We start from the raw sequence: 284656 nt of genomic DNA, 5'->3' as shown, positions 1-284656 counted from the left end.
CTTTTGTTCGTGTAGCACCTTTGAGTTAGAGTTACCATTTTTTAATAATAATTCTCTCCTGATGATGGAGCTACACCAGCAATACCTACTTTTTCTGGCATTTGTTAACCTAAGAAATTAAGTTGCATTAGCAAGATCATGTAGTCACAGCACAGCTGAAAGATTGGAAGGGACATCTGAAGGTTGTGTAGTACAATGGCCCTGCCCAGAGCAGGATCAATTCTAGCAGGTCACTCAGGATCTAATCCAATTGAGTGTTGAGTAACTCCAGGGGTAGAGACCCCACAACTTCTCTGGACAGTGTGTTCCAGTGGCAATGCTTCTCCTAATGCAGCCCATGCTGACCTTCTTTGCTGCGAAGGTGCACAGGTGCTTTATGTTCAACTTGTCCACCAGGACTTCCTCTAGAAGGTTTTTTCCATCTGGTCAGCCACCAACAGGCACTGGTGCCTGGAGTTATTCCTCCCTAGGTGCAGTGGAGGAATACAACAATTTCCTTTTGTTGAATTTAATGAGTCCTCTCTGCCCTGTTCTTCAGCCTGCCCAGGTCCCTCTGAAAAGCAACACAACCATATTGTGCATTAAACCCCTCTTGCCAGTTTTGTATCATCTGTGTACTTGCTGAGGGTGCACTCTGTTCCTAGCACTGAGGTCAATAAACACCATGTTAAATAGTATTGGCGCCCGTATCTGCCCCTGGGGTACAGCACAGCTGGATTGCGTGCTGCTGATCATCCGCCTCACTGCCCAGTTGTCTAGTCCATACTTCTTCAGCTTGTCCATGAGGATGTTATGGGAGACAGTGTTGAAAGCCTTGCTAAAGTCAAGGCAAAAAACAAGTCACTGCTTTTCCATCTTTCACTAAGCCGGTCATCTTATTTTAGAAGGCTATCATGCTTGTCAGGCATGGAATCATAGAATCAGTTTAGTTCTAAGAGACCTTTAAGATCATTGAGTCCAACCATAACCTGACTCTGGCACTAAACCATGTTCCTAAGAGGCTCACGTATACATCTTTTAGACACTTCCAGGGATAATAACTCCACCACTGCCCTGGGCAGCCTGTTCCAATGCTTTACAACCCTTTCTGTGAAGAAATTTTTTGTCATACATAATACAATCTGAACCTTCCCTGGTGCAACTTGAGGCCATTTCCTCTCATCCTATCACTTGCTACTTGGGAGGAGAGACCAACGCCCCCTGGCTCCAAGCTCCTTTCAGGCAGTTCAGAGATCAGAAGGTCTCCCCTCAGCTCCTGTTCTCCAGCTGAACCGCCCAGGTCCCTCAGCCGCTCCCATCACACTTGTGCTCCAGCCCCTCACCAGCCTCTTCGCCTCCTCTGAACTCACTCCAGCACCTCAATGTCTTTCCTACAGCGAGGGGCCCAAAACTGAACACAGTATTCAAGGTCGCGCCCCACCAGCACCGAGTAAAATGGGATGATCACTTCCCTAAATCTGCTGGCCACACCATTCCTGATACAAGCCAGGATGCTGGTGGCCTCTTGGCCACCTGGGCACACACTGGCTCATGTTCAGCCGCTGTCACCAACACCCCCAGGTCCTTTTCCACCGGGCACTTTCCAGCTGCTCTTCCCCAGCCTGCAGCATTCATGGGGTTGTTGTGACCCAAGTGCAGGACCCGGCACTTGACCTTGTTGAACCTCAGGCAATTGACCTCAGCCCAGCGATCCAGCTGGTCCACCTCCCTCTGTATGGCCTTCCCACCCTCCAGCAGATCAACACTCCCACCCAACTTGGTGTCCTCTCCAAACTTACTGAGGGTGCACTCGCTCCCCTCATCCAGATCATTGATAAAGAGGCTAAACAGAACTGGCCTCAGTACTGAGCCCTGGGAACAAAACGTGTGACTGGCCCCCAACTGGACTGGACTCCATTCACCACAACTCTTTGGGCCTGGTCATCCCTGCATGGTTTCTACTTTGCAAATACACGCTGACTGCTTCCAGTCACCTTCTTATCTGTAGTATGGCTGAAGGTGGCTTCTTAGATGTTTTTCCATCAGTTTCCCATAGGCTGAGGTGAGGCTGACCAGCTTGTAGTTCCCTGGCTCTTCCTTCCATTTTGCCAGAAACACAAAGTTCTTCAGATACCTCCCCTGCTTGCCATGACCATTCAGAGGTAACCAGAGTGGCCTGCACTGGCACTGACAGGTCCTTGGCATCCCAGCAGGTCCCAGTCATTTAAAAAAGGAGTTGGCTTATGTGACTAGACTGATAAAATTTGTTATGACAAGGAGTGAGGTGAATGTTTGCATGATGGGGATTGAGATGGTTTTGTCAATTTGTGTTTTAGTACTTTCTTCTTAAGTAGTAAACAGGATAACTTAACAGCTATTTATCAACACTACTTAGTTACAGAATGCCCAGTCACAGTGTAGGCAAGATTTACTTTCTCAAATATCACTTTTGGTTTATGTATTGATCTGGTGGCCCTATATTCATAGACCTTAAGTGAATGATGTGAATGAGCTTGACTCAAGGCAGCCCCTTTGTGCCTGAAAACTACTGCTTCTCTGCTACTCCCTACACTGTGTTATTTGGCCCAGTAAAAGTTATTAACATCTGTCTCTCAAATTTGTCTTCCCTAGACTTCTCCAGTGGTTTTAGTGGTTTTACTAAACTGTGCATTGCAAAAGCAGTCTAGCAGATGAGACCTGAATGTAGAGAACAAAGTAGAAAAAGGGTGGCTGGGTTTTTTTGTGGGGCTGAACAAGTCTTGCTCATGATTGAGATCCAGACCAATGCATGACCAGGCAGGTTTGTTTTCTCTTAAGTTGTCCTTAAACCATGTTGCAAAGTGCACATCATCTCACTTTGATTCCTCAGCCTCAAGCCAGAGAAGCCAACGTGACAGGTGGTGTCACTTTGCAGCTGAAAAATGAAGCAGGACCACCACGAGAGTACTTTTCCTCCTATAGTGGTCCTGTCCCTGAAGAAGGTGGAAGGAGCGCATTGCACATTGCTTGTGAAAGAGAGGACAACAGTGAGGTAAGATCACAGCACCTGAGGCTCTGCTCATAGCCAGGAGTTCTAAGCTAATCTCAAATGACATAACTTGGCAGTGAAGACATTTCATCGCTGTGTATGGAGCTGGTTGAATACCAGAAATAGAATTATTTTCTACTGAATTATTAGCATTGTATTGCTTAATGAGCTGTTAGAACTTTAGGAAAAATGATTTCTTAAATCTTTGGAGTTCTGCTTGGTAAGAGAAACTCCTTTAGTCAAGATTCCGTTGGTTAATTGGCTCTTAATCATTCACAAGGCCAATTTGAAGTTGTACAGACTCAGCATGCACTGACCTCTGTGCATTTGATTTTGTACCATAGTAAGATTCTTCTAGCTTTGGTATGAATACAGTTGAAGAAGGGTATTTGAGAGAAGAGACCTAACCGTTCCCTCTGGTGGCAGGATTAGTGAGATTTGATAACCTGGTTGCAAAGAGGTTTCGTGTATAACACCGCTGTGCTTGGCGTTCTCAGTCATGAGAAAGTGGGTGTATATTTTTACTCTAACGTCATAGTTTAGGTGAAAGGTTTGAATGTGGTTTATGGGGCTCATTGTATTGATTAAAATATTATAATTACATTTAATATTAAAAAGTTAACTTTATTATTATCTAATTCTACCTTTTTCCATCGCACTTCCCTACGAAGCATGCCAGAGACGTCATCCGCCTCCTTTTAATGCATCAGGCAAATCCAAACACCTTGTGGAGTGGCCATTCACCACTTTCCTTAGCAATTGCCAGTGGGAATGACTTGGTGAGCATCTTTAAGTACTTTCATGTTTTCAGGTGTACTTATCCGCTCAGGTCTGCTTCTCTGATGACAGCCAAACTGCATAATGAGTAGTGCTTGCAATCTTACATTTTCAGTGAAAATAATAAAGTTCTTTTCTTTCAAACCTATGGATGTTTCATAAGCTGGACTAGAGGAATCCTAAAGGACTATAGTATGAGGTAACCAGAAATATGTGGGTAGAACTCAGGATGGACTAGCACTTGGAGAACTGTGTTCATTTTATGAATCACAAGAATATTCTTACAGGCTGCCTCCCTGCCCAGAGCAAACCAACCAAACACTAAAACACTTGCTTCTGGGCATAAGACAAAAGTGTAGCCATTGATGGTAAGAAGTATGTTGCTCTATGAAAAGCTTAATGATCAGTCTTAGGAAGGATTTGGTTGTAATGAGGTTCAGCGCTCCATAGATGCAGTTCATGCAGTAGAATTTGGTGTGTGAAGCTGGCGTCTGTCTCCCCGAGCAGGGAAGGGACAGGATGCCCTGCTGCCCACACTGGGCCCATACAGGCAGGTCCACAGCAGCCAGTGTGGGGCAGGAGCAGATACACAGCCAAAGTGGGTGCTGAAGCACACGTGTGCTCTGCGCAGAGCTCCGTGTGTCCCGGCTCCTCTCACCTTCTTTGTGGAAAGCAGAGCAGCAGAACGCTGGGGGGAGTGGCCCCTGGCTCCCGCGGGGCTCAGCTCAGCAGCCAGCGCTCAGGGCCACGGCAAAAACACCTGTAAGGGGGCAAGCGGGACCGGCTGTAGTTCAGCTGAAAGGGGCAGGGTAGGGTGTGATTTCTGCTTCCCTGTTGACTTTTCTCTAGCACAAAAGCACACATATAATCCAGAGAAGCATTCTGCTGGAAACACAGCCATGAGCAAGGCTAGGGTGAAACCTTTTTCAGTATTTTTGATGAAATCGACATTCTACCTTTTGGTCTGCCACTACAAAATTTATACTTTGCATAGGATAAATGGTAGAACATAACAGAAAATATGTATGATGTGGTTGTGATTATTTTAATTATATTCCTTTCACTGGAAGGGTATCAAATACCTATAAAAATAAAACTGGATGCAATATAATATGGAGCTAGAGTGGGGACTATGGAAGGGGTTATAATACTCCTATTTGTCAAAAAATAAGACAGGGTCTTATATTAATTTTTTGCTCCAAAAGATGCATTAGGGCTTATTTTCAGGGGATGTCTTGTTTTCCATCAACAACAATCTACGTTTATTCTTGAACAAATAATCAAAATTTATTCAAATATAGTCATGTCATCACATTCTGGAACTCTCCAAACCCTGAATTCCATCGTGAATTTCTTGTGACTCTGTTTCCTTTAGAACCATTGGCCCAAATCTCTCACGTCTGTCAACAGTGGTTTCCTTAAACACACACCTCTTTTCCATGTCACCTGCTCATAGCACATTGAAAACACAACTGTCGTGATTTTATCCCATGACCTTCACCCCGGTCACCACCTCTCGCAGTCCGGGCTTCACAAAGTTATTTCTGATTATTTCCCTCCATTCTATTTTCAGTGTAGTCATTAATTTCCATGTGCAATTGCTCCTTGAAGAGCTTGTTTATTGCAGTATCAAGAGTCTGGAGATGGGCGGTCATTCCCGCGGGAATCTTTATTTGGTTGTTTTTCTCTCTTTGAGAAGGTCTTTGTGTCCTCAGCCGGTGTGTGCTGGCTGGATCCCAGACTAGCAGAGCTCTTTGGACACCTTGCAAAACAAGCAGCAGCATTAAGTCAGCCCGGTTCCTTATAACTGCTTGGGTGCACCTTTTTCAGTTTCAAGAATATAAATGCCTGAAACACTTTCAATCTTGTCCTTCTTGCCCTCAGTAATGATGAGAGGTGGGGCTTTATTTCCATCCAGATGAATTGCCAAAATACAAGTAACACGTGCACTTTCATAACCAGTGGAGGGAACGTAGACTGAGGAGGCACCCGGGTGGTTGGCTGTCGTGCAAGATCCTTGGCCCATAAACTCTGCACTTTCATCCACAGCAATCCTGGTGGAAGGTTGGTATTTAGAAAAGCCGATGCCATCAACAAAGCACTTGAATGCAAGTGCACGTTTAGTAACTTCAGCATCTTCCGGCTTAGACAGTGTTGTTGATCGACTTAGGGCCAGTTCCCATTGCTGGAGGGACCGTCCAGCCAGTGCTGCGATGCTTTGAATTCTTCTGGGGATATTTCTAACTGTGGTGCCATTGCAAAGGCAAATTCTTTCCCATCAGCCCTGCACACAACCAAAGCCTTCGCTGATCTGTGTGTTGGCACTCGCCAGCCTGTATTGTTTTGGTTCTTGTGGCATCTTGTGAGTGCGATTCTCTTGGGGGTGTCTGTTTTTCTTGGTGAAGGTCTGTCTGTCCTGCTGCATTCTATTGCCAATTAATTTTACTTTTTTACATGTGTAGCTACCTGGACACTATCTAAATTGACTTTTTTATGAAGTGTAACCATGGCTTATTTTTTGAGTAGGGCTTGTGTTTTGAGCATCCTCAACAATCCTGAAAAATCACGCCAGGGCTTCTTTTCGGTGTAGGTCTTATTTTCACGGAAAAAGGGTAGACATGGCTACAACTGTATACAACATAAAATAGATTCTGTACCAAGTGTTTGAACCCAAACCTTTTTCCTTACACTGTCTTCATAATTTTTAAGACAGTTTTGGTCTTTTTCTGGGCAAAAGTGTTTCAATGTCATGTTTTTGAATGAAATCAAAAGCCCCACGTCCAACTACTTCTCCTCCTTCACCGACCTTCTCAGAGGCTGATGTCTGATGAAGTAATGATCTAATAAACTCTAAGTGATCAACCTATCTGTCGAGGGTTTAGATTGCAGGGTGACAATCAAACCCTGGCAGATGTGTTGTCAACCTCCTCTCCCTCCCACTTCCCCCTTTTTGCCCCTCCCTCTCCCTCCTTCCCACTCAGCACAGGCAATTGGGAGGGAAAGAAGCACAGAGGGGAGAGAGTTGGAAAAGTTCAAGATGTTTTACTGATGCTACTGATAAGAATAGAGAAAATAATACAAAATATACAAAACCAATCTTGTAAGTCTCAGCAACTGCAGAGCCAGCACCCAAAGTCCTGGATCAGACTCTGCAGCAACCGGAGCTGGATTCAGTCTGTCACTGGCCTCAGTTTGCAGGGACAACCAGCAAGGTCCTCTCCTGATGTCGGCCATGAGCAGAAGGGAAAAAAGAAAAAGGGACGAGATCCTCGTGATCTCCCACTTTTATATGAAGCATTCACGTGAATGGAATGTTATACACAGTTGGTCAGTCTCTTGGTCACTTACTTATCAATAAGTTTGCATTCCATTGCTAGGTTTACCAAAACATGTGTCTGGTTCTCCAGGAAAATGCAGCTAATATGAAGGCTTTAGCTGACAGGCAAAATTCACTAAAAGAGAAACTTATTTTTTTAACAAAACCACGACACTATCTAATCATTATCTTTATGCAAAAGCATTTTTAAAATACACTTTATGAATCAGACGAGGTGATTTTCATACTTCTCTCTCATGTCTTTGACGCTGCTCACACTGAACGAAGTGAAAGCTGCTGTTTGGTAGTTTAAGCTTATGTGTGCTGCTGAACTGCGACAAACACCAGCAGATACCCACGTGTGCTGTGCGAAAACTGTGAAGCTTTTGGTTCTTGGCTGATCCGGAACAGGGTCTCACTTTCATGCTGTAGAACTATCAATAGCGATGTCTCCGGTCAGTAATGAGTCACATTGCGTGTGCACATTTGCAGGCGGTGGTCGAGCTCCTGGAACACGGGGCTGACCCCAACCTGCCGTTGAGCAGCGCGGTGGGAAGTGCCCTGTGCGCGGCCGTGAGCACAGCGTATGAGCAGCAGAGAACAGCAGCGCAGAGGATTGTGTTGGTGAGACAACATCTGGAGCTTGCTGGGGTTTTTTAAGCTTCAGGAAATCAGAGATTTTTGTCAGTGCACTGAATCCCAGTTCTCTTTAATGAGTAAGCTTATTGTTTTCCCAGAGCAATTAATTTGTGTCTGTTCCTGATGCTGTTTGTTTCTGTCCTGAGGAGCAGAGGTTTTGTGTGGAAATTCATTTTCATGTTTGAGTAAAGAGGATGATAACCTCCTTTTCTAGAAGAAGAAAAACTACATTAAAGTCAGATGGAATGTTTGTAATGCCCACAACACCGTCAAATCTGACTGTTGCTTTGTTTAAAAACTCAATTAGCGTCCACGTGAAGAGAAACACGCTGTGTTTGGTTGTTGCTGTGGAGTGGTCAATGACAATGCACTTTCTCATCTCCGGTGAGGCCAGTGGCCGCGTTTGGCCTCTGCAAATCTGGGTTCTGTCCTCAGCCCAGGCTGATCTCGGGCGTCAGGACGCGGCAGCTGAGGCTCCGGGGTGGAGCCGGTTCCCCCGCTGGGTTCTGTTCTCCCCCTTCCTCACTACTTGTCCCAGCTTCATTTGTCGCTGCAGGATTGGGAGATACCTAGAAACAAATAGCAACTGCCTGCAAGAAGGTTTTACCTAAAAAAGAGATATGACAATTTGTCATCAGCTCTAAAGGGACAAAGAAACGTGTGGTTCAGTGCACAGAACAGTCTCACAAATAGAGATGAGTCTCTGATGCCCGGTCCTGTCTCTTTAGCTGTGGGAAGGTTTTCTTTTTACTTGGATGTACAACAATTTGCTTTCTTCAGGTTGATAAACTGCTTGAAGCTGGCGCCGATATCCTTGCACCGGTTCCTCTTCGGGAAGGACAGATCAGAGCTGTGGGAACAGCTGTTGACTATGCCTATTTTAAATATTATCAGGTATGACTTCCCCAAGTACTGTGCATTCCCATCCATTCAAATACATGGCCTGTTGTGTCCTTATTAATTGTCTAAAGCCTTCTGCAGAGGCTTTCATGAAAATTGGCTTTTTCCCTTCATTTGTTGTGAGACTTGGTTCAGCACCAAGAGCAGCATTAATCACTTAAGTTTGAACACCTCTAACAGTTTTGCCTGTGAAGACAATCCTTCCTGTCACACATTATAGAAAGATTCCATCCATAACTGGACTGGAAAGAGATAACCGTAGTCTCAAACCCAGGCATTAAAACCAAAAGTCACATGTGTTTCTGTGAGGCTGCAGTCAAATCAGGTGAAGTTGTTATGGCTTGTATGGTATGTTGTAAGCTCTGACAGGACATTATTGATCAAACTTGAAAATAATGGATTTTCTAAATAAAATATATATTTAAATAAACGTATATAAAAATATTAATTATATGATATATGCTATACATTGTACATAAAATAACTAATATATATATTTAATAAATAAATAAATGGACTTACTAAAGTTGTCCTTAATCACTTGTTAATGCCTTATAAAAAGAATCTTACTATGAAGTATAACTAATAGATTTCTAACTTTTTTTCTAGATATATTAGTTTAAAAAACGTTTTAAAGGCCTGGGATTGTGTGACACTTCTAATCAGAACTGATATAAGATTTATTTTTATAGCTGGCTTATTAACAAGAAAGCTCAGATGGTAAGCACATCGCTTACCTCTGGAGTAGGAACAGTTGTTCCTAGAAGGACAAAAGTAACGGTGCACCCTGTTCGTGGAGCAGCCTGGCGAGCGCTGAGAGCTAAGGGGGGTTTGCATCTCACACCGATCTTCTGCGTAGACATTAAATTGCGATTTCTTTGCTTGCAACCACAACTGATCGTCAAACAGGAAAATAAACTAAGCTCTTTATAGCTGCAATCACAGCTCAAACTTGATCACCATACTTACCTTCCTGCCTTGCTCCCAGACTCTTGCCTGTGCTCTCCTTCCTGGCACTTGCTACAGGGAAGCGGCTTGGGCATTGAGGGCCATAGCCTGCGCAATCCGTGCCCTCTGGCTGCTCGTTCCAATACATTCTGTGGTTCTTCCCGAGGTGCTGGGGAGGAGCTCTGCAAAACGAGGGCAGCATCCCCAGGGGACGTTCAAGGCCAGGCTGGACAGGGCTCTGAGCAACCCGATCTAGTTGAGATGCCCCTGCTCATTGCAGGGGTTGGACTAGATGACCTTTAAAGGTCTTTTCCAACCCAAACAGTTCTATGGTTCCCCCTTGAACAAACGCTTGAAAATTGTTTAGTTGTTGACCACTCAACAAACTGATAAATGGAACAACTTGAATGTCTGACCTGGACACGTCCTGTGCCCAGTGTCACTGACTGAGCTCCAAGCCAGGACCCAGCAGGGATGATGCTTTTGGAACAGCTCGGCTTTAACTCAGAAGCACTTGTGTCTTAGTGTTCCCATGCACCGGGGGATTAACTCCTGGCATGTTGCAGGATACGAGAATTGCTCACACACCATACCACGCACTGTCAGCATCTGAGCAGGAGGTTCTTCAAACACGCCGATCGCTGCTGGAACACATTACAGTGAAACTCCGTGAGTGTGTCATCCTGAAAGAGAAAGAGTGGGATCAAGAAAAGTTGAGAAGATCCAAGAAATGTGAGTTCAAGTTTCAGAATAGCTTGAGATTAAGTGTACCATCACCTGCTATGAAGGGGAATCTATTGTTATCATTCCAGTGTTACAATCTGAAGAGGTTACTCCTAATAAAATCTGCTCCCACATATGTGGTAGGGGATGCAGAGGTTCTGTAAACATTAACAAGGACAAGACATTGTGAAGAAAATCTAAGTTCAGTGTCTGTCAGCTGCTTCCTGGTAAATCCCTGCGCAGGATTCATTACCATGTGTTAAACAGCGATTGAGGAGCTCGCTCCTCTTTCTATACATCTTCGTATTTGGTGTGGGTAGCAGGACATCTATCAGGACTGTGGCCATCTACTGTATTTTAATTCCTTATGGCAACTTGCTGCCATTGTATAATATCAATGCTCTTCTGCTATTAGAGTAGCAACAATGAATACACAAATTAAGATGATTTGAGTTACATTCTCAGTAGTGTTCAAACATCTGATGGAATCAGGCTTAGTCCAAGTGTCCGAGTACCAGACTTTGGGGCAGAAGGTGTTTCACTTGGGAAGTGAACCCTGAATATAAGATCGTTACCTTTGCAGTTCAACATCACCAGTGACTCTGTGGCTTGTAAGGAGCAGGAAGTAAATTATCTGTATGGTTCCTTTCTCTTGGCTGTGATGTAGCAACTTGTCTCCTTTTTCCTTGGCTTCTGAAGCTTGTTGGTGGAAGATGTGTTTTGTTATGTATCTTCAAATGTTACATGGTGGACAGAGCCAAGCAGACTTTTAGTGAAGGTGGAGAATACTGATTTTTGTTTTCCCTCTGCCCTCTCGTGTTGGTGTAGTGGATTCAGCCGTTCACACACGTGTTTCAAAGAAGAAAGGAGGCAGCCTTTGTGTGGAAGAAGTGAGGTAGGGCAAAGATACTGCACCATGCGTTGTCTGTTCTTAGTCACCGATACTACGCCTTGTTGTTTTTTTGTTTTTTTTTTTTTCCTCATTGTAACTATTGTCACTGTGCCCTTTGTCTCCTTTCTCATTTTCCTCTCTCGTCTGGGCAGACTCACTAACTGCTTCTTTCTCTGCTCTGATCACATCGCTCCTTTCCAGCTTCACACTTTGCCGTGGGAGTCCGCACAATATTCTGTCTTCCCGTGGGACGCAGTGTGTCCTCGTGCTTTAAACCAATTAATGACATCAGTAGCTTTGAGTAGCCTGCAAATGATAAGAAATAGACCCACACAAATTTTGTGGCTTGCAATTCTCCAGAAATTGCAGGAACAACTTGTACAATTTGGGTGCTATTCTTGGAACTGTGTATTAACAAAAGTTCCAATAATAATGGAATACTTGTCTCAAGGATACTGAGCTCTGTATCAGTTTCTCCTCCTGTGGGATGCTCACAGGCTTCTGAACTTGGTCTCAGTGTTTGACTGCAGAGAAACTAACACAGGTGTTGGGAACTGGGGCACGTTTGAAGATGGTAATTTTGAGGTAGCATTTTTGCTGAACTGAGATGGATCAATAATAGCATAAGATGCAGAAATAGCCAGAAGAACAGAACTAAACAGAACTAAAGTAAAAACTGGAAGGTTGAAGTTGCACACAAAGATTTTACAAATAGATCTCAGGGATGATGCACAGAGACTGATGAAACCTCGGTGAAACTTGCCAGCTACTGGGAAAGCATTTGTAAATGCTTTTTAAAAGGCTGTAAATGCACAGCCCAGCTTGCACTTCACTCTGACACTGAGTTTCCCAGACCCACTGAACACGTCAGCCCAAGCGCTGGGTTTGATGTTCCAGCTTTGGAATAACTGTTGCAGTGCAGCGATCTGTGAGTGTCCCTGTTTGTCTCTGCAGGATTCCAGGGGGTTCTGTGAGGGCTTTTTTAGGTTCACCATCAGGGCTTTGTTGTCTCTGGCTGTATGTAGTCTGGTCTGCCTCTCAGTTTGAAAGGGCCACCTCCAGACCCAGTGTCAGGAGTGCACTGAAGCACGGCAAGCGTTGCTGCTCTGTGGCAGTGAGGGGCTGTTGGCTTGGCCATGTTCTCCACTAGGACACTTGGCTTTTCCGGGGCTGTTTCTGGGGCTGGTTTTGCAGCGGGTGTGCAGCCTGTTCCTCACAGACTCCTGTGCTAAACTACAGCGTACTGTTTCTTTATTGTTGAATATTATTTCTATATTGTAACCATTTTGATTTAGTTTTACCGTGATCTGCAAACATGCTTGAGAAAAACCCTAAACAAACAGTAATGTGCTTTCATTTTACAACCACCTTTGCTCTAGACTACCGTTCTTCAAGTACTGCTACCAGTGTGGCCGCTCGGTCGGTGTTCAGCTGTTGCCGTGCACACGTTGTCACGAAGTCTTCACCTGCAGTGAGACCTGCAGAAGGAACGCCTGGAGCCAGCGGCACAGGCAGGAGTGCTCGGGGTCGCTGGGTAAGTCTCGTGTGGTTCCTGTGTGGGTGCAGCGGTCTGTGTGTGTGCACTGACCTGATGTCTCTTCTGTGTAACGGACCAGTAAAAGGTGTTTTATGGAGGAGCATAAATAAAAAGGTTGAGTTCATTCACTCGAATAGCTGTGTTTTTTGTAAACCCACCAGCTTTAGGAGAGATGCTACTGTGTCGTTACTCTCAGTTTCAAGAGAGAAGAATCTTTGAGGTGAGTACAGGTCAAAGGAAACACTGAGTTACCATCGACATCAATAGACAACATTGCAGGGCGAAGGATCACAAGAGATCGCAGAAGCTAGGCAGAGTGGAGTTTTCTGTACCAACTCCTTAATCATCTCTGTGTGTATATTAGAAGATAAATCAATGAGATTTCTGGTTTTTATGCATTAAATTGTTGATAACACATTACTGTGATTCTTGGAAACCACACTTGTGCTGTTAAAAATGAAGCCACATTACACACATCACACACTACATAGCAGAAGACTAGCATGATAGAAATTATACTATTTTAATTATATAATTATATAATAGATTGAATGAGAAATCTGTCACATGTGGAGAGGGATGCAGAATGGCTGAAAAGCACTGACTGCCTGGTATGGAGCTTTTGAATTGGAATACATGTAAAACCTTGTGTGTTGGGGACAGTGAGGTCTGTCCCACTGGAGACAAGTTATATCAAGCATACATGCTGACCAGTAGGGGCACTGAATAGAATCACACTGTAGAATAGAATAGAATAGAATAGAATAGAATAGAATAGAATAGAATAGAATAGAATAGAATAGAATAGAATAGAATAGAATAGAAATAAAACTACAAGGACAAATGGTAATATGGCAGCTGTACACTGGAAAACTTAAACATACAAAAATTACATTCATTCAGAATGCAGCATTTTACTACCTTGTCTTTAAAAAGACAGGGTAGGGTTACAGCTGGGTTATACTAGGATGTTAATTAGTAATTACTTAAGTCACTGCTTATTTTGGTAGTAATCCCTTTCCTGTATGGCAAATGCCAAATTTCATTCAATTCAAATTCAGTGAATTAAATTCAGAACAAGTGTGAATGTCTTTCTGTAGACACATTTTTTGTCAGCAATGAAGACATTTCTTTTAAAGTAGTGTCTTCTTTTCCAGTTAATTTTGAGGTAGAAAGGTGCTTTGGTCGTTTTGTTGTTGTTTGGTTGGTGCGTTTTGTTTTTTCTCTGCCATGTTTATCGTTAATTTAAAATGACCCGAAAACCCCTGACTCAGACCAGCTGGAGCAACTCGGTCTGTTGCTCTGGGAGCCTCTGGTGCCCTCTGCCCTGTTTCCTCATTCCTGTGCTTTTCACTCTACGGAAATGTGATTAACATTTATTTCATACCTTATGAGCAAAACTCTCCATGTTTGAGCCCTGGTGGGATTAATAAATTCTCAGGCATGTTTACTAGAAGAAACAAGTGTCATTTGCAATTCCATGTTGAGCCACAGCTGCCTGAGAGTTGTGTCTGGTGAGGCTGTATTTGATAAACTGTCCCAAAATGGGAATTTTCTCAAGTCTTGTCCCGGCTTCCAGTTTATTATTCCAGAGAAACCAAAGGTTACCCACAGAAACATGGGCGGGCTTGTTGTTGCTTTTATTTTATTTGTTTTCCAGAGAAGAATACAAGTCAAGTAGCTCTGGACACGAGCAGGGCAGGATTGAAAAAGAATGTCACTGGCAAAAAGGGGGAAAAGGGAAGAGAAGGAAAAGATGACAGAAGAGGTGGAAGAAAGGGTAAAGCTGGGACTGGAGGAAGAGAGCGGCACAGGAAGAACAACTGACTTGTTTCGCATTGCTCCTGCTGTTGTGAGGACAGGTTTTAATACCACTGCACTTTGTGTGTTGTACTCCACTTTTATTAAAGTGAAGTGATCTAATGTGATGTGTTCTGAGAAACTACACCCAAAGCATCTCACTAAGATACCGTGTGCGCTCAAGGACGATAATGCCATCAAAATGCAGTGTGTGTTACATATTTAAATAAATGTCTTCAATTAGAAATATAGTGAACCTCAGATTGATTTTAATTGTATAATGCTACATATATGTTTTAAAAAACAATATTGCCCATTATTAAACTTCATTACGACTATTCCCTCCTGTGGGAAACACAGGGCCTGTTTGGCAACTGGACTTGCTCTCTAGGGAGTTATTTTGCTTCATGGGGGGGCTCAGATCTGGGATCCTGGGGAGAGTCTGCTGAGGACTGTTCAACCCTTAGACTGTTACCCCTTGATTTACTCCACATGGGCACTGACAGTCCTGCCAGGAAAGTCTCCGAGCATATAAAATGTGACCATGTGGCTCTGAGGGTGGGAGTCAAGGCCAAGGGGGCCCAGATGGTTTTCTCCTTGATCCCAGTGGAAAGGCTTAGGGAGGAGTGGATGGGTCTTGAAGTTCAGCACCTTGTTGTGCAGCTGTGTCACTGACTGTGGTTTGACTTTAAAACCACAGGACCCTACAGCGGGTCAAGGACCGGTGGGGAGGGGTGGAATCCATCTGACAAAGTCACCAGCTGGCCAGCTTGAGAAGACTAAGAATAATAGGAGGGAGATGATGACCCACATTCACATGAGAAAGTGGTGGACTGGTCTGGCAAGCAAAGGTGTAGATTGATGTGGTTGAGAGTCTTCCAGGTGAACAGAGCGGGTGGAATGGGGCCCACCCGCAGAGACGTGCTGAGAGGACACCGGGAGTAGCTCATCTTGTCTTGAGAAACCAGCGCGACTGTTGCACCCCGTGGAGCCCCAGCCCACAGCGAAAGCCACACGCTCGCCCAGTGGGACGAGGCAGGATTGGGAAGCTAAAGGCAACCAGGGTTGAGGTAAGAACAGTTCAATGGAACAGTGGAAAAAGAAACAAAGCAAAGCAAACCAAACCCACCAAACAAAAAACCCCACCACAGTAACAACAATGATGAAAGAATATACAAAGCAATAGATACACAGCACAACCTCTTGAAGACAAGCTGCCAAATTCATGTATACTGTGATTAAAAGATGTACCCATCATGAACCAATCGATACGAGATCAACGCTTTCTGACCACCTGCAAAATGAGGGGATATTTTTCAGGTTTTAGATCCTTCTGCATGACAAGAGGGAGACGGAAGATTAAGTGACACATTGTTTAGAAGCAGAGTGCTTAGTTTGTATTTAGCTAATAATTAATAGATGTATTGTAAGAAAAAACCTAAACTAACATACTAACATCATCAATTATTTCTTAGTATAGGTGTATGTCAAAATTTTCAAAAATTGCAATGCATATGTAATAATTATGTGAATATAAGCAATGCAAGAGCATCCAGGCGTTGGAGCACTTATGGAGGATGATCCCCAGAGCTCCCCAGTGCTGATAAAATAAAGAATGCCGTTTCACAGTGTAACTGACTCTGCTGTTCAGTCTATTTCTTCATTTCGCTCTCCCCACGTGGCGATTCTGCCGCTGCCTCCTCCAGAGCTGCAGGTGGATTCCTGACTGTGGCCTGTGCTGGAACCAGCACCAAACCACACGGGCCAGAGAGAAGCGAGAGCGTCCGCCCCCCCTGCTCTGAGAGAGCCCCCAGGCAGCCCCAGCACTGGGCACAACCCACGACCCACTCAGGTACCGAATGGCCCTCGGCTGGTTCTGGGGCTGCTGTTGCGGCTGCGTCACCCCCAAGCTGCTTGTGGAAATGAACCCTCTCGGGCAACCCAGCAGAATTCTGAACAGCCAGATCCTCGTTTTTGAGTCACAACCGTCATGTTTAGGGCACAACGCCTCTAAATTTTTATTGTCCTCTAAATTTTTAGCGTTGCATGCACCGTATTTTACCTGTATGTTCGCCACATTTTTAGCAGTGCACGTCCCATTTTTACCTGTATATTCACCACATTTTTAGCAGTGCACGTACTGTATTTTACCTGTATAGTCACCACATTTTCAGCAGTGCATATACCATATTTTACCTGTATATTCACCACATTTTTAGCAGTGCATGTACCGTATTTCACTTCTATAGTCACCACATTTTTCGCGGAGGAGCTATTGTATTTTACCTGTATATTCTTAAAGGCACAAAACCCTATTTAAGGGTCCCAAAGCCTCAATTTTGAGCCTAAATCATCATTTTCAGAGTCCAAAGCCTCATTTTAGTGTCCAAAGCCTCATTTTTGAGATACAACTCCACCTTTTTAAAGCCCACTCATTTTCAAGATGCAAACCTCAATTTTAGGGCCCAAACATGACATTTGAAGGCCCAAAGCATCCTTTTAGGGGCCCAAATAGTGATTTTTAAGGTCTGAACTCTCATTTTAAGATACAAACACTCATTTATAAGTTCCAAACCCCACTTCAAAGGTTCAAAGACTCATTTTAAGGGCCCAAAGTGTCACTTTTAATGCCAAAGTTTGATTTTTATTGTCTAAGGACTCCATTTTAGAGTCCAAAGCCTCATGTTTAGGGCCCAAATCTTCATTTTGGGGTCTGGGCGCAATCAAATAGAAATTCTCACAACTAGATCCACTAATGGTGAGGTATATTAAAGCAACAGGTGCAAGTTCTGATACCGAAAAGTTGGCAAAAAGACTCTAACACAGTTTTGAAAGGGTTAAAAAACAGCATGTTAATTACAGCATGCTGGACGCTCAGAGAATTGCTCCTCTAATGGAGCGTGCATCTGATTCGCACTCGTCCTGGTTTTGTTAAAAACAAGTTTCTCTTTTAGTGAATTTTGCCTGTCAGCTAAAGCTTCATATGAGCTGCATTTTCCTGGAGAACCAGACACGTTTTGGTGAACACAGCAATGGAATGGAAACTTATTGATAAGCACGGATGGACATCTCACGAGAGGGGCAACGAGAAACCAGTGACCAAGAGACTGACCAACTGTGTATAACATTCCATTCACGTGAATGCTTCATATAAAAGTGGGAGATCACGAGGATCTCGTCCCTTTTTCTTTTTTCCCTTCTGCTTACGGCCGACATTAGGAGAGGACCTTGCTGGTTGTCCCTGCAAACTGAGGCCAGTGAGAGACTGAATCCAGCTCCGGTTGGCTGCAGAGTCTGATCCAGGACTTTGGGTGCTGGCTCTGCAGTTGCTGAGACTTACAAGAATGATTTTGTATATTTTGTATTATTTTCTCTATTCTTATTCATAGCATTAGTAAAATATCTTGAACTTTTCCAACTCTCTTCTCTCTGTCCTTCTTTCCCTCTTGATCGCCTGCCCTGAGTGGGAAGGGGGGAGAGGGAGGGGCAAAAGGGGGAAGTGGGGGGGAGAGGAGGTTAACAATACATCTGCCAGGGTTTGATTGTCACCCCGCAATCTTAACCCTCGACAGCACTTCTTGGTATTTAGTACATACATCTATTGCATACTCATTTGTTTCTACTGCTTAGTTAATGCAATAAATTCTTTATATAACCCCTCCCTCCGGCGAATTCCATCTCTGCTATTCCAGAATCTCCATCGGGGTCTCTGGTATCACACAGTATCACAGTATGTTTGGGATTGGAAGGGACCTCAAAAGATCATCCAGTCCAATCCCTCTGCCGGAGCAGGATCCCCTAGGTGAGGTCGCACAGGAATGTATTCAAGCGGGCTTTGAAAGTCTCCAGGGAAGGAGACTCCACAGCCTCCCTGGGCAGCCTGGGCCAGACTCTGCCACCCTCACTGAGAAGAAGTTTCTTCTCAAATATAAGTGGAACCTCTTGTATTCCAGCTTGATCCCCTTACTCCTTGTCCTATCATTGTTTGCCACTGAGAAGAGCCTGGCTCCATTCTCATGGTACTCACCCTTTATATATTTATAAACATTAATAAGGTCACCCCTCAGTCTCCTCTTCTCCAAACTAAAGAGCCCCAGCTCCCTCAGCCTTTCTTCATAAGGGAGGTGCTCCACTCCCTTAATCATCTTTGTTGCCCTACGCTGGACCCTCTCCAGCAGTTCCCTGTCCTTCTGGAACTGAGGGGCCCAGAACTGGACACAATATTCCAGATGGGGTCTCACCAGGGCAGAGTAGAGGGGAAGGAGAACCTCTCTGACCTACTGACCACCCCCCTTGTAATACACCCGAGGATGCCATTGGCCTTCCTGGCCACAAGGACACAGTACTGGCTCATGGTCATCCTGTTGTCCACCAGGACCCTCAAGTCCCTTTCCCCTACACTACTCTCTAATATGTAATTTCCCAACCTATACTGGAACCTGGGGTTGTTCCTGCCCAGATGCAGGACTCCACACTTTCCCTTGTTAAATTTCATCAGGTTATTCCCCACCCAGCTCTCCAGCCTGTCCAGGTCCCGCTGGATGGCGGCACAGCCTTCTGGCGTGTCAGCCACTCCTCCCAGCTTAGTGTCATCAGCAAACTTGCTGATAGTACACTCAATTCCCTCGTCTAAATCGTTAATGAATATATTGAATAATATTGGCCCCAGCACTGACCCCTGAGGCACTCCACTAGATACTGGCCTCCAACTGGACTCCGCACCATTGACCACCACTCTCTGGCTTCTCTCTTTAAGCCAGTTTGCAACCCACCCCACTACTCTATTGTCTAGACCACACCTCCTCAATTTAGCTGTGAGGATGCTGTGAGGGACTGTGTCAAAGGCTTTACTGAAGTCAAGGTAGACCACATCCACCACTCTGCCATCATCCATCCACCTTGTTACATTCTCATAAAAGGCTATGAGGTTGGTCAAGCATGACTTACCCTTGGTGAAGCCATGCTGACTGCCCCTAATGACCCTCTTATCCCTGATGTGCCTTGAGATGGCACCAAGGATAAGCTGTTTCATTACTTTCCCAGGAATAGAGGTGAGGCTGACTGGTCTATAATTACCCGGGTCCTCCCTCTTGCCCTTTTTGAAGACTGCAGTGACATTTGCTTTCCTCCAATCCTCGGGCACCTCTCCCGTTTCCCAAGACTTGGCAAAGATGATGGAGAGCAGTCTAGCAATGACTTCAGCCAGCTCCCTCAGCACCCGCAGATGCATCCCATCTGGACCCATGGATTTATGCATGTCCAGACTATTTAATTGCTCCCTAACCCAGTCCTCATCAACTAAAGCAAACCGCTCCATTGACCTGGCTTCATCCGGGGTCTCAGGGGTACAGGGTTCCCCAGGACAGCCTCCAGCGGAGTAGACAGAGACAAAGAAGGCATTCAGCAATTCTGCCTTCTCTGTGTCTTCCACCACCAGGGCACCCACCTCATTCATCAGTGGGCCTACATTGCCTCTGGTATTAGTTTTATCTGCTATGTATTTGAAAAAGTTCTTCTTGCTGTCCTTGACCCCTCTCGCCAGCTGTAATTCTAAGGAGGCCTTCGCTATCCTAGCTGCCTTCCTACATCCTCTAACAGCAGCCTTATATTCCTCCCAAGTGGCCAGCCCCTGCTTTCATGACCTGTAAACTCTCCTCTTCTGCTTGAGCATACCCAACAGATCCCTATTCAACCACACAGGCCTCCTGGTTCCCTTCCTCGACTTCCTACATGTGGGGATGCTCTGATCCTGAGCATGGAAGAAGCAATCTCTGAATGCAATCCAGCTCTCTTGGGCCCCTTTTCCTTCAAGCAGTCTTGGCCATGGGATTTCCCCCAGCAATTGCTTGAAAAGGCCGAAATTAGCCCTGCCAAACTCCAGGGTTGCAATTCTACTTGCTATTCTGTTCCTGCCACACGAGATGCTGAACTCCACCATCTCGTGGTCACTGCAACCCAGGCAGCCCTCGACCTTTACTGCTTCGACCAGACCCTCTTTGTTAGTGAGGATGAGATCCAGCAGTGCACCTCTCCTGGTCGGCTCCTCCACCATCTGCATGAGGAAGTTATCATCAATGCGCTGGAGGAACCTCCTGGACTGTGGCTGGCTGGCTGAATGGTCCTTCCAGCAAACATCAGGGAAGTTAAAATCACCCACAACAACCAGGGCCTGTGACTGTGAGGCCACTCTCAGCTGCGCATAGAAGGCCTCATCAACTTCCTCAGTCTGATCTGGTGGCCTGTAATAGACACCTACAACCGTATCACCCTTGCCAGCCTGTCCCTTGATCCTGACCCATACACTCTCAACTCGTTCCTCATCTGCTCCTGGGCAGAATTTAGTACATTGCAGTTGCTCTCTCACATAGAGAGCAGCTCCACCACCACGCCTGGCTGGCCTGTCTTTCCTGAAAAGGGCGTAGCCATCCATGACCACATTCCAGTCATGTGAACTGTCCCACCACGTTTCTGTAATTGCCACCAGATCATAATCTCCCGACCGAACATAGGATTCTAACTCCTCCTGCTTATTCCCCATGCTGCGCGCATTGGTGCACAGGCATTTCAGGGAGCGAGCAGAGCACACCAATTTCTCCCTAGGGGCACAGGAGGCCACCCGGTCCTCATCTGTTTTAGAATGCTGCCCCACTGGGGCAAGCCCAACTACAACCCCATCCCCCTTCGAGCCTAGTTTAAAGCTCTCCAAATGAGCCCAGCTAATTCCTGCCCCAGCATCCTTTTGCCCCTGCGAGATAAGCCTTTCCCGCATAACACTGTCTGGACTGGAGTCTTATAAAACCAGCCATTATCAAAAAAACCAAAGCCCTGCCTGTAGCACCAGTCTTGGAGCCAACCATTTAGAGATTGAATTTTCCCATTCCACCCCACATCGTCACTTGAAGAGGGAAGGAGTGAAGAGAAGATCACTTGAGCCCCTGAATCTTTCACCATCCTTCCCAAGACCTTGAAGTCATTCTTCATTCCCCTCAGACTACGGGAAGCAACTTCCTCCCCATCTGTCTGGAAGACCAGCAGCGGGTAGTAGTCAGTCGGGTGCACCAGTCTGGGGAGCTCTCTAGCAATGTCCTTGATCCGGGCTCCAGGTAGACTACAGACTTCCCTAAGATGAGGGTCAACCCTGCATATTGGGCCCTCTGTTCCTTTCAGAACGGAATTTCCTATTACAATCACCCTTCTTTCTTTCTTATCAGAGGTAGTCTTCAGTTGTGTAGTCAACCGCCTCTTCCTATGTGATCTTGTAGGCAGGCTTGGCACCACCTCCTCACCTACCTCTTCTTCAAGATCCAGGGCCTCAAACCTATTACGGAGGGGCACCTGGGGAGGCAAATCAGGCAGGGAGGGGGGCTGCCCGTGATGCCGAACTGGAATAAGCTTCCAACCCTCATCTTCTTTTAGGTCATTTACCTCTGCCCGACAGCGACAAGGGTGGGGCTGTCTCAGGACCTCCGCCTCTGTCCGGGAGGGCAGGAGGTCCATCTCCTTTTCGGGGGTACCTCCCTGGGGCCTTTTCGACCGGCACGTCAGGGTGTTACTCCACCAGTTGAACTCCCTTTCGCACTCCCTGATGGACCTCAGCGTCTCAACCTCCTCCTTAAGCTTCACCACAATGTCGAGCAGATCTTGCACCTGCTCACACCTCACACAAGTAGAGTGCTGGCCTCCCTCCTCCGGCAGCAGCAGGCTCTGGCACTCCTTGCAGCCGGAGACCTGAACAGCCACCGTTTGGGACAGAACCTCAGTCTGCGTTGCCACAGTCTTTTTGAGACATGCTCTCCTTCTGGAGGCGACCATGGTCATCAGCGGTCTGGGACGCTGGCAATAAGTCGGTGGGAATGACAAACAATAAGTGCTCTCCGCACCCCGCTGCGCTAGCTGCCACACCCGCTGCGCTAGCTGCCACACCCGCTGCGCTAGCTAGTTGCTCCTCTCTGCACCTGGTGGGCAGCGGCTAGCCGCTGCCCTCCCAAAGGTTTTTTCAAGGCAAGGGGAGGAGGTGTGGTCGCCGTCACCGTGGGAACGCCCCCCGCCACGTCAGCCGCTCTCTCGCAATGGCTACCGGGGCTTTGGGGGGATCAGGACCGCCGGGAGTCGCGCTGTCCCTGTACGTTTCCCTCTGGGCTTTCTAATCTCGGCTAAACCTCGTAGTCGACTGAACCTCGCCAGCTCTGGCTCTCGCTGCGCTGGCTCCGATCAGCTGACTCAAGATGATCCTGTTTAATCTCAGAAAGTTTTGGCATATTTATAGCACAGCGTGTCTAATCCCATATAAAATCCACTGTCGATACTGATTCAGCCTGTCCCTCGATACATGGATTTTAGGATTCCACCCTGGATTGGCCGAGGGACGATTTTGATCTAATATTCCCTGTATATTCCCTGCCAATATCTGTTCTTCAACAAACCTTTTACCAGTTTTCACAATCACCTCTCTCTCAGTACTATCGAACAGCATCTCTAACATCATGTTATTATCTTTCCAGTCTGGATCCTGAGTCTTTATCATCATCTCAAATGCCCTTTTCCTGCCACCAGACTGAAACCTTCTGCTCCCTGACACGTTCTCTGTACCTTCTCTGCTGCGCATTCTGTGTCTGGGCACAATCAATAAGAAATTCTCATGACTAGATCCACAAATAGAGGGGTTTATTATAGCAACAGGTGCAAGTTCTTTGAGATGCTGTTGATAAATACATTATCTGCAAGAACACACTTTATTTGAAATAAGATGCTAGTTGCAAGAAATAAGTATTAGTACCATATTTTATATATATATAAATTTTAAGATGACTACATAGTGCTGTTAATGTCATTCCAAAATACAAGCTTGAAGTCTAAACTTGGTAAAACTAAGTGCACAAAACTTACCCAAGAGTGTCCTCCTGAGGGCAGGGAAGGTGGGCTCAGCCTATGTGATCCCAGGCTCAGCCTCTCGACTGGTCCCACAAGTCCTTTATGCTGTTCCCTTGACTTCTCAGTGATGGTGTCTTGCCTCACCGTTCCTCTATTGTTAGGCTATTTTATAGTATTTTCTATGTTTAGGTGGAGCTTGAGTGACTCCAGTCATACATACCTTTGTTATGGATTGGTTTAAAAATCCTTGCTTCAGTTTTTACGTCAAAAATCTCACTATGTGTGTGTGCTTGAAGGTAGACTGGAGGCGGAGATGCAGCTGTGTTTTGGTATTACAATGAGATTGTAATGAGCAGTGCTCATCCATCAGACAAATTTCCGGCTTAGTAACCAGCATTTTGGATGGAAATGAACATTTATTCTTTTCAATTGACAGCAGCTCTACCTTATCTTCAAACCTGACAGCAGCTTCACCAGCTGGTTATAGCACCTGCGCCTTGTTACAACAGGCCCAGCCATGACGCCTTCATATCACTCTGCCCCCCATATCTTTTAATTGATACCACACTGAGCTTCCTTAGGCACCACCAATTAAGAATGAAGGACAGGGGTGTGGGGTGAAATCATAGAGAGCAGATTTCTTCCCCTGTGCTGGGCACTGGGGAGGCCAAACCTTGAATCTTGGGCTCAGCTCTGGGCCCCTCATGCCAAGAAAGGCCTTGAGGTGCTGGAGTGAGTGGAGAGAAGGGACTGGAGCTGGTGAGGGGCTGGAGCACAACTGTGATGGAGCAGCTGAGGGACCTGGGGGGGTTCAGCTGGAGAACAGGAGCTAAGGGGAGACCTTCTGATCTCTGAACTACCTGAAAGGAGCTTGGAGCCAGGGGATGTTGGTCTTTTAGGTCACCCCTCAGTCTCCCAGCTTGGTGTCATCAGAAAACTTGCTGACAGTCACTCTATTCCCTCATCTAAATCATCGATGAATATATTGAATAATATAGGCCCCAGTACCGACCCCTGAGGCACTGCACTAGATACAGGCCTCCAAATGGACTCTGTCCCATTTACCACGGCTCTCTGGATGCTCTCCTTCAGCCAGTTCACAGTGCACCTCACTATTTCTTATGGTTTCTGCCACGGGCTTTGCAATGGATGGAGACAGCGAGCTCTGCAGTGTTCCTCAAGAAGTCTTTGCCTTGGTCTTGCCTCTGCTGTCCAGCTGAAAAGGGTTTCCACCCATGAGATGAGCCTTGCAGCAGAGAGCTGCAGCAGCCTGATCCAGCCTCTGCCCTCAGTCCCTCAGCCCCGCCAAGTGACGCCACCGGCTCCTCCAGGGCTTCTCTGGGATGTCTTGGGGCTACCCCAGGCCAGCTCTGGCCATGGGCATGGGAGGATGCTGCTGTTTCTCCTGCCCTGGTCCCTTGTGAGTGCTGCGATGCCAGGTGGTGGCCCTGGGACATGGGGGTGACAGGACCTCCATGGGCAGGCCCCCACATCCCCTCTCCCCAGCACCCTTTGGAGGAGCCCTTGGGCTGCTGTCCCCGGGGGTTCCTGTGCCGAGAAGACCCAGGGGACTGTCCCTGCCCTTGGTGGCTGGGCGCTTGGCACAGCTGTTGCGTCCCTGATGCCTCCTTTGCCATTCGCATTGTTTGTAGGTTCTTTGTAGGTTGTTTCGGGTTTGTTGGTTTAGTTTGGTTGGTTCACGTTGGCTCTTTCAGTTGGTTGGTTCTGGCTGCTTTGGTTTCGGTCAGTCGAGGTTTTTTGTTTGAGGGTGGTTTAGGACATTTGGTTTATGTTGCTTGAGGCTGGTTTTATGAGGTTCGTTGTTTACATTTGGTTGTTTTCAGGTGTTTTTTTAATGCTTTTTTAGGTTCTTTGTGAGTTGTTTGTTTTTAGCTTCTTTGAATCATAGAATCATAGAATGTCCTGAGCTGGAAGGACCCACAGAGACCATGGAGTCCAACTGCTGTCCCTGCACGGGACACCCCACAGGTCACACCGTGTGTCTGAGGACGGTGTCCAGTCTCCTGTTGAACACTGTCAGGTTGGGCCGTGACACCTCCCTGGGAGCCTGTTCAGTGTCCAGCACCTCTGGGGGAAGAACCTTTTCCTCATGTCCCACTGACCCTCCCTGGCTCATCTGCTGCCGTTCCCTGGGCTCTGTCACTGTCACAGAGGGAAGAGCTCAGCCCTGCCCTGCTGAGGAAGCTGTAACTGTGATGAGATCTCCTCTTAGTCTCCTTCAGGCTGAACAGAAACTTCTTTGTTTCTCCCTTGTTTGTTAGAATGTTGGTTTTTGCAGGTTGTTTCAACTCGCTTTACAAAAGCGTACAAACAGTTTATATTAGTAAAGAAACAGTGGCCTTTGACAGCGTTTCCCACAGAGAAATGTTCTCCTGGAGAAACTGGCTGCTCAAGGCCTGGACGGGTGTATCTGCATTGGGTAAAGAACTGGCTAGATGGCCAGGCCCAAAGAGTTGTGGTGAATGGAGTCCAGTCCAGTTGGGGGCCAGTCACACATTTTGTTCCCCAGCGCTCAGTACTGGGGCCAGTTCTGTTTAGCCTCTTTCTCAATGATCTGGATGAGGGGATCGAGTGCACCCTCAGTAGGTTTGCAGATGACACGAAGTTGGGTGGGAGTGTTGATCTGCTGGAGGGTGGGAAGGCCATACAGAGGGGTCTGGACCAACTGGATCACTGGGCTGAGGCCAGTTGTCTGAGGTTCAACAAGGCCAAGTGCTGGGTCCTGCACTTGGGTCACAACAACCCCATGAATGCTGCAGGCTGGGGAAGAGTGGCTGGAAAGCACCTGGTGGAAAAGGACCTGGGGGTGTTGGTGACAGCGGCTGAACATGAGCCAGTGTGTGCCCAGGTGGCCAAAAGGGATGAGAGCATCATGGCTTGTTTCAGGAACGGTGTGGCCAGCAGGACCAGGGCAGTAACCGGCCCCTGTCAGCAGATCAAACATTCACCCCCAATTTGGTGTCATCTGCAAATTTACTAAGGGTGCACTCAATCTCTTCATCCAGATCATTGATACAGAGATTAAACAGGACTACCCTTGACGCATCCAGCAGCAGGTAGAGCAACTGATGCCATCACCAGCTGAGGTACCATCACAGGTGGAGGAACCATGGCACATGAAGCTATTGACACAAATACAGCTGAAGAGAAGGTTTCAGAGAGCAGCTCAGATGCCGATACAGGTGTTGTTACACCTACAGGCCCACCTTGCAGTGGATGCGTTTCGCCTCTGTGTAGACGAGACACTGTCAGAGCCCCAGCAACAGCTCAGCAGCTCTTGAGGATCTCTGTTCTGCTGGCCGGCAGCATGAGACACCTGAGGCGGTGGCTGCCCCGTGTCCCTGCCCTGGGCGCTGAACCCCCTTCAGACTCTGATGCCTCTTCCCATAAGGAGCTGGGAACGGCTGAGAGCCGGGCCAAGAGGAGGGAGGGTGCCAGGTGTCCTCCCCTGGGCTGTGGTGCCATCTCCCAGCCTCTGCTTCTCTGCAGGCCTCTACGGACACCCTGCTGGCCTGTGCGGAGTTCCTGGGCTGGAGGAAGCTCAGCACCCTGGTCCAGACGCATCAGACACATCGCATTGGAGAGTGTTTGGTGAGAACACCCCCCCAGCCCCAGCGCCGGGCTGGACGAGGGCCGCCCCAGGTGCCCGTGGGGAGGGCTGTGCAGCTGAGCCTCACCTGCCCTGTTCCAGCCCGGAGCCCGCAGCCTGGAGCCACATCTTCCTTCCCTGCCTTCAAGCACAGACCCCCCAAGGGCTCTTTGCCAGGCCCCTCTCCCCTCCCTGCTCCCAGGCGCTAAACAAGACCCTGGCACACATTGGCCCTGGCAGTGGGACAGAGGGGTCTCAGCACTGCCAGGCCCCCTGTGCCCTCTGCTCTCTCTGAACCTCAGCCCCACGGGGCTCCCGTCTGGGAGGGAAGACGCCACTGGTAGGAGGGACTGGTCCCGCTGGCTGGGCAGTGTCTGTATCAGACCCATGCCCTTGTGCTCTCGCCAGCTCCAGCAGGACAGGGACGGGCCGGAACTACAGCTGTGTCAGAGCCTGCTGTACTTGAAGGACGCTCAGGCCACCGTGCGACTGGAGGCCGTCAGGTTCATCGGTGAGCCACCGCCCCCGGGGACCCTCTGCTGGCAGGCTGGCCCCCGTCCCCCACTGCACGGGCAGCAGGGGCGGCCCTGGGGCTGCCATAGCCCCAGCTGCCTCCAGGAGAGCCCAGCACGCAGGGGGCTCATTCACTGGGAGCCTTGCTCAGCCCCAGCGGCCTCGGGTCTCGTCCTGCCCTGGGCCAGCCCTGCCTGGGTGTGCAGCCGAGGTGGCAGGGCCGGGGCCGTGCTGCCGGGAGCGTGCTGGGGAGCAGAGGCCTGACAGGAGCTCTGTGCACAGGGCTTGGCGCACGGTACCTGAGGAACAATAGCTATAGGGAGAAGAAGCTGGACGACATCCGCAGAAGTGAGTGGGGGCCATGCTGTGCTGGTGGGCAGGGGACAGGGCCTGGGCAGGGCGCTGCCATGCCTGGTCCACCTCCAGGAAAACGGTTCAGGGGCAGAGGACATGTCAGGGGCACCTGGCGCGTCCCGGAGCAGCAGCTTCCAGCTGGTCTGTTGTTCTCATCTGCTCCTCCTGGCCAGGGGAAGAGACGCGTGGGGCTGGCATGGTCCAGAGGGGACTCCTGGGGGTCTCTGCAGGCAGTGGGGGTTCATCTCTGCTCTGCGTCCCTCTCTTGCAGAGCTACTGCCCTTGAGAGAAGACCCTGATCCCTGCGTCAAGTGCCTGGCAACTCAGACGCTCTACAACCTGCTAGTAGAGTTTCGAAGACCAGAACGGAGCAGGTGGTGGCTGGGCTGCTGGATCTGTGGGAGCCAAAGAGAATAAATTCTCCCTCAAAAATGGCCTAATACGAATATCTTTTGTTTTACTAAAGCTGGAAGACAAAGCCCAGTCCCATGGTGTCCTTCCCACGGGGACCACCCTGCGCGGGCCGAGCAGTGTCACTCCCGGCCTCTGCCGCTGCCGCAGAACAGCACAGCTGGACCCAGGGTGTCCTGGCAACAAAGCCCCAGTGACCTGCTGGTCCACATACTTCTGTATAACCTGTCCAAGGCCCTTTAGCTGGAGCCACACGTCCTGCCGTTCCCACATCCCAGAGCTCCAGCCTTGGGGATGCATGAAGGTACTGAAAGAAAAGAGACAGGCAGTGTGTCTGGGGAGCAGGGCAGGGGATTGGAGAGGCCAGGGAATGGGAAAAGCTTTGCCTGGAGCTAAGTCCTAACTCGCAAGTGTGCCTCCCTCCCATGGCAGTGCCTCATAAACAAAGGGGTCGGATGTCCAACGGCAGCTCCATCACCCAGTTCCTCCACCTGACATTCACAGACACACGGGAGCTGCAGCTCTTGCACTTGTGGCTCTTCTTGGGCATCTGCCTGGCTGCCCTCCTGGGCAACGGGCTCGTCAACAGCACCGTAGCCTGTGACCAGCACCTGCACAGCCCCACGTACTTCTTCTTCCTCAGCCTCTCCCTCCTAGATGTCGGCTTCATCTCCACCACTGTTCCCAACGCAATGGCCAATTCCCTCACGGACCCCAGGGACAGCTCCTACTTGGCTTGCTATGCACAGATATTTCTGCTTCCCTTCTTGATCGTAACAGAGTGTTTTCTCCTCATTGTCGTGTCCTGTGATCGCTACGTTGCCATCTGCAAACCCCTGCACTACGAGACCCTCCTGGGTGTGGGAGATTTGAGGGATTTTCTTGAAGTTAATGGACATTTGCCTCCTTTGCCACCGTCTACACCGCCTACGCCTGAACCTCCGATTCATCCTGGGTTTTCTGGTAAGCCAGGAGCTTATTCAGAAACTGGAAGCTTTGGAGAGACAACAACAGATACAACAAGCTTATTTAGAAGATCAAATGAACAGAGGAGACATGATAATTGTACATAGACTGGAACAGAACATTTCTGATAAGCATTCTGGGGGGGCGGTGGGAGGTACGGGAGGTACGGGAGCTGCGGGAGGTGCTGTGGGTGCTGTGGGTGGCAATCCCACCATGAGGTGGCAGGGTGTTATAAAAAATGCATTGCTTGAGGGGGAAGTTTTACCCTCTTCGTATCCAGTAATACTGGGGGGTACAGGGAACGACGGGAAACGGAAACCTCATTACCGGGCTTCTCTTCCCTGGGAAATAGTTAAGGAGGCGAGGAAATCGGTAAAAGAACATGGGTTACAGTCACCTTATACTGAAGCATTTATTGACAATATTTTTAAGTACTCATCTTCTGACTCCTTCAGATTCGCGTACGTTGATGCAAATGATACTAACACCAACTCAGCAGCTACTCTGGCCAACACGCTGCTATGATTTGATACAGCAAGCAGCAATACAAAATCTAGAAAGGGGGGACGCAGATCCATTAAAAACAGCGACAGCTGATGTGCTCTTAGGTCAGGGAGACTTTGCTGATGTGCAAAGACAAGCTAGATTGCTCGCGCCAATATTACATCAGTCAACGAACTTAGCTAGGAAAGCATTGAAAACACGGCCTGAAGACGGAAAAGTTATACCTCGGTATACTACTGTTAAACAAGGTCAAAATGAGTCTTACATGGCATTTTTAGAGCGTTTGCGTCAAGTGTGGGAGCGGTCACAGTTAACCGATCTGGTAGGAGGTATCGCTGTTTTTACAGACGCAGGAGGTCGTTACAGAAAGCTGCAATAACATGGCAGGAAAAGGGAGAATGGAAGGATCTTGTGCTAACTGATCTAGAGGGTTCAGTTCGACTCTTAGAACTGCAAGCAGTAATTCAAGTCTTTAAGATGTGGGACAACCAACCTGTAAATGTAGTATGCGATTCCCTGGATGTTGTAGGGGTTGTATTGCGGTTAGAAAGAGCAGTTTGGGAGAATGGTGACACTTTACTACAGTGCAGACTATTTAAAATTTTATGGGACTTACTGAATCAGCGAACACATTGTTACTTTATCACTCATATCAGAAGTCATACAGGAATTGGTGTTGCTCAGCTGAAGGTAATCGGCGCGCAGATCAATTAGTTGCACCTGCTTGGACGGCTCCTTCTACAGACAGGTTTGCTCAAGCTCGTTGCTCACATGATTTTTTCCATCAGTCAGCTAGCGTTCTACAGAAACAATTTCGTATCCCTGAGAGTGATGGACGAAACATTGTTTTGTCCTGTACTGATTGCCAAAATTGCTCTGGTGGGCTTTCGGGACTTGGTAACATGGGGACGGGGTTAAACAATAACATAGAGGGGGAAAATCAAGACTGACTAGTTCCACACTATTGGGATAATGTAACTGCTTTATTATTATTCATACAGAGTTCAGTGATGTTACGGATTTTGCAAAGCGTGGTAGGCATTACTCTAATAGTACTAAACATAAGCAATGCGTTTTGGCTTCCTTCTCGGCCAATTATTCAGGGAAAAAACCCATCTCTCTTGTGCAAGTGGTGAACGCTTCATCATCTGTATATCGCAGCCAGAGTTTTTGGTGTAATTATACCAGTCCAAATGTATCTAGGGCTACCAACATTGCTTTGAAACTGGCCCCAGGAATTTTTCTAGCTTGTGGAGATAGAGCTTGGCAAGGAATCCCTTCCTACATAAAAGGGGGACCATGTTCCTTAGGGAGATTGACCCTATTGACTCCTAATACATCAACCATTTAAATGCATAAGAGAGGAAAAAGAAGCATCCATGCCTATAACAAGGATTGTAAGGGTAATAGACAATTTTGGGGAAGAGGTGAAACTCTAGCATCTTCTGGTTTTGCACTTGGAGTTGCAGTAGCACAGGCTTTGACTACGCTTAACAAATTAGGATGCTGGTTAGCAAAACAGACTAACGCTACTTCTTTAGCATTGTCTGGACTTTTAGCAGACACAGATTCAATTAGGCACGCTACGCTTCAAATTGTGCTGCCAGAGAATTTTGTTGTTAGCGCAAGGACATGGTTGTGAAGACTTTGATGGAATGTGTTGCATGAATTTGTCTGATCATTCTGAATCAATTCACAAAGCAATCAGAAGGTTAGATGACGTGACCAAGAAGTTAACCGATGAAGACTGGGCTTTAGACAAGTGGTTGAATGGCTGGGGTATTACAGGATGGATTAAGGATCTATTGAAAAATGGTCTAATTATATTGATGGTTTTTTTAGTAACGTTAATGCTTATTTCTTTTATCTTACAATGTGTACAACGTACAGTAGAAAAATCCATGAAAAGTCTTATGGTTGGTTCAAAAACCAAAAGGGGAAATTGTGGGAGATTTGAGGGATTTTCTTGAAGTTAATGGACATCGTATGGAACTGAACTGAACAGGCCTCTGAGGCCTCTGTGTCCAGCAAGAGAGCAAGAGTCGGGCAGCCTGCGTGTCTTACGTGGCTTTGTACAACCTGGACTAAAGCGAAAGAAAGACTGTCTCGTGAAGAAAAGAGTCAGCAAGCCAGCTATAATATAGACACATGTTGCTTAACATTAGAGCTTGTGCAGAAATATATGATCCAATCACCTATTAGTTTGCGGTGCGTGAACAGTAGCTACTGACACTAACACCCCCCTTTCCTCCCAGCTGCAGCTCCGCGTCCCCCAGCCAGCGCACGGAGAACAGCAGAGGAGCCGCTGGCGGGTCCTGCTGCGGAGGGAGGGGACACTGATCCCGCATGTCTGTGCTCGGTGTCCCCTGCCCTCCCCTCCTGAGAGCTGCTGTCCCTGCAGGCCCTGGGACCCTCCAGCTGAGGAGGAACCAGCTGTGGGCTGAGGGGCCGCCGCTCCCCTGCCCTGTCCGGGCTCCTCGCCAGCTCCTCTGTGCCTCTGCCTGGGGCTGCTGGAGCAGCCCCTCAAGCCCCAGCCTGGAGCTCAAGGCTCGGGGGGCTCCCGGAAAGTGCCTGCGGACCGTCCCTGCTGCCGCTGCTTCCTGTGCCCGCCCCGGCCCCGCGCTGGGAGCGCCGGAGCCATCTCCGTCCCGGCCGGGGCCGCTCAGCCCCTCCTGCCGCTGCCCGGCCAGGACTGACCGCCCGCCCTGCGCCAGGCGCAGCGGAGCCGTTTGACCCCCGGGCCCCACGCTGGGTCCCTGCGGGGCCCGGGCGCTGCCGCCGGGACACCGGGCAAGAAACTGCAGCGTTCCCTCGGTAACCGGCTGGGCTGGCGGGACAGCGGGAGCGGCCAGAGCAACCACAGGGAGGATCCGAGGCTGGAACAGCTCTGCTGGGAGGAACGGCTGGGAGAGAGTCCTCAGCACTTGGACAACTCACGGGAGAGCTTTCAGTCAGATACTTCATGGTGAAGATTGCCAAAAAGAAAGGAGGGTTTTTTCTCTCCAGGTCGTTTTCTGTCCTTTTTCAGTGTATACAAGAAGCGATAGCAGCATTCTACAAGGGATATTGATCCAGGGGTCTCCTGGAGACATCTGGACAGGCAGCAGAACAGTCCCGTCAGGCTGGACATTGTATGGACGACTTTGCCCCTCACCCCTCACTCCCGCCTGCTCCCTCACCGCCCACGCGGGACTGAAAATAACCCAGCCTGAGAACCAGTACCTAAAGCAACCTGCCTGACAAACAACTCAACCAAACGGCCTCAACCAATGTCAGCAGAACCTGAAGCCAACCTAAACACTGCAAATGAAACCTGCCTAAGCCAAGCTACCTAAAAACACATACATGCACCATCCTACCTGAACCACCTACTGAAAAGAACCGACCTAAAATAAACAGCTTAAAACAGCCAACCTTAAAATAACCTAAACAGCCTGAACGTCATGACCTAAAGCAACCTAAACCAAACAGCCTATACCAAATGTTCTAAAACTACCCAACAGTCCTTAAACAATCAGACTAAAAAGGAAAAAGAAAATCAATCTAAAGCAAGGGTTATTATGTGCAATTTTACGCACGATCCTCCTAAGGCCTTCCAAGAGCGTTTAGTGCCTTGGGGCATTGCAAAGGAAATTCATGAATCTGTGTGACAGAGATATAGATATAGATATAGATATATAGATATAGATATAGATATAGATGTAGATATAGATATAGATATAGATATAGGCCACTAGTGCTACGCATCACTTGCAGGCTGTAAATCATCGAAACTTTTTTGTTAGTAACGGAAATGTTGAAATCAGATAGAATGAATGTAGCGTTAAAGAAAACCAAGAGACACATAGATAAGCTGAATTCTTGCATCACTGCAATTCTTTCCCTTTTAACCCAATGAAGAGCAGAAAAAAGATGACAACACATTTTACTCAGGTTATTAAAGCCTGTATCTGCCCCAGCACGTTCTGGATCACTTCAGCTTTATACAGACAGACTAAATGCACAGCCTGGCACATAATCAGATCAGTTCACCTGTGACAACACAGCTCAGTCTTGGCTTTGCAGCTTAAAACGATGTTCCTTGCTTTCCTGTGCTCCGTCATGTTCACAGCTGCAATTTCTAACAGTCTCTCTGCACCAGCAGAGCTCCTGAGAGAACTGGTAGCAACTCTTGTGCAGCAACATGTCAATGCCCCAGCTGTTAGTGCTGGGTTCAGGAGATCTGGACTCTGGTTCAATTCTTACCTCTTTCATTGGCTTGTACGGTAATTTGTGCACTCAGCTGCTCTCTGCTTTCGTTCTAAGCCCAAAACCACCCCAGGTAACTCCAGGTAGCTAAAAAGAGTCACCTTAAGTGAGTGTTTTTCAGGTGGTTTGAGATCCTCGTGTTGGCATGCTGGTGTCTGCAGCTGGTGCTTGTGCAGGGACCCTGTTCCTTTCTCTCTGGCTCTTCTTTCTCTGCCCTTGTCCTGGCAGAGCACAGGTCAGGATGGGGGTGAAGCAGCAGCAGCAGGAGCTGTTTACCGTGTCACCCTGAGAAGAGTGCAGATCCCGCAAGCTGCCAACAAAGGAGCAAGACGGCTCGCGGTCACTAAAGCTGGCGCGTTGGCATTTCACGTGGCTGCTCATGGACTCGGCAGCCTGTTCCAGGGAGCTGAATTCCACACGGATCTTTGGCACATGGACTTTTATCACTGACCGCTCTCCCTGTTTACAAAAACCAGCCAACCAACCAACCACTGAAGTTGTGTGGCTGGGTCATCTGCAATAATCTCTCCTTGTGTTGACTCCTCTTCTTTTCTTGATGTGTAAAAAAGATGTGACCAGTAGTGGCCGTGGGTCAGATGGTACTCAGTGCAGAGATAAGGGTTTAGCTTATGGCCTGAGAAGCTGAACATTTGACAGTTATTTCAGACCAGGCTGTGGCTCATTTCTGCTGTTAGGAACCTGTCTCAGGTCTCCCAAACAAATAGTTGTGGTGTTTTGACTACCAAAGGTCTCTGAAAAGTCAGCAGAAACTTCTACAAAACTTCAGTGAATAGAGGTTTGGGTCTTATTTTCATATTGCTTTCTCAGCCAGATGAGAAATCAATTGGCTGCATTTCTGCAACAATTACAGCTCTGTTCTGTTTTCCAAAGGTATTTCAAAGCACAAAGGCTTGAGTGGTCAGTGAAATGAGGTGAAATGCACAGGCACCTTTGCCAGGCCAAGCCCTCAGCTGATTCAGATGTCCTGACTTCACTGCAATCAGTGCAGCTGTGGCAGTGTAAGCCAGTTCTGCAGGAGGTGGTTAGAACTTCCACATTGTGTTAGGATGTTTATACATTTCCTTTGGGATCAAAGGCAATAACATAAGAACTTGCTGTGGTGTAGTGGCCAGACTGGTATTTTGAAGACTTTGAGAAGCACGTTTCCTATCTCTGCCTCCTGTTTTTACCAGGAAAAACATTCGGAAGTATTTTTGAGTATATTGAGTATTTTTGGTTGGTTTGTACCAATCTCCTTCAAAAATATCATGGCGTAAAAATTTTTCCCCTTGGTTACACAAGTGATACAAAGGTGTCTCTTATTTTGCCGGGCCTGTTCAGCTGACAGTTCTTTTAGGGCATCAAGCCTGAAGAGTTATGCCAAAGTGTGTATATTAAAGTAAGAGAAAACAAATCTTTCCCTTTAAATACCATCTTAGACTTAGATCCAAGTTGTACTGTAAACATGCATTTCTTCCTGTGGGCAATAGAGATCCAGGCTGACTTGGACACCCGTTTCCCTCTAGACGCTCTTCAGGAAAGTTGTGCCCCACCACTACCTGGGCTGCGTCTGGTCCCGAAGGGATGAGAAGGAGAACAAGCACCTGGCAGGGAGCATCAAAGCCACCATCTCCCAGTTCAACGCCGTCACCAGCTGCGTGGCCAGCACCATCCTGGAGAGCAAAGAGCTCAAAACGCAGCAAAGAGCCAAGATCTTGGAGAAGTGGATTCGTATTGCACGTGCAAAGCATTTATTCGCGACTGTTTAATGCTCCTTGTGCGGGTGCCGTGGAGCTGGGAGGGCAGAGGGGCGTTGTACGCGTTGGGCCCAGGCCAGGGCGCAGCTGAGCTCTTGTTCTTTCTGGTTTGGACCGACTGTCTCTGTCACAGCAGATGCGGTGTTGCCCTTCCTCTCTTCGCAGCTGCGGTTCAGATACATTCTCATCTCCACGCAGCAATCAAATTGGCATGAGCTTTGTGCACCTAAATTTGCGTGTACACACCCCTGTTTGTGAGAGTTTGTTTGGTTCACGAGCCACCAGCAGATGTCCAGGAGATCCTTGAAGAGTCACAGGCCAGACTTCCCCCAGCTCCCCTGGCTTTATTTTTAATTGACACTTAGATGGCCCAGGGTTGACATTTTAAATACCACATAGAAAGAGGCAAGTGGACGCCCTGCCCCTCCCGGCCTGGGTGGTGGGTCACATGAGGCCCTTTGTGACCCGCTCTGTGACATCACACGGTGCCATATACAGCCGGCGTGACCGCGGCCCTGCACTGTCTGACAAGACAGCGACGGGACAGGACAGGAGCGCGGAGCTGGCGAGGAGACCCCGAGCACAGCCCACGACTTTCGCTGCCAGCCCCGGCACTTCAAAGCACAGAGGCCTTTCCCCGAACTTCCCCCTTGCCCCACAGCACAGAGGCCTTTCCCTTGAGTTCCTGTCCTTCCCCCTCACTTCCCTCCATTTCAAGTTTCACACGATGGCAGAGAGAAGCCCCCCCAACACCCCCAGGGTGGCCTGGGAAGAGGTGGAGGCTTCCCAGGAGAGCAGCTCTCTGCTGGATCCCTGCGAGGCCACCATGGTCCAGCGGATGCAGTCCGGTGAGTGCGGAGCCGCCTCGGGGCTGGGCAAGGGTCCGGGCCAGTGAGTGCGACCAGCTCGATGCCGGGATCACGTTTCCTCGGCACAGCGCAGCCCTGCAGGTGGGGGACACGGCGCTGCTTGAACACCAGGGCTGCCCAGGAGCAGCTGGGAGCCGGCCCCAGCACAGCCGCCCTCCTCAGCCGTGCTGAGCTTCAAGCTCTTTTCATGCTTGGGGAAGCTTGTTGGCAAAGATGCCGTGTCCGACTGACTCTTCTGCGTTTCCCCTCTGTGTAGACGAGACACTGTCAGAGGAGGAACCAGAGCTCCAATTCGAATGGGATTCTGTCAGCACCCGGTCGATTTCCTCACTGGACAGCAGCGACGTGGACAGGGTAACGAGCTCCCCGCCTTTAGGGACTCTTGTCTGTGTCATGGTCAGGAGACTTGTGCGAGCAAAGGGACCCAGAATCAGTGTGGCTGGCATGGCCTCACCGTCCCTGGTGAGAGGGTTCCTGCCCTCCCCAAGCAGGGAGTGTCCGAGGGTGGCACTGCAGTGTCCCAGCAGCCGCTCCAGCCGTCCTGGACACCAGGGAGCCCTGGTTCCCTGCAGGGCAAACGCATGACGCCCATACTCCCAACCCTCCTCCCTCAACCTGGGGACCCTCTGCTCTAATCCTGCCCCTGCAGTGACGGCAGACCCTGTTTCCAGCTTCCCTGCAGGCACTGCTGACAGCACTGCTGGGCATCTCTGGCCAGAGCTGCTCGTGCTGCTCAGCCAAGCAGCACCAGCAGGGTGTTCAGCACGACGTGTCTTCCCTCCCTTCCTTCCCCCTGTAGGTGCTTGGAGAAAACCGCCACCCTGCTCAGATGACAGACATCCTCATGGTGGCCATTGAGGCCTTGACAGCACAGGACATCTGTGACAGGGAGATGGGCAGCAAGGTCCTGGACAGGGCCATGGCAGACCCGGCCTCCTGGCTGACGGATGTAAGTGCCCTGTAGCTGGCTTGCCCTGCCCGTGAGCCCTGTCAGGCCTTGTCCTTCCCTCCTTCCCTAAAGCAGCTCTCTCAGGCACCTGAAGCCATTTCAAGGCAGCAAAGAAGGATGGGGAGGGCAGCAGTTTCAGTGGCAGCTTGGGGAATGGCTGCAGCAGCACCAGGGGCTGCAGCATCCTCACCCATGTCGCATCCAGGTGCCAAAGCTCATGAGGTACATCCACAAAAACATGGAGTGTGTCTCCTCGGAGCCAGCCCGGCACAGCCTGGCCTCCCTCCTCCTCCTGCTGACGGAGCAGCGCCCCGGGGAAGTGGTGAGGAGCCTGCTGGAGATCTCTCCAACATGTGACAGGTACTGGCCCTGACAGCCTTGGGGGCTTGTTCCCTGTGCGGAGGAGGGCCCAGGGATTCTCTGGCTGCCAGACCCACGGGAAAGTGCAGGACATCCCCGAGGAGCAGGGCCTCCATCCCATCGCGCGTCCCAGCCCCAGTGGGTCAGCCAGGCTCGCAGCAGCCAAAGCCCGCCAACCTGGAGCCCAGAGCCAGCACGCTCCTCCCTGCCCGAAGGGGAACACCACCTCAGGCCCCCTCCTGCCTGCCCGGGCAGGGCCCTCGGGCTCCTCGAGCAAAAATGGTGGGCAGGGCCAGGGCTGCAGCACCGCCTGGCTCTGGAGGACCTGGCTTGGACATGCTGCCGTGGCCGAGGCAGCCCCGCTGACAGGCGCTCTGGGTCTGCAGCGCTGCCGTGGCCATGTGGGAGGTGATGATCTCCACGCCTGGGACTTTGTGGAGCGTCTTGACGGAGCTGCACAGCGTCCTCCAGGACCTGCGTCTGCACAAGGTGTTCACCTGTGCCACGGAGGACGCCTGCATCTGTCTCTTGGCTGTGAGTGTCCAGCTCATCTTCAGGGCTGTGCCTGCCTCCGCGGGGAACCAGGCACAGCCCCCTCCCCGTCTGTCGGCCTCAGAATGACCAGCTCCCCCAGGACATACGGTCACGGCCTCTCAGGGTCAGCAGGGACCTGCCCAGCACCACCAGACCCTGTGCCAGACGCTTGGGGCTGCCCCGTGCGGTTTCAGCCCTGGCGAAAACACAGCAAGTCTGCCCCTGCCCAGGCAGCACTGTGCTCACCCCCGTCTGCATTGCCCTGCCCGGCTGTGCCCCCTGGAAACCTGGGCCAGGGGCTGAGAAAGGGGCAGAAGCCAGAGACAGGCCAGTTGCTGGGCCTGGGGCAGAGGCATGGTCTCTGCACGGGCTGAGGGCCTTCAGCTCTGGGGAGAGGAAACACTTGCCACCGCCCTTGCCGTGCCCACTTCGCGCCAACGCAGTGGAGGGAGCCCCGCCGGCTCTGCTGGTCTCTCACTGCTGCCTTCACTTTAGCTGCTGCTCCGGACTGACTTTGCAACCGAGAAGTTTGCTGCCCTGTACAAAGGCCAGAGTGTCCTGAGCCAGCCGATGCGGGCGATGCTCTCGCTGGTGCTCGAGAGCCTCATCACGCTTTCAGAGGCACCTGCGACGGTGAGTGAGGCACAGTCAGCTGGAGCCACGTTGGCAGCCGGGGGCTGGAGCAGCGGATAATGCGTTGGCTTGGCCTTGGTGGGAGTCCCAATGTGGAGTAATGGCTCCAATCCCCCGCCCTGCTATGGAGGGGGCTGGTGGGTGCCTGGGGAGCCCTCCAGGCACAGAGCGTTTCCCATCCTTCTGCCCCTTCAGGCTTGTCAGAAAAGGGGGGCGCTGAGCAGGGGACACTGCTCTCCTGCACCCCCTTCCCTGCTCCATGCTCTCCCCACATCCCCATCAGTGGCCGCAGCCTGTCAGGAGGCTGCTGCAGCGACTCCTGTGCCACCTGCTGGGAAGCCGGACGGGAGGCTGGGCCTCAGTGGCCAGCGCATTTTTGCCAGGGTGGTCTTTCAGCGCTTCACAAGGAGGAAACTGTGTTTCTTACAGGCCAGTAAAATACTGGTCCTGCTGCCAGACATGATGGACGCCGTGCAGTATGCCAGCAGTGACGTCAAGAGGAAGGCCCTGGTAGTCTGCAGGAACATGATGGGTCACCTGGACAGGGAGGAGGCGAGCCCCATCACTCTGCAGCTGGCGGAGAACCTCCTGCGCCTCTTTGATGAGGTAAGGCTGCCGTGGGAGCCCCCGCCCGAGCCCTACAGATGGGCACTCGGCAAAGACAGCTGCCCCTCAGCCCAGCCCTGTGGGCAGCCCTCGGGCAGGGCTCCCCTCGTGCTCCTCTTGCGTGGCCTTTCAGGGCTCTGGGGCCATTCAGCCTCGGCTGCGGCTCTGGCCCACGGCTCCTGTGGTGGGGATCCGACCCCTCACATCAGCCACGCTGACGCCCTTGCTCACCGTGGGCTGGGAGTGCCTGTTGCTGAAGTTCCCCATCCTCCTCCCTACCAGGAGTCCAGCCTGGTGCGGGAGCTCTCCATCAGCCTCGTCAAAGATGTCTTGGAGACTGTGGTGGGGAGAAACAAGAAGATGATGAGGAGGACAGTGAAGATGGTCCTGCTCCCACTGTTCCTCCGTATGCACGACCAGACCAAGAGCGTGGCCAAGGTGCAGTGACCAGACTTGTTGGGAAGGCTGTGCTGCAGCTGCAGCCCATGGCCAGCCCACACGAGTCCCTACAGGCTTCCCAGCTGCCCCTGCAAGTGTGGGAGGCCAGGGCTGTGAGTCCCTGTTGTTGTCCCCCAGGTCTTTGAGCCCCCATCACTGTCCCCCAGGTCTTTGAGCCCCCATCACTGTCCCCCAGGGCCGTTCCCAAGAGACGCCCAGGAGTTTGTGCCAGAGACAGCCCCAGCCCCTGAGGGCAGGACGGCCTCAGGAACAAAGTCCTGCTCACCCAGTTGCCCCTGCATTGGGCCAGCTCACCCGGTCTGTGCAGGGGGGGTGCAGCACTTACAAGGGCTGCGGAGCCAGCTTGTTCCCCAGGAAACAGGCCCAGGGAGAGCGGTGGGATGGGAGATGCAGCAGGAAGAGGCCTGGCCCTGCGTGTGGGGATCAAAGCTCTGCCCACCAGGAGCCTGGACGTGAAGCCCCGGGGCAGCCCTGGCTGGGGCGTCCGGCGTCCTGCTGGGGGACGCCCGTGGGAGGTGCTGCTGGCTCTGTCCTGCTCCGGGGTCTCCGGGACTCCAGCCCTCGCTGCCCGCAGCTGTGGGCCCTCAGCTCCTCTGCCCTTCAGGCTGCCCCCAGCCCCAGCAACAGCTCAGCAGCTCTTGAGGATCTCTGTTCTGCTGGCCGGCAGCATGAGACACCTGAGGCGGTGGCTGCCCCGTGTCCCTGCCCTGGGCGCTGAACCCCCTTCAGACTCTGATGCCTCTTCCCATAAGGAGCTGGGAACGGCTGAGAGCCGGGCCAAGAGGAGGGAGGGTGCCAGGTGTCCTCCCCTGGGCTGTGGTGCCATCTCCCAGCCTCTGCTTCTCTGCAGGCCTCTACGGACACCCTGCTGGCCTGTGCGGAGTTCCTGGGCTGGAGGAAGCTCAGCACCCTGGTCCAGACGCATCAGACACATCGCATTGGAGAGTGTTTGGTGAGAACACCCCCCAGCCCCAGCGCCGGGCTGGACGAGGGCCGCCCCAGGTGCCCGTGGGGAGGGCTGTGCAGCTGAGCCTCACCTGCCCTGTTCCAGCCCGGAGCCCGCAGCCTGGAGCCACATCTTCCTTCCCTGCCTTCAAGCACAGACCCCCCAAGGGCTCTTTGCCAGGCCCCTCTCCCCTCCCTGCTCCCAGGCGCTAAACAAGACCCTGGCACACATTGGCCCTGGCAGTGGGACAGAGGGGTCTCAGCACTGCCAGGCCCCCTGTGCCCTCTGCTCTCTCTGAACCTCAGCCCCACGGGGCTCCCGTCTGGGAGGGAAGACGCCACTGGTAGGAGGGACTGGTCCCGCTGGCTGGGCAGTGTCTGTATCAGACCCATGCCCTTGTGCTCTCGCCAGCTCCAGCAGGACAGGGACGGGCCGGAACTACAGCTGTGTCAGAGCCTGCTGTACTTGAAGGACGCTCAGGCCACCGTGCGACTGGAGGCCGTCAGGTTCATCGGTGAGCCACCGCCCCCGGGGACCCTCTGCTGGCAGGCTGGCCCCCGTCCCCCACTGCACGGGCAGCAGGGGCGGCCCTGGGGCTGCCATAGCCCCAGCTGCCTCCAGGAGAGCCCAGCACGCAGGGGGCTCATTCACTGGGAGCCTTGCTCAGCCCCAGCGGCCTCGGGTCTCGTCCTGCCCTGGGCCAGCCCTGCCTGGGTGTGCAGCCGAGGTGGCAGGGCCGGGGCCGTGCTGCCGGGAGCGTGCTGGGGAGCAGAGGCCTGACAGGAGCTCTGTGCACAGGGCTTGGCGCACGGTACCTGAGGAACAATAGCTATAGGGAGAAGAAGCTGGACGACATCCGCAGAAGTGAGTGGGGGCCATGCTGTGCTGGTGGGCAGGGGACAGGGCCTGGGCAGGGCGCTGCCATGCCTGGTCCACCTCCAGGAAAACGGTTCAGGGGCAGAGGACATGTCAGGGGCACCTGGCGCGTCCCGGAGCAGCAGCTTCCAGCTGGTCTGTTGTTCTCATCTGCTCCTCCTGGCCAGGGGAAGAGACGCGTGGGGCTGGCATGGTCCAGAGGGGACTCCTGGGGGTCTCTGCAGGCAGTGGGGGTTCATCTCTGCTCTGCGTCCCTCTCTTGCAGAGCTACTGCCCTTGAGAGAAGACCCTGATCCCTGCGTCAAGTGCCTGGCAACTCAGACGCTCTACAACCTGCTAGTAGAGTTTCGAAGACCAGAACGGAGCAGGTGGTGGCTGGGCTGCTGGATCTGTGGGAGCCAAAGAGAATAAATTCTCCCTCAAAAATGGCCAAATACGAATATCTTTTGTTTTACTAAAGCTGGAAGACAAAGCCCAGTCCCATGGTGTCCTTCCCACGGGGACCACCCTGCGCGGGCCGAGCAGTGTCACTCCCGGCCTCTGCCGCTGCCGCAGAACAGCACAGCTGGACCCAGGGTGTCCTGGCAACAAAGCCCCAGTGACCTGCTGGTCCACATACTTCTGTATAACCTGTCCAAGGCCCTTTAGCTGGAGCCACACGTCCTGCCGTTCCCACATCCCAGAGCTCCAGCCTTGGGGATGCATGAAGGTACTGAAAGAAAAGAGACAGGCAGTGTGTCTGGGGAGCAGGGCAGGGGATTGGAGAGGCCAGGGAATGGGAAAAGCTTTGCCTGGAGCTAAGTCCTAACTTGCAAGTGTGCCTCCCTCCCATGGCAGTGCCTCATAAACAAAGGGGTCGGATGTCCAACAGCAGCTCCATCACCCAGTTCTTCCACCTGACATTCACAGACACACGGGAGCTGCAGCTCTTGCACTTGTGGCTCTTCTTGGGCATCTGCCTGGCTGCCCTCCTGGGCAACGGGCTCGTCAACAGCACCGTAGCCTGTGACCAGCACCTGCACAGCCCCACGTACTTCTTCTTCCTCAGCCTCTCCCTCCTAGATGTCGGCTTCATCTCCACCACTGTTCCCAACGCAATGGCCAATTCCCTCACGGACCCCAGGGACAGCTCCTACTTGGCTTGCTATGCACAGATATTTCTGCTTCCCTTCTTGATCGTAACAGAGTGTTTTCTCCTCATTGTCGTGTCCTGTCATCGCTACGTTGCCATCTGCAAACCCCTGCACTACGAGACCCTCCTGGGTGTGGGAGATTTGAGGGATTTTCTTGAAGTTAATGGACATTTGCCTCCTTTGCCACCGTCTACACCGCCTACGCCTGAACCTCCGATTCATCCTGGGTTTTCTGGTAAGCCAGGAGCTTATTCAGAAACTGGAAGCTTTGGAGAGACAACAACAGATACAACAAGCTTATTTAGAAGATCAAATGAACAGAGGAGACATGATAATTGTACATAGACTGGAACAGAACATTTCTGATAAGCATTCTGGGGGGGCGGTGGGAGGTACGGGAGGTACGGGAGCTGCGGGAGGTGCTGTGGGTGCTGTGGGTGGCAATCCCACCATGAGGTGGCAGGGTGTTATAAAAAATGCATTGCTTGAGGGGGAAGTTTTACCCTCTTCGTATCCAGTAATACTGGGGGGTGCAGGGAACGACGGGAAACGGAAACCTCATTACCGGGCTTCTCTTCCCTGGGAAATAGTTAAGGAGGCGAGGAAATCGGTAAAAGAACATGGGTTACAGTCACCTTATACTGAAGCATTTATTGACAATATTTTTAAGTACTCATCTTCTGACTCCTTCAGATTCGCGTACGTTGATGCAAATGATACTAACACCAACTCAGCAGCTACTCTGGCCAACACGCTGCTATGATTTGATACAGCAAGCAGCAATACAAAATCTAGAAAGGGGGGACGCAGATCCATTAAAAACAGCGACAGCTGATGTGCTCTTAGGTCAGGGAGACTTTGCTGATGTGCAAAGACAAGCTAGATTGCTCGCGCCAATATTACATCAGTCAACGAACTTAGCTAGGAAAGCATTGAAAACACGGCCTGAAGACGGAAAAGTTATACCTCGGTATACTACTGTTAAACAAGGTCAAAATGAGTCTTACATGGCATTTTTAGAGCGTTTGCGTCAAGTGTGGGAGCGGTCACAGTTAACCGATCTGGTAGGAGGTATCGCTGTTTTTACAGACGCAGGAGGTCGTTACAGAAAGCTGCAATAACATGGCAGGAAAAGGGAGAATGGAAGGATCTTGTGCTAACTGATCTAGAGGGTTCAGTTCGACTCTTAGAACTGCAAGCAGTAATTCAAGTCTTTAAGATGTGGGACAACCAACCTGTAAATGTAGTATGCGATTCCCTGGATGTTGTAGGGGTTGTATTGCGGTTAGAAAGAGCAGTTTGGGAGAATGGTGACACTTTACTACAGTGCAGACTATTTAAAATTTTATGGGACTTACTGAATCAGCGAACACATCGTTACTTTATCACTCATATCAGAAGTCATACAGGAATTGGTGTTGCTCAGCTGAAGGTAATCGGCGCGCAGATCAATTAGTTGCACCTGCTTGGACGGCTCCTTCTACAGACAGGTTTGCTCAAGCTCGTCGCTCACATGATTTTTTCCATCAGTCAGCTAGCGTTCTACAGAAACAATTTCATATCCCTGAGAGTGATGGACGAAACATTGTTTTGTCCTGTACTGATTGCCAAAATTGCTCTGGTGGGCTTTTGGGACTTGGTAACATGGGGACGGGGTTAAACAATAACATAGAGGGGGAAAATCAAGACTGACTAGTTCCACACTATTGGGATAATGTAGCTGCTTTATTATTATTCATACAGAGTTCAGTGATGTTACAGATTTTGCAAAGCGTGGTAGGCATTACTCTAATAGTACTAAACATAAGCAATGCGTTTTGGCCTCCTTCTCGGCCAATTATTCAGGAAAAAAACCCATCTCTCTTGTGCAAGTGGTGAACGCTTCATCATCTGTATATCGCAACCAGAGTTTTTGGTGTAATGATACCAGTCCAAATGTATCTAGGGCTACCAACATTGCTTTGAAACTGGCCCCAGGAATTTTTCTAGTTTGTGGAGATAGAGCTTGGCAAGGAATCCCTTCCTACATAAAAGGGGGACCATGTTCTTTAGGGAGATTGACCCTATTGACTCCTAATACATCAACCATTTAAATGCATAAGAGAGGAAAAAGAAGCATCCATGCCTATAACAAGGATTGTAAGGATAATAGACAATTTTGGGGAAGAGGTGAAACTCTAGCATCTTCTGGTTTTGCACTTGGAGTTGCAGTAGCACAGGCTTTGACTACGCTTAACAAATTAGGATGCTGGTTAGCAAAACAGACTAACGCTACTTCTTTAGCATTGTCTGGACTTTTAGCAGACACAGATTCAATTAGGCACGCTACGCTTCAAATTGTGCTGCCAGAGAATTTTGTTGTTAGCGCAAGGACATGGTTGTGAAGACTTTGATGGAATGTGTTGCATGAATTTGTCTGATCATTCTGAATCAATTCACAAAGCAATCAGAAGGTTAGATGACGTGACCAAGAAGTTAACCGATGAAGACTGGGCTTTAGACAAGTGGTTGAATGGCTGGGGTATTACAGGATGGATTAAGGATCTATTGAAAAATGGTCTAATTATATTGATGGTTTTTTTAGTAACGTTAATGCTTATTTCTTTTATCTTACAATGTGTACAACGTACAGTAGAAAAATCCATGAAAAGTCTTATGGTTGGTTCAAAAACCAAAAGGGGAAATTGTGGGAGATTTGAGGGATTTTCTTGAAGTTAATGGACATCGTATGGAACTGAACTGAACAGGCCTCTGAGGCCTCTGTGTCCAGCAAGAGAGCAAGAGTCGGGCAGCCTGCGTGTCTTACGTGGCTTTGTACAACCTGGACTAAAGCGAAAGAAAGACTGTCTCGTGAAGAAAAGAGTCAGCAAGCCAGCTATAATATAGACACATGTTGCTTAACATTAGAGCTTGTGCAGAAATATATGATCCAATCACCTATTAGTTTGCGGTGCGTGAACAGTAGCTACTGACACTAACACCCCCCTTTCCTCCCAGCTGCAGCTCCGCGTCCCCCAGCCAGCGCACGGAGAACAGCAGAGGAGCCGCTGGCGGTCCTGCTGCGGAGGGAGGGGACACTGATCCCGCATGTCTGTGCTCGGTGTCCCCTGCCCTCCCCTCCTGAGAGCTGCTGTCCCTGCAGGCCCTGGGACCCTCCAGCTGAGGAGGAACCAGCTGTGGGCTGAGGGGCCGCCGCTCCCCTGCCCTGTCCGGGCTCCTCGCCAGCTCCTCTGTGCCTCTGCCTGGGGCTGCTGGAGCAGCCCCTCAAGCCCCAGCCTGGAGCTCAAGGCTCGGGGGGCTCCCGGAAAGTGCCTGCGGACCGTCCCTGCTGCCGCTGCTTCCTGTGCCCGCCCCGGCCCCGCGCTGGGAGCGCCGGAGCCATCTCCGTCCCGGCCGGGGCCGCTCAGCCCCTCCTGCCGCTGCCCGGCCAGGACTGACCGCCCGCCCTGCGCCAGGCGCAGCGGAGCCGTTTGACCCCCGGGCCCCACGCTGGGTCCCTGCGGGGCCCGGGCGCTGCCGCCGGGACACCGGGCAAGAAACTGCAGCGTTCCCTCGGTAACCGGCTGGGCTGGCGGGACAGCGGGAGCGGCCAGAGCAACCACAGGGAGGATCCGAGGCTGGAACAGCTCTGCTGGGAGGAACGGCTGGGAGAGAGTCCTCAGCACTTGGACAACTCACGGGAGAGCTTTCAGTCAGATACTTCATGGTGAAGATTGCCAAAAAGAAAGGAGGGTTTTTTCTCTCCAGGTCGTTTTCTGTCCTTTTTCAGTGTATACAAGAAGCGATAGCAGCATTCTACAAGGGATATTGATCCAGGGGTCTCCTGGAGACATCTGGACAGGCAGCAGAACAGTCCCGTCAGGCTGGACATTGTATGGACGACTTTGCCCCTCACCCCTCACTCCCGCCTGCTCCCTCACCGCCCACGCGGGACTGAAAATAACCCAGCCTGAGAACCAGTACCTAAAGCAACCTGCCTGACAAACAACTCAACCAAACGGCCTCAACCAATGTCAGCAGAACCTGAAGCCAACCTAAACACTGCAAATGAAACCTGCCTAAGCCAAGCTACCTAAAAACACATACATGCACCATCCTACCTGAACCACCTACTGAAAAGAACCGACCTAAAATAAACAGCTTAAAACAGCCAACCTTAAAATAACCTAAACAGCCTGAACGTCATGACCTAAAGCAACCTAAACCAAACAGCCTATACCAAATGTTCTAAAACTACCCAACAGTCCTTAAACAATCAGACTAAAAAGGAAAAAGAAAATCAATCTAAAGCAAGGGTTATTATGTGCAATTTTACGCACGATCCTCCTAAGGCCTTCCAAGAGCGTTTAGTGCCTTGGGGCATTGCAAAGGAAATTCATGAATCTGTGTGACAGAGATATAGATATAGATATAGATATATAGATATAGATATAGATATAGATGTAGATATAGATATAGATATAGATATAGGCCACTAGTGCTACGCATCACTTGCAGGCTGTAAATCATCGAAACTTTTTTGTTAGTAACGGAAATGTTGAAATCAGATAGAATGAATGTAGCGTTAAAGAAAACCAAGAGACACATAGATAAGCTGAATTCTTGCATCACTGCAATTCTTTCCCTTTTAACCCAATGAAGAGCAGAAAAAAGATGACAACACATTTTACTCAGGTTATTAAAGCCTGTATCTGCCCCAGCACGTTCTGGATCACTTCAGCTTTATACAGACAGACTAAATGCACAGCCTGGCACATAATCAGATCAGTTCACCTGTGACAACACAGCTCAGTCTTGGCTTTGCAGCTTAAAACGATGTTCCTTGCTTTCCTGTGCTCCGTCATGTTCACAGCTGCAATTTCTAACAGTCTCTCTGCACCAGCAGAGCTCCTGAGAGAACTGGTAGCAACTCTTGTGCAGCAACATGTCAATGCCCCAGCTGTTAGTGCTGGGTTCAGGAGATCTGGACTCTGGTTCAATTCTTACCTCTTTCATTGGCTTGTACGGTAATTTGTGCACTCAGCTGCTCTCTGCTTTCGTTCTAAGCCCAAAACCACCCCAGGTAACTCCAGGTAGCTAAAAAGAGTCACCTTAAGTGAGTGTTTTTCAGGTGGTTTGAGATCCTCGTGTTGGCATGCTGGTGTCTGCAGCTGGTGCTTGTGCAGGGACCCTGTTCCTTTCTCTCTGGCTCTTCTTTCTCTGCCCTTGTCCTGGCAGAGCACAGGTCAGGATGGGGGTGAAGCAGCAGCAGCAGGAGCTGTTTACCGTGTCACCCTGAGAAGAGTGCAGATCCCGCAAGCTGCCAACAAAGGAGCAAGACGGCTCGCGGTCACTAAAGCTGGCGCGTTGGCATTTCACGTGGCTGCTCATGGACTCGGCAGCCTGTTCCAGGGAGCTGAATTCCACACGGATCTTTGGCACATGGACTTTTATCACTGACCGCTCTCCCTGTTTACAAAAACCAGCCAACCAACCAACCACTGAAGTTGTGTGGCTGGGTCATCTGCAATAATCTCTCCTTGTGTTGACTCCTCTTCTTTTCTTGATGTGTAAAAAAGATGTGACCAGTAGTGGCCGTGGGTCAGATGGTACTCAGTGCAGAGATAAGGGTTTAGCTTATGGCCTGAGAAGCTGAACATTTGACAGTTATTTCAGACCAGGCTGTGGCTCATTTCTGCTGTTAGGAACCTGTCTCAGGTCTCCCAAACAAATAGTTGTGGTGTTTTGACTACCAAAGGTCTCTGAAAAGTCAGCAGAAACTTCTACAAAACTTCAGTGAATAGAGGTTTGGGTCTTATTTTCATATTGCTTTCTCAGCCAGATGAGAAATCAATTGGCTGCATTTCTGCAACAATTACAGCTCTGTTCTGTTTTCCAAAGGTATTTCAAAGCACAAAGGCTTGAGTGGTCAGTGAAATGAGGTGAAATGCACAGGCACCTTTGCCAGGCCAAGCCCTCAGCTGATTCAGATGTCCTGACTTCACTGCAATCAGTGCAGCTGTGGCAGTGTAAGCCAGTTCTGCAGGAGGTGGTTAGAACTTCCACATTGTGTTAGGATGTTTATACATTTCCTTTGGGATCAAAGGCAATAACATAAGAACTTGCTGTGGTGTAGTGGCCAGACTGGTATTTTGAAGACTTTGAGAAGCACGTTTCCTATCTCTGCCTCCTGTTTTTACCAGGAAAAACATTCGGAAGTATTTTTGAGTATATTGAGTATTTTTGGTTGGTTTGTACCAATCTCCTTCAAAAATATCATGGCGTAAAAATTTTTCCCCTTGGTTACACAAGTGATACAAAGGTGTCTCTTATTTTGCCGGGCCTGTTCAGCTGACAGTTCTTTTAGGGCATCAAGCCTGAAGAGTTATGCCAAAGTGTGTATATTAAAGTAAGAGAAAACAAATCTTTCCCTTTAAATACCATCTTAGACTTAGATCCAAGTTGTACTGTAAACATGCATTTCTTCCTGTGGGCAATAGAGATCCAGGCTGACTTGGACACCCGTTTCCCTCTAGACGCTCTTCAGGAAAGTTGTGCCCCACCACTGCCTGGGCTGCGTCTGGTCCCGAAGGGATGAGAAGGAGAACAAGCACCTGGCAGGGAGCATCAAAGCCACCATCTCCCAGTTCAACGCCGTCACCAGCTGCGTGGCCAGCACCGTCCTGGAGAGCAAAGAGCTCAAAACGCAGCAAAGAGCCAAGATCTTGGAGAAGTGGATTCGTATTGCACGTGCAAAGCATTTATTCGCGACTGTTTAATGCTCCTTGTGCGGGTGCCGTGGAGCTGGGAGGGCAGAGGGGCGTTGTACGCGTTGGGCCCAGGCCAGGGCGCAGCTGAGCTCTTGTTCTTTCTGGTTTGGACCGACTGTCTCTGTCACAGCAGATGCGGTGTTGCCCTTCCTCTCTTCGCAGTTGCGGTTCAGATACATTCTCATCTCCACGCAGCAATCAAATTGGCATGAGCTTTGTGCACCTAAATTTGCGTGTACACACCCCTGTTTGTGAGAGTTTGTTTGGTTCACGAGCCACCAGCAGATGTCCAGGAGATCCTTGAAGAGTCACAGGCCAGACTTCCCCCAGCTCCCCTGGCTTTATTTTTAATTGACACTTAGATGGCCCAGGGTTGACATTTTAAATACCACATAGAAAGAGGCAAGTGGACGCCCTGCCCCTCCCGGCCTGGGTGGTGGGTCACATGAGGCCCTTTGTGACCCGCTCTGTGACATCACACGGTGCCATATACAGCCGGCGTGACCGCGGCCCTGCACTGTCTGACAAGACAGCGACGGGACAGGACAGGAGCGCGGAGCTGGCGAGGAGACCCCGAGCACAGCCCACGACTTTCGCTGCCAGCCCCGGCACTTCAAAGCACAGAGGCCTTTCCCCGAACTTCCCCCTTGCCCCACAGCACAGAGGCCTTTCCCTTGAGTTCCTGTCCTTCCCCCTCACTTCCCTCCATTTCAAGTTTCACACGATGGCAGAGAGAAGCCCCCCCAACACCCCCAGGGTGGCCTGGGAAGAGGTGGAGGCTTCCCAGGAGAGCAGCTCTCTGCTGGATCCCTGCGAGGCCACCATGGTCCAGCGGATGCAGTCCGGTGAGTGCGGAGCCGCCTCGGGGCTGGGCAAGGGTCCGGGCCAGTGAGTGCGACCAGCTCGATGCCGGGATCACGTTTCCTCGGCACAGCGCAGCCCTGCAGGTGGGGGACACGGCGCTGCTTGAACACCAGGGCTGCCCAGGAGCAGCTGGGAGCCGGCCCCAGCACAGCCGCCCTCCTCAGCCGTGCTGAGCTTCAAGCTCTTTTCATGCTTGGGGAAGCTTGTTGGCAAAGATGCCGTGTCCGACTGACTCTTCTGCGTTTCCCCTCTGTGTAGACGAGACACTGTCAGAGGAGGAACCAGAGCTCCAATTCGAATGGGATTCTGTCAGCACCCGGTCGATTTCCTCACTGGACAGCAGCGACGTGGACAGGGTAACGAGCTCCCCGCCTTTAGGGACTCTTGTCTGTGTCATGGTCAGGAGACTTGTGCGAGCAAAGGGACCCAGAATCAGTGTGGCTGGCATGGCCTCACCGTCCCTGGTGAGAGGGTTCCTGCCCTCCCCAAGCAGGGAGTGTCCGAGGGTGGCACTGCAGTGTCCCAGCAGCCGCTCCAGCCGTCCTGGACACCAGGGAGCCCTGGTTCCCTGCAGGGCAAACGCATGACGCCCATACTCCCAACCCTCCTCCCTCAACCTGGGGACCCTCTGCTCTAATCCTGCCCCTGCAGTGACGGCAGACCCTGTTTCCAGCTTCCCTGCAGGCACTGCTGACAGCACTGCCGGGCATCTCTGGCCAGAGCTGCTCGTGCTGCTCAGCCAAGCAGCACCAGCAGGGTGTTCAGCACGACGTGTCTTCCCTCCCTTCCTTCCCCCTGTAGGTGCTTGGAGAAAACCGCCACCCTGCTCAGATGACAGACATCCTCATGGTGGCCATTGAGGCCTTGACAGCACAGGACATCTGTGACAGGGAGATGGGCAGCAAGGTCCTGGACAGGGCCATGGCAGACCCGGCCTCCTGGCTGACGGATGTAAGTGCCCTGTAGCTGGCTTGCCCTGCCCGTGAGCCCTGTCAGGCCTTGTCCTTCCCTCCTTCCCTAAAGCAGCTCTCTCAGGCACCTGAAGCCATTTCAAGGCAGCAAAGAAGGATGGGGAGGGCAGCAGTTTCAGTGGCAGCTTGGGGAATGGCTGCAGCAGCACCAGGGGCTGCAGCATCCTCACCCATGTCGCATCCAGGTGCCAAAGCTCATGAGGTACATCCACAAAAACATGGAGTGTGTCTCCTCGGAGCCAGCCCGGCACAGCCTGGCCTCCCTCCTCCTCCTGCTGACGGAGCAGCGCCCCGGGGAAGTGGTGAGGAGCCTGCTGGAGATCTCTCCAACATGTGACAGGTACTGGCCCTGACAGCCTTGGGGGCTTGTTCCCTGTGCGGAGGAGGGCCCAGGGATTCTCTGGCTGCCAGACCCACGGGAAAGTGCAGGACATCCCCGAGGAGCAGGGCCTCCATCCCATCGCGCGTCCCAGCCCCAGTGGGTCAGCCAGGCTCGCAGCAGCCAAAGCCCGCCAACCTGGAGCCCAGAGCCAGCACGCTCCTCCCTGCCCGAAGGGGAACACCACCTCAGGCCCCCTCCTGCCTGCCCGGGCAGGGCCCTCGGGCTCCTCGAGCAAAAATGGTGGGCAGGGCCAGGGCTGCAGCACCGCCTGGCTCTGGAGGACCTGGCTTGGACATGCTGCCGTGGCCGAGGCAGCCCCGCTGACAGGCGCTCTGGGTCTGCAGCGCTGCCGTGGCCATGTGGGAGGTGATGATCTCCACGCCTGGGACTTTGTGGAGCGTCTTGACGGAGCTGCACAGCGTCCTCCAGGACCTGCGTCTGCACAAGGTGTTCACCTGTGCCACGGAGGACGCCTGCATCTGTCTCTTGGCTGTGAGTGTCCAGCTCATCTTCAGGGCTGTGCCTGCCTCCGCGGGGAACCAGGCACAGCCCCCTCCCCGTCTGTCGGCCTCAGAATGACCAGCTCCCCCAGGACATACGGTCACGGCCTCTCAGGGTCAGCAGGGACCTGCCCAGCACCACCAGACCCTGTGCCAGACGCTTGGGGCTGCCCCGTGCGGTTTCAGCCCTGGCGAAAACACAGCAAGTCTGCCCCTGCCCAGGCAGCACTGTGCTCACCCCCGTCTGCATTGCCCTGCCCGGCTGTGCCCCCTGGAAACCTGGGCCAGGGGCTGAGAAAGGGGCAGAAGCCAGAGACAGGCCAGTTGCTGGGCCTGGGGCAGAGGCATGGTCTCTGCACGGGCTGAGGGCCTTCAGCTCTGGGGAGAGGAAACACTTGCCACCGCCCTTGCCGTGCCCACTTCGCGCCAACGCAGTGGAGGGAGCCCCGCCGGCTCTGCTGGTCTCTCACTGCTGCCTTCACTTTAGCTGCTGCTCCGGACTGACTTTGCAACCGAGAAGTTTGCTGCCCTGTACAAAGGCCAGAGTGTCCTGAGCCAGCCGATGCGGGCGATGCTCTCGCTGGTGCTCGAGAGCCTCATCACGCTTTCAGAGGCACCTGCGACGGTGAGTGAGGCACAGTCAGCTGGAGCCACGTTGGCAGCCGGGGGCTGGAGCAGCGGATAATGCGTTGGCTTGGCCTTGGTGGGAGTCCCAATGTGGAGTAATGGCTCCAATCCCCCGCCCTGCTATGGAGGGGGCTGGTGGGTGCCTGGGGAGCCCTCCAGGCACAGAGCGTTTCCCATCCTTCTGCCCCTTCAGGCTTGTCAGAAAAGGGGGGCGCTGAGCAGGGGACACTGCTCTCCTGCACCCCCTTCCCTGCTCCATGCTCTCCCCACATCCCCATCAGTGGCCGCAGCCTGTCAGGAGGCTGCTGCAGCGACTCCTGTGCCACCTGCTGGGAAGCCGGACGGGAGGCTGGGCCTCAGTGGCCAGCGCATTTTTGCCAGGGTGGTCTTTCAGCGCTTCACAAGGAGGAAACTGTGTTTCTTACAGGCCAGTAAAATACTGGTCCTGCTGCCAGACATGATGGACGCCGTGCAGTATGCCAGCAGTGACGTCAAGAGGAAGGCCCTGGTAGTCTGCAGGAACATGATGGGTCACCTGGACAGGGAGGAGGCGAGCCCCATCACTCTGCAGCTGGCGGAGAACCTCCTGCGCCTCTTTGATGAGGTAAGGCTGCCGTGGGAGCCCCCGCCCGAGCCCTACAGATGGGCACTCGGCAAAGACAGCTGCCCCTCAGCCCAGCCCTGTGGGCAGCCCTCGGGCAGGGCTCCCCTCGTGCTCCTCTTGCGTGGCCTTTCAGGGCTCTGGGGCCATTCAGCCTCGGCTGCGGCTCTGGCCCACGGCTCCTGTGGTGGGGATCCGACCCCTCACATCAGCCACGCTGACGCCCTTGCTCACCGTGGGCTGGGAGTGCCTGTTGCTGAAGTTCCCCATCCTCCTCCCTACCAGGAGTCCAGCCTGGTGCGGGAGCTCTCCATCAGCCTCGTCAAAGATGTCTTGGAGACTGTGGTGGGGAGAAACAAGAAGATGATGAGGAGGACAGTGAAGATGGTCCTGCTCCCACTGTTCCTCCGTATGCACGACCAGACCAAGAGCGTGGCCAAGGTGCAGTGACCAGACTTGTTGGGAAGGCTGTGCTGCAGCTGCAGCCCATGGCCAGCCCACACGAGTCCCTACAGGCTTCCCAGCTGCCCCTGCAAGTGTGGGAGGCCAGGGCTGTGAGTCCCTGTTGTTGTCCCCCAGGTCTTTGAGCCCCCATCACTGTCCCCCAGGTCTTTGAGCCCCCATCACTGTCCCCCAGGGCCGTTCCCAAGAGACGCCCAGGAGTTTGTGCCAGAGACAGCCCCAGCCCCTGAGGGCAGGACGGCCTCAGGAACAAAGTCCTGCTCACCCAGTTGCCCCTGCATTGGGCCAGCTCACCCGGTCTGTGCAGGGGGGGTGCAGCACTTACAAGGGCTGCGGAGCCAGCTTGTTCCCCAGGAAACAGGCCCAGGGAGAGCGGTGGGATGGGAGATGCAGCAGGAAGAGGCCTGGCCCTGCGTGTGGGGATCAAAGCTCTGCCCACCAGGAGCCTGGACGTGAAGCCCCGGGGCAGCCCTGGCTGGGGCGTCCGGCGTCCTGCTGGGGGACGCCCGTGGGAGGTGCTGCTGGCTCTGTCCTGCTCCGGGGTCTCCGGGACTCCAGCCCTCGCTGCCCGCAGCTGTGGGCCCTCAGCTCCTCTGCCCTTCAGGCTGCCCCCAGCCCCAGCAACAGCTCAGCAGCTCTTGAGGATCTCTGTTCTGCTGGCCGGCAGCATGAGACACCTGAGGCGGTGGCTGCCCCGTGTCCCTGCCCTGGGCGCTGAACCCCCTTCAGACTCTGATGCCTCTTCCCATAAGGAGCTGGGAACGGCTGAGAGCCGGGCCAAGAGGAGGGAGGGTGCCAGGTGTCCTCCCCTGGGCTGTGGTGCCATCTCCCAGCCTCTGCTTCTCTGCAGGCCTCTACGGACACCCTGCTGGCCTGTGCGGAGTTCCTGGGCTGGAGGAAGCTCAGCACCCTGGTCCAGACGCATCAGACACATCGCATTGGAGAGTGTTTGGTGAGAACACCCCCCCAGCCCCAGCGCCGGGCTGGACGAGGGCCGCCCCAGGTGCCCGTGGGGAGGGCTGTGCAGCTGAGCCTCACCTGCCCTGTTCCAGCCCGGAGCCCGCAGCCTGGAGCCACATCTTCCTTCCCTGCCTTCAAGCACAGACCCCCCAAGGGCTCTTTGCCAGGCCCCTCTCCCCTCCCTGCTCCCAGGCGCTAAACAAGACCCTGGCACACATTGGCCCTGGCAGTGGGACAGAGGGGTCTCAGCACTGCCAGGCCCCCTGTGCCCTCTGCTCTCTCTGAACCTCAGCCCCACGGGGCTCCCGTCTGGGAGGGAAGATGCCACTGGTAGGAGGGACTGGTCCCGCTGGCTGGGCAGTGTCTGTATCAGACCCATGCCCTTGTGCTCTCGCCAGCTCCAGCAGGACAGGGACGGGCCGGAACTACAGCTGTGTCAGAGCCTGCTGTACTTGAAGGACGCTCAGGCCACCGTGCGACTGGAGGCCGTCAGGTTCATCGGTGAGCCACCGCCCCCGGGGACCCTCTGCTGGCAGGCTGGCCCCCGTCCCCCACTGCACGGGCAGCAGGGGCGGCCCTGGGGCTGCCATAGCCCCAGCTGCCTCCAGGAGGGCCCAGCACGCAGGGGGCTCATTCACTGGGAGCCTTGCTCAGCCCCAGCGGCCTCGGGTCTCGTCCTGCCCTGGGCCAGCCCTGCCTGGGTGTGCAGCCGAGGTGGCAGGGCCGGGGCCGTGCTGCCGGGAGCGTGCTGGGGAGCAGAGGCCTGACAGGAGCTCTGTGCACAGGGCTTGGCGCACGGTACCTGAGGAACAATAGCTATAGGGAGAAGAAGCTGGACGACATCCGCAGAAGTGAGTGGGGGCCATGCTGTGCTGGTGGGCAGGGGACAGGGCCTGGGCAGGGCGCTGCCATGCCTGGTCCACCTCCAGGAAAACGGTTCAGGGGCAGAGGACATGTCAGGGGCACCTGGCGCGTCCTGGAGCAGCAGCTTCCAGCTGGTCTGTTGTTCTCATCTGCTCCTCCTAGCCAGGGGAAGAGACGCGTGGGGCTGGCATGGTCCAGAGGGGACTCCTGGGGCTCTCTGCAGGCAGTGGGGGTTCATCTCTGCTCTGCGTCCCTCTCTTGCAGAGCTACTGCCCTTGAGAGAAGACCCTGATCCCTGCGTCAAGTGCCTGGCAACTCAGACGCTCTACAACCTGCTAGTAGAGTTTCGAAGACCAGAACGGAGCAGGTGGTGGCTGGGCTGCTGGATCTGTGGGAGCCAAAGAGAATAAATTCTCCCTCAAAAATGGCCTAATACGAATATCTTTTGTTTTACTAAAGCTGGAAGACAAAGCCCAGTCCCATGGTGTCCTTCCCACGGGGACCACCCTGCGCGGGCCGAGCAGTGTCACTCCCGGCCTCTGCCGCTGCCGCAGAACAGCACAGCTGGACCCAGGGTGTCCTGGCAACAAAGCCCCAGTGACCTGCTGGTCCACATACTTCTGTATAACCTGTCCAAGGCCCTTTAGCTGGAGCCACACGTCCTGCCGTTCCCACATCCCAGAGCTCCAGCCTTGGGGATGCATGAAGGTACTGAAAGAAAAGAGACAGGCAGTGTGTCTGGGGAGCAGGGCAGGGGATTGGAGAGGCCAGGGAATGGGAAAAGCTTTGCCTGGAGCTAAGTCCTAACTCGCAAGTGTGCCTCCCTCCCATGGCAGTGCCTCATAAACAAAGGGGTCGGATGACAGACACACGGGAGCTGCAGCTCTGGCACTTGTGGCTCTTCTTGGGCATCTGCCTGGCTGCCCTCCTGGGCAACGGGCTCGTCAACAGCACCGTAGCCTGTGACCAGCACCTGCACAGCCCCACGTACTTCTTCTTCCTCAGCCTCTCCCTCCTAGATGTCGGCTTCATCTCCACCACTGTTCCCAACGCAATGGCCAATTCCCTCACGGACCCCAGGGACAGCTCCTACTTGGCTTGCTATGCACAGATATTTCTGCTTCCCTTCTTGATCGTAACAGAGTGTTTTCTCCTCATTGTCGTGTCCTGTCATCGCTACGTTGCCATCTGCAAACCCCTGCACTACGAGACCCTCCTGGGTGTGGGAGATTTGAGGGATTTTCTTGAAGTTAATGGACATTTGCCTCCTTTGCCACCGTCTACACCGCCTACGCCTGAACCTCCGATTCATCCTGGGTTTTCTGGTAAGCCAGGAGCTTATTCAGAAACTGGAAGCTTTGGAGAGACAACAACAGATACAACAAGCTTATTTAGAAGATCAAATGAACAGAGGAGACATGATAATTGTACATAGACTGGAACAGAACATTTCTGATAAGCATTCTGGGGGGGCGGTGGGAGGTACGGGAGGTACGGGAGCTGCGGGAGGTGCTGTGGGTGCTGTGGGTGGCAATCCCACCATGAGGTGGCAGGGTGTTATAAAAAATGCATTGCTTGAGGGGGAAGTTTTACCCTCTTCGTATCCAGTAATACTGGGGGGTGCAGGGAACGACGGGAAACGGAAACCTCATTACCGGGCTTCTCTTCCCTGGGAAATAGTTAAGGAGGCGAGGAAATCGGTAAAAGAACATGGGTTACAGTCACCTTATACTGAAGCATTTATTGACAATATTTTTAAGTACTCATCTTCTGACTCCTTCAGATTCGCGTACGTTGATGCAAATGATACTAACACCAACTCAGCAGCTACTCTGGCCAACACGCTGCTATGATTTGATACAGCAAGCAGCAATACAAAATCTAGAAAGGGGGGACGCAGATCCATTAAAAACAGCGACAGCTGATGTGCTCTTAGGTCAGGGAGACTTTGCTGATGTGCAAAGACAAGCTAGATTGCTCGCGCCAATATTACATCAGTCAACGAACTTAGCTAGGAAAGCATTGAAAACACGGCCTGAAGACGGAAAAGTTATACCTCGGTATACTACTGTTAAACAAGGTCAAAATGAGTCTTACATGGCATTTTTAGAGCGTTTGCGTCAAGTGTGGGAGCGGTCACAGTTAACCGATCTGGTAGGAGGTATCGCTGTTTTTACAGACGCAGGAGGTCGTTACAGAAAGCTGCAATAACATGGCAGGAAAAGGGAGAATGGAAGGATCTTGTGCTAACTGATCTAGAGGGTTCAGTTCGACTCTTAAAACTGCAAGCAGTAATTCAAGTCTTTAAGATGTGGGACAACCAACCTGTAAATGTAGTATGCGATTCCCTGGATGTTGTAGGGGTTGTATTGCGGTTAGAAAGAGCAGTTTGGGAGAATGGTGACACTTTACTACAGTGCAGACTATTTAAAATTTTATGGGACTTACTGAATCAGCGAACACATCGTTACTTTATCACTCATATCAGAAGTCATACAGGAATTGGTGTTGCTCAGCTGAAGGTAATCGGCGCGCAGATCAATTAGTTGCACCTGCTTGGACGGCTCCTTCTACAGACAGGTTTGCTCAAGCTCGTCGCTCACATGATTTTTTCCATCAGTCAGCTAGCGTTCTACAGAAACAATTGCATATCCCTGAGAGTGATGGACGAAACATTGTTTTGTCCTGTACTGATTGCCAAAATTGCTCTGGCGGGCTTTCGGGACTTGGTAACATGGGGACGGGGTTAAACAATAACATAGAGGGGGAAAATCAAGACTGACTAGTTCCACACTATTGGGATAATGTAACTGCTTTATTATTATTCATACAGAGTTCAGTGATGTTACGGATTTTGCAAAGCGTGGTAGGCATTACTCTAATAGTACTAAACATAAGCAATGCGTTTTGGCTTCCTTCTCGGCCAATTATTCAGGAAAAAAACCCATCTCTCTTGTGCAAGTGGTGAACGCTTCATCATCTGTATATCGCAACCAGAGTTTTTGGTGTAATTATACCAGTCCAAATGTATCTAGGGCTACCAACATTGCTTTGAAACTGGCCCCAGGAATTTTTCTAGTTTGTGGAGATAGAGCTTGGCAAGGAATCCCTTCCTACATAAAAGGGGGACCATGTTCTTTAGGGAGATTGACCCTATTGACTCCTAATACATCAACCATTTAAATGCATAAGAGAGGAAAAAGAAGCATCCATGCCTATAACAAGGATTGTAAGGATAATAGACAATTTTGGGGAAGAGGTGAAACTCTAGCATCTTCTGGTTTTGCACTTGGAGTTGCAGTAGCACAGGCTTTGACTACGCTTAACAAATTAGGATGCTGGTTAGCAAAACAGACTAACGCTACTTCTTTAGCATTGTCTGGACTTTTAGCAGACACAGATTCAATTAGGCACGCTACGCTTCAAATTGTGCTGCCAGAGAATTTTGTTGTTAGCGCAAGGACATGGTTGTGAAGACTTTGATGGAATGTGTTGCATGAATTTGTCTGATCATTCTGAATCAATTCACAAAGCAATCAGAAGGTTAGATGACGTGACCAAGAAGTTAACCGATGAAGACTGGGCTTTAGACAAGTGGTTGAATGGCTGGGGTATTACAGGATGGATTAAGGATCTATTGAAAAATGGTCTAATTATATTGATGGTTTTTTTAGTAACGTTAATGCTTATTTCTTTTATCTTACAATGTGTACAACGTACAGTAGAAAAATCCATGAAAAGTCTTACGGTTGGTTCAAAAACCAAAAGGGGAAATTGTGGGAGATTTGAAGGATATTCTTGAAGTTAATGGACATCGTATGGAACTGAACTGAACAGGCCTCTGAGGCCTCTGTGTCCAGCAAGAGAGCAAGAGTCGGGCAGCCTGCGTGTCTTACGTGGCTTTGTACAACCTGGCCTAAAGCGAAAGAAAGACTGTCTCGTGAAGAAAAGAGTCAGCAAGTCAGCTATAATATAGACACATTTTGCTTAACATTAGAGCTTGTGCAGAAATATATAATCCAATCACCTATTAGTTTGCGGTGCGTGAACAGTAGCTACTGACACTAACACCCCCCTTTCCTCCCAGCTGCAGCTCCGCGTCCCCCAGCCAGCGCACGGAGAACAGCAGAGGAGCCGCTGGCGGGTCCTGCTGCGGAGGGAGGGGACACTGATCCCGCATGTCTGTGCTCGGTGTCCCCTGCCCTCCCCTCCTGAGAGCTGCTGTCCCTGCAGGCCCTGGGACCCTCCAGCTGAGGAGGAACCAGCTGTGGGCTGAGGGGCCGCCGCTCCCCTGCCCTGTCCGGGCTCCTCGCCAGCTCCTCTGTGCCTCTGCCTGGGGCTGCTGGAGCAGCCCCTCAAGCCCCAGCCTGGAGCTCAAGGCTCGGGGGGCTCCCGGAAAGTGCCTGCGGACCGTCCCTGCTGCCGCTGCTTCCTGTGCCCGCCCCGGCCCCGCGCTGGGAGCGCCGGAGCCATCTCCGTCCCGGCCGGGGCCGCTCAGCCCCTCCTGCCGCTGCCCGGCCAGGACTGACCGCCCGCCCTGCGCCAGGCGCAGCGGAGCCGTTTGACCCCCGGGCCCCACGCTGGGTCCCTGCGGGGCCCGGGCGCTGCCGCCGGGACACCGGGCAAGAAACTGCAGCGTTCCCTCGGTAACCGGCTGGGCTGGCGGGACAGCGGGAGCGGCCAGAGCAACCACAGGGAGGATCCGAGGCTGGAACAGCTCTGCTGGGAGGAACGGCTGGGAGAGAGTCCTCAGCACTTGGACAACTCACGGGAGAGCTTTCAGTCAGATACTTCATGGTGAAGATTGCCAAAAAGAAAGGAGGGTTTTTTCTCTCCAGGTCGTTTTCTGTCCTTTTTCAGTGTATACAAGAAGCGATAGCAGCATTCTACAAGGGATATTGATCCAGGGGTCTCCTGGAGACATCTGGACAGGCAGCAGAACAGTCCCGTCAGGCTGGACATTGTATGGACGACTTTGCCCCTCACCCCTCACTCCCGCCTGCTCCCTCACCGCCCACGCGGGACTGAAAATAACCCAGCCTGAGAACCAGTACCTAAAGCAACCTGCCTGACAAACAACTCAACCAAACGGCCTCAACCAATGTCAGCAGAACCTGAAGCCAACCTAAACACTGCAAATGAAACCTGCCTAAGCCAAGCTACCTAAAAACACATACATGCACCATCCTACCTGAACCACCTACTGAAAAGAACCGACCTAAAATAAACAGCTTAAAACAGCCAACCTTAAAATAACCTAAACAGCCTGAACGTCATGACCTAAAGCAACCTAAACCAAACAGCCTATACCAAATGTTCTAAAACTACCCAACAGTCCTTAAACAATCAGACTAAAAAGGAAAAAGAAAATCAATCTAAAGCAAGGGTTATTATGTGCAATTTTACGCACGATCCTCCTAAGGCCTTCCAAGAGCGTTTAGTGCCTTGGGGCATTGCAAAGGAAATTCATGAATCTGTGTGACAGAGATATAGATATAGATATAGATATAGATTAGATATAGATATAGATATAGATATAGATATAGATATAGATATAGATATAGATATAGATATAGATGTTCAACCTCATGGCTAACGGTGGAAGGAACCTTCCTGGGCTCTTCCAGGCAAACAGAACTTCCATCAGTGCAGTTCCCGTCAGAATGTTTCTGATATCCAGTTTTATCCAGGATAAAACCACATTTTCCGCTTGGAAAAGTCCATCTAGAAGATGCGTGTTAGGAGCAAAATCCCCTGAAGTCAAAAACTGGTGACTACTGGAAAACTCTGAAAGACATTCCCTTTAGAAACCCGTTATTACAGCTTCCTCAGGCCCCAGAGAAGGTGGTTTTGTTTGGTTTGTTTTTTTTCTCTTGATTCTGCAAGTATTGCGTTAAAAACCATCCCCAACACATCTGTCTCCCTCCACGTGCCGCTCTGAATCACAGCGAAAGCCAAAACCGCTGCATTTGCTCGCCCCCAGCTAGAAACAAGTAAACGCCTGGATTTCCGTCTCTGTCCCAAAGAGCTGATGATAAAAGTTGCATTCACACCTCCTAGGGCGGGAAAAATGGAAAGAGGAATAGGAAGAGCATTCCAGACAATGGAAGAAAAAAAAAGGGAAAACATCCTATGGAGCCACAGGGGGTTGGTCTGTCCTGCCAGGCAGCAAGTGTACAGGGGAGGGGCCGATTAAAGTCTGGCTGGAGACACTGGTCAGAAATTGTTAAAAATACTCCCCAGCCTCCAGCCTACATAAAACCTTTCATAATTCCCTTCACCCCAGCAAACTGTCATAAAAAACCCCAAACAAACCCAACCAAAAATCTAAAAAACCAGTCAAACACCCCCCCAACAAACAAACAAACAAAACCAGACAGAGACAAAAACACTCTCTTGGAAAAAAAAATAAATCCAGAAATTGCAGAAGCTGGATCTTTTGAGGTGCTCCATGTGTGCACGTGCACACGCTATTGTGTAGTGCACTGTGAACGTATTTCTGTGACGGAATAGAGCAATAGCAGTGGGGCACATGGGGCAGTGCCGGGATGGGGAACGGTTGGACTCCATCATCTTGTTAGTAACAGAATCAGTTTTACAAGATGTTCCTGAAAGGATGAATCAGTTTTGTAAACTGTCCCTGAAAGGACGTTCAAGCATATCGTGTTTTACCTAGAAAGGGATACGAGTACACTCTGATCAACCTAGCTTTTATCTTAGCCCAAATATGCCTAGAATGTGAAGTAGTATATACAGTATCTCTAGAAATTGAACAAGTCAGCAGTTATGCAACTATAGCGTAGTGCGCATGTGCAGTACCCAAAGGTGAAAAGGACAGAAGCGATGAAGACTACTTACTTCATCCTGAAGACCCCCTGAAAGACCACCAGGGGACACTGCGCATGATCAAAGTAGTTCCAAGATGTTGCAATCGATGTTGCAATCGATGTTGAGTAACTGTTACGTATCTTAATGAAGATATGAATATGTATGTGAATGGACTGTATAAATACTGCGTAACTTAAACGGGCCGGCGAAGCCAGCTTTGGGTGCGAACCCCTGGTTTCCCAGCCGTGAAATAAAGCACCGCATATAACTACGCCCATGGTTATGTGTCTCGATTGCTAACAATCTTAAAGGTGTTTTCAACTACAAAGATTCTATTGCACAGTCTCTTTGTGCATTGTAATAGTGCCCAACGGTCATAGCCAGGGTTTCTATTGTCTTGTCCTGGTATTTTTGCAAACGGGCAGAAGTCTGTCTCAAAGAATGTAACGAAAGGAAAGTAAAAGAAGATGGGGAGAGCGAACAATGGGAAGGAGGGAGGGCCAAGTATGAAGGTGAATCCCACCGAGAGCGAGCAATGATAGGCCACTAGTGCTGCGCATCACTTGCAGGCTGCAAATCATCGAAACTTTTTTGTTAGTAACGGAAATGTTGAAATCAGATAGAATGAATGTAGCGTTAAAGAAAACCAAGAGACACATAGATAAGCTGAATTCTTGCATCACTGCAATTCTTTCCCTTTTAACCCAATGATATAGATATAGATATAGATATAGATATAGATATAGATATAGATATAGATATAGATATAGATATAGATATAGATATAGATATAGATATAGATATAGATATAGATATAGATATAGATGTTCAACCTCATGGCTAAAGGTGGAAGGAACTTTCCTGGACTCTCCCAGGCAAACAGAGCTTCCATCAGTGCAGTTCCAGACAAATCTGGGCAGGAACAACCCCAGGTTCCAGTATAAGTTGGGGAACGACCTATTAGAGAGCAGTGTAGGGGAAAGGGACCTGGGGGTCCTGGGGACATCAGGGTGACCATGAGCCAGCACTGGGCCCTTGTGGCCAGGAAGCCAATGGGACCTGGGGTGGGTTAGAAGGGGGTGGTCAGTAGGTCAGAGAGGTTCTCCTGCCCCTCTGCTCTGCCCTGGGGAGACCACACCTGGAATATTGTGTCCAGTTGTGGCCCCTCAGCTCCAGAAGGACAGGGAACTGCTGGAGAGAGTCCAGCGCAGCCACCAAGATGCTGAAGGGAGTGGAGCATCTCCCGTGTGAGGAAAGGCTGAGGGAGCTGGGGCTCTGGAGCTGGAGGAAACTGAGGGGGGACTCATTCATGCGGATCAATATGGAAAGGGGGAGTGTCAGGAGGATGGAGCCAGGCTCTTCTCGGTGACAACCAATGGTAGGACAAGGGGTAATGGGTACAAACTGGAACACAAGAGGTTCCACTGAAATTTGAGAAGAAACTTCTTCATGGTGAGGGTGGCAGAGCCTGGCCCAGGCTGCCCAGGGAGGCTGTGGAGTCTCCTTCTGTGCAGACATTCAAACCCGCCTGGACACCTTCCTGTGGAACCTCAGCTGGGTGTTCCTGCTCCATGGGGGAATTGCACTGGATGAGCTTTCCAGGTCCCTTCCAACCCCTGACATTCTGGGATTCTGTGATTCTGAGCAGGGGGCTTCTGTGAGAAGGGGGGAAAAGGGAAAGGAGTTTGTAGCTGATTTTACCACAGGTGTGTTCAACACACTACTCTGATCCTTGTTTTACCTGTTGTTCCTTGGACTGAGTACTTGGGTCCAGGGCTGGTGAACTGGGCCATGATGGGGCCCCATGGGCCATGAGGTCCCCAAGTCCCCACCTAGGCTCCGTCCATGCTGAGAGATGCTGATAAAGCCTGACAAAAGAGCAGAAGAGTGTCTTGGTACTTTGATTTCTGCCGTAAGAGTTTTCAATCACTATTCATATTATTATGTTGTACAGTAATAGAGTGAACTTGCTATCAAACTTTGTTAAGTTGCGCTTTTACAACATCATATTAAAACCACTTTTGCCAATATCTTTGACAGTGGTTCTCTAAGGGATCTCAATCACCCATTGGTGACATCCTCGTCTTGTACTATGCAAATCCTGCCTCACTTGAGAATACCAAAGCTCTTGATAAAAGAACATTGTTTTTTAATGAGGGTGGTGAGACCCTGGAGCAGGTTGCCCACACCAGCTGTGGATTCCCCACCACTGGATTCGTCCAAGGCCTGGGGATGCAAATCCCAACGTGCACAATGGAGCTCATGGCTGATGCTGAACTATGGCAGGGAAGGAGGAGTCTCAGGACTTCACCTGTCTCAGCTGCAGCCGTCGAATGGGAAGAGACGACAATGTCTGTGTCTGCTTCACCTCTGCAGCGCAGAGTGTGGCGAGCAGCGAGGGCAGCCAGAGATGTGGCAAGAGAGGTTGTGGTGTCAGCGACCAGGAGACCCTGGGACAGCCTGAGACCCATCCTGGAATCACACTATGACACTGGGAGGCTGCGCTATTGCATCACCTGGCTGATCCAGGGCTGGAGACGTCCAGCCCACAGGGCCAGACCTTCCTGAGATCTGCTTGTCCTGCTGCAATGTGTATTTTCAGGGTACACGTGAGACAGACATTGAATGTCAGCAGAGACCAGGGAAGCTTTCCAAAGCACCTAGTATTTGCACTGTCCTTGCACTCAGTGACAGAGGTGACACGTGACACAGTAGTCACGCAGCACTGCTGGGCAGCAGAGGCTTTGCCTGCTGAGGCAAACCAACACTTCCAGATTCACTAGTCTAAGACTGTCAGAGGGCAATTTGGGCTTCAATAGCAGAACAAAAGCATTTCCATTACAGAACCCCAGCAACCACCTCTGTGATTGTCTTGTCAGGCACCCACAAACACCATGTTGCAAAACATGTGATGGCTACAAAAAGTGTCCTGTCCTCCCCAAATCATTGTTTCCCTCATTACCTCAGATTACTGCAGTAATAATTATATAGCGATATGAAGAAAATTAAGTCACTTTCAGCCAAACCAGATGTGGAGAGGCTGGAGAGGGTCCAGAGAAGGGCCACAAAGATGATCAAAGGACTGGGAAGCTGCCATACGAGCAAAGGCTGAGAGAACCGGACTTGTTCAGCCTGGAGAAAAGGCGGCTCAGGGACCTCAGCACCATGTTCCAGTGTTCACAGGGTGACTACAAAGATGGACACACTCTTCGTACAGGGAGTCCCAGGGAAAAGATGAGGGGCAATGGGTACAAGTTACTCCCTGGGAGATCCTGACTGGACACAAGAAGGAAATTTTTCACCGTGAGAACAATCAGCCATTGGAATAATCTCCCCAGGGAAGTGGTGAATTCCCTAAAATTGGACAATTTTAAGATTCAGCTGGACAGGGCACTGGGTCAGCTTGTCTAGACTGGGCTTGTGCCAGGAAAGGTTGGACCAGGTGATCCTTGTCCCTTCCAGCCTGGGATTCTATGATTCTATGAGAAAGTCTGCACAGGGGTGTGTGTGTGCGCACATGCGTGTGTGTATATGTGTGCACACACGTGACTGTGGGCGCAATTAGGTCCCAGGAGCTGGTCTGTCATGGGGCATCCCACTGACCAGCATCTGCATCTGGGACGGACACATCTGGGGGTTACAGGCTTCTCCAAAACTGGATTTCTCATTGACCCAGACTATGTCAGTGACTCATTGACCTGAACAGAAGAGATCTGGAAGAGAGAAAATGCGGGGTTCAGCCCCTTTCAAAGCACAACACATCCACTCTGACATGATGTCTCCAGCCAGATCTCTGTGTCCACCTACAAAGCAAAGCCTCATTCCAAGAGCCGCTCAGCAGCCCACAACCCAGCCCTTCTGGACTCTGATTTTCTCCTTTAAACACCTCCCCAAACCATTCCCTGGTTCCTTTGTCCAGACCTGGGGTACCGGCCCCACGCATGTGCCGCTCGTGCCACGCCACCTCTGCAGCTCCTGCACCCGCTGCAGCTGGTGCTGCTGCTCCAGCGCACTCAGGCGCTGCTGGTGCTCCGCCCGCAGCTCTGCCCGCTCCTGCTCTGCGTCCTGGTGCTGCCACAGCAGCCGAGGCTCCGCTGCTCCTTCTCCCACTGCAGCATCTCCTCCTGCTGCCCGCGGGCCGCCTGCATCTTTCCCGAGGATCTGCCCGGAGGGACCCGTGGAGGGCCAGGGCACAGCGCTGTCGCTCACATCACAACCCCCCACGCTCCCCAAAGCGCACGGAGGGTTTGGAACAGGACGCGGAGCTCGGGGCTCTGCAGCCACACCCTGACACCTCTGCTGCCGCCCAGCGCTGCCCGGCTGGGGACGTGCTGGCACCGGGACCGGCCCCTCGTCCCGCTTCCCCGGGACAGTGTTGGTGCAGCGGACCCGCCCCGGCTCCCCGGGGACTCCTCTGCCCCACCAGTCCCAGCCCGAGGAGCTCCGCCCGGCCCGGGGCTGGATGCGGGAAGCGCCTCAGAGCTCCCAGCCCAGCTCCTCCCTGGCCCGCCCCGACAGCCGCGCTCGGGGAATCCAGGAGCCGAGAGCTTCCCCCCCTGCACCTCCAGCGGCTCTCACTGCCCACCCGGGGAACCGGCACGTCACCCACCGGCCGTGTCGAACTTCCGCCCGGCGCTCAGCCAGACCGCCCGCATAGAGCGCGCCGCCTTCGGTGCAGGACCCGTTACCATAGCGACAGGGGCTGCGCCGCGCGGGGCCGGCCTTGGAAAGCCCCCGCTTCCATAGCAACGGGGTTGTCTGCTGCACGGCCTGACTAGAAATGTCCCCAGAGCTCCTGCCAGTCTCACCCTCGCTCCTCTGTCCCCAGGCCACACGGTGAAGGGACCAGAGCGGCCCCGCTGTCCCCCGGGCTGGAGCAGCCTTGCAGCACCTTTTCCTACATCCACTTAGAGCTGAACAAAGTTCAGCCCAGTCTGCTCAAAGGGGCGTCTCTCATTAGTGTCTCTTTCTGTCTAATTGGATTCAGACCAAGAGGCTCCATCTGGTTCCCGCTGAGTCTGAGTTTGGAGCAAAAGCTGAGGAAAACATGAAGAGCTTGAGTCCTATGTGCTGCTTGGCATGAAAAAAGCACCGGCCCCAGGTCCTGAGGTTATCTAGAGCACTGAGGAGCCGCATTGTGCATGAGCCCTGGTGTCCATGGAGCTCTTGCTGTCCAGGGGCTGAGGGACTGAAACGACGGGAACATGTGTAGAGATCAATGACATGGAAAACACTCCAAGGAGCCAAGACTGAGTGTGATTTTCCTTTAACCTTCAGATCTAATGTGGTTAATTAGAGAAAATTCAGACAGGTAGTCAAAGTGAAAAATGTCAAAGCAGAAAGGCAAAGTGAATAAAATGTTTGATTTTTAAAGGTCCATTCTGCACTGATCCTGGTTTGTTTGCTCACGGGGACATCCTTGAGAAGAGTCTGCAGCTCTGGCCCCTGCAGTTGGGGGGCTCAGCCCCATACCCCTTGCAAACCCGCAGTGCTGCTCCAGGGCCGGGCTCGCCCTGCACCACCCGCAGTCTGGACCAGCTCATGGTGCTGCAGTGTCCCAGGCAGACATCAGGTGTCTGACCAGGAACAGCCAGCGCCATCGTAGGGCCCAGTGTCCCTGAGGTGCTGTCCTGGGATTGCCATCTGTCACACAGGGCCCAGGGATACCAGAGCACCTTGCAGTGCAGGTGGAGCCAGGCAGGGGGTCCCGGGACATCTGCACTGGCACCAGGTGTCTGTGTCCCTGGACCTGAAGACATCTGTGTCCTACAGCCACTCCAGTTCTGGAGAACACTTTCCTTTTCAGAAAAAGGAAATTCCCCCCCAAACTTAAAAAAGCTGGAATGTGTGCTGACACCTTTCTTTGCTTTGTCTTTGTCCTCAGCTCTTCTTACTTTCATTTTCATTGACATTAAATGACGCAGAGCCCCATGCCCCCTGCTCCTCAGTCACTGCCCAGAAGAGAAGTGTCGACCCCTCTTCACTGGTCTAGGTGTTGGTTTAGATGGTCACCCATAGCACAGGAGGATTCATGTCCCTCAGTATGTCCAGTCAGAACCAGGGCCCAACATCATCATGGGATCGTTAGGGAGCTGAGGGTGAAGGGACCTCAGAAGTCTACAGTCCAGCCTGTCACAAACTGGGTCAGACCAAGGTGTTCAAGCCTTGATACAGTCCAAACTTGAAAACCCACAAGAAATGACACTGTGACTCCCCTCTGGGTTCCTGGCTGAGCTCATGGGGTAAACATTGTCCTTGTGTCCTGACTGAACCTCTTCTCTTTCCCATTCCACCCGTTGTCTTGTGTCCTCCAGCCATGTGCCATGGTGCAGAGCCTGGCCCTGCATCCTCGGTGGCTCCTTGGTGGGACGGGAAGGCTGGGATGAGATCCAGTCAGACCTGAGGGCCCTTGGTTTGCTGAGGTTCTGCAAGACGTGCTCTCCGGTCAGACGGGGTGTCCCTGGGGAACTGGGGCGCCCACAGGGGGGAATTAAAGGGTCTGGGAGGGACGCAGGCATCCGGAGAAGGTTCTAGACCTCTAGAAATCCTGGAGAACCTCGGAGTCCAGGATGAGGCATTTTAGGGGAAACTGGGCTGGAATTGGGTTTTCCCCATCCCCCCCCCGCCTTGAGCTCTTGACTAATCAGGAGAGGGGGAAAAAGTGGATCTTGTGCTGTGATTGGCTGAGGGAGAGGGAGGTGGGTGAAGGTGGCGGCCAATCAGGGGAGAGGTGGAGATGGCACCTGGCAGCCACAAGGGGTCACGCCACTGCCAAGGAGGGACCGAGGCATCTGGGTGATCCCCTTGACCCCCAGATGGGGGTAAAATCCAAAGTCTGGGGGGTTTTAAAATTGGGTTGTAAAAAAGTACTGAGCTGGGCAGAACGTGGCAAAGAGGGGATTTGGATAAAAAAAGGCCAAAAATGGTCAGCTTTGGTGTTTGTGTGGGGAGTGTTTCCTGGGAGTAAAGAGACAAATCAGGGATTTTCACAAAAAATAAAAGTTTAGGGTTTCTTTAATATGTAAAATGGTGGGTTTTCAAAGCAAGTGATTTTTGAGCACAGATATGCTTTTTTTTTTTTTGGCCAGAAAAGGGAAGACTTTTGAGCCCAAAAGTGAAGATCTTGCAGCATAGAAGTGAAGACTTTGGGAGGAGAAAAATCAAGGGCTTTGGGTGCAAATTTCCATATTTTGGGGGTGCAAAATTAAGTCTCATCCAAGTCGCTGATGAACATATTGAAGAGCACGGGTCACAGAACAGACCCGAGGGACCCACCAGACCCCGGCCCCAGCTGGTTCCGTTGACCTCGACTCTGTTCTCCCTCAGCTCACGGCCCCGTCACCGCCCGACCGCCCGGATACGCCCTCGGTTCAGCCGCCAGTCCCAGCATTTTTATTGGAGCCCCAAATGCACAAAAACGTCCCCAAACTCCTGAAGTTCACCCCAAACTCCCACCTGCAGCGCCCCCTACAGCAGCCCTGCAGGTCCCACACGTCCCCTGGGGCCCAAACCCCTGGGGGCTCCCGGCACCCCCTAGAGGCGGGAGGGCGCCCCCCCGGCCACCACCAGGGTCTCTCCCCCCATGTAGGCAGCACCAGGCGAGCACAGGAAGGTTACGACCTCGGCCACGTCCTCTGGGGTGCCCAGCCTGGGTCAGAGGTCACAGGGTCACTCGGGGTCAACGAACAGGGGAAGGTGGAGGGGAAGGGGACCCAGGTGTCCAGGCCCCACTCACCTGTCGATACCCATGGCGGCCATGACACGCTGCAGCGTGGGCTCGTCCTCCCACAGCTGCAGGGGAAGGGGTTTTGTCATGGCCACGCCCCATATGCCACACCCCCTGAGGCCACGCCCACCCCATTGAACTTCCAGGAGGTTCCAGCCCCTGCCCCCCTTTGGCTCCACCACCACCCCCTGGGGCCCCACCCCCTTCCCATGTGATCCCCGCCCACTCCAGGGCATGCCCTCTTAAGTCTCTCCCACTCTCAGGCCACACCCCCGGGCTCCGCCCCCCCATTGGGTGCCCACCATGCGCTGCTGACCATGCCCACCCCATTGACCCCACCGGCCCCGCCCCTCACAGCAGCGCTGAAGCGGGTCCGGACCAATCCGGGCGCGACGCCGTTGACGCGGATCCCGCGGAGCCGCAGCTCATTGGCCAAAACCTTCACCAGCCCCAGCAGCGCCGCCTTGCTGACGCTGTAGGGACCCAGCGCCTGCCCCGGTGTAAACCGGCACAAACCAGCATGAACCAGTGTAACTCTGTATAACCCACGGTATAACCCAGAATAATCCCGCAGTATAACCCAGCATAAACCAGTATAAACCAGTATAAACCAGCACGAACCAGTATAACCAGCTATAAACCCGTGTAGCCAGTGTAAACCAGAATAACGCCCCATTGTCCCCCAGTGTAGTCCTGTATAACCCAGTATGACCCTTTACAACCTGGTATAGACCAGTATAACCCAGTATAAACCAGTACAGCGGAGTATCTCCCAGTTTAACCCACAGTGTAATCCAGAAAAATCCCCCAGTACTCCCCACTATATCCCAGTACAACCCAGTATAGACCAATATAATCCAGTATCCCCCAGTATGACCCATCACAACCCAGTACAAACCAGTTTAAGCCAGTATCTTCCCACTGTTCCCCAGTATAACCCCCAGTCCCCCAAGTACAAACCCGTCCATACTGGGAATGGCGAATACGCCGCCACTGACGACACCAGCACGATGGTCCCGCCCCTGCAAGGTGGGAGGGGCTTAACCTTGTGGGGCGTGGCCACATCCCCTCCCCACCCTCCTCCCAAGCCCCGCCCCCCGCCACTCACCCTCTGCGCTCCATGTGTGGCACCACCAGCCGAACCAACATGGCAGCTGCCGTGACATTGACCTGGAAGAGCTTCCGGGGCAGGGCCAGAGGTCAAAGGGTGTGGTGGGGGCAGGGCCTGGAGAGGGGCGGGACCAGGGCAGGACTCACCTTCTCCCACACCGATTCGTCAGCGTCCAGGGTGGGGCCCAGGGCGGGGTTCACAGCCGCATTGGACACCAGGATGTCGATGCCCCCATAGGTGTCGAGGGCCTGCAGGGACCCAGGCGTCTGGGTCCCACAAGTGGAACAAACAACCGCCCCCCATAACCAGCCCCAGGACCCATAACCATCCCCATGGCATCCCAGGACCTGTGGGACAGAAGGGACCCAGGCATCCGGGAAGGACCCAGGCGTCTGGGACCCACAAGTGTGACCCATAACCACCCCATGTGACCCACACTGACCTCTAACCCCCCCATTGTGCCCCATAACCACCCCTGTGACCCATAAGTAACCAGGACCTGTGGGGGACAGAAGGGACCCAGGCATCTGGGACCCATAAGTGTGACCTGCAACCCTCCTGTGATCCATAATTACATCCCATAGCGACCCATAGCCCCCCTGGGACCCACAGCTGTGACCCATAAGTGCCCAGGATGTGTGGGGCAGGAGGGACCCAAGCGTCTGGGACTCATAAGTGTGACACAGAACCCTCCATTGTGCGCCATAACCCTCCTGTGACCCATAACTGGATCCCCATAGTGACCCATAACTGCCCAGGAACAGTCGGGCAGGGCAGACCCAGGCATGCGGGACACAATTCCCCCATAGTCCCCCCATTGTGCCCCATAACCACCTCTGTGACCCATAATTATGACCCATGAGTTCCCGGGACCCATGGGGCAGAGAGGACCCAGGCGTCCGGGCCTCCCAAGTCTCACCTTTTGCACAAGCGCCTCCCGGCTGTGGGGCTCCCCGACATGGCACACGACCCCGCTGACCTCCAGCCCCTCCCCCCGCAGCTGCCCCACAGCAGCCTCCACGTGTGAGGCGCGGCGGGAACTGAGAACAACAGAGGCCCCCGCGACCCCCAGAGCCCGTGACACTGCCAGCCCAATCCTGTGAGAGATGTGTGGCATAGATGTGGGCAGGAGCTATGGGGCTGGGGGGTCTATAGGGCTGGGGGTCTATGGGGCTGGAGCTGTGGGCCTGGGGGGTCTATAGGGCACTTATGGGTCTCTATGGGGCAACTGGGGTCATTAAGGTGCACTTACGGGGCACTGTGAGTGATCTATGGGGCTGGATCGATGGGGCTGAGGTGTCTATGGGGTATTTATGGGGAACTGCGGGGCATTTATAGGTCACTATGGGACGCTTGGGGGGCACTTATGGGGCACTTATGGGTCTCTCTGGGGCTGGGAGCTCTGTGGGGTGGGATCTATGGAGCTAAGCTATGGAACAGCTCTATGGGGCAGATCTATGGGTCACTCACCCGGCCGTGGCCGCTGTCACCACGGCCACTTTCCCCACCAGTGGCCGCCCGGTCCCCTGGGTTCGCTTCCCAAACTCCTGGGTCCCCTCCCCGAACGCCTGGGTCCCCTCCCCGAACGCCTGGGTCCCCCTGGCCGCCATGCCCCGGCCCCACAGCCTCCCCACGGCCGCTCTGCCCCACATGGCGCCCGGACTTCGTCCTCCCGGGGACACTGGGAGGAAACTGGGGGGGAACTGGGAGCAGTGGGGGGACTGGGGGGGACGGCGGCCATGAGGACTGGGACGGGGGGAATAAGGGGGTGGAAGGGACTGGGAGGACTGGGGGGCACTGCGGCGGGGGGGGGGGCGCTGGGGGAACTGGGAGTTACTGGCGCAAATCGGGCCTCTTCTGGGGGGTTCGGGCCCCTCCTGGGGGGTTCGGGCCCCTTCGGGTGGGTTCGGCTCTTCTCGGAAGAGTTCGGGTCCTCTCGGGTCCCTTCGGTTGGTTTCAGCTCCGCTCGCGCGCCTTCGGGTGCGCTCGACTCGGCTCCGCTCGGCTCCGCTCGGCTCCGCTCGGCTCCGCTCGGCTCCGCTCGGCCCCGCTCGGCTCCGCTCGGCTCCGCTCGGCTCCGCTCGGCCCCGCTCGGCTCCGCTCGGCTCCGCTCGGCTCCGCTCGGCCCCGCTCGGCTCCGCTCGGCTCCGCTCGGCTCCGCTCTGCCCCGCTCGGCTCCGCTCGGCCCTTCCTCAGCCCGGGGCGCGCAGAGGGCGGGCAGCGAGTTTCGGAAAGGTTATTGAAATAAGTAATTTTCGCTTTTTCTATGGATAAACAACGTTTAATCCAATTCCTTAAACACATGTTCATTAGAGCATAAGCAAAACAGCGCTGGGTGCGCGGGGGATTCGCTCCGTCCAACACACACACCTTTTAACAATAAGAGGTGTGCTTAAATACAGTAAGGTATTACATATTCATAATGACCCCAGGAACGCCTATACATATTCATAACCCTTCCCCACTTCTTATTCCAATGAGTCTCAGATAACCATTTCCATAGACTCTTCCTTGCCCCTCCCCTGTTCACCTGCGCAGTGTCACTTGGTGTCTTTGAGGAGGGGTCTTTGGGGTCTTTGGATGAAGCTCCTTCAGCTTTGTCACAGTGAACCTTTTACCTTTGGCTCATTATGATGAACTGGCTGGAACCCAAACTGCCAAGTCGACTGAAACCAGACTGGCGCCCAATTTTGCTGTAAATCTTGGTGATCTTGTCTCCTCAAGGTTATACCCGGTGCTGTAAAACTTCTGATCTCGGCATTCGATGAGGTTCTGGTTTTTTTTCTTAACACAATTGGTTACATACAGCTCTAAACTAGATATTCATTATGTGGCTTGAAGTGTTAGTTCGTTAGTAGGCCCTTATTATGTGGTTGGTTAACCCTTAAAATGTTAGTTCCCTCTGTCAATATAACTTCATAAACAAGTTTCATAACTCTTTCATAGAACTTAACCACCTCCCCTTTTTTCAGGTTCAGAGCCCGTGCCTCATTTGGTTATATCTGTAAACATTAAACATCTCAGCACAAATCACAAATGCATTTCTCACAATTCCCCCTTTTTGCTTTTTATCCCATTGATTCGTGCTTTGGCCTCAAAGTCAGCTGGCACCTGCACAGCGGCGGCTGGGTCCAGTTTGGTGTTATCTTTTAAAATCATTAATTTATACCCCGTTCCTTTTGTTGCCATTTCAGGATCGATAGGCATGGCTGAGATTTGCATGCCTTGGACTGCTGAATGTAGTAACTGAATAAAGCACGGGATCATGCATGGCACAAACAGTAAACGCAGAAATGCACATACTATCACGAACCCTATTTTCTTCCACCAGGCTACCATTTCGAGACCAATATCCATTAGGTGGACCTGGCCACCAAGTGGGAGGAATAGAGGTATTTGATGAATTTACCGGCAACACCAACTTACAAGGGGTTTGTCCAACCTGTTCAGTCATTTGAGACCCCCCACATATCCAGCATGAGGTGACATTTAATTCCCAGGCTATTTTTCCATAAGATCTATAGACAGGTTTTTCCCTACTGTTGGTAATTGTAATCCCTTGTCTTTTTGTCTTATTTCCTCATACCAATCACTGCTTTTCTGTACCAATTTCTGTTTCTCTTGCTTTCTTTTTAATTCCTGAGTGGCACTCTTAACTAACTCCTCCTTATACTGATCTTGCACTCTCCCTCCATCTGAACAGCCCCACACACCACCTTGTGTAAAACAGATCCTCTGTTCTCCCCTAGGGCAGGAGACACAGCCTACAGCAAGTCCACCTTTCCCTGGGTTAGTTGCTACCCATAATTTCTGCCCTTGGATTTCACACTTCTCCAATTTCGTGCTATCATAACATTCAGAGTTAATATGAGTGTGATAATTTAGAACATATTGGGTTAGTCTTCCTATTCTCACGCGCTCGTAGCACTTGGTACAGGGATTGGCCAGGCTAAGTTGGGAACAATAAGTCACCACTCCTAGCAAGAGGATCAGGTCCAGGTTTCCACACCCTCTGCCTCTCTGGCCGACCAGGCTGCAGCCGCAGCCGAGTTCGTCGTCTTCTCGGCAGCAAGGGCCGTGTCCCCGCCTTTCCTATTTTTGCCGTTAGCGTGGCGACTTTTTATCGTTTCCCAACTCTTGGCCTTCACTTCCCAGGAACAACAGGAGCAACACGGAATGTGGTTTCTCTTTCTACACTCTGTTCTTCTCATCACTGGTGGACTCTCTAAATTCCCGTTCACCCCTTCAGTAAATACCTCCCACCATTCTTCGCTGTTCTTTTTCTGTTCTTCCAGTGACGACTGGAATCCTCAACCGAGCTCTGGTTTCCTTATCTTCTGTTCTTAGACATTTATTACGCAATCCTGTTAGTAAGTTCCGTTTGTGGATATGCTTATACCACAGTCTTTCTCTACCCTCCAAACAGCCGTTTCTGTAGTTAACAAAACAAGAAAAAGGCCCCTCCCATCATGGGGTTGAAGTTTCTTCTTTCCAGGTTTTCATTAGTGTTGCCCCCATATCTACCAAAAATTCTACTTGTTTTCTTCTCTTGGGTTTCTTCTTCCCAATGCGGCAAGAACCACCCAGGCTGGTCACCCAGAAGGACCAAAAGGTGACTGTGAAAAACAGAGTTTTCCAGGTTGCGCCCGGGTTACCCCCCGTGGTGTTTCGCAGGCTTTCTTCACTCTAGAATGATGAATCCAGGCATTCTGTTCTCTAATACTGGTAGCAGTGAAGGATATCAGGAGGTCTTGAAATGGACCTTCCTATTATGGTTCCAAAGTTCTCACCAAAAGACTTCACATACACATAACTAAAATGTGGTCCTCTATCAGAGGATATAACAGCTGGAACTCCAAACCTTGGTGTTATTTCACGTATCAATGTTCTAGTCACCTCCTAAGCTTTTGCTGTCCTGGTAGTAATGCTTCTGGCCAACCTGAAAAAACATCAGTTAATACCCAACAAATATCAGTACCCCCCCTTTTCCTGGGAGTTCTGAAAACTCAATTTGCCATTGTGGTCCAGGCCCATTCCCCTTCGCCATTTGACCCATTTCTAGCTTGGGCATATTTTTGGGATTAGTCTGGAGGCAAAGACCACGCTCCTGTCACCTGTTCTACAGCGATATACAAATTTCTAGCTCCTGTTTCCCTAATCAAATGTTTGCATAGTGGTTCTACTCCCCAGAATCCTTTCTTATGCTCTTCCCTTACTAAAGGCCAAACTAGATGAGAGGGGACAATAAGTTTTCCCTGGGGGGTGTGAACCCACCCTTCCTTATGATGTGAGTCCTCTAAATCTACGATGAGTTTCAATTCTCTTTAGTACACTGGCTTACCTGTTAAAGAGACCTGCCCGCCAAGGACCAGAGCACTTTCTGGTTTTACCTTTTGCTGAGCCGTTTGGTTTGCCTCTCTGTCCGCCAGCCTTTTCTGATTCCAAGCTCACTTTCTGGTGTGCCTTAATATGCACGATTGCCGTTTCCTTACGAAGTTGAACTGTTTCTGGTAGTTTCAATATCTCCTCCGCATGTTTGATATGTTTGCATTGAGAGTTCAAAAGTTCCTTTTCTTTCCAAATTGCTCTGTGCACATGCACAGCCCTTAAAGCATCCTTGGAGTCAGTATAGATGCTAACAGTTTTACCTTGAGCTAGTTCCAGAGCAGAGTAAGGGCAATTATTTCTGCCTTTTGTGTGAAAGGATTTTTTTAAGCAAAGGTCCAGATCACCTCACAGTTAGCTGCTTCCATCCATAAGGCAGTTTTCAGAGTTTTCAGTAGGAATGTCTTCTAGATCTGGTCGATTGGATGGTGTTGCTTCAGTGGTCTCCAGGCAGCCATGATGAACTGGTTCTCCAAAGTTACCACTGAGGAAAGGAGCTGGATTGACAATGTTAGTGACGATAATTTCTACACCATCTTGTTAGACACTGTGTGGGATACGAGCACAGTCATCTTCTGACCCATGGTAAATCTCCAGGCCTCCTGTATATTCAGTACCACTGCAGCACCTGCCCGCGGGCATCCAGGCCACCCCTTTGCAGTTGCGTCTAAGTGTCTGGAGAAATAGGCCACTGCTTGTCGATCCGGGCCAAGATCCTGTGCCAATGTACCCAAGGGTATTCCCCGTTTCTCGTGAGAGAATAGGAAAAATGGTTTACCCACATCTGGGAGTCCTAGAGCAGGGGCTGACATCGAAGACTTTCTAAGTTCTTTAAAGGCTCCTGTAGCTTCCTTATTCCATTGCAGCTGTTTCTGCTCCATAGGGTCCAGGTCATGCACATCTCCTTGGTTCTAGTAGTGATTAAAATGTCATCCACATATTGTAGCATCTGTCCCTCATCAGATGGGGCTTCTCAGGATTCAAAATCTTTAGCAAGCTGATTTCCAAATATTGTCAGGCTGTTCGTGAATCTTTGTGGCAACACCGTCCATGTGAGCTGGGTTTTGCATTGACTTTTAGGGTTCTCTCATTCAAATGCAGATATTGTCTAGCTGGCTTCATGGAGAGGGAGGCAAAAGAAAGCATCTTTTAAATGTAAAACGATAAACCAAGTCAAATTAGGTGTTAATACTCTCAGAAGGGTGTATGGGTCTGCTGCCACTGGGTAGAGGTCCTCAGCTATTTTGTTTATAGCTCATAAGTTCTGAACCACCCAATATGACCCATCTGGCTTGCAGACAGGCAACATAGGAGTGTTATAACTGGACTCACATTCCTTTAATAACCCCATTTGCAGGAATTTCTCTATTACTGGCCAAATTCCTTCCCTGTCCTCTTTTTTCAAAGGGTATTGTTTGATTCTTGCCAACTGCCGTCCTTCTTTGATTTTTACCTCAACTGGTGGGACATTTTTGGCTCTTCCAGGTATATCAGTGGCCCATATTCTGGGATACACTTGGTTCACAATCTCTTCATTAATTTTGCCTTCTGTGGGAACAGTTACTAAAAGGAAACTCATTATTTGCACATACTGCTGATCATTTGCCTCCAGAGTAATTTCTCCTTTTTCAAATCTTATCACTGCGCCCATTTGTTCCAATAGGTCTCTCTCCAAAAGAGGATTCATGGAGTTAGGCATACACAGAAATTTGTGAATGCCTACTTGTTTACCCAATCTGTATTCCAAGGTTCACAAAAAATATGCTCTTCACTTTGGCCAGTGGCTCCCTTTACTACTATGTAGTCATAACTTATTGGCATTGAGAACGAGAATTTTGCTCCCATATCTATTAAAATTCCACTTGTTTTTGTTCTTTCCCTGGTTTCATTATAACCAGTGGATCCGCTAGGGTGGATTCCCCAGGTCCTCCTCAGTCTCTTTGCTACTGTCCAATTCTCCCTTTGCCTACTTCCTCTGCACCTTTCTCAACATTCATTTTGCCAATGTCCTTTTTATTCCCACACCACGCACACTCGTCTCTTTCTAAAGGCTTTTGAAACATTCCAACCCTTTCAATTCTCAGCTCCCTACTCTCTTGTAGTGCTATCATACACCTTTCCTTCTGACCGTCTTCTTCTTCCCTGTTACTAAATATTTTCCAGGCTTCATCTAACAATGTTTCCAAATTCCGACTTTCTGCTGCTTTCAGTTTCTGTAACTTCCTCCGATTATCATTTGCTGACTGACTGGTGAATAACAACACAAACTGCTGTACCCCTACTTCTGAATCCGGCTCCAAAGGTGGACATCTGAGGGGAACCCCGGGTGCTGTGTGCGCGTTGCACACACCCGAGCAGCCCGGCAGGAGCGGGCCGGGCGGGACTGCCCCCCCGCTCCATCGCCCGCGGGCGGAGCCCGGAGGAGCGGAGCTGAGCTCCAGCCCCAGCAGCCGCGCTCTCCCCCCTTGTTCCGCCGCTTTAGCAGCCACTCAGCTTTCTGCTTCTTTTCTTCTCGCCCCAGCTTATGGAGGGAGCGAGACATTTATGTTCAAACTTCACAGCATAGGCTTGGGCTCCTCTTGCCCTTTTTCTCTCTTCAATTCCTGCGACTATAAACTTTATATGCAATTTCAATTAGCTGAGCAATAGTTACATCCCTCAGCTCCTACATTTTGTAATTTCTTACAGATATCAATAAACAGCATATGGAGCATCAATCCCTTGCATTAATTTTAGATCCAAACCAGTCTGTCCACAGAACAACACTAACTGCAATACAGCTCACCCAGAATTTCATGTTCAAATCACTTCCCCCACTAATTTACCCTCATGTGTACAGAGGCATCTGAAAGGGGAGCAAGGTGGTACTTTAGTAACAGAACCGGTTCTCATTTTGTAATTATCTCCCCAAACAAATTCTTTTGGTACCAAATATAAATATACAAACTAAAATACTGAGCTCAGACATGCAAACCAAATACCAGGTTCAAATATTGCAAACAAATCACAATTACATTCATTCAAGACAATATCTGAATTTTAGCATTGCACCTTTAACCACTCACTGCTCAGCTGGATGGAGGCACCGCTGGGTCTCCCTGACAGAACAGGGCAGTGTGGCTGGAGCCCCATCGGCACCCGCCCCCCACTTGCTGCAGCAAGCTGGACTGGGCAAGGCTTTTATCAGTGTCTCATCTGGGGTGCTACAACTGCTACCCCAAAACAGGATTTCTTACCTGGTGTACATACGAAAAGCTAAATTTGGTACGCTGAGATGAGACACAGCTTATCACACACAAAACCTTCTCACCACATGCACACAGTTAAAAGCTAAATTGCTCATGGTACAGATGGTTGTACTCTAAAGATTATTACAATAGACATGGAATGCCTGGGCACTTATAAAGATAACACACGATTACCAAGCTAGCTATCAGTTCAACAAACACTTATCATTTGCTTCATCCGTCTCCGGTCAGTCTCCTCGCGGAGAACACGGAACCGCAGATCGGGACTCCGCACTCGCTTCGCGGTCAGACCGCGTCTCAGGCGCTCATTCACACGGAGTGCTCATTCACACAGAGCGCTCATTCACACGGAGCGCTCATTCACACGGAGCGCTCATTCACACAGAGCACGGTACCGGGCACAAAAACTTCTTGATCATACAACATGTAACTGTCACCATAAGTATTCCAGTTACAGCTACAGCAATATAAATTTCAATTCCCGTGGGTTAAGATGTTATAAGGTGTCAATTGCCGTGGGGACTCGAACCCCCAACAATTGTTAGTGGGACTCAAACCCACGACTGGAGACTCTGTTTACCCTTCTCCTGCTTCCATAACAGTCATTAGCAGGTCCATCCTGGCTCCCGTAATCAAGACGCAATAGAAGTCTCAGGGTTACTCGATCAACCCCCAAGATCGCTAGCGGCTGAACCCCTTCTGCTAGAGTCAAGTCATTAACCCCCTTAGGTACCCGTTTACACCAATATGGGGAATCTGGCCATGCGCAGGTGTCCCTCACGAGTTACTGGCCCCCATGTTACAGGCCCGTGTTACGGTAAAACATAAACATACCTTTACCGCTTAATGCAAGAGGTCGTTGTCTGCCCCCATGGTGACCAGCCAGAGTGGAGCAAAGCCCCTCCGTCACAAAAGCTTTGGGACACATCTAGGAGATCCGCTCCTCTCAGGCAGTCCGCACAGCTGGGCAGAGTTTGTCCCATCTGGGTCACCAAAACTGACACACGGAAACAACTTTACAACCTGTAAAGTCATAAAACTTCCCAACTCACAAAGTTCTAAAGCAGGTATGTTTATTTCGACGTTGGGCCCAAGGGGGTTTGTTCCACCATTCATGCACAACCTCTAACAATAAGAGGTGTGTTTAAATACAGTCAGGTGTTACATATTCATAATGACCCAGGAACGCCTCTACATATTCATAACCTTTCCCCGCTTTTTATTAAAATGAGTCCCAGGTGATCATTTCCATAGTCTCCACCTTGACCCCGCCCTGTTCTCCTGCGCAGTGCCATCTGGTGGTCTTGAAGATGGGTCTTGGGGGTCTTTGGATGAAGGCTCCTTCAGCTTCATCACAGTGAACTTTTTAGCTTTGGCTCATTATGTTGAATTGCCTGGGACCCAACCTGCCAAGCTGATTGAAACCAGACTGGCGCCTCCTTTTGCTGTAAATCTTCGCTATCTTGTCTCCTCAAGTTTACATCTGGTGCAGTAAAACTTCTTATCTTAGCATTCGATGGGGTTCTGCTTTTCTTAACATGAGTTTACATAAAGCTCTAAACTAGGCACTTATTGTGTGGCTAAGCCTTAAAGTGTTAGTTCGTTAGTAGGCACTCATTATATGTTTAGTTAACCCTTAAAATGTTAGTTCCCTCTATCACAATGTCCCCTTGAGCCCCCTAGACCTCTCGGTATCCCCCCCTGCACCGAGGCCTCCGGCATCTCAACTCAGTTTATTCCCACCAATAATTCATATTTCTGTGCAAAATCCTTTCATTTCCCCCCCGTGCCGGTGCAGGGGACCCAGCGGACTTGCCTGGATCCCCCCAGGGTTGGGGTCAGGATTGGAGAGGGGCCACATTCTCCCCCAGCTACAAATACAGAGACAAATTGTACAAAAACTCCAAAGGGGCAGGAGGGGGGGGAGGGCAGCAGCATCTCAGGGACCCCCCAAAACACCAAGGGGGGCCACATCACCTCCCCACCCCCCATCACGTTTGGGGTGTCAGAACCCAACCTGCACATGCAGCCACCCCTGGGGGGTCCTGGGGGCTTGGGAGGCCCCTGGGGGGGGGTTAAAGGGGGTTGGGGGGGCCCTGGGTTTGGGGGGTCCCAGGAGTTCTTGTGAGGGTCCCTGTGGGCCTGGGAGGTCTCAGGGGTTTCTGGGGGGGCCCTGGGGGCGGTCCCTGTGATCCTGGGGTTTCTCTAAGGGAAAAAACAATTTGGAGGACAGGAGGGAACTTTCTGAGAGGAAAAGTGAAACATCCCTTTTCCCTCCATTTTACAACCCCCAGCTCAGCCTCAGCTCATTCTCAGAGGCTCCGTTCAGCAGAGCCTAAAGCAATGAAATCAATAAAATATAAAAGTTATTTTAAATTTCTTCCTCATGTCTGGCCTGAATCTCCCTCTTTTAGTTTAAAACTGTCACCCCTGTCCTGTCGCAACAGGCCCTGTTCAAAAGTTTGTCCCCATCTCTTTTAGAAGCCATTTTAAGTACAGAAAGGCTGGAATAAGGTCCCACCAGAGCTTCTTCAGGTCATGGATCCTTTTGGTGCTGAGACTGATCACTGAGAAAAATAAAAACAATTTTACAAGGGGGAAAAAACCCTACAAACCGTGTCCCTGAACTTCCCTTTTAGCTGCACACGACACGTGCTGGGCGAGATTATTTCTGCTGTCAGAAGCATATTTTTGCTGCTCGTTGAATTCTCTGGCAAATTAAGCTTATTCCACGGCACTACCTGTGCTGTGATCCGTTGGGAGACACACACCGAGATCTGTGACACAGCAGCACAAAAGTCACAAGTTCCTCGGACAAAAATATTTTTCAATATGGTGAGTTTTATCTGAAATTATCCTTTTTAGTTTGTCTGCTTTTTCTGGGTTTTCAATTTCCCTACAGTGCTAGGAAATCAAGAGATTTAGTCTTGTGAGCAGAGTGATATTGGCTATTCAACTGTTTAATTACAGAATTCTTAAATTACAGAATTTAAACTACGGAATTTAGATCACAGAATTTTGAATTATAGAAAATATTTGACTGTTTAACTACAGAATTTTAGTGTGGAGAGGGACCACTGAAGTGGGTTTTAAGCACAAGGCTCTAGAGATTCCTGCTACTTCTGACAGACATTTAAGCCTAGAAATTTAATTGGAAATTAATTTAATTTGAAATGTTCTTTATCAGACTGTTTAGGTCATATGCAGCACTTCTGAGATACAAAAAATTTTTAATGTGAAACACTAATCCCAGTAAATTTACAACCTCATTCCCTTCCATGAAACAAAAATTCAATAAAAACCTCAATAAAACTTAAAAATGTTTTGGTTTTCAGTTAACATTCAAATGTCATGTTTAATTTCACACAACTTCAGATCAAAACGTTGGAGTACTCAAGTGCCTGGTTAAGGCCGGGCAAAATCTTCTGAGGATTTCTTGCAAGTGCCTTAATATTTCACAGATCAACCACTGCAGAATCTTTTAAATCAATTCACGTGATTGCCCTTAAATAATTCTCTGTAATCTCAACTCATAAGTGAGCATAGAAGCAAAATGTGGGCAGATTAATTGCCCCATGTGCCCTCAGTCTGTGCCAATATTTTTATAAAATAAAATAAACTTTGACTTAGGGAAATCACCGATTTCGTGTTCATCTCTTCGTTTTGAAAGACCAAGTTTGTCAAATTCATTTGAAAATTCCACATTATGAGGCCAACATGAAACCATGACTCCGTTCTGCACACAACAACTTAAACGCCCGCTACACGTTTGTACCACAAAATATTTGAAGAATTCAAAACCGATTTGCAAACATGAGGAAGTGCTGCGGGATTTGCGGGTATTTTAGCTCCACTGCAACGTGCAGCTTTGGCCTAATTGAAGTTCCAGGCTGGTGATCTCCAGGACCTTGGAAAAACAAATTAAAAATAAGATGTATAATAAAAAATTGACCGTTCTTATTTTGGATTGCTGTTCGTTACCTTCTTAATTAATCTTTTTTGACATTATATTATATCCTTTTATGTTATATCCTATTATATTCTATCCTATTATACTATATTATATGAATTATATTATATTAATTATATGAATGATATGATATGATATGATATGGTATGATATTGTATCATATTATGTTATGTTATGTTATGTTATGTTATGTTATGTTATGTTATGTTATGTTATGTTATGTTACTGTTGGTTTTACATATTATATTTCTATTATCAATATTCCTTTCCTATAATAACTCTAAATTTTAATATATTGACACATTGCCTTTTGGCTGAGAGGCAGAAGGAAACATGACTCAACAGAACACCGAGTCATAAATTCATGACTAAATATTAATCAATTAAATTAAACATCAATGGATTTTAGCTCGGGGGGTCTCTCCGGACAGCATGACCATGATTTGTGACCAGAATCATTAATTCTGGAGGAAAACTAACTGGATTTACCTGTTTTTTGCTGTTGTTGGACACGATGTGAGGAGATGGAATTTCTTGCCCGTCCTGCGACACCATCACCCTCTGGACAGTTGAGCTCAGCCCCAAAATTTTAATTTGGGTGAACTTCAGATTATTTGGATCAGTGTAACCTCGGTGCAAAACCTTTATCTTGAAAACATCCTGAAGTAAAAGAAGTTTTGTCAGAAAATGCTTTTTCACTTGAGGCTCACAATATTTTTCTTCTTCAATTAAAGAAGTGCTGTTATTTAGTTGCCAAATGTTGGCAGTTTTGATTTTCCCCATTGCTTCACCTCCCCCGCTGCTGAATATTAAACAGATTTGTTCTGATGTGAATTTTGCAGCATAGGAAAGGATTAAAACAATTCGTTTTCATAATTCAAACTCTTTTTCCCCCTGATTTTCCAATATTTCTCTGGAGTTTCCCAAACTACTGAATTGAGTGGGAAGATTTGTGTGCAACAAGTGGTTATTTTATTGCCGAAGTCCCGCGGGCATTTTGCTGATTTATTTTTAATTTGCCTTTTACAAATGCCAAAAAAAAAAAAAAAAAAAGCTTAAAATAGATTGTGAAGCTCTTAATTCCTGAACTTAATCAATAATAACACAGTTATTTTACTGCATTCTTCATTACTAGTCGATTTACAACTGTTTTAATTAAGCTTTTCCTTACCAGCTTTCTGTAAAAGCAGGAAAAGGTGCACTTATTATGTAATTTTACAACTGAAAATAGAAAAAAACCCCTTTTCTCCCTTAGCAGTTAATGTCCAATCACTTGGCAAAGTCAAAATGAATGAGATATATGAGCGTGATGGACAAAATATTAAAATTAAAATGCAAATTAAAATTAAAATGACTATTAAGAACAATACATCTTGACCACCTGGAAAATAAAACAACATACTTTTTTCTTACAATATTCAAAGCATTTCTTTTAAATATATAGTCTGTATAATTCCCATCTAATTTAATTATAGCTATTCAACTGCTTAAAACAAAAATTTAAAGCTGATGTGAAGAAAATTGCAATAATTGTAATAAGCAGCACCAATCACTGACTTTCTTACACAATATTTGCTGAGTGCTCTATTTTCTGTGCTGAAGAATAACAATAAAAATTAAGAATAGCGATAAAAATTAAGAATAGTGATAAAAATTAAGAATAAAAAGTCACAAATTGAGTCAGTGACTCCACACCAGCCTCTGTTCAGAGGTCCTGCTAGGACCTTTAAACAATTAACAATTGTTAACAAAAATTAAACAAAATTAAACAATTTTTGCTCAACTGGCTCTTTTCCATCAGGACATTGGATGGTGGGAGCAGAAAATCTTGTCCTTTATTGCAGCAATGCAAAAATAAAAAGAAAATGCAGGGTGTGGGAAACAAATATTTGTGTACTATTAATAAGTAAAATTTAAAAGATTTTGTTAATATTATGTATTTTATCTTTATCCTCCTTTTTTAATTTCCATGTTTGTGTATGGCTTTTAATTTACATAATAGTACAATATCCAGAATTTACAAGTAAATATGTGTTTGTTGAGGGAGGCTCTAGTCTGTCCAAATGAAATTGTGTCTACGTAGATTTATGCTAAATGGAGGCTATGAAATATGCGCAAGTTGATTGGCTAAAATGCCTTAATGTACAGAAATGGTTGAAAACCGATGTGAGGTGGCGCAGCTGGAACACTCTCTGGCGTGGAGGTCTCAGGCTGGGCCAGCTCATTTATAAATAAATATAAATACAAATATGTGGAATAGCCTCACTGAAAGAAATTAAGTTTCCCCAATTTTTTTCGAAATTAGTTTATCCATGTTGCATATCCATGTTGCACTATTGCATATATTGTCTCTTTGAAAAAATAAACAAAATATAAAATAAAAAGGAAATTACAAAAGATAAAAAATAAAAGCCAGAATAAAATAAAAACTAAACCAAATGGAAGTAAAATAAAACATAAAATAAAGCTAAATAAAATAAATTTAAAAAGAAAACAAACCCAAACCAAACAAAAGAAATTTTTTTTAAAAGAAAATGAAATAAATAAAATAAAACAAAATGAAATAATAAAACCAAAATACCTGCAACAGTTTCCAGGACACTGCTAATAGCTTGTCCATCACACAGGTTCAGCAGCACATCAGGATATTGACACATTTTTAAAACACCAAATTAAAATACCTTAATTAAACACACCAGGGTAATCACCCTGGGTATTCCAAAGCCGTTCATTACCATGAGGTACCTGATGAGCAGTAAATGAGGTCAGCAGGTACCGGCAGCCTTCATACGCCTCTGGTAAAAACACACAGTAGGACAAAATGGATTTGCTGGTCACCCTTGTCTTTTAAATTAAATAGAAGAATATATATGCATATATATGTGTTGTGCAGAGCCTGCAACATTTTGTATGTTAAAATCACAATTCTGTGTATTACTTGTGATAATCTCAGGGAATAATTTGTAGTTATTATGAGACTTCTAGATAGGTGTTATTATATCATATTGTATTCTTATTATAGACATTCTTGTCCAGGGCACAATTTAATTTATGCAAAAAAAAAACCCGTATATATATATATAACAACTTTACTATTATTTTACCATCATTCATTTTACATTTTATCTTTTTTTTTTACTTTACATTTTCCTGTAAATTTAGAATAATTACAATTATTACAACTAAATTAATTATTTTTTAGTTTCATTAGCTACATTAAATCATTGTACTGTAATATTTTTTCTGATTTGTGTTCATGCTTCCTACGCTGTGTTGTACAATTACACAACAATCCCCAAACAACAGTTAACTGCTTGTGTTGGTAAAAAGAAAGGAAAAATTTATATACAATTGATACTGAATTAGTTAATTTATTTTGTGCAAACTAAATGTACTTCCGATGCTCACCCCATCATTCCAGTAAAGCTGCCCTTCTGTAACTGAACTGTCATTCAATGCAACGGTAAGTGCCAACGGGTTTTTTTGGCTAGGAAATAAAATAAAATTTAAAAAAAGAATAATATTTTTCTTGGGAAATCGCATTTTCTGTTTTTCAGGTGTTATAATTCATATTCTAGACATTTTACACAATTTATCTCTGTTACCAGCCTTCTCCAGTCCAGAGCATTTAAACGTGACCACAGGGAGGAAACGAAAGAGAGACAAAAAAAACCCCAAACACTATCATATAATTACTACTGATTTTCCCAGGACTGGAAATGTTCACAAAAAATAAGAGATATTAAACCAGAAAATTTCATTTTTCCCAGGTTGAAATTCAGGAGTGCAAAAAAATGCTCTCGCTATGTAATTAAGACACAATTTATTTGCCAGGCCACTAATTAAATATCTCCTTTTAACAAGGAATAATAAATATTAATTAATAATTAATACCTGTAAAATGCGGTATTAGGAGGACTTTGCTGAGTGAGGATGTAGCCACCTCAGATGTGCAGGTTGATATGTCCCAAAGGAAATGATAAATTTCTGAATTGTCCCCTAAAGCAAATATATTCAATCTATAATTTTTTAAAAATATGGTCTCTTTGTTGAATTACCCATTTAAAATTCTTTTGAATGAAAGTTTGTAAATACAGACTAAATAGATTTTTAATATATTCTATATTATTTATATTATACATATTCTATAAATATATAATATGGCAATAAATAAATGACAAATACATAATAATGTAGAAAATAAATACATAATAAATATATAACAAATACAAAATAAATATAAATGCATCCTAAAGAAGCTGTTACTGCAAATCCTTTTTTAACACAGAACTACATAATTTCAAGATAAAATATAAACCAGTTTCACAATACCTGGCAATCAGAGAGATGTTCAAAGTCTGAGGCCATAGAAACTGTTTAAACTTTTTGTGTTCTTCCCTTCCATTCCTGGAAAATAAATTATAATTTTAATTGAAGGGTTTAAGAAAAAACAAATATAATATATTTTTTAAAACTTACTGTGTGATAATTGTACGAGTGGGTGTTGGGCAGATAAGTGTTCACCACTACAGCACCCTGGAATTAAATATTTTTGGTTTAATCTATTAAAGCCAAAAAGTAACATTTAGCTCAAGTAATTTCCAATATTTTCATCAATTTCTAATATTGTCTAAATTTCACTCCATTTTTTCTCTATTTTTGATAATTCATCAGTACAGGACAGGGCTGATGAGCAGTGCTGGTCCCCACAGGCATTGTTTCTAGGTTTCCCATCTCAGTTTGTTGTCCACAAACCTGTAAGGCAAGAAACAGTGTTGGAACCCTCAGTGTTGGCATTTCCCCCAATATTTCCTCCTTGAAGCCTTTTTTCTCAAAAAAACTACATTTTCCTCAACTGTAACCATGCTCCCAGTAATAGTACTCAATGTTTCTTTATAATTATATATAATTATTTATAAATACTAAATAAAAAATACTATATTAATACATAGTTATTACTGTTATTGCTTATGTAATTTTATCATATAATAATTATATCTACAGTATATAATAGATAATATGCCATATAATGTATTTTATATAATAATATAATGATGTAATAAATAGAATAGGTTATAATTATAAATAAATATTACATGTTAGAATACATAATATTATATACACATAAATAATACAAAATATTATATACATATAAATAATACAAAATATAGCAAACATTAAGTAGTAAATATGTAATAAACATGTATTACAAATATGTATTCTATGCTTGTATATTCTCTCTAGATTATGTATTCTTACATAGTATACATTTTATATAGGATAAAATTTTATTATACAGGTTATTTCAAAAAGATGGACCCAATATGAAATCGCGCAGCTTTGAAATTGGGTTCATCTCTTTTGAAACACCATCTAATATAATAATTATTTTTATAATTATCTATTTATTAATAATACATAATTATGAAAAGTAAATCCCATCCTATTTACAAATAAATCAGTTAGTGCTTGTCAACATACTAATGTGAAAATGTGTATTAAGATCCTAATGTGAAAATCATTGGGGAAATACCTCTTATTAATTTTCAGTTATGCTGTTCCTTTAGACTTACTGTATTAAATTTTTTACTTTGGATATTTAGAGCACAAAACCTTAAAAAAATGAATCTTACTTGCTATTAGCAAGAGCAAAATTAAGTATCGGTCGGGTCACTTTCTGAATTGAACAATTTTTTCCTTTTTTTGACAGGTACTTTGCCAGCATCAGGTCTTGAATTAGGGAAAATTACATTGGGATTCCACACTGACAATTCAGTATTTTTTAGGGAGAACATAAGAATTTGTAAATATTAGACTTTAATGTTAAGGCCTTGAACAGTTTTTGGCACATATTGCCCCTTCTGAACGGGTACAAATAAAGTCTTATGACTCTAAAAATATGTTTAAAACAAACAAAAATCCCCAACCAATGAACAAAACATCTGTATCAGTAATGTCACTCCAAACGAAGAGAATGAACTTTAAAATTTATTATATTAAGTTTATTCGTAGTGAAGAAAGCAATGGTGGTCTCCGTTTTGAGCCCTGAGGTGACCCTGCCACCTGTGGTGCCGCCATTCTGAGCCCTGAGGTGATTCTGGTGCCGCCATTTTGAGCCCTGAGCCGAGGAGCTCAAGACTGACCCCAGGATTTGTGGTTTGGCCTCCCCGGTGCCCAGCACAGGGGACGGTCACTGCCCTTGTCCCGCTGGCCACGCTGGTGGCCTTTTTGGCCACCTGAGCACACGCTGGCTCACGTTCAGCTGCTGTCACCAACACCCCCAGGTCCAGATCCCCCTGTAGATCCTTCCCACCCCCAGCAGATCAGCACTCCCGCGCAACGTGGCATCAGCCACAACTCCCTGGGGTTCACTTGATCCCCGGCCTCGATCCAGCGGATTTCCCTGGGAGCTGCTGGTTAACGCAGCGCGACAGCCGACACGACACGTGCTCGTGCAGCAGGGCCGGCCGGCGGCGCTGCCGCGGGCGTTGGCCGCGCACGTCAGCGGGTACAGACACGCAGGAGAGAAAGCAGCATTCAGCACGTGCCTGGAAATGTCTGCACACGTGGAATTCCAGGCAACAGGATCTTGCCTCTAAACAAAAGAATCTCTTGTTATTCATTAGGATTATTTTGTTAGGAAGCACTGGGGGAAAAAAAATTACTTTAGCATCTTTCCTTCATCTTATTACCCATCAATTCATATAAATCAGTGGCAGTAATTGTCAAACATGCCTTAAAATCAAGATAGCAAAGCACAGCTGAGGAGATCTGGGTGGAGCTTTGCAAATTCCTTCAATTCCGACTACTTTTGTTTATTTCTCTGATCTTTAATGAAAACCAAACAGCTCTGCTCAATCTAAAGCTCTAATGTGAATAAAACCACCATTTCCTTATTGCCATTTGCCCAGTTTTACAGCTTTCTATCATACATTCCTCAGCACAGTCCAGCATTTAGACAGTTATTTTCCTTTATTCTTAAAAGAAATACAATATTTTAGAGCATGAACTGGGCAAAGTACAGGCATTTTAGATACTGAGCTATTGAACTGACCCCTTTTCTAATTTGCTGGAAAATTATGAATAATTAGGGATGACAATACTAAGGTCAGTGTTGACCCTTTAAATCTGTATAGTCATAAAAGTAATTATTTTAGTCTTGTAAGTGTGGCACATTGAAATAAAATTAACTACATTTAAAAAATAACACTCTTGGTCTTGAGGAGTTGGTATGTTTAAGTAGAATTGGAACACATGAAAAATAATTTTATTCTTATAGTTGTGATGTGTTCACATGAAAATGGCATAAATGGGGAATAAAAAAATTAAGGAAATGGGGAAAATATGAGAAAAAAACCCCAACAACTTGGTGAAAGCCAATGCAGAAATTGCCCACCTTTGATCCTTTGCCATTGTGATTCCTCAAACATGCCGCGCTCCCTCCCCCGGGCCCTGCCGCCCTCCCTCCCCCGGGCCTGCGGGTGGCAGCACAGAGTGCCAAGAGAAGGGTGTTCGTGACTGCTCCCGAGTGGCAGGGTGAGAGGAAACGGCCTCCAGTTGTGCCGGGGAGGTTCAGGTTGGATATTGGGAACATTTCATTAATGTTTACAGATATCTAAAGGGTGAGTGTGAGGAGGATGGAGCCAGGCTCTTCTTGGTGACAACCAATGATAGGACAAGGGGTAACGGGTACAAACTGGAACACAAAAGGTTCCACTTAAATTTGAGAAGAAACTTCTTCTCAGTGAGGGTGACAGACACTGGCCCAGGCTGCCCAGGGGGGTTGTGGAGTTTCCTACTCTGGAGGCATTCAAACCCGCCTGGACACCTTCCTGTGGAACCTCAGCTGGGTGTTCCTGCTCTGGCAGGGGGTTAGACTAGGTGAGCTTTCCAGGTCCCTTCCAACCCCTGACATTCTGAGATTCTGTGATCCCTCCCAGAAAGGGTTGTAGAGCACTGGAACAGGCTGCCCAGGGCAGCGGTGGAGTCACCATCCCTGGAGGGGTTGAACAGATGGAGATGAGGTTCTGAGGGGTTGTGCCGGAGGGGTGGGCGGTTAACGGTTGGACTTGATGACATTAAAGGTGTTTTTCAACCAAAGTGATTCTATGATTCTGTCGTACAATCTATTTTTTGTATTGTAATAGTGCCTGAAGGTCAGGGTTCATATGATCTTGTCCTGGTACTTTTGCAAGGACATTAAAAGTAAATGTATTGCTATCTGTAATTCAAAACTGCCTTTCTGTTGTTTTCTAACAGACTCGAAATTTCTCCTTTTGGAACCTGTCTCTTTGGAGATGTTGGAGGAGACAAAGTAGGACACCCAGGAGGAAGACATGCGAGGAAGATGTGGAGTCTCTGCACAGCCTTCAGGAGAGTCTGACCAAGCCAACAGAGGAAGATGTGGAGACCCCAGAGCGCACTGAGGACAGTCCAAGCAAGTTGAGAGAGGAAGATATGGAGACTCCAGAACACACTGAGGACAGTCCAAGCAAGATCACAGAGGAAGAAGTGGAGACCCCAGAACGCACTGATGACAGTCCAAGCAAGACTACAGAGGAAGAAGTGGAGGCTCCAGAGCGCGTTGAGGAGACTCTAAGCAAGCCAAGTGAAGAAGACGTGGAGGCTCCACAAAGCCCTGAAGAGAATGTGAGGAAAGAACCTGGGGAAGATGTGGAGGTTCCACAGAGCGTTCAAGAGGTACGTCACTGGTGTACAGGCAGCCCTATATGACTAGGGGATATTTTAGAGATAAAGGAGGTAAAAACAAACAGAAAAGCAACTCAAAACACCTTAAACCTCAACCTCCCCAAACCCGGATTTTGTTGCACTGCACTCAGAAGAAATCCTTTCTCATTTAGTTATTGCTGTGCTTAAGGCTGTGGTGGATAGTAAAGCCCTGAAATTTTAATTGTTCAAGTGGTACGTATGATGAAAAAGCATTATGTAGTTGCTGAGGGACCAGTGTATGTATTTCTAAAGTAAATTGTTACATCTGTTTTTACAATTCTCGTGTTCTTTGCTCCTCAACATGTATCAGCATGTTAATGCAATGGCTGTTAGTGCTGGGGTTCGGGAGATCTGGACTCTCTGGTTTAATTCTTACCTCTTTTGTTGGCTTGTACAGTAATTTGTGCACTCAGCTCCTCTCTGCTTTCATTTATAAGTCTCAAAAACCACAGGTAACTAAAGGCAGCTAAAAAGTGGCAACTGAAGTGAGTGTTTTTGAGGTGGTTTGAGATCCTGGTGCTGGCATGCTGGTGTCTGCAGAGGGTGCCTGTGCAGGGACCATGTTTCTTTCTCTCTTACTTGTTTTTCTTTGCCCTTTTCCTGGCAGAGCACAACTGAGGATGGAGGTGGAGAACGAGCTGTTGACTGTGACATCCTGAAAAGAGTGCAGATCCAGCAGACTGATGAGGAAGGAGCAAGATGGCTCAGGGTAAGTCAAGCTGGCGTGGTGGCATTTCAGATAGCTGCTCATGGCCTTAGGAGCATGTTCCAGGGAGCTGAATTCCACAGGGATTGTCGTGATATTAACTTTTAGCACTTGTTGCTCTCACTATTAAAAAAAAAAACAACCCAAGCCAGCAAACCACTGAAGTTGTGTGTCTGCGTCATCTAAAGTAACTCTCTCCTTGTGTTGACTCCTCTTCTTTTCTTGATTTGTAAAAAAGATTTGACCAGTAGTGGCTGTGGGGCGGAGGGTTCTTAGTGCAGAAATAAGGGTTTAGCTTATGACCTGAGAAGTTGAACATTTGTCAGTTATTTTGCACTCACTGTGGCTCATTTCTGTTGTTAGGAACCTGTCTCAGGTCTCCCAAGCCAATAGTCTTGGTGTTCTGACTAATGAAGTTCTCTGAAAAGTCAGCAGAAACTTTCTCGAAACTGAAGTGAATACAGGTTTGGGTCTTATTTTCGTATTGCTTTCTCAGGCAGTTGAGACATTAATTGTCTGCCTTTCTGCAAGAATTACAGCTCTGTACTGTTTTTCAAAGGTATTTCCAAGCACGAAGGCTTTAGAGGTAAGTGCAATGAGCTGAAATGCACAGACACTCAGTTTGGCAGCTGCTGATGCCTGCACCATTGTCAGGCCAAGTCCCCAGTGTCCTCGCTTCATTGCAGTCAGTGCAGCTGTGGCAGTTTGAGCCAGATGGTCAGGAGGTGGGTAGAACTTTCGTGTCATGTTGTCATGTTTCTACATTTTGTTTGGGATCAAAGGCAATAATATAAGAACTTGCTGTGGTGTAGTGTCCAGGTAAAGATTTGAGTAGCAGATTTCCCATCTCTGCCTCCTGTTTTTACCAGGAAAAATATTAGAAAGTATTTTTGACCTCCTGTGCATTTCCCAGCTGATGGTTTTGTGCAAGAGGTGGGGAGCATTTTGAGCATGTCTGTGTCCCATACAGATACTTTAGAAAAGTAGAATTTTTTTGCATTTCAGGTGTGTTGTTCTTTATACGTAGAAGGAGTTTGCCAGGTCTTGGTCATATTGTCAAGGGAAGACTTCTTAGTGATGCTGCATTTGTAGAGTGATTTGGAGGCTTTTCAGCCGAAAAGCGTTAGATGGTAAATTATTGGGTGTGCCTGAGAGACATCAGTTTCAGTTCTAACTGAAAATTTCATAGAACCCGTGTTGAAGGGAATATCAAAGTTTTTGTACATTTTGAGTGAGTTGGCCTTTATTACCAATTCATTTAAGTACTGAGAAGCTTGAAATCTTGCTTAGTAACTTCTTGTAGAGGTACCAGTAAGTGAAGGAACTTAGATCTTTTATGCTACAAACATCCAGGGTTCTTGAATGGTTGGCCCTGTTATGAGAGAATGGTCAGTTTAAAAGCCAACCATAAGATTACAGCTTAAGCACTGGAAACACTTGCCTATTTAAATAGAAAAACATCTTTCTTATGTTTCAAAATTCGACACTGAATGAAAGTAAAAGACAAACAGGCTGTGACTGATGCAGTCATCTGCAGTTCCTTACATTTCCAAAGTGTGAAGCTTTCATAGAAACAGCAAATTTCTTAGCTTGAAATTTAATATTAGACATCAAAGGATGGCAGTCATAGCTATTGTTTTTGTCACTAAATATTGAGTGAAGCTTTAGACTTTAGTCACTACAGCGTTACGAAGTATTAAAAGCCATGGTAGTAGCTCATTATTGTGATAGATGCTGCACAAAAGCACTGTCCTGTCTGAAAAGAACTCGCAGACTGAATATCAAGCGCCGCTTGTCTGTACCCGTGTTGTCTCAGCTGCTGGTCGGTATCCAAGGCCGTGGTGTCAGTTTGGCAACAGTCTGATGTTTCTGAAGTTATTTGTAGGCATCGAGGCAATGGAGGGTCTGAACAAAACTTGCAAAGACAAAGGTGACTGCTGAGAGACAACACCTCCCTCTGTTTGAAGAGATGGAAACCTGTGGCACTTCTAGAAGTTGTCTTACAGCTTGTTTCTTTTAGATAATAATGTGATAATTAGATAATAATGGGATCATAAGATAACTACTGACAAAATTGTTTAGTAACTAGAGATGGACTATTCCTGTGAAAAGATAGAATTTAATCTGTGTTTCGTTGTGCAAGCTGTGTCAGGGATCCGGCTTCTGCCTGAGTTTTGTGCTTTGTTTTTGTTTCCACTTTGTAGGCTGAAGGGGACCAGTTCCCTGCAGGACACACTGTCAGCCCGGACGAGACGTGCAACAGCAGGGCCCTGAAAGCTGGAACTTTGGAAAAGCTGGTGGAGAACCTTCTGACGGCTTTTGGGGATAATGATTTTAAGTACACGAGCATCTTCCTCTCCACATACAGGGCTTTTGCTTCCACCATCACAGTACTGGAATTGCTCCTGGACAGGTAAGAGCCCAGACAGAATGGAAACTGCACCATCATTTATTATACATGACAGGGGGATGTTGACTGGAATTTCTTCCACTACTTTTAGTGGACATGGACTTAATAAGCTGATGGACAGAGGTCAAGAATCCTGCAAAATTCGGGATTTCAGCATAAACATACAATGTGTAAATGCACACTGCCCACATCCCAACTCTCATCAAAGCTTAGGTGCCAGGTGGGGAACATGTGCGGGGTCTGACTGCTAAGGAACCAAACTGGGACCGACACAAGAAAATCAATACAGCTTCTCCCTTAAAAAGAAAAACGGAGTATGTGCAGGCTGTAAAGTCATACCTAGAATAGATTGCTACGTCTTCCGTCTTGCAGTCACTTCTAAGTTTGATTGGTTTGTGGTGCTTTATGACCAGCCATTAAAATGTTCACACTCAGATGTATCAGTAACTCCTCCTAAGCCGTATTTAACGAGGTGCAAGGTGTGGTCTGAAAGGAGCTGTTCCAGCTGGTGTGAGGGCTCTCCCCGCAGGTCTCTCAAGTCTCAGTGTCCCCAGGTGAGCTCCCTATGGCTGTGTCTGCGCCGCTTCTGTCAGAGGGACGACTGGTTTGCCTGATTTAGTCTGGGTTTGCTTTGCAGTGCATGGGGATATGTACAAACCCTTGATCTCTGCCTCAGCTTCCCCAGCCACGGTGGAATTGTCCAACATGACATAAGATTGTTGAAACCTGAGTTCTTATTTTAAAACCTTGGGCGGTGCTGAGGTTGTGAGCCGTGGCAGGGCAGAATAATGCTGCCTGCAAGGCACAGGCCTTGCCTGGGTAGGTAAGAGATTTGGCTTTGGTGTTGGAGTTGTGCCCCTGGTTTCCTCTTTCCCAGTGGCGTTTTCACAGCCCCACGGCCGTGCGCACTCGTGACAGCTGTGCCAGTAATTTTGGCACAAGTGGGCACTTGCCACCTAGAAAACTTGGTGTGGAATCACCCTTGGAGTGGGAAGGAATGGCAAATACTGCAGAAACAGAAGCTGTGTTGGAGAAAGCGGTTGTGTTCCAGCCTCCTTATGTGCTGGAGTGTTGCTTTGGGAAAGGCTGAGTGAAAATGGGCAGAAAGGATCTTGGAGCTGTGAGCAGAGCAACTGTTTTCATTGATTGCTCCTCTGCGCAGGCTGCTTCCTAGGAATTAACAAGCTAGTTTGGAAGATAGTGGCTGTTCCTTTAGGATTTTTTTCCTCTTCAAGCTCCTTAATTTTGCCCAACTCTTAGATTCCACGTTTCCAGTTTGAGCTAGAAACACTCTTTAGTTGTTTATGCTAGTTGTATATGAATTACATGATTTGGGATTTTGCTTTTACTCAGTAGAGGTTCCTCTAAACAGCCGTCTCATTTTTCAGATATGGAAACCTGGAGATTTCAGGCTCTGAAGAAGCTGGAGACCAGAATTCCCCCAAATCCCCCACAGTGCTCAGTATGTAAGTTTGGTTTTGCACCGCCCAGCGAACCCCAGTCAGGGTTCGGTGTTGGAGGAGGATGTGGGCAGCAGAGCTGTTGTTTCCTTTGACAATTCACAGCTTCAAGGAGCTTGTGTAAAGGCTGAGTATCAACTGTCTCATAACACATCGAATAATGCAACCCAGAGAAAATCTTGAACTTTTTATTAACGACTGTGCTGGTTTCTCAAGGTGTAATTGAAGAAGCAACCTTTAGTTTCCTGTGAAGTAATATCTTAATAATATTTCTTGCATAAAAAGAACAAATTAACTTCTGTGCTCACAGAAGTGTCCATACTGCCCTCACGTGGGGGATGAATGTCTCAGTGTTTCTGTTGTTATATTAGATCCAGATCCATAGGATTGCATCAATACCTGCTGTATACAACCCATGTGTTCTCTCTGAATTTGCTCACAGTGCGATCGCATCGATTTTTACAAGCCTGGCTCCATCCATGCGCCGAGGATTTCCAAGAGCCACCGGACTACGTCTGTCTGATGAAGGTGCTGGATTATCTGAAGAGGAACGTACCCGGCTCTGACCCGGAGAAGAGGACGCAGAACCTCTTGGAGCAGTTCCAGAAAGAAGAACTGAAAAATGACAGTGAAGTACCTTTCTCTGTGTGTTCTCCCAGCATCAAGCCTGACACATCCCCTTATCCTGGGCAGAAAGGTTCCTGTGCCGTGAGCTGAAAAGTCGTAGGAGCTCACGTAGTGTGTGGATGAGAACTAGAATCAACTTCCAGCTTTAGCAGAGGGGCGAGAGGGCGTAAGTTGTGTAATAAGGGATAAAGGAAATGACAAAGAAAACCCATTTCATCCCATGAAAATCCTGTCTGCCAGATGTTCCAGAAACATGTACCATGTGAATGCACAGTACTGTGAAATATCCATCTGTGCCTGGTGCTGTCCTTTCCTGGGTTTGGTTCCCATGGACCACACCAGGCGAGCTCACAAGAGCTCTGTTTAGATGCCTCTGGTGTTCCGAGTGTCCTGGTTTTGGTTAAGCAAGACCGAATGTCTTTGAGTGAATTTTCCTTTCTGCTAAGTCCTTCTACATGCGTTTTTCTCAAGTTGGCTGTGTGTTTTTCAGACCCCGTTGGCTCTGGAGCAGATAATGGTAGGACCGGTGTGCAGAAAAGGCCCAGGTTTAGACTTAGTACTGCAACAGCCAAGGCTGCTGATAAATTTTGTACATCCCGTGAGAGGGGTGGACTTGCAGGAAGGGGTGGCCAGAACAGGTGACCCAAAGTGACCAGCTAGGTAGGTATTCCACACCATCCACGTTGTACAGCATCTAGAACTGGGAGATCACCAGGGTCTCACTCTCTTCGTCCACGGCCAGCATCTGAAGAGGACCCTGCCTGCGATCCTAGGCCTGGTTCCAGGCCTTGCAGCCCTGAATCCAGCTCTGGTTTACTGCCGAGTCCAGCCAAGGGCATCGCAGTGCCTGTCCTGCAGCTGCTGGAGCCATGATTGGTTTCATATCTTCTGCATTACTTCCTCTCCTCATTAGTATTGCTAGCAAAGCATGTTTTAACTTTCCGACTGGTCTGTCTCCCTTCTCCTTCTCTCCCCTTGAAATCTGGATATAAGAGCATTCTCAACGCAATATTTTGGGGGTATAAGTGCAGTCTTGTCTCTTTGCAGTTCAGGTTTTCTTCAGACTAGAGAATGCATAAATACTGACAAGTAGATTTTCAAAAATCTGCAGTGTTAATAAGGAATTGTTGTTGGTGGGATGGTGGGTTTTTTTCCTTCCAAAGAATGGCGAGTGAATGGGTTAAGGCACTTCTCAGCTAAGAGACCGTGAACAGCTCAGTTCTCTCTATTTCTTTTTCTTCCACTTCCTCTTTGCCAATTTAATCTTCTGGTCCTTATCTTTCTCACTAAAACATGCAGCACAGTGAGGCCGTTACACCAGGCAGGACCCTTTGCATGTTCTGTTGTTAGATGTCGTGGTTTTGGAAATATCTACTTTGACAAATTGTTTGTTGTGTAAATTTACTAACTCATGTTTTCCACGCTGGACAGACGGGTTCCACAGCCTTTCTCCCTGTAACCCGGTTGATGACGAGGAGCTGGAGATCAGCAGTCCAGAAGAATTCTCATTGTTCCAAGAAGAAGTTGTGGCAGAACAGCTGACATACATGGACGTGGTACGTAGATCTCATACGTATTACTTGAAATGCTCGGGGAAATAGTTCTGGGCTTCTAATTTATTTTTTCTAAGAACAGCTCCGTTTCTAGGACACAGAGCGCAACTCTGCTTGTTTATCCAAATTTGCTTCATTGATTGGACTTTTCCTTCAGTTATTCTGAAGGTGTTGTTTGTCTTTTTTTTAAAGTGTGAATGTAGACTGTGTAGCCTTTTTTGCAAAGTTTAATATTTGACCCCTCAGAAATAGCATATTTTGGCTATATTTTAGGCTACCTCACCTAAAGATGTATAAGTACTTTCAGCTATAGTGCTCCGAATTGGTTAGTTTGTATCAATCTCTTTCAAAAATATCATTATATGGAAATTTTTCCCCTTGGTTATGCAAGTGATACAAAGGTGTCTCTTATTTTGCCAGGACTGTTTAGCTGACAGTTCTTTTAGGGCATCAAGCCTAAAGGGTTATGGCAAAGTGCATATTTTAAACTAAGAGAGAACAAATATTTGCCTTCTAATACCATCTTAGATTTAGATCCAAGTTGTGCTGTAAACATGCATTTCTTCCGTGGGCAATAGAGATCCAGGCTGACTTGGACACCCGTTTCCCTCTAGACACTTTTCAAGAAAGTTGTGCCCCACCACTGCCTGGGCTGCGTCTGGTCCCGAAGGGATAAGAAGGAGAACAAGCACCTGGCAGGGAGCATCAGAGCCACCATCTCCCAGTTCAACGCCGTCACCAGCTGCGTGGTCAGCACCGTCCTGGAGAGCAAAGAGCTCAAAACGCAGCAAAGAGCCAAGATCTTGGAGAAGTGGATTCGTATTGCACGTGTAAAGCATTTATTCGCGACTGTTTAATGCTCCTTGTGCAGGTGCTGTGGAGCTGGGAGGGCAGAGGGGCGTTGTACGCGTTGGGCCCAGGCCAGGGAGCAACTGCGCTGTCATTCTTTCTGGTTTGGACCGACTGTCTCTGTCACAACACATGCAGTGTTGCTCTTCCTCTCCTCGCAGCTGTAGTTTGGGCAACATCACCACAAATAGATGAAAGTGAGGAAGACAAGGTGTAAATGCCAAAGCCCATCAAGTGTTTGGTGGCTTGAGGGGGGAGTGATATTTTTGGTGCTCGACATTTATAGAGCTGGCTGCTCAGCAGGGAGAATGTGCAGCAAGCAGGACACGGGTCGGACAGAAGAGCACTGACCTGTTGGTGATGCTGACATTTAATGCTCCTGTGTTTCTAACCGCTCCTTCCACAGGAATGCAGGATCCTGAACAACTTTTCTTCCTTGAAGGCCATCATTTCCGCACTGCAGTCCACCTCCATCTATCGCCTGAAGAAGACCTGGGCCTGTGTTCCAGAGTAAGGCTGCCCTAGACAAAGGCAAAAATCTCTGTGCTCTTTCTTTGTACCCATTTATCCACCTTCTTACAAGAATCTCATACCTGCGGTGTGATTGAGAACCCTCAGCAGGGTCAGCGTCCCTGCAGCATTTCTTTGTGTCAAATAGGGCCTGGGAGCAGCAGAAGATCCCAGGAAGGTTCCTGGTAGATGTGCAGTGTGTCACTGGATGTGTTTTGGTGCTTTTATCTTTTATGTGCCCAACTGTTAATGATTCATGAGAAAAAAATAGTACCCTGATCTGATTCAGAGTGCTTACAAATACCTTAAATGGTTTAATCTTTTCCTGTACAGGGACATAATGCTGATGTTCGAAGAGCTTTCTGACATCTTCTCCGGCTGCGATAACTTTTCGACAAGCAGGGAGCTCCTGATGAAGGTGGGAATGAGCTTGAGTTGCAAGGCTTGTGATCTCAACCAAAGCCGAGCTCAGTCCTGTTTCTAACCAACTGAGCTCCCGTATGCGGTGCTTTGGGGAAGACAGGTCTGTAAATCCCGGGCTTTTCTGCTGGGGCAAGAGGTGCTGTGCTGCACAATTTGACGCAGATGAGTTACAAATGAGCACTTTATACCGCTCTGTACAGACATGAACCACCAGCTGAGATACTAAGGAGGATGTCATGAAGGCATAATTTACAAGAGCACTGTTTGGTGAAGCAGACTAGTTGTATTTTGTTCGCTTACACAGGAGTATTCTAGCATTCCAATTACTATTATTATTTCTCAGTCAACTAATCCACCGTTGCTCTGATCGTTTGCAGGGAGTCACGCAAGGCACGGTACCCTACCTCGGTACCTTCCTCACGGATCTCATGATGCTGGACACAGCCCTTCAGGACTATCTCGAGGTAATTTGGAGCAATTTTTGGAATTCTGGATATCCTCTCTCCCTTCCCGGCACTGTGTCTGCTCCTATATCTTCCACTGGGTTTTAGTGCAGTTCTTAAAAATGGAGGAGTCTATTTAAAAATAGACTCAGGTAGACAAGTGCTGTGGTTTATCCTAGAGCTGGAAACAGGTCTTTGTAGAGGCCTTTGCTCAGGGCAGGTCTGGCCTTTCCCTTGGTGTCGCTACTTCATCCTGTTTGTGAATAAATCCAACCGAGCTTGTGCTCCTCTCCTCTGATCCCTTCTCTGTCCTTCCAACAGGGCGGCCTGATCAATTTTGAGAAGAGGTGAAGGGTAAGTGGAACGTTGACTATTCAGTGATCATTAGTTTCCTGATGCTCTCTGCTAGAGTGTTCTCTTGGCAAGGCCTGTTGTCTTTGCTCAGGTGTATCCAACAGCCGCTAATTTTAATGCAGTTTGTGAGGAAGGAACGATCCCCGGCACGCTGTGAACCTCTGCTGGGCTGTGAGGGGCGGCGCGGGAAGAGAAATTCCTTTTAGATGTGGGCAGCAGGGGAAGCGGAGCTGCAGGGCACTCACTGCCATGGGATTTACATCTGGCATGTGCACATTCCCCCTGTTTGGTGTTCACGGGAACTCATTACACATGTGTGTTCTGTGTGCTGGGAGAGAATCAGACCTGCTGGTGTGAGACCTTTGCTTTCCACAAGATACAGTTTGTAGCCATCTTCCTTGTGCTGCAGTAAGTAGTCGCAGGTAAAGGGTGCAGAGAGCGAACCAGGTACCTGGGACTGAGAAATCAAGGCTCAGCATTTCCTTCCAGCCTGAGCCTTGTTGGCCAGAGATCAGTAGGAGCAAAGGTACCAGGGTTTCCTCTGTCCGAGGGAAGTCATGCTGGATCTCCGCTCTGGGGTCTGAAAGCAGATGTGGTTTAGCTGTGATGGAGCCGTTTCCTTCGCTCAACTGCTCCCAGCTCCACAAACCACCGCTCGGACTTGCCGTGTGTGCAGAACCGCGCGGGCCAGGGTACTCATGAGATACAAGAGCTGCTCCGTGCTCATCGGTCCAGCTTCACACAAACCAGCAGCAAAACTGAACCGCGCTGAGTGCTCAGCTCTGATTCCATAACCTGCTCTAACATGAGGCGGTTATATGAATTATTTTGGACAAGTGTGTGTGCAAGCAGAGTTAGGGAAAAGCAGCACCTTCCAGTCACACGTTAGGGGCAGCATTTTGTGTTCCTCTGGTGCAAGTGTGAGTGCACGACATGCAGAGGCGGGCAGGATCAGGCTCTGCTTTCGTCACAGGCACCTCTAGTTATTTCCCTTGCTTAGTGCCTGAGAACCCCCTATATACAGGGCGCGATTCCTCTCTCAGTGCTGCTCTGGCCGGCGCAGGGCTGAGCGGGAAGAGTGAGCTGAAGAATGGCATTGTTTGAGAAACTGGTTCTTGAAATAGTCTCTTCTTCAACTGAAGCTGAACTTTGGGTCAAACTCAGCTTGTCCTGGATCTGTTGCTGCATGTGTTTAGTATATGAATGAGTCTGGCTTTCTTTTTCTAATTAGAATTCCTATTTTATTATTTGTTTTCTTAGGAATTTGAAGTAACGGCCCACATTAAGCTCTTGCAGTCTGCATGTAACAGCTATTGCATGACACCACCAGATGACAAATTCCTGCACTGGTTTAGGAGGCAGCAGCATTTAAGTGATGAGGAGAGGCAGGGTCTCAGCCCAGCTGGCAGAGCAGCTTTTCTCCCCCCGCCCGCAGGTTCTCTGAGCCTTGAGCACTGTGCTACCAGGAGCTGCCGTGCTCTGCTGCTCCCGGAGAGCGGAAATACACACGGACAAAGCTGCTTTTCTCGTTGTGGGATGCAACCCTCTGTAAAGTGGGAATAACCCAAGGTGTCTCAAATTTCTCAAATATTGCCACTTTGAGATATTTAACTAATAGTATTGCCTGTTCTGCAGTTTCCGTCTTTCACGTGGAATTGAAGCAGCTGCAGACAAGAGCATCACATCAGCCACATCTCAAAAGAGCGTGGTGAAGAGATTCAGCCTGTGAGTACAACAGGGAGAGTGGGGGGTTGGTGTGTGCATGTGAACCGAAATAAATCAAACACCAGCTGACAAACCTGGCTGGGGATCCAGAGCACTGCAGTGCTGCGAGGAGACACCGCCAGCTAGAAATACATATTTCTGTCTGAAGTTGTCCCTTTCTATTGGTGTAAGTAGTCATGAGCATTATTGACTAAAGACATTAGAAATAACCCTAAGGTGTCAGACAAAGGAACAATTTTAGTCCTGGATTATAAATTCAATTCAAATTTGCAGTAGCAAAAGAGGGTAAATAAAGATAGAGTCTAATTTGATACACACATAGAAATAATAGGCCACTTGAAATAGGAAAACACAACACTATGTCAGATTGTTGAAGCAAGTGACAGCTGTGCTCAGCCCAGCTCTGTTGTGCTTTCTTTTCTCCCCTAGGCCGTTCCTGGGCTTGGGGCTGAGTGCCCACAGCACACCCGTCAAAGCGCAGCCCAAACCTGCTCCAGGTGGGAGCTCTGGGGACAGCACCGTCACCATCGTCACTCCCACCAACACTCCTGAGGAGCCTCAGCGCAAGGTGGGGCCTGGGCCCTGTTTTCAGCACAAACAGCCTGTGCGAGGCTGCTGACGCTGCCGGCGGCCCCAGGCGCTTGCCCAAGCCTGTGGGTCTTGACTGGAGCGTTGCTTGCAGTGGAATGGAGGGACCTGAGCTCTGGGAAAGGCGTTTTTTGTGGGGAAAGCTCATCTGCATAAGCCCAGCCTAATTCTGGGGGAGGCAGAGCAGCTGAGCCAAGTGAGAAGCAGGTGAGGTCAGAGCTCACCAGCCCTGTGGTTTGACCTGCCAGGAACTGCCCAGAGGAAGCCTGGGCTGGGCTGGGTTCCGTTCCCAGGGAACTTTGTCCTACAGGCTCTGTTCTTTTGACCTAAATTGCCTTAACTGGATTGTTGAAGCCCTTTTTAAGGATGTTTTGCTCATGGGTGTCATATCAGGATTTAGCTTACGGATCTTTTAAATGAACTTGTACTAAATGTTCTTAAACCAAATGAAGCATGAAATGCTGGATTCTGGCATCCATCAAAGGTTGAAACTGTTGAGCTGGAGCAGTTGTTAGTGTGATTTCGATTATTATGTATTCCTCCAGAGCCTGGTTTATGAGAATACTTTCCTTTTTCCCTGCTGTGTAGCTCCCTGAAACCTCCTCCTCCCATACCACCGACCACACCACAAACACATCTTCTGTGGGGGTGTCATCTTTGATCTCGTCTCCTCCCTTGCTGCCATCTGATGCCAAGTGTTCCAAGAAGTGCCTCGACTCAGTGACACTCGTTACATCAAAAGAAATGCCTCCAGTGCAGCCAGCTTGTAACCAGCAGAATGGAGACACCTGCATCATCCGGACCAGCCTAGAAGGTGACAGAAGTGGCAACATTTACAAGAGCATCCTGGTGAGTGGTGTGGAACAGCAAAGCGCTGTTGCTGTGGGTGATGTTTTCACCCCAGGTGACTTAAATGGTGCTTCTAGTTTTGGAAACACCTGTTCACTGATCAAACCTCCCTGGCAGGGAAAATGACAAATGTTACAAATCAAAACATGGAGCAGGGTCTGAATGAGAGGTTTGCAAAGAGCATCTCTCAAAGTTTCTGGTCTTGAAATTGAAGCTCGTATTTGATCAACAATTCTAAGTGAAGCACTCTGAGCAAGTGCTGGCTTTGCAGCTCCTGCTCTTCTGCCAGTGCCCTCTGTTGTGTCTCCAGCTCAGCACTGGGGTGCGTGACTGTCACACAAGGTGCTGCTTCCCCAACAGAGAGCAAACTCAGCTACAAGGCCCAAAATCTTTGCAGGATGTCAGAGGAAGTGTTTAGCAGGGGAGACTGTGGATTCATGGATGTCTGCAAACAGCAGCTGAGGCAGCTGTTGCTGTGGACTTTGGTGGCTGCTGAGAACAAGGTCTCGCCTCTCCAAGTGGTTGCTCAGGAGAGCAGAGGTTGTGATTTACTGCTGCGTCTTCTAGAACAGCGTCTGTCGTCTTGAGGTGAATCAACCACCACGTGTCACAAAGAGCATGTTTTAGTATCTGGCAGAATCTACAACTTAGTTACTAACCCATTGTAATTTTTCAGTTCTTGGAAGTCTTTCCAGGACCAAGCAGTCTGCAGAAAGACAGGCCTTTGCTAATTATTAAATCATTATAGACTGAATAAAGCAGAAGCTCTCATTGCAACTCTCTCTTGCCAGCTCACTAACCAAGAGAAGGCTCCTGCTGTCGTCCAGAGAGCCATGGAGAAGCACAACCTGCAGTCTGGCTCGGCTGCTTACGAGCTGGTCCAGATCATCTCCGAGGACAAAGATGGGGAAGCAGAACTCTGCTGCTGCTGCTGCTTGAGGGAAAGAGTAAAATGTGAAGCGACGTCAGAAACGCCATCGCCACGTTGTCCCAGCTGCCGGTGAGAATAAACCCCCAACGCTGAGTGGGGCGCCCATGAACGCTCGCTCTGCTCCCTCTCTTGCGGAGCTGGCGATCCCACCCAAGGCGAACGTGTTCTACGCCATGAGCACCCAGGGCAACTTCGACTGCATCCTGAGAAGAAAAGCTGCAGCACAGGAGGAGCCTGGAGTTCATGTATTTTAATGATGGATCTTTGTATCATATTTGAGCTTAGTGTGTTATTTACTGTTTATATGATAAGTGTGTAAACTTTTTTCCACCAGTTTTTGTCAGGAGTTAGTATATTTTAATGTTTGATCTTTGTATTCTATTTAGTCTTTATTTAATGTTTGTGTAATACATATGTAAACTTTTTCCACCAATTCTTGGCCGGAGTTAATTTATTTTAATACTTGATGTTTATATCGTATTTAATCTTTACATACTTCTGTAGAAACGTTCAATATTGTGTAAACTTTTTTCCACTAATTTCTGCTTGGAGTTAATATATTTTAGTATTATATGTAATGAGTACATATTTTCTTCCGCCAGTTTTAGTCTGGAGTTAATAGATTTCAATAACTGTGCTTCATAGAATGTTTGAGCTTTGTATTTCATATATATATATATATATAATATATAACCTTTTTCCCATGACTTTTAGTCTGGAGTTAATGTATTTAGATGTTTTATCTTAAGGTAATGTAATGCAATGCAATGTAATGTAATGTAATGTAATATAATATAATAATGTAAACTAATTTTCCACCATTTTTGGCCTGGAGTGAATGTATTTCAATATTTGTTCCTTATATAATGTTTAAGCTTTGTATAATATTTATATATAAGTATGGAAACTTTTCCACACAATTTTTTGTCAGGAGTTAATATGTTTCAATGTTTGAACTTTGTATTTAATCTTTATATTTGAACTTGGTATAATATTTAATATTTATTTAATAAGTACATAGACTTTCCCTATGAATTTCTGTCTGTAGTTAATATATTTTAATACTTGATCTTTATATAATATTTGAACTTTGTATAATATTTAATACATATATAATAAGTACATAATATTTTCCCACCAATTTTAGTATTTGATCTCTATATCATGTTTGAGCTTTGTGTAATATTTAATAGATATTTTTATGATAAGTATATTAACTTTTTCCACCATTTATTGTCTGGAGTTAATATCTATTAATATTTGAGCTGTATATAATACATATTCTTTATTTAATATTTATATAATAAACATGTGAACTTTTTTCCCCACCAATTCTTTTCTGGAGTGAATATATTTTAATGTTTGATCTCTATATAATATTTGATCTTTATATGATATTTAATCTTTATATAATATTGAATGTTTCTATAATAAGTAAATAAACATTTTCCACTATTTTTTTTTTCTGGAGTTAATGTATTTCAAGATTTGATCTGTCTATAATGTTTGAGCTTTGTATAATATTTAATGTTTCTATAATAAATAAACTTTTAACCACTAATTTTTGTCTGCAGTGATTATATTTAAATATTTGATCTTTATGTAACATTTAATCTTTTATAACTGTCGGTGTTTCTGTAATAAATACGTGAACTGTTCCTGCTCACGTGTGTCTGGCGTTAACCTCTTTTCCTCTCAGATTTCATCACTCCTGGCAGTTGTGGGGTTTTATTCCCCCTCACCCCCAAATCTTGCACCCCAGATCCTGACCCCAAAACCCTACACCCATGAAACCTACCCCTCCAAATCCTGCACCCCAAAATCCTCCACCCCCAATCCCTGCACCCTCAAAAACTGCACCCCTGGATCCTGTCCACCCATAACTTTCACCCCCAAATCCTGCTCCCCAAAAACCCTCTACCAAAATCCTTCCTGAGCCTCCAAACCCCTGCACCCCCAAATCTTGCCCCCCAGATCCTGACCCTGAACCCTGCAGCCTCAAGTCCTGAACCTTCATACCTTGTCCCCCCAAACCCTACACTCTCAAATGCTGAACCCCCAAATTCTCCTCCACCAAGCCTGCCCCTCCAAAGCCTACCTCCACAAATCCTGTCCCCCAAATCCTGCACCCCCAGATCCTACACCCGCAGATCCTACCCCCCAAAACTCTTCAGCCCAAACCCTCACCCCAAATCCTGCACCCCAAAATCCTGCCCTACCAAAACCTGCACCCCAAATCCTGCACCCCCAGGTCCTTCCCCTAAACCTTGAACTCAAAAAGCCTGCACCATTAGATCGTCCTCCCAAAAACCCTGCCCCCCCTAAACCCTGTCACCCCAAACCCTGAACCCCCAAACCCTGTCCCCTAGGCCCTACCACCCCAAACCCTGCATCCTCAGGTTATGAACCCCCAAATTCTGCCCACACAAATCCTGCACCCCAAAACCCCACACCCGAAATCCTGTCCCTCCAAAATCTGCACCCCAAAATCAAGACCCCCGCAAACTTGCACTCAAAACTCTGCACCCTGCTATCCTTTCCCCAGATCCTGCAACCCCAGTTCCTAAAGACATGAAACCTGCACCCCCAAACCCTCACCCTAAAGCCCTGCACCTCAAGATCCAGCTACCCTGAACCCCCAAATCCTGCACCCTCAAATCATGCACCCCAAGACCAAGGCCCCCCCAAACCCTGCACCTGCAGACCCTACCCCTGCACCTCTAAACCCTGCACCCTCGAACCCTACAACCCTAAACCCTAAATCCTGCCCCACAAGCCCTGCACCCCCAAATCTGTCCCCTCAAACACTGCACCCAAAAACCATGCATGCTCAAACCCTCCACCTCCGTGTCCTGAACCCCCAAACCCTACACCCCAATTCTACAGTCCAAACCGTGCACCCCCAAGTCCCAAACCCACAAAACCTTCACCCCCAAGTACTGCCACCCCAAGTCTACCCCACAAACCATGTGCTGCAACACTGTACACCCTCAAATCCTGCATCCCATGATCCTGTTCCCCAACACCCTGCACCCACAAATCCTGCACCCCAGAAACAATGCACTCCCAAACCCTGCAACCCCAGATCCTGCTGCCCCGAACCCTGCACCCCCAAATCCTGCCCTACCAAACCCTTCACCATAAGCCCCTGCACCCTAAGATTCTGCTACCCTAAACCCTGACCCCCCAAACCCTGCACTCCAAAATCCTGCACCCCCAAATCCTGCACCCCCAATTCCTCCAGCCCCATGTCCCAAACCCCCCAAACCCTGCACCCTCAAATCCTGCATCCCCAAAAACCCAGCACCCCAGACCATTCTCCCCCAAAACCTGCATCTTAAACTGTGCCCAAACCCAGCACCTCCAAACCCCTGTACTCCAAATCCTGCCCCCCAAACTCTGCATTCACTAATCCTCCACCCGCCAACTGCAGCCCCAAACCCTGGACCCCAGAACCCTACAGCGCCAAAACCTGCCCCCCAAATTCTGCAGCCCCAGTCCTGCATCTCTTCACAAGCTTGGCCCGGATATACAGCTGAGGGCAAATGCTTGTGCACTTGTGTGAGTGCGCGTGTCTTTCCCATAGCTGTTTGGGAGTTTTGCACAGTCACGTGTGGTGGCACAACTGTCAACATCTAGGATATCTGCAGGCTGGACCCGGTGTGAGTGGAGACAGAGTGCCTGAAAGTCCGTGTTCATCAGTGCCTGCTGAATCCATCCGTCTCTCTTAAATTTGACAAGAAACTTCTTCATGGTGAGGGTGGCAGAGCCTGGCCCAGGCTGCCCATGGGGGTTGTGGAGTCTCCTTCTCTGCAGACATTCAAACCCGCCTGGACACCTTCCTGTGGAACCTCAGCTGGGTGTTCCTGCTCCTGGATGAGCTTTCCAGGTCCCTTCCAAGCCCTGACATTCTGGGATTCTGTGATTCTGTGAAAGGGTTATTAGACATTGGAACAGGCTGCCCATGGCAGCGGTGGAGTCACCATCCCTGGAGGGGTTTAAAAGGCACGTAGATGAGGTCCTGAGGGACATGGGGCAGTGCCAGGGGTGGGTTGACGGTTGCACTCGATGGTCTCTTCCAACCAAAATGTTTCTATGATCCTATCTATTTTTTGCATTGTAATAGTGTCTGAATTTCAGGGTTCATGTGATCTTGTCCCGGTACTTTTGCAAGGACATTAAAAGTAAATGTGTTGCTATCTGCAATTCAAAACTGTTTTTCCGTTGTTTTTCTAACAGGCTCGGAACTTCCCCTTTCGGAACCTGTCTCTTTGGAGATGCTGGAGAAGACCAAGGAGGAGGACACCCAGGCAGAAGAGAGACGAGGAAGATGTGGAGTCTCTGCACAGCCTTGAGGAGACTCTGACCAAGCCAACCAAGGAAGAAGTGGAGAGCCCAGAGTGTACTGAGGAGACTCCAGAGCGCGTTGAGGAGACTCCAGAGCGCATTGAGCAGACTCTAAGCGAGACAAGAGAGGAAGATGTGGAGACTACAAGCAAGGTATCAGACAAAGACGCAGAGACTCCAGAGCGCATTGAGAACGGTCTAAGCAAGGCAACAGAGGAAGACACAGAGACTGCAGAGTGCACAGAGGAGACTCCAAGCGAGCCAACTGAAGAAGACGTGGAGACTCCACAGAGCCTGGAAGAAAATGTGAGGAACCAACCTGGGGAAGATGTGGAGGTTCCACAGAGCGTTCAAGAGGCAAGTCACTGGTGCACAGACAGTTCTATATGACTTAGGGATATTTTAGAGTTAAAAGAGGTAAAAAAAACCCAGAAAAGCAACCCCCAAAAAAACCCCAAACCCCAGCTTCCCCAAACCAGGATTTGGTTGCACTGCACTCAAATGCTTTCTAATTGAGTTGTTGCTGTGCTTAAGGCTACAGTAGTCAGTAAAGCCCTGAAACTTTAATTATTCAAGTGGTATGTATGAAGAAAAAGCATTATGTGGTTGCAGGGGGACCAGTATATGTATTTCTGAAGTTAATTGTTACATCTATTTTCAATTCTCTAGTGCTTTGCTCCTCAACATGTATCAGCATGTTAATACAGCGGCTGTTAGTGGTGGGGTTCAGGAGATCTGGACTCTCTGGTTTAATTCTTACCTCTTTCATTGACTTGTGCAGTAAGTTGTGCACTCAGCTCCTCTCTGCTTTCAGTTAAAAGCCCAAAAAGGGCCAGGTAACTGAAGGCAGCTAAAAAGTGGCAACTGAAGTGAGCGTTGTTGAGGTGTTGTGAGATCCTGGTGCTGGCATGCTGGTGTCTGCAGCCTGCGCTTGTGCAGGGACCATGTTCCTTTCTCTCTGACTTGTTTCTCTTGGCCCTTTTCCTGGCAGAGCACAACTGAGGATGGAGCTGAAGACGCACAAGAAGGAGCTGTTGACTGCGACAGCCTGAGAAGAGCGCAGATCCAGCAGACTGACAGCGAAGGAGCAAGATGGCTCGGGGTGAGTAAAGCTGGCATGGTGGCCAAGCCCCCAGCTGATCAAAGTGTCCTCACTTCATTGCAATCGGTGCAGCTGTGGCAGTTTGAGCCAGAGGGTCAGGAGGTGGGTAGAACTTTCATGTTATGTTGCGATGTTTCTACATTTTCTTCAGGATCCAAGGCAATAATATAAGAACTTGCTTTGGTGTGGTGTCCAGGTTGGTAGTATAGAGACTTTGAGTGGCAGATTTCCCATCTCTGCCTCCTGTTTTTACCGGGAGAAACAGCAGAAAGTATTTTTGACCTCCTGTACATTTTCCAGCTGATGGGAAGAGTTCTTAGTGATGCTGCATTTGTAGAGTGAACTGAAAAGCGTTGGCTGGTAGTGGATGTGTCTGAGAGAAATGCAGCTCTAACTGAAAATTTCATAGAACCGGTGTTGAAAGGAATACAACTGTTTTTGTTCATTTTGAGTGAGTGGGGCTTTATTACCAATTCCTTTAAGTACTGAGAAGCTTGAAATCTTGCTTAGTATCTTCTTGTAGAGGTTGGAGTAAGTGAAGGAACTTAGATCTTTCATGCTGCAAGAAGTCTGAGAAACCTTTCTTAAACTTCTGGATGCTAAGAAAGCATCTGGGGTTTTTGAATGGTTGGCCCTGTTATAAGAGAATGGTCAGTTTCAAAGGCAACCAGGAGATTACAGCTTAAGCACTGGAAACACTTGCCTGTTTCAATAAGAAATGTCTTGATTGTCCTCCAGTATTTGATACAGCATTTGGTGTTTGGAGAGCCCAAACCGACAAAATTGTTTAGTAACAAGAGATGGACTATTCCTGTGAAAAGGTGGAATGGAATCTGTGTTTCGTTGTGCAAGCTCTGTCGGGGCTCTGGCTTCTGTCTGAGTTTTGTGCTTTGTCTTTGTTTCCGCTTTGTAGGCTGAAGGGGACCAGTTCCCTGCAGGACACACTGTCAGCCCGGACGAGACGTGCAACAGCAGGGCCCTGAAAGCTGGAACTTTGGAAAAGCTGGTGGAGACGCTTCCGACGGCCTTTGCCGATAATGACTTCACATACATCAGCATCTTCCTCTCCACGTACAGGGCCTTTGCTTCCACCAGCACAGTCCTGGAACTGCTCCTGGACAGGTGAGAGCCGGGACAGAATGGAAACTCAGCCGTCATTTATTATACACGACAGGGGGATGTTGACAGAAAAGAATCCTGCAAAATTCAGGATTTCAGCGTAAACACACCATGTGTAAATGCACGTTGCCCACATCCCAAATCTCATTAAAGCTTAAGCGCCAGGTGGGGAAAGCGTGCGTGGTCTGACCGCTAAGGAACCAAACTGGGACCGACACAAGAAAACCAATACAGCTTGTCCCTTAAAAAAAGACCAGTGCACGGGGGATATGTGCAAACCCTTCATCTCTGCCGCAGCTTCCCCAGCCACGGTGGAATTGTCCAGCATGAAGCCCTTGTCTTCATGCCAATTGTATATGAATATGCCAATATCTATATGTTTATGCCAATTGTATATGGATTACGCTATTTGGGTTGCTCAGTAGAGGTTCCTCTAAACAGCCATCTCATTTTTTCAGATACGGAAACCTGGAGATCTCGGGCTCTGAAGAACATGGAACCCAGAATTCCCCCGGATCCAGCACAGTGCTCAGGACGTAAGTTTGGTTTTGCAGCGCCCAGCGAGCCCCAGTCAGGGTTCGGTGCTGGAGCGGGACGTGGGCAGCAGAGCTGTTGTTTCATTTGACAATTCGCAGCCCTGTTTGCTTCAAGGAGCTTGTGTAAAGGCCAAGTATCAGCTGTCTCATAACACATCCAATAATACAACGCAGAGAAAATATGAATGACTGCGCTGGTTTCTCAAGGTGTAATTGAAGAAGCAGCCTTTAGTTTCCTATGAAGTATTATCTTAATAATATTTCTTGCCTAAAAAGAACAAATTAACTTCTGTGCTCACAGAAGTGTCCATACTGCCCTCACGTGGGGGATGAATGTCTCAGTGTTCCTGTTGTTATATTAGGTACAGATCCATGCGATTGCATCAGTACCTGCTGCATACAACCCATGTGTTCTCTCTGAATTTGCTCACAGTGCGATGGCATCGATTTTACAAGCCTGGCTCGACCAATGTGCCGACGATTTCCGAGAGCCGCCCGAGTACGTGTGTCTGCAGAAGGTGCTGAGTTATCTGAAGAAGAACATGCCCGGCTCTGACCCGGAGAAGAGGGCGCAGAACCTCCTGGAGCAGTTCCAGAAAGAAGAATGGGAGAATGATGGTAAAGTACCTTTCTCTGCTGTCTGTGTGTTCTCCCAGCATCAAGCCTGACACATCCCCTTATCCAGGGCACAAAGCTTCCTGTGCCGTGAGCCGAAAAGTCGTAAGAGCTCACGTGGTATGTGAATGAGTACTGGAATCAACTTCCAGCCTTAGTAGGCAGACTGAGTTCTACTACATGCATTTTTCTCACGTTACCTGCGTGTTTTTCAGACCCCGTTGGCTCTGGAGCGCATAACGGTAGGACTGGTGTGCAGAAAAGGCCCAGGTTTAGACTTAGTGCTGCGGCAGCCAAGGCTGCTGATCAGTTCTGTACAGCCCTGCAGCCCTGAATCCAGCTCTGGTTTAGTGCCGAGTCCAGCCCAGGGCGTCCGGGGGCCTGTCCTGAAGCTGCTGGAGCCACGATTGGTTTCGTATATTTTGCATTACTTTCTCTCCTCATCAGTAGTACTAGCAAAGCATGTTTTAACTTTCCAACTGGTCTCTCTCCCTTCTCCTCCTCTTCCCTTGAAACGTGGACAGAAGAGCATTCTCAGCGTAATATTTTGGGGGTATAATTGCAGTCTTGTCTCTTTGCAGTTCAGCTGTTTTTCAGAGTATAGAATGCATAAATGCTGACAAGCAGATTATCAAAGTTCTGCAGTGTTAATAAGGAGTTGTTGTGGGGGGGTTGGCGGGTTTGTTCTTTCCAAAGAATGGTTAGTGAATGGGTTAAGGCACTTCTCAGCTAAGAGACCCTGAACAGCTCAGTTCTCCCTATTTCTTTTTCTTCTACCTTCTCTTTGCCCATTTAATCTTCTGGACCTTCTCTATCTCCCTAAAATATGCAGCACGGTGAGGCCGTTACCCCAGGCAGGTCCCTTTGCATGTTCTGTTCTTCTGTGTAGTGATTTTCCAAATATCTGCTTTGATTACTTGTTTTCTGTATCAATTCACTGACTCGTGTTTTCCCCGCTGGCCAGACGCGTTCCACAGCCTTTCTCCCTGCCACCCGGACGAGGAAGAGGAACTGGAGATCAGCGGCCCAGAAGAATTCTCGCTGTTCCAAGAAGACCTGGTGGCAGAACAGCTGACATACATGGATGCGGTATGTAGATCATAGGTATTACTTGAAATGCTCGGGGAAAGAGTTCTGGGCTTCTCATTGTTTGTTTGTTTGTTTTTTAACTTATATCGGTGTAAGTCTGTTGTTCCAGAACCGCTCTGTTGCTGGGACACAGAGCGCAGCTCTGCTTGGTTATCCAGACTTGCTTCATTGATTGGGCTTTTCCTTCAGTTCTTCTGAAGGTGTTTGTCTTTTTGTTATACAGTGTGGATGTAGACTGTGTGGCCTCTTTTGCAAAGTTTAGCATTTGACCCCTCAGAAATAGCGTATTTTGACTGTATCTTAGGCTACCTCACCTGAAGATGTAGAAGTACTTTGTAACTGTAGTGCTCCGATTTGGCTTATTTGTATCAATCTCTTTCAAAAGTATCATGATATAGAAATCTTTCCCCCTGGTAATGTAAGTGATAGAAAGGTGTCTTTTATTTTTCCAGGACAGTTTAGCTGACAGTTCTTTTAGGGCGTCAGGCCTAAAGAGTTATACCAAAGTGTATATTTTAAACTGGAGAGAAAACCAATATTTCCCTTTTAATACCATACTGGATTCAGCTGCAGTTTGTACTGTAACCGTGCATTTCTTGCTGTGGGCAGTAGCGCTCCAGGCTGAGTTGGACACCTCTGTTTCCCTCTAGACACTCTTCCAGAACGTTGTGCCCCACCACTGCCTGGGCTGCATCTGGTCCCGAAGGGACAAGAAAGAGAACAAACAGCTGGCACAGAGCATCAGAGCCACCATCTCGCAGTTCAACGCCGTCACCAACTGCGTGCTCAGCACCATCCTGGAGAGCAAAGAATTAAAGACACAGCCAAGAGCGAAGATCTTGGAGAAGTGGATCCGTATCGGACTTGTAAAGCGTTTATTCGCGACTGTTTAACGTTCCTTGTGCGGGTGCCGTGGAGCTGGGAGGGGACAGGGGGGTTGTAGCGGGGAGTGATATTTTTGATGCTCAGTATTTGTAGAGCTGCCCGCTCAGCAGGGAGAATGTGCAGCAAGCAGGACACGGGGCAGACAGAAGAGCACTGACTATTGGTGATGCTGACGTTTAACGCTCCTGTGTTTCTAACCGCTCCTTTCACAGCAATGTAGGATCCTGAACAACTTTTCGTCTCTGAAGGCCATCGTTTCCGCCTTGCAGTCCACCTCGGTTTATCGCCTGAAGAAGACCTGGGCCTGCGTTCCAAAGTAAGGCTGTGCAGTGTGTCACTGGATGTGTTTTGGTGCTTTTATCTTTTCTGTGCCCAACTGTTAACGATTCTTGAGAAAAAAATTGTCCCCTGATCTGATTCAGAGTGCTTACAAACAACTTAAATCATTTAATCTTTTCCTGTACAGGGACACAATGCTGATGTTCGAAGAGCTTTGCGAAATCTTCTCCGACTGTGACAACTTTGCGACGAGCAGGGAGCTGCTGCTGAAGGTGGGAATGAGCTTGAGTTGCCAGGTTGTGATCTCACCCAAAGCCGAGCTCAACCCTGTTCCTAACCAATGAGCTCCCGTATGCGGTGCTTTGGGGAAGACGGGTCTGTAAATCCCGGCTTTTCTGCTGGGGCGAGAGGTGCCGCACAGCGAGATTTGACGCAGAGGAGTTACGAATGAGCACTTTGGCTTATATACCGCTCTGTGCAGACATGAACCGCTGGCTGAGATACCAAGGATGATGTCGTGAAAGCATCATTTACAAGAGCGCTGTTTGGTGAAGCAGACTAGTTGTATTTGGTTTGCTTCCACAGGAGTATTCTAATTAGTATAATTATTACTTCTCAGTCAATTAATCCACCATTGCTCTGACCGTTTGCAGGGAGTCACACAAGGCACGGTACCTTACCTGGGTACCTTCCTCACTGACCTCGTCATGCTGGACACAGCCCTTCAGGACTATCTCGAGGTAATTTGGGGCAATTTTTGGAATCCTAAATCTCCTCCCTCCCTTGCAGACACTGTGTCTGCTCCTGCATCTTCCACTGGGTGCTAGTGCAGTTCTTAAAAAGAGAGGAATGTATTTAACAAATAGACTCAGGTACACGAGTGCTGTGGCTTATCCTAGAGCTGGAAACGGGTCTTTGTAGAGGCCTTTGGTCAGGGCAGCTCTGGCCTGTCCCTTGGTGTCGCTACTTCATCCTGTTCATCCTGTTTGTGATTAACTCCAGCCGAGCCTGTGCTCTTCTCCTCTGATCCCTTCTCTGTCCTTCCAACAGGGCGGCCTGATCAATTTTGAGAAGCGGCGAAGGGTAAGTGGAACGGTGACTGTTCTGTGATCGTTAGTGCCTGACGCTCTCTGCTAGAGCGTTCTCTTGGCGAGGCCTGTTGTCTTTGCTGGGCGTATCCAACAGCCGCTCACGTTACTCAGAGGGTGAGGAAGGAACAGTCCCCGGCACGCTGTGAACCTCTGCCGGGCTGTGCGGGGCGGCGCGGGAAGAGAAATTCCTTTTAGATGCGGGCAGCAGGGGAAGAGGAGCCGCAGGGCACTCGCTGCCGCAGGAGTTACGTCTGGGGCACGTTCCCCCCGTTTGGTGTTCACGGGAACACGTTACACGAGCGTGTTCTGTGTGCTGGGAGCGCATCAGACCTGCTGGCGTGAGACCTTTGCTGGCCACAAGATGCAGTCTGTGACCATCTTCCTTGTGCTGCAGTAAATAGTTGTGGGTCAAAGGTGCAGAGAGCGAAGCGGGTACCTGGGACCGAGAAATCAAGGCTGAGCGTTGCCTTCCAGCCTGAGCCTTGTTGGTCAGAGATCGGTAGGAGCGAAGGTGCCGGGGTTTCCTCTGTCCGAGGGCAGTTTGTCCTGGATCTGTTGCTGCGTGTGTTTAGTGTATTAACGAGACTGGCTTGATTTTTCTAATTAGAATTCCTATTTTATTATTTGTTTTCTTAGGAGTTTGAAGTAATCGCACAAATTAAGCTGTTGCAGTCCTCATGTAACAGCTATTGCGTGACAGGAGATGAGAAATTCGTGCAGTGGTTTAGGAGGCAGCGGCATTGAAGTGATGAGGAGAGGTAGGGTCTCAGCCCAGCTGGCGAAGCAGCTTTTCTTCCCCCGCAGGCAGGTTCAGGTTCTCTCAGCCTTGAGCTCTGCGCTGCCAGGAGCTGCTCCCGGAGAGTGGAAATACACACGCACAGAGCTGCGCTCCTCCTCGTGGGGATGAACCCTCTGGGACGTGGGAGTGACCCAGGGCTTCTCAAATATGGCCACTTTGAGATATTTAACTAACGGTATTGCCTGTTCTGCAGTTTCCGTCTGTCACGTGAAATTGAAGGAGCAGCTCCTGACCAGAGCACCGCAGCGGGCAGAGCTCAGAGGAGCGTGGTGAAGAGATTCAGCCTGTGAGTACAACGGGGAGGGGGTTTGGTGTGTGAATATGAACTGGAATAAATCAAACACCAGCTGACAAACCTGGCTGGGGATCCAGAGCACTGCAGTGCTGCGAGGAGACACCGCCAGCTAGAAATACGTATTGCTGTTGTCTCTTTCTATTGGTGTAAGTAGCCATGAGGGTTATCGACTAAAGACTGCAGAAATAACTCCAAGGTGTCAGACAAAGGAACAATTTTAGTGCTGGATTATAAATTCAATTCAAATTTGCAGCAGCAAAACAGAGCAAATAAGGATAGAGTCTAATTTGCTATACACACACAAACAATAGGCCACTCGAGATAGGAAAACACAACAGCAGGTCAGATTGTTGAAGCAAGTGACAGCTGTGCTCAGCCCAGCTCTGTTGTGCTTTCTTTTCTCCCCTAGGCCGTTCCTGGGCTTGGGGGTGAGCGCCCTCAGCACACCCGTCAACGCGCAGCCCAAACCTGCTCCAGGTGGGAGCTCTGGGGACAGCACCGTCACCATCGTCCCTCCCACCGACACTGCTGAGGAGCCTCAGCACAAGGTAGGGCCCGGGCCCTGTGTTCAGCACAAACAGCCTGTGCGAGGCTGCTGACGCTGCCGGCGGCCCCAGGCGCTTGCCCAAGCCTGTGGATCTTGACTGGAGCGTTGCTGGCAGTGGAATGGAGGGACCTGAGCTCTGGGAAAGGCGATTTTGGGGGGAGGGCTCATGTACATCAGCCCAGCCTAATTCTGGGGCAGGCAGAGCAGCTGAGCGAGTGAGAAGCAGGTGAGGTCAGAGCTCACCAGCCCTGTGGTTTGACCTGCCAGGAACTGCCCAGACCAAGCCTGGGCTGGGCTGGGTTCCGTTCCCAGGGAGCTTTGTCCTGCAGACTCTGCTCTCTTGACCTAAGCTGCCTTAACTGGGTTGCCGAAGCCCTTGTTAAGGCTGTTGTGCTGAAGAGTGTCATCTTTAGCTTTTGGATCTTTGAAATTAAATGGTAATGAATGTGTTTGATCTTGTCTCCCCCCTTGCTGCCATCTGATGACAAGTGCTCCAAGAAGTGCCCCGGCCCCGTGACTCCCGTTCCATCAAAAGAAGTGCCGCCAGTCCTGCCAGTCTACAACCAGCAGAGCGGAGAGAGCTGCATCATCCGCACCAGCGTAGAAGAGGACAGAAGCGGCAACATCTACAGGAGCATCCTGGTGAGTGGTGGGAACAGCAAAGCGCTGTTATTGTGGGTGGTGTTTTCACCCCAGGTGACTTGAATGGTGCTTTTAGTTTCGGAAACACCTATTCCCTGATCAGACCTCCTTGACAGGGAACGTGACCGATGTTACAAATCAAAACATGTGGAGCAGGGGATGAATGAGAGGTTTGCAAAGAGCATCTCTCAAGGTTTCTGGCCTTGAAATTGAAGCTTGTATTTGATCAACAATGCCAAGGGAAGCACTCTGAGCAAGTGCCGGCTTTGCTGCCCCTGCTCTTCTGCCAGCGCCGGCTGTTGTGTGTCCAGCTCAGCACTGGGGTGTGTGAGCTGTGACACAAGGTGCCCCTTCCCCAGCAAACCCAGCTCCAAGGCCCAGAATCTTTGCAGGACATCGCAGAAAGTGTTTAGCAGGGGAGACTGTGGATTAATGGATGTCTGCAAACAGCAGCTGGGGCAGCTCTTGCTGCGGATTCGATGGCTGCTGAGAACAAGGTCTCACCTCTCCGAGTGGTTGCTCAGGAGAGCAGAGGCTGTGATTTCCTGCTGCATTTCTAGAGCAGTGTCTGTTGTCTTGAACTAACTCCACCCCCAGGTGTCGCAAAGAGCGTGTTTTAGCGTCTGGCAGAATCTGCGACTTGGTTACCAAGCGACTCCTTGCAACTCCCTCTTTGCAGCTGAGTAACCAAGAGAAGGCTCCTGCTGTCACCCAGCGAGCCGTGGAGAAGCACAACCTGCAGTCTGGCTCGGCTGAGGATTACGAGCTGGTCCAGATCATCTCCGAGGACAAAGGTGGGGAAGCAGAACTCTGCTGCTGCTGCTGCTTGAAGAGCTCTGCTGCATTTTGCCGGCAAGAGTAACATGCGAAGCGACGTCAGAAACGCCATCGCCACGTTGTCCCAGCTGCCGGTGAGAATAAACCCCCAACGCTGAGTGGGGCGCCCATTAACGCTCGCTCTGCTCCCTCTCTTGCGGAGCTGGCGATCCCACCCAAGGCGAACGTGTTCTACGCCATGAGCACCCAGGGCAACTTCGACTGCATCCTGAGAAGAAAAGCTGCAGCACAGGAGGAGCCCGCACTTCATGGGTTGTAATGGCTGAGCTCTGTATAAGATTTACTGTTTATATTATAAGTATGTAAACTTTTTTCCCCCCAGTTTTAGTCTGGAGTTCATATATTTTAATATGTGACCTGTATATAATGTTTGAGCTTTGTATAATATTGAATATTTCTATAACGAGTATATTAACTTTTTTCCAGTTTTTGTCTGCAGTTAATGTATTTTAATACTTGATGTGTTTATCGTATTTAATCTTTCCATACTTCTACAGAAACCTGCAATATTATATCATCTTTTTTCTACTGATGTCCGCTTGGAGTTACTATATTTAAATAGCTTAGCTTTATAGAATATTTTAGCTTTGTATAATATTTAGTATTCATAGAATAAGTACGTAAACTTTTTTCCACTAATTTCTCCTCGGAGTTAATATATTTAAATGGTTTAGCTGTATCTAGTATTTGAGCTTTATTTAATGTTTTTTATTTAACATACTGATATTTAATATTTATGTGATATTTTTATTTAATGTACTAATGTTTAATATTTATTTAATATGTTTATTTAATGTACTAATATTTAATATTTATTTACTATGTACATAGACCTTCCCCAATAATTATTTTCTGGAGTTGATATATTTTATTATTAAATCTTTATATAATATTTGATCCTTGTATAATATTTAATATTTATATGATAAGTATATCAACTTTTTTCAACCCATTTTTGTCTGGAGTTAATGTATTTTAATGTTTCTTCTGTATATAGTGTTTGAGCTTTATATCACATATCTAGAGATGCCTATAAAATAAATAGATAAACTTTTTTCCACCCTTTTTTTCTGGAGTTAATAGATACTAATAACTGAGCTTTATATAACACATAATCTTTATTTAATATTTATCTAATAAATACTTGAACTTTTTTCCACCAATTCTTGTCTGGCATTAAAATATTCTAATATTTGATCCCTATGTCATATTCAATCTTTACATAGATGTAACATCTCTATAATAAATACGTCACTTTTTTTCCACTAATTCTTCTCTTGAGTTAATATATATTAAGATTTGAGCTTTTATATCATACACAATCTTTATTTAATACATAATCTTTATTTACATAATAAATATGTGAACTTTTTTCCCCCACCAATTCTTGTCTGGCGTTAAAATATTTTAATATTTGATCCTTATGTAGTATTTAGTTTTTATATATATGTAACATTTCTATCATAAATACGTAACTTTTTTCAACTAATTTTTGTCTGGAGTTAATATAGTTTAATATTTGATCTTTAGATCATATTTAATCTCTATATATTATTTAATGTTTCTATAAAAATACGTAAACATTTTTCCAGTATTTTTTGATCTGGAGTTACTAGGATTAATATTTAAGCTTTATATAATACATAATCTTTATTTAATATTGATATAATAAATACTTGAACTTTATTCCACCAATTCTCGTCTGGAGTTAGTATATTTTAGTGTTTGATCTCTAGATAATATTTGATCTTTATATGATATTTAATCTTTATCTCATATTGAATGTTTCTATAATAAATAGATTAACTTTTGACCACTAATTTGTGTCTGGAGTTAATATATTTTAATGTCTGATTTTGTATTCTATTTAATCTTTATTTAATATTTAATACTTATATAATAAATATGTAAACGTTTTCCCACCAATTCTTGTCTGGAGTTAGTAGATTTTAATGTTTGATCTTTAGATCATGTTTGAGCTTTGTATAATATTTAATGTATCTATAATAAATAGATGAACTTTTTAACACTATTTTGTGTCTGGAGCGAATGTATTTAAATATTTGATCTTCGTGTAACATTCCATCTCTATATAACCTTTAATGTTTCTATGATAAATACGTCAACTTTTCCCGCTCATCAGTGTCTCGTTCATCTCTTTTCCTCTCAGACTGCACCGCGGTCTGAGAGTTTCCACCTTTTCCCCATTGTCTCCATCACGGCATTTGTTGCTCCTGGCAAAAAGACGACCCCGAATTTAAGCTGCCTCTTGCGTTCTGGTTGTACTTCAACTACCCAGGGAGACAGCACACTGTTGTCAGGTTGTCAGGTTCTGGTGACAGCCGTAGAACCGGTGACGTGCACCAACCCTGCCTGTGCCCTTGGTGTGAGCAGCTCCACTTGCTCCTCACCCTGGGGAAACTGCTCCTGGCTCCGGGTCTGTCACCCTCGCTGCGGGGTCTGCACCAGCCGGGGCTCCGGGGGCTTCGCTCTCGTGCTCCACAGCAGAGGACAAACCCCACGCTCACAGGAGAACACAATAACTCATGGAGCAGCTGAGCTTCACAGCAAAGGGGAAAAATAGCAGAAAAAGAGCAGAACAGCGGAGAAGGGTTTGCACTGGCTCCTGCCTTCCCAAAACACAGTCAGTGCTGAGCAGGGAAAGCCCGGACAGCACCAGCCCAGGAGCTGAAAGCACAGACAGAGAACCAGCGCCTGTCAGAGCTGTGGAACCGCTGGGCAGCCACCGGGTCTTGCAGATGGAAATAAATAGAAAAGTGCACCTACACGCACACGTACGGGTGAAAGAACAGTCGGTTCCACTGAGGCCATGAAATGGACACATTCATCTAATTCATTACATTTAGATCCTTAATTATTTCTCTCCCGTCCGTGAAACCTTCAAACCTCTTGTACTATTAATAACTCGCTTCCTAAATCAACTAAAAAAAAAAAACCCACGCACCTCAAAACAAACAAATAAAAAAAGCAAAAACCCCAGCTGCAGTGTCAAGTAGTTTTTAATAAATTGCTACTGCTCTGCTTAGGGAAATCAAAGTTAAACAGAACTCTGCAGTGTGTCTGTCCCTTCCGTCTCCAGCCCCCAGCGGGGAGAACTGTGAGGAACACCAGGGCCGTTTCATGGAGAAACTGCTCCCGTGGGATCACAACGGGTCAGGAGAGGAACGGCTGGGAACCCAGAGCTGTGCTGACACACGTGCTGCTCCTACCCGCACCGACAGCGGCACCGCGCTGGATGCTCCGCTTCGCAGACGTCCTGCTGCTGAGGGCCACGCCAAGCGTCTGCCGCCGTCTGGAGCATCGCCGCGCTGCACCGCGCTTCACACAGAGCCGGGCTGCCGCTCATGAAGCCAGAGCTGAGGAGGAAAGGAGAGGAGCTGTCAGAGAGCGATGCCCCCGCGGCGCAGCCGCTCCGCACACTCACCACGCAACATGGACGCTGCTCCGGCCTGCGGAGCAGAAGGAACTCGGCTTCCCGGCACAACAGGCGCATTTCCACGGGCAGGGACTCCGTGGTAGAGCGACAGAGCTGAACGGCCTGCGCTGGCCTTCCCTGCCGGGCCTGCTCCCACCCCATGAAACAGCACACACAGCTGCCATTTTGCACCAGGTTTTCTGTATTATCAAACCGGCTGACAGGTAAGAACACATCTTCTTGAGCAGAAAGCACAACATCCGTCAGGAGTTATTAAAAAACAAACACAAATGAAAGCCCAGGCACACATACCCAACCGTACAGATCTCCAGCAGGTGAGTTTCTCGGTGGGAAGCGCAGGAGAACATCCCAGCCAACCCAAGCAGTGCAGGCCGGCATCACCTGCCCTCTGAGAATCGTTTTTTTTTAAAAATAATCACCATACTCTGCAGCAAGTACATCAGAACCCATCCAAAAAAAGAGACGAGTTTGCTCCTCACGTGAAAAAATATCCAGACAAGCTGCCTTTCCGTCCTGTAACGCACAATAATTCTGTCGGGGCTGTCGAGAACAGTACGGATGACACCACCAACATCTCGGTAAGTTGCTTTGGTTTGATAAGGATAATGTCAAGCAGTTCGTAACCAAACATTTTAAAGTTCCTGAAAGTCCTAACACTTGGTTTTACGGCCTAATTAAACAGGCCTGCAAACAGGCTGTGAAGCTTTGTTTTCCTGAAGGAATAAGTGGAGGCACAGGGGGTGAAGCAGGACATGACATGGACCAACTCTTCCCTTTTGCAACCTCCACTTCTGCTGCCAGCTCCCAGGATTTTAGGCACGCCAAGATGGCAGCTCCGCACTGGGAGGCCCGTTCAGATCTGGCAAGTTTTGTGATTTGCAGAGGGGAAGCCAGCGATCCTTTTCTATCACCGTGCGATGAAGGAGATGACCCTACAGAGGAGCGCTGCTCCAGGGAGCTGGATGGTTTTGGAAACCATTTTGATTCCCTTTGAAAAAACAAACCCAAATACCCAAACACTCGCCCGCAGTTTCTCTCAGCGAACAGGGTTATAAAAAGCCTATGAACCTACGAGGACTAACAGTTACACAGTAGCCTAGTTACAGCGATCCAGAAAGGTATGAACACTTGTACACCTCTATATATTAATCTTTATAAATACAGTATTCTACACAAGGAACTGTAGAAAGACGTCATTCAAGGTTTGGTTTTTCTTGCCCACTTGCGAGGGCTTTTGTTCAGATCTCTGCTTTTTTTCCTGCCAGTCTGCATCACTCGTTCTTTTTCCTCCTTCATCTCCCGCCTCGCCCTGCGCGTCTCGGTCAGTTGTCACATCAGGTCCAGGCTCTGTGCTCTGCCACTCGAAGCAGCGGGATGGAGACCACACGAAGAGCGGCTCCGCCACTGCCAAGGGTGAAAAGCCAAAGCGCGAGGCAGGTTCAGCCACCGACAGAGCCGCGGGGCCGCGGGCGGTCATAGCTCGTCCCTGGAGGACGGCGCGTCCGGAGACGACTGCGAGGGCAGAGCGTCCTTGTTCTGGGCGTCGCTGTGGATCGTGCCCTGCTGCCGGGATTTCCAGGAGTGCGTTCTGCCCCAGTCCGTCGACACGGTCTCGTTGTCCCAGGTGGTGGAGGTCTCTGTGTCGCTAAGGTAGCCGGGCTGCCCTGTGTAGTGCGTGGGGTAGACAAGCAGGGGTTCTGCTGAAAAGGCTTTCAAGTCTCTGGACTTGTAGTACTCCATGTACTTTGCTCTAAAGAGGAGAGAAAAATCATCAGGGACAGAGTGAAATGCTTATAACTGCGAGATACAAGCCCATCCACTGAGTGAATGTGTCCCAAGCAGCACAGGTAGTTGCTGTGGTGGGGTCTGACCTTCTACCCACTGCATTCAGCTTTAGAAAAATAAAACGTGAGCATCACAACATCACACGCTGCATACTAAGCGCCGTGAGGTTTTGCGTAGCTTGAGTCAAACAGCATTAAAACACTAAAGAACCGAATGATTATTAACCTGATCTTTTGTTGGTTTAGGTCTCAGGACTGATTGATAAATCACCATTTTTGCAGATGAAGCTGAAGAGCACGAAGTGAGCTCCATTTTCCGAAGTGCCCCACAGAGCACTCAAGTCATCAACCTGCTGAAAACTGTAACGTGAATAATTTGGACTCCAAGCTCCAAAATTAATCATTTATATGTACCACACTAAGTGTGCACACATAAACAAGGGTATACATAAGCATATATAGATATTAACACATATGATATACACTACACAAATCTACGAACCAGATCTTAATCATTCAGCAAGACCAAGCTCACGTGAACCCAAGTAACGAAGACATCCGACCTACTTACACCGGGTGCTTGTTGTACATGACTGGCAGAAATTCATCCACCGGCAACATCTTGCCGAAAGGCTCCGCTCCGATGAGCTTCTGAGCCCCCTGGAAGGAGATCGCGTAGCCCAGGGTCCAGTACGAGTAATCGGCTTCCACCAGGTTCATGACGTTGGGAACTGCTTTCTCAGGCTCCTGCACCTGCATCCTTTTCCGGCCAATGTAGCTTAAAGGGGGAAAAGACCACAGAAATCGGAACCTAAATGTGAATCTGCAGCAGTTAGGACCACACAACTGTCCATGTCAAGCGGAGAAGGACAAAGGGTGGATCTAAGAAGCAATCCCTGACACATTTCTATCCTGTACCACTCTCAGACATTCAAATCTTACCCCAGCGGGTGGTACAGATGTGAAAGACTTTATAAGGCAGCTGAGATGACACGGTCCAAGCCTCAGCGCTGAGCTGTGGCAGTTCCTCTGTCACAGCAGTGTCTCCAGATGACCAACACTGCCCACAAAGCGCACCAGTGGTACCCAACACAGCTGGGGCACCCCAGCACCAGCCTGGCCCAGAAGCAGAGTTATCCTGATGGGAAGAGCCATCAAGAAGCCTCTGCCACCTTTCCCTGCACTCCAGCATCACCCTCCATCTCTGCTGCTCATGTCCCCTGTGTGCCCAGAGCTTCACGAGGGCCAGTGACTTACATCAGCTCCCAGTCTAGCTGGGCTTGTTCAATGTCATCCATCAGCTTCATGAGCTTCCTCTTGAACTCGTCCTCAATAACAAGCGTCTTCTCCAGTTCTCTGTTCACCACCTGAAACAAGATGGTTCAGAAGTGATCACAGTGGCCCCGAAATCTCTGGGGGTCATCCTGACCTGGTCCTGGCCCTCTGGACCATACAGGTAGGGAGGCTGGAGAACCACCCCCAGATTCACAGCTCAGCTGGGACGAGCTGTCCAAAAATATCCTGTGGCTGAGCATCTGCAACCTAGAAAAACCCTCCATGTGATGCTGCAGCACCTCAACCCCGTGAGCTACCATCTTGCACGACCACCTCCTCCTTTGACAACAAAACCACTGTTCAGAAAAACCTGTTTCTGTTCAGAAAAAAAGTGTTTCTGGAATCTGGAGAATGATCCAGCACATCCAAAGTCTGGCCCTGGCAACTTCAAGAACACACATGCAAAGGCATCCTGCAAGTGGGTTCCCATCTTACCATCTGACCATTGGTGATGCAGAAGTCTCAAGCCCCAAATCATTGCCTGATTTCTCAGTGCTGAAGTCCCTGCTGCTGGCTGAAAGGTATTTGGATCATCCAACCATCACAGTCACATTTGGGCAGCTGCTGCCTTAGACCAGTCTTCTCTAAGCACCAAGTTGTTCTCCCTGCCTCCACATCCCACCTCGCTCGAAATAATCCCTCCCGTTGATGTCAGGCTGTGTAACTCCAGCACCTCCAACCAGCACAGCCCAGATCCTCTCAAGTGTGACTCTCCAGGTGACCAGGACAGATGGAAGCTACAGCTACTACAACCCAAACAATACCTGTTAGCTCAAGTAACAGAGATCCCTGCTGCTAAATTTATTTATGATATACCAGCTCAAAAAAAAGCAGTTAGCAGAGCCACTGGAACTTGCTCCAGCACACATGAAGAACCAGGGAAATAAAACAGGAGTTTCTTTAATACCATTTGTTCTTCAAAACCTTCCTGCCTTTCTCCTAAACAAACTCACTCCAAACAGGCTATCAGATGGTCTGCAAAACCAATCATGAAAACATTCTGATAAAAATCAGTTGGCAAACGGAGAGTAGAGCTGAGAAAGCTGAGCAATGTGTTCAAGAGAACCCCTGTACACGATCCCCTACAAACCAAGTAAAACCATCCTACACTTCCAGAAACCGGTATTATATTTGTCCTGGGACCGTCCGTGTGCCTTCCCACTGCTCCTGCCCTCAGCACCCTCCCCAGGGCACCCGCACCCCCCTCACCTCCTCCCAGATGCAGTAGTGGCTGAGGAAGCAGCCGATCTCTCCCCGGGTGAGGGGCCGCGAGGAGCACGGGTCCCGGTGTCGATGCTGAGAGCTTTGAGCTGACTCGTGTTCAGCGCTCTGAGAAAGAGAGAACACCTATCAGCATTTAAATAGAAAGTAAATTCAAGTCGGACACAGACGCAACGGGGGAAGTGCTACTGACGTTCAGAGATAAGCTGTAACTCACGAAATTCCTGCACTTGTTTTGCTCAAAAACCGGGAGAAAAATTAACTAACTGATTTACATTCTAAATCAAGCTTAGAAATGATATCCTTAACTCTGCCAACGACTTCTTGTGGGACCATCAATATGTCAGGAGCTTGGCTTCAAATATTTTCCTAAGAGGTCCTGATGGGTGCGCAAGTCTCCGAGACCACCAGATGGCATGGGGGTTCCCACTTCCCTTTTTGCGAGTCCCAGACCAAAAATTTCTGTCTTGATTTCTCAAGATAAAAACATCTTAACATGCCTTAAAGTAAGGGCTGTGTCAGGGTTAATACTGTAGCCCAACAGCTTTGTAGCACGAGGACAGACAAATCTCTCAGGAGATAACTGCTCTCACACACTTTTGCTGCTTTCTAATTGTGTGCAAGTGTTATAGTTCACAGAAAGGAGTATGATTTTAACCTGATTTTCATCTTAGGTTGGATCTGGGGAGCAATTTCTTCCCCAAAGGGCTGTGGGGCATTGGAACAGGTTGCCCAGGGCAGTGCTGGAGTCACCATCCCTGGAGGGCTGGACAGACGGACATGCGGTTCTCAGGGACATGGGGCAGTGCGAGGGGTGGGGGAACAGTTGGACTCGATGATCTTGAGGGGCTTTTCCAACCAAAATGATTCTGTGATTCTATTAGCCTGACCCACACCGCCCTGGTTCTCTCATGAAGACCAATTACAAAAGAAGACACAAACAGAGTAAAACTGCCCCAAAGCAGGGGCAGTTAGGTTAATAAAATGTCCACCTCTCCCTCAGCCCATCCATCCCCAGCAGGAGGGAGGTCAGGGCACCCAAGGAGATGGTGTCCAGCACAACCCCCTCTTTGCAAACATCAGCAACCCCAGCCGAAACTCACTTCCCATCCACGGCCTCTACTATCTTGACTGCAATCTCCTGCTCGTAGAGAGTCCGCAGCATCCGATCCCGCCTGTCCTTCCGGCGCTTCAGGTTGATCATGAAAATCTGGGTTGAAGAGAGAGACATCAAGCTCACAGCCTGGGAGCGAGGAGGAGAAGTGACTTCTCATCTACCCTTCTTCAGTAGCAGATCTTAAAATACCAGCTGTGATTTTATCCCAGGTTGCGTAGAATTTGTCAGAAAGTTGGGGTTGGTTTTGAGTTGGAAGGTTAGAGGTTCATTCTTTGTCTAACAACTACTTTTTAAGGACGTTTTATGTCACAAGGAAAAGTTGCTCATCAAGGATGAATAAAGGTGAGAGCAGACCAGTTACAGCCAAGTCTATAATTTCCAAAGATACAAGATGTTTTGATTTATATTAAACACAGAGTCAAATGTCCAGCTCCAGTCCCAGAGGAACATCGACCCACATGTTTCTCCACAATGCCACCACTACCTGTATTTAGGATTATCTGCGGGGTCACCACCCAAGCACAAGAACACAGCAAAGAGAATTTTTGTAAATTACTTCAGGCACTGAAAATTCACAGAATTTTCACAAAAAAAATCACAGAATTTTCACAAAAAAATCACAGAATTTTCACACACAAAAAAATCTGCTGCTTCCCCTGCCAGAGCAGAAAGCCCAGCACAGAGCCCAGATCACACCCAGAGATGTCTGCGCCAGGCTCTGCCCAAGCCTAAGCAGACAGACTTTTTGGTGGGGGGCAGAGGACCAAAACCCTCATTTGCAGGTAAACTGCAGAGGGGCTGGGATGTTTTTCAGTCCCAGGCAGACAAGTGCAGCTTTGTAGCCTGTGGAGCAAAAACCTCGAGCCAGTAAGAAGCGGATCCAATTCTAGGTCAGCACAAATGCAAAAATAATAAATTGGATAAATAGAGCGCAGCCACAAAGGACAACACAGCAAAAAACCTACAACAGCTGCGCCCTAAACACAGACGCTCCAACAAATCGTGTTTGGAATTCACGTGTCGTATAAACAGATGTAACAGAATAAGCCAAGAAAACAAAGGCTTCTCTGGTCTCCACAACTGCCACCCTGGCAGCTGCATAAAAACACAACTCCTGGTTAATTAAAGCACAGCAGATCCCTCTCCAGCCTTTCCCCTCAATGCCTGCACCCTCCATAACATGAAGAACAGGGAGGAGAGGGATTTCTGTGGGGTTTTGGGGCAGGACCGCTGTCAGGAACCACCTTTCTAATGCACTTTTAAAGGCCATAGCAGAAAAATGTGGTGACCGAGCAGGGCAGGAGGAGAGCTGCCCCAGTAAGGGGGGAGCACACATGGTTTCCAGCCCTCCTAGACGTCCCCATCTTGGACAGAACTCGGCTGAGAGCCTCCCCCATCTTCTCCAGGCTCCCCAGTGCCTCTCTCAGGGGAGAAAATCATTCCTGTCTCTCACTGGAACACAGGAGAGGTTTCCCGAACGACCAGTTTTTGCTGCAGAATGGAAGGATGGCTAAGCTGCCCCACAGAGTCAGATGTAGAGGAAATAGCACAAGAATCGGGGGAGTTAAATGATGTGTTTTTCACTCTCACTTCTGCCATCTCTTCCTGGCTGGATTAAAACATCCGTACCATCAATGCAGGAAGCCCACAGATTTGCTGAGCACTGCCCTGGCACACCAACCTCAATCGGGGGTTTTGTAGCAGGTATGAAATGCCCACAGACCTGAGTGGCCTCATTTCTCCCCAGCAAATGCCAGAGGGCAAGAATGCTCCCTGAGCCCTTTCCCTTCTGCTTCCCTGACCTCAGAAGTTCTCCCCACGTAAGGATGGCTATTTGCTCCTGGCAAAAAGCTGAAATCCAACAGACGAGTGACTGGGAAAGAGCTTAAACGTATGAAGAGATGGGAATGGGAAACGGCTGGAAGGTCAGTTACAGGGAGATCCTAGCTCCATTAGGTGAGAAACAGGAAGACAAGACAATGGCAGCAAAATAAGTTCCTTACTTCATCAAATCCCATCTTGTCAGGGTTCTTCGGCGGAACTGAGACAAACTGTGAGGGTTCAACGGGAGGACGATCAACTGGAAGAGAGGAGAGATCCCAAGCATCACCTTCATGCACTAACAATAACGTGTGTGTGTGTGTGTTTGCATCTCTGGACCTAAAGCCCCAGGGACCTGGCTGATGAAGTCAGGCAGGAGTGGGTGTAGCACAAAGCGTCCATGTCACAGAACAGAAGCCAGCAGCCATCTGCCAGACATAGCTCAGGAGAGACACGAGGTTCTGCAGCATCCTTGCCACGTTAAAGATGCATTTTTGCATTCGATATGGGGAAGTTAAGGAGTTTTGTCAACGGAGCTGACCTAACCGTGAAGCGATTGCATCTCTAGGTAGAAAAACAGTGGAAAAATGGGAAACTGCATGTCAAACCAGGATGAGAACAGTCGGATCAGGAGGCAGATTCCCAGGGGTAAGAGAGCTCTCCAAACCTTAACTTGGGGGTGTCCATCACAGCAAGGCACAGTAACTTACTCACTGCCTCAATGAGGGTGTGCACAAAGTTCTCGGTTTCTTCTTGCAGCGTCTGGTGCGATTTCAGGGGCATGGGAAGGAAACCATAGTGTTCACGGTTGCAGATGAACATCTGTATACCTGGGGATCACAGAAAAAAACAGAAAATAGAGTCAGGTCTCTTAAAAGAGGAGTTCGCTGCTCTGTTGCTATGTACCCACAATCAAATTCGTTGCCAGGAGCCCAGTCCCAAAAAGTTCTGCTTCAAAAGCAAATGAAGGGGTTTAACTTAAATCCCTGGAAGGCTTGAACAAATGTGGAGATGAGGTTCTCAGGGACATGAGTTAGTGCCAGGGGTGGGTTAACGGTTGGACTCGATGATCTTGGTCTTTTCCAAGCAAAATGAGTCTATGAAATTCATAGTGACATTTTCTGTATCATTTGGCTGGCAGCACGTGGTCTCTCCTCTGAAAACAATTTCCAGTTGCTCCATAACCGAAGGTATTTTTAATTGCCATCAGTTTTCTCTTAGGAGAGACTGGAAACTCCCTCTTAGCCCAGAGAAAGGGTCTCTTTTGGCCTTTGCCTTCATGCTATGAAAACAATCTCTCAGCAGAGGGCAGAACCGGCCTTTGGCAAAGCGATGTTTGATGCACACAGCGGATCTGCTGGGAGAACTGGGGAGCATCCCAGAAACCCCTGTATTCCCCAAACCCCACCTGCACCGCTCAGACCTGATGCAATCCCTTCACAGAGCCAAAAGCAGGAGCAGGTTTGCACCATCCAAATCAACCAAATCCTAGAGAGAGAGAGCAGCAGGGAGAAAGAGATGCTTCCAAAAATAGGTGATACCGTAACTTCCTTCTGCTCAAAAGCTTTTGTAACTGCTTGTTCAAGGAGCTGAATCTGAAGGCATGGAACAAGAAGAAGATGCAAAGCTTCCCTTCTGAGCAGATCCATTTGCAAGGGAGAGACCCACACGCTGCTGGGAATGTCGCAATGTGTGATCAGTAAGATGCTGTTCCCCCCAGACTCACCAAGAGTTTGCTCATTATCGGCTATAACTTTTCTTTTTTTTTTTAATTAAACAAGCAGAATCACCCTTGTCCCTCTAGGAAATAAATGAAAAGCAGACACCACCTGGTGAGAGTTGGTGCTTTCATGTATTAATCCTCCTAAATCCCTGGTATTTTTAGCAAGGCAGAATTATCTGCACTACTGACCCCGGTGTTTCTACTGTTTTAAGTTCTGCAAGGAAACTGCTGGCTACACTACTGCCAAAACACATTCAGCTGTCAGCTGCAATTTAGGTAAATGGCAAAATAAAAAATACTACCTGCTAATATTAATGGATTTGGCACTGATCTAATCAACTAATCTTATCTGGCTCACTGATCTCCGTTTTTATCTTCCGCTGGCTTAAACACAGTTAATCTGCATAGATTCACACCAGTATTTCTGTTTCTTCTGGGATAAAAGTTACTTCAAAATGGTAAATCTACCTTAAAACGGGGAGGGGGACTCACTCTCCGGCTCTGTTTTTATAATAAAATAAAAGTTTGCTACAAAGGACAGAAGGCTAGAGATACTGGTGTTACTATCAGCCTTTGTAAGGCAGTGAGCAGGGTTCACAGTCATATGCCTTAAATAAATCCACAGTCATATTTAGGCAACCTAAATTTCCCCCACATCCCTGCGACTGGACATTCCTGGTTGGCCTGAGGTCTTCAGAGCCTCAGGCTGAAGGAAGCTCAGAAGGTCTGGCCAGCTAAACATCATCTTGCCAGTGCAAAGGGCTCTACGGAGACCGCCCTCCTCAATAAAACACCTGCGCTGAGTTTTGTTCTGTGCTCCGCAGCCCACGCCCTCTCGGCAGAAGTGGGACGGGTGGGATGGTCTCTGTGGAGCATCACAAACCGCCTGCTTCGAGCAGAAGATTCACTGTTGGAAAAATCAATGGGTTGACCTGAGGCGTTAAGCGCAGTACTTGGCCCAGACAAATGCCAACATCGTTTATGGCTTCAGGGAAATAAGTGGAATTACTCTGAAGAGAAGTATACCTCAAAGTCCATACATTTTTCACATTTCTGAACTTGGATGTCATCCTTTTGTCCTGGGTGACAAAACTCAGCCCAGGACACAAGCCAACAATCTGAGAAGATCAGCGGGCCAGACTGCCGAGGTCAGCTCTGGAAAAAGCTGAAGTGTTCTAGGATGGAAGGAAAAAATGATGGGTTTGAATCCCTGAAATATTTCTGAAGCAGTTGGAGCTAATGCAATGCAGTTCCCAGACTAATTGGATGCTGTCAGAGGGAACAAGGGGCAGGCAGATTTGAGGGAACCTGCTTTGCTCACTGGACCTAAACCTCTGTTCTCTTTTGGAGCCAACACACCCATGGCCTGACTCAAAAGGTCAGGGCCCCAAAAGTGCCCTGCAAACTCACATCTTCCTCTGCCTCCCAAGGGCTCAATTTCAGCTCTTGTTGCGTCTCCTCTCCCACTCATCCATGCTCCACATCCCCTGGAAGCTGAGTTTTAAAAAGCCCTGCTTATCATGCCAAGAACACTGTCTTTCGCAGTGCTGTTTGCAACAAGAAGGATCACTCGAAAGCTGCGAACAGTCGCTGCACTGCTCTGTAAGTGGTGGGAAAGGCAGATTTCTCAGCCTGGCTCTTCTCTAGAAGCCACTGTTGACAAGCCACACTTCTTCACTTTCCCTCTACTTGTCTGCACCCCAAGAACAGCCCCTCCTTCTCACCTTAACTTTTTACAAGGAGAGGACAGATAACACCAGCTGCACATCACTCAGTAGACCCAAAACCCAACTTTCCCCAAGTAATTCACCCCAGTAAGCCAGCAAACCAGTTGTGAAGCTCTGAACAGAAGCGCGTTTCATCAGTGCCGCTGAGGTTTCATTAGTCATTTTTTCCTTTATAAGGCCCCAAACTTTGCCCTTTTCAACACAGGAGGGCAAAGAACAATACAGATGGTCATTAAAAACATACCCTTCCCAGGAGCTCCTTTCATAGATGTGACACAGTTCTGCCAGCCAGGACTTCGCTAGAGACAGAATACCCACCAGATCCAAAAATAAACAGGACTAATCATCCCCACCAGAAGAACAAGCAGCTGTAGCAGTGGTATCGTGCACTAAGAGACAGCGAATCCCCCAAGACACATGGAGCTCTGCACACACCAACAGCCGTTCCAGGTAGAAGAAGACACTGAGGTGGTGCCTTGGCCCGAAAGGACTCCTGAGTTTCAGATCTAACTGAAATCCTCCCAATGTCTGGTAGAAACTGGTCCCAGTACCAGCTGGAGCCCCAAACATCTCAAGAACTGGTTCTTGACTCATTCTCCCAAAGTCCCAGTGAGGCATCAGTTCTGTGGAGATTTTACTGCTCTCACGCCAGCAAGAAATTTCCTCTGAGCACAGCCCACAGCCCCCACATCACTCCCTGAAAGTTGCACTGATTTTGCTTAAAGCAAACAGAACCAACAAAAGAAAAACCTCTTAACTCTCAGACAATTCCTGTTGAGCTGCCACAAAGCAAAGCTTCATCAAGCACTGCAGGCAAGCACCTTGGGTTTTATTTTGCACAAACACTGCAACGTCTAAAAAGTGTCTCTTGTCCTCACCCCTTCCTCAGGGAGTCTCCTGGAAGTGGTGAATTTAGACAACTACAGAGTGCCTTCCACTCTCACAGCATTCACTTGTGCTCGCTATCATCTCACTGTGACAAAAAACAAAGGTAGATGCCACTAATTTTGTCTCTGAAACATTGCCTTCGTCCCTGGAATAGTTCCCATGTCTTTTGAAGCTATCTGTGATTCAAAACTGCACTGCCACTCACTTGCTGCTGGTTGTCCCTGACCAGATCCAAAAGAGAAAAGGGAACAGGGTCTTAACTCACCACTGAAGCCAAAAAATTGGCTTTTGGTCTGTGAACTCCAAAGTAAAGATCTGCATGTCTACGAGTGAATCCTGCCCAGCAAAGTCTCCAGACACACCTGCCTGGCGACTGGAGAAGGCAAAGACCATGGTATCGTCAAAGCTCCAGGTGTAGTCCTGATGCGGGGGGTAGAACATCAGCTTGGTGGAGGCTTCTTTCCTCAAGTCGATGAGGAAGGTGGAATGAACCATCGGGACAGCAAAACAGCCTGTCCTCTTCCATTCCCGGATCGGGGGGTAATCCAGGGTCCTTTTGTAATAGCCCTGCAAACAGAAACAGAGGGCTGGATGTTACAGAAGACTTCAGTTTCACAGCTGCTCCCCAGCAAAAGCTCCTACCCTTAGTCCTGCTCAGCAGAGACGGATCAGTGCTCAGTTCTCAGATTTTGAAGTGTCCCCATTTTGAAAAGGGCTCAGTCAAGTATTCAGAAACAATCTTCAACCAAAAAGGTTAAAATATGACCTTCTCTCTGCTTTTCAGCAGCTAATGGAAATTCAAGCCTTTCTGCTACAAAATTCCCTTGCAACAGAGCTTCAAATCTCGGATTTTTTTCCCCTGGCTCTCTGGAAACCTTTTTTTTGCACATAGACTCTCAGCTCTGACCCTGGAAGCTGCTGAGCATCTGTGGCATCCTCTGTGTTCAACAAGCACAAAGGACATTCAGTGTCTCACCGAATAGGACCTGCAAATTATTTCTGGCCATGACCTAAAGAGCTTTGCCAACCTTTCGGCACTCTGGGTGCGACACCCACCTTGTGCAGCTCACAGCTGGATCTGCAGGTGCCATATATCTAAAGCTATCAGATTTGGAAATCAATACACTGAATTCCCCCTGAAAGAAAGTCCTAATGCACCAATTAGACATCTGAACATGGCTGACGGTTGGGTCCGTAGTGGATTCTGGTCTTTACAGAAATGATGAGTCACTAAAATCAGTTGAAGTTACTTTTGATTTATATTTTCCAAGAGCATCCTAGCAACAGCTGAGCAAATCACTGCAGAACCACTTTACCCTGCCTTTGCGCAGAAGCACCGTGTGGTGCGTTTGTCTGTTTGTGCATCTGTTGGTTGGCCCTTCGGAAACCTTCTGACCACGCTGTGAGGCCTGGATGTCTCAGATGTCCACGAAGAGCAGTGAGCGGGCAGAGCCCTCACTGGCATTCCCGCTGCGGGAAGGGTTAAAACATCCAACCGTTAACAGACAACCGAGAATGCCCACAGGTGAAAGATGCTGGAAACTTAATTTTTGTCCTCCTCCACTTGCTCACTACAGGCTTGTGGGGCTTTTCATGGCTCATAAATCAACTGTAGCCAAGAAAGACTCCAACTTGTCAGCACTGTTGTGCTCTCCTAAGGACAGCTTCACGACAGCTGAATGTCAGGCTGTCTGCAGCTGGGTTTGGCTTTGTGTTTTAGGGCGTTCTCCAGTTCCTGCTCCCTCCCCAAGTCTCCAGGGAGAGCAGGGCTGAGAGCACGAAGCTGCAGGACTGCGAGCACAGAAACAAGCAGCAGTAACTAAGAGAAAAGGAAAAAAAAGTGGGAACTTTCCTCTTCATCTGAGCAGCTTTTTTCAGCAAATCCTGCAAGATGCATTTGGTGCTAGGTTTTTTTTCCCCTCCTTTTCTCAGTAATCCTGGTAATGATGGAGATTTTCTGCTGGAGAGGTAACAGCAGGGGCCAGGGCTGAGGCTGGCGCACACTGGCAGAGCCCCATGCCAGGCTGTGGAGAACTGCTGATTTACATCAGGACTTAACCTTAAACACTTAAAGGACAATGCCTTTCCTATAAAGTTTATTTCTCCATTTTAAAACAAAAACTGAAACAAGTAAACACACCCCCCCACACACCCCTTTTCTTATCTGTGTATTTACTTCCCAGGAATTTGGCGAGTTCAGGACCTTTTCCTGCTATTTTTACTCAATTAGTTAGTCTGACTTGTGGAACTCCTTGTCATAAGATGGTGTGGGGGCCAAAAGAGAAAAGATTCGGTGATTTCTGTAAAAGAAAAAATATAATCACCGAGAGCTTTAAAAACAAAGACCTTCCTCAAGAAATCCTACAGAAGGAGACTGCCAGAGGATGTTTTACACCAGAAGTGGGAAATGGAGTTTGTTCTTCATTTCACTCCAGCAATAATGACAATAATTAGTAACCGGCTAGCTCTCTGGAGTAAAGCAAGAGGGCAGGAAATGGCTGGAGCATGGAGCCTCTCTAACATCCCCAAGGGATGACGAAACACCTGCCAGCAGCAGAGTAGCAAACAGGTCAAAAACCCGATCTCATTATTGAGATTTACCTGTGGGCTTGGAGAAACGAGTATTAATTATAGTCCTCACCTCAGACTGTGCGGGAGAAGAATGGACTCCGACAACTCTATGAGAGTTATAAACTGAAGCTGTTTAATGTAAAGTTTGATCAGGTTATATAGTCTTAAACTGCTGATTTTGTAGTTACATTATTTATACTTGGATAATTATAGTTAGATTACGCGCTGCTTACATTTCTCTAGCTAATACATGATTGATTGCTACCTTAGACAATCATCACCTCTCATGTCTCACCACAAACTACTTTAACTCCTCATTCTCCTCTTGCCTCATCAACTTTCTACCCCATTCTGTGTGGTCAAGGACCTTTCAATGACCCTTCACTTGTGGCCTAGATCAGCTCGATGCAGTCTTGCTCACTGCACGGATGTCCATTTGTTTCCAGAAACGATCCCACAAGGCTGAATGTCTGAGGAAGCCGATCTAGAGCTTAGTCAAGAACATTCCAAAGAAAAAGAGTGAAAAAAGGCAAAAAATCACCGCTGACCCACACTGACCACAGCGATGTGGATCTACTTGTCAAGTGATAGCTCAATCTCATTCTGGCTCTAAAAATGATGTTACTCCTACTAGGCAGCATCTTTGTACCAATATTTACTGCAGCATATATGATTTGAGAAAGAAGCACAAAACTAATTTCTACAAGGCAAACAATGTTGCCCCAACACATAAATCTTGTTCATGTGTGAGAAAAACAACCTATATACAACAGAAAGCTGTAGAAAGAAAAGCAAATTCCTCTCTGATTAGCATCACTATACAGGAAAGCTTGTCTAAAATTATGTACCAAGAGATTTAAGGCCATTAAACAAACATATGGAGTGACCTCAAATAAATTCTGGTGTGTATATCAGTATTTTTTATGTAGTTAGTGGGATTGTATCATTTCCCAGGACTTTTGGCTAAACAAGCTCAGCTTCCTCCAGATTCAGCTTTTTCAAGCGAGAAATCTCAGACCAGGCAGCAAGTTCCAGCTACGTGCCTGCACACCCAATGCAGAACACGCGTTGCTCTGCTCGTACCTACAGCTCGGTTAGAAAACAAAGCCTGAAAAACACTGATAGACCGCAGTGTCCTCTCTGCCCTCATTCCCAGATTTCCTATAAACGTATGGACCTTTCCCAAAGGTACCCACCAAGATTTGGGATGCTGCCACTCAGAGAGGCGCAAGCTGAGCTGAGTGCACGTCACCGAGCTACAGCAGCTTCTTTTCAGAAAAGGATGCTACAAAAACAGACAGGAAAGCCCACAGGACAGAAACCACAACCCACCACTTCACAGACACAAGAGGCCTTTGCAAACACAGCTTGCGCAGTCGCCCAGTAGCGTTCAGGAGGTCACTTGCCTGGGGGGTGATGCCACACCAGAAATTTGAGTAGAGAGAGCGAGACTCGAGCATTGGTGCCACCAAGGTCTTGTTTTCTGCTATCAACAGGTTCAGGGTTTCTGGGTTGGTCAGTAAGTTATCTGTATCAATAAATTAGAGAAGAGGGGAAGAGAAAAATAAATTTGTTATTAGATTAAATGATATGCTTGCCCTGATGCTTTCTTGGGAACAAGGCAGCCAGAGGCATGAGGTTGTCAAAAAAAACCCAAAAAGCACTGAGCTGCTGGTTTTGATACCGTAGGACACATCTCTGTTAAAGGTACATTATGAGATGGGAAGAGATGCGGAGTTTCCCTCGCACTCCACGGAATGTTCCTCCAACACTGGGGCAACGGAGCTGCGAGGGAAAACATCACTGCTGAAAATTCAGGGTGCATTTATTCTGCGAAGAGGATCACTCTTAAAAAGCGGCTGCTGCAGTCACCAAAGCCACACATCTGTTCACAACTGTTCCGTAGAACTATTTCCTTTACATTTCATCACTAACAGGTGGGGTTTCCATCTGAGGGCCCCTTGCAGGTACCTACCCACCACCAGGACTACGTTCAGTCCTGACCGCTGGGCAACAAACCTTGGGTTTACCCATGGACTTCTCTCTCCAGCTGCAAAGTCTCTTGCTCATCAGACCAAGAAACGATAGACGGCATCTCACTGCAGAGAGCTTTGTCTTTAGATGGACAGGAGACTTTTTGGCAGCCCCGGAGTTATCAGAGTGACTATCTGAAAAGCTTTTGCCTGAGGACAGTTAATAAATCAAACCTTGTACTTAGCAGGATGTAGTCTGACCACTTCTCTCATGCAGCATGCAGGGCTGCCGGTCGGAGTTTCGTCATGTGAGTGAATCGGGAGCTTGGCCAATGTTTTGGCCCAAATTCTTCTGGGTAAGACGTAGCAAAAAAAACCAAAAGAAAGTGACTGCAACCCATGTCTAGAAACCTATTGTGCTAGTTAGAAAAAATAAAAAGTTCCCTTACTATCTTCTTTCCAAAATAAAAACAGTGTTAGAGTCACCTCAGGCAACCCAGGAGCGGTTTTGAGAGAGAAAGATTCCAAGTTTCGTGCTGGCATGTGTACACAGGGCACTGGAAAACAAGCAGCGCTGCAGCGTTTTGGGCTGACCAAGTGACTGAAAGCAAAACAGCACCATCAAACACACCGAGGAGTTTCTTCAGCAGCAACAGGCCCTGATGGAAGCAGAGGTTACACCACCAAAATGGGCTGAAGCTGATTTACCTCATCTGACCCTCTGGTAGAAAGTCATCTCTCCTCTGCTACAATTCAAGTTTAAACTATAAACACAGCTTCCTTGAGCCCAGTAGAATCAACAGAACAGAGGATGAGAAGATGAAGGCAATCTGGATTCCCTTGGGGTCTGGGCATCACTAGCAACTGTTAACACATCCTGCTAACAGCTCTGAAATCTACAGACACCCAACGCCCAGCCCCAGGGGCCCAAGCACGTGAGTGAAGTTACCCACGTGTCTCTGTTCTCAGGATCAGGTCCAAAAGCAAACGCTTTGTTACAAAGATGGAAGGAAACACCGGGACAGAGCCCTATGTGGAATAACAAGTCAGGATGTTGAAACAGTGCCAGCGTAAGCCAGTGAAGGAGCTAAGAATTTAAAAAACTTCTGACAGAACTTTAAAAAGTCAAGCTTGATAGGATTAAGAAAACTCAATATCAACGAAAGGATTTTAAAAGTCAATATTACAAGCATTCCCTGTGGGTTTGTACAAGAGCCTCACCACTGCACTGAGGACCGCGAAAGTAAAAACAAGCCTAAAGAAAAGGGAAAACAATGTACTTTTCCCTGATGGAAGAACTAGAAAACAGAACAAAAAAAGGAACAGCTTATCTTAAAAAAAAAAAAAGAGCAATACAAACCAAACACACACAGTTCTTCCTCTTTGAAATTCTGCATATAAATAGGTGTTGCTTTTCATTCCTTATAGGAGGATGCTCTTTAAACCTACTATCGTATTTCAAAGCAATGATCCTGCAAGTCATGCAAAGGCATAATATGCTGAATTAAATCTAGTTCTCTGGCTCAGAACTTACTGAGAATTCGATGTCTCGAACAGAACTTTCATAGACACTATGGGAATGGGCTATGTTTTCTCTGCTTCCTTGAAAATAAAGAATGACAGTTTTTATTCCCTGTAGTTTTTGATGTGATTTGTTTTCCAGGCACAGAGAGCAGCTGCAGACGTTAAATAACTGAACGGAAAATATTTGCTAAAGTTCTGCATGAGTTGCTTCACCGAAGTCAGAGACCTTTTTATGGGCTCCATAAGGACACAGTTTAACTGGGACAGACCCGCCCCCCCCCGCAAAATCTACATTTTAAGTACACCTCCTTATTTGAGACCAGAAAATCTAGAAAACCGGAGATACAGACCAAACAGTCAGCCCCTCACTGCAGTACTCACTGGGGCTCTTCCATCGGTCTCCACTCCACACCGTGGTAGAGGTTCTGCACGTTCTTCAGCCACTCTCTAAGGATTGCTGTGGTGTTGTCAACATTGTGATCAGTGGCCACCCTGGAAAAATGAGAGCACAAAGAGCCCCATTAACACACAGTTTAGGTCCTTCGCTTTTTCCCAGCCAGCAATTGAGTCAAACAGAGGCACGAGCTATTTATTACAGGCACATCCGGTTCCTGGAAGAACTCGGGGCAGCTCCACAGAGGTGCAAGTCCTTGTTTAAGCACAGAGCAAAGCCCAGATTCCCCACAAAGCCAGAACGCGGGCATCCTTGCACATCTCTCCCCTCTGCTCATCTCCTCCTGCCTCATCGAGACCACAGCAGCTTTAGCATCAAGCAGGTACAGGACTGAATTCTGTTCTTAATGACCACACGGTGAATTCTCCTTGCCAACTGTCACCATCCCTGGGAAGGTTTAAAAGACGCATAGATGAGGCTCTCAGGGACGTGGATTAGAGGTGGACTCGGCAGTGTGAGGTCAACGGTTGGACTTGATGATCTTAAACATCTTCTCCAACCAAAACGGTTCTATGATTCCAGCCACGTCCATTTAAATGTCCAGTTCACCCACTGGGAAAGACACGACAGGCCACCACAACATGAATGGCCGCAGGTAAGTTATTATAGCTGTGAAGATCCTACCTCTAGAGGCACCGGGATTTTGTTCTGCTTGCTGTATTGTCCCCATACTCTGTGTTTAAGCTGAAAAGGCTGGGGCTCAGAGACGGCTACTGTTTCCTCACATGGAGGTTCTAAGTTTGTAAAAACACACAGAGGAGCTTTGTGCAGATGCTGTGCTCTCTTAAAACGCTGCAATAGCGCTCAGTCTCAAACAACGGGGTGGAAGGAACCCGCCTGCTCCTTCCCCCACCCTCCCCAAAAGCAGCATCTGAAGAATGTTGGGTTTTTTTCCTCCTTGGGGTTGAGCTGTGCAGCTGCACAAACTGGAACAGGATGCACAGATCCATGTTCCTGATGGGAATCACATGGAAACGCTCCCAAAGAAGCCAGGAGCTCATCGGCACAGCCCGGCTCCTCATTCCCAGCCTGCGCTTCTCTGGGACCACGACTTTGCGGATCCGACACCTGGCCATGGTAGATCCCACCGAAAATTCCCTCCAGCCAAAGGGCTGCTCATTTTTCCCTAGGCAAACGGCAGCACAGCCCCACGGCAGGACACAACCTGTGCAGCCACAGCTCCACTGAGAATTTACACCTTTAAATTCCTCTGGGAGTAGAAATACTCCCAAAAGGTCTCGTGGAGAGACAGCAAAGAGGGTATGGAACACATCCCCAAGGGGAGGGGGCTGGAAGGCTGTGCTAAGCCCCTGTCAGCTGCTCTTAATCGCCTCTCTTGTCCTCCAGCTCCAGAGACCCAAAGGCATCTCCCACAGCATCCTCCATCCTACTTGAAGTCAGAGATCCCTGTAGCTGGGAGGGAAGAAAGGAGGGAGGGGAGACACTGAAGGGAGAAAGGGAGCACATCCCAAACCCTAGAGCTACTCCAAACTATTTCAGGAAAATACCTCCACCCCAAGTCATCGTGTGATCCTCCAGACGAGAATCAGACCATGAACCCTTTCTAGCTCATGCAATGAGAGGACATCAATCCCGTGGGGTTTAGCCTGGTTTAATTTAAAAATAAAAGGAATCAAGAACGCAGAAGAATGCAATAATTTAAGGACAGGAAGCTTATTTGTTGAGTATTTATTCCTGTCTAGCAAAGCAATAAATAAGGAAAGTTCAGCAAGTGAATGAGGGTTGGTTTCTTTGCTATTAGCTGCTCTCCTATGCCAGAGCAAGGCTGGGTTTAGTCATAACTTCGGGGTTTGCTTTTGACCAAGACCCTGGGTTGGACTGCACTGCAAATCCAGCTTCGCGAGGATGTTTAACTGAACTAAACCAGTCAGTGTTGACTTGGTAGAACAGACTAGTGTCTAACTTGCTCCATGTATTTCACAGATCGCAGATTCCACCCCAGTCCCTGTTCTAATACACTTGCTTGGGCTTCCTGCTGCCCTTGCGCATTTCACTGCTCTTGTTCAGCTTTCCTCCCACACGCCAGCTGCACAGTCAACAGCTCCAAAATTCCTAAAATACGAAAGAACCGTGAAAACGGTTTTGTTGTTCATTGTCATTGCTGGAGCTGCAGTGGCACCAGGAAGCTCCTGCCACACAGTAGGACCACCCTGCAAGTACGTGTCATGCAAACCAAGCAAAGATGATGGTGGCCTTCCTGAAGAACGTCAGAGTCCATCTTACACCACAGAATCACAGTTTGGGTTGGAAGGGACCTTCAAAGCTCCCCCAGTGCCACCCCTGCCATGAGCAGGGACATCTTCACCAGCTCAGGTTGCTCAGAGCCCCGTCCAGCCTGGCCTGGGATGTCTCCAGGGATGGTTCATCCACCACCTCTCTGGCTGGTGTTTTACCACCTCTTTGCCAGGCCCAGGCTAGTCTTGAAGATCTTGCAAACCCTTAAAGTAAGCCTACAAATCCTAGAGTCTGGTGTACATGCCTGTTTCTCTCATCAGGCCCCATCCCAGACCTTCTATCCTTGTGTAAGATCAGTGGGGACAACCAGATCCCATACACCTGGGGTTCTCCATCCTGCTCCTGGTAGGGCAGCATGCTCTGCACACAATCCACCCCAGAAGACCCCAACACCTGACAACCCCCAGACAGACGTGAGACACAGGAATCTCTACATCTACCCACAAGGAAACTGCCAGAAGAAAAATGGCATTTTACTGCCCAAGCTGTAATGGTGGTGTTATTTAAAAGGTAAATTCACAGCCCAGTAGACCTTTAACAAGGACATTGATGAGACAAAACTGGCGCAAATACCTAACTCAAGTGTCCAGGACTATCCACCCAGCAGCATTTCTAAGCCCAAGAGTTCTCAAAGGCAGTAAAATTTGTCACACCCTGGACGAAACATGCCCTATGACCAGCAAATTGGCAAACCTTTGTTTTTCCAGCTTGGAGCCTCAAAAACAACACCATTTAAAAAAAAAGCCAACAAATGACTCAAGCTATTCTGAAAAGTAATTATCACTATTAGTCTCTGAACAATTAACATTTAAGATCAAACAAAATTTGCGCTTACTCCTATTTTAATATCTGAACCAGTCCACCTTTTCCCCCGGAAAAAAAATAGCAGCTATGGTATTTGCGTTATCACTGTATGGAAAAACAGATACTTCTTTTTTTCCTCCCTTTTTTTAAATAACGACCCCCGCACAAGAAAAAACAGGCAAATAAAAATATGAGCAGGACTTCCCACTGGCAGTGAGAGCTCCTCAAGCCATAAGAGGAACATCAGGACATGCCCCATCGTACACACTTCTGTAATAGTTCGTAGGATGTCAAGAAGCTGAGTAGACAGTTAAAACTTCATTGTTCTAACTCAGATGGACCACTTGGATTCTAAATCCATTTTGGAGACTCATAAGGGCATTTCTGCTGCAGATGTCACCACCGTCACTGGTGGTCTGTTGTCCATGGTGCACATCTCCTTGTTTCTGGAAAACTGAGCGTCCTTTCCCTGGGTGAGGACGGTCAGGAAGGGTTGAGATGCAGGGATGGAGTAGTCAACACTTGTGACAGGGCTGGTACAGTGAGACGAGGCCATGGGATGAGACCGTAGGTGTGATAAACCAAGGGTAAGAAAGCACCACATGGAGGACACTGTTGGCAGCATCCCGTGCTGACTCCCCTTGGGAAATGCTCCTGATAGGTGAGGTAAATCATATTTTTGGAGTGGATTAGTTAGTCCCCAGACTACATCCCTGTGAAGGGTTCTTCCATCCCAGGTGCAGGACCTGATGAAGTTCAGGAGATTCCCTGCAGGCACCTCTCAAGCCAAAGCCAACACACTCTGCCTGCAACCAGTTATTGGGGGAGACGACTTCAACAGCAGGATTCCCTCAGAAGAGACCAGTTAGACCCACAACCTTTGCACTAAAAGGGAGGCAACTTCATGTTCAAGAGCTGATTAACAAAGGCTAAAATTTAAAGAAAAAAGGTCTCCTGCAAGATTTACAACCTACAGCCTGTGCGACACAACCAGTTAAGGTTGGTGGAGTGACAAGGAAAAAACAACAACGAAATATATATTAAATTCCTGCCACTCTTTTCTGAAGATAAAGCTTAATAAATTAAACTGGAACAGCTCTACAGATGGACACACCTATTCCAGTAACACGGCAACTTTTTCCATTCAGATTTAAACCTATTTCCAATAAATAGAAGTTAAATTTTAGAAAAGCTTGAGCAAGAATGTTCATATAGGGGCTTATGTCGGTATAACTATAACCACCTCAATATTTACTTTGGCTTCAAGCAGAAGTCTTACCATGGACACAAACCCTCATTGTCCATGTTCAGTAAAGTAGCCCCCTCCCAAAAAAACACAAGTACCGCTAATAGCGGAAAAGTAAGCGCAACATTAAGCTCCTACTGTTTTAATTAAGTAACATGTGAGCAGTAGCACAGGAGGAAAACTGCTCCTTTTACAGACTGCTCATATATTTAGCCTGATAATGTCTGATAAACTATGTTTGCAAGAGGGAGTTAATTTAGGCTTCGATGGTTCTCCTCCTGTTTTCCTCCACACCCTTGAGAATAAAAATCACCCTTTTTTACTCCTCCACATCCCAGCCTGCTCTCCCAAGCTATTTACAGTTTATTTACCTCAGGCACTAGGTCAGAGGAAAAAAAATCACCTTCACCATCTGTATAGGAAAAGTACTACAGGACAAAACCAACCCTGTGTGCCTCTGGTTCGTCAGAATCTGGGTCACCTCGTAACACAAATTGTGGGAAACTCTATGGCCAGGGGCCTGCGGTGATTTTGCTACTGAATTTAACATTTATCAATTCTTCCCTTTGGCAAACAGGCAGGGAGAAAGGGCTTTGAAGAGATGTAAGTACTTCACATTCAAGAAGTGCATCCTGCAAAGCAGAGCCAGAACTGGAGGCAGTTTCTATGATTCTATGGAAAATTAAAGTTCCTTAGAGGATCCTTTCCCATCCTGATGATGTTTCAAAGACTGTAAAGGCTTGAGGAGGGCAATGGGTTCTGCCCCCATCCCAGTGTAACATAACACAGCAAAAAAATGTACACAGAGAATGGATCAGCACTGTTTGAGTCATCTGCTCCCAAATCCTTGATTGCTACGAGAGCCAAATTCAGCCCCTCAGGTCCAAGCGGCCCCTTCCCATCGCCCTGCCAAGCACGTACCATGGATGACGATGGTCAGGGTGCTGCTGGTGGCTGGGGCTGCATTGAGAACGGCTCCCAGGAGGAGGAGATCCTTGGCTTTCCAGGGTTGCTGCAAGACTGAGCTGGGCACATAACCAAGTCCCAGGAAAAGCCACAGATATCCAGTTTAGCCATCCCTCTCGCTTTTTCTCCGCTTGCAGCCAGAGATTCAGTTTACCCACCAGGCTTGCTATGGGATGTAGTCCAAGATTGAGTTCCACTGAAACAAGAGCCATAAGTTGGCCACGTGCCCTAAATCTGCAGAGCCTCATCCAAAGCAAAGCCCAAAGTCAATGGAAAGCCTGTTAGCAGATCACTCCTAACAACCATAGCACAGAAACAGGTGACAAAAGCACCAGTAGCTCCCCTTGGCCATCCTCCACAAAGCAGAGCAGCAATAAAGCATTCAGAGAGACTCTATGTCTCAAAAGAAACAGCGATGGAGGAAGCATATCTCTGCATGCCAGAGATACCCAAATACTCAGGTTGGACCTTGAACCCCTCCGTGCCCTCACATGTTTGAAGTAGCAAGACAGAATAGGAAGGAGATCACCTGCAGAGCCCCATCTTTCCTCTTTTATTAGAAATAACACAGACTCACAGGCTATGGCAGCTCGGGCCCTGCTCTCTTACTGTTGGTTAAAGTTTGGCAAGGTCAATTGAGCTGCCACCTTCCAGCCTACTAAAAAAGGTTGAATTCTACAGTTATTTCTAAGAAGTTTCCTCACACAAGCATAAACCCTCATGGGGAATCTGGCTAGTCTGGGATCTCCAGAGAAGTCTAGGAGACAAAAAGGTTCTGTCACTGTCACCAAATGGCTTGGTCTTTGAGTCAGAGTTGTGTCCCCCACTCTTGCTATGAGGGCTACAGCCAAAGCTGGTCCCACCCGATGTTTCCGGAGAGCTCAGCCCTCTAAAGCAGGACTCAGCATGTTTGTGAGAGACTAAAGAAGATAGCAAGGTACTTTTGGCTTTGTAAGGGTCGCTAGAGCCCTCAGAATCATTTAGATGCTGCAGCAAAAGCCCACTTCAGCTTTCAGTCACTTTGGGCAGCTCCAAAAGCCGTCTGGTCCAAGCAGAGAACCGAGCTTAGTGTCACACAGACCGGCGACTGTGCTTATTCTGGAGGTGAATTCGGCCCTGCCAACAATGACAAAAAGAAAAATAAAATCCAGCACTGGAGTCATAATATGAGTCCCATACACATTTGGATTTAGATTTCCCAAAACAAGCATTAAATTAAGTAACAGACGAGTCATTTCTCCCTGTCTTTGTGTTTGGATGCTGCCAGACTTAGAAAACTAACTCAAAACATAAAACCCACCAAACTGGCAGTTTCCACTGTGAATCAGTGATGAATTAGCTTGACTAGGAAACACTGCACCTGGGAGAGCCCAGAAGAGAAGGTATGGATCCTAAAGGGAAAAAAAAATTCAAAACACGACAGAGGCAAAACACTTTTAAAATCCAGCGAGAGGGAGTCTGCCAAGGCAGCGGAGAGCTACCAAAAAAGCAGCTGTACTATTACAATGGCTTAAGACAAAGCTTTTGTAGGTCTGGCTCCATCACCTTCCTGCCAAGAAACAGAACACACTACTCACCCCGTGGCTTGATGCACAAGTGAAGAGCTGTTCAGCACCCGGCTGGGCAGTATACCCAGATTTCCCAAATTCTGGTGTTTTATTCCAGCTGTGAAAACGTCCTTTTTTACCACACAATAACAAGTGGCATTGCTACTATTCATGACTTATGTTCTCCAGCTCAGCACCTTTCCCAAAATTCTGCAAACCAAGCAGGATTCATTATATTTTTTCAAGCACTCCCGCAGCAACAGGCAGGTATGAGGCTCTTGTTCACCCAGCACTGACCGAGGAGGCTCAACTAATTAACAATTTTCTTTTAATTAGAAACACTCTGTTGCTTTGTAGATATTTTTGTGTGTGCCTGTCCTACCTTGCATGCATTAATCTGGGACTTGACACCTCAAATCCTGCAGATACCAACAGATCAGGGGATAACAAAGCTGGTGAGGGGCTGGAGCACAAGTGTGATGGGAGCAGCTGAGGACCTGGGGGTTCAGCTGGAGAACAGGAGCTGAGGGGAGACCTTCTGATCTCTGAACTGCCTGAAAGGAAAAGTTTCTTCACTAAAGGGGCTGTTGAGCATTGGAACGGCTGCCCAGGGCAGTGGTGGAGTCACCATCCCTGGAGGGGTTTAGAACACACGTAGATGTGGTGCTTAGGGACGTGGTTCAGTGGTGGACTCAGCAGTGTTGGGTTAACAGTTGGATTCAATTATATTAAAGCTCGTTTCCAACCTATATGATTCTATAACGCATCACGAGATGTCACCGAGCTATCTCACAACAACGCAGTTCAGCGCCTGTGAGCAGATTTAAACCTTCCTTGCCACCACTTATTTTACCACAATTATACTCACACAATTAATAAAGCCTGATCCTTCAGGCCCGAGTTCAAATATTGTTTAAGCATTTAATCAACTTGCTAAAAATCTGAATGTACGCGTAAGACTTTTTGGCTTCATGGGGACTTGGCATTTGTTCTAGGGTTTCCATAATTAAGGACAGACTTTTGGAAGTACCTTATTTTTTAACCACTTCACCTTGGTCCCCCAGACGTCAGCTCCTGTGCAGAGATGGTCTGAGCCCCGAGCAGTGGCAGGAGTTGTGTGGGAGTGTGGAACCAGTAACAAGAGCAGCAACACTCCCGGCTGGGCAGCTGGACAAAAACAGGACCTCACAGCCCAGGAATGCAACAAATAGGTCTCTTCTCTGACTTTTTCCCTATGCCCTTCAGCAGCTTGTGGATAATGCATTTTGCTGGCAGCAGCAGCGATTTTAAAGCCTTCAATGATCTTCCAAGGCCAAGGGAATGATTCACAGCTGTACATTATTGCATACATACGTTGAAACACACCAGGATCTTGGCTCTTTCCACACAACTTCAAACCAGACATGGGGAAGAAATTTTTTTTTACACCAAGGGTAGTGAGAGCCTGGCCAGAGAGGTGGTGGCTGAACCATCCCTGGAGACATCCCAGGCCAGGCTGGACGGGGCTCTGAGCAACCTGAGCTGGTGAAGATGTCCCTGTCATGGCAGGGGTGGCACTGGGGGAGCTGGGGAGGTCCCTTCAACACAAACTGTTCTGTGATTTTATGACACAACAAGGGAAACAACATCTCCCCAGAAAATCCATCAGGCTGAGGCTGCTTATGGTTCTCTCATGCCCATAGTTAAAAATCCCCATGTAACAGCTTCTTTGGCATCTGTGTGAGGGGAATTGTCTTACAGTGCAGCAGAGGTTCTGACTGCTCCAACCCCAAGTTCTCTCTTAATCTTACTTTAGTTCTCCCCACGGTCACCCTGTTGCAGACAAAGCTTTAGAAGCAATAAAAAAAAACCCCAAAACAATAAAAAACCATCTGCATCTGGCCTTGTCAATATTTCCAAGCAGACTTGGCTTCCAGGAAACAATTCCCATAAGGAAAGCCCAGGAAATCTCATACGCACAGGATCAGGGCTGTGACGAGCCTCTGAAATCAATTTGCTCAAACAAAGAATTAACTACATCAGCGCTGTAATTTCTGAGGGGATAGTTCGTTCCCACCAATGCTAATTGAGACACCAGCTAATGCAGCTGTTCAAGATTAATGAAAGTGAGTAAGCCACTGGGAAGGAACACTGGTGTTTAGAAATATTCTTGGCTCTGCTCATGAAAAATGGACAGGTTCTTCAAAGAGCAGAATCAGCTCAAATTTAGGTGCCCAGCACCACTGATTTTTCAATGGGCACATTGAAGATGGACCCATACCACATTATCAAGGGTCCCCCAAAATAGGAACATCTGCAAAGCTCTCCATCTCCGTACCAAGCTGGCAGAAGAACGAGCACAAGGCTCCCACTAGACACCCAGTATTGGAGTGAAAGGCAGACCCAGTTTATTGCACCCAGTGGCTTACTTTTTTAATTTAGTGGTGTGTTTTGTTCTGTTTTTTAATGTTTTTTCTCCCCAAAAAAGTGAGAACCATGCCCTGTAAGTATTGGTAAGCACACAGCGCTTACCTCCCAGCCCGAGATTTCATCCTCAGGTAGATCTTACAGTTCTACATACACAATACTGAGATTTTCAGAATGGAAAAAGTAGGTTTTGCGATCAGGAAAGAAAACCTAATACCTCTCTACATCTTCCTTTACCTTCCCTTGACCCTCACCTCCTTTCCAAGATTAAAGGTCCAAAGCTTGTCAGTATTACTGCAGACCAACATCTGTTTTGCGACAGTTCTGGTATGGATGGACAGACTTATTTTCCTTCAAAGTAGGCAACAAATAGTGGAATATTTATTTCACTATTATTTATCTCAGGATTACCCCACCCTGCAGAGAACAGGCTCAGCTGAACACAGCCAGGTTATGGGGTTGAGACAGTGTCCTGGTTTTGTTAAAAACAAGTTTCTCTTGTAGTGAATTTGCCTGTCAGCTAAAGCCTTCATGTCAGCTGCATTTTCCTGGAGAACCCAACACATGTTTTGGTTAAACCCAGCAAGGGAATGCAAACTTATTGATAAGCACGGATGGACATCTCGCGAGAGGGGCAACAAGAAACTGATGACTGAGAGACTGACCAACGGTGAATAACATTCCATTCACGTGAACACTTCATAGAAAAGTGGGAGATCACAAGGATCTCGCCCCTTTTCCCTTTTTTTCCTCATGGCCGACATTAGGAGAGGACCTTGCTGGTCGTCCCTGCGAACTGAGGCCAGTGAGAGACTGAATCCAGCTCCGGTTGGCTACAGAGCCTAATCCAGGACTTTGGGTGCTGGCTCTGCAGTTGCTGAGACTTACAAGATTGGTTTTGTATATTTTGTATTATTTTCTCTATTCTTATTAGTAGCATTAGTAAAACATCTTTAACTTTTCCAACTCTCTTCTCTCTGTCCTTCTTTCCCTCTTGATCGCCTGTCCTGAGTGGGGAGGGGGGAGAGGGAGGGGCAAAAGGGGGAAGTGGGGGGAGAGGAGGTTAACAATACATCTGCCAGGGTTTGATTGTCACCCCGCAATCTCAACCCTCGACAGATAATTGGCGTCCAACGTGGGGCAAGAGAAAGGGGTAAATTTGGAGATTTTTGGCTTTTCTACTGCTCTGACGTACCTTCCAATTTTCTTGGCACGGTGCCAACTCATAGAGTTGTGATACTCGCGTGTGGGTTTGCTTTGGATATTATTTAGTGGTATTAAGGCAAAGTGAATTACATTGACTTAAAGATGTTATGGCAAAAGTTGTATCAGTTATTTTCTACATTGTGCTCGCTGATCCCATATCTGTGTTGGTGTTTCTTTCTGAATCGAAGTATTCATTATATAACAACAAGAAACTGGACAGCGGTCATGATGATTCTGTGTGGTATGGCACTGGTTTATTTCATTATACTGCAGCCGTTAATGAATTTCTACTCGATTTTGCTTTACCTTGAAAAACCTCCAGGAGAGATTAAAGAGCAGAATGGCTCTATATTTGCTAATTGGTCAAACGAATCTTTAGAAAGGCTGACTAACAATACTTTTGTGTTTTTGCTAGGACAGTTTGCAAATGTTTTAGAGAACTTTGAATATCCTTGGAGCTTTGATAGAACTGTGATGGTGTTATCTGGTTTGCTGAATGTGTGTCAGTTTCTGTTACTGTTAAGAGAAATGAGGTTCAATAGGAGGTTTGCGTCTCTTTTTAGTCCTGAGATTTGCGGTGCGCCTTCGGAAGCTTTAGCAAAAAGCACTCCTAGCCGCTCAAGAAAAGGCAAAACAGCCAAAGCTGCTGCTGCAGCCACTGCCCCCCCAACCGCGGCTTCACAGGCTGAAGCTACAGCTCCTCCGCATTGCTCCTCTGCCAAGGGCGCTGCAGATAACGTTACTTCTCCAGCCTCAAAGGCTGACAAGGCAGCCCCCCCGTCTTCACACACTGGGCACTGTTGCTGCTGTAACCACAGCAATCACTGTGACAGTCATTCAGACTCTGGAAATGAATCAGATGATGGTGAACCCATATCAGCATCAGTTGCTGGTTTTAAGAAAGTCACTAGAAAGACCACCCGTGCAGCAGGTGATGGCACAGGGCCAACATCAACCCAAGGGGCATCATCATCAGGGCAGGGTGGAGATGAAGTGACCACCACTCGGTCCTTTTCTCCAGGTGAGCTGAGAGACCTGCGAAAAGACTTCAGTCGTCGTGAAGGCGAGAATATTTTAACCTGGCTGCTGCGATGCTGGGACAACAGGGCAGAAACAACTGAATTAGAAGGTGGTGAAGCCAGGCAGCTGGGATCTCTGTCAAAAGATTCCACCATTGATAGGGCAATTTCAAGAGAGTCTAATGCCACTACTCTCTGGACCCGACTCCTGCAGCTATGAAAGTCAGATTTCCCTACAAGGAAGATTGTATATCCACGTTAGGGAAATGGAATACTATGGAGAGAGGTATCCAGTTCCTGAGAGAATGAGCTGTGCGAGAGATCATCTATCTAGGACCAAACAGCCAAGAGGGGACAGACCCAGATAGAATCAATTGTACAAAATCTATGTGGCGCAGATTTGTACAAAGTGCACCACCTGCATATGCTAAGTCATTGGCAGGAATGGTCTGGTCAGCTAGAGGTGCACAAGACATTAATGAAGTGATTGAGCAGCTCCGGTACTTTGAGGACAGCCTTGCTGGTTCTCTACGGGCTTGTGTTTCCGCTGTGGAGAAACTGTGTGAAAAATCTGATGACCGGTTTGAAAAGCTGCTGCAAGAAATCCAAGAGCTCAGAGCAGACTCGTACCGTTCACGACCTGCACAAACCCATGTTTCAGCTGTTAGGAGAAGGCGTTTCCAATCTCAAGAGAGAGGGCAGAGACAGCCCACAAAAAGAGGTTCACTGTGGTTCTTCCTACATGAGCAGGGAGAAAACATGAATAAGTGGCATGGAAGGCCGACCTCAGAACTTCAGGAACGAGTACGTGAGATAAAAGGAAAAACTCCTAGGAAAGTGGCTGCTCCAGTTTACAAAAGGAGCAGAAGAGATTCTGATGCTCTTGAAGGAACCTCTAATTCACACCCAGAGACTGTGCAAAACAGGAATTAGAGGTGCCCTGCCTCCAACCAGGTGGAGGAAAGGGATAACAGAGTTTATTGGACTGTACAAATACAATGGCCTGGTACAACACAACCCCAGGAGTACAAAGCTTTAGTGGACACTGGTGCTCAGTGCACAATAATTCCTTCTGATTATAAAGGAACACAACCCATCAATATTGTTGGAGTGACTGGGGGATCCCAGGAGCTGACTGTTGTAGAGGCTGAAATGAGCCTAACTGGAAAAAACTGGCAAAAGCATCCCATTGTGACTGGTCCAGATGCTCCGTGCATCCTTGGCATAGACCACCTCAGGAGAGGGTATATTAAGGACCCAAAAGGGTATAGGTGGGCATTTGGTATAGCAGCTGTGGACACTGAGAAAATTGAACAGCTGTCTGATTTGCCTGGTCTTTCAGATGACCCCTCTGTTGTAGGACTGCTGATGGTTGACGATCAGCAGGTGCCAATTGCTGTACCCCCTGTCACCAGCGAGGCCTCTGAAAAGCTGCAAAAACATCCCCACACTTGGGTCCAAAGTGGTCAAAAGTCTCCAAGAGCCAAGTCGGAAAGAAGGATATGGAACAAAGGGAGAAAGCGAAGGGAGCAAGCCAAAGAGGGGGAAGAGGAAAAACTAGTGCCGGGCTGCAGGACTGAAATGGAGGAGGTTTTGCATTTTCTTATGATACAGTTGTATAGGTGGCTTCAAGCCTAGACAAGATGATTTCACGTTTTTCTTCTGGAGTTATGCATTTGCTGTTCTTTCTTTCTTCTTGTTCTTTTAGCAGGATCATTTTATCTGAGCATGGCAGTGGCCCTAAAGGCACTTGCTTTGATAGAGCTGTCCAATAAGGTGTTGAACAAGTCCTCGCAGACACGCAATGATGTAGCATGCTATAGAAATCAGTGCTTCTGTTACTTCGATTAAAGAAGTAATTTCTCTCAATATTCCAAACCAAGATTCTAACAATCCCATGAGTGGACTATCTACACCTGAATTCTCAGCCAATTCTTCTGCTGAAGCTGTGGTTAGACATATATCACCTTTTTCTGCCAACATCGTATCTGGGACCATGTTATTTTCCCATGCCATTCTACTAGTAGCATCTAATTGTTTGGTGATTCATTTAACTGCTTGTCTAGTATAACTTATAAATAAATGTTATTTATCCCGTCTACATTCTTGTTTGTAGTTACCTACCAAAACAAAAAGGACTCAGAACCCGCAGCTAACTTGACTTCTTGCTTTGTGTTCCTTGGGGACTCCTCTGGGGACCCCAATCTAATTGAAATAAACCCTGTCATCAGAGGAAAGCCCTCAACTCCTTTTTCTGTTGCCCTGATGGATCACAGTGTTCAAATGCCAGGGTAAAAGGAATTTCCAATTGTACGACGTCACAGGTACCTTCCCAGTGGGGGATAAAATGGAATGAAGTGTCATCTTCCCACAGTACCACCAAAGATCCACTCAAGAAGCATTTGAGGACATATGAGGACCAACTTCCCGTGTCTCTGCACACCTACTCATGTTCCTAGGAACTTGGTATCATTCCTGCCGCGTCGTGAGAGACAGGCAGTATGATTTCCAATTATTCCTGAAAATGCCAGGGGAATTTTGATATTTTTCCCTGCAAAGCTGGAAACAGTAGGGAGAGAGTATGACACGACTTATTTCTCCATGCCGTAGAGTCTTGGCATAAGGCTAAGACGCACTCCATCCCCTGTCAATCTTCGCTCCACCCCAGAGGGAAGGGTACCACTTGGGCCACAGGCCTTCCTGCTGCACAGGCATAGCAATTGCTCTTGTTTAGGCTTTGCACCATATATTTGATCCATTCTACCCAGGCATTTGTACCTCCATATATTTTGAACCTTCCCAGGGCATCTTTTCTACTAATGTCTATTTGTGATCCATAAACCCCACTTACTGAATCATCTGCTCTCTGTCTTGCAATTAGCAAAGGGTTGCACTGCAGAGACTCACATCCTGGGAGAGACTGTCCTTTAGATAGGGTCATTTTTCTTTTCAACTCTATAACCGTTCATTGCTCACTGTCCATCCCCTAAACTCTGTGCTCCAAATAACACTGTACCAGGAGGGGCAATGAGAGACAGTAACAAAAACTGTGCACTTATTTAAATCATCCTTAGACTCAGTCCCCTTGGACACGTTTCTTTTCATAACTCCATTCTCTTTAGCTCTGTACATCCCCACAGTTAAGGATGTGGCAATCATCTACTCAAATTGTTAGGGAACCTTCAGTTTCAGTGACGTTTGTTAAGTAACCCATTTGTAAATTCTACATACACAGGATTAACAATCCCCAAAGGTTTCATTTCATTTTCATCTCTGTATCTTTAGTCGAAGGGGGTCATCAGTTGTCAATACTTGCCACTCGTCACTGTCCTTTGGAGGTTCCATTGGCTCTTTAATCCGTGTCTAATGAGTCCACCCTTTCTCAGCTGGTCGTACCACTGTCTCGGTGAGCAGCAGAACTTGAAATGCTCCTTCCCAATCTGGCTGAAGCTTCCGTTTCTTTCCAGGATTTGACCAGGACCCAGTTTTCAGGCTGAAACTTGTGAGCTGCAAACTCTAAAGGCAGAGTTTGTGCCAGAAGGCCTTGTGCCTGAGAGAAGATAGGTAAGACAACCCGAGTATACAGTTTTTGAGAAATAAATCCTTAGTTTCAAACTGTGGAGGTCCACCTGTTATTAAACTTTTGCTACCACTGCTGCTGCGGCAGTGCTCAGGAGGAAAGCTTCTCCCCATCTGGCAAGGTGATCAACCAACACTAGTATGTATTTAATTCGACCAGCTACAGGCAAATCACCTTGAATATTTTGAGAGAGTTGTAAACTTGGACCCTGCCCTCCTGCAGGCTGCTTTTTAAGTGCCTTTTTATTTCTTCTTTTACAAACCACCCATCTTTCACAAATTTGCTTGGCTATACTATAAATTCCCGTATTACGTCACACATTGCTTGTGTTCCCCAATAACTCTCCTGATGTAGAATCGCTAATACCTCCCTCATGATTTGCTTATTTAACATTTCTCTACCATCTGGGAGCACCCATTTCCCACTCTGTTCCCTGGCTCCTAATTCTTGGAGGACTTCTTCTTATTTTTCGTCAAAAACTGGAATTTCCTGTGAGGCCAGGACCTCAAGCGTGAGATAACTTACAGTTATCACTTCAGGTTTTAAGGCTGCTTCTCAGGCCATTTCATCTGATAACCAATTTCCCCTGACACAAAAGGAGTTTCCCCTCTGATGTCCCAATGGACATCATGTACTACAGCCACTTCTATTGGTGACATCAGATTATGTAACACTTGTCCAACTGGTTCTTCACAAACCAATTCTTTCCCTTTGCTATTCATTAGACCCCATTCTTCCCAGATTTTCCCAAAGGTGTGCACTACTCCAAATGCATATCTAGAACCGTTACAGATGGTACCTTCTTTTCCATCTAACATCTGCAGTGCCTGATTGACAGCGTATAGCTGGCATGTTTGAGCTGACCAGTTATTAGGTAACCTGCCCGTTTCTTATTTCACCACTCACACCTTCAACGATGGCACACCCATTGTGTCTTTTCCCCTGAATTATCCCTGAAGTCCCATCTATGAGGAGGTGCAGCCCATTGTCATCTCTCCTCAGGAAAGCAGCAGGGTTTAATTTCCTTCTTTCTTTCACCAGAAGAGCGGTGACTGCTGCAGTTTGCACACACTCAAGACACTGGCTCTAAGAGCTTAGATAAGTGTGCCACTGGCTGTCGCTTCCCCCCAGCCCACTTGCTGGTGGAGCAGTGTGGGAGGCAGAACAGGCCACCCTGTGCAAGCATTGCTCAACAGTACCAAAAACATCTCTGTATTATCAACACTGGTTTTAGCACAAATCAAAAAACATAGTCCCATACTAGGTACCACAAAGAACATTAACTCCACCCTGGCCAAAACCAACACAAACTTCCAGGTAATAGAATAGCTCTCAAATTTTCTCCTTATCACCCCCCCAGGCAGTAACTGTGCTTCCACACCCAGAGCCTGTAAAACGTTTGTCTCTAATAAATAAGCTGGGGAATCTTCCACTAATATATTCCTTCCCCATACACTTTTAATTCTTATTATCACAGATAGGGCTGGAGCGCCGCTCCCCGCGGCCGCCGTCCTGTCCGCGCCAGAGACCGCCCCGCCGCCATCTCTAGTGAGGGCACAGCGGCCGCGCTCTCCCCGCCCCGCCACAGACACCTCATCAGCCACCGCCCGAACGGCGCCGGTACCCGAGGAGGAGGACTCGAAGGACGTTAACTCCCCCTCCTCGGCGGGGTGCGCCGCCCGCTTCCCAAGAGCGGCTCCCAGAGCGACCAGCTCCCCTCCTCCCCGGCGGCACGAGGCACGGCCTCAGTGCGGCGGCTTCACTGCCCGCGCCGAAGATGGCGGCGCGACGGGAGCGGGAAAGCGTGAGGCGCTGCAGGCGTCAGGCCCGGCCCGGGAGCCCCCAGCCGCTCCTGCTCCCACGCACCCCCCCCGTTTGCTTTACATTTGTGTATCGTATATAAATGCAGAGACAAGGAGCAGCGGCACGGAGCAGGCTGCTGGGTACGAGGTGTTCCCTCAGCACACACACCCACACCCCCCCCGTCCCGGGCCGGGCCGCTCCGCACGAAAGGGAAGGTGAGGGAAAAACAAAAACTAAAGGCACAGAGGCGTCCTGGCTGAAGCCGAGCTGTGCTCATCTACCCTTTGAATGACAATTCCAAAGGCACATCCCCACTCACGAAAGCTGGCGGCTCCGCAGGGTCCCCAGCAGACACAACCACCGGCCGGCGGGGCGGGGGGGGCTCTGCCCGGGGAGCTCCCGCAGGGTCCGCAGTCTGAGGACAACGCTCCGCCCGCAGCCCCGCACCGAAACCGCCGGAAGGTCCCACAGCCTCCTTGTCAAGCCCAAGGGAATACGAGCTGGGCCCGTATACGGTCAGTGCTCCAGAAGCTTCCCTGCTCCCAGGCGTTTCACTAAACGAGGGCCCCGTCTGTCAGCCGAGGGCTGTGGGCGTGACCAGAGCGCCCATCAACCGGAAGTGCCGGGCGCTTTCCTGCGGCTGCAAAGTGCTGCGACATGGGGCTGTGGGCCCCCCGGGGCGGGGCGCGGAGCTGCTGCGTCCCCCCAGTTTTGGGTCCCCCGACCCAGAGCAAAGCGCTCCCCTCCTCCGGCTGCCGACAGTCAGCCCGGCTTCTTGCACAGCCCCCTGGTTACCCCCTCACCCCGTCCCCCCAGTTAGTCCCAGGGGGTGTTTCTGAAGCCCATGGACACCTCAGCCCCACCCGGGGTGCAGGATGGGCCTTTGCTGGCTCTGCCCTGGTGCCCACCGGTTTGCTGCCAGTGCTCCCTCTGGGGGGGCCCTGGGTACCACCGGATCCACCTGGGCACCCCCAAAGTGCCTTTTTAGCGCTTATTTTTCTCCTGAAAAGCAAACACAGCGGGGCTTTCTGCCATCCTGCCCAGGGACCCCCACTCAGACCGCACCGGCGCTTGGTTGCCCATCGCCATTTATTGCAGCCGCTGCCTGCTCAGCGCCCGGGGTGGTGGGACCGGGGCCGGGACCCCTGTCCTGCCCGGCTGTCAGGGAGTGATTCACTGCGGGGGGCTGGATGGGCGGCAGCAGACTCGGTGCCAGGGTGAAGCGCCTGGGAGACGGGACTGGTTGGTGCAGCAGCACGGCCGAGAGCAGCGAGGAGGGGGTGCCTGGGGGCGAGGGGCAGGGTCAGCCACAGACACCCACAAACAGGGTCCTTCCCCCACCCTGAAGCACGCAGGCTGTTGTCCCACACTGCCAGCACCACCCCCCATGTCCCCCAGCTCCTCCAGCTCCACCACGAGGAGCGGCTGCCCCATCAGCCCGTGCTGCCCCCACATCCCAGCCCAGACCCCAGACCCCCGTCCCGCCCTGCCCAGCTGCGGGCACAGACCCGTCCCCACAGACAGCAGGGTGTCCTCTGCCCCCCGGTGCCCTGACAGGGCCATACCTGGCCGGCTCCTCGAGGTCGTGGTGTCTGGGGTGGCCCTTGGCGTTGGGGGCGGCTGAGAGCCCCCCATCATGGAGAGCTGCTCGTCCTGCCGGTTCCCATCAGTGCCGTCCTGGCCCGACAGCTGCATCGCGTCCTTCTGGGAAGGGGAGAGCGTGTGACCCAAACACGGGGCCCCGTTCCGCATCCCCCAGCAACCCTCCCCCAGCCAGCTCTCCCTGGAGAAAGTGAGGCACGGATGGATCCCCCCGCAGGCTCAGCATCCCCCTCCCCACCTCCGTCATCCCTACCTTGTTGGGGCTGCGGGCGCCGGATGGGGACGGCCATGGGGTGCTGGGCGGTTGGGGCTGGAAGCGCGGGGGCGTGAGGGTGTGTGGGCTCCCGCAGCTCCGCGGAACAGTGGGGTACCTGCACTCGCCCGTCCGCTCCCTGTGGGACAGGACACGGGGTGCTCAGTGCCCGGCAGGTGGCACCCCATGTGTCACTCGACGCCAGGGAGGGGTCGGGGGCAGTTACTCACGGTCCAGGCGCCAGCGTGTGGAGGGGCCGGTCGCAGGACAGGCAATGGAAACCAGGCAGCAGCTGCCTGGAGAGGGGAGAAAAGGGCTGGGGAGCTCCTGGGGGGCACAGCCCCACCTGCACACCGTCCCCTGCCACAAAAAGCCTGTGTACCCACCCCCCAAGATTGGTTCAGGAGGGCTCCTCCCACACGAGCCCCCTCATTGTGCCCCCTCCATCGCTGGGAAGCTGCAGCTGGCAGGAGCACAAGGCACAGCCACTTGCTCAGCATCCCCAGGGGCGCTGCCCACACGGCTCCCACGCCAGGGTACCACAGCGGCACGAGCTGGGACAGCCAGCAGGAACAGGGCCGGCACTGCGGGTTACAGCCACCCACCTTGATGTCCTTCTGCTCCTGCTGGCCATCCTGCTGGAGGTTTGCAAGGACCGAGCTGAACTTCTCATAGTCCTTTTGGAGCTGCATGATGCTGGCCTGGAGGCACTTGAGCTGCTCGTCCTGCTGCAGGGACTAAGAGGACAAGGCGGTGCTGAGCCAGGGGGTGGCTGCCCCGCGGGGACAGACCCAGGGTCTTTTGGCTGGTGACCGCGGGCTCTCAGTGCAAGCAGGACATTTGCTCCAAGGCTTTAACTCCCTTCCACGCTGCTGACTCCCACGAGCCAATTAGGGGGGCAGCGAGGGGCTCCCCCACGTTACAGCAAAGCAGAAATGTTGCTTTTCCCATGCGAGACACGGAACCTGACACACCAATGGGATGTTCACAGAGTTCGCTTTATTGTCGGACCGGGCTGGCTTTATAGCAAGGCTGCCCTGTCCACGCGCCTTACAACAACGTGGTTGGTTGTAACTCGTGCTATACAATAACATGATAGGCTGCATGTACTGGCCAGCGCTCTGCACGCATGTGTTCAGCGATTGCTCACTCATTATTACCTTCTAATGGTGCTCCTTCAGTTTCTTTTGCCTCTGGCTTCACCTCTCAGCCAGGCTGGGGACAACCCCATCCCCCCGGGGCAGGGGGGGGCTCTGCCACTACAAATGTCTGTTGGAAGCTTGGCTCCTGGATGATTTCTGCACCTCTGACCTTTGCAGAGAGATGTCTCAGGCTGTGTCACAGCAGGGTGGTTGAAGTGGAACAGAAACAAGATCCTTTGGAGTTCTCTGGTATTGCAAGAGTACAGAGCAGCGAGACATCCAGCCCTTCCATTTCTGGCTCTTGACCTAATGTTTCTCTTTTGGGCCAGGCTGAGAAATCTTTGGAAAGGCAAGAAACTGCCTCCCCAGGTTAATCTCCTTTAATGCTCGAAGCCCTGAAATCTTGATATATTTGTTCACTGATAGCAGCCTTCTGTTCTCAGACTTTCCTGGAGGATGCATTAGCCGAATCCACTGCTCTGGGCTCAGGACAGGAAAAACCACTGGAGAGAAGGGAGCAAGTATGTGATCAATGGTCTCTTTGATGCACAGATCTGTAAGCTTATGTCATTGGGTCTTTGGTGCATTCAAATGTCCTCCCTAACAGACTCTGAGCCCAGCCTGAACTCCACAGTGGGACTCCAGAGCCATTTTTAGGCCTCTTGTTTTGCATTCGTCATGTCAGCCCTCGCCATGAACAGCCAAATGCTCGGTGCAACCGCCCTGGCTGGTTCATCCTTCACCTCTATCCATTCTCCACACCTTCCCAACATCTTGAGGGGGAAGGTGAGTTTTAGTACGCAGCACATGGCTGTGCAGCAAAACCCACATCTGTAGGTGTGCTGGGTGGGGTGGTGGAAAATCTCTGAAGCTCTTCCAAAGCACCGGCCCCCCTGCTGTGACGTCCCTCTTCAACATCTCAGAGCTCAGTCTGGCTGGAAGGTCCCAATGTGAACACCAGTACTAATCCTTATTTGAAGCTCCACTCCTGTCCCGGCCTGCTCTCCCTATTTTGCCTGCTTTGCTGGGACACCGTCTCCTGCAACCAGAATCCCACCTGCCAGAAAAGGCACCCCACGGCCTCTGGGGTGAAGATGCTCTGATGCTTCCAACCCTCCCAGGAAAGGGAGGGACACTTCAAAATCTTTGGTTATTTTAATAGTATGAACGGGACTCAACAACTGGGCAGGACAAAACAGCTAGAAAGGTTCTGAAACTTCACTGACGTAACACAACATCCCTAGGGCTCTCTGTCCTCCTCTTGCCCTTAATGCTCGCGCTTAGCTGCTCGCCGGTGGCTCTCCATGCCCTTCCGTTTCACCTCCGTAACGATGCCTTTGAGGTCCGGGATAGACTGCTGAATCTAAGGTAGGGAAGAGAGATGGTAGAGGTCACAGCAGGGGTGGGAACAGGAGGCAGAGAGGAGCCCATTGGCCCTTTTGGAGTGCAAATTTCACCAACCAAAGTGAGCAGGAGGATGAAGGCAATTGCCCTGCTGGATCTGCACCACCACAATGGGCTTTTACAGGTGACTCAGAGGGGTGAATGAAGCCAGACTATAGCCATGGGTGGATCTGCACCCCCTGCCCCAGCCTGCCCAGCTCCCAACAGGCATCCACCCCCTGCTCTGCCTCCTGGGACGAGACAGGTTTGCCTGGTGTCCTCCGCCCATTCCCCATGCCCAAGAGACAGCCCAGGGGGAAAGGGAAGTGTCTGTTGGGCACCTTGATTTCTCTGGGCTTTCCCCTCCCTTTGGGCAGCTGAGGGTCATTACTGCTCCTCTTTCTGGGCAGGGAGGGGTCTGGCTTGGCTCTACCATGTCCAGCTGTCTGAGGCTGTCATCCTCCGGCACATGCACTTTGGCTTTCAGCTGCGTGTTCACGCACTGGAAGAGGTTGTGGACGGCCATCTTCATCGTCGTCAGCATCAGGGCATTCTTGGCATTCCTGTTCTGGATGTCGGCCCAGCGAGCAGTCTGAGGAGGGGAGGAGAAGGAGAGACACACAGCATGGTGATATGTCCCAGCAAAGATGCTGCTTCAGTGCTGGAGAGCCTGGCTTCCGCACTCCTTTGTTTTGCTAGGAAGAACCTGTCCTCACCCAGGGCTATGCTGGAGCTGGTTCAGCTTGGTGTGGTGGAAGCAGATCCAGGAACTACCACAGCTGCTCCTTGAGCAGCCCCATCTCTCTGCCAGCTCCTGCACCCCTCATTCCAGTGGGTCCTCCAAATACCCCGATAGTTGACACCCTGGGGGCAGCGCATCCCACCACCACCCGCCCAGACCACGCGCTTTCCAGCTTTGCCTGGTGGGACTCAACTCCTGCAGCCTGGAGTATCCAGGAAGGGAATTTGGCAAGGCCCCCTCAGAGTGATGCAAAGGGAACAGAGGCCAGCAGAGCTGCGCGTGTTTCTACACATTCACGTGCCTTGGTACAGCCCAGATGACCACCAGTTGGGTCACTGTTGGACTTGTTTTAAGCCCTGACATAACCTGCTCCAGACCTGGTATGTCATTTGTCATTCTGCAGCCCCCTGCTGCAGGGATGAAATGAGGCATCTCCTCCAATTACAAAGTCTGCCACTGTGCCTTGCCATGACCCTGTGGCTTCACCCAGCCAGGCCTTGGAGATCTTCCCCTGCCCATCCCGCAGTTCCTCACCCAGAAGCGGACATCACTTTGAGCCTGCGCAAAACGTCGTTGGAGCTGCTCCAGCTCATTTTGGCACTGCAGGATCTCAGCTGCTTTCTCTGCCTCGTACTGATCCAGGAGCACCTTGGCTTGCTCCATCATTTCCCTGTCCTTCTCCTGGGACTGCTGCAGGTCCTTGCGCGTCCTCACCAGCAGCTTGTAGTGGGAAATGACGTCCTGGATGTCCTCAAACTGCAGCACAAGGATTCTGGGTTTAGTAATGCCCCTGCCCTCCCCTCGTGACTGCAAGTCTCGTGCTGTTTGGCACCCTGTCCTGACCAGGGACAACACCTCCCCCAGCTGAAAGATTTCCCCTCTTGGCGAGCCTGCTGCCCCAGTTGGTTTGTGAGCGTCGCCACATTCCCTGTTTGCTGGCCCCATTGTGCCGGTCCCAGAGCTGCCACTGCCAGCGGCAAGGGGAGATGTCGTACCACCCCCCAGTGCTCTGATAGGAAACAAAGCACAAGTGCAGCTGCCAGGGCCAAGTCACCCAGCCATGGGAGTGGGGCAGCCGGGCCGCAGGAGTGCGAGCGATGCAGGGAGGGACGCCCGCACACCCTTGAGAAGGGCTCAGCTTTCCCGACAGCTGCCTGGGCTCCCATTCTCGGGCAGCTTGGCCCTCCTCCCAAACCATCCATGTCACGTGAAACAGGGACACAAAGGGGTCCCCATGTCCCTCAGCTCTGTGCTGTTCCCCCTTCTAACACTTTTTCTTTGGTTTTCTCAAGCTTTTGTCTCCTTTTCTGCTTTCCCTCCCCTCACTCTGGTCCCCTTGGCTCACCTGGCTTGCAGGGAACCTCCTCCCATCCCACCTGAGGTCTCTGGGTTTGACCAAGTGTCATGATTTCCCTGGACTTGCCTTATCTCCTCCAGGTTTAACATCCACATACAGCCCTCCCTGAGGCCATGATCTGTCTCTCATGTCCAAACTCACCTGTGGGGAGATCTTCACCACATCCTCCAGGTAGTTTTTGAAGATGGAGTGCTTCTGCACTTGGCTGCTGAGCTTCTGGTGTTCCTTTTTCAGGGCTTCGAGTTTCTTCTTAGCCCTCAAAAGCTCCATCTCCTTTTGTGTTTTCTCCTCTCTTTCTCCCACGGCTTTCTTCAGAGCTTGGACTCGCAGCTGATCGTCTTCCTAGTGATGTTTCCCCCACCAATACACACACACACAGAAGGAAAGGAAGGCAAGGGCAGATGGAGCTGGGTCACCCAGCAGCACCGGGAGGAGATACACTCACAGGGGACAGAGCAGTGCTGCAGCACCCCGGGGAACATCTTCCACATCTTTCCACACAAGCAGAGCTGTGGAGCCCTGTGTGTCCTTGTCTGCAGTGGCTGTGCTGCTCTGGCTGAAAACGAGTTCATTTCCTTCCTGCAGTTAGAAACCTTTCTTTATCACAGCTAGCACGCTCATTATTTGGAAGGCATCCAAATGCACCCAAAGCATTTCAAGATGAAAGAAACCTGTGAGCGTCCCCAGGTCATGAGCAAGGGAAAGAACACGTTTCAGAGCCAATATATTCCTATTGCTTCACTGAGGTTATACCGCCCATGACACAAACTCCGTGCTGTCAGACCACAGACTAGTGCAGAGATCATTGCTAAAAATGCAGTTGCAACCAAAGAAAGATTTTCTAAAACTTGATTCCTATGTCTTATCTTGATTTCAGAATTGAAATAGTTGCTTTTAAAGGAAATTATCAAACTTAAAAAAAATCATGTAGGAAGATACATCACAGGTGACAATCTGTCACTACAGTGGTACTAATCAAGGTGAAATTAAGCCGTATTCAGTGTAAAGCACACACACACATATTTATATGAAAAGAATTGCAACCATCATTTCTATGTTTCTTTTTAATGAAATATTTTCTTCTATTTTGTGGTTCTTCTATGTGAGCCACAATCTACCTCCATGTCACACGTTCAATGTGATTTTGTTAGTCTGCAGAAAGACACAGGGCAATACTCATCCTTCAAAATCTCCCCGGAAACATCAATGGCTCTTTCAAAAGAAAAAGCTACTTTCCTGTTTTAATTAAATGCTTCAGAAGCATTCAGCGAGATTTAACCTGAAGAACATGAAAGCATAAAACTCCTTCAGCGGTTGCATAAAACAGATCTAAATCGGCACAGGAAGGGACTTTTCTGCTGTTTGTCTTTGACCCCGGATATCTGAGCATCTCAGAGTCCCAAACGCATTTGTCGGCAAAGCAGCCGCCTGTGCCGCAGCCGGGCTGCACGCGGCTCTTCCAACGCAGGCACACAGATATTCAAGATGAAGGGTCTTTTTTCCCAAGTTTCCCAGTACCCAAGCACGCAGCAGGTGAACTCCGCACTTTTGGGGAACACTTTCCTGCCCTTTTTCATGTGTCTGTGAAAACTCACCCGAAATCTAAACAGTTCTGAAAATCCAGGCTAAAGCAATTTGCTGAAGGTCACTTAAGAAGGTCTGAGAGTACGAAATGTGGAACAGAGCACAACTCTGCATGTCCAAAGCAAAAAGCTTAACCATTTGACTTCTATATTTATCACTGCATGCTACATTGGGATAGATGCAAACAGATATTTTACTTTATATACAGATTACAGCCAATCAGAGAATCCTGCATCACTTCTAGACATACCTTTGTACTGGGATGCAGCTGCCACCAGCTCCACCAGCAGTAGCAGCTTCAACAACACAGAGACCAACCTGCATCCCTGAAGATGGGCAGAGCAGGCAGGATGGTCTCCTGGAGATACAGGCGGAGTCTCTTGGGAAAGAGAGCGGTTCAAACACAGCATCTCCTCTGCCGCTGGGAGGAAGAGCAGCACGGCCGCTTGCCTTTCAGGGCTGCTGCAGGCCCAGGCTGCAGGTCACAAAGCAGGGGCCACACGTTTCAGTGAGTTTTGCCAGGTCACAGGACAGGCTCGGCAGCTGTGCACATATCCCTCACCCAAAACAGGGCACGGGAGGAGCTCTGCACATGAAGAGCTGCAATGTGGGAACGCAACTGCCTAAGTCCAGACCTCCACCTGCATCTTCCCTGCAGGTCTAGCATGTCGGATATTTTAAAAACATGGAAAAATTGGGGCTTTCCACTGAGATTATATCAATGTGTTCAGTTTTTGGCCCCTCACACCAAGAAAGGCCTTGAGGTGCTGGAGAGAGTTGAGAGAAGGGAGCGGAGCTGGTGAGGGGCTGGAGCACAAGTGTGATGGGAGCGGCTGAGGGACCTGGGGGGTTCAGCTGGAGAACAGGAGCTGAGGGGAGACCTTCTGATCTCTGAACTGCCTGAAAGGAGCTTGGAGCCTGGGGTTCGGGCTCTGCTCCCCAGGAACAAGCGATGGGATGAGAGGAAACGGCCTCAAGTTGCGCCAGGGGAGGCTGAGGTTGGATCTGGGGAACAATTTCTTCCCCAAAGGGCTGTGGGGCATTGGAACAGGCTGCCCAGGGCAGTGCTGGAGTCACCATCCCTGGAGGGGTTGAATAGATGGAGATGACACTCTCAGGGACATGGGGCAGTGCCAGGGTGGGTTAACTGTTCGACTTGATGATCTTGAGGGGCTCTTCCAACCAAATGATTCTGTGATTCTATGATAATGGTGCCTTTGTGTGCAAGAGGGGGAGCTTGAGTCAGCAGAATCAGCTGCTAGAACCAGCTCCAACACCACCGCCTGGCAGGGCAGAGCTCAAGCACCAGTCAGTCTCCTGCAGCCCTGTTCCATTGCTCAGAGGAAGAACTGGCTCGCTCGGAGCTGACAGCCAGTGTGGAAGCCAAAATGCAAAGCATTAAGGGCAATTAAGGCACTGGATGTGAGCTGGGGCTCCAGCTAGTGTGAACAGAAGCCATCATCTCTCAGTGTCTTATCTGTGAAGTAGTGACAAGGGCATTGCCCCTGCAGAGGACTAGGAGGCTGCGTATTTTGAAGATACAATAGACTGCAATGCATAGCGATGGACTGATAATGGAGACATGCGCTGCTTTTTTAGAGCTTTTCACTATTAACTTTTCATAATTTCTAAACCTGCAAAGCTACTGGCATATTCCTGTCTTTTTTTTTTTTAATGATACGATTTTTGAGTAATATAGTTTTGGCTCATCAGTACTTGATCAAGCTTTTAAGTAACAAAAAGGAGATGAGACCTGTGAAGAGGGTATAGCAATACAAGCAGTGCCTACCCTGATGTATGAAAACAGCCAATGCAAAATCATTTTCATTACTGAAACTTGCTGCAGTGCAGGAAACATATTCCAAAAAAATGAGAGGATGTAACGTGCTGTGCGCACGTGGTTCGCATCTCAGCAGCACCTGGTACCTCCCATTCATGCCACCAGAGCTGCATCTGCTGACACTCACCAGTCGATTTGCAAGAGCAATGGTACACGCTGTCGCTTCGGCTTCTTGCTGACACTTGAGTTTGTCGGAAGTGGCCTTCTCAAACTTGGCTGTGAGCTTCCTCAGGTTCTCGTTGAGGCGCTGTACATGAGAAAAGAAAATAAAAGGAGAAAATCACAGCACAGTTTTAAGGCAAACCCTTCTGGAGAGATACTCCCCCTGCGGCAGCAGGAGCAGCGCGGAGCAGCCGGGTCCTGGGTTACATTGTGTGCTTGGAACTCACACCCTCAGCGCAGGGCACAGGCGAAGAACCTGCAAAACTAATGTATTTGGTGTGAATTTAAACTGGGAAAAGGGGTCCTTATGGCCAAGCACCTATGAGTGGTGCTATAGCTATGAACAGGGCAGCTAAGAAAACCAAGTCTTTTGTTCTCTGATGCTGCAGCCCCTCTGGTCTCGGTCCAGTCCTTGAGGCTCTGCTGAGTTGCGCGCAGAACCCCAAGGGGCTCCTGGGGCTTGAACCATCGCCAGAACACACCTCCTGTGCCCTCTTTCTAGAAAGGACTATGACATAGAAGTCAATAAAGTGATCCTGCTCCTAAAGCTGCCTGAGCTGCCTTGGACACTGTGACAGAGGAGCGCAAGCAGCTCCAGGTGGGACCATCTCACGTGCAGGCCGGCTGCAAAGTGTTTGAGGGCTGGGAAGGGGCAGAAGCTCCCAAAGCACCTGGAGCCCCCCACACTGTCCCTTTGCTTGGCCAGAGCTGCTCACACTCAGGTCTAAAACAAATCAAGGGCTCCCACAAGCACTTGGAGCATCTCACTTCTGATAAGAGAGGCAGAAGTAATAATAGATTTTTATCTCCACCCAGTGCAAACTGCTTAAGGATAAACTGCTCGTAAATCACTCTAACGCTGTTTGAGCTACGCTAGAAACAAACCTGAAAATAAAAAAGGATTCGATTCTATTCTATTCTATTCTATTCTATTCCATTCCATTCCATTCCATTCCATTCCATTCCATTCCATTCCATTCCATTCCATTCCATTCCATTCCATTCCATTCCATTCCATTCCATTCCAGTATCTGCAGCTCTCCAGGATACTGGAAAACACAAAGCGCTCCCTCCTTGACCTGTCTTGGAATTAATAACACAAAAAGTTTCTGTCCCTGCAGGTACATGAATGTGTGTGCATACGTACACTCCTATATATAAAACCCCATTACACAAGCACAATCTGATACATGAGCGTGAGCTGTGAGAACAGGTCAGAGCTGCAATGCCCACCAGACCCACTCTGCAGTAACACACAAACACATCTGTGTGCAGCTGGGAGGACAGCGCTCACTTCTATATCTACCCTCCCCAGATTTGTAGTGACCTTACTTCCCAGGCAAAGTGATAAGTATTTTTGAAAATCCAAATAGTCTCATTTATTCCTAAAAATAGATATGCGGCAGCTCAGGGCCCTGTTGTGAGCAGGTATGAATCAGCCTCACGTCAATGAAGGTATCCAAGATATCACAGTTTGATAAGCAGGGATATCCCTCCAGATCCAGCCCTGCGCCGAGCAGTGTGTCATTACCCATCTGCAGAGGGGAAAACTCACCTAAACCAATCAGTTTTGCAAGCGCATGCTGGTGAGGTACCAGTAATCCCCCCAAAGATTGGGGGGATTGCCACTTCCTTAACCAAATCCCACTTCTTCGAAAAAAGAAAGAAGAGAAAAAGCTCAGACATTAAAAGCTTCAGAAACAAGAACCATAAAGGGATAAAAAAATGTTTCCCAGTGCTGTATTTCACATCTGAGATGGGAGAATTAGAGGCTAAATAGCTCTAAATCCAGCCCTGCTCCAGGTGCTGTGCCCACCTCTGCAGCAGGAAGGGGCTACTGGAGGAATCTGCAGCCTTTTCTTTAATATTTTTAGTTAAAAAGTGTAGTAAGCATTTTAAGAAGCCTAGGAGGCATCAAAAGAGCTATATATTTTCTAAAACGAAGATGGAACAGATGAGTCCTCGCACGAGCTGGGCTGCAGGAACAGCGCTGCCCCTCTCTAAGTGCACATCTCAAAGCCGCATATTTCAACACAGAACTGTCAGCCGAGCTGACAACACACGTTGATTTTTAAAGGGGATTTTGCACACACTGTGGTGTCAGTACGAAGGCACAGACACACAGGATCCTTCACTCATGAAGGAGGATGCCAGATCCACAGCATGTTAAGAAAAGGCAGGTTTCGGGGCACATGCTCCAAAATAAGTCAATATTTTTACTTACTTGTCAATATTTTTTACGTATTTTGATTTTATTGACTTATTTGTCTGGGTTTTTTGTGGGGTTTTTTTGCTGTCTGCAGTGCTGGTCCAGCTCTGGGTCCTCAGCACAGGACACACATGGACCTGCTGGAGCGGGGCCAGAGGAGCCACAGGAATGATCCGAGGCTGGAACAGCTCTGCTGGGAGGACAGGATGAGAGAGCTGGGGGGTTCAGCTGGAGAAGAGAAGCTCCGGGGAGACCTTAGTGTGGCCTTTTCATACGTCAATGGGGTTGATAAGAAAGATGGGGACAGACTTTTGAGCAGGGCCTGTTGCGATAGGACAAGGGGTGATGGTTTAAACTAAAGGAGGGAGATTCAGGCTGGACATGAGGAAGAAATTGTTGCCCTGAGGGTGGTGAGAGCCTGGCCCAGCTTGGCCAGAGAGGTGGTGGATGAACCATCCCTGGAGACATCCCAGGCCAGGCTGGGTAAAGATGTCCCTGCTGCGCTGCCTTTTTTCTTTTTTTTTTTTTAATTAGCAAAAAACTAAATAAGGATGATGCACAAGATTTGCCATCAGGGAGCTGTGCAGGGACAAACTTTTAGCCTCGTACTTCAGCAGTCGTCATCCTGCAAAAAACGCCCATCATCGGGGACTGAGCGCAGGGAGCCAGCCCAGCACATGCTATGAGTGCTCTGAATGAGCCTCCGGTTCCTCTTCCCCCCCAGGAACACACTGGTTTGAGACAACGAGTGTCCTGAGGACCCAGGTGTAGAGGTAAATTACGTTTTGAAAAACTAGGTGGGAATAATAAGAATTATTAATTAGCCTTTCTTTCAAGGTGTAAGCAAGGCTGGCGAAGAACAGATGAAATGTAGAAAGCAGCAGTAAAAAAAAATCTTTGGATTCCCACTCCACACGTGAGCACAGAGAAGCAGTTTGCTCCAAAGTGGAGGATTTCTCCCCAGGCAGTGACCAGTGTGACAAGTCACGGAATCCCAGAATGTCAGGGGTTGAAGGGACCTGGGAAGCTCATCCAGTGCAATCCCCCCATGGAGCAGGAACACCCAGCTGAGGTTCCACAGGAAGGGGTCCAGGGGGTTTGAATGTCTGCAGAGAAGGAGACTCCACAACCTCCCTGGGCAGCCTGGGCCAGGCTCTGACACCCTCACCAGGAAGAAGTTTCTTCTCGTATTTAAGTGGAACCTCCTGTGTTCCAGTTTGCACCCATTGCCCCTTGTCCTGTCACTGGTTGTCACCCAGAAGAGCCTGGCTCCATCCTCCTGACACTTCCCCTTTCCATATTGATCCCCATGAATGAGTCCCCCCTCAGTCTCCTCTTCTCCAGCTCCAGAGCCCCAGCCCCCTCAGCCTTTCCTCACACGGGAGATGCTCCACTCCCTTCAACATCTTGGTGGCTGCGCTGGACTCTCTGCAGCAGTTCCCTGTCCTTCTGGAACTGAGGGGCCACAACTGGACACAATATTCCAGGTGTGGTCTCCCCAGGGCAGAGCAGAGGGGCAGGAGAACCTCTCTGACCTACTGACCACCCCCTTCTAACCCACCCCAGGTACCATTGGCCTTCCTGGCCACAAGGGCCCAGTGCTGGCTCATGGTCACCCTGCTGTCCCCAGGACCCCCAGCTCCCTTTCCCTTACACTGCTCCCACCGAAGGGCAAGCACTTACAGCAATCTTGGCCTTGATACTGGCCAGCTTGTCCTGGGCAGCCGCCAGCTCGGCGTTGGCCCTGCTCAGAGCCTGCCGCTTGGGCTGCACCTCGCAGAACACAGCGTGGAACCGCACCATGTTCACCACCCAGGAGCAGAGCCCGGCCGCCGCCAAGGACTTGGTGGTCACAAATTCGGGTTTAAACTTGGGATCCTGTAAATAGGGCTGAAGGGCTTTGAGGCAGTTCTCATGGATGTTCTCCTTGTCGAACTTGATCAAGGAGTCCAGGAAGCCATCCACCCTGGCCATGGCGGCTTTGGCTGCTTTCCAGCTCCTGTCCTTGGGAATCTTTCCTCCTGGGGCCATCAGCACCATCACGGCTGCGGTGACATTGCTGACAGCTGAAGGTGGTGAGCCAAAGGACCTCAGCTCCGTCAGATTCTTCTGAAAACGGGAAAACAAGGTTGTTAGACAAAAATTAATGGGTTTGCTTTCTACTTTGCAACTAATAGAGTCAGGCTCCCAAGCTATCAATCTGATAAATTGGGTTTCTTCCAGCCCAAACATTCTTGCCTCTAAATCACCGCTGTGCATGTCTGCAGCACATGTGCTCAGTTCCCTGCACCCGGACCAGCCCAGCCCCATGTTCCTCCCCACACTCCCACCCTTTCCCTGCTGCAGGAGGTTTTTTGCCGTCTCAGAAGATCAGGATAAGGAAAAAGGAAAACTTTCCAAATAATAACCTCTTCAAATTGCCCCCAGCCCCTCTAAAACTGCCTTGAAGCTCTTCTCTTTGTGCTCAACTACTCCCTGTGCCAGACACCCTTGCACTGAGGTCTTGTTGAACTATCTGTGTGCACCCCTGGGGCCATCATCCAGCCCAAATTTAGGCACTTAAACAAAGCACCTTTAGCAGGATGGCAGTCATTGGGGTGAACAGACACTCCCCTCACAAGAAAATCAGCTAATCCACCTCCTCCACTGTCAACACAGGCAGCTTCAGTGAGTCCCTAATAGAAAGTGGGATGAATCTTAACCTAAGTTAAAAAAAGGTGAATTGCGGAGAAAGCACCTATTTCCTAACACCCTTGCAACTGTGACAATAAAGCAGTGCTGAGGATTTGATCTGCTGACATCTTAAATCTTGTCTCCACGCACACGCGATTTAGCTTTAGCATAGGAAAAACCAGCGCGGGTAACTCAGCTGTGCTCAGATGACACGCTGTTGTCAAAACAAGGATAAGGGCTGTTTCAACACTGGTTTAAGGAAAATCTATGAGTTTCAGTCAGCTCCTGTTTCTATCAGTTCTGAATAGTTTTTAATCTATTTTCTCTGATGTTCTGCTTCTATCAGTTTCTATCAGTGGCAGCAAGGTGCGAGAGTCTGGTACTTCTGAGCATTCATTTTTTAGATAAAGGTATCTGCCATGAATCTATTCCTAAATGTGTCTTCGTTTGCTTTGAGCTTTTCTTAATCATCGAGCTGGCAGAAACAGGCCCTTGGGAGCTGTGTGCATTTCCAGTGTGAAACGTCTCTAATTAACATGCTCGATGACACGGAGCCAACCGTGAGCACAGGCGAGCAGCCCGACATTCCCTCCTGTGTCCCCAGCACCCAGCTCAGCTCAGCCGGGAGCAGCACGGACGATGTGGCCTCTCCGGAGCCCCCGTGTGCTGGGGGTGCTGCTTGGGGGGCTCTGGCAAAGCAGCCTGTCTTTCACAGCCTGCATCTTGCTGGCAATGGGATGCTGAGTGGGTGCTGTTGTTCTTTCCCTAGGAAGTGAACACTTCACGGCATGACAGGAACGGGGACGCCACTGCCCTGGGTGGAGGGGAGGATGATGCTGTCCTGGTCAGGAGATGGAGGAAGCCCTGGGCAGCATGGGGTGCCTGGTTTCCTTCCCTATTGTGAGAGTTTCTGGCGCCACGGGAAGAGGACAAGTCAAGCCCATGGTGAGCGCCACGCTGATGAACTTGAGTACCATGTAAAAGGAGCTCTGCCCTTTTCCCTGATGGCATCAATCTGTTGCATTTTAATCACAGAATCATGGAATCATTTTGGTTGGAAGAGACCCTCAAGATCATCAAGTTCAACCCATGACCTGACTCTGGCACTAATCCATGTTCCTATGAACCTCATCTCCGCATCTGTTCCACCCCTCCAGGGATGGTGGCTCCACCACTGCCCTGGGCAGCCTGTTCCAATGCTTGACAACCCTTTCCATTCAGAAATTTTTCCTGATATCCAATCTAAACCTCCCCTCGTGCAACTTGAAGCCATTCCCTCTCATCCTATCGCTTGCTATTCAGGAGAAGAGATCAACACCCTCCATGCTACAACCTTATATCACTCTAAATTCTTCTTCTGCACACTGGAGTATCCCCAGGATGGAAACCAGACAGGACACTGACACCGAGTGCCACCTGCCTCAGGAACCACTATGGCATCCTCAGATGTCTCTGGACCATCTCCAGGGGGATATTCCTTGCAGGCAATTGCATGGCAAGTTTGTTGCTTTTGATACTGTCACTGTTTTCTGCTCTCTGTAACCTGTGCGGAGACTGAGCAGCACTGGCCAAGCACCATCCTCCTCCTCACACGGGCACAGGCTGCCCAGAGAGACAACTCTGCCTCCTCTTGCAAGTGCTTTGTGCCAAGCAGAGACCCACGGGCAGGGGAAGGCAGTCCCGGAGTCGCTGTGCCTTCATCTCCTCCTTCCCTCCTCCCAAAATGAGATGAGGATGTCGAAACATCAGATCCCCCGAGTTCCACGTCCTGCACTCCTTAGGGGATGCAGGTGCTGAGGAACAGCCCGCAGACAAATTGCACTGCAAGAGATAAAGGGCATTTTTGTCTCTAAAACCTGATTTCCTAAGTTTTCAAACTCACTGTCACATCTGGCTTTGCATTTTTTTGATTTTGCAGGTGCTCTGTGCTGGGTCTGTCATAACCTGCTGGGCATCCATCATGGTCCATATACTTATTACCTTAATTATTTTATGCATATACTATACAAGTCTGAATAGACATGGTTGTTCTTCTTTTAAACTAGCAGGTGACACTGGCACAGAAATGTCCATGTATCCACATACTTACTGAGCTTCTTGGTAGCTAACTATGTATATTTACTGCTGCATTCTACTTGACAGTTTTTCTCGCTATTTTCCATATTAATGTTGCATATAGCAGTGCTGCCCAAAGAAGACAGATAATTGGGGAGAAACTGTATATACACACACAAATATTGCAGATTATTCACATTAGTAAGCAGGTCAAGCTCTCCGGCGCATCTCCGATCAGCAGGTAAAGGAGACCATGCCTTCCAGTGCTCTGCTACTGCAGCTTCACAGGTCCCTAGAGAAAAATCCCAGCATCTCCCTAATCTTTGCCTAATGAAATATTCTACAGCTCCAGCACGAAACCAAAACTAATAAGGAGACAAACATTTTCCCTTTGTACAGTCCTTTCCCTTCCAGGAACAAGAGCCAAAGCAACACATCTCTGCAGCAAAGCCATGTTTTCTGAAAGCTAATTAAACAGCAAACCCATTCCTGATGACGGAGAGTTGTTTTCCTCTCCCCCAACAGGGCTATGACTGAGCCATGGTTTGAGGCATGACAGAGCCTTGCCTTGCTGCAATCATGGGATTCATTCTGATTTTCCAGCTGCACCAGGTGCTTGGCCACTCCTCTGCCCTGGGTGCAGCAGGAGTTTTCTGCTCCAGGATGCCGTGTGAACTTCAAGTCAAGATAAATTGTAGGTCCGTCCAGGTTCCAGTATAAGTTGGGGAATGACCTGAGCAACCTGAGCTGTTGAAGGTGTCCCTGCTCATGGCAGGGGTGGCACTGGGGGAGCTTTGAAGGTCCCTCCGACCTAAACCATCCTGTGATTCTATGGATCTATGATTCTAAGGTGACCTTCCCTTCCTTGTGGGGCAGAACCAACGAGCAGTGGAGCCAGCCAACAGTGGAGAAGAGGTGCAAACGAAACACCCACCTCCAGTTCCTCCTGCTCTCCATAAACATGAGTAAAAGGCAACTTGGTGCAGCCTTGCTGCTACTCTAAGTTACACCAAGAACCCAGTATGCACCAGCTGGGAGGAAGCTGGAGGAGGGTGAATACATCGCCCAAAAATTTGGGCCATCAGATGATATTTCCCCCTGCTCCAATGCAGTCGGCAGATACTGGATTCCCAGGGGAATCTTTACCCTACCTTGTTAAGGGTGTTCAGAGCAGCCTGGGCAGCCTCCAGGGCAGGCTCAGCTTTGGCCAGGTCCTCCTCGCAGTCCTTCTGTTTCTGCTCGACCTCCTGGGTGATAAGTGCCACTTTCTGCTCCTCCTCATCAGCAATCGCCTTTTCCCTGCTCACTTTCTCCGTCTCCACTCCCACCACCCGGATCAGCTTGTCAGCATCCTCATTCTTCTGCTTCAGCTCCACTTCTTGGGCTGCCAGCCTGGCCTTCAGCTCATCCACCTGGAGGGAAGAAACACATGTGGGAGCACAGACATGCACCAACCTGTTCCTGCCCTGCACAGCAGCACAGGGTCACACTCCGGAGGGGCTGAGCAGCACTCAAAAGCACAGAGGGCCTGTGGGCAAAGCAAGCAATGCCACGGTAGCACAGAAAAGTGGTATTCTAGCTGTTAGCAAGATTTGCTGCTCTCCTTTGCCCATGGTTGCTTGGGTCAGGGTCGGTGTGTGTGGTGCACACAGTGGAGCAGCCTGCGAGCGGTGAGGAACCCAGCAGGGGAGAAACCCCATCAGCAGATGGAGCTGCTGAGGTTGTCCCAGCCCTGCTCCCTGCCTGGAAAGAGGACTGAGGTGCCAGGGCAATGCAAATGCTGCTTTGAGTATGATCTGATGGGAAGCAGGTGGAAACTTTCATTTCAGCTGTTCCTGGGATTGCCTTTGTGCAATCAGGAGCCTCACCATAGGCCAGGCACTTGCAGCAAGCTGTTCTCATCAGAAAACCAAATACACCCAGCTGTCACCTCTCTTTGAACACGAGATCTGGTGTCACATCACGTCCCCTCTAACAGAGGCACGCATGCACTGTACATATGTGTTTGGCAGTGGCGATGACGCACTACAATTCAGCTACGCTTTCTTTCTCTTCTCAGCCTTGACACCTACAGAACAGAGCAGGTGTTATTTTGCCACGTGCAGGTTTTGAGGAGGTCCTGTGCACCAGGAACCCCCTGCTTGCCAGGCACACCCTGCAACACACCTCCTCCCCCCCGCACCCCGCACACACACGGCAGAAGAAGATGCCCATCAGTTCCCTTACAACCATCAGGTCCTACAGACTTGTGGCACTAAGGGCATTTTTCACACCACAAACATCATGATTGTGATCTGCTGACACATACAGCCCTTGTCAGACGCCCAAGGCTTGAGGGACTTTACACTGTGGAATCATAGAATCATTTTGGTTGGAAAAGACCTTTAAGATCACCAAGTTCAACTGTTTAACCTACACTGGCACTAACTCACATCCGTAAGAACCTCATCTCCACGTCTGTCCACCCCTCCAGGGATGGTGACTCCAGCACCGCCCTGGGCAGCCTGTTCCAATGCCCCACAGCCCTTTGGGGAAGAAATTGTTCCCCACATCCAACCTCAACCTCCCCTGGGCAACTTGAGGCCGTTTCCTCTGCTCCTGGCGCTTGTTCCTGGGGAGCAGAGCCCGACCCCCCTGGCTCCAAGCTCCTTTCAGGCAGTTCAGAGATCAGAAGGTCTCCCCTCAGCTCCTGTTCTCCAGCTGAACCCCCCAGGTCCCTCAGCCGCTCCCATCACACTTCTGTTCCAATTCGTGATGTCAAATGAGCTTGAGAAGGGATCCCCCATTCAGCTGGCAGCCTCGAGGCACAGCAGTGGTAGCAGCTCCACCAAGCAGCTACTCAGACGCGTAAGGTAGGAGCACTTTCAGCAACAGGCTGGAGCGCTCACATGGTGGGGCAGCTCACACTGGCTCTCACTCCAAGACAGAAAGTCTCTTTCTAAAAGCACCGTATCGATTAATTTCCACAGGCTCTGTGCAGACCATGGAGTTTTTCCCTGTCCTGAGGTCAGGCGCATAAAGGATTACTTAATGCTCCTTCAATACATCCTTACCTACATAAAAGTACTTACTAGAAGGGAAGTCAGACACTTGCTTTTGTTGATAATTCCATTTTTATACCAGAAGAGAGAGCAAGATTTGCAATCATATAAACTGAAGCTATTGACATTCGGCATCAGCTTCAAGTGGAGGGCGGTTTCTTAGAAGTCTCTTTGTGCGCTTCAGTCATTGTCACCTCCTGCTGCCCAGCACTACAATGCTGTTTTCACCTGGGCAAAGACGGAACTGTAAATCCAGATGACTCCAGCCTTCAGGAGCATGTAATCCCTTCATTCAGCAAACTCAGCAGCAGCTTCTTGTTCAGCTCCACATCTTTGGGGATTGCAGGAAACTGAAGTGGGAGGCTTCACTGATAGCAGATATGGCTTGTGAGCTTCTGCCCAAAAATGATGTGCTGGATATAGACATGAATGGGAGCTTTAGGGGTTTACGTGGCCACAACAAAACAAGTGAGGGATTAAAACCCACCAGCACTCAACAGCTGATGTAAATTCAGCCCTCAGCACAGCCCCTGAGAACAGAAAATGTTCTGACAAAACCTTCTTTCAGCCAAGCACATGTAATAGCGGAAGGGTAAATGACTTGCTATAACACTGTCAGGATTTTAAAATCAAGAAATTCAGCTGGGGCTTTGCCCGAATGAAACATTTGGAAGGCCAGAGGTGTGTGTTACTGTGAAGGTGTGTGTTACTGCCCAGTTTGGCTTGGGCAACACGTTAAATTCCCAGTGGAAATGATCCAAGTGGGAGCTGAGGACCCTCTGCTAACAGACCTCGCCACATCTGGGGGACGTTTGCTGACCTCCAGCCTCCCTCACCTGTGTAAGGAAACAAATCACACTTCCCCAGTGAGGCTACAGCTCAAACACAGTTGAACAGGGACAATTTAATAGTGTTTGTGCAGTGGAAAGAGAGAAAACAGGAGCTACGCCTAAACAACTAAATCCACTCTCTTCAGCGGTATCCTGGGGGCAGCACCAGGAATGCAGATTTATGAACTTCACTCCTCCAGTTTCACCCCCTCAACACATCAAACAAGTTTCCTTTAATGTCAGGCTCGTTTCCACAGCAAAACCAGTCTGTCACATCCATTTCTCCTCCCTTCCCACACAGCCTGATGCCCAGACATGAAAACGCCTGATGAGACAGCGCTGAGCGGGGCGGGCTCACACCGCCGCCTCGGGAAGGCACAGCTGAAATATCTAATGCGCTCCCACGGGTGGCCTGCGGAGCCGTCCCTGGCACAGCAATGCCAGGAATAAAGGCATGAAAAATTCTCCTCTTTCTACAAACGTCACGGTAACCAGGTACTCAGATTTCCCCTCTCTCACACCAAAAAGGGTGGCAGCTTGCACACAGAGCTATTTGCTGCTTCTTCGGAAACTTTTGGGTAACACTTCAAGAATAATTGTACAAAGAGAGACCGAGGTGGCAGGAAAAATGACAGCAGACCATCACCCCAGAGTGAGGAGAGAACACTATTAATCTCTCTGTGTGTGGTATTTCCAGCAGACATTGGTGGGTTGAAGTCCCCCACAAGAACAAGGGCTGGCGATCAGGAGACTTCTCCCAGCTGCCCTCAGAATATTGCACCTGCCTCTTCATCCTGGTTGGGTGGGCTGTAACAAACCCCCACCAGGATATTGGCCTTGTTGGTCTTCTTACCCATGAACACTCAACCAGGACAGAGCAAGAAGAATTATTAAAGAACAGAAAACCTGCAGGGCAGGTTCCCAGAAGACTCATTTTACCTCATTTTCCCTGCTTTGTTTCAAGAACACAAAATACATCACAAAGGTCAGCGACTAATGGATAGAGCAAGCAAGACTTGGATCTGGAATCCAGTGATGCAATATTAACCAAGGTCATCCAAAAAATGACTCAGCAATGAGCTCTGAACAGAGCGCTGACCTCTTCATGGTGAACATCACTTGGAAAAACAAATTACTCATCCCATGCATCTTCCTAAGTCTTCTATGTCCTAATAACTGGAAGCCGGCTCCTGCTTTTCAGGGTACTGAGGACAGTCGCTGTCTTCAGGGAAAGATGGTGAGGAAACATAGGAAATGGAAAACATTTCTTTAGAAGAAAAGTTGGTCAACAGTATCAAGTTGTCCAGAGCAGGGACGAGGGGTGGAGAGGGGAAACAAGTCAAAGGAGGGGGAAGAGGTTATTTTGAAGTTGGAATGGTGAAGTCAAAATGTACCCCGCAACTATTTGCACAACAGCTCCCTCATGCTGAGGCCACACTGGAAGGTCTATAGAAATGCATAAAACTCATAATTAACTTGTCGTGGCATCCAAGCAGCAGGAAACTGGAGAATCCTGGTGACAGGAGCACTAGTCCTCAGACGTAAGGCCACACCCAGGTATCGAAATCCTCCACCTTTGCTTTGAAATTTAAAGAAAAAAACAAAACCAAAACAACCCACAACATATCACTTTCAAGCACCACGACACAGCTTGGAGATGACACACCTGAGACATAAGACTCGTCAGCTCCTCAGCACCAGGACCAACCATGGGTGAGTGTAAAGTTCAGACAAGATTGAACGTTCTGGTATGATTTTCACTACTGCTAAATATCCACACCCTTGTTTCAACTCGGCAGCAGTTTTGACTATTGCACACATCTGATATTTCAGGTGTTTAATTTTAGGCCCCCAGTGCTAATCTCAGATTCAAATTTGACACATTTCTCCTCACTGCTCTGCATCTTCAGGAACCTCACAAACAGGCGTTTCTCACCCAGCCTTACTCCAACCAGATATGAACATCGCTTCCTTTTATCCTTCTCGCAACAGTAAAATAGACAAGACCCCAAGGTGCTGTGGCTCCCCATCTCCTCCCCAGCCCTCCACCACTCCTCAGCACCTCTTCTGTGGCTGGTCAGAGAACCCTTGCCAACAAAACACCTATATGCAGATACAACTGAAGAATACAAAAGGTTCCCATGTTTGACCGACACTACAGGGACTTGTTTCCCCTCAAAAGGTTGGTTTCATATTAGTTGCTTGCAATAAAAAATAGACCTAACACAAATTTTCCATCACTGGGACACCACCAAAACCAGCAGCAATGCACAGGTCAGCAAAATGATTTCCCCCCATAGGTAGGGTGGGTGTGAGGTCGCTCTGGTTGACATCACTGGTTCTAACTGGTGTTCTCTGCTACTGGCTGTTCAACCGCAGCCCCATCCTTCCGCAGGAGATGACAGAACCTGCAAAGGGGACATGAAACATGCCCCCTCCCATTCTGTGTCCTCAAAGACCTGTCCTGCACCATGAAGAAAGCAAGTGCTCAAGTGAGACGCAGGCTCTCAGAGCCAAGAGGCACTAATAAAGCCCATACATCACCCTCCAGCGAGGCACACACCCTTCTGAGCACGACAGACGTTGTTGATGTCAGCAGCATCACCCAGAGCACATAGGCAGAAGGGAGTGAACCCGCTAGTCCTTCATTCCCACCAACCCCCTGCATTTCCCCAGAGCAGCTTCAGGAGAGGTCCATTTGCCACAGCAGAAGCTTGTAAGAGAACATTTGAAACAGTTAATAGAATATGAAATGGAGAGAAAAACGGGAGCTAGCAACTGGTGTAGACAGCAAAGCTCTGAAAGGCAGTTTGAGTCACTACAGAGGGGTTTGTGAAATACTCAGAACAACATCTAGTCTTTACTGCACAAGAGTGCCAGTGCTGGTCCTTAGCAGGGCGATTTGGGGATGGCTGGTCTACATTTCAGACACGCAGTAGTTTCCCTCAAAGATGGACAGCATAATGCAAGGAAAAATGACCATCAGCTATATTTTAAAAGGATTCTTGCTGAAGTCATTGTAGATCCCCTGGATGCTACTCCAAAAATCACTGATCTCCCTCTATTTTATAAGGTATTTTGTCACAACTGAAAGATAATAATTAAAAGATGTACATAGCCAGTTGGATCCCTATCTCATTTCAGTTCCTGTGATCTGTCACCAGGGACTGGCACCACCCCAGCAGCAGGGACTGAATATACATCCCTCCCCTTCTCCTTTCCAGCACAGACACAACTCCTGCTCCTCAAAGAACCAGTTCACACCAGACTAGAGCCAGGATCTAGTGCAAATTTTACACTCTGCACAGTTCCAGCCGGTAAAGTTCTCCTTCAAACCAGGATGAGGAGATGCCTCTAACAGAGAAACACGAAAACCCATCAGCTTTTAACCCCAAGGGTTTGCTTACCTGTGCAGATGTGCTCTTGAGCTTCTCCAGGCCATTCTCCAGCCGCTCCATTTTTGCTTTTAAATCCTTGCCCTTCTTCAGTAGCAAATTCTGATAGAGTTTGATTTGCTCAAGGAAGGACTTTGGAGTGGTGTAGTTATATCGTCGCTCATTGCTCAGATACAATCGCGAAATCTCGTTGACACTTGTGTGGACATAGGCCATGAATTTGCTTATTGAATCTTTCACTGAATCCTAAAAGTAAGATGAGAAGACAAGGAGAAAATATTTCAAACTGAACAACTATATGTAGTGCAGATCTGTGCCATATACAAAGGAATTTATTAACATTTTATTCTGCTGCAGCAAAATCCAGGCTGGAACATCTAAGTTGATCCCTTTTCATTTGTTATCTCTAAAATAACTTTGTCTGTTCATGTACTGTATACCTCTTTTTATACCTTTTTATCTCATATTTTATCTTATTCCAAGCAATTTTTCTAGCATTAAGCTCTATAAAATAACAGCCTTTCAAGCATAAATTTGGGCTTTTCTCCTCTACAAATAGGGAAAGCACACACATAAAAAGAAACATTGTAGACTTTATTCTACAAAAATCCTGCCCAGAAAAGCTAAATAAACATAACTGAATCTCTTTTAGTCCAGCAGCAGGTTGTCATCAATGAGAACTTGACATAATTTTGCCCTTGAGAATTACAGGCGCTCAGACACGCCTGTGGAGAGCAAAGCCCATGTTCCCTGCAATAACCATAAGCATTAGGTTATTTCCTGCACCGATTTGTAAGCTGCCGCTCTTGCTTGCAAAGCAGTGGTGTGTCTGGCAGTGCTATCAGTGCACAAACACAACATGGTGCCCACGGCCATGCTTCAGCCGAGGGCTGTGCCCCTCTCTGAAAAACCTGCTTTGCTTAAGTTAATTAGAATCATAGAAACATTTTGGTTGGAAGAGACACTTGAGAACATCAAGTGTAATGATAACTTAACTCTGGTATTAAATCATGGCCCTAAGAACTTAATCTCTGTCTAACCCCTCCACAAGGATGGTGACTCCAGCACTGCCCTGGGCAGCCTGTTCCAATGCCCGACAGCCCTTTGGGGAAGAAACCTTAGTTAATATCCAATCTGAACCTTCCCTGGCACAACTTGAGGCCATTTTCTCTCATCCTAAAGCAGTAGAGAGTTACCAGCAATTCCTCTCTGAACGGTCACCCAGATGTCCTGGGTGAGTGCTGTCCCTGCAGTGCTGTCCCCATCGCGAGAGGCACTGCTTGCACCAAGCAGAGGGACATGTCACACCTGGCTGCCACCAGCACCCCCTGCAGAGGAACCCAAACCCAGGCACGGCCATGGCAGCCCCAGATGCCAGTGGGTGAGGTGCTCACCTCCACGGTCTCTGTTTCTTGCAGAAAGCGGAGGCTGACAGACTCGAGGGCCTCCTGCGGCCACTCCTGGAACCAGTCTATGGCCGTGCAGCTGATGATGGCAGGGAACCTCCTGCTGCGGACACGGAGCTTGCTGCCCACGGGCGAAAAACACAGCACAACCTGCAGAGCCCAGGGAAGGAGAACGTGAGAAGACACAGCCAGGAGCAGGCATGGGGTTCCAGCTGCACAGCCCAGCTCAGGCTCTTCCATCCACTTCCAACAGGCACAGACTGAAACACAGGAGGCTCCATCTGAACATGAGCAGAAACTTGTTTGCTGGGAGGTGCCAGAGCCTGGCCCAGGCTGCCCAGAGCGGGTGTGGAGTCTCCTTCTGTGAGACATTGAAACCCGCCTGGACCCACCTGTGTGATCTGCTCTGGGACCCTGCGTGAGCAGGGCTTGGACTGGGGATCTGCAGAGGTCCCTTCAGCCCCCACCAGGCTGGGATTCCATGAATGGAAGATCTCACAGCACCAGCTGAGGTTACAGCAACCTCAGTCCTTGAGCCCTTGCACTTCAGGCCAGCAAGCCTGGCATGGAAAAAAACGTAATGTGGCAGTGAACACATTTTTTCTCTGCAATAAAGACAAGCAGTGGTGTTAAACATTGCCATGGTCAAAAGCAGAAGCCTGGCACACTTTCAAGCTTGAAGCTGGGTTTTAATAAAACCACCCTTTCCTGCTTCAGCAGTGACACAAAGCTTTGCCCAGCAGGGAACTGGCATCTGTATTCAAGTGGTGCAACCAGGAATTAAAGTGAATGGATCTAAATTCTCCTGGCAGGACCACAGGCCCACCTGGGCTGTTTCCCCGAAAGCAGCATTGAAAAGAGTCGAGGTGGCTCAAACTCAAAATCTGCTTTTATCAGAGTGAGACATTTTTTGAATAGAGAAACCTCAAAACAAAGCAGAACAGAAATAAAAGCATTTATGAATATATTTTCCCTACTCATTGCATTTTTGTGCAGCAGGTCCTTTGCTTTTCAGGCTTTTATTTCAGTCCAGCTGCTAAAAGTTTCTGAGTTGCAGCAAATTGTGCAGTGTATGTGGGCCCCTGGGGGTCTCTCTTCGCATTATTCTGGGGCCTGGTCAAGGGGCTGTTACTCCCTTGCCCAGCATCCCCTCTGCCCTGCACCATTTCTCCTTCCTCCAGCCTTATCCCTTCCCTCATCCCCTGCCTTTCCTGCAGGCTGGGAGCCTCCTGCCCCACAGCCGCTTGGCCCACAGCTCCTCTTGGCAGCACAAGCTCTGCCTTTGCCAGCAGGAAACTCCTTCTGGAAGGACGTAAAGTCAGGACAAGGCAAAGTACCTTTCCTCTTTGTTGCCTCACAACCAGCTTTAACAGCAAGATAAGACCCAAGAACCAAAACCTACCACTACTGTTCATCACAGCCCTTTTCCTGTGAGCCCGCTGTGGCTCATAAATCCATATAAGCTTTGTTAATTGGCCACAAAGAAGGACATGGACAAGATGCCACCATGCAATGAAGTAGCAACATGTGAGCAAGGACCAGCTTGGGAAGCAGTGTATCTCACTCAGTGCATCATCCCTCTCCCACTTGTTAGCCCTGGCTGGTACCTTAGCAAGTGTCATAGGACAGGCTGCTGTTAGCTCAGATGTCGCTATAGTGGGTCAACACCTCCATCATGATCTGTTTTTTAGAAGCCACAAAAGAACTGCCTGTAACAAACCCACTTTAGTTTCCATTTCAGAAGAGGTAGCTGAACTTAGAGCTCCTGCTCCTCTGCCATGGCCACTGCGCATGGGGACAGACACACAGAAATCCTTCCTGCACCTTCAAGCATATGCCTTGGGCACCTCTACGTTTTTCTGTCAGGGCCAGGCAAGTTTCAGGAAGCTGTCCATGTACAAAAGCCTCTTCACAGGATCCCAGACGATTGGGCTGAAGGGACCTCTGCAGATCCCCCAGTCCGAGCCCTGCTCACGCGGGGTCACAGAGCAGATCACACAGGTGGGTCCAGGCGGGTTTCAATGTCTCAGAGAAGGAGACTCCACACCCGCTCTGGGCAGCCTGGGCCAGGCTCTGGCACCTCCCAGCAAACAAGTTTCTGCTCATGTTCAGATGGAGCCTCCTGTGTTTCAGTCTGTGCCTGTTGCCCCTCACCCTGGCGCTGGGCACCACTGTCCATCCTCTGACACCCACCCTGGAGATATTTATAAGCATAAATAATACTTCCTAGCTGACCCCATCCATCTGCTGTAACACACGGTTAAGGAGAAGGGTAGAAAAAAGAGAAGGGATCAGCCTCAAGTAAATCATATTCACACTGCCCTTCCAGTGCACCACAATAACAGGAATAGATCCATGAGGGGACGGGAGGCAGAAGACAACCAAGATGCTGAAAAGTCACAAAACAGCATCAGGACTCATCAGAAAATCCCCTCTACACCCAGAGAGGGAAAGAGCAGGACTGCATTCCCTCTCCTTGGGCACCTACACTGTGGCATGGTCCTCAAATTTTCCCTCAAAAATTCATTTTCCAGTTGTTCCCCATCCTAAACATGTACCTTCCCACATCAAAAAAGCAACGGGCCACCCTATCTCAGTGACCGTGTCCCACCAACACAAACGGAGCAGTAAGGAGGAGGACATGCTTTCATTGAGCAAAGACCAAGGCTTCTCTCTTTGCCCTCCCCAGCTCCTGGCCCTGTGCCGGCAGCAGTGAACAGCGCTGCAGAGGGGTAAACACCTTCTGGAACAGTCTCACTCTCCTGTGCGCCTCACTGTGCTTTCCCCGTGAGCTGAGCACACATGGGAAACAGTCCTGAAACTGTTCTGGGATCTTTTGGACATATTCATAAGGCCTTTCTATGCTGGATTATGGGCTGTGCTGGAAGAAATCCTGTAGGCACATTGCATGCCACTCAGTTTCCAGCACTCTGTTTTTAACATAACACTTCATTTCTTCTGGCAATGGAACCCCAACAACATGAACACTGATCCCTTCAGCAGCTCTTTCAAGCAGCAAGACCTCGTCCTGATGCACCCCTGTGCCCGGCTTTGAAAAGGGAGCGGCTGGTCCTGCTCAGCTCTTGAAAGAGAACGTTCTCAACTTCCATAGTGCTTTCTAACACCCAAGAAGTGATGGCAACAGAGAGCATTTCCTGCACTTCAGTACTACTTGCTGAGTGCATCACAGTTCTCATCATGAACAGGCAGAAAAGCCTTTCAGGCTGCGGTCTGACCTTCCTACCAGGCAGCCCAAAGCATCTTCACCCCATGCTCCTGCACCAAGGCAGATGGCGAAGACCTGAACTCCCCCAGCCTGTCTCACCTTCAGCTGCCGTCGAACACGCTCTATAAAAAACTTCCAGCAAGTCTCCCTGGAGTCCACCAGCCCTCGGCCTTTGACTTCATTCCTCACGCTGTTGATTATGTTTTCTACTTCATCATCGGGGAAGAGATCAGGGATTTCACCTGAGAAGGCGGCAGGTTTGGGTTTACTGGTCTGGATTTTGTTGCAGTCGCAGAGCAAAGTGAAGCAGGTGCCTCCCTCTTCAGGGCCTTGGGGAAAACCCTTCCTTGAGAAAAAATCGTTGTGCCAGGCGCCCATAGGCCCCAGCAGCAGCAAAGTGGCACAGAACATCATTCTGCTAAAAAATAAGCCCTTGTGAGAGCAACATTTCTCATAAAAGTATGAGCTAAACAAACACAGAATAAAGCCAAAGTACAGAAAGTCCATTTTTGTCAGATCGACAGTGCTGATTAGATTACAAAAAAAAATCGCAAATACCTAATATGCTATACACAATAATGAAATAATTTCAGTTTTGCAAATCAATTCGTTACCTGTACCGTTCCTGCAGCTGTTCAATGCCATTGCCAGTGCTGGTAAAATAACTCCCACATCACCAAAACATTTTAAAAGTCAGAAATCTTTTAAAAACTTTTTAAAGTTAATAGTTATGCAACTGATTGCCAAAAACATAACCAGCCAATTTTTCTTTTTTTTCTGGTTACTTAATTTATCACCTATTCACTTCCCTTCTGGCTTCTGATTTGATTGAAATCATTATTACTGAGTGAGATACTGTCAATATGAGCACTAATTACTTAGGAAAATACACTAATCAGATATCTGCTTGTTTATAAGAGAGTCTAAAATATATATTCTGTTCTAGCTCCTTAGGTGATGGAAAGAAGTGAAACAAGTAAGAAAAACAAGCCTGCAGAGAGCGGGAAGCAGCCAGAGCCCTCAGGCAGCACCCGCTGGGTGGCACTAGGTCACGTTTTGGGAGGTCATAGAACCATAGAACGTCCTGACATGGACAGGACCCCCAAGGATCATGGAGTCCAACTCCTGTCCCTGCAATGACAACCCCACAGTTCACACCGTGTGTCTGAGGACGTTGCCCAGTCTCTCCTTGAACACTGTCAGGCTGGGGCCGTGACATCGCCCTGGGAGCCTGTTCAGTGTCCAGCACCTCTGGGTGAAGAACCTTTTCCTCATGTCCCACTGACCCTCCCTGGCACATCTTCTGCCATTCCCTGGGCTCTGTCACTGTCACAGAGCAGAGCTCAGCCCTGCCCCTCCTGCTCCTGCTGAGGAACCTGCAGCCCCATGAGCTCTGCCCTCAGTCTGCTCTGCTCCAGCTGAACACACCCAGGGACTTCAGCCGCTCCTCATACGGTTTCCCCTCCAAACCTTCACCAGCTTCATGTCCCTCTGGACACTCTCCAGTAGCTTTATCTCCTTTTCTCCTGTGTCCCCAGCCCTGCACACAGTGAATGCTGCAGGTGAGGCCGCCCCAGCACAGAGCAGAGCGGGACAATCCCCTCCCTGCTCGGCTGGCCGTGCCGTGCTGGATGCACCAGGACACGGGGCCCTCTTGGCTCCAGGGACACTGTTGGTTCATGTTCAACTTGCCACTGACCAGAACCCCCAGAGCTCTCCATGGAGCTGCTCTCCAGCATCTCGTCCCCCAGTCTGTCTGTACAGCCAGGGTTGCTGTGTCCCAGGTGCAAAATCTGGCACTTGCCCTTGTTACACTTGTCATGGTCCCTCCCATGGTCCCTTCCTCAGTCCTCAGTCCAGCCACAATTCTGAGCTGCCTCCCCAGACCCTGAGTGAGGACTTCTGATCTGTCCCCTCTTCCCCACATAGCAGCTACAGGAAAATGCGACACCTTTCTGAACCACCGCAAAATGACCTGGACATCCCAAACCAGGCTGCTTGGCCTGCCCCTTGCTGCAGGACACTGCAGAGCTTCACTTCATGTCATGAGATATTTGTGCCATCTACACAGGTGACAGGAGCTACTCACCAGCCTCCACAACAACCCCTGTCTTTACTCCTGATTACAAATTTATCACAGGCAGAGATTGTTTGCTGCTCAAACCATCTGGCCAATTTACAGCCACATATGTCAACTCTGGAGTTTCGCACAAACTATCGCTTCCCTGTGCTTTCAACTCTCCAGTCCTCACCATGCACAGAGGTCACCCGAACCAGCTGGAGTCTTCCCACTCCTGACTCATAAATAAGGAAAAAAGCATCATGCAGTTGGTAGCAGTGATTTTCCAGGGACTCTGGGGAATATGCCCAGGCTGGGTTACCCCCTGCGGTCACGGTGACACAGCCGCACGCTCCCATGTGCGCTGTAGCTGCAGTGCGCCCTGCATGGGGAGTGCTCCACCACACATACTCATGCCATGTTCTGCAGCGAAACAGAGCATCTGTGTGTAGGCTGGCTATTCTGCAATTGTTTGGGCAAGCAACAACTCAAAAACTTTAATGGAAAAACAAAGAGGAAAAGGACTGCAATGGGACAAGCAGCTAGGTGACGCACACAGACACGGTCATTTGGTGGCTTTGTACCATCCACCAACTTGCAGTCAAATATTCCAGCCAGGAAAAACCTTATTAGGTAACTAGAGTGTGGATGCATGAGATCCACAGGTCAAACTCTTCATCTGTTGATACATTCCTTGGGCTCTGTCCTCAGCTGCAATGTCACAACAGACACGTCTCTTAACTGTAGAGAGTATACCATGAAGTACGGAAAAACTAGGTACACAACATCAGAGAAAGAAAAACTATCAGATGATGGAGTACATCCTCACAAAGGAGACCTTATCATGGCTTTTAGTCCAGAACTTAACCCACATATCTTCTAGCTCACTTCATATATTGCCCTTCTGTATATCCTAAAACCACAGATGCTACCATGAGCACAACCACACTGAGAAGGGGGAAAGGGGAAATCAAGCAATGACAGAGGTACCTGATGCTAAGAAGTCACTCACCAGCACCAAGAACTGCTCATCTGCCACTTGAGCGTCGGTCATCAGGAACACGATGCCTATGTTCTTCACACCGGCTTTCAGGTACAGGTTTGCCAGGTCTGCCTGGACGTTGAAAAGCAAGAGGACTTAGGGGGTGCACCTCCATTCTGCAAAACTCAGGTAGGTACCACATCTACAAGCAGGATATTTCAGAATCTTCCCATTAACCAAGAATAAAGCAATGGCAATTAATTAGCGTGAAACTGCACTTTGGCCACTCTCCATCTTCATGGCTGAGTCTGCCAGGTTATATGGGGGAGTCTATCGCTGTCATCATTGTAAGACTTTACCCAGTAAGACTTGACGTTACGGCCAGGTCTGTGTAACACAAAAAAAAAGAGAAAGAAGCCCTGGCCAGCACCGCTACACACAGGGAAATGCTTGTAGCTGGAACACCTGGAGGTCAATGGATGTGGCTAAAGACATCAGTGCAGTCCCTGGTTGTGGAGGCTGCCCTGGGAGTTCAGAAAGGCTTACTGTGGGCACAATAAGTCACTATATGGGGACATTAAAGCACCACAGGGACTGGGAGGGACAGCAGCCACTGAAAATGTTGGACCTTGGTGTCCCCATGCTGTAGATTTCTCTGATTTCACAACTATACCTGAATTTTCTTTTTTTTTTCTGAGGTGCTGCAACACATTTCTTTCTGCTTGTGAAGAAAGGAGAAGGACACCTTGTGCAAACAGGGATGTTTTCAGTTTTATTCCTTTCCAGAGTCTGAGCAGGGACTCGCCCTTCAGTGTCCCACTCAGTGCAGTGATGCTGACAGAGAAACCGCTCATATGGAAAAGCTGTTTCACCTCAAAGGGGACAGTGTCCTGATGAAGGACACAGTGTCCTCCTGATGAAGGACACCAACTTCTTGAAATCCACGTTGTTCATGAGATGGGAAAAACGCCATCATCCCGCTCAAACTCCATCATTTCCTTCCTGCCCCTCCAAGCAGGATACAAGGCATGCGGGAGACACTGAAGGAATTTACTGGCCTGTGTTCCAGAAACTTTCTTAGAAATTCAGCAAATACACACACTCCCTCAAAAAGAATCATTTGTTACTTCCATCACTGGAAATTTGAATTAGATCAATTATAACAGCACGAGGGGCCAATGCCAGACAGGGTAATCTGTCACCATCCTGCTCTTCCATATCTAAGAAAAAAAGATGACTCCATATTTCATAAACTCTTTGAAAATGAATAGAGAGTGAAGGGAACATCAAATTATCTTCCACCTCCACAGACAGAAGTAAAGACATGCTTTGAAAACAAGTTTATTAATGCTGGTTTCAAGCTATATTCCTAGATGGGAGCACAGGTTTTCTCAATGAATAGGCAGGTAGGAGCTAGAAAATTGTACGAGTGGGGCTGAAGAACACAGAGGAAAGTTGAAAATACCCAATGGATGGAGGATCAGGCTTGTGTGACGTGACAAAAACATGACAAAAACAACCTGTACACAACTACAGGTCATCAGGCCCTGCCTCTGATGGGGAAGGAAGGCAAGGGTTCATTGGCCATCGCATCTCCCGAGCAGAATGGCGTGAAGTTACTGAGGTTGTGATTTTTACAACATTTCTGATGAGAATCCTTTTGCCAGAAGCTAAAATACTTGAAAATCATTTCAACGATATTTTACAATGTTGATTTGTAACTTCTGTGCTCACTAGCCTGCGCATAGATATAAGCACAGGCACCTGTTCTCTATAGTGAACCATCCACCATCCCCTCAGTCCCTCCCTCATACAAAATCCTGGTGGAAGGACTGGATACGACTTTGGAACTCTCCTCCTGCTCTCTCCTGCTCCTTTTCCACCTCCAAATCACTCCACAACAGGCACCTCACAGATGAGCTAATTACCACATCTTGGTTTAATTAGAAATAATAGTCAAATACGGTTTCTTGAACAAGCATTAACTGAATGTCCACACCAGGGGTTTATCATCGGAGCCCAGCGCTGACTCTGAGCCTTGGGCTGGGATGTTGTTGGGTCTGGCCAGCTCAGAGGGCTGGCAGGGGACATCAGGCCTGTCTGCACCCCACAGATGTGTTGGGAAGCACTGCTCCTCTCTGCAGTCCCATATAGTCTCTGGAGCTTTTTACTGTCTTCACAATGGCGTCATTCAACACGCAACAAGACAGAATCACAGGATCCCAGCCTGGTGGGGGCTGAAGGGACCTCTGCAGATCCCCCAGTCCAAGCCCTGCTCACGCAGGGTCACAGAGCAGATCACACAGGTGGGTCCAGGCGGGTTTCAATGTCTCACAGAAGGAGACTCCACACCCGCTCTGGGCAGCCTGGGCCAGGCTCTGGCACCTCCCAGCAAACAAGTTTCTCCTCATGTTCAGATGGAGCCTCCTGTGTTTCAGTCTGTGCCCGTTGCCCCTCACCCTGGCGTTGGGCACCACTGAACAGAGTCTGGTCCATCCTCTGACACCCACCCTGAGATATTGATCCATTGATCAGATCCCTCTCAGCTTCTCCAGCTCAACAGCCCCAACTCTCACTGAGTCTTTCCTCATCAGAAAGATGCTCCAGACCCCTCAGCATCTTTGTCTCCCTCTGGTAATTCCTTGTCCTTCTTAAATTGGGGATCCCGAAGTTTTCAGGGCAAGTTCTGCTTTTTATTCCCTTCCGCTCCACCTCAGCCCCAGGAGTCACCCACCTTCAGGTCAGGGATCCCGTACCCTTTCCTCAGCGTGATCTGGAAAAGCTCCAGGGAGCTGATGAAGGCCGCCAGCCTGGTCAGGCTCTGCTTCCCGCTTCCACCCACGCCGACCAGGAGAGCGTTCCCTCGGGGGGACTCCAGGATCCGGTTGATGCGGCAACTAAATTGAAGCATATAAAATCTGTCATTAATAAGAGTATTTTTCTTATTCTCTGCCCACTGCTTTTCAATATATATTTTAATCACTAGGAAACCGTAGTCTGAATGGGATGAAAAATGTCAATCTAAGAGACATGTCAGCAATCAATCCCCATCTCTGCTGAGGCCCAAACAAAGGACGTAGCTGATTAAAAAAATAGTTTGGTGGCGATTCAAACTGTGTCCAATATTTTTCCACCTGCCAAGTCCTGCTGGATAGAAATATTTTAAGGTGAAGGCCTGGATGTCTTTGCAGGGAGGACAAGGGAAAAAACACATTACATGGACATGCAAATAGTGAGAACAGAATTCATGGCTCTGGTGCACCTCTCCAGTGAAGGTTCCTCTTCACAAAGCATTTTGGGTTCATGTTCAGGTGAAGGGTCCTGCTATGCATTAAAGCATATTCATATACATCTGGAATAGCATAATACCTGTCTGGAAAATACAGTCCAACATTATTTATCCAAGCCACCATTAAGAGTGAGATTTTGTCACACTTAAAATGAACTTGCTATTGTTTTTCAGGTCTGTTCACTTGTCCTTGAGAGTTGCACAGTGAGCTCTGCCCCCAGTCTATTCTCTTTAAGCAATTGCTGACATCCCCACGTTAAAATCCCAAGTGAGGGAGGTTTAGAGGATCCTACCTGTGAAAACCTCACTGTCAGGTGTCTGAAATGCAAGCACCATTCCCCTCTTGACATCACTGCCTTTATTCAACTCACTTAACTGAGTATTTTCCTAGACTAATCTAATTAATTTTTCAAATAAGACTGCAAGAAATACTGTACTGCTTTATTACAACTCAAGCGTCTTATGATCTATGTGCAGACTCCCACAGATTGTGAAATTAAACCCAGAATAGCAATCCAGCTTGTGTGGAGAGCTGGAATGTTCCTGCTTTTCATTCTCTAGCTGGCTGTCCCCAAAAGCAAGGGCACGGGGTGTGCGTTGGGAATGGGCACCATGAGCCCCGGGTCAGGAGGTGACTGACCCATATCCCCCACCTCCCCACATACATTAACTCCCTTACTTTTTTTTCCCAACAGAAACTTCACAACAAATTCAAGATGTCATCCATAAGCTGTTGGAGATGGAATAATTTGTGTGTTTCAGCAAAACGCAATTTCCAAATGCGCTGAATCGAAATCACTCAGCTCCAGTGAAAATCATGCTGAATACTCAAACCTCGCCTTCCCGATTACTCACAATATTAACTGGAGGGATACTGACAGGTTTTGTTGAAAATCCCAATTTATGTAAAGTGCAAAAGAAGCACAAGATTAAAATTACTGTCACCTTTCTGCAAGCAGAAACACCAATGGACATCAGGTTGCATATGACTCATTAATACAAAGAAGTAAATGCCCAAACTATAAGGGAAGCCATGCCCCAGCACAGCCAGCACGCTGCACCGCAAAAGGAACAGATTGCTGAGCTCTTAGAACAGAACTGGTTAAACAGCTAGTTAAAAGGAGTAGAAATTTATATATATATATGTATTTTTTTAATTTGCATGAGAGTAACTGCATTAGGTTACCAGGTCCAGCAAACCTGAAATCACCCACACAAGCGTGCAGCAGGACAGCGGCTTCCTTCTAGCTCAGTCACAAACCTGCTCTTCATGATACAATGTTTCCAGGCAAAATCAGTTAAAACTATGATTTACAGGGGAGGTTCATCTTCAGAAATTATCTGAGGCCAGGTCTGCATTTCAGCCCCCAAAAATCAGACCACACCTGGAATATTGTGTCCAGTTGTGGCCCCTCCATTCCAGAAGGACAGGGAACTGCTGGAGAGAGTCCAGCGCAGCCACCAAGATGCTGAAGGGAGTGGAGCATCTCCCGTGTGAGGAAAGGCTGAGGGAGCTGGGGCTCTGGAGCTGGACAAGAGGAGACTGAGGGGGGACTCATTCATGTTTACAGATATCTAAAGGGTGAGTGTCAGGAGGATGGAGCCAGGCTCTTCTCAGTGACAACCAATGACAGGACAAGAGGCAATGGGTACAAACTGGAACACAGGAGGTTCCACTTAAATTGGAGAAGAAACTTCTTCATGGTGAGGGTGTCAGAGCCTGGCCCAGGCTGCCCCTGACATTCTGGGATTCTGTGATTCTGTGGAATTCCCAACAAGCATTTAAATCATGTATAAGAGCTGGAGGTACGTGTCACGATCCATACCACAGGCATGTAAATAGCTTCATAATGATCAACGGAGGCTCGCTATTTTCATATAGTCCCACGTGTCCAGTTTCCACAGGGAATCCAGCTGGACCTCCAGGCATCGGAATGCAAGCAGGCTTTCCAAAGGATCCAGGCAATTTAAGTGCCTCAGTCCATTCAAACTAGTAGCCTGAATTCACGTAATCTCACATTATATACATTTGAAAATCCCACTGAGAATTGTGTAAACGTGCCTCTAACCCAGTTGTGAAAGCATTTAGGGACATCCTGGTGTAACTAGTTCTGTGGCTGGCTGTCAAGTGAAGACAAAAAGCACTTGATCAATGTCATGTACAATAAACGTCTGTGCCGTATGCAGAGCATCAAGGGCCAAAGATGTAACAGCAACCAGACTTCAAACGACCAGCAGCATGCTGACCCTCCATCCGACAGCCCCGCATCCTCACAGTGTCAAAAGATCCCCCCAGCAGCAGCTGGAGAAGCAGGGCAGTATTTGTGCAGGACACACCACGTGGGCAGATGAAGCTTCTGCACACCTCCAGCTCCTTCTGCTCTAATAATGGATACCGACATCCTCCAGAAACCTCCATGGAAACAATCTGCATGGATAAAAGCTACAATGAGAGCATAAAGACAGAAAACTCCCTTACACGTGGCACATGGCGTCCTCAAACAGCACCAGGCTCATGGCAGCGTTGACTTCGTTGTAGCTGTCCAAGGCTTCCACAAGGATCTTGTTCAGCTCCTCCCAGGTCGGAACTGGCCTGTAGCTGGGTTCTCCAACGCCTTTAGCGAAATGGCAATAAATGTTCATTCGCTTGGTCTGCTCTAAAGTTTCCTCAATGTCCTGTCAAATTTAAAAATAATTTTTAAAAAAGGTATATAAGAAGTAAAGGAGAAAACACTGCAGCTCTATGTCATCTTTCCAAGTGAAGCACAGTGTTCCAAAAAATGTCCATATAGCTGCACCTGTGTGTTGAAAAAGGGGAAAGAGCGACAAAAGGGAAGGAAAGGGAAAGGATAAAGCCCCAATACTTGCTCTGGACCTTTTGTAAATCACAAGAACTCATCACCTTAAGAAAATGTGAGCACAAGAAAAGCCCCACAGCAACAGCTACAGCATGACACTGTTGCATGGACAATGATTAACAGCCAGAGGAAAAAGCACTGTCTGCGTTACTGTGATATTTGCAGGACTCCAATGGCAACACTGCCGGGTGATGACAGGACTGAAGCAAAGCAGGTCTAGAGCTTCCATTAGGAAGATATTTTGGAAAAAAAGGAAAGCACTAGGGATTTGTGCCTGCATCTCACTTTACTCCCACCAAGACTGGGGATCTGACTCTTTTGCTTTTGCCACAAGACTCAAGACATTTAAATAAAATAATTTAATTAATTCACAGAGCCGAAATCTCCTCTCCCCGGTGCCCTTAGGGAGAGCATCGTTCACCCAAATACCAACATTGGCAGCCCAGGAAGCAGTTGACAGAGATTTTGCTCCTGGTGTCCCACCAAGAGCATCACACTCCATGCAAGTGAGAGACTGGCAGACCTTGGGTCAAACTTCTCTTGCCCAAGGAACCTTTTTCCTGTAAGCACGTACGTTATTATCAGAGTTATGAACCTCAACACTTACGTCATATAATTTCTTCACCGTCTCCAGCTGGATTTTATCAAAGGTACCATAATCCTTTTCTTCAACCATCTTATCCCGGTAGACTCGGTTTGACTCGTGCAGGTAGAGTTTCACCAGGTCTTGGGGGTGCTGCAGACATTCCGGGGTAGAGAACAGAAGGCCCTGTGGGGTGCAGAGACCAGCAGTAAACCCCACCTTGACCTGAAGGGCCTGATGTCTCCCCAGCATCCAGGCTGAATGGGGCTGAATCACTCAAAATGCAGAGTTACTGTAACAACCTGCAAATAAACTTCTGAAGAAGCCCCTGGAGAACGTGCCCTTCGTTACCTCCAATTTCCCAAAGCAATTGTATATATTACACCAATTTTAATAGCCAAAGTGCATCCCCAGCGCAGCCTGATCTCCAAGAGTGCGTAGGGTCAGACACCAGCCCGACGGGCGGGTTTCTGCATCCCAACACCACAGCACGGCTGCTTTGTCAAGAAGAAGATAGTTTGGACATCTTAGCGGTGATGATTTTTTTCTAAAATCAATTAATTTTAATTAGGTGCATTCTGGCTGCAGGAAATACTAGTTTCTGTCTGCTTATCACAGCATGTTTACCATGAACTCTATTAAAATGCATAAAAGAATTATATTTCAAAGAGGTGTCACCTATTACTAAGCCTATTAACAGCACCCAGGGTTTTCAATGGCATGTATTAAACAGACAGTTTTTATTCCTAACATCTAATTATTTACACACAAAACATAAAATGTATTAAAAGCAATGTAAAGCAGGCCATCTCAGCTCGATGGATCATGGCTCAAATCATTTGGGTTTCACATTTGTCATTACAGCTGTCAAGCTGTTATTTTATTTATTTCAGAGAAAAGATAGTGAGAAGAGCTGATGACTCAAAGAGAATAAGGTGAAACCCATCAGGTCCTAAAAAAAAGTCACTCTAAAGACACTCCAAGCCACAAAAGTTGTGTTCTTGATGCAAGCAAATGTAAGGCTCAGAGGGAAGAAAATCCACGTTTCACAAATCTGTAAGCAGTTTATTAACTTAACACCTGAACATCTCCCCTTCCTTCACTTCACAGACCCGACTCTCCCGACTCCTCTCAGCAGAGCTACCAGGCTCTGCCACGGCAACCAGCTGCGTCCCCAGAGAGCGACGGGGACGCTCTAGATATGGAAGAAATTGCTGCCCCTGAGGGTGGTGAGAGCCTGGCCCAGGTTGGCCAGAGAGGTGGTGGATGAACCATCCCTGGAGACCAGGCAAGAAAAATAAATAACTTTTTCTTTGCAGTCTAAATAACATTTAAAATTATACTAACTAGTGCAGCATAGCGACCCCTTTCTAGCTGTCCTGCACTGCTGGATGAAGCACCTGCTCTCCTTTCTCCTGACGTTCTTCTTGGGGAGCCTGGAGCTGCCTCAGCAGCGGTGACATGAAAACAATGACAAACACAACAACAGCGTGTGGGCCACAAACTCAAGAGTCCTATTTAAAGTGCCAATTTTTAAATCTGCTCTGATATCAGGGAGGGTTGACGAGAGGCTCCAGTCACCCCCTTGGCACTGCATAGAATCACAGAATCATTTCAGCTGGAAGAGACCCTCACGAGCATCGAGTCCAACCATACCCTAATTCTAGCATGAAACCATGTCCCTAAGCACCTTGTTTAAACACCTTTCAAACCCCTCCGGGGATGATGACTCCACCACTGCCCTGGGCAGCCTGTTCCATAGCACCGTGGTTGCCATGTGCGATAGAGCAGCTGCTGGCACCTGGATCTCTGTTAGGAAGAAAAATAGCAGAGATGGGAAGAGAGAAGGAGGGGGAAGCTGTGAAACCAGACTGGCTCAGGTAACCACACGCCAGCCAAACCCAAGGTAAAGCTGTGCCAAACAACCGTGCCAGACCAAGGCACAAAACAAACTCTTGCTGACCCTGCGCCCATCTCGCCGCCGTCATTCCCAACTCAGCCACAATGTCAGCACGTAACACACAAGGTGCATTTCGGTGCTTCAAGCCTGAAGTTTGCAGGGCTCTTTAGTGAGCTCAACCAAGGGTGAACATGAAAATCCCTCCCCATGCAAAGGAGTGAGGAGTTCACTGGCAGCGGAGCCGACGTGGAGCAGCAGGACACGCCGGAGCCCCCGCTGCTGTCTGGCTGTCAGGAGGAGAGAGCCTGCTCTTCCCCAGCTGCCACAGATCTTAATGTGACATGCTGCTTCAAAATCTTGTTAGAAATAGGAATAAAAAGCAAAATACAACCCTGCTGGGTCTATGATTATTATTTTACAGAGATGACAGATATAATTTAGAGCATAATACCATGGTAACCCTTTCAGATGGAAAGAAAGACAGCAGCAGGGCTTTCTCTGGTAGGAGCCAGCGGGGAATGTATTTTTAAAAAGCATAATCCACAACTCTGTCACTGCAGAGACCTGTCTGCTTTAATCAAGGGTAAATTGCTTGGAGCGTACCAATCAATTTAACTCTGCAGTGCATGGTGGGACCCAGAGGCACGAAAAGGTGCTGTAGAAGTGCAAGACAAAGTAGTGTCGGACTTGAACCACAGACGGGACCCACTACAGAGCGAAAGTAACAGATAATACCTTCTGATGAGCCCAAAGGATTACAAAGGACTGAAGGGTGACCTTGCCCCTGCAGCAGTAACATCAGTAACAGTAAATTATATACTCACAACAACCAGGAGCCAGGCTGCCGTTCCTGCAGACCTTGCCTAACCCTGCTCCAGCCCCTTCTTGCCTGTCATCCCTGACTGTGGTTTCCAGCCCCTCCTCATATTTCCAGTGAAACGTGACAGCAAATTAAAGTTAGATTATTACAAATTATTACGGTACTTGCTGAGCCTTCTGTAGTCATTTAAAACCAGCCACGAGCCCAGGGGGCTGAAGATGGTCATAGATTTTGAGGTTCCTTGTTATTCTTTTTAAAAATCAGGAAGCAGCATCCTTCAGCCCAGACCCTGGTGTGTTCCCAGGTCAGCAGTGACCCGAATGTGTTTGTGTACTCAGCAGAGGAACCATGCCCAGTGCTGGCTTCCCCTCTTCATCCCCCTTCTTCACCCACAGCCCTTCTGCCAGTCGCCACCTCCCTGGAGACTCATGTTCCCCTTTGGGAGCCAAACCCCCCCACAACACACACATTACCCTGGTGTCACATAGGACAGACCAGCTTATCTCTACTTGAGGGCCTGAACCAAAGTTTCACCCTTGGCCAGCTGACGCCAGACAAGCAGCAGCACTGAGTACAATGCTGAGGCATTTAATGCTGTCCAGCTGAAGGTGAAGTCCAGAGACAAAATCAAATTAGAACAGTGGATGAAAATCATTGTTCTGCAAGGATACATGGAATTTCTCACAGCCTTCCCAAGTCAACACAACTAGATGGTTTGGTAGGGGTCTGGAGCATCTTTCTGATGAGGAAAGACTCAGTGAGAGTTGGGGCTGTTAAGCTGGAGAAGAGAAGCTGAGAGGGATCTGATCAATGGATCAATATCTCAGGGTGGCTGTCAGAGGATGGACCAGACTCTGTTCAGTGGTGCCCAGCGCCAGGGTGAGGGGCAACGGGCACAGACTGAAACACAGGAGGCTCCAGGTGAACATGAGCAGAAACTTGTTTGCTGGGAGGTGCCAGAGCCTGGCCCAGGCTGCCCAGAGCGGGTGTGGAGTCTCCTTCTCTGAGACATTGAAACCCGCCTGGACCCACCTGTGTGATCTGCTCTGTGACCCCGCGTGAGCAGGGCTTGGACTGGGGGATCTCCAGAGGTCCCTCCAACTCAACCAGGCTGGGATTATGTGGGATTCTGTAATGCTGAGGCATTTAGTGTTTTCCAGCTGAAGGTGATGTCCAGAGACAAAAATCAAATGAGAACAGTGGATGAAAATCATTGCTCTGTAGGGATACGTGGAATTTCCCACAGCCTTCCCAAGTCAACACAACTAGATGGTTCATCTCAGGAGAAACCTATTGTACAGCCAGGGCAGCCTGGAAAACAACATGGCTCAAGCAGTTCAGACAGGAACCCACACAACAGAAGAAGACACCTGTGTCCTTGAACAGCCGCTGGAACCCAGGCTGGATATCCTGACATGTTTCAAAAAGCATTAGAGACCCACACTTGGGCAACAGAGTGAAACCACACCTGTGTCCCTGATGGGGCGCTGGACACCCTTCTGGCCTCCACAGCCTCGGATGAACCTGGATATCCTCACCTACCTGAATCTGAGCACCTTGAACTGGAGCCTAATCCCACCTTAGATCTGCAAAGTGCTGATGTCTGACAAGAGGACAGTCACCTTGGACTCCTTTCACCTCCAGTGAATTAGGTGCTTCAGAAACACAGTTCCTCTGAGCTCTTCTCCGTGTTTGTCCATGAGGAAGAGCTGATGCACTACAGACAGAAATGCCCATTTTTCTCTGCTGGGGGAGAGGACGCGACTCGCCAGGCAAAAGGGAATCCCACTGAAGATACTCAGACCCCCAGAGACGATCATTCCAATCAGTCAGGACAAACATGAACAGTGCTTGACAAAGTCAATCCACTGCTGCCTGCCGAGCCTCCTACCCCTGGGTGTATAGGTTGCTCTTTTCCCTTTGGTTTCACCAATACCTGACAAATCTCTCTGGTATTTTGCCATCATTTGTAGTGAACACCTGGAGTCACCTTCAGCTGAACCCTCGCTCCAAGCAACGCAGACATCAGCCTGACCAGCTGGAGCCAGGTGGCAATGGGTCTTGGGTGCAGAAGGGAAAACATGAGAGCAGTAAGGACCTGTACCTGTTGAAAGGAATTATTGCTGACTTGATTTGGGGCCGTCTTCCTTGTTCTGTGCAACACTCACATGCGTACAATGTCCAAATTCATTAGCTGCAGCAATTAAGATACAAGTTCTTGGAGTGTTTTGTAATGAGGTAATTAGCACAGGACTCCTTGTCATAAGAGCTGTCAGGCAGTTTTGACAAAGCGAATCAAGCTGGGCTTCTAAGGTTGGTAGGTGCAGCATTAATATATAATATATTATGTATATAACAGTATGTATATAATAGTGAGATAACAACAGAGCCACTGGACAGGCTGCAAATGGAGCCATTTTAAGGACCTGTGCAGAGCCAGCAGTATCACAGCACAGCGGCAGCAAGTCCAGGGGCTGACCCCTCCACAGCTGCAATTTCTACGTGCTTTGTGCCTTTAACAGTTGTCATTGGCTGCTTGTATAACTACAGAACAGTCGGTAAAACAACAATCTCCAAATGCCCTTCACACACACAGCTATTGTGCAGGCGGTGTTTGATTGCTTGCCTGGGATTAAAAGGAATTTGAAAAAGGCAACATGCACCGAGCTACATCCACCAGTTCTCCATCTGCCCACAAGCTAAGGAAACTCACATGTCCCTAACCAGGAAAAGGGGGTTGTTTATTCCTTTATCTTTTTTTTTTTTTTTCCCAGTTAGCATCATATCAAGGGTCATGGGCCATGGTAGACTGGAAGGTGGGTGGAGAACTGGCTGGCCCAGCAGGCTCCGAGGTCTCACTGGAGCTCCAGTGCTCCGCAGGGGCTGGTACCGGGGCAGTGGGTGTCTCCATGCGGGAGCCAGCAGTGCTCTCCCAGCAGGGCTGCAGCTGGCACTGACCACGCAGAACGCAAAGGGAAGGACCTTGACAGGCAGACAAAAGCTGTGTGAGGTTCAATCCACTTTTGGGGCCCCCAGGACAAGAAAGACATTGACATACTGGAACGAGTTCAACGGAGGCCACCAAGGTCATAAAATGGTGGAGGACAGGACATGCAAGGAAAGGCTGAGAGAAATCGGTTTGTTCAGCTCGGGGAAAAGGTGAAGGGGAATTTTAATTCTGTTTCTATCCCTGGAGACATCCCAGGCCAGGCTGGATGGGGCTCTGAGCAACCTGAGCTGGTGAAGATGTCCCTGCTCGTGGTAGGGGTGGCACTGGGGGAGCTGGGAAGGTCCCTCCAACCCAAACTGTTCTGTGATTCTTTGACTCTGTCTACAACTACCTAATAGGGAGTTATAGAGAAGACTGAGCCAACTTTTTTTGGAGGTGTATAGCAAAAGGACAAGAGGTAACAAACTGCAGGAAGGGAAATTCCAACTGAAATAAAAATATATCAGCTTCACCGTGGAGTGGGTTTAGTGGTGTGACAAGGGTCGGAGAGGTTATGGGAACTCCAGTCATGGAAACATTCAAAACTTGGCTGATCAGCCTGACCTGACTTTGAAGCTAGCACTGCACAAGAAGGGTTTGGACAAGAGAGTATGAGCTAAATTATGAGTTTATGAAGATTGAATGAAAGTAACACATGGAAATGCATTCCCGGAGTCCAGAGCTTCTTTCACACTCAATTTCAGGAAGAAAATTGTGTTCCCGTAGGGACAAACAGGATATCAGGAGATCTCAAAAACTCAAGAATATTTAATGTGAAGGAATAATCAAGAATGAATCCAAAAGGTAAGGAAGGATTTCAAGAAAAATTGGACCACTATTTAAATAAACATTATGAAGCCCAGGAGCCAGACTCCCCCACTCCTGAAGCCACGTGATAAACAAAACAACACCTGAGCTCAGTCGCTGCTCCTGCCCCAGCATCCAGACCTGGCAGGACATTTCCTAATATCCCACAACCTGAGCACCTTTCAAGCAGGTTACAGTTAAAATTAAAGCTTCCCATGGAAATGCTGCTTTTCTCTCTCTGCCTTTCAAAGCACAGATTAACTAGAAGTCAGGAGTTAACACGACCCACATCTAACATCAAAAGCTGCTGATGTTTAGCTGAGCATAAGTGACAGGTCTGATTCTTTCTTGGCACAAAAGAGTTATTAACTTTTTCAAGGCCCTGTTTTTGCATTTCCCACTACGTCATTACTTCAGTTCTTGTGTGATGGACCAGACCACAAGGCACCGAACTTTCAGTACGTACTTAGGAGAACAGGTGTTAAGAAGGACAGCAACAAGTTACAAACCGGGGTTCTACAAGAGTTTATGGTGTTCCAAACCTCTCGATTTGGCTGCTGAGAACCTTCTCAAATTTTACTAATCAGCCTTAAACTCTGAAAGGCTCTTTGAGCAGTAATATCTACTGCTTCAAAGTATGAGATTTCAGGGGAAAAAAAAGTCTCTCCATTGTTGGAAGAAAATATTTCTAAATCTGAACAACTTCCCCTTGGTACAGAACTGGCTCTGGTGGAAATTCAGTTTTAGCAATTAAGTCAAAGCTGGGTTTGATTCAATTATCACCTTTTTAAATGCCACCCTTCATGCACATACTGAGCATCTGACCATCAAGAAGCTAAGAGGACATGCCAGTACAGGCCAACAAGCTAAGCTGGATCTAACTTCAGGGCCAGTAACCCACTAACTATCCACCACCTGCTTCAGTACAATAAAATAATTTGCCTGTGTGGTGGAACAGTGCCATTAATCCCCACATTTACACGTGTGGAACTGAGGCTCCCAAAGATGAGCGCAGCTCCATCGCACTCACCATCAGTCATTTAAGTGCTGAAGTCGGAAGCCCAAAGCTCCCTTCAGCTGGTCCCTTCTACAGCCAGAGGGCGTTTCAACCCACCCCAAACCTGCACATCCATCTGGAACTACTCATCCCTCCCCGCTGACCACAAGAGGCTGGAAAGTAACTAAGCTTCTCAAAGCCATGGGCAATGGTTCTGGAATCCATCCAAAACTAACAAGGAATTAAGGAATGGCCTAAGGTCACCCACTTTACTCAGGGCACACATGTGCTGTGTCATTTTTAGGTAGGAGACTGCATTCTGCCCACCAGAGCTAGAGGAACACAGCTCCGCAGCCTCTTGTAGCATCGGGACAAGCTTCAAGTCCCACAGGACAGCAACTGCACTTACTTGGAAGATATTGGAGAAGTCTCTCAAGTTGAAAATGTAGTGGAACTTGATGGCTGTTGGAAGGAATGTAGCGGCTACTTTCTGGTGCAGTCCCAGGGCAAGGGCAATCAGCTGCTGAGCTGATTTTTGCACAGCCCCCGAGAAATTTCCACTTGTCAGGTGCTGCGTTAAAATGGTGCTATAGATCCTGGACAAGGCATCCTGCCCAGGGATGGACAGCGCGAAGACACAGAAGTGACGCTGAGGGAGAGAAAGGAAGGCATGGAAAGGTCAGAGAGGTAGAAAAACACCTTTCAAGCAAAATGCCCTTGGGGATTTGCTGTGATAATCTCATCTAGGCTCCCTTTCCCATGAAATGCTGGACCAGATGATCTTTTGAGGTCCCTTCCAACCTGGGTTGTTCTATGATTCTCTGATTTGCAGTCCACCTGAACAAGGTTATTTCCCTCTCCCAGTTTGCCAGCAGAGCTCAGGTGGGAAGTGACATCACTCTGCTCACTAAACCAGGGATTTTCAACTGCATCTCACCAATGCTACACTGGAAGTGCAGTCCATTGAAGAGCCAAAGGGCTCTGAAGGTCCCACCGACCGCTGACAAAGCCCAGTCACTGTCTCTATTAAGAGCAGCCCCTGGAAGGTGCCATCTCCCAGAGGACCTCTTTACTAATTTGGAACTTGCAAAGTTGCCCATGGGACACTTCATTTTAACTCCACACCTTGCTGAAGAGGAGCCAGGGTCCAAGCTGACTCTGGTCATTAGGTTTCTCCATGATGAAATGAATTTTGCTCACTGCTACCCAGTCCCTCCATCGGTTGGCAGCTCCCAAAAATCAAAGTCTAATGTTTAAGATCTCTTCCCAAATCTTCTGTTATCAGCAGCGCTTGAACTGCTTTTTGTTTGGCTTGGGGTTTTTTTGTTCGGTTAGGTTTTTGGGGGGATTTGGTTGGTTGGTTGGTTGGTTTTGGTGTTCTTTGTTTTGTTGGTTTTGTTTGGTTGCTTGGTTTGGGGTTTGTTGGGGTTTTTGTTGTTGTTGTGTTTTGGTGTGGCTTGGGTTTTTTTTTAGTTTTGTCTGTTTTCTTCGTTTGGGTTTCTCCCCCACACCTCTTTTTACTGACAGCTGCATCAGACAATTCTGGAAAGCAGGCGGCGTTAATGCACCATGCTTCAGAGCTAAATACGAGCTAAATGAAGGCAAAATCTGCCTGTATGGACCAGAAGGTTGTCCTGAAAGTAGGTGTTAAGCTGGCTGGCAACTTTTGACTTCCTCCTCTGACGGAGCTGCAGAATGCGAGGAAAAACAAACAAGGGAATAAGGGACCCAGTTCGGTGCTTCACTATTAGGAATCACAGTCACTCGACAGATTCGTGCCATTTGTACTGATAAAACAACAGCAGGATCTGCCAGTGGTTGTCCTCTAACCTCACGTTTAAATGATCCACCCCAAAATAAACCCAGCGATGCACCTGCCCTTGTGCAGGGCTTTACCTGCAGCCGAGGGTTGATGGTGAAGCTCCCCGCCGTCGGGTTCATGCACGACACATACTGCACGTTCGTGATCTCCTTCAGCGACAGCTTGGTCCGGTCGTACCTTCGGGCAAAACACAAGCAGCAGCACAGTGACCACGGCCACTGCCTCTCTCAGTACGTGTCCCTGGGCTGCCAGAGGCCGCTTGTCTTCAGGGGGTCAAATTCTGCGTCTTGCCAAGATGAGGCCCAGGCCCAGGTTGCCGGCCTATCTGTACACGGCCTGGCACACGCGAGTCCTGCTCCTGGTGGAAATCCTTCAGCTTCAACAACCTGTAGCTAATATTTCTATCAGTAATAAGCAATGAGCAAAGCCCCTGGGCCATACTCTTCACTTGCATGGAAATGGCAGAAAACAGCAGGAGTGTCTCTGGTTTGATCCCAACCCGGGACAGGGTGTGAGAGACTACAAGGGTGACTCTCAAACACTGTGGCAAACCCAGCCCTGCAACACCCAGTCATGGGAGACGGGCCATCGTGAGCAGGTGAATGGTGATTTACATGTCAAGGCCGAGGTGACAGCCACAGACAAAGGCTGGGTGACACAGGCAGTGCTGTGTTGAAGGACACGCAGCCTGTGCGCTGACAGGCCCGACACGGTGTCAAGGCCCAGGCTGAGAGACCCTTCGGGCCTCCCCCATCTTCCACAATCACCCCCAGTGACGCCTGCACAAAAGCCCAGGTGATCCCGAGGGCTATAAACCCTATAAAACCTGTGCCAGCACGGGCAGGGTGCCACCCTGGGGACCCTTCCACCCACCGGGCTGACCACGGGAACCGAACCACACACCACAGGGTGCTGAACCCTGACTACAGACCCAAGCATTCCTGCGTAGGAACTGGACCTGAGACTACAAACCCCTCAAACACACCACGGAGCCCTAAGGGTGGTGAGACCTTTCCTTTCCCTTTCCTTTTCCTTCCCTTCCCATTTCCTTCCCCCTTCCTTTCCCCTTCTTTTCTTCCTCTCTCTTTCCTTCCTATATTCCTATTTCTTTGCCTTCCTTTTTGTGAGTAATACAGTAACATAAGGTTTAGAGCCCCACTTGTGCCACAAAACTCTTTCATGTGAATCTTTTCGCTGCTAAACTGTTTATCGATTGAGCTTAAGTAACATAAATCCTTCTGCCACTGAGTCATTTGCCAATTGGACCAAGCTACAAAAAATAAAGGTCTTTTGTTTGTGGACCTTCAGGATTGTATGTACTTTTTTCCAACCCAGGGGACTGACAAATCTCAGTCACACTTCCCCCAACCATAGCGCCAGGTGGGACATGACAAGGGTCAGCAGGCTGCTGCTGCCGGGGGAGGACAGGGAGTCCTGGGCTCCCTGGTTTAAGAAGGACAAGGAATTACTGGAGAGAGTCCAGCGGTGGCTACAAAGATGCTAAGGGATCTGGAGCACCTTTCTTGTGACAAGAAACTGAGAGAGCTGGGGCTGTTGAGCTGGAGAAGAGAAGCTGAGAGGGATCTGATCAATGGGATCAATATCTCAGGGTGGGTGTCAGAGGATGGACCAGACTCTGTTCAGTGGTGCCCAACGCCAGGGTGAGGGGCAACGGGCACAGACTGAAACACAGGAGGCTCCATCTGAACATGAGCAGAAACTTGTTTGCTGGGAGGTGCCAGAGCCTGGCCCAGGCTGCCCAGAGCGGGTGTGGAGGAATTGAAAACCATTCCAGTGGTTAAAATTCAGACAGTCAAGAAAACACACCTTCAATGAAAATAAAGAAATAATGGGAAGGGTTATTAGAATGGAGTCGTGAGACAGGTAAACTGAGCCTTGGCAGCTAGGAAGTGTCAGGTAGTCTGTAAACCCTGCCGTACCCAACCAACGGGGAACTGGGGAGGGAATTTGCAGTTGGGATTAGGGGTGGATATAAGCAGTGGCTTTTTGCCCTGTTTTGTGTGCCTACCTTTAGGTGGAACACCCGACCTTGCAAAATCGTTAATAAAATATGCTTTGCTGAGAGATCCTACCTGAGCCTATTATATTGGTGAGATGATAACTTCCTGCATGCAATACAGTGCCCAGTGGGCACTGCTGAGCACATGGGCAGAAGGCCTCGATGTGTCTGGGAGGGGACCCATGGCATGCTGCATCCGCCCGCACCTCGCTGCATCCCCTGTACGTTGCTGCATCCGCCCGCACCTCGCTGCATCCCCTGTACGTTGCTGCATCCCCCCGCACCTCGCTGCATCCCCTGTACGTTGCTGCATCCCACCGCACCTCGCTGCATCCCCTGTACGTTGCTGCATCCCACCGCACCTCGCTGCATCCCCTGTACGTTGCTGCATCCCACCGCACCTCACTGCATCCCCTGTACGTTGCTGCATCCGCCCGCACCTCGCTGCATCCCCTGTACGTTGCTGCATCCGCCCGCACCTCGCTGCATCCCCTGTACGTTGCTGCATCCCACCGCACCTCGCTGCATCCCCTGTACGTTGCTGCATCCCACCGCACCTCGCTGCATCCCCTGTACGTTGCTGCATCCCACCGCACCTCGCTGCATCCCCCATGCCTCACTCCATCCCCCACACCTCGTTGCATCCCTCTGCGCCTCACTGCATCCCCCTACTCCTCGCTGCAGCCCCTTGTGCCTCCAACGCTCCCTCGCAGCTCCCTCACCCTCTATCTGCCTGACTTCCCTGACACCCACAGCCCAAGATTTCTGCCTCCGCTCCACTGTCTCTGTTCCTCGGAAGCTTTTGGCAGAGCTCAGGCATGCACACAGCTGAGGAGAGTGGAAATTGCAATGTGTCCCTGCCCTGGATTCCCTGTGGAGAGAGATGCAAATATTCATGTCCCACACAGAGCTGCTGGCTAAAGTGTAAAACACACCAATCTCCTTCCGAAACAGTCACTGCTTTTCCTTCAAATCACCTCTGCCTAGATAATGGTTGTTTGCTGCTGCCTGACAGAAGACAATGTTAGGTGCTCACAGCAGGGGGGTTCACCCCAGCTGAGGCCAAATCCACAGCCGCCTCTGCTCTCAGCGTCGCGGGGCAGCAAGGCCGAGCATCGCGCTCCCCTCGCAGGCTTTGCACTGGGACCACAGTCACAAGCCACAGCAAGAGCAGAGCAAAGCTCCTCTCAACCCAGCTATGAGTAAGCAATCAAGCGGTATTAAAGAAGCGATGGACAACGTCCTCGGACACACGGTGTGAACTGTGGGGTTGTCCTGTGCAGGGACAGGAGCCGGACTCGATGATCCTTGCGGGTCCCTTCCAGCTCAGGACGTTTTGTGATTCTAAGTGAATTTGTTTGCTGGGGACAGGGGAAGCCCTGAGGGTGCTCAACTCTCAGTTCACCCAGAGCCTCCCAACCAGCTCTAGCCCAGCAGTATGCAATGGGAAGAGGGACCCACGCTTTGAGATTCTCTCAAACCCACTCCCCAGCACTGGAGCTGAACAAAAAGGTCTCCGACAACCAAGCCCAAGCAGGCTCCTACCAGTGGCCGTAGTCCAGGTGCTGCCGGATCAGCGTATGGGGCTGCACTGTCCCGTAAGCGTCCACCTCGGGCATGTTGAGATCATCAATGAAGTACACGAGCTTCTTGGTACCTGGAGGGCCATAATTCCTACCAGCCTTTTTCTCCAGAGGTTTCTCAAGCATACCTGTAGGGAGGCAGAGGTGCAAAGCTCATCTACTGGGAGAGCAACTGCTGCAAAATAAAAATGATTTCTCAGCCCAGCTCAATGCTGTGCTGTGTGTAGCTACAGCGGCCCCTCAAGGAGCTGAGATGTCCCCCAGCTGCAGCTGTATGAGGAGCAGCTGAGGGGCCTGGGGGTTCAGCTGGAGAACAGGAGCTGAGGGGAGACCTTCTGATCTCTGAACTGCCTGAAAGGAGCTTGGAGCCAGGGGGGTCGGGCTCTGCTCCCCAGGAACAAGCGCCAGGAGCAGAGGAAATGGTCTCAAGTTGCACCAGGGGAGGCTGAGGCTGGATCTGGGGAACAATTTCTTCCCCAAAGGGCTGTGGGGCATTGGAACAGGCTGCCCAGGGCAGTGCTGGAGTCACCAGCCCTGGAGGGTTGGACAGACGTGGAGATGAGGTTCTCAGGGACTAGAGTGCTAGAGCTGCGTTACGGTTGGACTCGATGATCCTGAAGGTCTCTTCCAACCAAACTGATTCTATGATTCTACAGTGCAGCTGGGAGCCCTGCAGGGACCCTTGGTCAGCACTTTGGTTTGACTTAAATCAGAAAGCTCTCAACTCTTCCTTCCAAACAAAAATACAACAAACTTCGTCTGCTACAAAACATGTCTACCTCAGAGCAAACAAGAGCTTTTCATGCAAGATAAAGCCTTTTGAATCTCTTCTGCATAATTTTTTAAATGAAATCTTGCTTGCAGAGGTGGCTGTGCCAGAGCAGTGAGCATCCCCTGCTGCCTGCCCCGACGATGCGGCAACTGCAGCGTGGCCAGGGCAGCAGGCACTGGGCGCTGCGATGGAGAAAGGGAGACGGATGCTGCGGGCACAGAAGCCCACGAGCAAAGCTGCTGGTTTTGTGAATATATGCATCTTTTACCCTGTTAGACAAAAATAGGCGATCTCAGGGCCAAATTCCTGGACATCTTCAGAACAACCAACATGACACTTTTATTTAAATGCATCAAATAATCATAAGTTCCCTGATCTTCTCACCAGCGTTACCCAACCCTCCAGATAATGTGACAAGACTTAATTCCAACACGAGCTGTCAAATTACCACCTAGTTTCAAGTAGGGTCACGCACACGCAAAGGAAAGCACGGAGAGAACAGTTTCGCATTTCAAAGCCTTGGAAGACTTTAATTTGTTTTAGCAGAAGGCTGGGGTCATATGTTGCTCTAGCTCATAAAACGTGGGGAATATTTATAATCCTGGGCTGATATTTAATAAAAATCACCCCACGTCGCTGCACATCATGTTCTATAGGTTATTGATTCCTCTGATTGCAGCCCAGGCAACCTTTACTGTCTCAGTAAGTGGAAAAGCAAACGGAAGCAACGCTCCTCTGCCCAGACCCCGGGTGGGTTTTCTGCCCTGTGCTTACTCGAAGAATTTGTTTCATTAGCAGTTTTGGGTTGGCAACAGACCTATAAGGTGCTATAAAGCAGCACACGGTAAGTAGCAATTCTTTGTAATTAGGGAAGACTGGCAAATGTAAACGGGACTGGGAGTTTTTTTAAGCCATTTATTATCACGTGCAAAAGTTGTTAAGGAAGATTTATATTCCGTTGGTTTGTTTCAGATCACAGACCTTTCAAAACGCTGGGTTTTCCTGCTTGGGTGCACTGCAGACAGCTTGCCTTGCTCACCACTCAAAATGCAGCTGATTTCTTGTCACAGACAGTTGCTGCACAAAGGAATGGATTGTGCTACGAAAAATGATGAATCTTTCCTCAGCGGAGCCTCTCTCCCCGTTCAATAAAACCACAATATTTGAAATTTCTGGTAGCAAGTTAAATTAAGTGTTTCAAATAAGCATTTAATTTAAATTTAATTAGTCCCTAATTAACATATAAAATCAGCCCTTTTTGAGGTTAAACAAGTATGCAAGAGATTCATCACACTGAAATGCAATTACTGGGGATCAAGTGACATGTTCGTGGAAGTGGTATTTTAATTCAAAGCCGTATCTCACAATAATAATAAGGGGCGGTGTGTCTGTGTGAGATCCTGACACATACTCAAACTAGCACCTCAAAGAAACAGTCTGGACACCTCGTACCTTCTGGTTGGTGAGCAAGGGAGAGGGAAAAAAAGAACCCAAACAAAAAAAACCACAAGATTTATTGCAATTTCTCTGAATGACAGAAGTCAGGGCTACATCTGATGGAGGGGCAGAGGCCCAAGAGGGCACGAAGCAGAGTGAGGCCCAGGGCAAATGCCACAGAATGTGGTATTTAGTCACAATAAACTACAGAAAATCCCCAAACTGGCCCCAGGTTCAGGCAGAGAGAGTGTTGGGCTCCTTTTAACCCCTGTGCACATGGCGCTTCTGGAAGCCACAGGATGCAGGGATGGGTTGAACAACAACTCTGCTTCCCCTAAGGGCTGCATCTTATACATCTCTGCAGCAACAAGCACCTTGTCTAAGGAACTACTGGAACTCAGGTTAGGATCTTTTTTAAGTAAGAAAAAATCCAAAATTACTTTGTGCCCATGTTTTACAAATTTAAAGATGTGCCTGCTGGGGAAAAGAATAAAGCAGCCAAGTGACAAACTACACAAAAAGGGACAAATTAACTCTAAAAAATGAGCAGCAGGGATCCAGGCCAAGCAGTATAAATCATGCTTCTCAATGCAAATCTCACCACCACATCTTCATCCACACACAAGACAACTTGCTCCTCTGTGCAGGGGAAGAAAATCACTGACTCAGCCCACAGCTCATGACCAGGGACACGGTGCCAGGTCTGCCTGTACAAATAACACCTGCACACACTCGCCCATCCAGCTGGAGACAAACGGCTGCACATTCACAGAATCACAGGATCCCAGGCTGGTTGGGCTGAAGGGACCTCTGCAGATCCCCCAGTCCAACCCCCCTGCTCACGCAGGGTCACAGAGCAGATCACACAGGTGGGTCCAGGCGGGTTTCAATGTCTCAGAGAAGGAGACTCCACACCCGCTCTGGGCAGCCTGGGCCAGGCTCTGGCACCTCCCAGCAAACAAGTTTCTGCTCATGTTCAGATGGAGCCTCCTGTGTTTCAGTCTGTGCCCGTTGTCCCTCACCCTGGCGTTGGGCACCACTGAACAGACTCTGGTCCATCCTCTGACAGCCACCCTGACATATTGATCCCATTGATCAGATCCCTCTCAGCTTCTCTTCTCCAGCTCAACAGCCCCAGAGCTCTCAGTCTCTCCCCATAAGAAAGAATCTCTAGGTCCCTCAGCATCTTTGTCCCCCACCCAGGCAGCTGGACAGAGAGACAGACAGACAGACAGACAGACAGACAGCTCAGCCCATTTAGCAGCTCAAGGGCATTTTGCAGAGACCCCAACACAGGGAAAAAAGCAAAGGGGCACCTGGGAGGGAGGAGGGAGACTGCAGCCATCACACACTAGCAAGACCCAAAACCCTTCAGACCTGCCCCAGAAAGCTGCCGTGACTCCACGACACAGCCCCAGGTGACACAGCGTGGGCTGAGCCTGTGCTGTCACCTCTGCGAGTGGATCAGTCCCACAGGGCAACTTTAAACTCTGACACCTTCCTTAAAACATCTGCAGTGTCGGGAGCCCAGCAGAGCACAGACAGGGGCTGTGATGCTCATGGCCGTGAGCGTGTTCGCCCCAGGGCCACCTGGCCAGGAAAAACCCACATGGTGAAGGTTAAAACCTTGGTCTCACTGGTGCTGGTCCTGTAGAGGGAGTAAAGGGATTTCAGGACACTTGGGTCAGACCAAACTCCATAAAGGAAGTTATTTTGGTTTACAGTGACCCACAGCTGTTGTTCAACTCAAAACAAGCAAGGTTGTTTCATTCCTGATTAATAAATACATGTAGAAAATTATCCTCTCTCTTTAGGTAAACTGAAAGTGAAAATACCATTCCAAAATGAGTCACTTTTCAACAATTCCCTCTTTCTCTTCATCTGTGAAAAGACTACACAGCAGAACTGACCTTATCCTGGTCTCAAACTTCATCTGTCACTGATGTGCCAAAATCCTCATCAAAGATATTCTCATGGGCTTCCCCAGGTCAGAGCCTCCCAGGGTCAGCAGCCGTGTCCCCTGGGGCGGTGGGATGTGGCACCCGCTCCGTGGGAGCACACGGGGCTGCATCAGGATGCGGGGGACAGCCCAGGAACCAGCAGCACCTGCACATCCCCATTAGCACTGTCCTCACTGACAACTGGGATGCAATTCCCATCATTGCACTCTGAGGACAGCTTAGATCCCAGCCAAGCAACCCATTCTATTCAGCACGGGCTTAAATTCAAGCGTATTAAAGACACACCTCAAGTCAAGTACGAGCTGTGTGCTGTAGAGAACAGCAGCAGATTTAAGTGTGTGCTTTGCACAGCCCTGAACCAGAGTCGTGGTGTTCAGAATTCAATCCCTCATGTTGGGAAATGCCATTTTCCATAAAACCAGGAGTCTGCGGACCAGTGAGTTTCACAGTGGGATTTAAGAGTCAGTGGGTGCCAGTGCAGTGCCCACAGTGCACACCCAGCTCCAAACCCCGACGGACACCCCAGGAATTTGGTGACCTGCCAGGCAGAAGTCCCACATCTCAGCCATTGTCTTACCTTGCAGCATGGCAGAGGTGGTGTAGTAGTTAAACGGGACCTTCTTCACCACATAGGCGTCTGTATCCAGTGAGCAGAGCTTGTCCCCCACCAGCACAGACTTCCCCGTGCCGGCGTTGCCCACCAGCATCACGGGGCGCCGGCGCTCCAGGAGCCTGTCCATGAAGTACCGCACACGGACCGTCTCGGTGGTGGGCACCAGGCAAGCCTGAGAGGGGCAAAACGAGCAGGTAAGTGTACCCATCTGTGGCACCACCCCACTGCCATGTTCTGAGGAGACATCAAACTGGGAGAGCCAGGAATGAGTGCGGTGACCTGAGTTTCTAGATGGCGCTAGGAAGGGAACAATACACTGCTACCAACCATTCAAGTCAAACTATCTGTACAGACGAAACAATGACAGCGGGATGCTGAGAGCAACATCTGGATCTCCCCGCAAACACACATTTTGCTAAAATGGTAACAATTTTTACAAGTCATCTGCTCACTGTGGCACCTCTAAAAGGAAAGAAAGGCATAGCTGGCAAACGCAATTCACTACCTGCAGCAACTCTCATTTTTCGTCCAAATCATATAAACAACCCTATTTTCAGCCACGCAGAATGACGAGATGGTGTCTCAGGGACTTTGTCACTACGTTGTCCCACATCCTGCTTCTCTCTGCAGGCCAAACGCACCTCCATCCCGCACCCTGGGCACACCAGCCCTGGCTCATAGGTGTCTCTGAGCCTGCGCCTCATGTACATCACTCAGCTCTGGAAGATGGATGGAGGATGAGTCTTCACAGTCAAAGTACAGTAAAGAAAGATGGGTAATTGAGTTGTACTTCATAAAGAATGTGTCAAGGGTTTTGATTGTGGGGTGACAATACAACCATGGCAGATGTGTTGTTAGCCCCCTCTCCCCCACCTTCAGCCCCTCTCTCTCCCCCATTCCCACTCAGGACAGGTGATTGGGAGGGAAAGAAGGATAGATAGAAGAGAATTGGAAAAATTAAAAATGTTTTACTAATGCTACTAATAAGAATAGAGAAAATAATACAAAATATACAAAACCAATCTTGAAAGCCCCAGCAACTGCAGAGCTGGCACCTGAAGTCCTGGACTGGACTGTGCAGCCATTTACTTTGATTTTACTGCAAATACTTTTGAATAACAGAAAACACCAGGAATTTCTTCTTACTCAACAGAGCATTTCAACACAGTATCTTTGCTTCCTGTGTTTTTTTTTTTCCTCTTCATTTTAAATATCAATCAACTATGTATTTATGATACTCTGTGGGCTGAAATCACCCAGCAGCAGACACAGATAGAAGCAGCGTTAAAGGTTAGAGGTAAACAACAGCATTTCCAAATACACATGCAAACCTGCTCCATTCCTGTGCTCACATCAATACTGAAAATGGTGGAAAGCCTGAAGAAAGTGAAAATACTCGCTACCAAAAGACAGAATTAGGACTTTGTTCATCATCCAACACTCGCCTTTTGCTGTGAACGTTTTGACTGGTTTTATGCACCAACCTCTGAATAAAAGATGCGTCCCAAACAAGGCCAAGCAGAGCTGTGCAGGGGTGGGTGGCAACCCAAGGAAGTCCTGCCTTGGCCACAGCCACTGTCTGACCACCAGCTGTCTTACCTCTTCCAGGCTGTGTTCTGCTCTTCCCCTGTGAACAGGCCATCCCAAAGACCTTTGCATGGGGGAAGGAAGAAGTGGCTGACTAGCAGATGTCTCCTCTGCCTAAAAACAGAGACGTCTCCAAGCCCTCGGTTGTCAACACTGTCACATTTGAATGACCGGTCTGTGGCTCTTTCAACAACAGATGCTGTTTGCTGGCATCCCAGCTTGGGGAACCAAGCTCAGCAACAAGTTTTGGCTGAGATCCTCAAGAAATGGTTTCCCCCAACCTCACTGTATCCCAGCAGAAACAAACCCACTGTTTTTATGGTATCAAGAACATAGCTCTGCTCTGTGCAGTACTTTCAGAACCATCTGCAAGCATCACCAGGGACAGATGGGACAACATACAGTGTGCGCATTGCCTTTCAGAGACGACAGATGAAGGCCAGCAGTGAAAGAGTTATTGTTAATCCAAGTGAGGGTGGGAGAAAAGGCACTCAAGAAAGGATAAGCTACAGCTGAGTCCCTAGACAGCATCTTCCACCCTGACATTACTGACAGCTGGAAAATGTGAAGGTGACATAGTGCAAGGCTTACCAGCTGCTTTTTCATTGCTGGGGCGCAGTGCTAGGGGCGGGAAATATGAAAATAAACCGGAGCAGCAGCGCTCCTGGGGCGGGGGGTGTTCCCTGCAGAGCATCCCCCCGGGAGCCGGGCCTCGGCTCAGCCCGACCCAAACCCGCCCCACGCCCACCCGGCGGAACCTCAGGAACCAGGGGACAAGTGACCCCAAGATGGGGGGGCCGGGCAGAGAACGGGTTCCCTCTGGCTGGGAAAGGGGGGGTTGAGCTGAGGGGGAACGGGAGGTTTGGAAAAGGGGAAGGGGGTTCCCTGGCAGGCAGCGAGGCTGCAGGGGGGGGTCCCGTCCCCTCACCCAGCTACGTGAGCTCCGCCAGGGGCTGCAGCGCCGCTCCCCGCGGCCGCCGTCCTGTCCGCGCGAGAGACCGCCCCGCCGCCATCTCTAGTGAGGGCACAGCGGCCGCGCTCTCCCCGCCCCGCCACAGACACCTCATCAGCCACCGCCCGAACGGCGCCGGTACCCGAGCAGGAGGACTCGAAGGACGTTAACTCCCCCTCCTCGGCGGGGTGCGCCGCCCGCTTCCCAAGAGCGGCTCCCAGAGCGACCAGCTCCCCTCCTCCCCGGCGGCACGAGGCACGGCCTCAGTGCGGCGGCTTCACTGCCCGCGCCGAAGATGGCGGCGCGACGGGAGCGGGAAAGCGTGAGGCGCTGCAGGCGTCAGGCCCGGCCCGGGAGCCCCCAGCCGCTCCTGCTCCCACGCACCCCCCCCGTTTGCTTTACATTTGTGTATCGTATATAAATGCAGGGACAAGGAGCAGCGGCACGGAGCAGGCTGCTGGGTACGAGGTGTTCCCTCAGCACACACACCCACACCCCCCCCATCCCGGGCCGGGCCGCTCCGCACAAAAGGGAAGGTGAGGGAAAAACAAGAACTAAAGGCACAGAGGCGTCCTGGCTAAAGCCGAGCTGTGCTCATCTACCCTTTGAATGACAATTCCAAAGGCACATCCCCACTCACGAAAGCTGGCGGCTCCGCAGGGTCCCCAGCAGACACAACCACCGGCCGGCCCGGGGAGCTCCCGCAGGGTCCGCAGTCTGAGGACAACGCTCCGCCCGCAGCCCCGCACCGAAACCGCCGGAAGGTCCCACAGCCTCCTTGTCAAGCCCAAGGGAATCCGAGCTGGGCCCGTATACGGTCAGTGCTCCAGAAGCTTCTCCGCTCCCAGGCGTTTCACTAAACGAGGGCTCCGTCTGTCAGCCGAGGGCTGTGGGCGTGACCAGAGCGCCCATCAACCGGAAGTGCCGGGCGCTTTCCTGCGGCTGCAAAGTGCTGCGACATGGGGCTGTGGGCCCCCCGGGGCGGGGCGCGGAGCTGCTGCGTCCCCCCAGTTCTGGGTCCCCCGACCCAGAGCAAAGCGCTCCCCTCCTCCGGCTGCCGACAGTCAGCCCGGCTTCTTGCACAGCCCCCTGGTTACCCCCTCACCCCGTCCCCCCAGTTAGTCCCAGGGGGTGTTTCTGAAGCCCATGGACACCTCAGCCCCACCCGGGGTGCAGGATGGGCCTTTGCTGGCTCTGCCCTGGTGCCCACCGGTTTGCTGCCAGTGCTCCCTCTGGGGGGGCCCTGGGTCCCACCGGATCCACCTGGGCACCCTTAAAGTGCCTTTTTAGCGCTTATTTTTCTCCTGAAAAGCAAACACAGCGGGGCTTTCTGCCATCCTGCCCCAGGGACCCCCACTCAGACCGCACCGGCGCTTGGTTGCTGTGTGCACATACGCAGGCACATCGCAAGAAGAGCCAGAGGCCACGGATGCATTTGCAAAGAGCAAGTTTTATTTTAGTTACCTCTCTACTGGGGGATCTCCGAAGCCACACCTGAGCTCCCAGGCAGAGGTGACACAAACGGGGACGCAGGCGCTGGTCAGTTCAGCCCTGCTGGAAGATCGCTGGGCCTGCTGAGCTCGCCTGTATTTCAAGGCTTCAGGCAGGCGCAGCCTCCCGCTCTTTCTCACAACAAAGCAGGAATCTCAGACACAGTGATAAGGTGCCCAGAGTTTCTCCCAGGCCTGTGTTATCTAACACAGAGCTTCTACTCGTCAAGCACACAAGGTCAGTCAGACAATTAGTGTGATGTGTGTGCTTTTTCTACAGACAGGTGCAAGTCACTTGAGCGTATTTACATTTAACTAACCTCCTCGCCAAATCTTCGCTATATCCCCATACATTCCACTCCCTCGCTCACGTGACTTGCTCCTCCTGGGGTCAACAGAGCCAGAATTGTTCTTTTGGGCTTGTGAGGTGTAGCACAGAGCAATTTACAGGGGCACACAATAAACACATACAGAAAAAGGAAAAAGCATGTTTCTACAATAATCAGGTGTCCCATTCATCTTCTCAGGGAATTAAACGAGTCATTCAGCCAGGCATTAGTTCCAAAGATGCAAGATGTTGTCTTCCATGCTGGCTAGTTCATCATCTGTGTTGAAGGAACACAGGACTTCAAAATCAAAGCAGCATTTGCAGCTACTACCTACTCAGAGAAACAACAATAAGAAACATTAGTGTTAAAATCGCTTAGCATAGCACAATTCTGTAACACAGCTATGGGGGTTGTCACCTTCCAGTAATACATACGCTGCTGCTCCAGCTCCTTCAGCTGGTATCACTGGGTTTAACAACCTGTTGTGGGCTAATTGCTTACACACACTGGAAAGTCGTGGCCTGCACTTTTTCAGATTGGAATTCAGTTGGATGTTGAGTCTGTGACACCAATAACATTGTTCCAGTGCTGTCTCCTCTAGATAAAACACAGGTGTTCACTGAAGATACCTGAAATACAAGAACTCGAGAATCTGATATTAGTAAAGGATGTAACATAAGAGGAGAAGTCAGGGTACAAAACCATACAGCATTCTCTGGAGTCATATAAATTTTCACATCTCGATCAATAGGCTGCAGTCCCACTTCACAATCCGTTGGTGTGAATAATTTCATTTCCCCTGTAGTTAGTGGTGACACTATATCCACAGCAGTGTATACATATTGCCACCCCCTAGATGGGGATACGGGGCCAATATAATCAACCTGACAGGTATTTGAGGCCCACTGACCCCGTTTTACCTTTCCCTGTGCTCTTAAATGTAGCTGTGTACAAGCAGCACAATGATGTGAGCATGTTTTACAAGTATATAACAGCAAAGGGGTTTGATTGTGACCAATGTCCCATGTGTGTGCAGCATAAGCTGATCCATGTCCACAAGCTATATGCACATTTAGAGCTTGAGCATGCAGCTCAGCAGAGATCATATTATCTGCTTTCTTACTGTTTTGAGACTCAAATGAATCAACTTTATTGTGCTCTGCTATTAACTCTTTACAAGGGGAACCCTCCTCCACAGAAGATGTAGGGATGGAAATTCTCCAAGGCCCTAAAAATCCTAAAAAGGCATGTAATTGTTTTACTGCAGCTGGTACAGAAAACTGCTGGACTGTGTGCTGTACTTTAACTGGTGTTTCTCTAAGCTGCCTATGCCAAACTATTTCTAAAAATAGTACAGTAGCACAAGGGCCCTGTATTTTCATCAGAGTAATTGCCCAGCCCTGGTCCTGCAAATGCACCTTCAAAAATTCAGCAGCTGCTTCAGTTTCTTGTTGTGACACTGCCATGATCAACAGATTATCAATATCATGGCAACCAGTAACAGTACCCGACCATAGTGCTCTATCAGCTACTATGATTTGGTGGCAGACGGAGGGACTGTGTTTGTATCTCTGAGACAATACTCGGCAAGTATATTGCTTTTGTTGCCAGGTAAAGGCAAACTGGTCTCGCCCTGAGGTGGCAGTTGGGGTGCAGGGTGGGTGCAGTGTGGGCGGGGGGGCTGGGGCTGGTTGGCTTTTCTGCATAAGCATTAACTTTTGCAAGCGGCAAAAAATTTGTGATGGCATGATCCCGCTTATTTCTGATTGTGGGATACCAGCTTGTACTAAATCATTCCACATTAGTGTTCTCATCACCTGTGCTGTAACTCTTCTCAGTTTTGCCAGATTTCCATTATCCACCACCCAAACAGAGGGTCCTGAAATTACAGCCCCAATTGCGCTCAAGGCATTTGTTGGAGTGCCTGCATTACCTGTAGCACTTGTCACTGCTACCCTGTCCGAATCGGATCCCATAATCAATGCATACACCACCCCCATCTGCTGCACTAAATCAATACTTTCCTCCAATGTGCACCAATTTCCACGGGACAACACAGATTCAACAGGTTCAGCATATGCCGTTAAAACTGCTGCACACAAACATTGATACAGCACAGGTGCAATAATATCTTGCCTGTCCGGACCTCCGACAGTTTGCAGCTGAGCATATTGTTGTTGTATCTGATCATCATAGGCTATAGGGCTTAAGAAAACTTGTTCATCTGCTAATAAATGGATAGACACAGCTCCACTATCCCAAGCTGGCAAAATCTGTGCCGGAATTCCTTCCCCACTCGTTTGCTGAGAGATCTCTGAAAATGCCGTTAACTCCTTCGGAGAGTGAGTATGTGCTACCTGCCCCCCTCATCTGCTTGTTCCTGCTGCAGCACCATTTGTATGGGGGGTTGTGCTCCCACCGCTTCCCTGCCATTTAAGTCAGGGTCAAATTCAGACTCAATATTGGAGTCTGAGGATTCACTCCAAATATTTCCATCCCATTCCTTGGGATTCCAAGAGTGTTTTGTGGTAAGAGTACAAACCTGAGAACACAAAAACTCACTTTTGGCATGTTTTTCCTTTTGTTCCTTAGCAATACATGCTAGCAACCGGTCTACATTATCTTGCAGCTCATAGCACCGCTCTGCTTGAACAGTAATTACTTCTTGTGCGATCGCCTTTGCATCCTGCAAAATCTGAACCTCCTTTTCCAATTCTCTTATTTTACTCTTCAACGCAACAACATCACGATCAAGAGCATTAAGACCGGTAACAAATAACCATCCCAATCTTCCCGCTAATTTGCGAGAAGAAGTTGATGCTGCTCTCCATGGAAGCTTAAGCACAGCTGCTTGAATTACCTGGGGGGTAATCACCCCCCCATCATCAAACCGAGGCCATGACTCCGGTGGAGCGAATTCAGACAGGAGAGCAGCCACGGGAGCCCAGCGCTCCGTACTGGGCCATCCCGGAATTTGGGGAGTCACCCTCGAGGCCTCCCCTGTCCCCGTTTTTTTTGCAAACCACAGCATGGCTGGTTCTAGCGACTGCCGACTACGCCAAATGTGTGCACATACGCAGGCACATCGCAAGAAGAGCCAGAGGCCACAGATGCATTTGCAAAGAGCAAGTTTTATTTTAGTTCCCTCTCTACTGGGGGATGAGTCCCAGGTGATCGTTTCCGTAGTCTCCTCCTTGACCCCTCCCTGTTGCACCTGCGCAGTGCCATCTGGTGGTCTTGAGGAGGGGTCTTTGGATGAAGGCTCCTTCAGCCTCGTCACAGTGACCTCTTTACCTTTGGCTCATTATGTTGAGTGGACTGGAACCCAAGCTGCCAAGTCGATTGAAATCAGACTGGTTCCCCCCTTTTGCTGTAAATCTTCGTTATCTCGTCTTCTCAAGTTTACATCTAGGTGCTGTAAAACCTCTTACCTTGGCATTCGACGAGGTTCTGTTTTTTCTTAACATAATGGGTTAGTTAGTTAGTTAGTTCCCTCTGTCAGTTCCCCCCTTTTCGGGAAGGTTAGTAAATTTTTGTACTAACGTGATGATTCCCTATTTAACCTTTTCTCAGACCACAAGTAAGAAGGCTGCTTCGACAGGAGAAGACTTATCTTTCTCCCTCAAAGAACAAACAAATTCTCATGTTGAACAAAACATTCGTGTTGCTCTTCTGGGGCAGCTGATGACCGGGTGGCTGGTGCCCCGGCAGCAATGGCATCTGTTGGGCTGCAGCGGGAGCTCGCGCTCTTTGGCGTGGTGACCCCGCTCACTGCAGTTCCTAGCGCTTTCCTTTTGGGTTTCTTCTTCCCAGTGCGATGGCCAGGTCCAGTTTGGTGTTATCTTTTAAAATCATTAGTTTATACCCCGTTCCTTTTGCTGCCATTTCAGGATCTATAGGCGTGCCTGAGATTTGCATGGCTTGGACTACTGAATGTATTAACCGAACAAAGCACGGGGTCATACGTGGCAGAAACAGTAAACCCAGAAATGCACATACTATCATGAAGCCTATTTTCTTCCACCAGGCTCCCCCAAATAAGTTACCCCACCAATGGCTAGTAAGTATAGAATTGCATTTCTGTACTGGTACATGTGCAACGCGTTTTATCTCCTCTGCTATTTTCATTATGGCTTCCCCATCGTTATCTCTTTCCAAACAACACTCCGAAGTATTCAGTTTCCCACAGACGCCCCCCTCTCTTCAGCTAAAAGCCAATCTCACGCTCCCTGATTTTGGTACACTGCAGCTCTGGTCTGAGACAATTGTCTCGCTATGAGATTCGGTGCCTCAGCCGTCTGGTTGCTTATTATTTCAACCACTGCTTGCAACCGAATAATTTGGTTTAGCATATATATAGGGGTACGGGATCCCCAGTTTCCATCTTGGGCCCATGTGGCTGGATCATAGTATTCAAATATTCTTTGTGCAGGCCATTCACCATCTTTCCAAGTTTGCATTCCTCCTATGGGGCATTTATTAAACTCCTCTCTGTTTCAAGTTTTGTCTTGCACTCCCCCTCCATCTGAATAGCCCCTCCTACCAGCTTGTGTAAAACAGATGCTCTGTTCTCCCCTAGGGCAGGAGGCAGAGCCTACAGCGAGTCCACCTTTCTCTAGGTTAGTTGCTACCCATAATTTCTGCCCTTGGATTTCACACTTCTCCAATTTTGTTCTATCATAACATCCAGAATTAATACGAGTGTGATAATTTAGAACATACTGGGTTAGTCTTCCTATTCTCACACGCTCGTAGCATTTGGTACAGTGAGAGAGTGAGAGAAAATGGAATGCTCTTATTGTGGAAATGTGGGATATTTACCCCGAGGACGGCAACTGTTAGAAATGACTAAAGGAGGAAAACTCAATACACTTTGGAAAATCAGAGGGGCTGAAAATATTTGTGGTGTTTCTTTTTTGTGGGGCAACTTGTTTAAATCGCAAAGGGGCATGTAATTGGTAAAGTAGGAGGTAATGAGGTCTAGTTTTTAGTAAAAACAGAAGCTACCCTATCCCTTCTAAATTCTACCCTAAAAAGATCTAAAACTGAAGAAAGAGTTGTAATAAATGGGGTAGCAGGGAGGAAGGAGAGACAATTATGAATAAATTCCTATCTGTGATAATAAGAATTAAAAGTGTGTGGGGAAGGAATATATTAGTGGAAGATTCCCCAGCTTATTTATTAGAGACAAACGTTTTACAGGCTCTGGGTGTGGAAGCACAGTTACTGCCTGGGGGGGTGATAAGGAGAAAATTTGAGAGCTATTCTATTACCTGGAAGTTTGTGTTGGTTTTGGCCAGGGTGGAGTTAATGTTCTTTGTGGTACCTAGTATGGGACTATGTTTTTTGATTCGTGCTAAAAGCAGTGTTGATAATACAGAGATGTTTTTGGTACTGTTGAGCAATGCTTGCACAGGGTGGCCTGTTCTGCCTCCCACACTGCTCCACCAGCAAGTGGGCTGGGGGGAAGCGACAGCCAGTGGCACACTTATCTAAGCTCTTAGAGCCAGTGTCTTGAGTGTGTGCAAACTGCAGCAGTCACCGCTCTTCTGGTGAAAGAAAGCAGGAAATTAAACCCTGCTGCTTTCCTGTGGAGAGATGACAATGGGCTGCACCTCCTCATAGATGGGACTTCAGGGATAATTCAGGGGAAAAGACACAATGGGTGTGCCATCGTTGAAGGTGTGAGTGGTGAAATAAGAAACGGGCAGGTTACCTAATAACTGGTCAGCTCAAACATGCCAGCTATACGCTGTCAATCAGGCACTGCAAATGTTAGATGGAAAAGAAGGTACCATCTGTAACGGTTCTAGATATGCATTTGGAGTAGTGCACACCTTTGGGAAAATCTGGGAAGAATGGGGTCGAATTAATAGCAAAGGGAAAGAATTGGTTTGTGAAGAACCAGTTGGACAAGTGTTACATAATCTGATGTCACCAATAGAAGTGGCTGTAGTACATGATGTCCATTGGGACATCAGAGGGGAAACTCCTTTTGTGTCAGGGGAGATTGGTTATCAGATGAAATGGCCTGAGAAGCAGCCTTAAAACCTGAAGTGATAACTGTAAGTTATCTCACGCTTGAGGTCCTGGCCTCACAGGAAATTCCAGTTTTTGATGAAAAATAAGAAGAAGTCCTCCAAGAATGAGGAGCCAGGGAACAGAGTGGGAAATGGGTACTCCCAGATGGTAGAGAAATGTTAAATAAGCAAACCATGAGGGAGGTATTAGCGATTCTACATCAGGAGAGTTATTGGGGAACACAAGCAATGTGTGACGTAATACGGGAATTTATAGTATAGCCAAGCAAATTTGTGAAAGATGGGTGGTTTGTAAAAGAAGAAATAAAAAGGCACTTAAAAAGCAGCCTGCAGGAGGGCAGGGTCCAAGTTTACAACTCTCTCAAAATATTCAAGGTGATTTGCCTGTAGCTGGTGGAATTAAATACATACTAGTGTTGGTTGATCACCTTGCCAGATGGGGAGAAGCTTTCCTCCTGAGCACTGCCGCAGCAGCAGTGGTAGCAAAAGTTTAATAACAGGTGGACCTCCACAGTTTGAAACTAAGGATTTATTTCTCAAAAACTGTATACTCGGGTTGTCTTGCCTATCTTCTCTCAGGCACAAGGCCTTCTGGCACAAACTCTGCCTTTAGAGTTTGCAGCTCACAAGTTTCAGCCTGAAAACTGGGTCCTGGTCAAATCCTGGAAAGAAACGGAAGCTTCAGCCAGATTGGGAAGGAGCATTTCAAGTTCTGCTGCTCACCGAGACAGTGGTACGACCAGCTGAGAAAGGGTGGACTCATTAGACACGGATTAAAGAGCCAATCGAACCTCCAAAGGACAATGACGAGTGGCAAGTATTGACAACTGATGACCCCCTTCGACTAAAGATACAGAGATGAAAATGAAATGAAACCTTTGGGGATTGTTAATCCTGTGTATGTAGAATTTACAAATGGGTTACTTAACAAACGTCACTGAAACTGAAGGTTCCCTAACAATTTGAGTAGATGATTGCCACATCCTTAACTGTGGGGATGTACAGAGCTAAAGAGAATGGAGTTATGAAAAGAAACGTGTCCAAGGGGCCTGAGTCTAAGGATGATTTAAAGAAGTGCACAGTTTTTGTTGCTGTCTCTCATTGCCCCTCCTGGTACAGTGTTATTTGGAGCACAGAGTTTAGGGGATGGACAGTGAGCAATGAACGGTTATAGAGTTGAAAAGAAAAATGACCCTATCTAAAGGACAGTCTCTCCCAGGATGTGAGTCTCTGCAGTGCAACCCTTTGCTAATTGCAAGACAGAGAGCAGATGATTCAGTAAGTGGGGTTTATGGATCACAAATAGACATTAGTAGAAAAGATGCCCTGGGAAGGTTCAAAATATATGGAGGTACAAATGCCTGGGTAGAATGGATCAAATATATGGTGCAAAGCCTAAACGAGCAATTGCTATGCCTGTGCGGCAGGAAGGCCTGTGGCCCAAGTGGTACCCTTCCCTCTGGGGTGGAGCGAAGATTGACAGGGGATGGAGTGCGTCTTAGCCTTATGCCAAGACTCTACGGCATGGAGAAATAAGTCGTGTCGTACTCTCTCCCTACTGTTTCCAGCTTTGCAGGGAAAAATATCAAAATTCCCCTGGCATTTTCAGGAATAATTGAAAATCATACTGCCTGTCTCTCACGACGCGGCAGGAATGATACCAAGTTCCTAGGAACATGAGTAGGTGTGCAGAGACACGGGAAGTTGGTCCTCATATGTCCTCAAATGCTTCTTGAGTGGATCTTTGGTGGTACTGTGGGAAGATGACACTTCATTCCATTTTATCCCCCACTGGGAAGGTACCTGTGACGTCGTACAATTGGAAATTCCTTTTACCCTGGCATTTGAACACTGTGATCCATCAGGGCAACAGAAAAAGGAGTTGAGGGCTTTCCTCTGATGACAGGGTTTATTTCAATTAGATTGGGGTCCCCAGAGGAGTCCCCAAGGAACACAAAGCAAGAAGTCAAGTTAGCTGCGGGTTCTGAGTCCTTTTTGTTTTGGTAGGTAACTACAAACAAGAATGTAGACGGGATAAATAACATTTATTTATAAGTTATACTAGACAAGCAGTTAAATGAATCACCAAGCAATTAGATGCTACTAGTAGAATGGCATGGGAAAATAACATGGTCCCAGATACGATGTTGGCAGAAAAAGGTGATATATGTCTAACCACAGCTTCAGCAGAAGAATTGGCTGAGAATTCAGGTGTAGATAGTCCACTCATGGGATTGTTAGAATCTTGGTTTGGAATATTGAGAGAAATTACTTCTTTAATCGAAGTAACAGAAGCACTGATTTCTATAGCATGCTACATCATTCCGTGTCTGCGAGGACTTGTTCAACACCTTATTGGACAGCTCTATCAAAGCAAGTGCCTTTAGGGCCACTGCCATGCTCAGATAAAATGATCCTGCTAAAAGAACAAGAAGAAAGAAAGAACAGCAAATGCATAACTCCAGAAGAAAAACGTGAAATCGTGTTGTCTAGGCTTGAAGCCACCTATACAACTGTATCATAAGAAAATGCAAAACCTCCTCCATTTCAGTCCTGCAGCTCAGCACTAGTTTTTCCTCTTCCCTCCCTTTGTCCTGCTCCCTTTGCTTTCTCCCTTTGTTCCATATCCTTCTGCACAAAACCACCGTGACTCAGCCTAAGTAGATCTGCCGCTTATTCTTTTGTACTGCCAGCAGATTGTGGAAGTAGAGTATAAAACCCATCCTTATGGAGAGATCTTTGCATTTTAGGCTTAGTCTAAGTGTCTCAAGTAGCCGGGGTTTTTGTTTGGGCCTAATCCATCAGGTCTGATGGCTTCCCTGCTCGTCTCCAGATGTATGTGGTAGAAAGTATAAAGCAAGGAAACGTCCTTTGGCCCAGCCTTGCCTTATTTCCTTCTCATCCTGTTCTCTGTGCCAGCCTCTCTCACTAAGCCCTCGTCTGGCTGCATGTCTCTTCTTTCCTCTCTCCTTTTCTCAAACTCTCCTGCTTCCTGGCTTTTGTCTTTCCATTCCTCCATTTCAGTCCTGCAGCCCGGCACTAGATTTTCCTCTTCCCTCCCTTTGGCCTGCTCCCTTCGCTTTCTCCCTTTGTTCCATATCCTTCTTTCCGACTTGTCTCTTGGAGACTTTTGGCCATGCTGGACCCAAGTCTGGGGATGTTTTGGAAACTTTTCCGAGGCCTCGCTGCTGACAGGGGGGACAGCAGGCAGTGACAGGCCCGGGGCTGACAGGCTCCCCCTCCCCTAGGGGGCGCTCGGCTGCCACACCCAGCTGACATAGAACCTTTGTCACAATGCCCGCTACCGTGGTGAGGATGCGGGCACTCTGCGGGTGACAGGGACACAGCAGGACTTGGTGTCAGCTCAGCAATTTCTGAGTTCCCCAAAGAAGCTGAATGAGGTGTGTTTAATACAGTAAGGTGTTACGTATTCATAATGACCCCAGGAACGCCTCTACATATTCATAACCTTTCCCGCTTCTTCTTAAAATGAGTCCCAGGTGATCATTTCCGTAGTCTCCTCCTTGACCCCTCCCTGTTGCACCTGCGCAGTGCCATCTGGTGGTCTTGAGGAGGGTCTTTGGATGAAGGCTCCTTCAGCCTCGTCACAGTGACCTCTTTACCTTTGGCTCATTATGTTGAGTGGACTGGAACCCAAGCTGCCAAGTCGATTGAAATCAGACTGGTTCCCCCCTTTTGCTGTAAATCTTCGTTATCTCGTCTTCTCAAGTTTACATCTAGGTGCTGTAAAACCTCTTACCTTGGCATTCGACGAGGTTCTGTTTTTTCTTAACATAATGGGTTAGTTAGTTAGTTAGTTCCCTCTGTCAGTTCCCCCCTTTTCGGGAAGGTTAGTAAATTTTTGTACTAACGTGATGATTCCCTATTTAACCTTTTCTCAGACCACAAGTAAGAAGGCTGCTTCGACAGGAGAAGACTTATCTTTCTCCCTCAAAGAACAAACAAATTCTCATGTTGAACAAAACATTCGTGTTGCTCTTCTGGGGCAGCTGATGACCGGGTGGCTGGTGCCCCGGCAGCAATGGCATCTGTTGGGCTGCAGCGGGAGCTCGCGCTCTTTGGCGTGGTGACCCCGCTCACTGCAGTTCCTAGCGCTTTCCTTTTGGGTTTCTTCTTCCCAGTGCGATGGCCAGGTCCAGTTTGGTGTTATCTTTTAAAATCATTAGTTTATACCCCGTTCCTTTTGCTGCCATTTCAGGATCTATAGGCGTGCCTGAGATTTGCATGGCTTGGACTACTGAATGTATTAACCGAACAAAGCACGGGGTCATACGTGGCAGAAACAGTAAACCCAGAAATGCACATACTATCATGAAGCCTATTTTCTTCCACCAGGCTCCCCCAAATAAGTTACCCCACCAATGGCTAGTAAGTATAGAATTGCATTTCTGTACTGGTACATGTGCAACGCGTTTTATCTCCTCTGCTATTTTCATTATGGCTTCCCCATCGTTATCTCTTTCCAAACAACACTCCGAAGTATTCAGTTTCCCACAGACGCCCCCCTCTCTTCAGCTAAAAGCCAATCTCACGCTCCCTGATTTTGGTACACTGCAGCTCTGGTCTGAGACAATTGTCTCGCTATGAGATTCGGTGCCTCAGCCGTCTGGTTGCTTATTATTTCAACCACTGCTTGCAACCGAATAATTTGGTTTAGCATATATATAGGGGTACGGGATCCCCAGTTTCCATCTTGGGCCCATGTGGCTGGATCATAGTATTCAAATATTCTTTGTGCAGGCCATTCACCATCTTTCCAAGTTTGCATTCCTCCTATGGGGCATTTATTAAACTCCTCTCTGTTTCAAGTTTTGTCTTGCACTCCCCCTCCATCTGAATAGCCCCTCCTACCAGCTTGTGTAAAACAGATGCTCTGTTCTCCCCTAGGGCAGGAGGCAGAGCCTACAGCGAGTCCACCTTTCTCTAGGTTAGTTGCTACCCATCATTCCTGCCCTTGGATTTCACACTTCTCCAATTTTGTTCTATCATAACATCCAGAATTAATACGAGTGTGATAATGTACAACATACTGGGTTAGTCTTCCTATTCTCACACGCTCGTAGCACTTGGTACAGGGATTAGCCAGGCTAAGTTGGGAAGAATAAGTCACCGCTCCTGGCAAGGGGATCAGGTCCAGGTTTCCACGCTCTCTGGCCGAGCAGGTTGCAGCCGGTAGCCGAGTTCGTCGTCTTCTCGGCAGCGAGGGCCGTGTCCCCGCCTTTCCTGTTTTTGTCGTTAGCGTGGCGATTATCGTTTCCCAACTCTTGGCCTTCACTTCCTAGGAACAACAGGAGCAACACGGAATTTGATTTCTCTGTCTGCACTCTATTCTTTTCATCACTGGTGGACTCTCTAAATTCCCATTCACCCCTTCAGTAAATACCTCCCACCATTCTTGGCTATTTTTTTTCTATTCTTCCAGTGGCAACTGGAATCCTCAACCGAGCTCTGGTTTCCTGATCTTCTATTCTTAGACATTTCTTACACAATCCTGTTGGTAAGTTCCCTTTGTGGATATGCTTATACCACAGTCCATTTACAACCCCGAGTCAACTTCAATTTCAGTTTGCCCGGTTCTTGAGATACTTTCAAGGTTCTTTCTTCCGTCAGGGGTCCTTTAGCTTGAGAGACGTGTGTCCATCTTTTCTCTGCCCTCCAAACAGCTGGTTCTGTAGTTAACAAAACAAGAAAAAGGCCCCTCCCATCATGGGGTTGGAGTTTCTTCTGTCCAGGTTTTCATTAGTGTTGCCCCCATATCTACCAAAAATTCTACTTGTTTGTTCTTTTGGGTTTCTTCTTCCCAATGCGGGAAGCACCACCCAGGCTGGTCCCCCAGAAGGACCAAAAGGTGACTGTGAAAAACAGAGTTTTCCAGGTTGCGCCCGGGTTACCCTCCGTGGTGTTTCGCAGGCTTTCTTCACTCTAGAATGGCGAATCCAGGCATTCTGTTCTCCGATATTGGTAGCAGTCAGGGGGTCTTGAAATGGACCTTCCTATTATGGTTTCAAAGTTTTCTGCAAAAGACTTCACATACTCGTCAGTAAAATGTGGCCCTCAATCAGAGGATCTAACAGCTGGGCCTCCAAGCCTTGGTATTATTTTGTGTATCAGTGTTGTAGTCACCTCCTAAGCTTTTGCTGTCCTGGTAGGGAACGCTTCTGGCCAACCTGAAAAAACATCAGTTAATACCAACAAATATCGGTACCCCCCTTTTCCTGGGAGTTCTGAACAATCAGTTTGCCATTGTGGTCCAGGCCCATTCCCTTTCCCCATTTGACCCATTTCTAGCTTGGGCATATTTTTGGGATTAGTCTGGAGGCAAAGATCACACCGCTGTCACCTCTTCCACAGTGACAGACAAATCTCTAGCTCCTGTCTCCCTAATCAAATGTTTGCGTAGTGGTTCTAGTCCCCAAGGCCCCTTCTTCTGCTCTTCCCTTCCTAAAGGCCAAACCAGGTGGGAGAAAGCCCCACTGTGTTTGCTTTTTCAGGAGAAAAATAAGTGCTAAAAAGCCACTTTGGGGGTGCCCAGGTGGATCCAGTGGTATCCAGACCCCCCCCAGAGGGAGCATCCCCCAGCACCCCCAAGTCCTTCGCAGGGCTGCTCTCAGGCCCTCCATCCCCAGCTTGTGTTGATACCCGTGGTTGCCCGGGGCAGCTGCGTCTCCCAGGCGAGCTGGGTCCCGCCCCGGCCCGCCCCCGGCTCCTCGCAGTGTCCCTTCCCCCGGGCAACGCGGCTCTTCCCCGCAAACACCCGCCGGTGCCGGCCGGATGGAGCAGGCGGTGGAGCCGGTGCCCGGCGCCGAGCGGCTGTGCCGGTGCGCGGCGCGGGGGCTGGGGGTGCCGGCGGAGCGCTGGGAGCGCTGGGCAGGCGGGGAGGCGGCGGGGCCGCTGCTGCGGAGCTTCCTGGCCGGGACGGCGGGGCCGGCGCTGCTGCTCTGGCGGGGCCCGGCCGGGGAGCTGGAGCTGGGGCCGCCCCCGCCGCCCCCCGCCGCCCGCCGCAAGGGGCTGTTCTTCCTGCGGGCCCCCGGCGCCGGCCCCGGGGAGCTGCTCAGCGGGGACCTGCCCGCCGATGCCCTGCGGCACTTTGCCGCCCTCGTGGAGGAGGTGAGGATGAGGGGCCACGGGGGCAGGCTCAGCATGAGGAGAAATTTGTTTGCTGGGAGATGGCAGAGCCTGGCCCAGGCTGCCCAGGACGGGTGTGGAGTCTCCTTGTCTGAGACATTGAAACTCGCCTGGACCCACCTGTGTGATCTGCTCTGTGACCCTGCGTGAGCAGGGCTTGGACTGGGGGATCTGCAGAGATCCCTTCAACCTAACCAGGCTGGGATCCTGTGAGGCCTGGGCAGCCCCGGAGGTGCAGAGGGAGCCATGGCACCCATGAGTACCGGGTGCCCCTCGCACATGGCAGCGGGGAAGGTGTCCCCTCCTACAGACAGGCTCCTTGGCCTCCCTCCCTTCTCTGCTGATGCACTTGTACCCTTAACTCTGCCCTTTGCAGTACCATGGACGGCTTTAGAACTCATATAAACCACCTGAATGCTGATCCACATCAGCTCTGTCTATCAGTGGGGTCCTTGTGGGACTGATGTACCCACAGGTGCTGGAGGGGACATCTGCAGGTCACCTACTCCAAACCCCTGCTCAAGCAGGGCCATCCAGAGCCAGTTGCCCAGGGCCATGTCCAGGTAGCTCTTCATTATCTCTAAGGATGGAGACTTCACAACCTCTTTGAGCAACCTGGGCCAGTGCTCGATTACTCTCATAGTGAAAAAGTGTTTTGTGATGTTCAGGAGCCTCCTGTAGCTCAGTGTCGGGTTATCTCAGGTGGGCTGATGTTTTCTTAAAGAGATCGTCAAGAGGTTCGAGTGCTTTTGCTTTGCTGTGTTATTAGCCTGAACTAGACAATGTTGTTTCGGTTTATTCCTGATGGCTCCTCACCGGGAGAAGTCTCAGGAATGAGGCTGTAATGGGAAAGCAGAGGAGCTGCTGGATTTGAGAAGCTCTGATCATGATGTTTGGTATATTAAGATGGTAACTGATAGATTGGATTCCCAAGAGCAGGCTGCCAGACTGGTTATCCTGGTTTTGTGAGAAAACACATTATTTATACGGGGAGCTTTTGTTTTGATGAGCCCCGTGGTCTTGCGAAGTCTGCACAAACAGTGGTTTTGCATCACGGCTGGCCAATAGCATTGCAAGCACCGTCTGCTATGGGTAGATGGTGGGGTAGGAACACTTTGGCAGATCCTGTTAAATCCTGTTTTCTGAATGCCTTTGGGAGCCGGGATTGTGCGTCCCAGCTGCGTGTTTGCAGGCTTTGCTCTCCCCTGTGCAGACATGCAGTATTTCTGCAGGGAGCAGATTGTGCCTGGTTTTCATCCTATTTTCCTCTCAAGCTTCACTTGAAGGCAAAAGCAGCGGTGGTGCTGGGTCAGGCAGATGGGGTGGGTCTGCGTGAAGGTGAAAAAGGTCTTGAATTTCCTGGGGTTGGGGTCGTGTGTTCCTCTGCCCACACTTTGTCTTTATTCAGTGAGGGGTCACAGCTGGTGACCTTGTCCACTTGTTGCTTCACTCCTGCGGTGCCGAAGGGAACACACCTGCTCTGTGGGCTGGGGCTTCATCCTGAGTCCAGTTATCATTTTAACAGTCAGAAAGAAAATGAACAGCTATCATTTGCCTGGTTACAACATCACTGGCATTAGCAGTCCACATGCTTTAAGTAATAGAGACACATCTTGCTAATAATGCAGCTAAAACTGCTGAAGGTGAACTCGTCAGCACCTGCCCGTGTGTTCCCTGGGGTTGTGCTCCCCCTTCCCACGGCTCCCTGGGCACGAAGGTGGCTGGTCGGGTCTTCTTCGGGTCTACAGAGCCAGCCACAGTTCCAAAGAGTCTTCAGCGTCCTGGGACAGCACCATGGAGGTGCTGAGCTGCTTTATTCCGTTTCAATTTTATGTCCATTTGCAGCTATTTTTATGCCTTTAGTCACCTCCCCCCCCTCCCCTACCCCCACCCTGAGTCCAGTAACACAAAGGGCTGTTGTTTGTCACTAGGGACAACCTGGCTTTGTTAGGCTGTTGCCACAGGCTGGTCCCAGTGCAGAGCCAGCCAGGATAGGTGACAGACACGGTGTTGCTGTCACAGCTCAAACAAGCCAAAAGCAGCTCAAATCTGGGCAAACCCCGACCAGCCCCACAACCCCATGCTGCCGGGTCAGTAAAAGTGCTGATAAAGGCAAAGCTCCTGTTTGGTGGGCTGCAGCTGGGACCTGGGGGACCCTCACCACCAGTGTATCCCAGGGGGTACCAGCAGACCTTCCCTTGCAGCACACTGAGCTCAGCCCAGCCCTGGCAGGCTCAAAGGGCAGCCTGACGGCTGTGCCCGTGGGCAGGGACATGGGGACCAAGCACCGGGGACAGTTGTGAGGGCAAGGGACAGCAGCCCATGGGGCCATCTCCAGTTGCGGGCTTGAAAGGCTGGGAGAGCCTGGGGATGGGGCTGCTCACTTTGCCTACTGGCTTCCACCCTCCTTGGCTGCTTGGATTTGGGGAAAAGGGTGTTCTGCTGTATAAAGTGGGCCTGTAGAGATGCCCATTCATCATCAGCTGCCTCTATTTCACATGGGAACTGCTTGAGACAGCAATGAATATGGGTCTCCAGGCTTGGCCAAGCACAGACCTCAGAGCCTGGTGGCCTGTCCGTCTCCTGCTGCACTTTTTTCTCCATTGGTCTTCCGTGACTCCCGCTGTAGGTGATCGTGCCCATCCTAACGAACAAGAAGAACCATCAGGGCTGGCCACAAGTGGTGTCACAAGACATCGTGCGTCATGTCCACAACCTCAAAAGTACCATTTTCACAGTTGTTGGCCAAGTAGACGGCAAGACCTTGCTGCCTCTCCCAGCTGGCTCAGAGGGAATTGAGGACATTGATCTGGAAAATGAGAAATCGTGAGTACCACCCCAAAATAACAGGTTCTGGAAGGTCCAGAGAAGCAGATGCGTTTGTACATCAAGTTGTCATCGTGTCTGGGCTGCGTGCGTGCCCCTGTGGAACCCCAGGAGATGTGTGGGTGCAGTGGAATGAATCACTCCTCAGACAGGACGTGGTGCGGGTGGGATTTTGTGAGAAGTTACTGCTTCCAAGGCAGTGGGGTGACCTGTCCTCAGCTTCCCAGCCCACTTGGTGGTGTTTCTTGCTGAATTAAGTGAGTTAATGACTGCAGGGATGTAGAATATTTTGAGGGAGAATGGTATGGGGAGAGAGAATCTTGCTGGATGTGTGAGTCTCCAGGTCAGATCCTGAACCTGAATGGATCTGATGTGACAATGACTGGCTGTGCAGAGAGGTGGCGACTGGCTCTTCATTTCCACCATTCACTTTATGAACAGTGTTGTTGCCCACACTGCTGCAGACATTCAGCCATTTTCTCCAGAGTGTAATTCCTATATTAAACCAGTGACAAAATCTTATGGGGTTTGATTGTTTTGTGGTTTTGAAATGTGAAACCCTGTAAAATCCAGCTGCCCACACGGCCATTGGAAGTAGATCCAACTGAGCAATGCACATCAACAAAGTTAATGACGTACTCTGTTTACTACAGCATGGAACGGATAGATAAATCTCTGGTGTATGCCATGGAGTCGGCCATCATAGACTGGAGCCACCAGATCCAGGAGGCACTGAAGAAAGAGTCTTCAGAGCCTCTCCTGCAAGGCAGCAATCCGAACCCGAAGGTGGAGCTGGAGTTCTGGAAGAACAGGTACCCAGAGCAGCCTGGCCAGTGCATGGTGCCCTGTGGTGCTGGTTTTGTGTAGAGGGAGAGTGCTGGTGGTGGAGCTGCTAATTCCATGAGTTGAGAAGAACAGGCCACTTGGGGTTCATGTAGGCTTCAACTAAGGAAAATTGCTCCCGCACAGAAAATCATCATGATCTGCAAAGTGCCTGGGAGGTCACTGGGCAGCTGGCTGTGTTTTAACTTAGCCCCACCACAGGGGCTACACCTCAAGGGACTTTTTTCAGAAATGCCCTTTACAGGATCCCAGGCTGGTTGGGCTGAAGGGACCTCTGCAGATCCCCCAGTCCAAGCCCTGCTCACGCAGGGTCACAGAGCAGATCACACAGGTGGGTCCAGGCGGGTTCGAATGTCTCAGAGAAGGAGACTCCACACCCGCTCTGGGCACTCTTTCGTCACTGTTCACTAGGAGCCATCCACAGGAGTAATTGCTGATGGACACCTGCTGGGGGCTGTCTGGAAATGGTGCATCTCAGCTGGCTGCTGTTCATCTGTCAGGGCCAGAGGGGCTTTAGATGCTCAGGAGCCTGGGAGTGGTATTTCCTCCTGCCCTTTGAAAACCTTTGTGCTGTACTGGTTCAGGCTGACTCGGGGCAAAGCCCTGCTGGCTGGAGAGCTGTTGCTAATGCCTGCAGAAACACGATGGCTTTTTTTCAGCGATGTTCTGTCAGTAGCAGAGCTGCTGTCATGCTGAACTCAGCACTTTCTGTCCTGTAGGGTTTGTCTGTGCCTCATGCAGCTTTCTCCCATTTCCACAGTCCATGTGTAGCTGGAGGAAGCCCTGAATCAGGCCCAGGGGAAACAGATGATGTTGGGGGACAGCTGATGGCCCAGTGTAGGTGGGTAACATGGCCACCAGCATCCTGGTGTGCATCAAGAACAGTGTGGCCAGCAGGCCCAGGGCAATGACTGTCCCACTGTACTCAGCGCTGGGGAAGCCAAACCTCAAATCAGTTTTGGGCCCCTCAGGCCAAGAAAGACCTTGAGGTAGTGGAGTGAGTTGAGAGAAGGGAATAGAGCTGGTGAGGGGCTGGAGCACAAGTGTGATGGGAGTGGCTGAGGGACCTGGGGGGTTCAGCTGGAGAACAGGAGCTGAGGGGAGACCTTCTGATCTCTGCACTGCCTGAAAGGAGCTTGGAGCCAGGGGGGGTCGGGCTCTGCTCCCCAGGAACAAGCGCCAGGATGAGAGGAAACGGCCTCAAGTTGCGCCAGGGGAGGCTGAGGTTGGATATTAGGAAACATTTCTTCCCAGAAGGGGTTGTGAAGCATTGGAACAGGCTGCCCAGGGCAGTGGTGGAGTCACCATCCCTGGAGGGGTTGAACAGTCACAGAGATGACATTCTCAGGGACATGGGGCAGTGCCAGGGGTTAGGTTATGGTTGGACTCGATGATCTTGAGGGTCTCTTCCAACCTAACTGATTCTGTGATTCTGTGTCTCGGTTGCTGTAGGTGTGATGACCTGGAATGCATTTACAACCAGCTGACAACGAGGAAGGTCAGGAACATGATGGAGCTGCTGGAGAGAGTTGAGAGCAGCTACATCCCAGCCTTCAAAACCATGCTAATGGATGTTGAGGCAGGTGAGATGCTGGGGCAACTTTACCACAGTGCTGGCTTCTGGCCTTTCTTCATGGCCTGGTGTGACTGATTTCAAGCCAAATCTTTCTAGTTTGTGAATTGAGACTGGGCTGCTTGTGCTTGAGTCTAGGCTTTTGTTTCCAGGCTGGGACAAGCTCCATCGCTGGTCTGTTGAGCCAGACTCTTGCCAAAGTTCAGGGTGAATGGGTTTGGGAATTTATTCTGCTGTAATAAAGTGTTTGCATTACTCTAACAGGACTCACCTCAACTTCCACCAGCTCCTCTGGTGTTATTATGCAGGAACGGGAGTTCAGACTAAGAGGACAGATCTTGTACCTAAGACTGCTTTGTTAGAGCGCTGCTTCTCAGGCTTTGGCCACTGCAGCCCGAATTTCCTTGCTTTGCTTTGCTTAGGGGAGTTGAGCGCAGCCCAAGGAAATATTGCAAATCCCTGTCTGTAGTGAAAAACAGTGTAGTCCTGCTGGTCTGTCCCTGCAGACCAACACAGCTGGACATCCATGTCCAACCCAGCTGCTCTCTGGCACAATGAAACCATCTAGACTGTGTTAGCTGTGCACGTGCTGGCAGAAAACACTGTTCTTCACCACTTCACGTGCAAACATTGAATCTCTTAAGGATCTGTGTCACACTCTGCATTGTGCAGTTTAAATGGGCTGGAGAAACACCCCTTATATAAGGAGCCAAGGGTTCATTGTTAAACTAATTAATACTTTAAGGGTTTAATCAAAATACAACAAATATTTGGTTTTAATCCGGCTACAGCGATACTAACCCTAATTGGATAATTTGGACTATAATTGTTAATTTCCATTACAGCGCAGTTCAGATTTGTGTGCACCTGCTTTTAAGTCTCTGCCCCTTTCCCTGGCATTGTACTGGTGTGGCTGCTGTTGGTGGATTTGCTGGGAGGGTGATGCTGATAGTGGGAGTCTCTTCTTCCTTGGTCTTGGGCCTTAGGGGTTATTTTTGCATGCATTCAAGCACTTCTGTCACTTCTTGTTGGTCCACAGGTTTAATTGCACAACGATCTGGTTTTATTAATGCTTGCGCTCTGGGGTAATTCTTCAGGGTAAAACCACACAGCTGTACAGAGCTAAGCTAAAGCTTTCGACGAGTCAGACATCAGTTGCTTTACTGTTGACAGGTTTTCTATTACAGTCAGGACTAGTGGGGCCGTCGTCATCTGCCCACTGGACAAGGAGTTGCTTGAGCCAAAACTGAGCTAAAAAGGGCTCAGGCCAAGGCTGTACAGCCTGTCGTGTTGTACAGCAAGGCCATGGCTCACAGCCATGGCAGCACTGTATTTTTGGTGCTGTTGGGCAAATTCCGTGTGACTTTTTAGCAGTTGTGGACTCAGGCTCTCCACGAAGCCCTGTCCCAGCTCCCTGTCCCCTGCCATCACATCAGCTTATTTCTGTTCTGGTTACTGCCGCAGGTGAGTGATGTTCACGAGTGAGTGACCTGCAGCACACAGGTGGCTGAGGGTGCTCAGTGCTTGTCAGGACAGTTTCTTTTCCCAGGCACTTTTCCATGTGGTGAGGCCAGCACCTAGCTGGGAACCCAGCACACCGCAGCTGGGTGGTTCTTACCGCTTCTCACGTCTCTCAACACAGCTTTGACTGAAGCTCAGGACGTTCACCTGCACCTGACACCCCTCAAGCGCCGCTTGGGAGACGTAGAGAGGGTTGAGTTCAGCGAGGTGAAGCCTTTCCTGCTCCCCCTGCTCCACGTGGTGTGTTTGATCTGGGTCACCTCCAAGCACTACAACATGCCCGTGCGGATAGTGGTGCTGCTCCAGGAGATCTGCAACCTTCTCATTGAGCAGGTCTGTGGCTGTGATGCCTGTGTTTGCAGTCCCCTGTGTCCCCTCTCCCCTTCTTCCTATTGTCCTTCCCTGGAAAAGTGATTCTTTAGGCAACATTTAACTTAATAAACAGGTTCAAATGTGTTCAACACAAGAAGTCCTTGTTTTCCATGATGGCAGAAGTGACCTCTCAGGTGTGATTTTGCTCTTCCAGGCCCTGGTGTACCTGTCTCCAGAAGACCTTCTGAAAGGGGACATGGAGGAGAGCCTGGGCAAGGTGCGAATGGTGCTCGGTATCCTGAACATGTTCAAAGAGGCATTTGAGGAGAGAAGGGAAAAACTGCACATGTATTATGAACCAGGCCAAGAAGTGAGGGAGTGGGACTTCAGCTCCACGATGGTGTTTGCGAGGCTGGACACCTTCCTGAAGAGACTGGAGATGGTGGAGGTGAGACTCTGGTCTTGAAAAACATTGCAAACCGTCAGGAGAACTCTGTAGCCAGGAGATCACTTGCTGGCATCTTTCCTTTCTATAGCTTCACCTGATACCAGGGAATGGGGCCACTCTTTTGCTGTTAGGTCTCCTGTTACAGCGAGTCTAAGACTGTGTTTTACTATGTCCTGCTCAGTGCATATGTAAGCTGGTCAGGTTGATAGGTGTGTTTTTTGCTCTCAGGAGTCCCGTTGGACTCCTTGCTCCTGTTGGGGCAAGAAAAGGAGGATTACTGGAGGTGTGGTTTGCACAGCTGTAAATAAAGCAATGTAATCTCCCAGGTCTCCTGGTGCCATCAGAGACAGATTTAGGTTATGGTTGGACTCAATGATCTTAAGGGTCTCTTCCAACTGAAATGGTTCTATGATTCTATGACACCCTAGAGCTGGGTCCTGCCTGTCTTGGAGAGGCCAGATGGCAGGATCCCCTTGGCTGTGCCACGTGGGCCTGGGGAGGAGCCCTGTAAGCAGTGATGCTGAGGAAACGGCAAGATTGGGGTTTGTGAGAGCTGGCAAGGCTGGGGTTGAAGAGTCTGCTCCCTGCCCGTGCCAGCCCAAGTGACCCACTGTGTGGTCATGTCCCTGTGTCCCCAAGGCACTGCTTTCTCCCTGAGTTGTGCAGGGACTGGGACCCCTTGGCCCAGCCATCTGGCTTGGGACAGACTTCTCCCGGTGGGGGCCAGGGCCACCTCGTTATCCTTTCCAGCCAGATGAAATACTGTGGTTAGTGGTGAGGTTTGTGCACCGTGACTTTGGGATGATTTAACCAGTGTTCTTGCTTGATCAGTTTTAACTGCAAAGCAGAATGGAGGAAGACAATTTGTTTCCTCTTGGTGAAAGCAAACTGCTCGCTGTTGGAATATATATTTCTGTCATCAGGCTTGTGGTATGAACAGGAACAAGTGTCCTCCCTTGGGAACTTGCAAAGCAGAATTCCTCATGCTGAAAAACTCTTTCTCCATTGCACAACAAAGATGAAGGGACTTTCCTGCAGATGAAGTTCCCTGAATCTAAATGCAGCCCTCGCTGGTACCTTGGGCTGTCACAGCCTGTGTTTGTGGGGCTGTGGGTCCCTGCTCTAGTGACAGTGGCAGGAACACTCAGCCTGTTGTCCTTGTTCTCTCTCTGGTAGCAGATTAAATCTGGGTACGGGAAAGGGGGAAGTGTCAGACGTCCCCACGGTGCTGGTGCTCCTGGCAGAAAACAGAGGCTGCAGCTGTACCATGGATTGTTGGGGTAGGAGGGAGCTAGAAGTGACTCTTTTGGTTGAGGTGGTAAGTCTCTTGTGTTAATGATGGGTGAGAAATACATGAAACCGTGGGGGAAAAGTCTTATGGAGAGTGCACAAGAGCTTGGCCATGCAGCTCTGAAAAAAAGTAGTCAATCATCTCATTTTTTACCAGGTGTCTGGGATCACATCTCCATGGTGATGGATGATGTCCATGACCTCGAGCAGAGGATACAGAAAGCCAAAAACAATGTTGAGGAGATCCAGACCATCGTGGGATCGTGGGCGTCGCCCATATTTGTGAGAAGAGATTGTAAAAGAGAATCGCTGCTGAGCCTGGAGGACTGTCAGGACCGCCTGGAACGGCGTTACAGCCTTGTCCGAGAGTCAGGGCAGAGGATTCATCTGCTGGTGAAGGTGAGGGGGGACCTTCTCCAGGGGTTTGTTGACTCTTCATAGGCTCTGGGTGTCTCTCCGCTCTGGTGAAAATGTCCAGAGCTGCTTCACCTTAAAATTAACTCCCTTAACTCATTTGAAAAACTTACCTGTTGTTGATTAAGGAATACTTTGATGGGTGAGCTGGTACAGCTGAGTGTGCGGGGCTGCTGACCAGGCACCGAGTTTGGAGCAGGAGTGGGAGCCGATGCAGCCCAGTCTGGCTCCCAGTCCTGGTTCTTGTGAAGCCACTGGAGGGGAGTCGTGCATCAGGCTTTGGGATCCTGCTCAGAGGAAAAACTCCTCCGAAATATTCACCTTAAAATGGAGAGGCAGCTGGCTGTGGCTGACCTTTCTGCTTTAGGCTTGTTGTTCCTCTGTGGGAGCAGGAGGTGACGCTGTCAGTCCAGGGAGAAGCTGAGTAACAAGAAAAAAGCTGCTGTCTGAACCCTGGGTTTTTTCCAGTGGCTTTGCCAGAGCTGAGAGTCCTCTTTGCAGAGCAGGAGAAAGCCCAAATCTCTGCGCCTCACCTGCCCAGAGGTTTTAGCGTGTCAAGGACAGCACCTTGGCTGGAAGGCAGATGGATTTTAGGTCCAGCCCACTCCTGAGGGTCACCATCTGGCCTTGGACTCTGGAGAGACTGGGCTGACCCTCTCTGGGACACTGAGCCCTCGTTGCTCACCTTACTTCACTGTCTGCACTCAGCCTTGGGCTTCTGACCCACTTCTGTACCCTCTGAACCCACGGCGAGGATTTTACTATGCCCACGTTGTCCTGCTGCTACAGCTGTGACAGGCTCAACCACCTCCAGCTACACCCAAAAGATGGGAACACTTCCTAAATTGACCGGAGAGAACATGGGGCTGTGGCCAAGGCAGAAGGGCTGGCACCGCTGCTCTGGTGGCTCACAGGGCAGGACCAACTGCAAAGCAGCATGAAGGTCCTGGGGAGGGAAAGGCACCGTGGCCCAAAATAGGATGTCCCCATGCCTCTGTCCTGCTGTGCTGGTCAAACCTGGAGGAACAGCAGCAAAGGGGCCAAGAGCTGGTCTGCTGTGTTTCCCTTGGGTGTTCAGGTCTTCTTTTGAGCAGGTGAGTCTTGAGGCTGCTGAGAGAAGAGCACAGAGAGTTTGGGTACGTGCACCCACAAGCACAGGCAGGACAGTGAGATGCTGGCTTGCATTGCCCTTTTGCACCAGGATGAGGCCTCTGGAGTAAAGGTTCAGTAGAACACCAGTGACAAGGGGGCATTGTCAAATACAAGGGCATGGGACGGTGAAGAGGGGGTGGTGCTTTCAAATGGGCATTCCCATAGTGTTCAGTCCTGTGAAGTTCCCCTTTCTCTTGTGTCAGCAAAATGTGGAGGTGAGTCTGCAAGGCACCAGAGCCCTGGCTTGCTCTGTTAACAGTTTAATCACTCAGCGTTGATGTGTAAAGTTGGGGAGCAGCAACTCTGGGTTGACTCAAGCCCAATTGGCAATGCCACTCTATCTTGAGGAGGCTGAGGCCAGACCTTCTTGCTCTCTGCAACTGTCTGAAAGGAGGTTGGAGCATGGAGGGGGGTGGTCTCTTCTCCCAAGTAGTAAGAGATAGGATGAGAGGAAGTGGCCTCAAGTTGCACCAAGGAAAGTTCAGATTGGATATTAGGAAAAAATAATTCACAGAGAGGATTGTGAAGCTTTGGAATAGGCTGCCCAGAGCAGTGGTGGAGTCACATCCCTGGAGGTGTTAACAAATGTACAGATGGGGTTCTTAGGGACATGGGTTAGTGGTGGAGTTAGGTTATGGTTGGATTCGATGATCTTGAGGGTCTCTTCCAACCAGAATGATTCTATGATCTCATGTGTGCCAAGCTACCATGCCACTGGGAATGGCACCCTCTCCTGTGTCCCCAGAGATGAAATACAGCCAGCTTTGAACCCCTGGCAGCAGACTGCAAGCTGGACCTTACGTTTTTTTTGAGCCCGTGCCTGTGTTGAGAGCCCCTGGCAGGCTTAGGAGAAAGAGCCCTCAGAGGGCATAGCAAGGCCGGAACAGGATCACGGCAGAGCCTGGGAGGTGCAGGGGATGGATACCCAGGCTGGTCTTGTGGGTGTGGAAGAGGAGACGCAAGAAGGATGGGGCCATTCTGTGGCCTAGAAAACCGTGAATTTCCTGACTGTGAACTTGCCTGGAGGTAAGGAACGCAATAAGCTGAGAAGGGAGGCTGTAAGCCAACCCTTTGTCTTCTGATCCCAATCTTTAACTATTTTCACTTGGTTTATTTAAAAACCCTTTTCTGAATTTTAAAGTTCTCTTGTTTTGAGATGACCATTTGTAGGGCAGAGGTGTAAGCAGTCCACTTGGAAGGACTCATCCACCCAAGGTAACATTATACAGGCCACAAGGACTGAGGCTTCATGCATTGGGATGAGCCTTTGGCCCAGGTCTGCAAAGCACCCTTGAGCCCTTTGGCCTCAGAGAAGAGGGAGGAGAAGGTTGCAGGGCTGCTAAGTCTCTCACGCACTCCATTTTTACCTTGTGATTATTTTGAGTTGCTTCAGATGACAAAGCAGCCCTTGACAGAAGGAGAAAATTGTGGCCATGCTACCAGCAGCAACATCCGTCTGTCTGGTTTCTCTCCCCCCGCAGGGCTGGTACCTGTGTGCTCATTGCCATGAGTCCTCAGCTGTGGGCAGCTCTTGTAGGACAGACTCAGCCCCGCTGTATTTCAAAGTGTCGTCTTTTTCTTCCAGGAAAACCAGAGCCTCTTACTTGCAGACCCAGCATCTGACATCTGGAAGGCCTATGTGGATTACGTGGATGAGATAGTTCTGGATGGATTCTTCACTGCCATTGAGTGCTCACTCAAGTAGCTCCTCGAAAACACAGGTAACTGCTGGTTCCTCAGCTCTGGCCGTGATACCATCTTCAGTCTCACCAAAAGGAAGTTTCTGTTTTGTGCTTTGACTTGTGGTGGTCTTTCTACTCTGCCTCTTGCATTGTCTACAGCAAGTGCTGGAGGAGCCTCCAGACTCAGAGGGTAACTCTGTCCCCTGGTCACTGGAGCAAAGCCTTGCTCAAGGGAAGGGACAGAGATGACTGTGCACCATTTGCTGGGATTTGTGAACAGACAAAATTGAGGCATCATTCCAAGTCTGTTCTTGGGCATCAGCCATCTCCTGACCTCCCATGCACAAAGCATCAAGGTGACACAACCTTTCGTTTGTGGAGAGTCTCAAGAGTTGGTTCTGTGGATGAAAGACATGAAAGAAAAACCTCCATCACTGAGGAGTGAGGAGAGGGGTCACCAAACCAGAGCTCCTGCCTAAGGCTGCCACGGAGGGTCACTCTGCTGAGAGCAGCTGTGTCCAGCTAAAGCACATCTTCAGAACGCTTCCCTCCTGGATGTGGAGGCACACTGAGCTGGAGAATTGCATCCAGTTCCTCACCATCTTGTTAAAAACAAGCACATAATTTCACATTTGTGAAACCAGTTGGTGTTTTATTTTTTCATGCCTTTCTCCACTAAATTAAAGAGCCTCTTGGTTCCTGTTGTTTTTCTCCTCTTTAAGTACTTATGCGCTGTAATTGTTCAGCTCTCAGACTCCCTTTTGATTAGCTGAAGAGCCTGGTCTCTTTAAGGCTTCCCTCCACAGCATTTTTCCGGTCCTTAAATCACTTGTGTCTCATCTGTTCTCCAGTATCTCCTGTGGGTACCAGAACACCAGCTGGTTTGGCAGCCTCCCCTCTGCGTTGTATGCAGACACAATGTCACTGGACCCAGCGAGTGGGTGTCCCACCTGCCTGGTGTCCCTGTGGGGCATGTGTGTGTCTTGTGGTGGGATGTTAGTGGTGGCTCTAGATCACTTTTCTCCCCTTCAAAAATAACCTGGCACCTCTGTTCTTCCCTACCAGATCCCAAGGCAGGGCTTCCTCCCCTGTTTGAGGTGCAGCTGGATTTGGTGATCCCAGATTTGATATTTCAACCCTCCTTGGACCCTGGCACAAACGATGGCTTCTACGACGTGGTGGAAGGTCTTCTCAACGACATCTACCGGATCTCATCGCTGGTGCCCAGGCTGGCTGAGCACAGCGGCTTCCTCCACTACCAGGTCCGTGGCTGTGGAGCTCCCTCACGCTGTGTGGCAGTGAGGAGGTGCCACGCTGCCCCCGCATCACTGCGAGCTCCTCTCCTCTTCTCTCCAGGCTGACACGGAGGACATGGCTGACCTGGCCGACATGCGCCATGAGCTGATGGGGCGTGTGCAGGCCGTGATGGCGGCCTGCTGTGATTACCGCAGTGCCTTCGACCACTACTCCTACCTGTACGGGGAGGACAGAAAGGAGTTCTTCCGCCAGTTCCTCCTCTACGGGCACATTCTCACTGCGGCAGAAATCGAGGCCCATGCAGAGAACGGGGTCCCTGAGTCACCTCCCACGCTGCAGCAGTTCCGAGAGCAGATTGACTCCTACGAGAAGATCTATGAGGAGGTGAATCGCATCGAGCCCATCAGCATTTTCCAGAGTTGGATGAAAGTTGATGCTCGGCCTTTCAAAGCGTCTCTGCTGAATGTGATTAAACGGTGGAGCTTGGTGTTCAAGCAGCATCTCATGGACCACGTCATGCACAGGTAGGAACCGTTCTACCTCTTCTTCCCAGAACCAAAGTGGGTTTCTCTTGTGTTGGCTGGGCTGTATCATTTCACACTGATAAGCAAAAGGCTAATACAGGAGCAAGAGGAGGGGGCACACACCCCCTGCCAGCTCCATCGCATCTCTGCTAACTTTCATCCCCTCGTCTCTGCTGGGAGCAGCTGGTCCAGCTGAGTGTGTAAAGTGCAAACAGTTCCACGAACTCGGTACCATCGACATCCTGCGAGCTGATGCTCCTACGACCTACTGTGTGGTGTTGGACAGGATGTCTGTTTGTCTGTTCATCCTGGTCCAACTAATCTAATCTCTTCTAGGGCTCTATGCTTATTTTGTTGAATTTGCCATCAGTAAAGCTGCATTTATGCCATGAGATACTTGCTCCGTTTCTAAATGCAGTGCTCTTTTGAGTGCACTCTTTGTAAAAAAAGTAATTTGGGTTGCCTGGCATGAGCAGTCATGGGGAGGCAGTTTCAAGGTTACAAAAAGGAGGAGCTTTGGATGTAAGTTTTGAATTAACATGTGTTCCCTGCTCTGAATAGCTGCTCAGCCGCCTGGTCTCTGCAGGATGATGTGTTAGGTGATTTATTTGAGTAGTAGCAGCTGAAGGATGCCACAGGGCTTGGATGCTTACGAAGAAATATTTACAGACATATGTACTAGTGAAGGCTGCTGCGTGTGGTGGCTGCTGTGATCTCTTGTGTTCTTTTCAGCACGATAATTCCTGTGCAAAGAGGTTTTTGCATAGGTTAGAACAGGCATTTAGGAGTTCTTATTAAGAGCTCCTGACTCAGCAGTTTAGTCTTTAATAGGTGAAGTGTTTAGGGCTATGTTTTGGTCCAGCAGCATCCACAGAATTTAAGCGGGCACTTCAAACGTAAGCGTTTTGAGAAGGGAAGAATGGAAAGGACCAAAGATCCAGGAGCCCATCAAGCTCTGCTAACAGTGTCCAGCAGCTGGTGAGATCAAGAAGCAGGTAGGGAAACTTCCCCCAAATAGTCTCCTTGTCTCTAACCATTCATACCTGAGGACTTTGAGAGTCATGGGTTGTACCTTTGTATCTAAAGACCTGGATGGATTTTTTTTTCTCCCACAAATGTTCGGTTGCTTTTCTGAACCGCTGTGAATTTTTAACATCTGCATCCTTCTGCAGCAGAGACTTACCCTCTGAAATAAGGCAGCGTGCGAAGAAGAATCCCTGTTTGTTGTAGCTTTACAACCTACCAGGTTCATTTGTTGAATTCTTGTATTGGAAGAGATGACATGAAAACTGTCCTTTCAAATTCACTCTCTTCAGACCACAGACCCGAGCTCACAGGTCTCCCTTATAGAATCATAGGATAGAGTCATAGAATCTGTTTGGTTGGAAGAGACCATCAAGATCACAGAGTCCAACCATAACCTAACTCTGGCACTACCCCATGTCCCTGAGAACCTCATCTATATGTCTATCCAACCCCTCCAGGGATGGTGACTCCACCACTGCCCAGGGCAGCCTGTTCCAAGGCCCGACAGCCATTTCTGTGAATAATTTTTTTCCTAATACCCAATCTGAACCTCCCCTGGAGAAATTTGAGGCCATTTTATCTTATCACTTGCTACCTGAGAGAAGAGACCAACCCCCTCCATGCTCCAACCTCCTTTCAGACAGTTGCAGAGATCAGGTCTCCCCTCATCTCCTGTTCTCCAGGCTGAACAGCCCCAGCTCCCTCAGCTGCTCCTCGTAAGACTTGTGCTCCTCAAATGCCTTTTCTCCAACCTGTGAAGTCCCAACCCATTTATCCGTTCCTCACAGGAAGCTGTACCACATCTATGGATCCCTGTGAGCATGAACTGTGGTTCTGATGCCCTCAGCATGTTGCCATGTGATGGGCAGAGTTAGCCAGGCCTTTCCCTCTCCGTGCCAGTCCAGCTGCCTGGATGATTCCGGTAGGAACTGCTCTCATTTGGTGCTTTCCTGTTTTGTGTTCTACAGCTTGTCTGACCTGGACGAGTTCATAAAAACTGCTGACAAAGGTTTGAGCAAAAAGGTTGAAAAAGGCGATTATGATGGTTTGGTGGAGATCATGGGGCATCTCCTGGCCGTTAAGGAAAGGCACAGTGTCACCGATGCCATGTTCGAGCCCCCGAAGCAAACCGTCGAACTGCTGAAGACGTATGAGCAAGAGCTGCCGGAGGAAGTCTATAAGCAACTGGAGGTGGGTGAAAAGCTGCGGTGGACACGGCGGTTTGCCAAGTAGCCAGCGTCAAAGAGTATGAGCTTAAGAGCATTGCAGGAATATTTAAAGCCCCACTCCCTGTCATTAGAGGGCCTCAGTGGATAGTATTTTACTATTGTGGGATGTGCCTTAATAGCTCTAAATTTTGGAGTTATATTGAGATTTTTCTTTTAAAGCAGAGATTAAGCCTTTTGTTATGTATGAAAAACATAGAATTGCCTGCTCCAACTCTCAGCGATTACTCTTGAAAAAAATTAATGCATTTTCAAATACATCTGTTAATTAGTTTGAATTATAATTATTTTTAAATAAGCCAGTTCTTGGCAACTGTGGAGATGGGAAGGATAATGTTGGCAGAGGAGTCGCCTTCTCATAGGACTTCAGTCCTCCACTAGGTCTATAACACCCAATCTGCTTGACCCAAAGGACATCACTGGGAGCACGTTATGAAAGTATTTCAGCACCTTTCCACATCTGGCCCTGATGAATCAATTTTTCTTTGGGGAATTCTTCTCATTTCTGGACAGGGGACCATGAGGTGAAGGTTGGAAAAGCCTGTGGGATGCCCAGCCAGCCTTGGGGAACTGGCAGCAGTCACCATGTTACGGTGGAGGAGCGTGTGGCTGCGTACTGATGGATACCCCTTAGTCACGGGGCGTTGTGTGCAGAGGGCTCTGTGTAGGACACCAGGTTTAAGGCAGAGCTTTTTGGGGAGAAGTTCCTCCCTCTGCTGCAGGCTTGGATGGGACCTGAGCGGGGTTCAGCAATCCCCCAGTTTTCTGCTGGTGCAGCCGTGATCCACGGATGGTTGTATCACCAAATCTGACACGGGTAAGGGTCCTAAAGATAACTGGATTCCTACAGACACCCTGAAAAACAGAAGAGCTGCATTAAATGAATGTTTTGGCTGCTACAGCAGCTTCAGTTCAGCATAAAAAATGGTGCTATGGGGAACCCAGCTCTGCTGATTCCTCTGCCCAAAAGCTGCTTGCTTGGTGCCTGTTTGTGCGTGTAGATTTGAACAACTGATTTATTTTTCTGACAGAAGAAATGAGGTATGCAGGGCAGCCATTCAGATGTAGGAGATAACAAAACAGTTTCGTTCTTTCTGGCAAGTGACAGCAACACATAGTTGAATAATTCATTCACTGCTGTACACAGTAGGAAAACCAAAGTAAGTTCCTCCAGGTACCGCTCCCTCCATGGCCATGAAGATGGATGGGCTGGAGCTGATAGTTTGTATGAGAAGGACAAGGAAGCAGCTCCATGTGTGCCCTGCTATGGTCATGGATAGTGATTTCTACAGAGACTGGAACATGAAGTGCCAGAAAGAGACCCCTCAGGAGGGACTGGCCCTGCTCTGGCCGCCTCTGCTGCCTCCAGGTTATTTCGCTTCTTTGCATAGTGTTGGTGCATCTCCATTAGTCTTCTCAACTATGTGCACTGGGATGAAAAGAAGCCCAAAGTCTTTCCTGTAGGCTGGCACAGTACCTGGGGAAGTGGGAGAGCAAAGCTGTGGGACTTGAGGACAGCAGAGCCCTGGCTGGTGTCACTGTCTGGGGTGAGGATTTGGCTCGAGAAGTCTAGTGAGAAGAGAAGAAATCAAATCTCTTTCTAAATAAAATCCCAGGTGCAAAGGGTGGATTGTTAGCAGTGCTGTGCACCAGCAGCTTGGATGCAGTCCTGAGAAAGAAACTGTCTTATTTAGTACTAATATTATACAGGCAGGCTGGAGGGATTTGCCCCAGAAAGCTCTGTAGAAGTCCTTCTGGCATAATATCTTCTGCTCTAAGAGCTGGCTGGAAATTTCCCAGGCTCTGTTTCTTAATTAGCTCTGGGAAGCCGGACGATCTGATGAACTTGCATCCTCAGCCCACCCTCCTGCCTCCAGCCAGCTCTGGGTCCCGCTGGGCTCGGTGTCAGGAGAACTGTGCTCTCTCAACCACCGAGCCATCCTGGGAGCCCAGGATCTGGTCTGGGACCCTTCTTCTGAAGTTATTTAACATGTTTTTGCAATCAGAGCAGTCAGTTTTAAAGTCTCAGTCTTCATTCGTCTTCAAAATTGTGGATAACTGATAAGTTTTATCCCAAATTGTGTTTAGCTTTTGCATCACAACAAAACTTCCTTGCAGTTTTAGGCATGGAATCTGTTGCTTTTCCTGTTCTGTGATTGTCCATAAACAGATCAGTCACATCTTATATCAAATAGCAAATACTGCCTACCGTCATTTAAATTTTGCTTGCAGGAGCTGCCAGAAAAATGGAACAATATAAAGAAGCTGGCGATAGCTGTGAAGCAGCATGTGGCTCCTCTGCAGGCGGACGAAATGACAGTTGTGCGCAAGAGCTGTGCGGCGTTTGATGTTGAGCAACACAGATTCAGAGAGCGATTTCGGAAAGAAGCACCGTTCAGGTACAGTGAAGTTATAACATCAGAGAAGCCCTGAGGAAGAAAAGCTTCATGGGATCATCTCGGAGTGTCCTGAGGATGTGTTCTCGAACCCTTGCATACATTTCCTACCTGCTCACGGTGTTGTATCTGTTATGCCCTGGGTGTTTTGTCCCTGCAAACACTGTAAGGTGTTAGCAAGAGATTCAATCTGGATGCTGAGTGCACAATATTGCTTAAAGGGGTTGTCAGCAGTGCCATGTGGCTGCACCATCAGTGGGTACTATAGATGTATCATGTCTGCTTTGTGTCTCAGAGGCACCATTTGTTTTATGTTTTCTTTAGAAGTTGTTACAATATCACTTATGAAGAATAAACATTTCTTTCTAGGTTTGACACCAAAAAGCCTTATCAACTGCTGGATACAAAGCACATTGAGATTAAACAAATGGAGTCAGCCATGACCTCGATTTATGAATCAGCTGGTCTGTTTGAAGTCATAGTGCCAGACTATAAACAACTGAAGCAGTGCCGAAAGGAGCTGTGTCTTCTCAAAGAGCTCTGGGATATGATCTCCCTTGTGGGCACTTGCCTTGATGACTGGCAGACCACCAAATGGGCGGATATTAACGTGGAAAACATGGATCTGGAGTGTAAAAAGTTTGCAAGAGAGATTCGGAATTTGGATAAGGAGGTGAGGGCGTGGGATGCTTTCACTGGGCTGGACAGCAAGGTGAAGAACATGCTGACGGCCCTGAAAGCTGTGGCAGAACTTCAAAATCCCGCCATTAGGGAAAGGCACTGGAATCAGCTGATGCAGGTGACGGGTGTGAGGTTTGTGATGGACTCGGACACCGCGCTGGCTGACCTCCTGAAGCTCAACCTCCATAACTTTGAGGATGAGGTTCGTGGCATTGTGGACAAAGCGGTACGAGAAATGAGTATGGAGAAAGTCCTGAAGGAGCTAAAAATGACTTGGAGCACCATGGAGTTTCAGTATGAGCCTCACCCCCGGACGAACATCCCGTTGCTGAAGTCAGACGAGGAACTCATAGAAACTTTAGAAGACAACCAGGTGCAGCTGCAGAATTTAATGACATCCAAATGTATTGCTTTCTTCTTGGAGGAAGTGTCCATATGGCAGAGGAAGCTGTCCACAACAGATTCCGTCATTTCTCTCTGGTTCGAAGTGCAGCGTATGTGGTCTCATTTGGAGAGCATATTCATAGGCTCAGAAGATATACGGGCACAGCTTCCTAAGGTATGAAATCCCAAATCCTATTTTTCCTGTGTGGAAAGCGTTGAAGAAGAGCCTCCATTACACAGAAGAAGGTTGTCTATATTGCCGTGTTCCCCCAAGCAGGACTGTTCTCTTGCTGCATTGCTTTCTTGGAGGCTCCCTTAATGCTACAGCAGTTTCCCCAGTGTTGCCCCAGGATGTTTTTGTACTGTTGGTTGTGCCTGAACCCTGCTGAGAAACTGTTTTTCCTCCCCTCCACCATTGCACAGCAGATGCAGAGTTCCTGGAGGCTGAGCAGGAGGCTGCTGGCTTCCTTCAGTGATACAGGCATGTTCCCTCTTTCCTTGGAGGGGAGAAGACGGAGATAATTACTCAGATGGTGCAAATTGTCAAATCAGAGCTGGACCAGGCAGCTTTGCAGTATCCGCTTCCCTGCCTCCAGTGCTGGTGCAGCAGGAGAGCAGCTCTTCTCCCACTTCAGCTTCAGAAAATTGAGCAGAGTTGTCACTGATGCCCTCCTCAGGGTTGTGACCTCCTCAGGGCTGTCTTTGAGTCCAGCTTCCAGTCTTATTCCCTATTCTCTTGATTATTTAGAAAATCTTCCAAGCTTGTTCCTGGCCCCGCTGGACCACTCGCAGCCCTGTGGAGGAACCTGCCTTTCACTCACGAGTGACCCACAGTTGGCTGTGTGACCCCCGTCCCTGTTCACGAGCAGCATCGCTGACAGCACCACTGTGGGACGAACACCCACGAGGGGATGTGCGCAGCCCATTGACCCCTGGACAACACACTGTTCTGTCTCCAACCCTGCACTCTGCTCTGCTTGGACTGTTCCTCCATCTGCTTCAGAGAGCACGCTGTGCTGAGTGTCCTGGGGGCAGTTTTTGGCCCCTCACACCAAGAAAGCCCTTGTGGTGCTGGAGCAAGTTGAGAGAAGGGAATGGAGCTGGTGAGGGGCTGGAGCACAAGTGTGATGGGAGCGGCTGAGGGACCTGGGGGGTTCAGCTGGAGAACAGGAGCTGAGGGGAGACCTTCTGATCTCTGAACTGCCTGAAGGGAGCTTGGAGCCCGGGGGGGTCGGGCTCTGCTCCCCAGGAACAAGCGCCAGGAGCAGAGGAAACGGCCTCAAGTTGCGCCAGGGGAGGCTGAGGTTGGATCTGGGGAACAATTTCTTCCCCAAAGGGCTGTGGGGCATTGGAACAGGCTGCCCAGGGCAGTGCTGGAGTCACCATCCCTGGAAGATGTATAGATGAGGAACATGGTTTAGTACTAGATTTAGGTTATGGTTGGACTCAGTGATCTCAATGGTCTCCTCCAGCTAAATGATTCTATGATTCTGGGCACACCTCGCTCACTGGGCAATATATACAGGTGCTGATAACCAGTGCCCTGAGGCTGTACCATGTGCCAGCAAGCTCTTAATATCCAGGAGCTATCTAATGTCATGTATGAAATTGCATCATGATTTACATTTGCATCCTGCTGGGCAGCTGTCTGCATCTCAGTAGCTGTCTGGCAGTGGTATGAACCATAGAACCATAGGATGTCCTGACTTGGAAGGACCCATCAGGATTGTCAAGTCCAACTCCTGTCCCTGCACAGGACACCCCACAATTCACCCCATGTGTCTGAGGACGTTGTCCAGTCTCTCCTTGAACACTGTCAGGTTGGGGCTGTGACCCCTCCCTGGGAGCCTGTTCAGTGTCCAGCACCTCTGGGTGAAGAACCTTTTCCTCATGTCCCACTGCCCTCCCTGGCACATCTTCTGCCATTCCCTGGGTTCTGTCACTGTCACAGAGCAGAGCTCAGCCCTGCCCCTCCTGCTCCTGCTGAGGAACCTGCAGCCCCATGAGCTCTGCCCTCAGTCTGCTCTGCTCCAGCTGAGCAAACCCAGGGACTGCAGCCGCTCCTCATACGGTTTCCCCTCCGAACCCTTCACCAAGTTCATGTCCCTCCTCTGGACACTCTCCAGTAGCTTTATCTCCTTTTCTCCTGTGTCCCCAGCCCTGCACACAGTGAATGCTGCAGGTGAGGCCGCCCCAGCACAGAGCAGAGCGGGACAATCCCCTCCCTGCCCGGCTGGCCGTGCCGTGCTGGATGCACCAGGACACGGGGCCCTCTTGGCTCCAGGGACACAGGTGGCTCAGTCAGCAGCTTCTCTTCCGTAAAAGAAAGACTGAAGCTCAAAGTCTCTGTAGCTGAGCACCCTCAGGATGCATCCAGGGCTGGGGGGATGTGCTGACAGGCTGTGGGATGCTCACCTGGAGCTGGATCTGTGGCGTGAGTGTAGGGAGGGCTCAACCTGCCAGATGGAGCCTTGCTCCTGGGGCTGAACACAGGGTAGCGTGGAAGTGTTACCTGGACTGCTTGGAACACTTGTTCAGTGTCCCGCCTCACTTAGGAGGCCTGACCTGGGAAGAAGGGAGGAGCAGAGATGTTTTGAACATAGCTTGCTTTATTCTTCAGTGTTTAGCTCCAGAAATTCAGAGTCCCTGTTAGATATGGAGCATAATTGTTGACGTGGGCCTCCGGTGCTGACGTGGGGTTTCCATACCCTCATTGAAGGCAAGGAAGGGCTCTCCTCTACAAGAGTCATCATACCTGTTTTGTGGATGGGTGTTGGGATTCCTGTGCTGTAGCAGGAGGGGAGGAGTGCGCTCACATGAGGCTGGGAGCCTTTCCACGGTGTGGGAGCATCTCCTGCTGCTGCAGCCAGGGAAACTTGGTACTTCACCTGGACATGGGAGAGAGAGATTTATGAGGTTTTCCAAGGGGAATTAAATCCCATGAAAATGGTTGGTCCTAGACATTGCCTCCTGCATGGAGCACTTTATCCACAACCCCTTTGGGATACAGTGACAAGAAGGCAAGTGCCTGTTTGCAGACTAGTTTCAGGCAAGTCAGTGGAAGAGCCATTCTGGAATGGTGGAGGGGTCCCTGTCTGCACTGGACAGAAGGTTTTCCCCTCAACCCAAAGACAGCACCCAGAGGATGGAGACTTTTAGCACAAAATCCATGTTTTACCATGAGCATGTTTGTGTTGCTTTTTAGGACTCCAAACGCTTTGAAGGGATTGATGCGGACTTTAAAGAACTGGCCTATGAAACTCAGAAAACCCCAAATGTGGTTGAGGCCACCAATAAACCAGGTCTGTCCCAACAACTGGAGGACATTCAGAGTAGGTAGGTACAACTTCAGTCCCAGGATTTTGTCAGAGACTGGGATCAGCTCTAATAAGTTGGTTTAACCTGTGCTCCAAGGCTTTCCTTCTGGACTGTGCGTTCTTTGCATTCACACATTGAGTCTTTTTATTCATGATCCATCACCCTGAAGCCCCCAAGGTGGATTCTGGCTTTGCGTATGTGCAAACTCTTATCTTGAATATTGATTTGCACACATACAAAGCTAGGCACTCAGTTGGTTTTAATAACATGTGGCCTCACTGCCACCCCAAATTTGGTGTCTTAAATATCTATTTAGCAGTCCAAGCAGGGATATCTGCAGCAGAGCTGATCCCATGTGCTTTAATTAACAAAATTATCTTGGTGTGTGTACCCTTCACAGATGGTATAACTAAACTCCCTGAGAAAGACCTTAATGTCCAGAGATGGATACAGTTCTCACCTAACATATGAGCTACTCTACCTGGAACACACCTAACAAGTTAACGTGATAGCTGTTGTGTCAGTAATAACTATCCATTTAAAATAGAGATCTAATTTTACTTCCTAAACAGATAAGGCCCGTGTTCCCCACAGAGGACTAACTGCATGTTATTTATGGACTTTGAAAGCTCAGCAGCAGTTTAACATGTAAACACTGAGAGATTCATTTTAGAACGGAGCAAACAAGTTTCTTTTCAGGCTTCACAAGCACAAAAAGCTGAGTAGGTTTGAATCAGACTTTAAAATGTGCTCATTAGAATAAAAGCAGTTTTGGAAACTTTCATCCTAGTGTGAAATCACCTGTGGCAGTTGAGAGCTTGTCTAAAACAGTAAGTCAGACTGCAAAGCCTTTCTAGCCTCTTCTTCCACCTGTGTTTCTGCTTTTTGGTGAGGATTCTCTGACTCTTTGTCTGTTTGACCCTTGGGAGTGGAGAGAGATCTATGAGTTACTATGTGCTTTGTTATCTATTTGGAAAATGCTGTAAAGGACCAGCCTGCAGGCTCAGCTCATGTCTGGCATTTCCCCATGGGAGGGGAGAATCTGCTCGATAACCCAAACTGTAGCACGACACATTAAAGGATATTCACCCGCCTGTCCTGGGCTCTATTTTTCTGCTCTTCTCCCCAGGTTGTCCCTGTGTGAGAAGGCTTTGGCTGAATATTTGGACATGAAAAGATTGGCCTTTCCCAGATTTTACTTTGTTTCTTCAGCAGATTTATTGGATATTCTTTCCAATGGCACCAACCCACAGCTGGTAAGCCTTGCACTATGTCACCTTCACATTTTCCAGCTGTCAGTAATGTCAGGGTGGAAGATGCTGTCTAGGGACTCAGCTGTAGCTTATCCTTTCTTGAGTGCCTTTTCTCCCACCCTCACTTGGATTAACAATAACTCTTTCACTGCTGGACTTCATCTGTCGTCTCTGAAAGGCAATGCGCACACTGTATGTTGTCCCATCTGTCCCTGGTGATGCTTGCAGATGGTTCTGAAAGCACTGCACAGAGCAGAGCTATGTTCTTGATACCATAAAAACAGTGGGTTTGTTTCTGCTGGGATACAGTGAGGTTGGGGGAAACCATTTCTTGAGGATCTCAGCCAAAACTTGTTGCTGAGCTTGGTTCCCCAAGCTGGGATGCCAGCAAACAGCATCTGTTGTTGAAAGAGCCACAGACCGATCATTCAAATGTGACAGTGTTGACAACCAAGGGCTTGGAGACGTCTCTGTTTTTAGGCAGAGGAGACATCTGCTAGTCAGCCACTTCTTCCTTCCCCCATGCAAAGGTCTTTGGGATGGCCTGTTCACAGGGGAAGAGCAGAACACAGCCTGGAAGAGGTAAGACAGCTGGTGGTCAGACAGTGGCTGTGGCCAAGGCAGGACTTCCTTGGGCTGCCACCCACCCCTGCACAGCTCTGCTTGGCCTTGTTTGGGACGCATCTTTTATTCAGAGGTTGGTGCATAAAACCAGTCAAAACGTTCACAGCAAAAGGCGAGTGTTGGATGATGAACAAAGTCCTAATTCTGTCTTTTGGTAGCGAGTATTTTCACTTTCTTCAGGCTTTCCACCATTTTCAGTATTGATGTGAGCACAGGAATGGAGCAGGTTTGCATGTGTATTTGGAAATGCTGTTGTTTACCTCTAACCTTTAACGCTGCTTCTATCTGTGTCTGCTGCTGGGTGATTTCAGCCCACAGAGTATCATAAATACATAGTTGATTGATATTTAAAATGAAGAGGAAAAAAAAAACACAGGAAGCAAAGATACTGTGTTGAAATGCTCTGTTGAGTAAGAAGAAATTCCTGGTGTTTTCTGTTATTCAAAAGTATTTGCAGTAAAATCAAAGTAAATGTCAAGCAGTATCATACATAGATACACTCTCAGCCTTCCCAATGTAGTTTCAAAGTCTGATGATTCCTAAAGGAGGATTAAATACACAATGACATTATCCTCGTGAACTGGGTGCTGAACTTGTGCAGATTCAGGTGCGTTCGGGCTCTGGCAGCAGGATCGCAGCAAGTGCTGGGGTTGCGTCCGAACCCTCCAGACTGGACAGGGTCTGGGAAGGGGCAGCTGGGGATTTGTGACCAGAAGCTTCTACATGTAAGAAAAAGTTTCTATGGTTTACTTACGGTTTGAAAAGAGATAAGCTTATGGCCTCAAGATACGCTTAATGGCCTCAAGTTGTGCCAGGGGAGGTTCAGATTGGATATTGTAAAAAAATTCTTCCCAGAAAGGGCTGTGGGGCATGGGAACAGGCTGCCCAGGGCAGTGCTGGAGTCACCATCCCTGGAGGGGTTTAAAAGACATTTAGACGAGGTTCTTAGGGACATGGATTAGTGCCAGAGCTAGGGTATGGCTGGACTTGATCCTGAGGGTTTCTTCCACCCAAAATGATTCTGTGATCTGGGGGGATGCTGAGTGCCCTGTGCTTCTCAGAGTCACTTAGCACCTCCCAGGGTTTGGCCCTGCTTGTGTGTGTGTGAGAAGCTGCGTCCACTTGCAGCACAGCTCATGAGAGGGAGGGTTGTAGTTCTTTGTGAGTCAGTGAGTCAGAATTAGATGGACAAATCCACCTCCACCCTTCCTTCTCTGAAAGCATCAGAGCATTGGGCATCTCACGCAGAATCCCAGAATGTCAGGGTTGGAAGGGACCTGGAAAGCTCCTCCAGTCCAATCCCCCCATGGAGCAGGAACACCCAGCTGAGGTTCCACAGGAAGGGGTCCAGGGGGTTTGAATGTCTGCAGAGAAGGAGACTCCACAACCTCCCTGGGCAGCCTGGGCCAGGCTCTGACACCCTCACTGAGAAGAAGTTTCTTCTCCAATTTAAGTGAAACCTCCTGTGTTCCAGTTTGAACCCATTGCCCCTTGTCCTGTCACTGGTTGTCACCGAGGAGAGCCTGGCTCCATCCTCCTGACACTCCCCCTTTATATATCTGTAAACATGAATGAGTCCCCCCTCAGTCTCCTCTTCTCCAGCTCCAGAGCCCCAGCTCCCTCAGCCTTTCCTCACACGGGAGATGCTCCACTCCCTCCAGCATCTTGGTGGCTGCGCTGGACTCTCTCCAGCAGTTCCCTGTCCTTCTGGAGCTGAGGGGCCACAACTGGTCACAATATTCCAGGTGTGGTCTCCCCAGGGCAGAGCAGAGGGGCAGGAGAACCTCTCTGACCTACTGACCACCCCTTCTAACCCACCCCAGGTACCATTGGCCTTCCTGGCCACACGGGCCCAGTGCTGGCTCATGGTCACCCTGCTGTCCCCAGGACCCCCAGGTCCCTTTCCCTCATTTCTCATCTCCCCTATGGGAGTTTTTCTACCTCTCTGCTGTAATTGAGAGAGGCAGCTCCTGTCTGGGACTGCTTTGGGAGCTTCCCCTTTCTGTGGGGACGTCAATCCTAGGAGAATCTCACCTTCATTGGCGTGGGGCGCGCAGTGATGCAGTTGTGTGTTACGCAGTGGTCTGGAAGAAGTGCTGGTGACCTGCTCAGCTCCCAGCAGGCAGATGCTGATGTTGAGAGCCCACAGCATCTCCCTGTTGGCTTTGCAGACTCAGATGGAGGTGAACAGGAAAGAACTGAATTATTCTTTTCCTTCTGGAAGAGTGCTTTTGGTGAACATGGTTGTTCTGTAGGAGGTCTGGGCTGTTTATCATAGGTCTTAGGCAGAAATAAAGATCTTTCTTCTCCATGAAAGAGAATTTAGGATATTTCACTAGCACAAAATCAGTTTCTAGTAGTGGAAAAACAGGAAAGTTCATAGTGAAGAAAACTCCACGTTGTGCTGAGAATAGGATGAGGTGGAGAAATGGCTACAGACTTCTCATCACTACATGTAGGGAAATTTGGGGTAGGAGTCATGAGGTGTTTCAATGTTTTCTATGCTTTTGCTCTGTATGGAAGATTTCCCAATGGAGAAACATGATTTATTAAGGCATGTCTGTTTTCTAAATTACGTAGAAATAGGTGGAAGTATTACAAGAGACAGCAAGAGGCTTTTGTTGGCAGTATGTTGGCCACATTTGAGAAGATGTGGTGCTACCTAAATATCCAAGATATTTTGTTAACATGATTTTGCTTGTGACATGTATAGTGATCTTCATTCCGCTCGTCCTATCTCGGTTGCTTTATTTACACAACCCGTTTTGCAGGTGCAACGTCATCTTTCCAAACTCTTTGACAGCTTGGCCAGGATGAAATTCCAGCTGGACTCTGAGCAAAAGCCAACCAAGGTTGGCCTGGGAATGTACAGTAGAGAGGAGGAGTACGTCAGCTTCAGCGAGCCCTGGGACTGCAGTGGGCAGGTGAGAGGGAAGTCCTTGTCTATCAAAACTGTCCGGTGGAGTCTGCTCCCCTGCCCCTCGTGTGAGATCCCTTGCCAAGACGTCATAGAGCTTCACTGCTCTCCCTTGGTGCATGAGAAAAGCTGGAAGAGGTGGTGATTTAGTACCTCCTTACACCACAACCTTTCGTGTCACTCTGGATAGGTCCTCACTAAGGGGGGACGTGGATGTCGCAGTCCACTGTGAGAGAAAGAGCTGTGCCACTTTTCTGACTAGGTTTTTAATTTGATTTTTTCTAAGACCTTTTGAAGGTTAGTCTTAAAGCTTGCTACAAATATCCTCGGTGAGGGAGGGGATGCAGACTGAAAAGAGACTAAGCTATTCCATAGTACCTCTGCACGGGTGTGTTTGGCAGGAGAAGGCCTTTTACCTGTTTCTCAAGTCTTCATTATTTCATACCACGAGTGAAAGTATGAAATGTAAGAATCAAGCTACTGCTCAGCTTATCTATCCTGGTAGTTTCGCCTTTCTGCATGGTCTATTACAGGAAGCTAAAGTACGTAATACCGGCTACTGAGCTCCCCAGCAATGGAGCTTGCTGCGTTCGGTCTGTCTTCTTGTTGAGGGCTTTGCCTGTGAAATATGAAATTCAGCAGGAATTGTGTTCCCAAGTTTGGCAGCATCTTTCTTCTGCTGCTGGCAGACTGCCCACATCCCACCAGGGATTCTGTCATGGCCTGGAGGTGGAACACACCTGACCAAATTATTCATTGACGGAGTTCATTTTGGTTCCTCCTGTAGCTAGAGTTCAAGAAAAAAATCTGTCTTCTGTTCTTGGTGTCTGGAAGTAGATGCTAATCCTACAGTACCAGAATTAGCCAAATCTACCCAGTCTGAAGGAGGCTGTGAGGTTTGGTTAACTCATAGAATGTCCTGAGCTGGAAGGGACCCACCAGGATCATGGAGTCCAAGTCCTGTCCCTGCAGTGACAACCCCACAGGTCACCCCGTGTGTCTGAGGACGTTGCCCAGTCTCTCCTTGAACACTGTCAGGTTGGGGCTGTGACACCTCCCTGGGAGCCTGTTCAGTGTCCAGCACCCCTGGGTGAAGAACCTTTCCCTCATGTCCAGTCTAAAGAGAACTGAGATGCTTGCCTCATTTCCTATCTTCACTACTTACCAAAGGCACTTAAGAAGAGCAAATGTGTTACTGGGATTTAATCTCTTTTCCAGGTTGAAGTCTGGCTCAGTCATGTACTAGACAGCATGAGGGCTACTGTGAGAGATGAGATGACAGAAGCCGTCATGGCTTATGAGGAAAAACCAAGGGAACAATGGCTCTTTGACTATCCTGCCCAGGTATCTGCCACTGCTTCTTATCACCACTCAGGCTGGCTCGTGGAAAGGTAGCTCTTGGGTTCCCCATCAGTCCTGCCCTTCCCTTCTTTCAGCAGCTGTGGACAGGCATGTTTCTGGCCTCCACCTTGCTATCCAGGAGAGAGGGAGGATGAGTTGTCCTTTATCCTGGCGGTCTCCTGATGGAGTTTTCAGGCTGAGCTCCATGCTCTGGTTGGGGCTCTTGGTTGGGTGACAGAGCCCAGGGGCTTGGGCAGTGCAGTCTGTACAGCCAGAGCAGTGAGAGGTGCAGCAGGAAGGCAAAGTGGTGAGGCCTGATAAGAGTGAAGAGCCCCTCAGATGCACCTCTGACAACCTCGTGGTCTCCAACTCTTCCTCCTCTGCTGTGTCAGGCATGTGAAAGGTGCTGATTTACTTATAACTAGCTGCTAAATGTGTCTATCACTGATATGGTGTTTTAAATGAATGTCATGGAGCAGATCCTTGTTGTACTGTCTGCTGTGACTACTGTATGAAAAAATACTTAATTTTATGTCACGGATGTTTCATCCTTGATCTCCCTGTGGATCCGACACTCTTGAACATAAGGAAGCTTTGGTATTTTCCCTGATACTGAACCAGCCTATTTCCCTAGGTGGCACTTTGCTGCACCCAGATCTGGTGGACAACCGAGGTTGGGATTGCCTTTGCCAGGGTGGAGGAAGGCTACGAGAATGCGATGAAGGAATAGCACAAGAAGCAAGTGACCCAGCTGAACACCCTCGTTACCATGCTGATCGGGCAGCTCTCCAAGGGCGACAGACAGAAAATCATGACCATTTGCACCATCGACGTGCGTGCTCGGGATGTGGTGGCAAAGATGATAGCACAGAAGGTTGGTGTTGGCAGTTCAGCACAGTTCTGTGGGTGCTGGAGAGGGGGCTTCAGGGGGCCCAACCACTGGCCATTCAGATCACTGCCGGTCTCAGTGGGAGACGTATGACTAAATTTATTTCTACAATGTTTGTAGTAAGTGTGCAGAAAGCCCCTGTAAGCCTGCAGAGCTGTGCTGTGTCATGGCCCTGCAACACCAACTTGTAGTTGCTGCAGATTCACACCAGGAGTGAGAGCGCGGCCCTGCGTCCTGGTGCCAAGACATGTGCTGGTGGATGATGGTGGTGTGTTGGGAGGCTGCTGGACTCAGTCTCAGTTTTGACTTTAGAAAGTAAGAAAAAGCATTCAAGCTTTGTTCTTTGTAGCGTCCTTTGTCTGGTGTGGGGCCACAGGGACTTATGTGGGACTCCCTTCTCCTGCAACACCTCTCCCACACTACTCCCCTGTCCCTGACACCATGCCAAGTGTTTAGCCTTGCAGGTGGGTGGGAAGATGCCCTGAATGTATTGGGTTGTGGCTCTTCCCTCATCTGTGTCATCTCAGAGGCAGCCAGGCTGCTCACAGGGTTTCTGTCTTCAAGGCTCAGCTGGGCTCAGTGGTGCCTCGGTCCAGCCTGGGGTGAAGTGATGCATCTGGACCTGCCCGCTGGTTGTGCAGAGAGCGCTGGCCATGCCTGTCTTTGTCCACCTGTCCCCAGTCTGTTTCCTTGGTGCTGTCTGCAACCTCTTCCTTGTCTAGATGGCCTCTGCTCCTTCTCTCACTCTGGTTGCATTATGAGACCTTCTTCATGACTTGCTGCTTCTTAAATCTATTCAGGAGTCTTTTTGTAAGGCTCTTTCTCTTGGCCATTAATTTTTTCCTCTCCCACCAATGTGGTCACTAATTTGGTTCCTCCCCTTTACTGATGGGAGATGGGGAGGTGACATTTCTCACCGCATTGCAAGGAGGCGGCCTTCCTCACCACACCTGCCTTGCAGTGAGGACCAGTCATCCCCCATGAACATTTTATAGCAGTCGCTATTTTGGCCCCCGAGCTGCATGTGTCTGGCATCCCCGGCCTTCCTGTGATGGTGTTTGTGGGTGTGTTGCAGGTGGACAATGCCCAGGCCTTCATTTGGCTGTCACAGCTCCGGCACAGATGGTCAGATGAGGAACGGCACTGCTTTGCCAACATCTGTGACGCCCAGTTCCTGTACTCCTATGAATACCTTGGCAATACCCCTCGGCTTGTGATCACTCCGCTGACCGACAGGTAAGTCCCTGGGACACAATGTCATAGCTGGGCTTTGCCACACAGGTAGAGAGAGAGATGCCAACCAAAGATGGATTTAGTTCAGACACCTGTATCCCTCTTGTTCTGTCTCCATGTCCCAGCACTCCAGTGGTCGAGCTCTAACTCTTATCTGGTTTTTGGTGGTACCCTCTGGGGAATTTGTACATCAGATCCCTGGGTGGGATTCAGCTCACACATTAAAACACTTGTGGGTGTCTTCCTGTGCACAAGATGTCCACAGTCCATAAAGCTGGTGAGTCTAGAGAGCTTTCATCCCATCTTGAAGCAGACATCTACCTGGTTGCCTCAGTGGGGACACCTAGGGTTACTTGAGATACTCTGTGTTGTCCCACCTGGCTTCCAGCTGCCAATCCAGAAGTGTAAAAGTCTCCTATGGACCCCTTGTCATATCTCTCCACCCTATGTGACATTTCAGCAACCAAGAGCATCTCAGGTGGCTCTAGTCACCTGTGTTAGTCAGCTGCGTCAAGCCCCCAGGTATCATCAGGTTTTGTTGGCTATATTGACTACACCTCTGTGGCTTATACAGGTAGTATAGATACTCACATGTGGACACCACCCCAGTGTCCATCATCAACATGATGGAGAAACTTTGGGACTTGCTGCAGCTTTGAGTTGGGTTCACTCATAGGCCACCTGAGCAGGTTTCTGTCAGTGACAGGTCTTCCAGAAAAGCTGTCCTTTTCTCATACTGCCTGAGATGTGCCCAATATCCATGAGTTGTATGAGGATCCAGAGAGAACACAAGCTGGACATGAAGAGGTTTGGGCAGACCTTGGTGGAAGATGAGTATCTCTTGGAGAAAACAGAGCTGAGCAGAGGTGGTAATTAATGCCAAGAAGGCTTTCAGCTCAGACATGACCCCTGCTCACGTACAGCTTTTCAGAGGAGAGGCTCTGCTGAGTGCAATGCTCTAGTGCTATTGCCCTGCAGCCCACAGTTGACCTATTGGACATATTTCCTTTTTTCATTCATCATTCACTGTGACAGATGTTACATCACCCTGACCCAGTCACTGCACCTGACCATGAGCGGAGCACCTGCAGGCCCTGCGGGCACTGGCAAGACGGAGACTACGAAAGATTTGGGGCGAGCCCTGGGCATCATGGTGTACGTGTTTAACTGCTCCGAGCAGATGGACTACAAGGTATGGCTCCCACCTCGGCTGCAGTGCGGTCACATGGGGCTGGGGATGCTCAGGGCCCGAGCAAACCTGAAGGATGAGAGTAATCCAATGGTACCTGGGGTGCATTAGGAGAGGTATGACCAGCAGGTCAAGGGAGGTTGTTCCTTCCGCTCTGCTCTGCCCTGGTGATGCCACATCTGGAGTTGTGTCCAGTTCTGGGCTCCCCAGTTTAAGAAGGAATAACTGCACAGAGTCCAGCAGTGGGCTACAAAGATGCTGAGGGGTCTGGAGCTTCTTTCTTGTGAGGAGAGACTGAGAGAGCTGGAGCTGTTGAGCTGGAGAAGAGAAGCTGAGAGGGATCTGATCAATGGGATCAATATCTCAGGGTGGGTGTCAGAGGATGGACCAGACTCTGTTCAGTGGTGCCCAACGCCAGGGTGAGGGACAACGGGCACAGACTGAAACACAGGAGGCTCCATGTGAACATGAGCAGAAACTTGTTTGCTGGGAGGTGCCAGAGCCTGGCCCAGGCTGCCCAGAGCGGGTGTGGAGTCTCCTTCTCTGAGACATTGAAACCCGCCTGGACCCACCTGTGTGATCTGCTCTGTGACCCTGCGTGAGCAGGGCTTGGACTGGGGGATCTGCAGAGGTCCCTTCAGCCCCACCAGGCTGGGATTCTGTGATCACCTCTCTCCAAATCCCTGCTACACGCCTTTAAGCTGAATGCCTTTTCCTTCTCCTCCCGTTCCTTCTCTAAGATTTGCACAAGGTTCTTCAGGAGGCAGAGACCCGAACTATCTTCTCTGCCTCATTATGCATTTCCCTTCCTTTCTGGAGTTAGATTTCATGTGTAATTCTTCAAAAATGTTGGTCTGTTCAGTTGAGACCAAGGCTGTGCTGATAGTTGGACCCTGGTCGTTTCTTCTCGGCGTGCTCGCGACCTGGCAGCCCCTGGCACGGGGAGGGACCTGTCCTGGTTTTCTCAGGATCCTCTCCCAGAATAAACCCAAAACATAGTGAACCTTCAGCCGCTACAGAGCACTGAATCATTAGGCTGAGTCTTGCTCTCTGCCAGTCTGGCACGGTACAGTGATTTTGGTAGCCTCGGATCATATTTCATTTAGCTTATGGGCTCTCCCAGGAAACGGGACCATCAGTAATTCAGCACAAGTGACCTTTAAATGAAACTGGTGCACAGATATATCGAGAAAGTGCAATTAGCAGATAAAGTGGCAAGCTGCGCAGAGCTATAAATATTATAATTGAGTTGTGCCTGCTGTTTCCATGCACTTTTCTAAATACCCACAATAGACTGTAAATTGCTATAAATAAACAGGCTGGGAAATAAAATCAATTTTTTGCTGGAGTTGATTCCATTTATGATTTCACTCTTGTGATCTTTGTTTTTGTTTTGTTTTTCCAGTCTTGTGGGAATATTTACAAAGGCCTTTCCCAGACGGGAGCCTGGGGCTGTTTTGATGAATTTAACAGGATCTCAGTTGAGGTCCTTTCTGTGGTTGCTGTACAGGTGAGTGGAGAAACACTCATAAATAAATACAAACAGAGCAGAGCCATTCTGCAGTCTTTGGAGCAAGGGTAAAAATGGCAATTGCATATTGCCGGTTTCAGTTCTGTGTATAGGCAGGTGTGGGATTAGATCTCAAGATTAATCACATGAATATCACAGCACTGCCAAGATGTCGCAGTTACGTGCTGCAAAGATATTTGTCACTTTTCTTGCCCCAGTTACAGCATTTGTGCCAAGACAATTCTTTGTAGCATCTTTTCCCAGACCACTACGCACCATGGCTCTGTACCTGTTCCTCCTCAGGAAAGCACTCGTGTCATTAATCTGCTGTGAGATAATTGCAGCACATCGTTTCAAGACAGAGAAGCTGCCTTGACTTGCGGCTGCTCAGTCTGCAATGTAGGGAATAATTTTCACAGAGGGGAAGAGGGGTGTTTGGGGCAGATCCGCTGGACTTCTGGGGGTTCCTTATCACCCCTGGTCAGGCACAGGTTGTGTGTCATACTCAGGAAATGGGAATACATTCAGGATTAATTTTCTTAACCTGTCTCCAAAACTATATGGCTGTGGATTTAGTTCTGGTGTCTGTGACGACAGCTCTGCCAAGCGGCTTTGGAAGGTATTCCTGGCCAACTGGCACCATTCCTTGGAGGAATGTGTGCAGCCCCGTGGTGCTCCCAAAAGCCAGTGTCAGCTGGTGACACTCGGGAGCTGGAATCTGGGGCAGATCTGCGGCCCTTGCTGACGCGCTTGCCCAGGGTACCCTGACACCGTGGGATTAAACCTGGGACAGAGCTATTGGAGCGGTGCCCAGCTGGGCATGGGTGTTTCCCCTGGCGAATGGTTTCTCATCTCCTCTGTAGTTCAGCTGCTCAGTGCATTGTGTTGGTGAGTCTCGTGTGAAGCGCAGCAGCATCCCTGGAGAAGGGCTGGAAGGGAGACTGGCCTCCCCATCGTGCCAGAAAGTCCTGTGCTCTCGTGCTTATATATATAATCTGTCACTTCGCGTCCTCCTTCCCCTCCTCTTACCAGCCCATGAGGAAACCTGGCATTATTTTATACAGGGGAAGCCTTGGGGGGCTTCAGTGCAGAAAACTGAGGTGCCAAAGTGCCCAAGTTCTTCAGGATCCAACTGTCAGCTGAGTGCGTGTTTTAGGATCCTAATATCTGATTGAGGTGCTGAATTGTTCCTGGACTCCCTTTTGGGCTCAGTGTTGTAGAAAGATATAAAGCTCAGAAGTTTCTACACTTCTGTAAATGTTTCGGTCAAAGACATTGTTCTTAACCCCTCCATGAACTCCTCATTCTTCTCATCTGTTTCACTCATAATTGGTACCTTATGTGGCATCCCAGAGAAGCCCCAGGCAGGTACAAGAGTTTATGTATCATTCCCTCTCAATTTCTCTTCCATCAGGTCCTAGTTTAAAGTTGTCATTGAAAAAAAGTCTTTGAGGATCTTGAAATAAAAAGGGAAGCTGAACAAAAGAAGCCCAGGAATGACTCAACTGCTGATGGTTCCCTCGCTCCTGGCTGGAGCGTGGCAGCTGAAGAAAGCGGCACGGCCGTCATTCCATCATGGTGTCTCCTGGCTGCTATTAGGAGTGTTACCATGGCGATGTTTAATTGGCTGTCTTACTCATGCAGCTGATGTCGATATGGTTCCTTACAGGGAAAAATTCGATTAATTGCTTTACTTTGAGATGGCAAACAGTAGTGAGGTTAGAGCGGTGAATAGAGAGAGATTTGCCCCTCGCTGAGGTGCTGTTTGCAGAGAGGTGAACTCTTCGGAAGGAGAGGAATGAGCAGAACAAAGCTGCAATCAGGCAAATATAAAAAACAATATAATATTAGTGAGTGAAGGTGTTAGGAGAGGTTTTACAGCTTCTGCCTTCTGGTTTTGGTTTTAAATCAAACATCTGATGTCCCAAAATCTTTAAAAGTGATATCAAGTGGTCAGTTTACAACTGAGCTGAGGCCAAGCTTATTGGGAGGTGCTACCCCTTCTCTGGGCCTGGTCAGGGAACGGAGCAGGCACAGGAGGGTTTTGGGATGTCCTGAAGAGCAACGCTGTGTGGGGAGAGGTGAGATGGGTAAAGGGAATAATGGGCCCATATTGTGATAGACTTTGGGGAGTGCGTTTGGGTGTTGGCTATGTTGTGGATACCTGTACTGCCCTGTGTCTCTCTCACACATCAGACCTCTGCTGGGCTGGCTGGTTCAGAGATGGTGGAGCCTTTGGTGGTGTTTTTGCTGTGAGATGTGCTGAGCAGTGTCCCACAGGTGATGTCAAAAGCCAAGGTGAATGCAGGCAGTGCTGGGGACATTTCCCGCTCCTGAGTTGCTCTTCCTGACCCACGTTCATCATTGTCTCATGGAGCAAAGGTGTGAAGTCTTGCAACTCCTTTGCATTTTGACTTTCCACTCTCTTCAGCTCTTTTTTCTGCTTTGCCAGAGTTTGACTGAGATGGGAAATTGATATTGCCATGCTGATGTACTCCAAACAGTGTATAAAGCTTTATGCTGCCGGTAAAAAATAAAACAGTGATTAGCCCCATTTGTCACGAGGCCAAGAGTAACGAAGGAAGCACCGTTGTCTGATGTGTTTTTCATAAGTGAACGCTGATACTATAGTACTGTCTTGATTTCTAGGTGAAGAGCGTGCAGGATGCAATACGGGAGAAGAAGAAATCCTTCAATTTTCTTGGAGAAGACATCAACTTAGTACCATCAGTAGGCATTTTCATCACCATGAACCCTGGTTACGCAGGGCGAACAGAGCTACCTGAGAATTTAAAAGCTCTCTTCAGGTGAGTCCAGGTCAGGGTTTGTGACCTGGCAGAAACTGTCTTTTGGAACATCCAGGCTCGACCTCATGTCCTTGGGGAATTCACTTGCATAGGGCATTCGCAGGTAGTTTAAGCCTTGCACAACAGGCCTGGGTCTGGGCACGCACAGGCAGGGCAAAGGAGCTCTGTCCCTTGTCGTGGGGAAGGCAGAGGGTGACCTGGCTCGTAAAAGAAGGCCTAGAAGATGAAGCTGCAAATGCGCTGCCTGTAAGACCTGTAGTCAAGAAATACTTGTTCTGCAATGCCTCCTCACCTGTCATTTTAGGCCGTGTGCGATGGTTGTGCCAGACTTTGAGCTGATCTGTGAAATTATGTTGGTGGCTGAGGGATTCATCGAGGCCCGGGTGTTAGCCAGGAAGTTCATTACTCTCTACCAACTCTGCAAAGAGCTCCTGTCCAAGCAGGTGAGCCTGATTCTGTGGCTGAGTGGTATGATGAATCTCCAAAATCAGCAGAAACATGGCACTGTGCTGCTCAGCTCCATGGCTAACGTTTCACAGCTTTTATTTAATGACTGCATTTGCACTGGCTGCTGGGGGAGGAGAGGGTTGGTGATCATCGGAGCAATAAAATTTTCAGACTGCTTTACTGGAGCATCTGCAGGGACAAAAGCATTTGACCAGCTGCATTAATGGGAGACCTTTCAGTGAGTTTAAATGACACCATGTTTGGGGTAGTATTCAGTGACCTTTTGCTTTCCAGTCTCTTCCTATTGATTCTCCTGCCTGCAAAGGGTTTATGGTGTCCCTCTCTGAGTTCAGCCTTAGGCTGGTTCCAGGTCTTGTTAGAGTTACTGTCAGTGCAAAGCAAATCAGATTTTTCCTTGTCATTATTTGTGTAGATCGAAGCTGGGTCCAGAGGAGACCTGAATCAGGATTCCTGATGATACAAACCTGATCTTGGCTGTGCCAGCATGAGGCTGGGTGGGATATGCTCTGTCGCAGAAACTTGGTGCTGTGCCTTGAGGGGCCTGATGGAAGCCATGGCCTCCCACACAGAGCAGTCAGCTGTCGAGCTGTGCTCTGGAGGGTGTTAACAGGACAGAAATATGAACAGTTGTTTGTTGGCTTGAGAGTTCTTCTCATGCCGTTTTGTGGTACTTTTTCAGCAATGTCTTTACTGACCCCTTATTCCTGGACCTCCTCTGAGACCAAACAGGCTTGTCATCTTGTGATGGGCAGGGTGGAGAAACTTGGGTCTTTGGGGCCTCATAATGGACTCACAAGCCTTTCACCTTGGTGGCTCCTGCAGATGCAGGGGGCTGGCTGGCCTTGCTATAGGTGCTTTATGATTTAGGTGAAACAAATTGCTTTGGTCTCTGGAGTGCAAATCCTGCTGCTGTCTTACTGCCAACTGTGAGCCCATGTGATGGTCTGAACAGCTGAATTATTTGACTCTTTAATACTGTCCCTGACGGGAATCTCACCTACTGAGATGGAAACCAGGTCACTCAGGCTGGAGAAGGTCTCTGGCCACAATGCAAATAACAGATTTAGATGTATTTTCATTGCTTACTAGTCTGGCAGTTTGGGAATGGTGGTTCTTCACCCTACATGGTACTGTCTAAGCATAAACTCATGCCTCTTTTTTTTTCTTCCTCTGGTGTAGGATCACTACGACTGGGGCTTGCGTGCCATTAAGTCAGTGCTGGTTGTTGCTGGCTCCCTCAAGCGAGATGACCCAGAGCGACCCGAAGACCAGGTTCTGATGCGCTCTCTTCGTGACTTCAGCATCCCCAAGATTGTGACGGATGATGTGCCGGTGTTTATGGGGCTGATTGGGGATCTATTCCCTGCACTGGATGTGCCTCGGAAGCGTGACCTGAATTTTGAGTCGTTTGTGAGGCAGGCTGTGCTGGACCTCCGGCTGCAGGCTGAGGACAACTTTGTGCTCAAAGTAAGACCAAGAGATCTTCTGCTACACCCACATCGCCATCAAATCATTTGGGTTTTCTCAAACAGCTTTGCTTCTACAAAGAGAGCTCTGCACAGCATTGTCCTTGCAGGCAGATCTCGCTGGAGGGCAGTCAGCTGTGCTGGGTCTGAGGCAGTTGCACCTGCTCCTGAAGTCAGCACTGGATCAGTCTCTGGGCTTCCAAAGGGGCCAACGTTTGTAGGCTCATGAAAGTGTAGCCCCTGGAGAGCAGGGCCTCATCAGGTGGTGGTTGTCAAGTATAAACAGCGCTGAAAGTTTATCTGCAGGCTGAGGATTTCACCCATTGTGATTAGAGTGGCTGGACCAAACTCAATTGTCAAATCTGCTTGTGTCTCAGGGTCACGTCTTTCTAAAGAGGTGGCCCAGTGGGACCTATTTTATAGACCTGAACTTCAGTTTGGCATCTTTGTCTAAAATTTGGGAGTGTTTTTCTCAGGTGGTGCAGCTGGAGGAGTTGCTGACGGTCCGGCACTCTGTCTTCGTGGTGGGTAACGCGGGCACGGGCAAGTCTCAGGTGATGAGATCCCTGAACAGGACTTACCAGATAATGAAGCGACGTCCTGTCTGGACAGACCTCAACCCCAAGGCAGTCACCAATGATGAGCTCTTTGGCATCATTAACCCAGCAACAAGAGAATGGAAAGACGGTAAATGTCATTTCATGTCTGAAATATGTAGATAAAGACGGGTATTTTTAATGAATTTCCCGAGCAGCAGCAGGGTGACTGGTTCTTCATGTGCAGGTCTGAGAGCCCAGGTGCTTGTCTGCTGCCTACAGCCACATGACAGTTTGTTGTTGAAAGGATACACAGGATGTTTTAGCTCTTTGATCTTCAAATGGGAAATATAGCATAAGCCTACTTGATCCTATTGCCCTAAGAATAATTTTAATGCCCATTAATACCAACACGTACCAGTTCCTAAGTGGGGCAGGCAGTTTTTGGGAGTTGGCTGGACCAGTGATGGAAGAGATGTCCCTCCTGCACTGTGGTGTGCACTGGGACCCCAAAAAATGTCCCATCCCCAGGTTTTCATTGCTGATAGCACGCACAGCAGCCTTAACGTCAGTTTTTCCACTCAGTATGGCTGCCCGATCTCTGTAGCACACCAGCGTTTGCCAAGCTGTTGATCCTGCTTACTCCTGAGGAACATTTCAAACTTGCTGGAAGATTACAGAAAATCTGGAGTGGAAATGTTGGGTTGTGACTGATACATAAAGGCAGCTTCGATTTACGTGTGCGGCGGGTTTGGGAGGTGTGGGGGAGGTGAGGGAAGACATTACCGTGAATCATCCACAGCAGCAGATGAGCTGCCACCCACCTCCCCTGGCCCCGCCATGGACCCTTCCCGACCCCCTGCTTTGCTCCAATGCCCGGTTAATTTCTTTCTAATTGTAATTAGGGAGCCTAAATCAAAGTGGCAGAGGGACGTGCAGGGTACAGCCTGAACTGTGCAGACTGGCTGCAGCAGTGGCTGCAGATCGAGGGCAGCGGTGACACCGAACAGCAGGAGGGACATTTTACAGGTGACTGTCCAGTGGTTTCTGGCCTGCGATGGTTTAAATGAGATAGTGGCACTCCTCCCTGAGCTTTCAAGGCAGATATTTTCTGCAGTAACCATTCCTGAAAATGTTGTTTCATGTTGTCAAAGACCAGCAAGGCAATCTCCACCACAGCCTAGCAAGAGGTGACCTGTTCCCTTACAGATCAGCCCCTGCTTTTCCGCTCCCCAGTTTTATCCTGTCACATTATCAGAAGTTGAAAAGGTCCTACGTGTTAGGTGGTAAAACGTCCCATATGGGAATCCCAAAAGTGTTCTTTGCAGAACAAAACTCTTCTTTTAAACCCCAAGAGAGCCGTGTGCTGTGGATGCACAAGGTCAGGACAGAGGCGCTTTCCTCTCCCCGCTGCCGCGGTGTATCCGAGGGAAGCCCTGATGCCCTGAGACAGCAACTGTTTCTGATGCTAATAATGTCGGAGTGGTTCCCAAGGCGTGTGTCCAACACGTAAGGAACTGGCTGGAGGCAGAGGCGCTGAAGCGTTATTTTTGTTGACCCAGTCTCGGGATCACACACCTGTTCCAGGTGAGCCGTTCTGCATTTGCTGAGCACAAGCTTTGTCTTCAGTCAGATGGTGCCACTAGCTGTTCCTGATCTGGATCACAAAGAAATAGCTTGTCCTGGAGAAAAAAAGAAAAAAAAAAGAGTTCTTGTCACAATTCACTGGAAGAGAGGCTTTTTTTTAATGTTTGCCTGATGTTTTTTCATGAAGACCAGCATCTCCCGAGGTATTTTCACATGTAGAGGAGAGCAATAGTTTTGTGGAGTTTTCATTTGCTCTGCAGTGCTGCTGCTCTATTCCCAGCCTTCGTGGTCTTCTTAACATTCATTATTTACTCCCCTTGAGACTCTGTATCCTCTCTCTCCTTGATTTTACCAACATTTTGTTCTGTCATTCAACGTCATTCTGTGCTTGTTCTCCCCTCAGTCTCACTAAAGCCATGACCCAGCGTTTAATGCATCTTGATTGCCCTGATATACTTTGAGCCACAAAAAAATATTTATAAGGATTTCCTAGGCATATTCAGGTGGTTTTCTCTGCATTGTATAACTCATGCCGCCTTTTGCCTTTGAGTAGCTACTCTACATTTTTCTTATCCCTTATGATTCTCGGTGGGAATGAAGCTCGTGCGTAGGTCTGCAATCATTTTCAGTAGTGATAACTGATAACCCTTTTTTCACTTTAAAGCAAACTAGAACCGTATTGTGATATAGTAATATTTACGTATAGGCACATAGAGTTTTGCATGTGTGAGAGGAAAGCATTAATTAGAGTAATTTTTACTGTGTTGCTGGAGAAAACCGTTAGAGCAGGTGTCAAGTTCAGTGTTCATCACCATCTTCCTGTCACCCTCCCAGGCCTGTTTTCATCAATCATGCGAGAGCTGGCCAACATCACGCATGACGGTCCCAAGTGGATGGTACTAGATGGAGATATTGATCCAATGTGGATTGAGTCTCTTAATACTGTGATGGATGATCATAAGGTAATGAATATAAGTTAAAGAAGGAGATATTCTTTGACTGCATGGCATGGTTCAGCCTAAAAATGCAGATGCTGAAATAACACCTCCTAGAATAATGCGGTTGTGTTTCTTCAGATACACCAAACAATATCACATATAGAAAATGGTGCATGAGGGGAAATAGCTCAAATCATGGTTTCATTGTAATTTCCCTTCCTGGAACTGGGCTCATGGATAATCACAGATGTCCTGATTGTAACTCCAGGCCCTTCAAAAATAGGGTGGGGTCATAATTCCACACCTTTTTCCGCCGCTCGAAGGGAGTGCTGTTCCTTTGAGTCATGGAAGACAGTTCTACTACCTGCTGGAAATCAGCTGCATTCCCTCAAGGAACTGTGCTGGCAGCAACCAAGCTTTTTAGTGCAAAGTGCTGAATGCTTTTCGTTCCTGTTCCTGGGGAAGATGTCATTCTGTCTGTCTGTCTGCCCAATGCAGGTGCTGACCCTGGCGAGCAATGAGAGAATCCCTCTGAACCCAACGATGCGGTTGGTGTTTGAGATCAGCCACCTGCGCACAGCCACCCCAGCAACCGTGTCCCGAGCGGGTGAGTCCTGGCCTGAGCTCCGCACTGGGATTTGCCGTGAACCCAGGAGGATCTAGTGCCATTAACCAGTCTTCTGTTGGCCAACTTGACTCCTGTTGCAAGTACCCAACCTGAGATCACAGCGGCCGTGGGTGGACAGGGCAGGTTTCTGACAGACAAACTGAGGATCCTGACCCCAAATGCACATGTGGAGCTGTCATCATCCTGGAGATTTACCCAGAGCACTCTGACTGTTGGTGGGTGATCATGGCTTCAGCGTTGCTGAGTGCTCCTGTTGTGCAAAGCCCTTTGGATGGACTTTATGAGGAGAAGGACAGTATCTGTCTCAAAGAGTTCTTGATCTTCTGAAGAAGTGCATGAAGTATGGGAGAAGGGAATGGAGGTGTCCCCTAGTTTTACACATGGGGAAATGGGGCCCAGAGCAATGAAACTGCTCAGACAAGACAATGTTCTGAATTTAGGGCAAGGTCATGAAAAGCGCCGTGGTTTCAAGGGTGAAGTTTCTTCACTGTTCATGTTTCTACTCTGCAGTGGGGCAGGAAAAGGGGGCAGGTAATGGGACGTCCCGTCATATTTGATAGGGTTTTAGTTGTGTGAAAGTACCTGGTAAACTCTGCTGGAAGAAAGGAACAGTTTCTGCTATGTCTTTACTATATGTTCTCTCTTACCCTGGGCCTAAAGGGATCCTGTACATCAACCCGTCGGATCTGGGCTGGAATCCTCCAGTGAGCAGCTGGATCGACAGGCGAGAGATCCAGTCCGAAAGAGCCAACCTGACCATTTTGTTTGATAAGTACCTGCCCATTTGCCTGGACACCCTCAGAACAAGGTACCATCTGATGAGTGATTGTGTCACCCGTGGTGAGGGCATGGGGACACCTGCCACTGTCCAGCCCAGCTGTGCTGCGCTGGGTTGTGCTGCACATGATCCTCCTTTGTAGTGGCAGAGCCCCCCCCGCCCCAGGGGGATGGGGTTGTCGCCAGCCTGGCTGAGAGGTGAAGCCAGAGACAAGAGAGACTAAAGGAGCACCATTAGAATGTAATAATGAGTGAGCAATCGCTGAACTCATGCGTGCAGAGCGCTGGCCAGTACATGCAGCCTATCATGTTATTGTATAACACGAGTTACAACCAATCACGTTGTTGTAAGGCGCGTGGACAGGGCAGCTTTGCTATAAAGCCAGCCCGGTCCGACAATAAAGCGAACTCTGTGAACATCATATTGGTGTGTCAGGTTCCGTGGCTCGCATGGATAAAGCAACACTTTGGTGACCCCGACGTGATCCTTCGTATCGAAGCAAGATCGCCGGAAGTGAAGACGCGAGGACGCCACCTGGGGGCGACACCAGCCCAGCGCTCAATCATAGCGGAAAGTAGGCCTACGAAGAAGCAGGTGGCATGGGAAACACGGCATCCGTGGAAGAAAAAATAATAGTGAGAAGTATTCTGCAGCTGGCTGCAAGAACAGGAAGAATTTTGGAAAAAGATGCGGTGGAGCGCCTTTTACTATTCGCCCAGCGTAAGGGCTGTGTTCGTTCGACGGACGAATTTTTTTCTCCCGGTACATGGGAGGACATAGGGACCGAACTACGGGAAGCGGTTACAAGGGGGAGCCGCGAGGCTTGCGATCTCGCCGGACCCTGGCGGGAGGTCAGGCAGCTGGTGCAGGAAGTCTCAGAGGAGCCGGAGCTGTGTGCCGTCCCCTCGGAGCCGCCCGCTGCGAGCTGCCCACCCTCCAAGAACTCCGAAGAATCAACACCGCTGGTGTGTCCCGTATCAGATCTGGAGTTCTGGGGCGGAGAGCAAATTCTACCCTCTGCGCCCGTTGAGCCATTGCCTGGCTCCGACAACGAATGGCAGCAACCGGCAAGTTTCAACAAGCCAGGACAAGTTAATCCAGCCGACGTGCCCTTGCCGGAGGAGCCGATGGAACACCAGGACGGAGCACCGCAGAATCGCCCTGACTGCCAGGAGGAGAGCCACGTGCAGAGCCTGAAGGACTTACTGAGACGGCAGGAGAGCCAGATGCAAGAAGTTCTAGAAGCTATGAAACGACTAGATGGCGGTAACAGTAAAACTTCGCGGTTAATAGCATATAAAAAGGCGTCAGATGCAATTAAGGACGGGCTGGAGGCAATTGGCAGGGAATGTGAAAAACGGGGAAAACAGGAAAGGGAGGGGGTGGAATTAGACCTCACTCCGGAGGAGCTCCGTATCAAAAGGGAGCGAATACAAAAATGGGCTAGACAATGTGTAGAAGATGGGATGTGGTCTGTAAGAGAAGCAGATGAATATTTGAGAGCGCGATATGGAAAAGGGCTGGAGACTGGGTTAGCAGATCGGTTTGCAAATATGCGTCGACTTACTGATCCACAGGGAAACACAAGGGAATTGTATAGCAGTGATAATAATGATAATTTGGGTGCTGCCCCTGTGCATCAGGGTAGAGATATTCCTCGAGATCATTCTTATAATGCAGGGCAACGTTGGCAAGGGGTAATCAGAGATGCAACTATTGAAGGGATCATGTTACCTGGTAGTATTACAGCAATGCCAGTGCACATAGATAATAGAGGACAAAGGCAGTGGTCGCCTTTTGATTGGAAAACGGTTAAGCAATTGCAAAGTGCAGTTATGCAATATGGTATGGATAATAAGCATGTGATGCAGCTAATCAATTCATTTTTCAAGGGGCAAGTACTAACTCAAACAGATATTAGGGCATTGATGGAGTTATTGCTTCCTCCAACGGGGTATTTGCTGTTCTTGGACAAGTGGCAGGGGAAAGTGGAATTGGCAGTATTAGAAAATGTTCGTTTACCAGCTGATGATCCGTTGCGGTTAGCGAGCATGGACCAGTTACTGGGTCGTGGGCAATATGCGGATGGTGCTACTCAGGCAGCACTTCATCCAAGGATTTTGCAGCAAACGCAAGGGCTTGCCTTGGCAGCAGTGAAAGAATTGCCAAATAGAGGTAACCCTGTGCCACCCTATTCTACAATAAAGCAGGATCCTGGGGAACCATATATGAAGTTTGTAGATCGTTTGAAAGAAGCTATAGATGCCTGTCCTAACTTGACTCCAGAGGCAAAAGCTGCTGTGGGGAAAGATTTGGCTATGATGAATGCAAACACCCAATGCCAACAGATACTAGCCGGTTTGGGAAAAAGTGCTTCTTTAGCAGAGATGGTGGAAGCTTGCACACGGGTACCAATTATGCAACAGGAGGTAGAAAAAGCAAAAATACATGCTCAAGCCCACGCTGCGGCCTTGGCTGCAGCACTTAAGCCTGCAATGAAAGGTCGAAGCCCTTCTTCTCGCGGCCTAGCATGTTTTACTTGTGGACAAACAGGACATATTAGAAGAAATTGCCCTCAGTATACTTGGAGAGGGGGACCTAGTAATGGCACTAGTCAGTCACCAGCCCCTCTCAATAATTTGCGCTTTGATGGCACGTGCAGTCGGTGTGATAAGTATGGACACCGAGTAGTGGAGTGTCGATCAAGATTTAAAAAAGATGGGACACCGCTGCCGGGAAACGGGAGGACCAGCGCCAGGGGCTGGGGCGCGATGACACCACAATACCAGCCGAGAGGGGGAACAGCCATGGTTGCTTGTCCGAGCTCAGGGCAGCAACCTCAGGAAGCGCAGGCGTCGATCTGGCCGTGGGAACAGATGTCACAATAACAGACCGGTCTGTACATGTAGTTCCATCTACAGTAACAGGGCCCCTAGGGTATGGATTGAGTGCACTTTTAATAGGTCGTTCTTCTGCTTCAAGACAGGGGTTGTTTGTTTTGCCAGGATTAATAGACTCTGATTATGTTGGACCCATAGGTATTATGTTGCAAGTCTTAACACCCCCTGTGACTATTAAACAGGGGACCCGTATAGCACAATTGGTACCTTTTAAAGCATGTGTTCCAAAGGCTTTAAATACAGAAAGAGGTCAGAAAGGTTTTGGTTCTACTGGAGCCCCTGTGGTTGCTTTCACGGAAAAACTGACTTTGGACAAACCATCTAGGGTAGTTTCCATTATTGGGCCTGGCAGTGAGATTAAGAGGAAAAGAATGCTTTTAGATTCAGGCGCAGATGTGACGATTATCCCTCGCACTGACTGGCCTTTGTGTTGGCCTTTAGAAGCAGTAAATACCATGGTAGTGGGGATAGGGGGGGCCACTCCCACCCACATCAGCACACATATGGTTAAGATAAGGGAGGAGGGCGAGGGCTTAGAGGCATGGGTACGACCTTATGTTCTAAACACAACAATTGCATTATTGGGAAGGGATGTGATGTCTCAGTGGGGAATAGTTATGCAGTCACCTTTTTAATAATGGCCATTGCAGCGAGCGACACCCGGCCATGTATGAAGCTGAGTTGGGAAACAAATGATCCTGTCTGGGTGGATCAATGGCCATTACCAAAAGAAAAGCTCGCACATTTAGAGGAGCTGGTTGAAGAGCAACTCAGTCTCGGACATTTGGTCCCTTCCACCAGCCCGTGGAATACACCTGTTTTTACTATCCAGAAGAAATCAGGGAAGTGGCGTTTGTTACAGGACCTCAGGGCAATTAATGCAGTAATGAAAGATATGGGGGCACTACAACCAGGTCTTCCTACCCCAACCATGCTTCCAAAAGATTGGGATATAACTGTCATTGATCTGAAGGATTGTTTTTTCACGATTCCTTTACACCCAGAGGATTGTGAAAAATTTGCCTTTACTGTTCCAGTGCTTAATCATCAAGCTCCCACAAAAAGATATCATTGGGTAGTGCTACCTCAGGGAATGAAAAATTCTCCTACTATTTGCCAATGGTATGTAGATTTGGCTTTAAAATCATTCAGGCAACAACACCCTCAGATGATCATCTATCATTATATGGATGATATCCTTTTGTGCAATAAAGAGAAAATTAGTAAGGACATAATAACTCAGTTGACAAAGCAATTAGGTCAATGGGGTCTGGTTGTGGCACCAGAAAAGGTACAGCAAACCGCACCATGGAAATATTTAGGATATGAACTAACTCAGGCCATGATTAGACCTCAGAAGCTTACTGTGAAAGCAAAGATAGCAACCCTTCACGATGCAATGAAGTTAGTAGGGGACTTACAGTGGATAAGAAATGTTGTGGGTATTACAAATACAGATTTGCAACCGCTGTTTAGTCTCCTCCGTGGGGGACGAGACCCCCAAGAACCACGGTGCCTCACACCAGAAGCACAGAAAGCGCTTGAGCAGATTGCAAGAAAAGTTTCACAGAATACTGCTCAGCGGGTAAGATCAGAATTGCCTGTTACTCTCTATGTCTATAATACCAATAAGGAAGTGGCAGGACTTTTGGCCCAGTGGAGCACGGAAGAAAAGGATCCATTGGTAATATTAGAATGGATATTTTTAAACAGCCAAAAACAAAAAACCATCATTCAGAGGTGGGAAGCCATTGCCCAAGTGATAGTGAAAGGACTAAGCAGATTTCTGACATTGTCTGGACTATATGTTGCTAAAATTGTGATCCCTATTTCCCTCAATTTGTTTGAACAGATCCTTCTCAAACATGACGATCTTGCCTCAGCTCTTGCCCGGATTCCGGTGCAGGTGGACAATCATTATCCACCACATCCTATATTTAAGACCAACCTCCCCTTAGAGCCTATGTCAATTTTTAGTGAGCATCCACTAGATGCTATAACCATTTTCACAGATGCGAGTAGTCGCTCATGCAAAGGAGGCTTTGTATGGTTTGAGAATGGTCAGTGGCATTCACAGATTGTCATAGCTGAAGGATCGGTTCAAATTTTAGAATTGCGAGCGGTGACAGCAGCATTGCAAAAATGGCATAACTCTCCAGTTAATCTGGTAACAGATTCTCTTTATGTTGTGGGAATTGTACAAAGAATACATAGAGCACTTTTGCAGCGAGTTTCCAATTCCTTGTTGTTTGAAGCATTGTTAGATTTGTGGAACGTATTAGATTATAGGACAGCACCAGTATTTATCATGCATATAAAAAGCCATACTAACATACCAGGTGGTCTAGTAGAGGGAAACAGCACCATAGACAAACTTGTGGCAGTAGCAGATATATCCCCTTTTGAACAAGCCAGACAAGCTCACGAATTCTTTCATCAATCCTCAGCAGCACTCCGAAAGCAGTTTACAATTACAAAGGAACAAGCTCGAGCCATTATCGCAGCTTGTCCTGATTGTGCCCGCATAGTCCCTCTCCAACAAAAGGGAGTAAATCCTCGGGGCTTGCAGCCAGGTCAGTTATGGCAAACTGATATTACTGAATTTGCACCATTTGGCAGACAAAAGTACATTCATGTCTCCATAGATACCTGTTCAGGACTGCTGTGGGCTACAGCCTTGACCTCAGCAAATGCAAAGGCAGTAAAACGTCATTTACTACAAGCTTTTGCTGTCATGGGTGTCCCTACACAAATCAAAACAGATAATGGTCCTGCATACCACTCTGACAGACTTGCAGCCTTCCTCACCCAGTGGAAGGTACAACACCTGTTTGGAATCCCTTATAATTCTACTGGCCAAGCAATTATTGAGCGTGCACACCGTGCATTAAAAATCTCTTGTCTGTTTTGAAAAAACAAGGGGGAATTGGTGTGAGCCCAGAAGAGGTATTGATGAAGGCATTGTATGTGCTGAACTGGCTTAATCCTAAAAGTGAAACTGAAATGGAACCGGTTGTTATGCACCAAATCAAAAATGTCAAAGATTTTTCCGAAAATGTGCCTAAGGTTAGTGTGTTTAATCCGACAACACAACAATGGGAAGGTCCTATGTCACTAATAACCTGGGGAAGGGGATATGCTTGTGTTTCTACAGGTAACCAAAAAAATTCATGGATCCCAGCAAAGTGGGTGAGACCTTGGCTAGCTAACAGAGAAGAAACCGGTTGCAGTGATGACAACCCTTAACCTCAGACATGTTATCGCTTTAAGCAATGAATGTAGCCAATGTTGAGAATACCACTTTGTAAAACAGAGCAGCAATTAATTTTTTGTTATTGGACATGTTCACAGTTATGAAGAGTTTGATTGTATGTGTTGTTTGAACTTAAAAGTTAAAAAGATAGAAGATTTGCAGAACAAGAAAATAACAGAAGATACTGGGTTTTTTGGGGTGAATGCCTTGTTTGGTTAAAAGGAATATTGAAAACAGGTTTGTTCTTGTTAATTGTAATTGTATTAGCCTTAATGTTCTTACCCTGTATTTCACACTGTATTTAAAGCATGATATGGCGTATTGTTAATATTAAATAAAAGAGGGGGAGATGTAGTGGCAGAGCCCCCCCCGCCCCAGGGGGATGGGGTTGTCGCCAGCCTGGCTGAGAGGTGAAGCCAGAGACAAAAGAGACTAAAGGAGCACCATTAGAATGTAATAATGAGTGAGCAATCGCCGGACACATGTGTGCAGAGCGCGTGGACAGTACATGCAGCCTATCATGTTATTGTATAACACGAGTTACAACCAATCACGTTGTTGTAAGGCGCGTGGACAGGGCAGCTTTGCTATAAAGCCAGCCCGGTCCGACAATAAAGCGAACTCTGTGAACATCATATTGGTGTGTCAGGTTCCGTGGCTCGCATGGATAAAGCAACACCTGGGCAGTGCCAGGCGGTGTGAGCAGGACAGAGCTGAGCACACAGCGGGTGGGACGGGGTCTGTGACACGGACAGGGAGCAGACCCAGGGACAGAGACACAGCTGCAGGAGCACAGACATGGGCAGGAAGAGTTAACTGCTACCAGAAATGCTGGGGATGGGATTTAGGAACCTCTCTCACATCCCCTGCAGTGCAGACACATTTCCCAGTGCAACCCCTGGTCTCCTCTCCTCTCCATCAGAGCCTCTGCCCCGAAGCAATGGGGTCCAGGTCCTGAGTCTCCACCTCAGCAGCTGGACCTCCAGGGGAAGGGTTCCTGGAACGTGAAACACAAAAAAGGTGCTAAAAGTACTTGCTCTACAGTGTCATTTCATGAGTGGCAGCAGCACAGTCGGGTAAGGAGAAGGTTCCACAGCATGCCCGTCTGCCTTTCTGTCCTTGCTTTATTTCTCAGAAGCACTGCAGTGTCCTTCCCTGTTTCTTCACCTGTTCCTGGAGCTCTTGCTCTCTGGGGTTGGGGTGGGACATGCAGCTGAAATATTCCCATGGTATGCATGGTCTTAGGAGCAAAGCACCGTGACTCAGCCTAAGTAGATCTGCCGCTTATTCTTTTGTACTGCCAGCAGATTGTGGAAGTAGAGTATAAAACCCATCCTTATGGAGAGATCTGTGCATTTTAGGCTTAGTCTAAGTAAGCGGGACCGGCGGGCAAGGACTGAACCGGACCGGACCGCACCGGACCAGCGGGAAAGGACTGAACTGAACCGGACTGCACCGGACTGGCGGGAAAGGCCTGAACTGAACCGAACCGAACCGAACCGGACCAGACCGCTGCGGGACAGTGTACGCGACTCTACGAGTCGAGCTTTTCGACCCTCGCGATCCGTGCACACGCTCGGCGAGTCCGTGTCTGGAGTTTCGGGGCTCGCGCGTGGCGTGGGGATGCGGGTTTCGTGGCGGTGTTTTTTTTTTTTTTGGTGGGGGTTTATTTCGGCAGGGGCGGCGGGGTCGTGGTGGTGTCGTCGTGCCCCCCACCCGCACCTGCCGCCGCCCTATAATTTCACTTCGTGTTCCGGCTCAGACTGCACGGCGAGCACAAACACCCCCCCCCGCCCGCACCCCAAAGCGCGGTCTCTCCCGCCCTCGCCTTGCCCCCCGCCCCCTCCGGCCCACCCGCGGGAAGGGCCGGAGGGGGTCGGCAACTGCGCGCGCCGCGCATGCGCGCTCTCCCCGGCAACCGGCCCCCTGCCCCCCGCCAGGTGCCCAACGGTCAGTCGCTCGGAGTCAAGCCCGTCGGGCGGGCGGTCGCGGGGAGGCCAGCGCGGGAGCGTCTTGCCGATCGGCCGAGGAACCCCGCGCGCGGGTAGGCAGGGAGGCAGGCGGGCCGGGACGGGGAGACGGGGACGGGGACGCGGTGTCTCTATGCCTCCCCGGGGGGAGGCAAAGCCGCTGGCGGGGTCGGTTTCTTCTTCAGCCCGCGGCCGGGGCGGGCAGCGGGCCGAGGGACCGAGCGAGCGAGCCACCGAGGAAGAAGCGCGGGAGGCGGCAGCACGGGCAGGTGAGGGGGTTAGGCCTCCGACAGCGGGGCTGAGAAACCGCGGGACGCCCGCGTGCCCCCCCCGCCCCCGTCCACCCCCCCCGCCGTCCACCCCCGTCCACCCCGGGCACGGAGCCGGCAGGGACGCCCCGGCTT

General features: G+C 48.9%; 7 protein-coding genes, 2 long non-coding RNA genes and 3 pseudogenes across 13 annotated transcripts in view; 8 read left to right on the top strand and 4 right to left on the bottom strand.

Annotated features, from left to right (window-relative positions):
* LOC136110566 (ankyrin repeat and MYND domain-containing protein 1) overlaps window positions 1-14790 on the top strand; it is a 24673-nt gene extending 9883 nt beyond the window's left edge. For 2 of the 4 annotated variants that reach the window (XM_065854098.2, XM_065854102.2), the window contains exons 9-16: window positions 2849-3010; window positions 3679-3786; window positions 7593-7724; window positions 8520-8633; window positions 10154-10319; window positions 11139-11205; window positions 12582-12736; window positions 14400-14790. In XM_065854098.2, coding sequence (XP_065710170.2) covers window positions 2849-3010; window positions 3679-3786; window positions 7593-7724; window positions 8520-8633; window positions 10154-10319; window positions 11139-11205; window positions 12582-12736; window positions 14400-14566 — 1071 coding nt within the window. In that variant the 3' untranslated portion in view covers window positions 14567-14790. Of the gene's footprint in view, window positions 1-2848; window positions 3011-3678; window positions 3787-7592; window positions 7725-8519; window positions 8634-10153; window positions 10320-11138; window positions 11206-12581; window positions 12737-12900 lie in introns of all 4 variants that reach the window. The other 2 variants (XM_065854099.2, XM_065854100.2) reach the window with 2 other exon arrangements.
* Window positions 14791-41554: 26764 nt separating this feature from the next.
* On the top strand, window positions 41555-42373 carry LOC139829529 (uncharacterized). Its single transcript, XR_011742038.1, has 3 exons — window positions 41555-41643; window positions 41928-41993; window positions 42271-42373. It is a non-coding gene; the product is annotated as an uncharacterized lncRNA (long non-coding RNA).
* A 13293-nt stretch (window positions 42374-55666) lies between these two features.
* On the top strand, window positions 55667-56485 carry LOC139829530 (uncharacterized). The gene is made up of 3 exons (XR_011742040.1): window positions 55667-55755; window positions 56040-56105; window positions 56383-56485. It is a non-coding gene; the product is annotated as an uncharacterized lncRNA (long non-coding RNA).
* Window positions 56486-69942: 13457 nt separating this feature from the next.
* Window positions 69943-73445, bottom strand: LOC136110282 (dehydrogenase/reductase SDR family member 4-like). The gene is made up of 8 exons (XM_065853494.2): window positions 73254-73445; window positions 72703-72880; window positions 71930-72031; window positions 71781-71851; window positions 71643-71694; window positions 71028-71162; window positions 70682-70737; window positions 69943-70594 (listed from the first exon to the last, which is right to left on the bottom strand). Exons 1-8 carry the CDS (start codon window positions 73433-73435, stop codon window positions 70480-70482), a joined length of 891 nt encoding a protein of 296 aa, XP_065709566.2. The 5' UTR covers window positions 73436-73445; the 3' UTR covers window positions 69943-70479.
* A 19623-nt stretch (window positions 73446-93068) lies between these two features.
* Window positions 93069-107703, top strand: LOC136110427 (ral guanine nucleotide dissociation stimulator-like 1). Its single transcript, XM_071817542.1, has 16 exons — window positions 93069-93086; window positions 93724-93825; window positions 94186-94286; window positions 96027-96235; window positions 97621-97698; window positions 98135-98320; window positions 99751-99875; window positions 100487-100702; window positions 101128-101231; window positions 101565-101649; window positions 102032-102118; window positions 102419-102447; window positions 104087-104176; window positions 104606-104744; window positions 105353-105613; window positions 106405-107703. Exons 4-16 carry the CDS (start codon window positions 96151-96153, stop codon window positions 106615-106617), a joined length of 1698 nt encoding a protein of 565 aa, XP_071673643.1. The 5' UTR covers window positions 93069-93086; window positions 93724-93825; window positions 94186-94286; window positions 96027-96150; the 3' UTR covers window positions 106618-107703.
* Window positions 107704-109511: 1808 nt separating this feature from the next.
* On the top strand, window positions 109512-121344 carry LOC136110605 (ral guanine nucleotide dissociation stimulator-like 1; annotated as a pseudogene).
* A 2385-nt stretch (window positions 121345-123729) lies between these two features.
* Window positions 123730-158663, bottom strand: LOC136110604 (procollagen galactosyltransferase 2-like; annotated as a pseudogene).
* Window positions 158664-158792: 129 nt separating this feature from the next.
* On the bottom strand, window positions 158793-161896 carry LOC136113408 (uncharacterized). Of its 2 annotated transcripts, none has more exons than XM_071817218.1 (5): window positions 161616-161896; window positions 161241-161306; window positions 161011-161149; window positions 160721-160859; window positions 158793-160439 (listed from the first exon to the last, which is right to left on the bottom strand). In XM_071817218.1, exons 1-5 carry the CDS (start codon window positions 161681-161683, stop codon window positions 160210-160212), a joined length of 642 nt encoding a protein of 213 aa, XP_071673319.1. In that variant the 5' UTR covers window positions 161684-161896; the 3' UTR covers window positions 158793-160209. The 2 variants fall into 2 exon arrangements, with proteins under 2 accessions (XP_071673319.1, XP_071673320.1); XM_071817219.1 differs by having other exon boundaries at window positions 160721-160856.
* A 91-nt stretch (window positions 161897-161987) lies between these two features.
* Window positions 161988-222805, bottom strand: LOC136110472 (dynein axonemal heavy chain 9-like). The gene is made up of 20 exons (XM_071817540.1): window positions 222797-222805; window positions 218063-218149; window positions 215512-215719; window positions 210727-210892; window positions 207236-207338; window positions 205749-205988; window positions 197851-198012; window positions 196865-197061; window positions 193831-193993; window positions 191105-191228; window positions 188155-188297; window positions 184818-184979; window positions 183436-183669; window positions 177309-177569; window positions 173113-173538; window positions 169186-169305; window positions 165776-165976; window positions 164812-165033; window positions 163877-164127; window positions 161988-163515 (listed from the first exon to the last, which is right to left on the bottom strand). Exons 1-20 carry the CDS (start codon window positions 222803-222805, stop codon window positions 163470-163472), a joined length of 3525 nt encoding a protein of 1174 aa, XP_071673641.1. The 3' UTR covers window positions 161988-163469.
* LOC139829532 (dynein axonemal heavy chain 9-like) lies at window positions 222804-240633 on the top strand. The gene is made up of 7 exons (XM_071817539.1): window positions 222804-222812; window positions 232928-233074; window positions 235722-235918; window positions 236572-236730; window positions 238214-238344; window positions 239977-240188; window positions 240382-240633. Exons 1-7 carry the CDS (start codon window positions 222804-222806, stop codon window positions 240631-240633), a joined length of 1107 nt encoding a protein of 368 aa, XP_071673640.1.
* A 641-nt stretch (window positions 240634-241274) lies between these two features.
* Window positions 241275-246325, top strand: LOC139829508 (dynein axonemal heavy chain 9-like). Its single transcript, XM_071817268.1, has 3 exons — window positions 241275-242304; window positions 245057-245192; window positions 246219-246325. The coding sequence occupies exons 1-2, from the start codon at window positions 241951-241953 to the stop codon at window positions 245174-245176; spliced, it is 474 nt and encodes a 157-aa protein (XP_071673369.1). The 5' UTR covers window positions 241275-241950; the 3' UTR covers window positions 245177-245192; window positions 246219-246325.
* On the top strand, window positions 246222-276394 carry LOC139829507 (dynein axonemal heavy chain 9-like; annotated as a pseudogene).
* The last annotated feature ends 8262 nt before the right edge of the window (window positions 276395-284656 follow it).

The sequence above is a fragment of the Patagioenas fasciata genome, chromosome 20 (genome assembly GCF_037038585.1).
Source record: "Patagioenas fasciata isolate bPatFas1 chromosome 20, bPatFas1.hap1, whole genome shotgun sequence".
Classification (NCBI taxonomy): Eukaryota; Metazoa; Chordata; class Aves; order Columbiformes; family Columbidae; genus Patagioenas; species Patagioenas fasciata.
Note: the sequence above shows the minus strand (reverse complement) of the source record. Positions and strands in the feature narration are given on the sequence as shown.

Excerpts from the sequence above, each read along its gene's own strand:
- LOC136110282 (XM_065853494.2), bottom strand. The coding sequence starts at position 73,435 with ATGTGGGGCAGAGCGGCCGTGGGGAGGCTGTGGGGCCGGGGCATGGCG. Across the intron at positions 72,881-73,253 it reads GTGACAGCGGCCACGGCCGG|GATTGGGCTGGCAGTGTCAC; the intron begins GTGAGTGACCCA and ends CATCTCTCACAG. Across the intron at positions 70,738-71,027 it reads GGACCCGCTTCAGCGCTGCT|CTGTGGGAGGACGAGCCCAC; the intron begins GTGAGGGGCGGG and ends CTTCCCCTGCAG.
- LOC136110427 (XM_071817542.1), top strand. The coding sequence starts at position 96,151 with ATGATTTTAAGTACACGAGCATCTTCCTCTCCACATACAGGGCTTTTG. Across the intron at positions 104,745-105,352 it reads CTGAGGAGCCTCAGCGCAAG|CTCCCTGAAACCTCCTCCTC; the intron begins GTGGGGCCTGGG and ends CCTGCTGTGTAG. Across the intron at positions 105,614-106,404 it reads ACATTTACAAGAGCATCCTG|CTCACTAACCAAGAGAAGGC; the intron begins GTGAGTGGTGTG and ends CTCTCTTGCCAG.
- LOC136113408 (XM_071817218.1), bottom strand. The coding sequence starts at position 161,683 with ATGAGAAGTTCAGCTCGGTCCTTGCAAACCTCCAGCAGGATGGCCAGC. Across the intron at positions 161,307-161,615 it reads AGGAGCAGAAGGACATCAAG|GCAGCTGCTGCCTGGTTTCC; the intron begins GTGGGTGGCTGT and ends TCCCCTCTCCAG. Across the intron at positions 161,150-161,240 it reads CACACGCTGGCGCCTGGACC|GGAGCGGACGGGCGAGTGCA; the intron begins GTGAGTAACTGC and ends CCTGTCCCACAG.
- LOC139829532 (XM_071817539.1), top strand. Across the intron at positions 235,919-236,571 it reads GATCTGGAAAATGAGAAATC|CATGGAACGGATAGATAAAT; the intron begins GTGAGTACCACC and ends TGTTTACTACAG. Across the intron at positions 240,189-240,381 it reads GCAACCTTCTCATTGAGCAG|GCCCTGGTGTACCTGTCTCC; the intron begins GTCTGTGGCTGT and ends TTGCTCTTCCAG.
- LOC136110472 (XM_071817540.1), bottom strand. Across the intron at positions 184,980-188,154 it reads GTGTTCGACGGCAGCTGAAG|GTTGTGCTGTGTTTTTCGCC; the intron begins GTGAGACAGGCT and ends TGGGCTCTGCAG. Across the intron at positions 173,539-177,308 it reads CTCTGAACACCCTTAACAAG|AAGAATCTGACGGAGCTGAG; the intron begins GTAGGGTAAAGA and ends TCCCGTTTTCAG.
- LOC139829508 (XM_071817268.1), top strand. The coding sequence starts at position 241,951 with ATGATGGGTGAGAAATACATGAAACCGTGGGGGAAAAGTCTTATGGAG. Across the intron at positions 242,305-245,056 it reads GGATTCATCTGCTGGTGAAG|GAAAACCAGAGCCTCTTACT; the intron begins GTGAGGGGGGAC and ends TTTTTCTTCCAG.